Here is a 276,129-nt window from a genome sequence, read left to right on the forward strand (position 1 = left end):
ACTGCTGCATAGGTTTGGTTTTGTTTTTTTCCAACACCTGTTTTAAACCACTAAACATAAAGAAGTATGATTTAAAAATGTTGCCAGTTAAAAAACATAATAATAACAGAAAGAGGTAGCCCTAGAAGAGCCAAGCATATTTCTCTCATCCCAACTGGGCACCCTGCAGTGGCAAGAGGGCTAGGAAGAGAGTAAGCTTTCTCCTGGGAGCCTTGCAGCAAAGCAGACACAGGAAATAATTAAAGATGCATACGTGCAGCTGCCCAGGCAGGGCCCTGAGCACACACAAGGTCACCCTTCTCCACCTTGCATCCTGGGGTAGTCGGAGATGAGGAATTCAAATTCCACAGAAAGAAGTCCTGCATCCCTACACCCAGAACAGGCTCAGGGCCCCCCATCCCTGGAGCCAGGTTTTCTGCTTTGCAGAGCTCACAGTGTGGTTGGCCTTGAGGCTGCATCTCGGCTCTGCTGTTTAGACTCACCCCTCCTCGTGAGGCCACTGAGAATTTAAAACTGCTAAGTTGGCACAGGGCCTGACCGTGCAGAAAGGCTGAAGAGATATGCCCCTTTGACCATCACAAGGATCCTGGAGCCTCTACCACACAGGGAAGCAGTCAGGAATGTCCAGCGGGAATTCCATCCTCAGTTCCCACCAAAGGCTTGGCTGTCCCCCAGCATGGGGAGAAACCGTGAGCCATTACATGAGGCATGGAGAGCACAGGCAAAGGCATGCAGGCTCTTGGACTGCCAGGTTGTGTGGACTGAAGGTCCTGGCTCCCAGGCAGACTTGCCCACCCTACAGCAGACACATCACACCCCATTGAGCATCCTATCTGGGGTTCTCAGTCATAAAGGCGGAAGCTCCCAGCAGCATGTCAGGTCAGACCCAAGAGCCCAGATCTAAAGGCTCAGATGCAAGGCTAAAGGAAAGTGCCTCTTTATTAGAACCCAGAATCTGGGCCAGATGGGAAAAAGTGGGGCGTGATCTCAGGACCTAGCATGAGTGTTCACAATATCTCACTGGGAATGTGGAAGTAAGTCAGGACCAAGCAGGGCCCTGCCACATGGGCAATTCTAAAGTCAGGTCCAACAGTGGGATGTGAACCCCAGGGAAACTGGTGGACAGATTGGGGCATGACCGAAGAGCCTCAGAGAAGGGGGACCACAGAGCTGGAGCCTCTAACGTGGAAAAGCACTGGCAAGGCCACTTTGGGATGTAGAAAGTTTCTGAGGTCTGCAAAAGGAAGTGGGATTAGCTGCCTGGAGGCTCAGCAGTCCTCAAACACAGTGGGAAACAGTTGGGTCCGGAAACAGTTGCAAATGAGCTCCGAACAGCAACCCATCCAGCACACAGAACAGATGTAACCGAGTGGGCTCCTCCCGCAAGTGGCTGCCATGAAGGCATTCTGGTCTTTGGAACAGATGTAGCCCCATGTTCAAAATTCATAAACCAGGCCCAGGCTTTCAAAGCAGTTCTGATTGGAGCATTGCTCCAGGGCCCACTTATCTCTAGAGTCACAGGGACAAGTGTGTAGGACCACAAGTCCTGTGCTAGGTGGGGGTCTCCTGAGAATGCCAGCTCTAGAACTTACCACTGTCCCATCTCCCTGAACTGAGAGCCCTCCTCCATGGGATCAGCTTTCCAGGCTCCAGAGCCACCTCTGCACTCAGAGAACACATCAGAGTCCACATGTCATCTTCCCCAGGCAAAACAAGAAGCCCAGAGTTCACGCCCCTACACTGACCACTCAGGAACACCAGCCAAATGGGCTGATGTTTCATCAAGCTTTATCACCCTCTTGGCTAGAAGCTTGTGGCCTTAAGATGACAAAATTCTGGCTTTGAGGACATGATGCCAAGAGCTGCACCACCACACTCCCCTCCCCCAGGTCACACAGTGTGGAATGAGGAGGACCTGCACTCCTCTGATACAGGTTTCACGCCCACTGCCCGCAGGGATGCAGCCAGCCCCTCACGACATAGGAGACTTAACCTCGATGCCCTGGGAGTGGCTAGTTCCTGTCTGGGTGCTGGGGTGCCACACGAGCAGCTCACTCCTGGCCTGTTACCCGTGGTGTTATATACCTACTGCAAGGCTCACACTGAATGGGTTAATGGTGTCACCAATGGGAGCTCAGGGCCACAGACAAGGAGACTGAGAAACAGGTATCCTAAACCTGCCAACTATGTGGCCTCAAGACACACTGCTTGCAAGAGTTTCCTGATTTTATTAAACCATTTGAAAGGCAGGGTAACCAGTGACTGCTCTTCAGGTGGGCCTTAGTAGTAATTTGTGCTTTAACTGCATCACTGAACTGTCCTATCACAGTCTTGATATCAGGAAATGCTGCCCATAGTCAGAAGTCCTGCTTCCCCAGAGAGTGGCCCAGTGCCACTCCACTGATTTCTGGTGTGATGCCCAGGGGGACCTTGCAAAGCACAGATGCAGTCCACTACTGGGAGTCCTGCTCCACTCTCAGGCCAGGACGCAGCGATACTCAGAACTTGCGCCAGCCTCAGCCTCTGTGGGGAGGAAGTAAAGTGATCTCTGAAGAGAGCAGCATAAACGTGGGGACCCCTGGGATAAAAGACACTACATGTAGAGAAGGAGAAATGGAGGGCCCCACTTCTTGTCCCGCATCCACAAATTAACTCATTTTACCTCTCCCATGTGGGATGCGGACATCCAAAGCAATGGCTTAATCCACTGTTTCCCAAGGCCCGCCCAAGTCAAGCCTGACTGACACTTGGGCTGGTCCCAACGTCCTTTCTCACAAGTTTTTTTTCCCCAAAGTCACCTGGAAGACCTGGAAAATTCTTCCCCCACCTGCGCCTTTACTCTCAGCCCATATGCACAAAACAGAGCTAGCAGAATATGTAACCTCAGGATCAGACCAGAGAGGCCCTTGCCCTTGCAGCCCACACAACAATGCTATCATAGGGTCTAACACCCATCATTGCGAGCACTGGAAAAGAACTCAGGACTGAAAGTCAGGAATCCTGGCCTCAGCTTACTGTGCAGCCCTGGGCAGCCAACAAGATGTCCCTGACTCACTATCCTACCCATTTATGTCTTCAGACCCCATATGACACTAAAGTGGCAATGCTCAGGGAAGCATTTAGTCAATGATGGTGCACCAGGTAAACACTGGGCAACTCCACGACCACTCCTGCAGACATTCCCCAAGCTGCCTTGTGTCTCGGCAGGAGCCTGTCACTTACCAACGAAAAACTCCCATTTCACAACAAAAGTCAATAGACTTTAAAAGGATAAAAGAGCCTATCATAGCAAGTACTTTCTTTTAAAACAATTCTTGGGGAAATTTAACTGACACATGGGATGTTATGTGGTATTTCAATATGTGCGCTAACGTGTAATGATTAGATCAGGGTAACTACACATCATCACCACCAACATTTATTTCTTCTTTGCGTTGGAAACATTCAATTAATTCTTATCAACCAGTTATCCTACTGAGCTGTAGCATATCAGAAGCTATTCCTCCCATCCAGCTATACTTTAGTATCTATGAACTATCCGGCTCCACCCCTCCTCACCATACCCTTCTGGGCTGTGTGTGCGTGGGGGTGAGGGGGTAGGAATTTATTTCCATTTTCAACTTTCTTTTACATCTCATCATGTGATGCTTGTCCTGCTCCACCTATTTACTTCATTCACTTAATACCAAGGCTCCTAATTCCATCTACACTGCAGAAAATGTCAGAATTTTATTCTTTTTCAAGGATGAATAATAGTCCAACATGTCTACACATCACACCAAGTACTTGTGCTTCACTACATCTGCCCCAGATTCTGCCCCTATCGGCCATACATTTTGTTTTTGAATTTTTCATGAGGCAAATATTTTGGATGATTGCTGAGTTCCGGACACCCCTGCTAGACACACTACAGATTGCAGGGGGACGATAAACACATTCGCTGTGCTGGGTGGTGCTGAAGGCTTTCAAACCAGAGCCAGGTTAGTTAGTGGAGGTTTACAGAGGGTGGCTGTGGAAGGTTGTGGAAGGCTGGAAGGTGACAGCTGGGCAGAGGACGAATGGGCTGAGGTGGAGCAGGGGGCAGGGGTGGAGCTAAATGGGATAGAAGCACATGAAAGGCGCTGAGTAGAGAAAATTCCAAGTGCAGAAACAACAAAACAAAGGGGGGAAAGGGAGTTCAGAGGCATGCTGGAGGCAAGGGGAAAGGCAGCGAGCGGTGGGCAGGATTACTGCACTGGGACAAGAGTCTAGATTTTACCATGAGTCAAGTAAAATGCCATCAGATCTCCTGAGCTAAAAGCTGGCACAATGTGAATCATTTTAATTCCATTTTCCAATTATTTATGCTAGTAATCAGAAATACAATCAATTTTCACGCACACTACATACCCTAGAGTCTTAGCACATTCACTTGTTAGTTCTTGTATCATTTCTGCGGATTATGGCAGTCCCCCAACACCCACAGTTTCCATGACCTGTTGACAGCTGCAGTCTGAAAACAGGAAATGCAAAATTCTAAAAGTAAATAGTGTCCAAGTGTTCAACTGGTTGCTGTGGTGTTGTGATGAAAGCTCAAGCCATCCCACCTGGCACATGAATCACTCCCTTGTCCAGCTTGCCCAGGCTGTATATACTACCCGCCCGTAAAGCAGCAGCCATCTCACCTATCAGACTGATGGTCACGGTGTTATAATAATGCTTGTGTTCAAGTAACCCCTGTTTTACTGAATAATGGACCCAAAGTGTAAGAATAGCAATGCTGACAATATCAGGTGTGCCAAAGAGCCATAAACGTGAAAATTTTCAACTTGAGGGAAGAAAGACTGTCTGCTGCGGTTGGTAAGATCTCTAGTCATCTCTTTCTATGCCTCATTTATTTTTTTTAAAGATTTATTTTTATTATTTTTTTTTTGGAAAGGCGGCTATACAGAGAGGAGAGACAGAGAGGAAGATCTTCCGTCCGATGACTCACTCTCCAAGTGAGCGCAACGGCCGATGCTATGCCGATCCAAAGCCAGGAGCCTCTTCCAGGTCTCCCGCACGGGTACAGGGTCCCAAAGCTTTGGGCCGTCCTCGACTGCTTTCCTGGGCCACAGGCAGAGAGCTGGAAGGGAAGTGGGGCCACTGGGATTAGAACCGGCGCCCATATGGGATCCCAGGCGTGCAAGGCGAGGACCTTAACCACTTGCGCCACCGCGCCAGGCCCTATGCCTCATTTATAAATTAAACATTATCACTGCTATGCATGTAAAGGAAAAAAGCATTTTGCTTGTGGAAATACGCCATATATATAGACAGACAAGGTGTTCAGCTCCATGTTTCCAGGCATCCACCAGCAGTCCTGGAACAAATCCTTCCCAGATAAGGAGAAACTACTGTGCTTGGAATTATACCTTCTGAAAATAAGGACAATTTTTTCCCCTTCCTTTCCAAACATTTCTTTGTGTTGGGAAAGATTCTTGCTGTGGGTTTCTACAAAAAGAACTTCAGATGCAGGGTTTTTGTTTTCCTACAACTCACAGTTTTTAATCAATAACAAGCTGGTATTTTATAAAATGCGTTTTCTATGTATACTGAATAGATCAGATAACTTTTTTTTTAATTCACTTAACATGGTGAGTTAAACTCACTAACTTCAAATGTTAAACAAACACTACATTCCTAAGAAAAAACCCTATGTGGTCACGAGGCACTATTCTTTCTATATATTGTTGCATTCACTGTGCAAGTATTTTCTTTTTTGTGTCCCTACATTCACAGAAAAATACTGGTCCATAAAAGCATTTTATTTTTAAAAACTATATTGGCTGGGTTAGACTCATAAAATGATCTGGAACATATTTCCCCTGACCTATGACTTTGTGTGACAATGGTATTATCACTTCCTTAAGTATGCTCTTAAATGTCCAAGTCAAGTCATTTGGCACTGGATTTTGTGTGTGTGCGGGGGGGGTGGTAGGAATTTATTTCCATTTTCAACTTTTTTCTTGGGTCAACTTTGATTATCTGTCATCTGAGAAATTTATATTTCATCTAATTCATGGAATTTATCAATATAAAGTTGCTGTTACTCTCCCACTGTTATCTATGTATGAATATGTACAAATAAACCTTTTTCACTATGATATTGGATATTTTTCCTCTTTTTTTTCCTTGATTTATTTTCTTAGGAGGTTACTGATTTTACTGATCATTCATTTCCAATTTTGCTTTTTGTTATTTTCTTCAAATGCTTATCTGCTTACTTTGATTTACTTGCCTGCAGTCCTTTGCCAATATTTTACTGCTATGTAAAAGAAGGGTCTTTGAAAAAGTTCACAGAAAACATATGCTTATGAAAAAAAAAAAAAACATGCCCAGATTCTCATTGCTTTGCACTGAAGTAAACTTAGTAAATTCTCTGCTATTCGTCACATCATTACCCATTTCTGGCACTTTCCATCCCTCCACAGGACTCCATTCTCTATCTGGTGGCATCTGCCTGCAGCCATTGTTGAAGATATTCCTTTCATGATTCCTGTAGGAGAGATCTGCAGGGAGCAATTTCTGCGACTTTTGCCAATTTGAAAACATCTTTTCTCACTTATTTCTAGTGGATATTTTCCTCAGAACTTTAAAGATGTTGCACCATTGTTTTTTTATTTTCATCATCTGTACCGTTACTGAAGGAACCCAGGCATTGCCTTACTTTTATTCCTATGTATAACATGCTACTGTAAGATTTTACCTTTGTCTTTAATTTTTGGTAATTTAGTTCTGGCGTGACAAGGTGTGATTTTTCTTTTGATTTATTCTGCTTGAGGTTCCTTAAGATTCTGGAATGTGTAGGCTGAGATTATTTTTTTCATTAAACTTAATACTTCCTCCAATATTTTCCATCCTGATCTGTCTTTCCTCTGCTTCCCTCCAGCTTAGCTTTCTGAAAGCCTCTGTTTCTCTGTGCCTTGGTTTGGTTTTGGTTTTTCAAAGCTGTATTTTTATTTATTTGAAAGGCAGAGCTACAGAGAGAGAAAGAAGGAGAAAAAGACTGTTGGTTCAGTCCCCAGATGGTGGTAATAGCCAGGGCTGAGAGAACCAGGCCAAAGTCAGGGGCCGGGAGCTTCATCCGGTCTTTCAAGTACATGCAGGGACCCAAGCACTCGGGTCATCCTCTGTTGCCTTCCCAGGAGCAGTAGCAGGGAGTTGGATGGAAAGCGGGGCAGACTCAAATCAGTGCCCTTAGGAGACGCTGGCACTGCAGAGATAGCCCCGTGTATGTTGGTTCTGAAAACAGTTCCAGACAATCAGCATGGATGTAGAGTTTGCCTCACAGTGCATCAAATATCTGTCCTGAGTAGTGTTTTACTCCGTTAACAACAACAAAGACTATGTGAAATTACAAAATTACGCAAAATTACAGAAAGAGAGGCAGAGATGGATAGACAGATAGATAGTCTTTGGATCCACTGGTTCACACCCTAAATGGCCACAACGGCATGGCAAAGTTAGGAGCCTGAAACTCCATTTGTTTCACATTTGTGTGGCAGGGACCCAAGCCTTGGACCATCTTCTGCTGTTTTCCCAGGCACATTATCAGGGAGCTGAATGGGAAGTGGAGCAGACAGGTCTCCAACTAGAGCTATATGCCATCTCAGCACCACAGGTACCAGCTTAATTCACTGCATTACAAAGCCAGACCTAGTTTCACTGCTAAAAACCAGCTGCTTTACATGTTATTTGTCTAATATCATACGTAGGGAAGGAGGGCAAACTCAATATTTATTACTCTATCATATCCAGACTTGGAAGTATGATTATGTCATAAAAGGTGACTCCAGCTGCTGCACAGAAAAGACTGCACAAGGAGACCGGGTGCACGCCCTCATGTCACATGAATAAGACTGATGAGCAAGCTTTGCTTCAAGCAGAAAATGCTACTGCTCTGACACCTGTGCAAACATGGTAAGCCATGAGGAGTAAAATGTGTACCCTCAGATAAACTCATGGGAACATGCGGTCAGTTCTCTCGGATGCCAGCTGGGAACACATGGGGTTGAAGCTGCAGTGGTAGGAACTTCTCTTGATGTTTTTCTGGCCAGGCCCAGTCACAGGTGGATCAGCAGCTGAGTACTCCAAAATTCCTTGCACATTCAAAGCTGCCTCTTGTGGCCTAATGGACACAAGACCCCAAATGTGGGGTCAGAAGGGGCTTGAAGTCACACTCAAGTCTCGGATCTCTGAGACAACGGCCAATCAATCTTCAGCTGCAGGGTCGGCATGGGTCACCCACTACCTGTTTTGCACATGCTGTCAGTCCATCAACAAAAGCCATTTTCTACCAAGTTCCTACCTCTAGCAGAGCAAGGAGCAGTCTGTGCTGTGGAGAAAGCCAGTAGTTTTTCCTGACTGCCTGGTTAAATGACTCCGCCGCTTTTCCTGTTCCACAGCCTACGAATGGCCTGTCAACTCAACAGCTTGTAAGTGAGCAGTAAGATTTTATCAAATCAAATAAAACCCAAAGCCACACTAGCCTGTTGCTGGGAACGCCTACCAAGCAGATAAAGACCCGAAAGGGCCTCCTCCCCGCTTCCCCAGCACAAGCTGCCCCTTGCCCTGCACAGCAGAGGCTCGGGTTTCCAAGGCAGCTCACAGCCCAGTGACCTCCCCTTCTCTAGTGTCACCTCCACCAGTGTCATGGCAGCCACACTTGGGATCTGGGAGAGGCCGGAGTCTGCACCTGAAAGAAGTGGACTGAGCCTCACAAGTGCATGTAAAGCCCATGCAGACAGAGAGCAACTTCATTCCTCCCAGCCTGGACTGAGCCCCCACATCCTGTTGCTCCACTAACCAGTATAACTCTTGCGAGCTCAGAAGTCTGCACCCAGGAAAAGGCCACTGCTGAAACCTGACTTGCCAGCTCCCATGTTTAACAGCTCTGTGCAAACACTGAGGGGCCAGGAAGCAGGACAGCGTGCTGACACCCAGCCTCACACGATCAGCAGCTCAGAAGCTGTGCTTCCCGATGCCTCCCCAGAGGAAACCCTGGTGACGAACCGGAACAGACTCGCTCCAAACCACCGGGCAGTTTCTCTGTAAGGTTTCTGTGTTTACCGTGAGCTTCACCAGCCCAAGGTGGCAGTGGCAGGTTAAGGTTCCCTTTTGCTGTTTGCACCTGATTCCCTGTGCTCTCAAGGTGAGAGATTATTTTCTGGATGTCTGTACCATTTTCTTCTGATTTACGTGTGATAGCCCTGTGATCAAACCGCTGCAATGTGTAAAGAGAGGTGGGCAGGTAAGAAAACCCTTATTACATGTCTCAGTCGTGATGATGAGATAAAGAAGCCCAGAGAGAATTCTAAATTTCCATGCACTCTGGACCTAGGCAGCCATCATCAAGCCACTGTTCATGAAACCTGCAAGTACAAATAAATGGAACAGCCAGGCTTCTGGACATGAGCAGACACTGGCTGGCAGTGAATGGCGTTTCTTCCCTCCAGCACATTCCTGCTGGGGACCTGCCTGCTGGCTCCAAGGCCCCCTGAAACCCAATGCCTCCCGGGGGCGGGGAGGGAGCCCTGGCAGCCACAAGCTGCCTCTGTGAGCATCCCTGGGCCACCTGGCCACCTGTCACTCCTTTCCCCTTTTTCCATCTGTAAACCCACAGAGCCCTCTGGGACACAAAGCCTGGCAGCCGGTGTGACCAAGGGCCAGCCACAACAGGCACAGGTAAAAGCTTTTGAAAGGGAGTAATTTACCTGTGAAAAAGCAAGCTGGTGCCTATGACTCAGACCCTCAGGCTCTGGCTGAGGGGGCCCTCAAGAGCAGTCAGTAACATTGGTCACTGTGTCCCCTCACTCCACCTGGGTTCCTACCTATAGAGGCAGCTTTCAGAGACACCCCTGGCCAAGGGGCTGAGGGCTGAGGGCTGGGGGTTGGGGCCCACCCTTAGGGAGGATGCTTGGCGTGCCCTCTGATAATGATCAACTGCAGTGTCGGCTCAGCCAGCACATCCTGAGAAGTTCCTCATTCCCCAAACGCTATTGTACACTTGACCTTAGCCAAAAGGCCAAGAAGCAATCCTAAACGCTGTCCTAAGGACCAGCATCCAGCCTGGTCACTGTCCCCCAACCACCCGCCCACACACAGATAGAACAGCCTCAAGGATGAGTAGTCTGCCAGGTCTGGTACATGGCCTCTGCCATAGTCCGTTCCAGCTACAAAGCCCCACTCTTTTTCTGTAACATGGAACCAATAGCTGCACCTGCTCTCCCAGCTGGCAAGAAAGCAAAGGAGGTGATAAAAGTACGGCTTTTAGCTTAAACTTACACACAATCACCTCCTATTCAAGCTGGAGCAGTTCACGACCAGATTTGGATCCCAGGAAGCTCGCTGTGCACAGAGAATCAGAAAAATCTTTTCTTCTCTGAGATGTTGCAGGTGGTAGGACAATACCAGGCAGCAGGTGAGCAGCAGGCACCTGGGCAAGGTGCTGTACTGAGAGGTTGGAGGGCCAGCACACATTCTGCTCTCAGGGCAAACACAGTTGTTCTGCTCCTGGGCCTTAGGTACCTCATCCTCCAAAGAAGCCTGGGAAGTCAGCCCTGCCCACTCTATCACACGTGTGGCTCAGCAAAGACTACACCATACCCACTGTGCCTTGGAAAGGACAGACAACTTGCAAGGAGGGGAGCATTTCTTCAGACCTGTGCACCCTCAGCACAGATGCACCAGGAAGGAGCTTGGCTCAGGTATCAGCAGAGGTATATGGTGAGTGTGGAAATGCTTGTCCAGGATTCTCCATGTGCAGGCACCATAAGGCAGGGCTCATGGAAGTGCTGTCCCTGCTCAGAGAATTGCATTTCCTAAAATCACATGCTAAGTTCAGGAGTCGCTCAAGCACATCTTCCCCGGGACCTCCTGTGCCCATGGATCAATGGGGACCAGATCAGCGTCAGGGATATTAGTGCCAGCCAAGAATGAGAAGGCACCTTCCACAGCCAGGCTTGGGATGACAGGCAGAGATGACCCAGCTGAGTCTCCAAGCCAGGACACCCTGAGGCCTGTCAGGTGTTTTGCTTTCTTGTCCAAACTGTTATACTCATGTGCTTAAACCCATGGAAACCCCAAACATACCATTCGCTCTGCCCTGTGTGTGTCTCACACGGCAACAGGCAAACCACAAGGATAATATCCTGTGCCCAGATGGCATGCCAATTCCTGTGCCAATGTACTTTTTTCCTTTTTGTCTTTTTAAAGTCTATAACAATGTGGACACCTTGGAAAGGAAATGTCTCACTGTCCCATCTAGCTGGCTCATTTGATGACACAAGTGCCTGGCCTTCCCCAGCTCTGGGAGATTCAAAGCTGGTGCCTGTATTTGGACACAGTGACAAGTGTTGCATCCCTATTTTCTCTGGTGACAACCACTAACCAATATTCTGAGCAACACACCTGTGCCAGAGTCTGTGACAAGCAGGAGAAGATGGAAAGGAAGAGAAAATATACTGCAGCTGATTTAAGTACCACTGCTAGAACCCTCTACATTTTAACCAAAAGGCAGTCTACAAAGAGGTGAAAAGAATCAGAAAGAGGGGCCCAGCGCAACAGCTCAACTGGCTATTCCTTCTGCTTCAAGTGCCAGGATCTTACACGGGTGCTGGTTCATGTCCAGGTTGCTCCACTTCCCTTTCAGCTCCCTGCTTGCATCCTAGGAAAGCAGTGGAGAATGGCCCAAAGCCTTGGGACTCTGCACTCATGTGGGAGACCCAGAAGAGGCTCCTGCCTCCGGATCATCTCAGCCGCAGTGCTGCAGCCACTTGGGGACTGAACCAGTGGACAGAAGATCTTTCTCTCTGTCTCTTCTTTCTATTGATCTGCCTTTCTGATAAAATAAATAAATAAATAAATAGGTCTCGAAAATAAACAAATGAATGAATCAGACAGAGGAGGAGGCCACACACTACCCAAACAGGAAAAGGCAACAAGCCAGCTGTTCCTGCCATACTCCTGAGAACGGTGAGCATGGGGATCCCCACACCTGTCAGTCACTCACTACCAGGAGTGACCTGGCCATCCAGACCCACCTGTGTCTCAGGTGTGTAGGATCACATTACTTGCAGCTTGCCTGGCTTCCTGCTTGGACGCACTGTCCACCTATAATGGGGTATGTGCCAGGCTGGAAGCAGGCTTTCCCAGCATACTCTGAGGCCTGCAGCTCCAAACCACACAGCCTCTGGCCCTCTGCCGAACAATGCCTCCCCCACCCCCCCGGGCTGCAGCCCCACCGACAGGCAGCTGAGCTAATTCTGGGATCCCCACCTCCTGCAAAAGCCCACGCAGCACATACTCTGACTCACACTGGCTCAGGAAAATGCCTGGCTTGGGAAAAGGGTGGCAAGGCCCCAGCTGGGTGTCAGTGAATGGCCAGGACCCCACTTCCAAGCTGACAGTGCATTCCAGAGGTGGACCCAAAGTGGCCTCTGCCTATCATTACCAAGACACACCAGCAGTTGAGTCCAAGTGTTCCCCTTCGTGAATTTCTTGTGGGCACGTCCCTCCCCCAACCACATGCTCATGGTACGGAGCTGAAAGTGGGAGGTAAACATTAAACTCAGATCACTCTTTATCACCAAGACCCAACTCAGCCCAAACTCAGCCGAAATTCTCGAACATAAAACAGCATCTGATAAGGAAAGAAGGGAGACAGTAGGCATCTAAAAGTACATTCAGACTTGATTTAAAACTGAGTTAATCCCTATGATGTGTTTCTTCATAGGACCCCACCATGGCAAGTGCAATTCCCACCTTCAAGAAGCCCAAACAGACGGCATTTCTGCAGCCCACCTGAGACAGAGACACAGGAAGCAGCAGAGAGGAAGGGACGAAAACAGTCCTTCTGCCCAGGAGGTAAGGGAGGGAATAGAGCCCAATAGTGTTCAAGTGGCCTGCACGCAGCAGGCCAGGTACGCTAGGCAGATGGGGGCTCAGGGCTGAGCGAACACAAGTATGAAGCCTGCAGACCACATTGATGTCTGGAGAACAGGAAGAATCACAGCTAGATCCTGTAGGGACTGGGCAGAGCGAGTATTACAAGGGCCGGACCCAGAAATGTCCATGTCCAAGCATGTGTGGACAGACTGGGAAGGCCTCTGAGGAGACAGTATTGCTGGGTGCAGATGGAACGTCACGTGGCCAGGCCAGGAGACCAACTGGTACTTAAATCACCAGGACCACAGCTCTCACTCAAGGGCAGATCAGGATGACCAAGCAGTCATTAAAAAACAGGACTTTGGGTGTAAAAAGCCCTAGCCAAGGCATGTGGTTGGACAGGTTACTTACACCCCAACCCTCCACCATAACTAGAATAAATACTCTGGCAATACCCACCTTGCAGGTGTGGTCACAGCATATAACAAGCTAAACCACAGCGCACATGAAATGTAATTTTTAAACTATTTTATTTTTTAAAACGTTTGCTGGAAAGGTATATTTACAGAGAAGGAGAGACACACAGAGAGAAATATATTCCACTCCCCAAATGACCACAATGACCAGAGCTGAGCTTATCTGAAGCCAAGAGATTCTTCCAGGTCTCCCATGAGGAACAGGATCCTAAGGATACACTCTGCTGCTTTCCCAGATCGTAGGTAGGGAGCTGGTTTAGAAGTAGATGCAACAGCTAGGACACTGCTAAAGACACACCCATCCCCTACTGGAGTGTCTGGATTTGAGTCCCGACTCCATTCCCAATTCCAGTTTCCTATTCAATCTCATCTTCAGAGGCAGTGGGTGGTGGCTCAAGTACTTGGGTCCCTTCCACCCAAGTGGGAGACCTGAGCTGAGTTCCTGGCTCCCAGCTCTGGTGTGGTACAAAAGCCCTGGCTGCTGCAGGTATTTGGGGAGTAAACCAGCAGACTGGAAATCCAATAAACAAAAAGTTATCTTAAGTGTTTTTAATAAGATAAATTTTAAAAAATAATCTCAGCTATGGACCAAGAGAGACTTGGTACATTGCAATGACCTCATGGCAACCCAGTAGCTTGATGGGGAGAACAAAGATTAGCGTCAAACTGCAACTGTATCTTTCAGAAGGGGCAGTCGATCTTGGGGAGAGATGATTCACACCTACCAAGAATGGGCATGGAGAGTGTGTGCTCCACTCCTCTCTGGGGGCTGGAGTTGGGGCGTTTACAGGTAATACTGTCACCTGCAATGCCAACATCCCATACAACATTGATTCGAGTTCCAGCTGTTCCACTTCCAACCCAGCTCCCTGCTAATGGGCCTGGAAAGGCAGCAGAGGATGTCCTAAGTGCTTGGTCCCTTAAACCTATATTGGAGACCCAGATGAAGCTTCCAGCTCCTGGCCTCACCTGGCTCAGCCCCTGCTATTGCAGACCTTTCTGTAACTCTGCCTTTCAAATAAATTCAGTAATTCTTTAAAAGGAAGTCTCATCTCCGCATTTCTGTGTGCCCTGCTCGCTGTCAGAGCCAGAAATCTGAGTGTGGGTTGCAGGGGTGGGGAATATCTCACTGAGAATCTAGCCTCATTCTCCTCCTGCCCTGAGCACCAGGCTCTTCCACAGCAGCATGCAAATCTACTCAGGTCAGCCTCTACACCCCACACCCCAGTCAGAGGCATCCCAGAGTAGGTTGCCAGTAGCTAGGAGTGCTGTGAATGTCACTGTGGATAAACATGTAATTGCATACCTGGGCTGCTTCAGCCACAAGACAGGTCCCACGGGAAAACTGAGCAGGGTCTTACTGACCCCACCCCTAGCCTGTCCCCAGTCCCAGGTGAAGGAGCAACTCTACCCAACTGGATCACTGTGTGTGCTGACCTCAACTGGGAGGTGGCAGGCTTGATGGAGACCCTGCAACGTGGGGGTGATGGGGGGGGCGCTATGTAAGCAGGGCCCCATAGGAGCTGCCTGCAGCCCTGGAGGCTCCCCAGCTCACCCACCACCCCCTACCAGAACCTCAGGTTACATAAGCTGAATTCTGTGGCTGCTGACAGTGGTGGCTCTAAGGTTACACGTCTGGATGCAGGCCAGGCCGGCTTACTGCTCCTTTCCATCCCCTTCGAGGGAGGCTTTCAAAACACGGGAGCCCCAGCAACAGAAAGGAGCCCCCATCCCTGCCCCTCCCATCTATTGTCTGCCTCCTGGGGAGCAGGTTCACAAGTTCACAGAGCTGCTTCTGTATACGGTCACCCATGCCCAGGGCTCAGGCCACCACACAGGCCTCTCCCTTAGTGAACTGTTCAAACAGGATATCCTGAGAAGGGCTGGGTGGTACAGGGTACAAGGGAGGGAGAGGTCCTAGGCAGCTCCCTTCTGCCCAGCATTCTAGGACCTCTAAGAGAAAAGAGAGAAAAGACTACTTCCCTAAGAGGCTGTGTCTTTGGTCAGCAGATGCCCTGTGGTCAGGGTGCAGTCAGGGCAGCAGATGGAGACTCCCAAATCAGCCCCCTGTTCATGGTCACAGGGTTCATCCACTGTGAGTGGTTCTGGCAAAGAGTGGTTCTGGCGCAGTGCTCAGGGTAGAGAAAGAACACGGGAGGGAGGCCAGCCAAGGTGAGAATGTCCACTTCCTGCCCTGGCCCAGGGATTGCGTCTAATTTGTACTCCAAGTGATAAGGAGAGGCAGAGAAGGATATCGCATGCCAGAGTTCAGGCGACATGGGCAGGGCCCAACAAGTACAGAGCCCTTGGACAGAGGAAACCACCAGCCTCTACATCCCTACATTCTGCAGAGAACCAGCAGTGGCTAAGTCCGCACTCAGGCAGGGAGCATGGTATCACGGTGAACACCTGGAGCAGTGCAGGGAGCAGAATTCACGCACCTCACAGCCACCACAGGAGAAGGGATGCCTGGGGACTGGTGAAAAGGCGTTCATCCAAACGCCTGGAGGAGCTCTAAATCCAGGAGCCAAGGGAGACCTCATGGCAAGGGGAGGTCATCAGAGCTGCAGGGAGACCTGGGCAGGACTGCACTGGGCAGTGTAGATGAGGGCCCCTCTGCACTAAGGGTGGGGATGCAGGAAGAGCTTTGGCCACATGTTGCCCTTAGGAACTCCTCATCCCACAGGGGAACACGAAGTCCACTCAATCCAGCTTCCTGCTAATGCATACTCTACAGGGGGTTGGGGAAAGACAGGCAACAGCTCCCATACTTGGGCCTCTGCCATCCACACAGGAAACACGGATGGAGTTCCAGGCCTCTGGCTTTAACCTGTCCCAGACCTGGCGACTGCAGACATTTGGGAAGTGAACTAGTGGACGGCAGAGCTCTGCACATTCCTCACGAGAACCATTCCTGGGTGTCACATCCTTGATGCTGCCATGGGCAAATGGCTCCCTTGGCACATTTCCTGTCTTCCCATCAGAAGACTGTGCTGTGCATAGTTCTGGTGCACAGGCACCATCTCTGCAACTTCAACTAAGCCAGGCACAGCTGATCCCAAAGCCCTGACTGAGTGGTCACTTGTCAGGCCTCCAGGGTCACTGCTGGGGGTCACCAGCACTTTCCTCCAGGATACCGGACCTCTTCTCCTTGATTTCGTTGCAACCTTCTTTTCAATTCCTCTACCCTAGAAAGCTCCCTGTACAATTCACACTGAACACTTCCCTCAAAGTTTCCAGACTCATTCAAGTGCTAGTTCTCTAAGCTGAAGCCACAGGGCCCTGCTGGGTCTGCATGCTGTGCAACACCACTGGCTTCCATGTATTGCATGTTAAGAATCTCAGTGACACACAACACATTCCTCAACCACCCTGCCTCAAATTCCAGGCCAAGCACTTGTTGATAAACTGGATCAAAACGAGATTCACATTAGGCGTCCTGGTGCACAAGGGTCCCTCCTCCTTTATCACTCCCTGAGCCAAAAGGAAGAACCACTCCAGGAAGACAAGGAGTGGAGGACAAAGGCATATTTGTGCCTCTGCAAGGCAGAGAGGGGTGCATACAAGCCCCACCCCTGGGAAAAGTAGATTCCAGTTCTTGGAAATCAAGTCCAGCCACTCATGGCCCAGACATGCTAGGGCAAAGGCGGGGCTCCTTCACCCCGTTGCCCAGCACAGCCACCTGCACAGCAGGTTAGACCCGGATGTCTCGGCCAGCCCTCCTGAGTCAGCCTGCCAGGTGAGGCTGGGGCTGCCACAGGTGGCACTGTTATTAAGATAGGCAAAGGAGAAGGAAATCAACATTCCAAGGTGGCCCGGAGCCAGGCCCTGGGCTTGGAAGACACGTGCCAGGTCTTGTGAGCTGTCTTCAGTCAACTTTTCCCCATGGGCAGATAAGGAAACCCTGTTAGAGATGTCAGTCTCATTTGCAAGACAGCACACTTGAGGTGAGCACTGGGGAGGACTCCACACAGCATCTGAGAAGTCTATCCTAATCTGGTTTAGCTAAAAGTCTCCGACTCCTGAAATTTCCAAGTGCTCAGGATCCCTCAGCCTGAGATATCCAGACAGCCCATCTCACACCTACAGAAACAAGGGCTATGGGTCTCTCCTGCCCCATCCTGCATGGGGCATCCAATCGCTGGGTCAGCCCTCAAGCTAGCCATTTCCCCCAGGTCACCTAACGCCCTCTGTTTGCTCCCACATAGGGGCACGTGATTACTTCCCTGGGCCCTATGCACTTTTGTCTTCATGTGCCTCCTTCCCCTAGCTAAGAAATAATTGCAAAAGTCTAATTTTGTTTTTGTATTGGTACAAATTTTGATATACGAATGTTACATAATAAATGATTTCTTTGACCTGAAATTTGTGTCTCCTTCTGATTTTAAAAGAAAGTATGAGCAGGCATTTTCTAAGGGGTTAAGATGCCTCCACAATGATCAAAACCCTAGCTTGCAGGGTTGCCCTGGGAGATTAGACAAGCCAAGCTGGGACACATGCTCTGCATAGCAGTCGAGGCGCCCGCTGAGACACTTATATCCTACACTGGAGTGCCCAGACTCAAGTCCTGGCCTCAGATCCCAATTCTAGCTCCCTGGTAATGGACACCCTGGGAAGCAACAGGTGATTGATCAAGTGATTCAGTTCCCACCATCTGGAATGAGCTCCTGGTCTAGTCTCTAACACTGTGGGCAGCTGGGGAGTGAATTCATGGATGGAAGCTTTCTCGGTTTTTCTCTCTACCTCTTCCATTGCCTCCCAAGAGAACAAAATCCTTTACTGGACCCTGGAAGTTAGAATGGTTCCTCAGCACTATGCCTCTCTGAGCTAGTGCCCACTGTGAATCTCTGGACACTAACCACAGAAGGTCCAGAACAAGCATGTGCTACTTCCAGACCCAGGCCCCAGGCACACTTGGCTCAGGGGACCCCCTTCGCTCCCTACCACTTAGGCAGACATGACAAGAGTTGCGATTAGAGGGTACACCCTCCTTGGGCCCCTAAGTGTGTACCGCTAGAACACCAAATAGAAGGAGGTATGGACTTTCATCCTTGGGCCTATTAGAGGAATTAAGAGGTCTGCTGGAGAAAACTGCCCAGTTTCCTTGAGGCTATGTATCTCATACTCAAATAAGCCCCAATCCAGCTGCCTCTCAGAGATGAGTACAGGCCAAGGTCCCCTGTGGGACCCGGCTATCAAGGAAAGGACACGCCTTCAAGAGTCCCAGAATCTCCTGCAAGGGTTCCAACAGAAGGAGGGATCTGGCGAACCTCAACAGTCCCAGAGTGGCTAAGCCAATCTGCAGGTTTCTTTATAAATTTTTATTGAGTAATTTAAGAGGTGGAGGGTAGAACTCTCATCTGCTGCTTCACTCCCCAGTTGCCTGCAAGTCCCTGGTCACAGTCAAAGCTGACAGTACAGAACTCAACTCAGGATTCCCAGGGAGGTGGCAGGGATCCAATGACTTGAGCCATCGCCTGCAGCCACCCCAGGGTGTGCATTAGTAGGAAGCTGGAGTCAGAGGCAGAGCTGGGGCTTAAGCCCGGCCATTATGATATGGGATGCACACACCTTGGGGCTGTCTTAGCCACCAGGCCAAATACCCAATGTTTAAGGTGTACTGGGTTCTGATGCTTAATTCTCTCTCTCTCTCTTTTTTTTTTTTTTTGAGGGGAATGATTTCATTTCATTTATTTATTTTATTTAGTTTTATGACACAGTTTCATAGGCTCTGAGATTCCCCCAACTCCTCCCCATGCCCTCCTCCCATGTTGGATTCCTCCACATTGTTGCAGTAGTACACTTCAAATCCAGTCATGATTCCTTCATTGCAAGCATGTATAGAGTCCAGCATCCTACTGTCCAGATAAATTCAACAGTTTCTTGGGGAGACCATCCCTGGTCTGAAAGTAGAGCTGGCAGAATACCAACCCATCCAATGAAAAGCCACAACATAACATCAACAACAATTTACAACAATCTGGAGTTAACTGACGTGGTATTGAGTGACCAATATGTTAGAAAATGCAAGTTCTTAACCACATCCTGTGACTACTTCATTGACTTTTAAATTTTAGTTTATATACAACTGGCTTTTATACACCTTAGAATGGCTATAGGGTACTATTCAGCTGTCTCATGTCTATTTTCATTTTTACATTTATATTTTATATTTATTCTCTTTGCAACTGACCCTCTGATCAATGCTTGGGATTTCTTATAATGTCTGGAAGAAGAAAAGCTAGAATCAGGCAAAATAGGCTTTATTAAGTCAGTGTTCATGTTTCGTTACCTCTACTAGACACATTCAGTTAATTCACATGGCTTTTTGAAGAAAACATTTTCTGTCACCAAAATAGAAAGTAGAGTAGAAAAACCATACTTTTGTTTTAGAGCAGGGACACATCATAACAGCAGTGGATGAAACTGTAAGCAAAATATACAGTTAGAAAAAGCAGACGGCTTACAGCCTCGAACCCTCCAAAATGGGGCTCCTTGGTTCTTTATATTCCTGGTGTAGAAACAGCAGCTGGAAGTGCATCAACACTGCCCCTCTCGTGCTCTTTCTCTCTCTCTCTCTCTCTCTCTCTCTCTCACACACACACACACACACAGGTTATTACTTCTCAAATAGATGTTTATGGGGTTTAAAAAACACAATGTCACTTCAAAAAAATCTCAGAATTCCCAGTGTCTTTTTGTTGACGTGCATTTTTCCTATCACAGGATTGTAAAACTACAGCGATCGCCACAGGAACGTTTTCTCAAATTGCTCGATGCTGACACAGGGATCCTCGCATTCAGAAAAACTCGGAAGCCTGGCTTTATGGGAGAATAAACAGCTTTCTCTTCTTTTCTTCTTTTTTTTTTTTCTAAAAAAGCTTTATTTATTTTATTGCAAAGTCAGATATACAGAGAGGAGGAGAGAGAGAGGAAAATCTTCCTTCTGCTGATTCACTCCCCAAGTGACCGCAACGGTCAGAGCTGTGCCGATCTGAAACCAGGAGCCAGGAGCTCCCTTCGGGCTCCTGCACAGATGCAGGGTACAAAGGCTTTGGGCTGTCCTCGACTGCTTTCCCAGGACACAAGCAGGGAGCTGGATGAGAAGCAAGGCTGTGGGGACTATAAGCAGTGACCATATGGGATCCCGGCACATTAAAGATGAAGACTTTAGCTGCTAGTCCACTGCGCTGGGCCTTAGAGTGAACAGCTTTTGAGAAACCAAACACCAAACAGGTTAACCTGAACAGTACCCTGGAAGGGAATTTCTTAGGAAGTCCTGTTCGGTTGATGGCAAGGAGCTTAAACCACAGCTTTGCAACAGACTGTATGTCCGTCAGCAGCGCAAAGACCCGCTATGCTACCAACATGTGCTCCCAGCAGAAGTGTTTATGCAGGGACTGGGGAGAAACAAGAACAGCTGATGTTTTGGAAGTATCTGCTTCTTCAGCACTCATGCCAGCGCTGGGGAGCAGTTCAGCCCACAGCCCGATGGCCGGAGCAGCTACTAAGTCTCAGGACACATGCTACCCCCTCCTCCTGCCTGGGCCCGTACCCCCTGCTCTGGATCCCAGCTCTCACCTCAGAGCAGCTGCTTTCCTCCTGCACTGGGAACATACAAGCCCCTTGTACCTCCCTCTGCTTCTGTTTCCTAGCCTTAAAAATAGGATCACCATCTCTATGTTTAATGATAGGATGGTAACAAGGACACGGCACGTTCTTTTCGTACCTAACAGTGTTAGGAACAGAGCACACACTCAGCCAACTGTGGCCCCATTCCTATCCCCTCCCTTTGGGTTCTGTTCTCAGATCAGACCACGGCCATGTGATGGCTGCTCTAACAGAGGTATAGAAGGACTTCCTACGTGATCCTGGATACAGGGAGAGAGGCCTCACAAGAGCTCTACACAGAAGTGGACTCCAGGTGGTGAGAACTCCAGTACAGGGCAACCACTAAGGCAAGGTCCTGCCACCCACCAAGGCATGGTGCCCACCTCATCTCTACAGACCCTTCACAAGGTCCAGGACGCACCACCCATCCCTCCCCCAAGCTCACGCAGGCTTAGTCTTGCCGCGGCGGGGATGGGGTATTAGTTTTCCTGGGGATGGGAGGGTGCTGATACCACCCAGAAAACATTCTAACTCACCGGTGAACACCAAGTATAACCTATCTGCCATTGTGGCAGGTATCACTCCCACTGCTCCGCCTCCCCACCAGAGTTCCAATAGGACAGTTAACCCCAGGCCACTCAGAGCAAGAGGCCTGGGTAAGGAAAGCTACTAGGGGAAGGAGGCAGGAGGTAAAGGGAGCGTATGGGCCTGGACTTCAGGCAGGGTGGGCCAGGGAAAGGACTGAGTCCCAGAAGGAGACACTGACTCAGGAGTACAGGGCCTCTCCCACACCCTGGTCTCTGCTCCTCTGGGCCTTTGCACACCCTGGGGCGTATTCTACCAAGCAGTGTTCACTCTCTTGAAGTGAAACCCTGGGTGGATTAAAAGGACACTCCCCAGCCGGCTGTTTCCAAGGTCACAGTTCAAACAGATTGAAAACAAAGCTCAGGAAAGGATCCTAGTTCAAATCCCTCTTCCCCTGTGTGTTGGTCACTCCGGCAAGACCCGGGACATCTCTGCACCCCAGGGTGCTCCTCTGTAAGATGGGGAGAGAAGCAACTCTGATGGCCCCTTGCCTGTTAGCTCAGGATGAAAGCAGCAAGCAGCCAGCATGCGGGTGAGCAGAGGCGAGAAGTCCTGCTCCAGGGGAAATCATGTCACGAGGCTGCTCACTGCTCTATCCTTCACCGGTCAGGCAGCCCTGGCCAAGCTACTCCACATTCAGGGGCCTGGGTTTCTGCATCTGAAAAGCACATGGGAGCCATCATAAGGATTCAAAAAGAAGCTATCCAGAAAAACAGGTAGTGCCACAAACCCCAGCTGCCTGGCATGAGGCTCTTTCCTAATGGCATCCATCCTCTCAGTTTACTTACTAGATTAGAGCATAAGATGGGGGGCTTAGAGGGAGGGGCTGCACCCCAGGCAACAGGGATCATCCAACATCTGCATCCCACCAAATGTACCCGCACCAAGAGACTCCTGTTAAAATGCCCCAGCCCCCACCAAGAGTCTCTTGTTATAATGTTCAGCAGAATTGAAAAGAAAACCAGCTGTTGCTGGAGAAGTAATTATTACAGCTTACTTCACAATACACAATCAGTGCGTCCCCCTCCCCAAAGAAAAGCAGCTGCTTCGTGGAAAGCAGACCCTATTTCAAATTCATAAGAAAAAGGTGCCATGATTCACCTCTGGTAATCTTGTCCTCTGCGGCCCATCACTGTCACCCTCTCTCTGGGTTTCCTGCACGAGGTCGGGCCTGCTAACAGAGACAGAGGGATAAGCTGGGCTCCCGGCCATCCCACTAGAGACACACAGGGTGAGGAGCACCAGGTCATTTCAAGCAGTCAATGTCTGAAGGGGTGACCTGATTGTTGGGGAGTCCTGAGAGTGTGCCCCTCTCAGGCCCTGGCACTACCCGGGGCTGTGAAGGACATCGTCTTCCTTGAATTCTTTGCTCATTTGTCCTTTTCATTTCGCAACAGAAAATACAATAATCCACTCCGAGGGGTAGCTAGAACCATAGAGACACCTCAGTTCACAGTAATTACCCACAAAAGCCTATTTGACGAGGCAAGGAAAAATACTGTTCATACACGGACTGCTGATCAATTATGACTCATGAAAAAAAAATTGGCTATTAACCTAGCAGTAGGTTAACTCCTGCTTCCTGCCCACGCCTGATAACAGGGAGCAGCTCCACAGGAGCAGTGCAGCCAAGAGTGGGGCCGCGGGAGCCAAATGTTCTCAGCCGTCGACAAAAGACCCTGAGAATCCCCTGGAGCACATGTGCCCTCCCAGCCAAGGCAGGGCCTCTGGGGCTTGCCACTCTTCATATGCCAGGTGAGCCTGCAGGAACCATTCACGTGTACTTTCACCTCGTTGGCAGAACCTGCTGAGGAGTCAGCCTGTGGAAGCTTCCAGTCTGACTGCTATGAGCAGGGATGAGGGGTGAGAGCTTCAGGGCTTGACACAGGAGAGGCCACTTGAACATCCGGCTTTCTTGTGGGTGCTGGTGAAGATGCCCCAGCCTTCTGGACACTGGGCAGCAAGTGCAACCTTCTAGGAGGCAGCTGTGGATGACAGGAGGTGTGCGGCCTGGAACCACCACACCTGATAACAGGGAGCAGGCCAGGGTAGAAGCAGCAGCAGCTCCTTGCAGACTAGATGTGCAGCTTCACTCTGGGTTTGCTCGTGGATGCCTCATCTACAGTGGAACTTCCAATGGTTCTGCTGGCCCAGAATTTCCTGTGTCAGATCCTCTCAGGCTACCTGGGGGGACTCCTAAATAACAAAGATGCTACAAACAAGATGAGTGAAATTTCAGTGAGACTTCATCTCAGGGGAAAATGCTTTCACACATTGAGGGGGGAATGTATGATTTCAGGTAGAACATACCAGAGGGGGAGTTTCAGACAGGCCCAGGAAATCTACTTAGGAGATTATACTCCAAAGTACACAGACATGTGCTGCTACTAAATGGTAAAAGCCTGAAAATGACATAATTAAACATGACTCCGAGAGGGGAAAGGAAGCTGGGCCGTATCCATACAGTGGCATTCTGGACAATCATGAGAATTGACATGAAGGAGAAATATCTAGTGACTATGTGGAGAGGGGCTAGCATTGTGTCACAACAGCTAAAACTGCCTTGTGCAATGCCAACCAGTTCATGTCCTGGCTGATCCACTTGCCCATCCAACTCCCTGTTAGCAGTCTGAGCAAAGCAGCAGAGATGACCCAAGTGCTTGGGTCCCTGCCACCACATAAGGGCCCTAAATGAAGCTCCTGGCTCCTGGCCTTGGCCTGGCCCAGCCCCCAGCTGCTGCAGCCATCTGGGAGGTGAAAGAATGGAAGATTCTTTTTCTCCCTCTCTCTCTCAAATAAATGTACTAAAAAATGTGGAGAACAGAATCAACACACAGATTAAAGGCATCCCATAAAACAACACCGCTATTACTCAGACAGTGCTTTTTCAGTAAATAAAGCTGTCATCCCTCAGCATCCATGGAGAACTGGCCCTAGAACCTCATCTCAGATACCAAAATCCACAGACACCTGAGTCTCTCAAGTAAAATGATGCACAATTTGAAAATATTCTGCACACACCCTCATGGACACATTAAATCGCCTTTAGATTACCTGCATTACTGAATACACTATAAATGCTAAGGGAACCGTTTTTCTTCCATGTTGTTTAAAGATTGAGGACAAGAAGAAAAGTCTCTATATATTCAACACAGATGCAGCCCTTTTCCCCAAATACTTTACATTCTCAGTTGTCTAGAGTCACATGTGGAATTCATGGATATAGACAGAGGACCACAGTTTTGTGCGTGCATATATACATGTGTACTTAATACAACACAGACACAAGTTCGGAAGGAGACCTCTGCTCCTGTTCCGTCCTTAGCTTTGCTTGATAGAAGACAGCACCCCGAGGAAAGGCAGATGATCCATCAGTCCCCCAGGCTGACAGGGGGCCTTCTGCGCGGGCTCACCTGCCAGGTCCCACCAGCAGAGACACCTCCTCCAGAGAGGGGGCCCTGAGAATGACTCCCACAATCACAAACACACTCAGTCATTCTCTTCTTGGTTGTGGTGCCAGAGAAGCCGCACTTATCAACTCAAAGACCACAGGAAAAACAAAACAAACAAAAACACGGCTAACTGTAGCCAAGTGGTGGAGAATGGGCAGCTTGAACCTGCACAGAGCTTATCTTTATACATTTTCACCTAGAGAGCATACTGGAAGCGCTGATACATGATGTCTTAAGAATCTGTTACCTACCCAGTCATCATCCCAAAATACAAGGAGTTCAGTTCCTGTGGAAATGGCCCAAGTTCGTATTGAATCATTGAGCCCCATTGGGGAGGCACTGCCCTGGGATTAAGACCATGGCAGCTGGGTCTGACGTGCAAGAAATCCATTTCCTTCCCTCCTTGACTCCACAGGCACATAAAAGACCCACAAACAGGTTCTCAGTAGCACTGCTTAGGGTGGGAGGTGAAGACTGCAAACCTCGGGCTTTGGGGCTGGGACCAAGACAGGTTAGGACATTGGAATGACCACAGAGGATGTTTCAGGGCTGCGTGTTGCATCCCCAATGCCTCTGCAAGAGCCGAAGGGAATGCAAGGGTCCTGAGCAGAAAGTATGCCCTGGGACAAAGTAGGACTCCTATGTCCACTGGCCTGACATCTATCAGATATTGCAACCAGACAAGGACTGCTGAGAGCCGAGTCTGACCACCTAGCCCAAAGCAGAGGGCAGCAGGGACCAAGGGATACACTCATCCTCCCACTCATGCTTCCTGAGGAAGAAGGACAGACTGCAGCCCTGAGCCTGCAGTTTAGCACCATCTAGGAACCTGAAGGAGAGTGAGCAAGTGTCACAAATCTCCAGACCTACCCAGGTGCTGGTGGTCCCCAAGTATCTAGACAGGACAATGACCTCACAGAAGCACGCCCAATCTGGACACCATTCTTAGGAAACAAACACGCTTCTTTCCTGAGCATCTGTTGCATTGTCTGAGGACATTTAATTCTGAAAAGACAACAAGTGTGATGGATGAATCATGCAAGATGTGCTAAGCACAGCTAAAGTCTAAGGAAGTACAGCACATGTGTACAGTAATGCTGGGAGGAGACGGGAAGGACCAACAGGTACCTCACAGTCACAAGACACTAAATATATCCAAAGCAGCTGGGCAGCAAATATTCATGATGCACTAAAGACAGAAAAGGTGCTCAATATTAATGACAATGGATTCATATGTATGAGCCTAAATATACCAGGGGAATCTAATATTCCTTCATAAGTCAGTTACTCATTGGTGACATCTGTTCTGCTATTCTGAATCCAGAGCTGGTCATCAGATGCAGCAGAGCAGAAGGGCCTCAATATCTCCCCAACAGTACAAGCGTGCAGATCGTTGGCCCAGGGTACCTCTCATCTGCCGTGGCTTCTCATTGTATGGTTTAAATTGCACCAAGGTCATTTCCAACTGTGCATTTTCCACCAGCACCTCTGCTCAGACACACCAGGTATGGTAGATACCTAATTAGAAATGGATTTCCTTAACTGTCATCAGATCTTGGCTGTGGATGGACCCCTATGGCTGTGCTCAACCATGGGGTGTCACTGGGAAGCAGACAATGCCTCTGTGTGTGTGAGAGAGAGAGAGAATGAGGGAGAGAGAAACAGATGTTACATAAGGTGCTCTTATTTGCACGGCTCCAAGTGCGGAGCAGAAACCAGAGCCCATTTCCTCCCTCAGCTGGACCACTTGCTCCAAAGAGTGAAATCCCTCTCAACATTATGATATCCCACATGCAGGGCACATGTGTCTGAGATGGTGTCCCAGGAAAGTGGGTACCTCATCTCATGGTCCTTTTGTCTCCCTCAGCCACAAAATTTTCAGGGCAGAAATTCTTACGGAGAAAAATTTTCATGGAGAAATGGTGGTTCAGGCCTTGGAGGAGAGGGCAACTATTTCTGAAGTTCTTCAACCACATACATTTAAAAACCAGTTCTATTCGCCACGGCTAGGAGGAGGCAGAGTAAACAAATTACTTTCAATTCCTCACTTCCAAAAGGATCTTGCATAATTCCTTCCCACAGATATCATAGCCACAAGAGAAATATTTGAGAACCCCTCCTCCCCAGAACCTTCTCAGGAGCAGAGTCTGAGTTCACAAGAAGCCAGTGGTTGACATGAAGGGGCGGGCAGCCTTGGCTACAGGCACACACACCTGTTGGCCCACTTCCCAACATGGCATCTCTTGGTCAGATTCCTCTGCGCTCCAAACTATAGTGTCCACCTAAAATGGTACACAAAGCACTTCGACATCACTTTTTTTGAATCACAGATGTGTTCCTTAGATCCCCTCCTGGATCTAAAAGTTTGACACTCTTTTTCAGTGCAAAGATAAGAAGGAGAAGGAGGAGAATTTGCCTGATTTCCATTCCATTTGGGGAAAACAGAAGGCATAAGAACCCTGGCTGGGGACAGGTACTTGGACTAGTGGTCAGGATGCTGCTGGAGACGTCTGTATCCCATGTCAAGGTGTATGGGATCAGCTCCTAACTCTGGTTCCCCATTCCAGCTGCCTGCTCACGCAGACCCTTGAGGACAGCAGTGGAGTCCCTGCCGCTCCCCTGGAAGGCCTGGACTGAGCTCCCAGCTCCTGGCTTCAACATGGCCAAGCCAGTGCCGTTACCAACACTTAGGGGATGAACAGGGGCTGGGAACTGTCTTTGTCACTCTACCTCTCTAATAAAAAAGAAAATAATACCAATGAATAAGCTGGCTGACTCGGATGGGCTATTTAAAACGCGGGCTGAGCGCTATCCACCCCCATCACCATCCTGGATGCTTTGGGGATGTCCTCTCCCTTATCCTAAACTAGCCCCTGGCAGGAATCTCCCTCAGATCCCACAGCCTTTTTTTCGGGGAATAAGAAGCCCAGCACATATGATCCAGGTGGGCCTCCCAAGAATACATGGACAGGAAGAGGAGGGAGAGAGGGGAGACACCTCTTCATTTCCCCACCTCCTCCGACCACACCAGGCATTTGTGGTTTCTCCAGGGCTGGGGGAGAGGAGAAGTTAATATAAAATATCTTTTTTTAAAAAAGTTGGTATCATCATACATATTTAGGGGGTACTATGGGATGCTTAACATATACAAAGGGCTAGGATCGAATCAGGATAATCACCACATCCATTACCTCAAACATTTATAATTTCTTTGTATGGGAAACACTGAAAATCAATCAATGATTGGGGCGAGCATGGTGTTAGAGTGGGTAAGATGCCGTCTGGTCTCATACTAGAGTGTCTGGATTAAGTTCTGTCTCTGCTTGCTCTTCAGCTTCCTGCTGATGTGCACTGTGGGAGGCAGCAGGTGACAGCTCAAATGCTTGTCACCCACATGGGAGAACCAGGCGGATCCCATGTCCCTGGCTTTGGCCTGGCCCAGCCCTGCCTGGTGTGGGTATGTTTAGGGTGAATCAGCACATGGAAGATCTCTCTTTTCTCTCTGTTGTTCTGCCTTTCAAACGAATGAAACAAGACTTTGGAGCTAGCTATAGTCACCGGACGGGGCTCCTGACTTTGTTCTTTTTCCGTGACCATGTCCTCCAGTTTGTTCCACCCACCAACAGCAGAGCCTGGGGCTGTGGGTCTGGAGCAACACCCTCTTCACGTTCAACCCACAGCGCAGAAGTGTAACCCGAGGAACACCTCTGCCCACAGCTGGAAAGACGTTCCTGCTACAGCCAGGCCAACAACAGAGGGACAGAAAGGAACTAAAAGGGCCGGAGAAGCTGAGGGCATCTAGGTCCCAGGCTGTTCCCGTTCTGCTTCCTGTGAGGCACACAGGAAAGAGATGCTCAGCAGAGCAGAAACAGTGGCCAGTGCGGCTCAGCACCTGCTGTACCAGTTCCAGGGTGCCCTGCAGGGACTCAGAAAAGACTTCAGAGCACAGAGCATGCCTCAGGGCCAATGCAGGAACCAAGGACCACATGGGCTCCAGATGGACAATACGTGACAGAAACCTGAGAAGGAGGCTTGGTGTGTGTGTGTGTGTGTGCATGGTGTCGGACAGGGAGCATTAGAGGACCCTCTATGCCCTGACTTGACTACCACCTTCTCCCAGTCCCAGGGACTGACCGCCCACAGAGAAGCAGCCCTGCGGGGTGAGAGGGTGGTAAGCTGGGAGGAATGAGAGATCAACTCCCCCAGGCCAAATCGCTTTAAGCAGGCACTGAGAGAAATATGACAACTTAAGGAAGGCACAAGAAAAGCCACCATGAGCTAGGATCTGAGCTAATCCAACAAGGAAACCTGGAGTGGCAAAACAAAGTTCACTTATTTAAACTGTGCCCCCTCCATCATCAAGCCTGCTAAGCAAACATCTGCAGTTGGCCTGAACTGCTTCTGCAGGCTCCACAGGCTACAAGGCCCAGAGAAAACACCAAGCTTTGCAGCCACCAGGCCAACTCAGGTCCATGGGGCCAGGGCGGAACATTTGCCCTCCTGTCTCCTTCACAGACATTCTCTCTCACAAAAACCTGAAAACACCCAACTTTATCCATGCAAGCTGCTGTGTACGGCAGAACACACCAGACTAGGTTGGCTTCCAAGCCACTGAAGCTTGGTCCATCCACTGTTCTGGCAGCTTCAAAGCACCAGCAGGTGGGGCGGCTGCTGAGGGCTCCTTCCTCCAGTGATGGTGCCTCATGGCTGCATCCTCACATGGTGAGAGAGGCAGGCCAAGTCCCCTGAGCCTCTTGTAGAAGGGTCCTGATTCCATTGCCCCAAGATCCCAGCTTCAAACACCAGCCACTTGAGCGTCAGATCTCCACACATAAACTGGGGAGGACACAAACATTCAGACCACAGCACTCTCACAGCTCCCATTTCCCTGAAGGGCAAATTGAAGATCAGCAAGATTTGGGGACTACCCCAGGACAACCAAGTAGCATCACCTTGAACATGCCCCATGCAGTAGCCCAGTGCCTTGTGCCATCTACAGCCCACACACTTTCTTCATGTCACAGACAAGAATACGAACGCTCAGGGAGGCTGAGACTCGGCCGACAGGACAAGCCCAGGCCCTAGAGAAAGCCACGTGGGAAGCTTGCAGATGGGACACATTTTAAGGCGTTTTCAAAGACACTGTAAGAGGAGTATTTCCAAGAAGTCCTTCCAAACATTGAAATTGATGCAAAAATCCAGGATGTATGAATCACCAATCAGAAACAAACACAAGTTCAGCAGGCCTGATGCTTCTTCCTGCTTCAGGCTCCAAAGTGGCTCGGTACCGCACGGGGACAGGGTGTGGAAACCAGCCCAGCTCAACTCTCCAGTAGGTCGCAGGGACCCCCTGAAAACACCACAGCACCTTGTCTCCGAATCTTTTCTCCTCACCTCTAGGTGCTCCCAGGATGACCACAAGGCTTCAGCACCCCAGGAGTTGACCGGCCCAGCAGAGCGGCAGAACAAACACATATTCTGCATCTGTCCTACTCCACTCCATCCCCGGTCCAGGGTTTCTGTCGACCCAATGAAATGGGCATGCTACAGCAAAGGAGTGGGATGCTTGCAGACACTGCTAAGAGACCGGTCACACATGTGCTTAGATTTTCTGGCTCAAAACGTAGTGTTCAGCAGTGCCAGCTGTCGGCCTGTACTTAGGTACCAACCCATCCGTCTGATGGCATTCCTGTTCAACTTGCATTTCCGAAGCCAAATGTTCGCTCCCTGGAGTAACTCCTTAGGCTCTGATCACACGTCAACCTCAGAGCCTGACCTGCTAGAAACTGCTGTTCCACAAATTTCTGTTAATTCCGAATTTGACCATTTCTTAGATCCAAGTCAGGATTTCCAATGATTCATAATCAAAGCCTGAAACCTGTTCAATAAACCACTCCCTGACGCATAAAGGAAGCAGTAACTGAATCTGTCCATCATTTCCCTCAGCGATGGCTTTTTTTTTTTTAAGTGCCAAACGCTGACCATTTAAAACAAGCAAAGACAGCCGGTGGGCCCCTGACCTGTTTCCTCAGCGCGTTCAACCGCTGGGTTTCGCCTCCAGCAGTGCAAAGTTAAGTCCAGGGAAGTGAGCAAAGGGAAACTTTGCTCGAGCCGCCGCGTCTGGCTGCTGCCCGCCCCCACGCTCCCCCGGCCGCCCGAGGTGGCCGCCGCGGAGGCTGGCACCGCTCCGGGGCCGAGGGTCCCTGGCCTAGCGGGCTCTCCCCTCGCCGCGCGTCGAGGCGCGCCTCCGGGCCCGCGCCTCCCGGTATCTCACCCCCTCACGCCTGGGGCCGCCCGATGACAAGCCCTCCCGCGTACCTGGCGCTGGAGCGCAGTCCGGGATCCGAGAGACACTCAGAGAAGGGCGCCGACCGCGGCGCGGTGTGGCGGGCCGGGGGGTTGCTGTTCCGGCCGGGGTGCGAGTGTGCCCGGCTCCCGCAGCCCCGGTGGCCGGCGGCGCGGCGCAGCAGGTGTCCGCGCGGCCCTCCTCACGGCTCGGGTCCGGGACGCCGGCGTGGCCGCGGCCCCTGGAGCGGGCGGCTGGGCTTTGCGCTCGGCGCGCGCTCGCACCTCCCGAGCCCCACGCGCGCCGGCTGCGCTCGGCTTGGCTGGCGGCGGGGGCGGACGGCGCGCTGCTCCGCTCGGCGCGGCTCGCCGGACGCCGCGTGCACCTCCCCCGCGGCGCGCCGCCGCCGCCCGGCCGAGGCGGGCCGAGTCCGCGTGAGGGAAGGCGTCCAGCCGGAATGCGAAGCCGGACGGTCCCCTGCGGGCCCGGCCGGACTCCCGCTTCCAGGCGGTGCTGTCGGGGTTCGGGGTCTGACCGCCCTCACCGGAGACCCCCCTGAGCGGGCTCCCTTGCAGGGGCACGTGTGCACGTGCCTTCGAGAACAAGGTCTAGGACGCGGGTTTGCAGCTAGTCACCAGAGGCGGGGGTTGGGGGTGCGGGGCGCTCGGGAACTGCCTCACAAAGCTGGCGGCCAGAGGGCACCCGCCCGAGAGGGCGTGGGTGGGAAAGGTGTTTTTGAATAAAAGTAAAAGTTTTTAAATTATTATTATTTGTAGTAATCGTGTGGGCCCTCGGCGTCTCCAGGCTAATTAGGGAAGCTGCCGCCCCGTCGTGAGGTGAATCACGGCTGTGACACTGTAAATGAGGGAAGGCAGCCGATGGCTTCTCAGTTTCGCAGGCTCCCTTTTGTGGTTTGTTTCCCCCCCCCCCCCCTTCTCCTTTTCAAGTCTGGATTGGCCCCTGCAGGGAGCCCGTCTTAAGGACACGTGGGTGTTGCAAGCAAACCAGCCACAGAGCCTGCCCCTGAAGCTTGCTTGGGTTCGCAGATGGCATAACCTAGGCCCTCCCCCTCCCGCCCCCCGACGCTGCCAGGCACCCTGGGCCAAAGAGCCTGGGGGTGACACCTCAGAGACCCTCGAGGCCAGAGCTGCTGTGTGGGAGACTCCCACAGCACAGCACGCGGTGGTGGTGGTGATAGGAGGGCTGGGGTCTGAATATTGGGGATACATGGAGCAACAGAAAGCCCTGTTTGCACAGTCCTCCCCTGCGGAGCAGGTGCCCACCCCGAGTTTGAACATGTAAGAGGAAGTTCTCTTTTAAAATTCTTTGTGCCCTTTGGTACGAAATATTCACCCCCCTGCTCCAACCCGGAAAAAAATTAAAAATTAAAAAAACTCTCTTTTTGTACGAAAGGAACCCAAATAGTCTTTCAGTCCCCGAAATTAACGACCTTAATTTACAATGGACAAGTGATTCAAGATAACCAGAGACAATGAATTTGCTAGGTAGGGGTGTGTATGTGCGTACATGCTTTTCTTCAAAATTCTCAAACAACTGGAAAACTGCAAATCTATACACCCTTCTCCTCTCCCACTTTGAGCCTCTGCTCCCTGCTATTCAAAATCAAATTTTTTGTTTTTTGGTTATTGTAACTACTAAATATTTATTGACTCCATGAATCGCCTACCTACCTAAGGATCTTGTTCCCAGAATGTCTTAAGCCTCTGGCTTTATTTGTGCATGCTGTGGGTGGCTTTTGAAGTTGCTGCAGGTTTTGAGAGGACAAAAAACCAAGGTTCTTGGTGATTAGCTGAGGCAGGGAACACGGAGTCCACACCCAAAATAGAGAGTGGCAGGGGACTTTGTGAATAGGTTTGGAAAATGGAAAGTTATCTGGAACCCAGGAGCGCAAACACCTTCGTGTTTTTACCATATGCAAAGGCCCTGTGGTTAAGATGCTGGACCGGAAGCCCCAGTCTCATATTGAAGTGCTGGGGTTCGGTGTCAAGCTCCAGCTAATACAGATGCAGAGAGGTAGCAGTGGTGGCTCCCGTAGTCAGGTTCCTGCCACCCACTTGGCGGGAGGACCTGCCTTGGTTTCACAGTTCCCAGCTCCTGGCTCTGCCACATAGAGCCCTGTCCGTGGGGCGGTTGGGGAGTGAACCAGCCCCTGGAAGCTGTCTTATGTCCATCTGTCTGCACAGGAAAGCTCCCCACTGTGTGACTTCTCACCTCCTGAGAATTCTGAGACCCAGGGTTCCACCCATGGCCATCAAGGAAGGTCAACCCCTTTCCACTAGAAGCCATGTGGACCAGAGCCCTAAGCTAGGTTTGGAAAAGGCTGAACTGTTCAAGTGTGGCTCTGCTGAAGTTCAAAGGCAGCCATCACAGACATCCATAAAGCTCCGAGCACGGGGCTAACTGCTTCTCTGGGATTCCAAAAAGCCCTATCCCCTCAACAGCTGTTCCTAAACATCCTTTAAGGAAGGGAACCGTTGGTGACAAGCCAAATGAGAAAGAAGACTATGCCATATCCCAATATATTGGACCTTACCTGGGAGCACATTTTTATCAAATGTCAGACACCTGTTCTAAGCCACTTATAAATAGTCACTCATTTAAACCATTCTGTCCTCAGCAGAATCCCAAGCCGAGAGCTGCCAGTACCGTACCATCCAGGTGAGACACTGATGTTCTGTTTAGGTTGTGGTGAACAGAATGCACAGAAAGGGCCAGTGCCATGGCCAAGGTTGTGAAGGGTTGGAAGGGGCAGAACCAGGGTTCAAACCCACAATCTCTACTCAATTCTGAGCAGGGCTGCCTTTCTGAAACTTGTGTCTAATCTTGCAAAATGAAGATAGCTTTTTAATTTAGGGGGAAAAGATTAGCCCTTTACACACTCAGAAAGATGCTTTCTTTGAACTATCAGAGAACAAGGGTACTTAAATTTTCAGTATTTACATTCGAAAAGTTGATGTTTCTTTCTTCACTCAGCTTACTCACAGCACCACCATCACTATCATAAGATCCATCTAGAAGTCAGTCTGTACCCTTCTGATGTGTCATTTATCCCAACCAGAGGCTCAACATGACTGAAGTAAAGATATTTACACTAAAGGCACCAGGCCCCCTAGCCCAGGCAAGTCAATGAGGAATGGGTTTCTCAGAACGGTGTTTGTACTTCTGGCACCCCAACTGCTTTCTTCACTTCAGTTCAGAAAAGACAACCCCTACTGGCCCAAACCTTACCTGGGTGAAGGTTTGGAGCTTAAAGCCTGCCAAGAACCAACAGGGAAGCAAGTTGTCAAGATGTCAGTCCCTTTTCATAATGCTAGGCCCTTGCCCAGATGTGCCATGGTGGCAGATGTTGGATTCAGTTGCCTGATCACCAGAGCCCCCTTAGTACCTCCCTGTGAGAGACCTGCCACATGCTGAGTGTCCAGAAGCAGCCAAACCCCAGGCACGTGCCTCCCCTTTGTTCTCTACTACTATGAATTGGACCTCTTTGAAAATCCTTCGCTGGCTGTCCCACAGGAGAACACACCCAGATGCCTTGAGAGGACTGACTCCACTGTTCCCTGCTGCTCTCACTACATTCCATGCTCACTGCACGCTCCACCCGCCACCAGCCTTCTTCCAGTTCTGCCAGCATCCACAGCCCTGTCTTGGGCCAGGACCTTTGTACAAGGTGCCTCAGCTCCCAGAATGTTTCCCTCCACAACTCCATCTTACCCTGCTCACCGCTGGCTCATGCCTATGCATCCTTCAAGTCTTAACTCACCTGGCACTTCCTTTGACTTATACCCTTTCCCATATGTTCCTATAGCACTTTATTTGCTCTTTTCTTTAGGGTACACACTCTGCTTAGGTTTCTTCCTGGATGCTCCCACCAGAACACATTCTTCAGGACAGAGGGTCTATATTTGTGTCCAGCATTATTGTTGCACATCCAGCATCATGCATGCTGCCGGGGCCTGCTTGCTAAATAGTTACAAATCAATGAGCTTTGGGTTTTTTTGTTTGTTTGTTTGTTTTTATTTGAAAAGCAGAGAGAGAGAGAGACTCCCATTCCACTGGTTCACTCTTCAAATACACTGCCACGGACAAGTCCTGGGCCAAGCAGAAGCCAGGAGCCAGATGTTGCATCCTGGTTTCTCACATGGTCGCCACCCCAGCTGCTCTTGTTGTCAGCATCTCCAGTTCCCTCCCTCTGTTGTCTCCTGCCATTCAGCTTGGGCCTCCTCTGTTCCATGCTGCCGAGGAAACTTGCAGAACTATGCAGACAAAAAACACAAAATTGTTGGCCTCAACTTGGCTCAGGCCTTATTACTTTTCATCATGCTTAGGTAAACAATGGGATGGCGCGTGCAATGAGAAAGATGCAAAGCTCATTTACAATCCTAATCACAGGAAACCATCCTTGCAGGTTTACTGCTTTTCCTTCTGCTTTTTCCACCATAACACTGACATTGGAGCTGGCCTTAATGCTCAGATCTCTTCTATATCGTTGAGATTGAACCAATCACAATTTTGAATCCTGCTTTTTATCCCCCAACTGCTTTGCAGCACATAGACCTTCCCATATGATAGTAAAGTCTTCCTAGGTTTATTAATTACTATTCCATTAAAAACTTTCTTCACAGCCTTGCCTCCCATTTGAGAGTATTATACAAAATTGTTGGACAGTGCGCATCATAAAATTTGCCTGCCTTTCTGAGTTTCTTCAGGAGAAAATCAGAGAGTAATTCTAGGTCATTGTGTAGGAATGAACCTCAGGCTTGGAGACAGATGGCATAAAGCATTTCAGCTTCCCAAGACTAAATAGTACACTGGACACACTCTAATTTGTCCCTGGGCAACTTCTTCTCCAGTTACAGCAAAACCAGCCCTTGTGGCCAGCACATACTTATGTTCCCAGCATCCTCACTGTATTGTCTTCCAAACAGATGGATCTGTCTCATTCTTTAAAAACAAAACAAAAACAAATATACCCACCATATACTCTCAAAACCTCTTACCCACTTCAGCCTGACAATCCTGATCTCTGAAGCTGAATGTGAGATGCTATCTCCGCACTTCTTACATTTTAGACAAGACTGACTCGACCCACTTCGCCAAGGTTCGGAGCCACAGATACCAGTTTAATACTCAAATAGTCATCTATGACTCCAAATTCTCAACTTCCACATGGAATTTCTAAGTGTTTCCTATATGTAGATCTTCATTGCTCCAAATGTGAAAGGGGATATGTCACAATCCCATCATTTGTTGGATTTTTAGTCTCATCATTTGATGTTGAAGAAATTATAGTATTACTTAAGACAACCTTGAAGGTCCCTGTTTCTCTGATGTTTTTGCTTCCTTGTCTGTTATTTATGTGGCTTCATCTGTCACCATCGGAACAGGTACATTTTTCCCACACAAACAAGCTGAAGGAAGCGTGCTTTCTCTAACTAGTGACTAGCTATTTTCAAGGTAATGGTACCAGCCCCAAGGCCTTGTATTTACATCACATCTTTATTTCGGAGGTTCTGAATGTTTTTTTCATAAATCTCTTTGACATTTTTGTAATATAGATAGAAAATTTAAAAATAAGTAGGGTTTCATGTCGGATCAATCCAAGGCATTCTATATTTTCTAACTAAAACAGTATATATTCTTTCTTTACTGATATTTATGGGGAAAATTTGCAAGTTTACTTTATGTAGGCAAGAGGTCACCAGTTCACCTCAGCTGTGTTACATATACTATAAGCCCTATCTGTACCACCCACACCTTTCTGTACAGCTTCTAAGAAACTGTTATGGGGTGGTGCTATAGCGTAGTAAGCTAAGCCTCTGCCTGTGGTGCCAGCATTTGAAATGGGCACCAGTTTGTGTCCTGGCTGCTGCACAGCTTCCCATCCAGCATTTTAATTATGGTCTGGGAAAGCAGCAGAAGATGGCCCAAATTCTTGGGCCCCTGCACTCATGTGGGAGACTTGGAAGAGACTCCTGGCTCCTGGTTTTGGATCAGCTCAGTTCTGGCTGTTGTGACCTTTTGAGGAGTAAATCAGCAGGTGAAAGATGTGTCTTTGTTTCTCCTCCTTTATGTAGCATTGCTTTTCAAATAAAATAAATCCTATCTTTAAAAAAAGGAAACTGTTGTTCATAACTAGCATGGTCCAAAATAAACAACTGGCTGCTAACTGCAGCCCCATGATGATATTTAGCTAATTATGATGTCATTATAATAAAATCACCCTGACTGTCACTCCTATTCCCACAATGCACCCGATGCCATGACACTGCCAAAATTTCCGAAGAGAAAGGAAAGAGGTGAACATACAAACTCCCCCTGTACACCTCCAGATCATAGAGAGAGATGACCTTGAACCTCACTGCATGACGCTCACTGTAAGTGTGCCCACACTCACTCTCGAGTGGGTACTTTTCATTTTGCATGCAAATAAATCTTGCTCCTCTGTCTTATGTATGTCTCATCCTTGTTTTCTTGTCTTGGAGACAAGAACCTGGGGACCCAACCATCTGATGACACTTAAAAAAATTAGATTAGATAGAGAACAACAAGGAAAGCTTAGAACAAGACAGGAAACGGTCAGCTTGGACTCATATATACCTTACTAGGTAGGACACAAAGATAAGTTACTCCTCACTAAGGTATTGAAGATTTCTCTGTACACCCCTCCTAAAACTGTTCTGCGCCTCAACTGCTGACATACGCCTTGTTAGAATTATAAGCCAATTTGGACTTTCCTAAAATCTGCAAAGTCCAGTAAAAATTATGCTTCAACACTATAAACTGCTAAATACAAAAGTGAAAATAGACATGAGACAGCTGAATAGTACCCTATGGCCATTCTAAGGTGTATAAAAGCCAGTTGTATATAAACTAAAATTTAAAAGTCAGTGAAGTAGTCACAGGATGTGGTTAAGAACTTGCATTTTCTAACATATTGGTCATTCAATACCACGTCAACTAACTCCATAATGTTGTAAATTGTTGTTGATGTTATGTTGTGGCTTTTCATTGGATGGGTTGGTATTCTGCCAGCTCTACTTTCAGACCAGGGATGGTCTCCCCAAGAAACTGTTGAATTTATCTGGACAGTAGGATGCTGGACTCTATACATGCTTGCAATGAAGGAATCATGACTGGATTTGAAGTGTACTACTGCAACAATGTGGAGGAATCCAACATGGGAGGAGGGTATCAGGAGGAGTTCGGGAAATCCCAGAGCCTATAAAACTATGTCATAAAATGAAATGTGATTAATAAAAAAAAGTTTATGAAGACCATACAAAAAAGAGATAGTGAGGTAGGTATGCTCAGTTCTGGCTTCACACTGGCTGGGAGGTTGTAGTTTCATTAGAATTTTGTCCTGGATGATACATTTCATAAAACTTTACTGTTTTAGAATTGAGTGAATATTGGTAGTGCTTGTGATTGCTGTTTGTTTGCATGGAAATACTGATTTGGATTTTATTTTCTGAGGTGTGCCTGACCTAAAGAACACGTATCTGAAGTGTTTAGTATGAATTTTCTCCTGTAATTATTCCCAGGTGACCACTCATCCACATTAAGATTAAGATTTCTTGTATTCCAGGAACGTTTACTGTGGCCTTTTCAAAAGATTTATTTATTCATTGAAAGACAGAGTTTGAGAGAGAAAGAGAATCTTCTGGAGCTGGGCTTGTCTGAAGCCAGGTACCAGGAGATTTTCCCAGGTCTCCCATGTGAGTGCAGGGGCCCAACGACTTGGACCATCATACGCTATTTTCCTGGATGCATTACCAGAAAGCTGGATATGATGTGGAACATCCAGGTCTGAACCATCACCCGTATAGAATGTTGGTACACAGGCAGCAGCTTTACCTACTAGGCCATAGCTCCAGCCTTCCTGTAGCTGTTACAGTCAGTGACACCCCCAGGCCAACCACTGTTCCATCCTCTATCACCATAGATTAAGTGTTTTTGGTATTAAGCAAATCAGTAGACATAAATGGACTGATACAGTGTATTTTCTTTTGTATCTGACTTTTGTTATTCAACACTGTGTTTGTGGGACACATCCATGAAGCCAGAACCCCTGATCCGTTCATTCCTTTGTACCACTGTGTAGTATTCTCTTGTGTGAATGTATCACAATTTATCCATTCTGACCTTCTTTAGTATTTGAATTGTTTCTAGGTTTAGGTAATTATGATAAGTCTGCTATAAAAATTTCTATGTATTTTTTTCTGATAATCATATGCCCTCAATTTGGAGACATAGGGCATATGTGTGTTTAGCTTTAGTGAAGTCAAACTTTTTTCTGGAGTTGTTGGACTAATTTAAATTGCTATATTTATGCAGAAGTTTTATTTACAAATGTATCACTCCATTTTTAGTCATTCCAGTAGGTGTTGTGGTGCTATCTTATTCTGATTATTTTCATTTCTATACTATTAAGCATCTTTTCATCAACTAATTTGATATCCTCTTGTGTGTAGTGTTTTTTTAAGTCTTTCACTCTTTTATTGGGTTTTTTTTAAAAATAAAAAAAAATACTTAATGATGTACTTATTTAAAAGGCAGAGCAACAAACAGAAAGGGAGAGAAAGAGAGAGGGAGATCTTCCATTCCCTGGCTCACTCTGCAGTAGCTACAGCAGCCATGTCGGGCCAGCCTGAAGCCAGGAGACAGGAACTGGAACAGGTCTCTGATATAGGCTACAGGGTCCAAGCACTTGAATCATCTCCTGCTTTCCCAGGAGTGTTAGGCATCAGTAGGACACTGAGCTTGAAACAGGGCAGCTGGAACTCAAGCCAGTGCTCTGGTAGGGGTTACTAGCTTTGGGAGCAGCAGTTCAGCCTTCCTGTGCTACAACGCTGGTACTGGACTTGTCCTTATGTCTTGGTAGGAGTTATTTATCTATTTTGCATATGATTTCTCTGTTGGAGACATATTTTTGCATATATATATAGTTATATGTGTATGTACATGTGTACATATACATATAGGTGAGGAGAAAAAGAGAAAAAAAGAGAATTTCAGGTACTTTCTCCCAATATGTGGCTTGCCTTTTCAGTATCAGCCTCCTCTGTTCCTATAGCCAGGATTTTCATGTTGCCAAGAACATTCATAAAACCGTGCAGAGTAAAGCCACAAAAATGTATAGTCTCCAACCTTTCTTGAGCCTTACTTGTACCCATGCTCTGAAAGGTATATCAGATGGTGTACAAAATAAGACAGCATGAATAATTCCAACCCAGTGGAGTTTCCATTGCCACTTTGAGGATTTTTTCCTTTCCCTTTTTTTTTCTTTCATAAAAGAGGTACTTGAGCTTGCCTGCAAGTTTAAAAGACTTCTACGTAGTTTGAGATCAAGCCAAATGTATAATTTTGCATCATGACTTTTTCATCTACTTTTTAATGCAAGTGTGCTCCAATGTGGTATTAAGTCTTCATAGACATGGGTTTTTGGTCATCGGCAAAGATTCCATCATGTAAATATATCCTAATTTGCATTTTCACCATTCTTCTACTGCCTCATTTCCAATGTAAGGTTAATATACAAATTTCTCCACAACTATCTGCCTGCACTTATTTGCCAGTATTTATTTCCTCAGGAGAGGTCCAGTGAGGCATTCCTGAGTCAGTGACTAGGAATGATTTAAGCCTCTGCCTGAGCACAGGGTAAGATGGTGTTTAAGGTACCAAGTTCCAAGTAAGAAGTCCAGCTGCTTCGTTTGTCAGTGGGCAGCTGCTTTTCCCACTCCCCACTGCAAAAGCAGCCCTCATGTTGTCATGCCAGGTGTATTGCAGATGCCCATCACACTCCCTTCTGAGCAGATAGTTTCACTTCCTTATTCAGAGAAAATGACGATTATCAGAAATGAGTTTGACCGCAACATGCAGTTTCCTGAATTTTCTCTATGCCCCCACCAAATCACCACAAAGGTGTTTCAGAATGGAGGAGGGAGACTGATGAGGACCGCAGGCCAAGGAAAGGGGGCAGCCCCTGCAAATACAAAGATTCAAGGGAGCAACTCCTCCCCAATGCCTTACGAAAGAACACAGTCCTGCAGACAGCTTCCTTTAAATCCTAGGAGCCCATGTTGCAATTTGGAAGCACAAGATTGTGAGATGATACAATCTTCTGATACAAAAGATTGTGGTTGACAAAGCTTGTGGTGGTTGTTTTGTGGTCATGTTACCACTGCAATAGAAAACAAACATAGATGTATTTTAGATTAGCCTAGTCTTCCTGCTGGAAACTCCACTTTCCTGTCCCTATGTGGTGACACAGGCTAAGCAGAGACCCAAGGAACACTTCGAAGTCTCAAGGAAAAAGCTTACTGGAAGCATTTGGCTTCACTATCAAGACACCAGTTGGGATGCCTACATTTCATAGCAGAGGGCTTGGGTATGCATCCCAGCTCTGCTTTTAATCCAACCTCCTGTTACTGTGCTCCTTGGGCAGCTGTGGGGATTTTCCATCCATGTGAGAGCTCCTGCTGAGTTCCCAGCTCCTGGCTTTGGCCTGGCCCACCCCTGGCCATTCCAGGCCTTTGGGGAACGAAGGGGATGCTCTGACGCTGTCTCCTCTCACATAAATAGCATACACACGTGCACTAGTAAATGGAGGTTATCATTTGATAACCTGCTCAATGGGGTTCAGACTCTGATCTAAGGCTTTCTTAGGCATTTCCCCTTTTTAATAAATAAAAAACACTGACAACCTATGATCTGGGGTTCCTGGGAAGCCATTAACCTCCCAGTAGTTTATAAATCCTCCAGTAATGTCCAGCACATCTTTTGGTAATACAAAAACATTTTCAGCTTTTCTTTCCCTCCCTCCCTTCCTCCCTCCCTTCCTTCCTTCCTTCCTTCCTCTCTTTTTTTCTCTCTCTCTTGCTAATTCTTGTCTGATTTTTTAAAAGCATAGATTCCTGGGTAGGGTTTGTGACCAGAGAAGTTAAGCTGCCACTTGAGGCTCCAGCATCCCATATAGCAGTGCTTGACAGTCCCACTTCTGCCTCTGGTCCAGCGTCCTGTTGGTGCACACCGTGAGAGGCAACAGTGATGGCTTGAGTACTTGAGTACTCACCCGTCATGTAGGAGACCTATATGGGGTTTCTGGAGCTCCTGGCTTCATGCTGCCAGGCCTGTTTTGTAGTAGTCATTTGGGGAACAAACTGATAGAAGATATCTCTCCATCACTTTGTCCTTCAAATAAATAAAACATAAACTTTAAAAAGTGGGGTTTTTTTTTTTTCTGTTAGGTAATCTAAAAACTAAAGCTGTGTTTTTTTCTTTTTTCACATTTTTAACGCCGTTTTCCAGAACACACACAACCCTTCAGTCCTTCAGACCCTGCTTGTAACTTGCTCATCTAAGAACAGAGTCAGCACCATGGACTGTGGATGAAACAGAAAGATTACTTTGGAGCAGAGCCCACCACAGGGCCTATTTTGTGTTCAATAATATTTTGAATAAGAGAAATGAGGGACTGTAATTAGGCTAGAAAGAAAAAGTCTAAACCACTGCTTTTCTTTTGGGGGCAGGGAGATAAAAGAAGGTTGTTATCTGATTTATGTCCTGGCCCGCATAGCTCTTTTTGCAAATGTGGCTTTAAACCAGCTAATCTTGTAAAAGTCTTTACACTGACTAATTTAGAAGCAAGGAGAACAAATGTGGGAGTATAAATGTAAGGCAGTGAATAAGAGTGATAATCTCTGCCAATGAACGGCACTGCTGTGTTTCTGGGTACCCAATGCCGTTCATTTTCATTTGGATAGAGCTTCCCAGCACTCATGTTGCCTCCTCAGCAGGATCTGCTCCGTGACTGGAATGCAGATTTGGAAGCCGCCCAGGAGCTTATAGCTCATGTTCTTCAGTCTCATGCCCAGGGCAGGAGAGTGACTGGCCCAAGGCGCCATGGCCATGGCCAAGGTCCACCTTACAGATGCACCTGGAGGAGGGTGTGTTAGCACCCTTGCTTGCTTCCTTTGTACACAGCAGCCCACCTCTGACTCTACAGCTCTGCAGGTGGTAGTCCCCCCAAAATTTTGGCAGATGACTTACCTTTTTAGAACAAATTAGTGACCGTCTTATTCACTGACTAAGAACGCAGATCACAAATTTAAAAAGAAATGTAGGGGTTTTTCTTCTAACCACAAAGATTTTATAATGGTCAATATTTGGGTAACTCCTTATTTGGGTATTTGGGGATGAGTTATGAAGAAAGCCATGTCCAAAAAGCACTTGTTTTGTATGCAAAACTGTTTTCTTTCCCCTGAAAACTGCTGGAGCAGCTCTTTATTGCTCTCAGTGAAATGCTACAATATGAAGGTGAAAGAAGGCAGCGAATGTTTCTATAGCAAATGGTGACACTAAAAATAGTATGTGGAGTGAAAGTAGGATGTGGAATAATTTCTTCTTCATTGTTTCCATGGAAAAATAGGAGTGATATAGCCACTGTCTGACTATGTGTGGAAGGCCTAAGGCAGGCTTGGAGAGTTGCTGAGAAGAAATGGAATGGCACCACTGACATGGTGACTAAGCAACTGGCCATCCTTCCACGGAAGTCTGTTCTCGCCTCTCACTCTGAGTGCCTCCGAGTCTGTGACTTGCTGTGTGTGCATGTGAAAGTGTTCAGAGCTGGCTCTGTGCCTGGTGGCTTACTGTCTGCTCAATGCCAATTGCATATGCAGTTGCACAGGGGTGTGGTGACTGGGAACATGAGACGGCGGTGAATCTTGTTTGGGGACCTCCTATAGCACTGCTGGTGTGCTAGGCCCTCCTTCTGGGAGGCAAGGTCCCCTTTGGGGTCTGTCACCAGCCTTTTCTCACGTGTACCTCTTTAGTTAGTCAACCACCATGCTTGAGAACCAGTGTCTTTGAAAAGGCTGAATGATCAATTCCAACTTGATATTCTCCAGCCCCTCTCTCTGTTTGATAGGGAGAAATCTAAAATCCTTCTAAAATCCTGCTAAGCATGTATCTGTTGGTACAAAGCCCAAGTCAGGGCTCTGGGGGAGGAGATATTGGAGCATAGCCCCTCCCTGTGAACTCTCATGGAAACACCACACCCAATGACTTTCTCATAGGCCCATCACAAGCAGACACGTGTTCCTGCAGAATAGCCGCAGGACACCTATGAGATAAGTATTATCTCCATTCCAGGAATTAGGAACTTCAGAACAAACTTGCCAAAGTTCAAGGTGCTGGCAAGCAGGGTGGGGAGCCTGGCTTCAGAGCCAGCTGGGAAGCCTTCCCAACAGTCACTCAAGAGGCTGCTTCTCCTCATCTCCATTAACGAAAAATTTGGGATGATACTGATCCCCGGGTGAAGATAGTTCAGTATTTCTAAATTCCAATGCAGAGTGGAAACTGAAATATATTTCTTTTTAGCCTATGGGGAATAACAATAAAACCAGGAAGCAACATGAGCTGCATATGGCAAAGCTGACTCCCCCGTTTCTTTAGGATTGCCTGAAGCTTAGGGATGTTACCCTCTTATCTCTCGTGACTTATATTCTCCCTGTGACCTAGTAATAGATTTAGCCAAACAAATGCATCCTGCTCACTGGTATGCGAATATCCTGTGGCTGGGAGAACCCCTCAAAGAATGTCATTAATGAGGTTTTGCAAGCCCTGGGAAGAGGGCTCTGCAGGCCTTTCCTTTTATTCAAGCCTTGGTGCACAAGTAGCACATCTCAGTGTTCAGGGTGCTAAAGACAATTAAAGCTGCAGAATTCATACCAAAACAGGTGCCTTTATAACTCCATTTTAAGAATAGAACCAGGGTGAGTGATGCAGGGGTTGTATCACCCTTTTGGATGGCAGAATTGCCTAAGGGATTACCTGGGTTCCTGTCCTGCCTCGGCTTTAGAGTCCAGCTTCCTGCAAATGCGCACACTTTGGATAGCAGCAGATGATGGCTTGAGCACTTGGGTCCCCACCACTCACACAGGAGACCTGGATTAAGTTTTAGCTTCTGGCTTTGGTCTAGTTCAGCCCTGGTTATTATAGGCATGTGGGGAATGAACCTGGTGAATGAAATCTTTCTGTATCTCTACAGATTCCTCTGCCTTTCAAATGAACTCTTTAAATAGATTTTAGAAAGTTTATTTTAAACTTCTGCCCATGGGTACCATGGTAGGAATAAAAAAGAAAACTGAACCACTAGAGCACTGGAGACACTAGGAACCTGTGGCATTGGGCTGGGATCCCTGAGGGGGAAAACAAAAAACACACACAAAAGCAAAACCAAGTAATTAAATCCCAAACTCACCTTAGTTTCCTGCCTGAGGGTGATTTCTGGACTGTGTGGGCAGACAGAAAGAAAGCAGAATCTGATAGTCTTGCCAAATGAAGGAAATGGAGAGAACTGGAGGAGGCTGGAAGTGCTGCGATTTGCAGGGCAAAGTTCTGGAAAGTAGAGGTTTGTGCGAGAAAAGAATTTGGGAAATGCAGACTCTGTGGAGCATGCCACTGCAATGCCCAGGTCACAAGGTTGAGCAAGGATGACCCAGGATGAACAAGGCCGAGCAAGGACAACCGAGGTCTTGGGAGCCAAACTACCCTCAGAGCTCACCCAGATGGGGGACACTCAAACTCTGACCAGCTTGGAGGCCCAAGAGAAAGCTGTGTGGGAATCACACCCAGATGGCTCAAGGGAGACTTGGGAAAGGTCACATCTTAGTGGAGCAACTGAGCTTTTCCTGGATGAGTCATCCTCTAGACCTAGCCAAGTGTGAACTTGTCCCCTTTCCCCACGAGGTTTATATGTTTGAATCCCTAACCTTCAGGTCCTTCAAATTGGCCTTATCTTGAAGAGGGATTACTGCTACTACAAGGGTCAAGCTTAGATCACACCTAAACCCATGTGACTGAAATCTTGGTAAAAAAGGGGGTATTTGAACACACTCTCAACCAGTCTGGGAACTGCCATGTGAACATGACAGCAGAGGGCTGGATGATGAATCTCACAACCCAATGAATGCCAAAGATGGTAAGTAAACCAAAACATTTCCTGCACATTCCCTCAGAAGCCAACAGAGTTACCAGTACATTGATCTTGAACTTGTTGCCTCCAGAAGTGAGGCAATATGTTTCTCTGGTTGAAACCCCTGGTTTATGGTAGTGCTTTGTGAAAGTGATCTTAAAATACCAAGCATATAACACTCAAAAGGAGGTGGTGTGGGTGTGGTCAGTGGGGAAGGCACGGGATGGTACACCCTGCAAGCCTCCACAGGCTGTGCCCTGGCCAGACCAGTTGTACCTGCAGTGCCTCAACTAGACTCTCAATGTCAGATATCCACTTGATGAATTTGAGCACAATGAAAATTTCAGGGGATCAAAGGCTCTGTGTGAACACTGGCAAGGGAGGTACTGGATATGTCTGTAGTTCTTTAGAAGATCTTGCACGCAAACTGGACATGTTTAAAAGACAATGTTTTCTCCTTTGGAAGTGGTGTGTTAACCACAGCCTCATTCAGTCACCAAACTAAGTGACTTGAGAATCTGTGTGAATAGCAGGCAGCCAAAGGCAAATCTAGTGTCTTCTCCAGCCAGTGGGCTCATGTGTTATGATGGACTAGAAACAGCGGGCTGTGCTCGCAAACAGCAGATCTACCACCTGCTGACCAGATAGCAGTCTAAAGCATTAAAAACCAAAATAGGTTTTTCTTCCTAGGCCTATTCCGGAAAAGGTATTTGGCAATAAGCCCAGACTTCAAAAGCAGTACACCCAAGACTACAGCTTTGTCTTATAGTTGAATTGGTGTGTGATCTATTCCTGTTTCACAGACAGTATCACTGTATGGGGCAGCCGTATAAAAAGAACTTATTATCTTCCCTACCATTTGATCCCATCCCATCAAGTTTTAATTTTTAACACCTAGTGGTTGTTCTGAATTCTTTTTGTTGATTCCCTCCTAACATAGTTTCTCTTGTCTTTCTTAATCTATGCATGGATGAAGAATCTTCAAAAAGTTCCTGAGAAAAAACGCATTATGGAAAACCATGCATGGATTTCAAAAACATTTTGCACCAAAACGAACTTACTTGATTTTTGCATTTTCCATGAATGTTTTGAAGTTTTACTAATATCCATATCTTAATACCTTTATTGTAAACAAATAATAAAAAAAAGAAGAAAAAGATAATACCTTTCTGAAAAGAAAGCAATAGGAAGAAACACAAATGAGAGGGAGAGAAAGAGAGAGAGATCTTCCGTCTACTGGTCCACTCCGAGATAGCTGCAGTGGCCAAGACTTGCCCAAGGCAAATCCAGGAGCCAGGAACTTCTTCCAGGTCTCCCACATGGCTGGCAGAGGTCCAAGCACTTGGGCCATCTTCCACTGCTTTTCCTAGGCCATTAGCAGGGAGCTGCATTGGAAATGGAGCATCTGGGATTTGAAACAGTCCCATATGAAATGTCAATGTCATGGGCAGTGGCGCTAGATGTTCTGCCACAATGCCAACTCCTCCCTCTGCCTTGCAGGCAGACAAAATTATTCCTAAAAATCATTTTTTAGAAAGATGATAATACATTCTAAATTGATTGCAAAGTCTATAAAAATTTACCTTATTTTCTTTTTGCAGCAATTGATAATGGAAAATCTGATTCTAAAATTCATATGGAAATATAAAAAACATAGAGTAGCCAAGAGACATAATAATAACGATGGAGGCCACAAACTCCCCTGTTTCAAAGTTACTGCAAAGTAGTAGGAATCTATATAGTGTGGAATTAATCAAACTATAGGAATCAACACAGACTACACATCTAGGTCAAGTGGGGCAAAACTGGGAATAAAGAGAGAAACTCTCTCTCTAGGGCTGGTGTAATGACTCAACTGGCTAAATCTTCACCTCCAAGAGTGGCATCCCATATGGGCACCAGTTCATGTCCTGCTCCACTTCCCATCCAGTTCCCTGCTTGTAGCCTGGGAAAGCAGTAGGAGATGACACAGGTCTATTGTATCCTGCACCCATGTGGGTGACATTGAAAATGTAATTTTTCAATTTACATTTTGCTATACTCCAAGGTCAATTCTTAAAAATCTATAAGCCCAAATTGAATATTTTACAGTGATATGTGGATACACAGTATCCAAGGCTTACAATTTCACATCATTGGGATAGATGAATAAATAAGTAATTTCTGTTAAGTGGGCTTCTAGGGAGTTTATGGCTCCTGGTTCCTGGTCTCAGATCAGCTAATCTCCATTAACGGCCAACTGGGAAGTGAACCAGCAGATGGAAGATCTTTCCATCTTTCCTCTCTCTGTAAATGCCTTTCCAATAAGACTAAATAAATCTTAAAAAAGAGAAAGAGGGTCTGGTATGGTAGCCTAGTGGCTCAAATCCTTGTCTTGCATGTGCTGGGATCCCATATGGGCTCCAGTTCTAATCCTGGCAGCCCCACTTCCCATCAAGCTCCCTGCCTGTGGTCTAGATGGCCTAGGAAAGCAGTTGAGGATGGCCCAACATCTTGGAGTCTTGCACTTGTATGGGAGGCCTGGAAGAGGCTCCTGGCTCCTGGCTCCTGGCTTCAGATTGGCTCAGTGCCAGCCATGGTGGCCACTTAGGGAGTGAATCAGTGAATGGAAGATTTCCTCTCTGTCTCTCCTCCTCTTTGTACATCTGACTTTCCAATAAAAAAATAAAGTAAATCTTTAAAAAAAAAAAAGAGAGAGAGAAACCTCACCATTTACAACTAAATAATTTCCAACAACAGTGTCAATAATACAATGGGAGAAGAAAAGATTTTTCAATAACTGCTGCTGGATTAACATTAAGCATATATAGAATTACAAAAATTATCAAGCTATCTCATATCAGCCATAAAACTCAATTTTATGTAGATTGTGGCTCTAAAATATACAAGTAAATCCACAAAGCTCATAGATGATAATATGATCATGCTATTAAGATTGGAAAAGATCTCTTTTTTTTTTTAAAGATTCACTTATTTTTATTGGAAAGGCAGACATACAGAAAGAAGGAGAAATAGAGAGAATGATCTTCCATCTTCTGGTTCACTCCCTAAGTGGCTGCAACAGCCAGAGCTGAGCTGATCTGAAGCCAGGAGCCAGGAACCTCCCTTCGGTCTCCCACATATGTGCAGGGTACCAAGGCTCTGGGTCAGCCTCTACCACTTTCCCACAAGCAGGGAGTGGAGCAGACAGGATATAAAGTGATGCCCATATGGGATCCCGGTGCAGGCAAAGTGAGAATTTAGCCTCTAGGCCATTGCCCTGTGCCTGAAAAGATTTCTTAGAATAGAAAAAAAAATACGTATCCATTAAGGAGCTTATTGGTAATTGGACATTAAAACTGTGAACTTATGTTTACTACATCATTAAATGAGTGGAAAATCAAGCCACTCTAGAAGGTTATTTGTCACACACTTTACTGACAGTGAGCTTATAACCAGAATCTGCAAAGAAGTGACTCAAAAGATTAAAAAAAATCCACTCAAACATTATGTAAAAAACTTGAATAGCAACTTCGCAACTACATATATCAATTGGAACGTGGGCATCTAAAAAGCGTTATTAGGGAAATGCACATATGACTGCAAGGAAGCACTATTTTACACCCAGCAGAATGGCAAAAGTTAAAAATGACTGATGGTACCCAGCTTGTGGGACCATATTGACTCCCTTGGACAGCCAGTGAGTGTGAAAAGCAGCGCCAATACTTAGGGAAAGGACTTGAATTATCTAATGATGTGAGAGCATCTAAGTAACTTTACCTCTAGATGAACACCCGAAAAATATATACACACATGTACACCAGGAAGAAAGCACATAACTGTCTATAGTAGCGTTGTCCTGATGGGTCCAAACCAGGAAATGACTCAAGTGCCTGTTACTAGTAGAAACACTTGTGTTACATTTGTATAATGAAATAATAGACCACAGTGAAAAAATCAGCAAACTGAAACTATAGCTAGATTTATCAACATAGGTAAAATGAGTACAAATATATTGAGGGGTTGCATTTCGAAATGCAACAATAAGACTCCATTGGTGGAGGGTAAGGGCAGCAATGTAGTATAACACATTAAGCCACTGTCTGCAGTGCTGGCATCCTATTTTGGCAGAGGTTTGGGTCCCAGCTGCTCCATTTCCTATGCAGCTCCCTACTGACATGCCTGGGTATGGAGTAGAAGCTGGTCCCTGAACCCACACATATGGGAGACCCAGAGGAAACTCCTGGCTTCAGCTTGGCTAATGTATCCATTTGGGAAATAAACCAGAAGATGGAAAAGTCTGTCTCTCTATATAACTTTCAAATAGATAAACATTAATTTGTGCAATATTTTTCAACGCAGGGATGCCTACGTCCTGTACATGAGTGCTTACTCCTGGCCTCAGCTTCTTGCTAACGTGTACACTAGGAAGCAGCCAGCCGTGGCTCAGGTGTCTGGTCCCTGCCACCCATGTGGGAAATCTGATGGAGTTCTTGGCTGTCTCAGCCATTTCGGGAGTGAGCCAGTTGTTGCAAGATCTGTGTCTCTGTCTTTCAAAGAAATAGAAATTTAAAAACTAGTTTGGCCCATTGGCTCATTGAACAAATACTTAATGAACATCTACTGCTTGAAAATTTCTGGTGCTTTCTGCTGAATTAGTGCAGAATGTTGTTGCAACCCTGAAACCAAAATAGGGAGCGCTCAGTGAGAGCAAAGGTAAATTTAAGGTTATATTTAAGTACAGATGAAAGCTTTTTCTTTCGAACATAAAGTGAGAAACAAGGCGACCAGGAGATATGTTCCTGATTTCCCCTCATTATTCCCAGACTGCAGGCTATTTTCTTGGAGCACAAATAGAACTAATTAGCTGTCCTTAACCTAGGCTTGCTTCCAACTGCACCAATTTTTAAAACTATTTATTTATTTATTTTAGTTTTATTAGAAAGTCAGATACACAGAGAAGAGGAGAAATAGAGAGAAAGATCTTCCATACTCTGATTCACTTTCCAAGCAGCAGCACTGGCCAGAGCTGTGCCCATCTGAAGTCAGGAGACAAGAGCTTCTTCTGGGTCTCGCATGTATGTGCAGGGTCCCAAGGCTTTGGGCCGTCCTCTACTGCTTTCCCAGGTCACAGGCAGGGAGCTGGATAGGAAGCAGATTGCCAGGATTACAACTGGCAGCCACATGAGATCCTGGCGAGTGCAAGGCGAGGAGTTTAGCTCCTAGGCCACCATGCTGGGCCCCAGTTTTGATGGAAACATTATCAGAGTAACTGACCCTTTACTGTAATGTGTGAGATCCCACAGCCATTAGGAAGACTAAAGAAACAGGGGAATACTATCACATGAGGACTCCACCGTCCTCCTGTCCAGAAGATTTTGAAAGGGCAATCCTCTTACACAGATGCTTTAGCCTAAAGATGATGCAAATGCAATGATGATTGCTACATTCTCTCTTTTTCTTCTGAGAGAAACTGGTTGGAGTCCAACAGAACACATAGCAACAAGAAGCAAACAGAAGGTATTTCCCTTAAACCTTGAAAACATAATGCCACATATTACCTCCAAAATAAAAATAATGTTAAAGTAATTTTTCATTTCCTCAGGTGATAAAAGTGGGTCTTTATATATATATTATCATTTTGGGGTTTCTTTTTTTTGAAGTTTTATTTGGTTTGGTCTTCATCTTACTCAATGTGTAGGTATAAGAGGCAAATATTCCTGTAAGCATAGCAACAGGAAGTTTAAAACACAAAGAGAAGTGAGTTGCTCCCCAGTACTAACTCATAGACACTTAGGGAAGGTATCAGCAGAGATCATGTCCATATTTCCCTACTGAAAACCTGGCCCTCGTGGTATGGACAGCTCCTCCTACCCACCACCTGCTTCTAGGACTGTACCACTCTGTATCACCGACTCCGCGCTGGGCTCCCACGGCTGTCTCCCTCAGCTGAAAGTGATGAAGGTTAGTTCTCCCAGCACAACCCAAAGAAAGAACCTTCCAGGGTTTGTAATTTTTTTTTTCTTGTGACCATTAAATGCATGTACTTTTGCTAAGACCCAATCTTCTTCACTCTTCACAGCTTATCACACTGCTCTATCTTATCACTTTTAGCAAAAAAAAAAAAAAAAAAATCCCAAATATTATTTTTAAAAAGATTGTCATTCTTTGAAAGCTTATTCAGTTTGAATCCTTAAAAGCAATGACTTTCAGGCCAGTGTGTAGCATGCTGGAGGAACTGCTGCTGCATCCTGTATAGGAACTGGCTCATGTCTCACCTGCTCCACTTCCAATGCAGCTCCCTACTAATAGTCTGAGAAAGCAACAGAAGATGGCTCAAGGACTTGGGCCCCTGTTATCCATGTAGGAGACCTGGAAGAAGTTCCTGCTTTTGCCTGGCCAATTCTTGAATGGTGAGTCCATATGGGGGGAGTGAACCAGTGGATGGAGGATGTTTCCCTATTCTGTATCTCTCTAATCTTTTAAAGAAACCTTTTCTTTGCCTTTTAAAAATTTATTTATTTATTTATTTATTGGAAGGGGAGATCAGACTTACAGAGGGAAGGAGAGACAGAGAGAAAGATCTTCCGTCTGCTGGTTCACTCCCCAAATGGCCACAACGGCTGATGCTGAGCCATTCTGAAGCCAGGAACCAGGAGCTGCTTCTGACTTTGGCCCTTCCTCGATTGCTTGTTCATAAGTTGGGTGGGAAGTGTAGCAGTGAGGGCACGAACCAGTGCCCATATTGGATTCAGGCACTTGCAAAGTGAGGATCTAGCCATTGAACCATCACTCACTCCACATCCCCAACTGCCTTCCCCCTCACCTTACAGTGATGATTTCTAAGATTCATTAAAAAAAAAAAAAAAAACTGGGGCAAGATCTACAAAATGACTAAAAACCTACAGAATGGTGAGGAGCTTGACAATTTCCTAGGAGGGTAGGGGAAAAGCAGCTGACTGAACTGCCTTTAATAGTCCCTAGATATTGAATTTTACAGGCAATGTCCAGCTATTCTAAATATGTTCATACTAAATATGCTGACAATATCTCATAAAACAAAGACTTTCAGGAATAAAAAGAAATTGTATTTGAAAAAGAGCCAACTGAAAATTCAGATGTTGAAAATTACAACCAGAGGTGGGTATTGCGGCATAGAGTTAAGACTACCGTTTTCAATGCCCAGCTGGTCTAGGATAGCCAAGGTGATTGAGTCTCTGGTATCCATATAGGAGAAGTAGGGGAAGTTCCCATCTCACGGCTTCACCTGGCCCAGCCATGGCTACTGCAGCCATCTGGTGAGTTAAAACAGCAGATGGAAGTTCTCTCCACAATAACTCTTTCAAATAAATCTTCTTAAAAATAATAACAAATCAGAAAAGCACAAACAGATTTTGAAATTCCAAGAAGAGATCAATTACAGATTTGAAATGGCAGAAGAATGAGTTAGCAAATACAAAGGCAGATCAATGGAGAGCATGTGATCTGAACAACAGAGGGGGGAGGGCCCAGTGTGATAGCATAGCAGTTAAAGTCCTTCCTTGAACACACCAGGATCACATATGGGTGCCAGTTCTAATCCTGGCATCCCTGCTTCCCATCTAGCTCCCTGCTTGTGGCCTGGGTAAGCAGTAGAGGATGGCCCAAAGCTTTGGGACCCTGTACCCACGTGGGAGACCCGGATGAAGCTCCTGGCTTCGGATTGGTGCAGCTCCAGCGGTCACTTGAGGAGTGAACCATCGGATGGATCTTACTCTATGTCTCTCCTCCTCTCTGTATATCTGCCTTTCCAACAAAATTAAAAAATTCTTAAAAAAAAAAAAAAACAGAGGGAAAGAGAAAGAAAACGTAACCATCTGTTAGAGAAACTTGGGACACCACTAAGCTTAGCAACACATACAGGGTCTTCCAAAATTTTATCACAGTTTGTGTTACCTCTAAAAAACACTATGCATCAATTTATACAACTTTTTAAATGTTTGTTTATTTTCATCTACTTGACTAGCAGAGAGAGAGAGAAAGCTTTTGCATCCACTGGTTAACTCCTCAAATGCCCTGGACAGTAAGGACTAAGTCAGGCCAAAGCCAGAAACCAGGAATTCTATTTGGGTTTCCCAGAGTTGGAACTCAAGGACTTGCGCCATTAACTGCCCTCTTCCAGCAGGCCATTAGCACGGAGTAGGATTGCAAGAAGAGGTGACAGAATCCAAATTGGCACTGCAACAGGCAATGTGGGTCCTGGGTAGCAGCTTAACAGTGTTGTGTCAAACATTGTTCCACATTTTTATCACATTGGTAGGAACTCTATACCACTCAAAGGACCATCAGTTTTAATTATTTGGTTACTTAAGATTTATGAAAATATTTTCATTTGCATTCTGTTTACTATCCTTATCTGTTTTCCTGCAAAACTCCGTTTTTTTGTTTGTTTGTTTTTGTTTTTGTGTTATTTTGTTTTTCTTTTACTTTTTTCGTTTGGCTTGGTAAACTATTTTGTAGAGCCTTTAGTTATAACATAAATTCAAAAAATGTGTTAAGTCAAAAAATAATAAAATTTTTAGAAAATGTTTTCCTCAAATAAACTTTTAAAATTCTCATTTTCCATAAGGTTTATGAAGCATCATCAAATATGTAAGGAAATAACAGAGAATAAGAGGGAAAAAAGAGGCAGAAAATATATTGGAAAAAATACTAGCTAAAAAGTCTGCCTGGCTGCATGCAAGCTCCCAGGTCCCCAGAAGTCCCCACCAGAACCATGCCCCAGGCTGTCTTGAGCTGTACACTGCCCTGCCATCTGAATTTTTTTTTTTAAAAAAAGAATCTATCTCTGCCTTTTGATTGAATTGTGTTATGTATTAATTGGCTCAAACAACAGCATGTAGGATAAACATAGAGACTCACACCTAAACACACATCATGGCCCCCAAATTTTAAACCAAAACAAAAAGAAAATCTTGAAAGCAAAAAGAGAAAAATGACTATCCTATGAAGTCAGCTGCTACACGAGAACTCAAAAAACCATAAACTTACTTTGCAACAGAAGCGATGGAGGGCAGAAGGCAGTAGGCATGACGTAGTTAAAGCACTAAAATACTATCAGTCTAGATTCTCACATCCAAGAAAACCATCTCTCAAAAATAAGACATAAAGATGCTCCAGGTACCCAAAAGTAGAGAGAATTTGTTGGTGTTAAGCCAGATTTTACAAGAAATATGAGAGAAAATTTTTTAGTTTGAAAGGAAGTGACATGAGAGAGAACTAAAATCTGTATACCTCAGAAAATTCCAGTAAGTATGTAATTATAAAAGAGAGTATAATTGCATAGTTCTCTTTTCTTCTCATATTTAAAAATAAATTACATAAGCCATATGTATATAATCATATCTTGGGCCTTTATATATAGAAAATGTCATATATTTGAAAACATTACAAAGGAGGTGTATGCAAAAGCAACCTCACTGGAATAAGAAAATTACAACAGTTGGTGACTTCACAGGAAGAAATGAAAAGAACAAATTTGGGATTTAAGACGGCTAATTTGTCCCAGAATTCTAGAAGTGTTATGCTCTCCTGCCTTCTCGAATTCTTTAAGAAACAAAATTATATATGAAAAAATTAAAAAAAAGAAACAAAATTATAATAAATATTTGTAACATATAGTGAATGCATGGTAGGAAATAGGATTATAGGAGTATCTATCACTACATATCACTGGAATTAAGTTAATAAAAATGCTAAGTAGATTCTAATAAGTTAAGATGTACATTGAAAGCCCTTCAGTGACCATTAGGGAAATGAATAGCAATATATAGCCAAAGATATTAAGTAAATCAAAATGTTAATTAGAAAACAATCTACTTAGTGGGGGAAAAAGACAGGAGGGAAAACAGAAAATGGGAGATATACAAAACAAAATGGTAAATGGCAGAGGTAAACGTAGCTGTGGTCTAAAATAGTACTGAAAGACAAATCAAACAATTCAATCAAAAGACAGACATGGATTCTTTTTAAAATATATTCATATGGCAGGACAGTGTACAGCTCAAGGCAGCCGGGGGCGTGGCACTGGTGGGGACCCACGGGGATCTGGGAGCTTGCATCCAGCAGAGTGAGGCTGGGAATTTCCCCATGTGCTTGGTCACTGATGGGGTTGGGGAAAGAAAGAGGGAGCCATGGGTTGGCATGCTGGCCCGGTATGCTGGTGGATTGGGCTTGGGGAGGGATCCAGGCCAGTACATGTCCCAGGAGCTTGGGACCCTAGTGAGCGAACAGAGTTCCAGGCCAGCACACCACCCAAGCAGAAGACTGGGCTTTGGCAGGCTTGGCTGGGGAAATCATGCACTCCCCAGTGCAGGGATGGTGGATTGATCAGAGAAAGAGGCAAGGGGACAAAGTGCGGTGTAAGGGAGGACTGCTAGGGAGTGTGTTGTAGATGAGGAATGACTTTTGAGGGACTTACATCAACAAGGTCATTGTCTTGCAGGTAAGCAGGAGGCAGAGACTGAGTGGTATATAGGACTGAAGAATTTTATGGGTCAGATTGATGTACCAGCTCACATGGGAGACCTGAGCTGGGCTAGTTAGCATGGATCATCACTGACCACCACTCATTGACGCACACCAAAGCTAGGGCAGGGGACCTGCCTGTCAGGCCTAGCTCACAGTACCTGCTAGTGAGAGTTGGGACAGAGAACATGTAATGTTAGGCTGGGCCATGACACTAACCAGCGTGTGAGAGAACCAGGTCTGGGGTCAGATTTTGTGGGGGACATGTGTGCCCACCCTGTAGAACTACAATTTCCACTGGTTAGCTTAATAGATGGGGTAGTGATGGACTGGGTTAGGCGCAACCACAGAACCCTCTAACACTCAAGGATACTGAGGTTGGGAACAGGCTAGGCTGGTCTAGGCTATAGTGCCAGTAGGTGCACCTAAGAATAGGGTGTGACACAATGGGCCACAATATCTACTAGCTCATACAAATGCCAGGACAGAGGAGGCAGACTATGCCACATGGGAGGCTTAGTACCTGCCAACACTTGTGAAATTTGGGTGCAGGAATGGGCCTGGTGGGGAAACTTGTAAAACTTTCCTGGTGGACTGTAGCTCCCACTGGTGAACATGTGATTCAGGCCTAGGTGTTGCTCAGGCAGGGTAGCTCCACCCATCAGCAAATGTGTGGTGTGATTCTGGAGGAAAGTAGACCAGGCAGGGCCTGGCCAAACTTGGCCCACTGGCATGTGCAGGAGCCAGGAAGGACTTGAGTGGGCTGGGCCAGGCCAAGCTACAGAATCCATGGGTTATGCTGAGCTGGGTCAGAGCAACCACTGGCATCTGCAAGATCTTTAACTGGGAAAAGGACTGGTTGGGAAGCTAAGGGGACACCCAGGCTGGGTTGTGGTTTCCAATGATGAGTGTGAGAGCCAGAACTGGGGCAGTGATTTCGACTGGAAATGACTGCATATCCCTCGGTATGGGTGTGGACAGAGTCTGGGGCATACCAGACTGATTTTGACTCCAGCACCTACTGGTGGCTCATGAGAGCCAGAGAGCGTGTAGGGAGGGGTAGGTTAGGTCTCAGTTCCCACTGAGCCATGCAAGAGCTATGCCTGGGTGTGGACCAGGTATGGCTGGGCTGTAGCACCCAAGGGTAAGAACTGGAATGGGTGTGGGCCATTTGGGCAAAGCCATTGTTCCTGACAGGACAGGAGGTAGGCTAAGCCAGTCTGGGCCAAGGAACAACTGGTGTGTGAGATCTGCCACTGGTTGTGGAACTCCTGATAGAGAAGGAGTCCCGGCAGGTGAGCACAAAACCAAGTCTGGAAACAGCCCAGACCAGGCCAGGTTACAGTACCCACTGGCATGCATGTGGTTCAGGTGTGGGATCAGGCCAGGCTGGGCCAGTTCGTAACACCCACTGGCAGATCTGAGACTCAAGACAGTGTTCAGCACAGGACAGATCAAGTTGCAACATCGGCCAGTTCACTTTAGGACCAGACTGGGAGCCCCCTGGGTTAGGCTGGGCTATATTGCAGCACCCACCAGCATGAGCTGCAACTGAATATAGACCCAGCCGAGCCAGGGTATAGCATCCACCAGCAAATGCCAACGTGAGGCATGTCATGCCAGGCTGGACTGCAGCAGCCATTAGCACACATGAGACCAGGGAGAGGGGGGCGGTGAAAGCTCAGTAGGGGACTGTGGGGGGGTCCTCTGCTGGACCACTGCTTCCATTGGTGAGCGTGAGAACTGGGACAGGGGGCAGAACAGGCCAGGCAGGGCCACAATATCTATTGGCCTGCATGTGAACAGGGTTAGGAGGAGAGCCAGACTGGGCTAACCAACAGTACCCACTGGTGAATTGCATGCATAGGCTAGAGCATATGCAAGTGCAGGCTGGCTGGGCTTTGTTGCAGCATCAGCTGGCAAGTGCCCTGACATGGGGATGCAAATCCTATCAAGCTAGATTGCAGAACCACCTGCAGAGTGCAAGATCTGGGACTTGGAGTGGGCTCAGCTGGGAAATGGTGGGCACCTCTGTGATTGGCTGCACTCCCACTGATGAGCCTGAGAACCAGGGCTGGAGGTGGGCCTGGCTAGGCAGGCAGTAGCACCTACTGGTGAGAGTGTGGGTTGGATAGTGAGATCAGTTGGGTTGAGCTAGGTTTCAATGCCCACTGATGTGTATGAGAGTTGAATGTATACACTGATGTGTATGAGAGCCTGCTGCACATACTGGCAAGCATAGGAACCAGAGTTAGGGGCAGGCCTAGTTGGGAGTTATTGCGGGTCGCTCCAACTAGGCTGTAGTTCCTGTAGTACTTGAGGGCCAAGTGTGTTGTGGGCAGGATCCATTGGTTTATGTAAGAAACAGGGCTGGAGAAAGAACTGACCCAGCATACCACTGTGTGTGTAGGCTGATGTGGGTGATGAACTGGGCTAGACCCCAATTTGATAAGCACATACAAAAGTCAGGTCTGGGATTACCTCAGATGGAGTTTCTTTGGGGATCCCCTCAACTGAACTGCTGGACCCAAAACTCCAACCATGGGGAGAATTGCAGGATCTGTGGTCTGTCCGTGATGCACATGTGTCAGAACGGGCCTCCTCAGAGGCTTAGACGGAGCTGTGGATGGCATATGCAGCTGCACATGGAGGAGGATATGGCAGTCTATTGGTGTCTGCAGAGGACATCTAGTACTATAGCAAACGAAGCAGGATAGAACAAATCGGACAATTACCCCAGCCAAGCACTGACAGCAAATATCTGAGTGAATGGAGACTCTAAGGTAGAGTATGTCGGCCAAGAGACCTTGAAAGGATTTCTTCATCCTTGGAGTGGCAAGATTAACAGCATTTCAGAATTATTAAAAACCACTTGAACAAAATCCTCAGACCATGCTCCACACTGGGAACACTGGGATAACATTGGATGGCCATTTCCCATCTCTGGGTACCGAAGCGGTTGACAGGCTGGGTATAGCTTCCTCCCCACCTTGCCCCAGACGTAGGAAGAAAAAAAAGAAAATTTTGAAACATAGGTCTCACCTACTTTCCCCTAATCTTCGACCCTTCCCACCCCAATCAACTATGTAAACATCATCAAAAGTAAAATTTATATATATATGTTATAAACTAAAAAAATCCAGATATGTGCTTGTTTGATACAAATTTTAGATACAAATACACTATAGAAACAAAACTAAAACAAATTAATAAATAAAACTATTTTAAAGACATTCTTTGCAAATAGCAACCCTAAGAGAATTAGCATGACTATATAAAACTATCAGACAAAGCAACTGCTATTAGAGGTAAAGAAAGGCGTCATCCCAGCTGGAGGCAACTACATATGTTGATTTAATGCAGGCAACTGTTTACTGCAGGAGAAAAGCAGCCAATAAATGGTGAGAAAAGCAGTTAATGCAAAATTTGTGTTAACTATACCAATGTGCCAGCATAGTTGCCTATATATATTTTTTTAAGATACATGGGGGACCAGTATGATGGCTTTATTGGCTAATCCTCCACCTTGCAAATGCCAAGATCCAATATGGGCATCAGTTCATGTGCTGGCTGTCCCACATCCCATCTAGCTCTCTACTTGTGGCTTTGGAAAGCAGTGTGGTATGGCCCTGCCCCGCTGTAGGATACCCAGAAGCTCCAGGTATTGTAGCCATTTGGGGAGTGAATCAACTAATGCATGACCTCTCCTTCTCTAAGTAAATCTGATCTGCCTTTCATGTAAAATAAGGGGGATGGGGGGATGTCAGGCCAGGAAGTGCCATTCCGGCCCTAGGCAAGGGAGCTGCAGATTGTCCTGGGGGTGATTTGGGGATGTACTGGAGTGGGAATGGCTGAGGACATGTTTGACAGGGGAGTAATGCGTTCTGGAGCCTTCCACAGACCAGGACACTGTACTCACAGATAGGGAGGAAGCTGAGACCAGGTGGTTTAGAGGGAGAATTTGAAGGGCATGTCTAGATCAGACCAAGACACCCAGCCACATGGGAGACCTGGGCTGGGCTAAATGGCATTGCCCACTGACTGTTGGCACATGCAAACCTGGGGTTGGGAGCCATGCCTGGCTGCCCATGAGTGTCAAAACAGGGGGAGGAGCACATGAGGTCCACCTGCGCCACAGTACACACCAGAACACAAGAGAACTTGATTTGAGGATAGATTCTATAGGGGACAACCTCTGTGGGACTGCAGCACTTGCTCACTTGTGCATAGTGCTGGAGGTAGCGATGGGTGAGCCAGGCTGGACCAAAGAACTCTTGTGACAGGAACTTACCTGACACTCCCAGAAGCCTAGGCTGGAAGGAAGCTGGACAGGGCTAGACCACAGCACCCACTGCCACGTCCAAAGGCTAGGACTGTAAGTATTCCATGCCAAGTAGGGCTGAGGGTGAACCAGGCTAGGCAAAGCTGAAACACTTTTCAACATTTACTGGCCAGGTTACAGCATCCACTGGCATGCTGGAGAACCAGGACAGGGTATGGGCCATGCTCAGATGGACTAGGCTGCAACATACACCAGCAAGAGATAAAACTGTAGGTGGGTTATGCCAGGCTAGGTTGAAGCACCTGCCAGTATATGCAAGGTCCAGGGTTGGGAACTTCAGGGACTCCTCTGCGAGGCTATAGCTCCTGGTGAATGCAAGAGCTGGTCTTCCCACAGCAAGACTGCAGCAAGGCTGGGGAAGGTTGCAGCACCCTTTGGAATATGTGTGGGCTGGGTTTAGGGGCAAGCCAGACTGAGCTAGGGTGGCACTCCTGAGAGCCAGAAGTGGTATAAGACACGCTGGCATAGGTAGCAGCACCTACAGTTGAGTGTCAGGACTGGAGGCTAGCCATGTCAGGCTGGGCTGCAGCATCACCAGGCACATGTGAGATCTGGGACTGAGAGTGGGCCTGATAGAGGAATTTGGGAGGAACTCCCATGCTAGGCTCAACGCCCACTATTGAGCACTACAGCCAGGACTGGGAGCAGGCAGGGTGTTGGCAAAATCTGAGACTGGCAGTGGTTCATCTCAAACTGAGGCACACAACCCATTAGCATATACAAGACTTGGGACTGAGAGAGGGCCTGATAGGAAAATCTCTATGACACTTTTACAGGTCTTCTGCTTCCACTGGTGAGTGTGAGAGTTGGAACTTGGGGCTGGCCAGTCTTGGGGTAAGTCAAGCTGAGGTAGGCTACAGCACCTGCTGGCAGCCACAGGAGCCAGAATGAATGTTGGCCAGCCAGGCTAAGCTGTAGCATCCACTGACAAGTGCTGGGACTGGGTGCAAGTCATGTCAGGCTGGACCATATTACACCCCGACAGGTGCAAAATCTGGGGCTAGGAGTGGACCCTCCACTGCTGGGCTACAGCTCCTGCAAGTGAGCATAAGAGCCAGGGCTGGGACAGATCAGGCTGGTCAAGGTGGCAGTACCCACTGGCATACATATGGGCTGGATCTGGGTGTGGATCTGCCTGAGCAGTACCTAGGTGTGCCCAAGAGCCAGATGGGATGAAGGGCGGACTGGGCTAGCCCACAGCACAAGACAGCATGTGTAAAAACTGGGGTTAGGGCAGGCCTGGTGGGGTTATTGGAAATCGTCATGATTAGGATGCATGAAGACCAGCCCTGTGGCAGGCTAGGCTGAACTAAGTCACAGCAACTACCACTTCATGTGAGAGACGGGGTTGGGCATAACTAACCAAACTGCATTCACCAGTATGTGCACTGCCTGGTTCAGGCGACAGATCAAACTAGACCCTGCATTGGTTGACACATACCAGAGCCAAGTCTGAGGTCACCCCAGGCAAAATTTCATGGGTAACTTTCCAATAGGACAGCTGGAGTCAGACCCCAACCACAGGGAAAAATCACAGGATGTGTTGTCCAACCTTGGAGTGCATATATTGGGTCTGGGCTTCCTCAGTTGCTGATGCCTGTGCAATGGACATCATTCCCAGATGCGCATGGGGCACATGAAAGCCAGATCATCTAGGCCAGCAGGGAACGTCGAGTGTCTAATCAGAGGATGTAAAGCAGAACAGGTTGGACAGTTCTCCTGGCCAAGCTTTGCAACATGTTCCTGGGTCTGTGAATGCACTCATATGGACTTGGTCAACAAATAGACCTTGGAAAGATTTTTTTTAACCATAGTGCAATGAAGCTGATGACATCTTAGAACTATCAAAACCCGTTCAAAACCACTCAGGTAATACCCACAGAGCACTATTCCCCACATTGTGGTCTCTAAGTTGTCATTAAATGACTGTCCCCTATCCCCAGGTATTGAAATGGTATGACAACAGGAGTGGCCCCCTCCACTTCCCCATCTAAGGACTAAGAAAAAAGAAACTTGAAACATTTGTTCTGCCATCCCATTCTTCTATCTCTCGACCCTCTCCGTCCTAGAGACCCACATGGGCACGTCTGCCTCTCAACCATGTAAGCAATATTTTTTTTTAATTTGTTTTTAAAAAAAGAGAAACTCTATAACTACAAATGGGTTAATACATCATGAAGACAAAACAACTATAACACTTATAACAATTATAGAATTATTGGACTAAATGGCTAAATCCTCACCTTGCAAGTGCCAGGATCCCATATGAGCACCAGTGCATGTCCTGGCTGATTCACTTCCCATCCAGCTCTCTGCTTGTGGCCTGGGAAAGTAGTCGAGGATGGCCCAAAGCCTTGGGACCCTGCACCCATGAGGGAGACCCAGAAGAGCTCCTGGCTCCTGGCTTCAGAGACTGGCTCGGCTCCAGCCGTTGTAGCCATTTCGAGAATGAACCAGCAGATGGAAGATCTTTCTGTCTTTCCTCTCCGTAAATCTGATCTGCCTTTCCAATAAAAATAAATAAATCTTTTTAAAAATATTACAGAATTGTTGAATTGTAACAGTTAAACTATTAGAACCTTAACAGAGCCCCCCAAATAGGAAGAAAAATCGACAGGTTTACAGAATAAAAAATATAGTTTGTTATTTTGATAAAGATTACATTTAATCTGTAGATGGTCTTTAGGAATATTGCCATCTCAGCACTTTAAACCTTCCAATTCACAAACACATCATGTCTTTTCACTTATTTAAATCTTACAAAACTTCTTGAGCAGCATTTTAGAGTAGTTAGTGGCCTTTGGATTCACTGAATGTGGAGAGTAAAAAAGGAAGTGAGAGAGAACGACAAATAGGTTCAGGTTTTAGGCATCTGACAGAGTGGCTGGCAACACTGTTGGGGAACAAGGGAATCAGGGGAGACATCATCAAATTTTGTTTAGACGGATTGGAACTGAGTGCCTTTGAACTATTTGGATGAAAAAATTCAGTCAACAACTAATAGAGTTGGTTTTCGAGGGACTGATTGGAGCTGGAGGAATAAATGACAAAGTATACACACAATACTTAAACCCAAGGGACTAGATGAGCTCTCAGGAACGATTTTTAAAAAGTGTCTACACTGCAGCCCAACAGAACTATCACTCGCAGGCAGAGGGCATCTATGAAACAGACTGAAAACATGTCACAGGGGCAGAAGGAAAATCACAAACAGCAGCATCACAGAAATCAAACAGGTAGTGCTGGATTTCCTTTGAAAACCCAAACAATAGTGTGAACTCATCTTTTCCACTACTCATGTGTTTTGGCAACAGGGCTCTTGCGATTTTCTGGTCCAGAAACCTTGAAGGTAAATCTGAGACACTTCTCTTCTCCAACTCATTTCTTCCATTGTTTACCAAGTCCTAACTGTGGAGTATTTCTGAAATCTTCTCTGCTTCTCCATTCCCATTTAGTTTCATGGTTGATAGCAATGGTCTATCCCCATTCCAATATCATGTCTAGAATAATCCTAAAATACAAAATAGTTTCATTTCCTGACTTGCTGGTACCCTGAACTTTTCTTATAGGTTTTCTGAACAAAGTTGCAACTCCTTAGTATAGCTGATAAATTTCTTCACAGATGAATCCCTTCCTTACTCACCACTATGTATCACCCAGCGCACTCTATGCTCCACCTCCACTGAATTATTCAAGTTTTCTAAGACTGTGTTTAACTTGTTTAATTCCTTCAGATCTTGGTGTCCTTCTCCGCATTGGTCTGCTCTCACAGAAGGCATGTCTGCTCCTTCATTCTTCATCGTTCAACACAGGCATCACCTGCTCTTTGTAGAATTTTCTAACTTTCCTTTAATCCTAGAGATCTTCTACCCATTCCATGCTTCTGTATCCCTTTATGTTCTTTATGACCAATTTTATCAAACTTTCTACTTGCTTGACTCTCCCTTCAAGGGCAAATATTGTGTCTTTTATCTCTGTATTCCTAATGATTAAAGCCAAAATGTTAGGTTGGTGAATGATATTTGACAAACAAACAAAAAACAGAGTAGTATTTAGATGGGTGAGAGACCAAAGAATATCCTAGGAATTGGGATTAGTGTGAATAGGGAATAAGGTATGCAAATATCAGAAGGTATTTGGGAATATCAAGCATTCCAGTTTGGCTGGATAATAAAATTTGTATTCTTGTGTCATGTAAAGACATTGGATTCTATACTCACACATGGATGCTGGGAATAGATACCAAGTTAGTCCCAGAAAGTGTGCTGACCTAGGCATGGGGATAACGTAGTAGCTTAGGACATGGCCTTGCCTGTGTAAATCTTACACTCTAATACCACAGAGGTGTTAGTGGGAGAAAGTAAGGACTTAGTCCTGTGAACTTGTTGTTAAGACTGTTCAACATTGGGGCTGGCGCGATAGCATAGTGATTAAAGTCCTCACTTTGCACGCCCAGGATCGCATATGGTCGCCGGTTCTAATCCCGGCAGCCCTGCTTCCCATCCAGCTCCCTGCTTATGGCCTGGGAAAGCAGTTGAGGATGGCCCAAAGCCTTGGGACTCTGCACCCGTGTGGGAGACCTGGAAGAGCTCTGGTTCCTGGCTTCGGAGAGGTTCAGCTCTAGCCGTTGCAGTCACTTGGGAAGTAAACCATCAGATGGAAGATCTTCCTCTCTGCCTCTCCTCCTCAGCTAAGGTCCTCATCTTGAATGTGGTGGGATCTCATATGGGTGCTGGTTCTATTCCTGGCAGCCCCACTTCCCATCCAGCTCCCTGCTTGTGCCTGGGAAAGCAGTAAGGACAGTCCAAAGCCGTGGGACCCTGCATCCGCGTGGGAGACCTGGAGGAAGTTCCTGGCTTCTGGCTTCGGATTGGTGTAGCCCCAGCCATTGCAGTCACTTGGGGAGTTAATCAGCAGATGGAAGATCTTCCTCTCTGCTTCTCCTCTCTGTATATCTGATTTTATAATAAAAATAAAATAAATCTTAAAAAAATTGTTCAGCATGGCAAGCAAGCAGGGTCGGTGGGAGGAGGTTGGGGTGCAGGCATCACGGGGTAATAGGATAACCCTCCACCTTTGGTGCCAGCATCCCATTTAGGTGCTAGTTCAAGTCCTGGTAGCTCCCCTTGCAATCTAGCTTCCTGCTTATAGCCTGGAAAAGCAGCAGGGGATGGTTCAAGTCCTTGGGCTTCTGTACCCATGTAGGAGACCTACAGAAGGCTCCTGGCTTCTGACCTTGAATAGGCTCAGCTCCAGCTACTGGGGCCATTTGCAAAGTGAATTAACGGATGGAAGAGCTCTTTCTCTCTTTGCCTCCCCTTCTCTCAATAATTTTGCCTTTCAAACAAAAATGAAATAAATCCTTATTCTCCCAACTTTTCTACCCTGTCAATCTCTAGCATTGGTTTATACTCATCCACACTTTTTCTTTCCAGAAAGTCACCCATAATAGCAGAGCTATCACTATTGTGGAATGAGCACTTTTATTTTACTAAGCGATAGCATTAACTTTATTATTGGCATTAACTTTTAAGTGACATTTTCATGGGCTTACATTAAGCTTGTAATAAACTTGAGTGTGTAGATAATTTTTCACTTGAATGGTAACTGCTGTTAACTTCTGGAGACTCAGCAAATGTCTAAACATAAGCAAGTTTAACTATCTTTAAAATAAATGAATTATACATATTTGTGTACATCCAAATACATATATGACATACATATACATATATATACAGAGTTTAATTTTTTTTTCATTTGAGATGCAGAGACAGAAGCACATACACAAGATTCCTTCCGTCTACTGGTTCATTTCCCAAATGTCTACAACTGGGACAGAGCCAGCTGAAACTGAGAGCCAGGAATCCCATCCAGGTCTTCAACATGTGTCGAAGGACCCAAGCAGTTGAGCCATCAACACTGCCCCCATATTAGCAAGAAACTGGATTTGAGCGTGGAACCAGACTTTATCAGATGCGACACAGGCATCCCAACTGCAAGCTTAACCAGTAGGCAAAATGTGTGCCCAACCGGGAGTATTTATGCTCTTAGCTGTCATTATTATTTATCTCAAACCTTTCAAAAGGTTGATCATGGGGAATATCTTAAGTATTCCTGATTTCAAATTCACGGGGGATCTGTCTATCCAGTTTCCTTTCATTAGATTCATATACTCTTCATTTTTACACAAATATGAAGGATTTTCGGCTTCAGTTTCACATAGTGCTCTTTTTCTTCTTAGCTGGGCTCCTAACCCCTAGCTTATATGTGGAAAATATGAATTATAGATCAAATAGCTTCTCTGGAGAAATCATGGTGCTGGTTTGAAAGGAGTGCATAGCACCATGGTATAATTTAGTGTTTTACTTGACTTACATAGGAAAGTAAGTTCAGATTCAGTAATAATAATAAAACTGTTTTACCAGAAGAAAACGCATTGAGGGAAATAACGAGCAGACTATTGAAAATGTGTGGCCACCCAGTAGGCATTCCATGGCTTGAAAGCAGCACCCCCAAACACGGCTTTCTTTCTCAGCACGCTGAGGCCCAGCTTTGTGCCACTGGCTGCTGGTGCTGTGTCAGAAGACACAAGCTTACAAGCATCAGTCTGGCCAAACTCAGTGGAGAGATGCTGCGCTACTGAGCCAAGAAATCTGGAACTGCAAAGAGATCACATTAAGGTACAGGGTACTTTGAAAAGTTGGTGGAAGAGTTTATTTTGAAATTCATGCCTAATTTTTTAAAAATAATATTCACTTTCTATGAACTCTGTAAAGGTTCACTAATGTGAAAGGTTTTACTCAAAATCACCAACTTGGAGCTGGGACTGTGACATAGTGGGTAAAGCCATCTCCTGTGATGCCAGCATCCCATGTGGGTGCTGGTTTGAGTTGCCGAACCTCCACCTTTGATCCTGCTCCGTTAATGCCCTGGGAAAGCAGGGGAAGATAGCCCAAGTGCTTGGGTTCCTGCACCCTCATGGGAGACCTGGAAGAACTTCCTGACCTCTAGCTGTGCTCTGGCCCCACTCTGGGCATCTGACAAATGAACCAACAGATGGAAAATCTCTTTCATAACTTCGTCTTTCAAATAAATAAAATAAATCAGTTTTTAAAAATTGGCCTTTCTACTATTAGATATCTTAAGTGTTTTTAGCTAGTGTTCATTTCTCTGCCAAAAAAATCAAGAGAAGACATTTATCATATTTTAGCACATATAATTACTTAAATCTGTTTTAAATATACTACTTATGACATACCAGAATTCTTAGCAATGGTGATTCGCCCCACTGTGGGAGGTAATGTTGGCAAATTCACTCTGCGAGGATCTTAAATTTATCTTTTTATGTGAGTTTGTATTTAACATCAGCCGATGCTACTGAAAGGGAACATGGGTCTTTCCTAGATCCTTTCCAATGTCCTTATAGGATAAATAAAGGAAATATTATAATAATAATGTTTAACATTTATTAAAAACTAATTATGTGCTAAGTTCTGGAACTTTGAAGCTGCAAATATTTTTCTTAATTAATTAATTAACTGATTTTTCAACAACAGCTAAAAGCAGCCACAGATTGATACACCAATTATGCAAGTTAGACAGAAATATTGCAAATTGACTTGGGAGTAAGTGCAGACTTATAAATAATTACATCTGCCCACTATCAGCTTCACTGGAAAAATGATTCCGAATACTTGATCTATGTTATCAGTATCAAATGTCAGATATCCTTGGTGAAAGAGAGTCACTACGCTCCTGCTCTTCCAGAATCTTAAGCTTTCTGATGTGCTATTTCTTGGCAGGAAAGTGACGCTTCCAAACCACTCACACTCTATGGAAATGAAAAATGTTCAAGTGAGTCTATTCTTGGAAAGAGAGCTAAAAAAAAAAAAAGAAAGCAAGCAAAAAAAAAAGAAAGAGAGCTAGGATGTGACAATATGCATCACACCTCTGGCCTCGTTTGGAGGATATTTCAATTGGCTGGGAGTAAAGATCCAGACAGTGCTGTGCTACACAGGAACAAGCCAATGTGTCAAAAGAAGAGAAAGTTTCCAGCACCTCATGCAGCAATGCAGAAACAAGCTCAAGTAACTTTACCAGCAAGATCCTTTCTGCCTCCACTAATCAGTAGTGTAATTGAAGAAGACTTCTACTATAGGGTACAAATGATCATCTCCTATCTTCAAAGGGTTGCATTTTATTTTTGTAATAATTATACTCAAGTAGGAAGAGATTATAATACTACAAGTTCAGGTTAAACACTGATTCCTAAGACCTGAGGAAAAAAAATAGCTTGAGTACATTTGGGAACTGAGCATCTCAAGCTCAGATGCTTTTTTAATACGTATATAATAAATGTTTTATTTATTTTATTTTAAAGCTTTCTTTTTATTGGAAAGGCAGATATACAGAGAGGAGGAGAGACAGAGAGAAAGATCTTCCATCTGCTGGTTCACTCCCCAAGTGGGCTGCAATGGCCAGAATTGAGCTGATCTGAAGCCAGAACCCAGGAACCTCCGTCAGGTCTCCCCCCGCCCCCACCTCTCCCGCCCCCAGATGCAGGGTCCAAAGCCTTTAGCTGTCCTTGACTGCTTTCCCAGGACACAAGCAGCGAGCTGGACAGGAAGCAGGGCCACCAGGATTAGAACTGGTGCCCATGGGATCCCAGTACATGCAAGGCAAGGACTTTGGCTCCTAGGCTACTGTGCCGGGCCCTAAATGCTTTATTTTTATGACCACAACACTCACATAGACCCACTTTTAGCTAATCTAGCAAGGAAATACCTATTTCTTGAGGCTAAAAATTTTACAATTACACCTATGTTTGAGTGAACAAAATGTGAAACAGGTGCCAATATTGTGGCATAGGGAATTAAACCAACTGCCTGCAACACTGGCATCCTACATGGGTGCTGGTTCATGTCTTGGTTGTTCCACTTCCCAATCCAGTTCCTACCTAATATGCCTAGGAAAGTAGTAGTGGATGGGCTAAGCACTTGGGTTCCTGAACCTATGTGGAAAACCTGGAAGAAATTGCTGACTCCTGGCTCCAGCCTGTCCCAGCCCTGGCCATGCTGGCCATTTGGGGAGTGAAGCAACAGATGGAATTTCTCTCTCTCAGTCTCTCTCACTCTCCTCTCAGTAACTTTGCCTTTCAAATAAGCAAATTAATCATTTTCTTAAAAAAAGAAAACAATCAAAATTGTATGACGTATTCAGAATAAGTCATAGGTAAGGTATTTGCATTTTAATTTCTATTCAAAAAGTTAAGTGTATTAACATAAAAAATGTAGGCAACAATGTTTTCTGGGTTGTCATGGTTTATGAGAAAAAAGTGAGCTTTTCATAGAAAATAACTTCATAAATAACATGTATACTGTGTGAACATATATATATATATGTTCTGAACTGAATATATATATATATATATATTTATATGTAACAGACTAAGAACAGCTGTATCTATTGCAGAAGATGACGGCTAAATTAAGACAGAAGATGCAAAGAATAGAAGGTGTGGTGAGAGGTAACACAAACAAATCAGCAATAATGGCTGTCACGGTGTGGAGCTGTAAACTCACAGACAACACTAAGCAGCCCAATAACTTCACAGATGTCACGACGCTCTCCAAGGCATAACCAGCAATAGAAGCTGAAGCAGGCTGAACGGTTTGCCACACTCCATTCAGTAACACCCTCTGAGATAGGGCTGTGTTTGTTTAAAGAACATATGTAGAAAACGGCAAATCAAGTCCCTCTCATTAAAGTTGTCTCTAAGGTTTAAAACTATAGCACACAAAGGTACTGTATTTCAGTGACATAGCCTAAAAAGGGCCATTTACTATAATAGGTAAAAATCTTAAGTAATAAGCTGAAAGGCCAGAAAAGAGAGAAGTACATTAGAGAAATCACCCTATAATTCTAGAGAATCAAAGGAAGCAGAAAAATTTTAAGTACAATTTAAAAGGGGCAAGTATAAAATAATTTTATCAAATGGTGTTATAATTACTACTTAATTTAGTTCTGAAAGTTTTAGAAAGACTAGATTTTTTGGAATTGAGTCATAAGGATTTTTTTGCTTTAGGCACATAACTGCTCCCAGGTCATTTAAGTACACTATTTTTTTTAGACGTGTACAAGTCACTATTCAGTGAAGCTGAGATTAGGAATTAATTTAGCAATGAGACAATTAACAAACATTTTTCTTCTTATTGTTTGCACCTCATTTCAACCTGCACCTTAAGGAAATAGATTTAACACATGAAAATATTGTGATTATTGCTGTATTATTTCAACATTAATTCCATCCATGAATTACATGCTTGTTTGGAATAAAATCTGCTATCTATGAGCACCTTGTATAGTTTTTATTTTATAAAATGTGCTCAAAGATTACTTGTTTACGCTTGAATATTTTTAATTGCAGGTTTATCATACAATTATAAATGTGTCTCATTTCTACAATTTGTTAAAACTGAAACATTAAGAAGCACTTAAGCAAACTGGTTTATAAAGCATATTCTGCTTCTTTAATCCAATGACTATAAAACATCCTTTTTTCTAAACTATAGTATACTTACGTTTTTCATAAAACTAAGACATATTTTTACTACAAAATTTACTGAAATAAGGACATTGATCCATTTCACATTTTACCAATGATGTAAAAGTACCTCAAAAACTTTGCAGAAAATGAGATTTATTTTGGTTCAAAAATACTGAAAACCATGCACATAAGGAGTCCTTTAAAAGTTTACAGAATAACTTGAGCAGGACTCTCAGAGCATGTCCCACATTGGGGACCCGGGATGGGTGGCAGGTTGGGTGGGGCTTTTTCCTTTCTCTCTCCCCTCACCCTAGATACAGAAAAAAAAAAAAGATAATAATGTGGAAACAATGGCCTTACCCACTTCCCTTAACCTTTGATCCTTTGTGCCCTAATTAACTATGTAAAGATTATCAAAATAAAATAATTACCAAAAAGTTCACAGCATACACATATTATAAAAAATATGCATTCACTTAAATTGCTACACCAAAATGAGCATCCCGTAAGTCCATTTTCCATGAACTTTTTAGAGTACTTGCATATTAAATGGCTGGAATGGTGTTAATTCAAAAGTGACAGTGAGGTTGATAGTTTAGTGGAGATCATATAATCTTGAGATAATGATTCTTTAGAATTTACTTAATATAGGGCCTGGCACGATGGCGTAAGTGGTTAAGGTCCTCGCCTTGCACGCCTGCGATCCCATATGGGCGCCGGTTCTATCCTGGCAGCCCCGCTTCCCTTCCAGCTCCCTGCCTGTGGCCCAAAGCTTTGGGACCCCGCACCCGCGTGGGAGACCCGGAAGAGGCTCCTGGCTTCAGATCTGCATAGCATCAGCCGTTGCGGTCACTTGGGGAGTGAATCATCGGACGGAAGATCTTCCTCTCTGTCTCTCCTCTCTGTATATCTGCCTTTCCAATAAAAAAATAATAAAAATAAATCTTAAAAAAATAGAATTTACTTAATATAAATCTTATAAAATATATTAAAAGGTGTATTTAATTGGGAAATTATTTTTTAAAACTTAAAGGTTATTAGTCTAACTCATTCTGCTTTGAAAGTATTCTAAGGAACAAATAATATATGACAGGGCCTAAACATAAGGCCAGAATTTTTCTTTAGTTGAAAAGATCAGAAATAACAAAAATCTACAGTTATATCCCTGTAGCTCATGATTTGCTTTTTAATTATATTTTATGTCACTAAATAACTTATGACTTGCTATGATGGTGGATCTGGAGAAGACTACAAATGTATGATGAGCTGTACATTCTTTTCTCAAGTGGTAGGTATTCTACCTCACTAAAAGTGAATGAATTGAATTGCAAACTATTTCTGATTCTGTAAGAAATGCATATTTGAACACAGAATTTGAGATGTCAGGGTATATATTAGAAGTTCTGGTTAGGTTGCCATTTGGGAGGGCTGCAAACCATAACAGAGTGTCTGGTGCGGCCCTGGCTTCTTTGCATCTAATCCAGCTTTGTGTTGATGTACACTGTGGGAAGGCAGCAGATGATGGCTCAGATTCTACGGTTTCTGCTTCCACAAGGGAAAACAGGGTTGAGCTTTAGGTTTCTGGCCTTCACATGGGTATTTTGGGGAGTCCTTGCCCTTGCACAGGGATCCGCATGAATGCTGGTTCTAATTCTGGCAGCCCCACTTCCCATCCAGCTCCCTGCTTGTGGCCTGGGAAAGCAGTCAAGAATGGCCCAAAGCCTTGGGACCCTGCACTCAGATGGGAAAAATGGAAGAAACTCCTGGATCCTGGCTTCAGATCAACTCAATTCTGGCCATTGCTGCCCGCTTGGGGAGTGAATCATCGGACGGAAGATCTTCCTCTCTGTCTCTCCTCCTCTCTGTATATCTGCCTTTCTTATAAAAATGTTTTTAAAAGGCCACCTTTAGGACTTATGGGGAAATATGTAGAAAATGGGGAAACAGTAGATTCTTATAAGACTAATTTTTGAAATATATTTAGGGCCCAACACCGTGGCCTAGCAGCTAAGGTCCTAAACGGCAGGGATCCCATATGGGCGCTGGTTCTAAACTCGGCAGCCCCACTTCCCATCCACCTCCCTGCCTGTGACCTGGGAAAGCAGTTGAGGACAGCCCAAGACTTTGGGATTCTGCACCCGTGTGGGAGACCTGGAAGAGGTTCCTGGCTCCTGGCTTCGGATTGGCGCAGTACTGGTCATTGCAGCCACCTGGGAAGTGAATCATCAGACGGAAGATCTTCCTCTTTGTCTCTCCTCCTCTATATGTATATCTGACTCTCCAATAAAAGTAAATAAATCTTAAAAAAAAGAAATATATTTAAGTACTTGGATACAAAAGTTCAAATAAATTTTCAAACAGTCACAAACGATGGCATTCCAATAGTTTCTATTCACACTGTTTCTTTTTCTGTGTCTGAAGGATCAATCACTTACATTCATGATGACCAATGTTCTTATAAAGTGTAACTATAATTTTCTCTCTATGTCATTAATATTTTTAGTTGATTCTAAAGTAGGATTTTAGCAGCCAATATTATTAGAACATACAGTTAGATTACTCGTTGTGCCTACTGTTGCCTAATTATAGTAAGAGGGATGAACCCTAACAGTAATAATCTAAAGGTCAAAAATACAACGTGTTACTTTTGAAATTTGAGCTTATGAAATTCCAAGTGGCTCTTCATGCAAATGCTTTGCTCCTGTTCTCAACAGAAAGTTGGGTGACGGTTTAGATCAACCAAAGACAAGACTACAAGAATCCTGGTGGTGCTTGGGACTTCAAAACAGGATTTCTTAGACAACAAATTCCGGATTTAAATTCCTCAAAGAGAATAATTTTCTTTCATACACACCTACTTCAGCAGGAGTGCATGTTTGAATTGAACATCACATCTAGGAGCTGAAAGCCCTTTTTCAGGTGATTTATCATCTAAGAAAGAATATATTTAATATAGTTTTCGTGTTGTGTTTATATTAAGTGATCACTGCTGTATTGATAAGCAGCTGAATATATTAAAGTGATTAGAATATTACTAAAACAAGAATGTTCTTGAATATCATTGAAATAAGCAAATATTTTCTCCTAAGGGTTAATGCAAAACTTTGACCTGAGGTTTGCTCATTACTATTGGCCTTAAATAACACTGACTCTGTCATATTCACCATATACTTTTCCTTTTAAATAGTCTGTAGTTAATGGTATTAACATACTTTTACCCACGCATGGAAATATTTTCTAATCTACTTTGTTCCGCTTCTCTCATACCTCTCTCCTTACCTACTGCTCTCCACACATGTGTCAAGTGCATGTAACACATGACTCTCAGCAATCGGTCAGCTCTTCAAGATGGACAGACTGAAAATACTGCTGTGATGGCCTAGTATTAAAAATACTGAGTTACCCAGAAAAGGTTAACTTTACATATAATTCAGTATATCATTTCATTTGAGCAAGAACAACTTTTAAGCACCTTATTCATCAAGATGCAAGGATATCTTACTTTAAATTTTATATTATTAAATAAATCTGTAAGATGTTATTATCTTAAACTAGATGAGTAGAACCTGAAGGTTTTCAAAAATAAAATGAAAGCAAATAGCAGGAATTTATAATAAAGCATCAGCTAGCAATTAAACATGCTCTAAAGGAGGGCATGCTCCTGAACCACTACAGTCATACTAAAGAGTGACTAGATAGAGTGAGAAATTATCTACATCATAGGAATACTACTAATAGCAGAATATTTTTCTTTTATTAAAATGGCAAGAATACAAATATCTTATATCAGTCAAATACAGTAGCATTCAGGCTCTAATATCAACATAAAACAAAAGCCTATGGACAGTTAGCAATTCAGGAACTTTTCAGAGGGTAAAAAAAAGGAAACATAACCGAACTTGTTATTCTAGATTACAGAAAACTGCCACAGGCAAAAATATATATAATGAAATGTCAGGCTGATTGCAAGCACTTCACTGTTTTAAAGGAAACTTATTCAAATACAGATTTTTTAAAGTATTGCATCTTTGACAGACATATCATCACCTACCTTTCTAAAAATAGTAGCAGTAAACACAACTGTAGAAATGCTAGTTTTTTAGTCTTCTAGTGGTACAACAGTATGGTTTAAAACCCTGACACACTTCTACTTTCTGCTGCTTTGAAATCAGATTATGGCATAGAATTTAAGTCAGGTTGGTTCCAAAATGCAATAGTGGGTCCCTGGCCAGTATCAGTAACTGGTGCCCATTTTAGCACAAGTTCTCCAGCCATGAAAGCATAAATCACAAAGAAAAAAATCTAACTAACCAATTACTTGAGATACTAAGAAAGAAAAGGACATCAGTTTTGTAAAAACACTTTCCCTCTTTTTTTTTTAAGCTTCTTTATTTACTCCGGATAGTGAACAAAACAGTGTTCAATAGTGAAGTAAGCAGATTTTACACTCACTATTACTGTATGAATAGAAAGAGCCATACGCTTTTGTTTTATAATTCATCTCCGATCACTGCGGTATGGCACATGAGAACAGAGATTCAGAGGCACGAAGTCAATAAAAACATTTAACACCGTCACGCATCCAAAAGATAAGTGCAATCATTCAGCAAAAAAAAAAAAAATCAGTTTGTAACTTTGACTTTTCCAAGGATGTGAAGAAAATTTTCGCATGTCAGAAATCTCTATAGCAAAGATTCCTATAAGAGAGAAAAAAATCATGCAGATTAACATTTTAGTACCACTGTTTCATCATATATAAAATACATAATCTAGCACTGCTATATCAAGATTTAGATTCCTCCCTAGCTTCTGTGAAGAATATGATGCATTTTTCCATTTAGTTTTCACAAACTGTGGTATATTCATACTACGGAATTATATCAACAATAAAAGGAATGACTTGCTGATATGTACAAGCTGGGATGGATCTTACTATAATACATGAAAAGATCCAATCTCAAAAAGTTCCTCACATCCCATATCTATTCCTATAACACTTATAGGATAGCAGAATTACAAAGGGACAGAATAAATTAGGGCTTGCCAAGGGATGGAGGTGGGAGACCGGCAACTATTGAGGGGTGTCCAAGGAGAGTGAGGGAGAAATTCAGAATCTTGACTGTAGTGGTGCCGCGTAAGGTCCTACACACAAACACATGTGAGTGTGTGTGAGAAGCACTGCAAGCCGGACAAGGCCTATGAACCTGCTGACAGGACTGCACCAACATCACTTTCCTCACTTGTAACACACTGCCATCATGGAAGCTGCAAGAAGGATATGTGGGACCCTCTCTGTACTATTGATCTTTAAAAATACCTGTGGTATATGCATACAACGGAATATTACTCAGCACATAAAGGGAACAAGCAAAAAATACTAATATGGGCAACAACCTGGATAAATTTCATGTATATTATGCTGAAAGAATTACATGTGACTCCCCTTTTTTTTGCAATCTGGAAGATACAAAAAACAGAGGGATAGGAAACATAGCAATGTTTTCAGCAAAGCAAATAAAGAATATAGACTGGTATCTAAATAACAGATAGTGTCCAAAGGATAATGTCAGTAGACGATTAAGTATGAAAGGGAATTAACAGGATGATTAGAAGTACAAATAGGTTAACAGTAACTAAAATCAGATACAAACCTCCCTAAATACCATAAGAAATTTCATTAATGGGGTAGCATGGGGGTGTAGCACACTAATCCTCTGCATCTCATTTGGGTGCCAGTTCTAGTTCCTGTTGCTCCACTTCTGATCCAGTTTCCTGCTAATGGACTGGGAGAGCAAGAGAGAAGGTCCAAGGCCTTGGGCCTCTGCATCCACGTGGGAGACCTCAAAGAAGCTTTTGGATCTCCGCTTTGGACTCACCCAGCTCTCGCTACTGTGGCCATTTGGGGAGTGATCCAGAGGATAGATGATTTTTTTTTCTTTTTAAAAAGATTTATTATTACAAAGTTAGATATACGAAGGGCAGGAGAGACTGAGAGGAAGATCTTCCATCCGATGATTTACTCCCCAAGCAGCCACAACTGCAGCAGCTAAGCCAATCTAAAGCCAGGAGCCTGGAGCTGCTTCTGAGTCTCCCACATAGGTGCAGAGTCCCAAGGCTTTGGGCCATCCTCAACTGCTTTTCCAGGCCACAAGCAGGGAGCTGGATGGGAAGCAGGGCCGCTGGGATTAGAACCGGCGCCCATATGAGAACCTAGCACATGTAAGGTGGTGGACTTTAGCTGTTAGGCTACCGCACTGGGGCCCCAAGGACAGATTTCTTTCTCCCTCTCTTTCTCTCTCCTCGTCTCTCTTTATCCCACCACATAATTCTTTCACATAAAACAAATCTTTAAAAATCTTTTTATAGGGCCCGGCGCAGTGGCACACTGGTTAAGGTCCTCGCCTTGCACGCCTGGGATCCCATATGGGCGCCAGTTCTTTCCCGGCAGCCCCGCTTCCCATCCAGCTCCCTGCCTGTGGCCCAGGAAAGCAGTCGAGGACGGCCCAAAGCTTTGGGACCCTGCACCCGCGTGGGAGACCGGAGTGAATCATTGGACTGAAGATCTTCCTCTCTGTCTTTCCTCTCTGTATATCCACCTTTCCAATAAAAAAAAATAATAATAATAATAATAAATTTTTAAAAAATCTTTTTATAAAAGAAAGATTAACTAAATAAAAATATATAGCAAATATTACAAATTATGCACAATAATCATAACACAGACCAAACAATAGTCACATCAATAACATGAAGGATTTTAACTCATCTACTGTAAAAAAAATTTTTTTAAATGTCTTCAAATATATTCCAAATCCATAGTGTATATACAAGAGGTATATTTAAAATGTACTGATTCCAAACAGCTAAAAATAAAAATATTTGCCAGAGAAACTGAAACAAAAAAAGAAACAGATGTTACAACTCCAAAACCAGTCCTTCCATTCCTCAAGTGTAAATGTATTAGAGGACAAGGTATAAACAGCCATACTCCACAATGAAGAATGGCAGTTCAAAATCTCTATGAAACAAATAAAACATCAAAGCAAGTATATAAAACAAAATAAAAAATGTAAAAACAAATAAAAAGAGTTGGCATTATGAATACCAAGTTGTGACACTGGCATTTAGGAATGAACCTGGCAACACTGTTTCTGCTCTAGCTGCTTCCTAATGCTCCTGGGAAAGTAGCTGCAGAAGCACCAATGAAGTGGGCATCTGCCATTCACGTGGGAGACAGGGAGGGAATTCTTGGACTCCTGGCTTCATCCTGGCTCAGACCCAGTCACTGTGGTCATTTACATAGTGAACTAGTGGATGGAAGATATTTCTCTCCCTCTCCCTTTCACTCTGCCTTTCAAATCACTAAAGAAGAAATAAAAACATACAAGTTACTGGAGACTTTAAAATACTTTTAGCTTAAAATAGGTCAAATAGACAAAATTAAGCAATAATCTAAAAGATCTACATAAAATCCAAAAGGTAAATCCTTTGGAAATATATTGAAGCTACCTCAATAAGAAAGAACTGGAGCCTTCATTTTCTACATAGGAAAATTGATTGAAACTCCACATAGTATCAATTCTTGATCATTTCCTGAATAAAAGTTTTGTGATTTTAATTTAATAAAATATCCTAGTATAATATAACGTTCAGAAAAAAGAATCCATCTTCTCAAAATGTAGGTGAATTCTTAATAAACCACAAAGACAATATGAGTAGTTTCCACAAAACGGAAAAACCAATAGAAAATAATCACAATGCAATATAACCCTAGAAATTAAAAATTAAATTAAGGGCCTTGCACGATGGCTCAATTGGCTAATTCTACACCTGCAAGCATGGCATCCCATATGGCAGCTGGTTCATATCCTGACTGCTCCATTTCCCATCCAGCTCCCTGCTTGTGGCTTGGGAAAGCAGCAGAGAGTAGCCCAAAGCCTTGGGACTCTGCGCCCACATGGGAGACTTGGAAGACGCTCCCAATCCTGGCTTTGGATCAGCTCAGCTCTGCCTATTGCTGCCATTTGGAGAGTGAACCAATGGATTGAAGATACTTCTCCTCGGTCTCACGCTGTAAATCTGCCTTGCTAATAAAAAATCTTTTTTAAAAATGAAACTAAGGGCCCGGCGCGGTGGCGCACTGGTTAAGGTCCTCGCCTTGCACGCCCGGGATCCCATATGGGCGCCGGTTCTAATCCCGGCTGCCCCACTTCCCTTCCAGCTCTCTGCTTGTGGCCTGGGAAAGCAGTCGAGGATGGCCCAAAGCTTTGGGACCCTGCACCCGCATGGGAGACCTGGAAGAGGCTCCTGGCTTTGGACCAGCATAGTATCGGCCATTGTGCTCACTTGGGGAGTGAATCATCGGACTGAAGATCTTCCTCTCTCTCTCTTCTCTCTGTATATCCACCTTTCCAATAATAATAATAATAAAAAAGACAGAAAGCTTAACACGATCGTTTTTCAAAGAAATATAAAGTCATCAGAAAGGACTCCACCAAAACAAAGTGAACAAGGCTATGTGATTTCATGGATGAATTCCAATTCCTTAGAAACCTGATAACTTTAAAGTAATATGAATTGTTTCAAAGTACACAGAGCACAATTCAAGCCATAGAAACACAAAAATGAAGAAAAACCACTCATTTTTGTAGATAAGAAAAATAAAATGTCTAAAGATTCAAAGGTAAAATGTAAACATTAAAAAATCTTAGCAAGGTAGCATGATTGAGAATTAATATGTAAAAATAAATGTTTTCTGAAAATATAATTAATGAAAAAGACATCTAAAAGACAAGCTATTTAGGTATAAACTTATTAAAAGATGTCCAAACCCTATGTGAAGAAAACTAAAAGAAATTCCCCTAATGATACAAAAGTGAACTTGAGCAAATGGAAAAATATCTTCTATTAATTATGACATTTTGATAAAATCAAGTATCAGTTCCTCCCCAAGTTAATTTATAAACTTACTCTTTTTCTAATAAAAATTACAATAGGCTCTTCAAAAACAGAGCTAGACAAGTTGACCCTACAGCTAATATGAAAAATAAACTTCTAGGAACATACACATTTAAAAAGAACTGTTAGGGTGAACTAGCCCATTGCTGTATTGAAGACGGCTTACCATTGACTAACTATGCAAGGATTTAGGGATCTGAGTGTTAAATCATGGATAGCTTGAAACTAGTGAGAGCTGGATTATTTACACACAGAAAAGGACAGATGTCACAGATCAGAGCTTTGCCATCCTTTCCACTTGAAGTTAATTTACCAGCACACCTGCAAACCAGCCCTGTAAAAATCTGAAATAAAAGGGGGAAAAAAACCCACAAAGTTTCTAAAATCTAAATAGGTTAGGACTTGCACATAAATCAGCAGATCATTGGAACAGAAAGTCCAGAAATACATTTGAATCACCAGATCAAAGAGTCTTTAATAAACTATCATGGGGTAACTAGATCATCATTTGGAAAAGGATAAATCTAGATACTCTTCAAACTGTACATTAACCTTAAAGGATCAGAAACCTGAATGTAAACATTTTCTCTCCATGCGTCTCTCTGCCTTTAAAAATAAAATAAAAATACAAATGTGTAAAGCAGGAAAACTATATGACTACTAAGAGGAAGTGCTGGTGAATTCCTTCATTATCCAAGCACAAAAAAAGATTTTTCTAACTACAAACAGAAATATAGATGCATTAAAGAAAAAGATTTTAAAAATTGATTACCTAAAAATAATTTTCACATGTTAAGAACAATATAAGTAAAGATAAAATACAAGTGGCAGAAATGGGTTAAAATGTTTGTGGCATGTATCACTAATGTCTAATTTATTTTTAAAATATTTAACAAAAGGTCATGATTCCATTTGAAAAATAGTAAAACAGAAATGAACAGATGATTTTTTAAAAGATTTTAAAAACAGGATCCAAGGTGGAGGGCTAGTGGCTAAGGTCCTTGCCTTGCACATGCCAGATGGGAGCAGGTTCTAATCCCAGCAGCCCCATTTCCCATTCAGCTCCCTGCTTGTGGCCCGAGTGCCAAAGGCCTTAGGACCCTGCACCCAGAAGAGGTTCCTGGCTCCTGGCTTCAGACTGGCTCAGCTCCAGCCATTGCAGCCATTTGGGGAGTGAATCAGCAGGCAGAAGATCTTCCTCTCTGTCTCTCTTCCTCTCTGTACATCTGCCTTTCAAATAAAAATAAATAAATCTCAAAAATAAAAAATAAATAAAACTAAAAAGATAAAAATAACCTATAAACCTATATAAAGATATTGAACTTCACTTACAATAAGAGAGATTCAATTAAAAGTCCACTGAAACACTATTTCTCACCTTCCATATAGAGTACATTCTGCTGGTAAGGATTTGGGGATACAGGCACTCTCACATATTGCTGGAGGAAATGCAAAACAGGAATTTGGCACTATCTGTTAGATACAAATAGATTTACTCCTTGACCTAGCAATTCCACTTCTATGAATTTATTCTGATAATTTTCCTATTCCTATACAAAGATTATCATAGCCTTGTTTGTAATTACAAATGGTTCAAAACTAGGAGAGTAGTTAAATAACTATGGTACTTACAAACAATGGACTAATAAGCCACTGTAAAAAAGGAATAAAGCGAATCCCTGTGAATTAATACTGAGTGACTTATAGGTTTATTAAGCATGAAAAACAGCGCAAAGAAGCTTATGGAGCACACTGGGCAAAGCCACTGCCTATAACAACGGCATCCCATACAGCACGGATTCCAGTCCAGGTTGCTCCACTTCCAATCCACCTCCCTGCTAATGGTGTGGGAAAGCAGCAGGTCCAAATGTGTAGGCCCCTCTACCATAAGGGAGACTTGAGTGAAGCTCCTGGCTATGATACCTAAGTTGTGAACCAGCAGACAGAAGATCTCTCAATCTCTCTTTCTCTCAAAAATTTATTTATTTGAAAGCCCGTGTTATAGAGAAAGAGGAAGAGAAAGGGGAAGATCTCTATCTTCTCTTTCTCTGTAACTGTGATTTTAAAAATAAATAAATCTTAAAAAATAAAAGCAACAGCATCTACAGCATGCTGCTTTTGTATAAGAAAAGTTTAAAAATACACACTGTCATTAATAAAAAACAATTTTTAAATCACCATATCTTGTCTAAATATCACTATTAATATTAGACTTTATTGATTTTCCTTAATACCTCAAATACTCACTGAAAATACTGTTGTATGCTTCCAAGAGAATGGACCCTTAAACTGACTTACTCTTCTAATGATCGATCCAGGCCTCGGTCAGGAGATCGATGGTGAACACGTTCTGGTGAATGACATTTTGTATTTGGCTTCATCGTAGAACTCAAATGATAAGCATTACTTGAGTAGTTTTGGCGGCGAAGTTCCTGTACAGCCCTCTCCCTAAAGCAAAATGACGGTGTTTGTAAATACTATCTAGTGGCATTATTAAAGCTCATAAAACTGCAATTCAATTCATACTTTAAAATGATCTAACCCTTGGGACCACTGTTATGGCATACAGGATAAAAGCAGATACCTGCAGTACCAGGATCCCATAAAGCCATGGGTTCGTGTCCTGGCTGTTCCACTTCCCATCCAACTCCCTGCTGAGAACCAGCAGAGGATGGACCAAAGCCTTGGGCTCCTGCACACATGTGGGAGATCTGGAATAAGCTCCTGGCCTTAGATCAGCCTAATTCTAGCTGCTGCACCCATCTGGGGAGTGATTTGGTGGATTGAAGATCTATGTGTAACTATGCCCTTTAGATAGACAAATAAATCTAAAAAATAAAAATCTAACCCTCATGAAATAACTACAACCTATTGCTGTTACATAAGAAATAATATTTTCCTCTCTGAACATTGCCAAAGAAATACACTTACCTTTCAAATCGCTCTGTCCCTAATTGTCTTTTAGTAATGTCTAAGTCAGCTTCTAGTTGCGTTACAACATTTCTGAACTGAGCCACGTCTCTACTCTGGATGGCCCTGTACAAAAGATGATTAGAAAGGTTGTGGGAAAACTTAAGAAATAGCTACAACTCCTAATCATCACAATCATTTGATCCACATTACATTTTAATATCCACAGATTTTATTAGTATCTCTAAAACACATTGACTTTAGATGTTCAAAACATATAAAAGAGCATTTTTGAAAAATTTAAGCAATCCAAACTTTATTCAACTGATTAAACTTCTCTGATTTCCTATATGCAGATGAGATAATACATATAATTTATTTACTTCAAATTGTTTTTATACAAGCACTCAGAAGTATTATGTAAAATAAATATTAAATACCAGCATGATTGGAAAAATAACATTGTGATTCACAAGCATAATGATGAATATGGTTTGCTTTTTGTATATTAATCCAACAAAGTGCTTCACATATATACTTCACATATACATTTTATATGCATACATTAGGAACATAAAAACTTTAATGTAATAGGATTGTTCTTAAGGCTAAACAATGTTTCAAAACCCTGTGATACTGTACAATTTCATAAGGAAACTGACAACATTTAAATGCTGCTGTCACAGAACATTCTGTCTTCTGGGCTTGCTATCAAGTCAGCACACAGACTGCTGAAATGTTAAATTTAGAGACTAACAGCACAGGAAATTCATCATGCTAACCACCTCTAAGTAATAGCACTCCTCAGCCAGGTACAGGGTGCACATCCTAAAGTGGGAGTTTGGCATCCCTCACAAAAGTGGATTTTCACCCCCTAGATTGAGGAAGAGATCCTGTAGAACCAGTTGCAGGTGTCTCAATAGCCCAGCTACAGTAACTGCAAGGAGTGACTTGGCTACGGTTGCCACGACCTGAAAGCAGTTTCAGAAGGAAACTGCAGGGCCCGGCGCGGTGGTGCAAGTGGTTAAAAGAAGGAAACTGCAGCCTGTGCTTCACCAGGGGCTTCGAGGTCTGACTGCGGAGACCACTTCCCCTATGCTTCGCAGGGTCTCAGGCACAGGGACCAGGGTAGAGCAAAATCTGCATCCGTTTTTGTGTCCAGGTTTAACCATAAAGTATTTATAATCAAGCAGGCATCATTTCCACTCACTCTTCCAGCCAGCGGTCTTCTAATAAAATACCAGTAAAGGGTCCGGCACAGTGGCCTAGCGGCTAAAGTCCTCTCCTTAAACGCACCACACCGGGATCCCGTATGGGTGCCGGTTCTAATCCTGGCAGCCCTGTTTCCCATTCCAGCTCCCTGCCTGTGGCCTGGGAAAGCAGTCGAGGATGGCCCAAAGCTTTGGAACCCTGCACCCACCCTGCACCCATGTGGGAGACCCGGAGGAGGTTCCCGGTTCCTGGCTTCGGATCGGTGTAGCACCAGCCGTTGCAGCTCACTTGGGAGTAAATCATCAGATGGAAGATCTTCCTCTCTGTTTCTCCTCCTCTATATGTATATCTGACTTTGTAATAATTACAAAAATAAATAAATCTTAAAAATAATAATAAAGGGCCCGGCGCGGTGGCGCAAGTGGTTAAGGTCCTCGCCTTGCATGCCTGCGATCCCATATGGGCGCCGGTTCTAATCCCAGCAGCCCCGCTTCCCTTCCAGCTCCCTGCCTGTGGCCTGGGAAAGCAGTTGAGGATGGCCCAAGGCCTTGGGACCCTGCACCCACGTGGGAGACCCAGAAGAGGCTCCTGGCTTCGGACCGGCATAGCATCAACCGTTGCGCTCACTTGGGGAGTGAATCATCGGACGGAAGATCTTCCTCTCTGTCTCTCCTCTCTGTATATCTGCCTTTCCAATAAAAAAATAATAAAAATAAATCTTTAAAAAAAATTTCATCTGATTATAAGAATGACTTTCTTTAAAAAAAAATAATAAAATAAATAAATAAAAATAATAATAAAATACTAGTAAAGCTAGGGATTAAAAAACAATCCCCAATCAATATTCTGGGGGAAGTTTTAGGTATTTTGCAAATGCAGTTCTTTCAGGAGTCCAGGGAACATAAGGAAATACTGGGTGGCAAGTGGGAAGACTGGGTAGCAGTAAGAGGAGGGTCCAGACCTGTGAAACTCTGCTAGTTCCAGAGTTCTTAATTGCTTTTCTACTCTAATTATATTTCTTTTAATCTCACATTCTATGATACCCAAAACTCTGATAGAAACAATAGATACAGATAGTTCAATTTAAATTTATATAAGACAAAATGTAATAAGATGAATACTAAATTGTAGGAAAATTATGGCATTTTAAAATCTCAGGTTAATTAATGGCAAACCATGGAAATTCTCCAAATTGTAGCTTCAGAGTTCTACTAATCTATAAATATACCAGGAAATTTAAAATATGATTTCATTATTACATTGCTAACCAACTCACATTTTATTTTCTGCCAAGCAAAGGTGTTCCTTGAGAAGCTGAATTTCAGATTCTTTTTCTTGTAGTGCTATTTGAGACTGATATTCTTTGTCTCTGTTGGCCACCAGCAAAGCTTCTAGATTCTGCATGGAGATCCTCTCATTTGTCATTTGACTCCTGAGGAGTTCTATTTCAGAGCGAGCAGAATCTAACTCATTCTCCATCTGTATAACAAATGAAGATACCTACAATTATTCCCACTCATTCACTTAAAGGATGCATCATCAGGAACTTACAAACCATTTTGCATCGTGTCACAAACTGATAAATCACTTTATTTCTTGATTTGAAATTGTTTCCTCCTTTTTACTAAATGTGCACACCACACATACATGTAAACCATTGCTTTCTATCTCTCCGCTCATATCACAAAATTACTTCACTAAAGGTGCACTGCACCCTAATTTAACGAATATAAGAAGCAACGGCACATTTACTCTCTGCTGTAAAGCTTTGGAGAGCGTTCTTTCCTAAGGCTATTTTGAACTGACATTATATTCTGTAGGCAACATAATTCTTCAAGTGGAAAAAAAACAGTCATCATTATTTAGAAAACATTATTCTTTATCTCAAAATGTATATTATAATAAATTCTATATGCATTAAAAAAGTGAAATGTGAAAAGTTTAAAATTCCAGCTTAAAAAATTGTGAAAATGAAATTCCAGGAAGTGGGGTGGTTAGGTATACAGACCTAAGACACAACACAGAAGTGTTTAAAAAAATGATCACATAAAATAATCATGATCAAAACGTGAAAGGAAGCACCTGGAAAAGTAGCTCAATAACTAGAACAGTTTAATAAGTATGAAGTGTGTGAACATGTTAATGAGAAATACGAGCTAATTATATGACTAAAAATTTACAAAAGAAATATAATGAGTAAATATCTGAGAAAATGTAGCTTTACAGTAATACAAGAAACATAAATTTAAACAAGATGCTATTTCTTATACAGTTTCTTCCCTAGGACCTACTGATCATTTGGGTTGGACAACTACTTAGTAGACATTTATCAGTATTCCTGGCTTCCTACCTCATGATTTGACTAGGATTCCCATCCCAGTCAGGGCAATCAATCAAAATACATCAAGGCACTGCTGAATACTCACCAGGGAGAAAAATATCTCCCCTGGTGTTGCTGACCGAGTCTCAAACTGTCAAATACTTTTAGTTGGTGTTGATGGACATTAAAATAGGTGGTGACAATCTCATATTTTTCTGGCAGGAGTATACATTTTGTGGTAACAGTTTAATGCAACTAAATCACTTTTTAACATATTAACAGAGCAGTGCAATCATTACTACAATTTGATGTTAAGAAAGTTTTAATCATTCACCCAAAAAATTCAGCACCCATTAGCAGACACCCTGCCATACCCTCTCTGGGTCCAAGGCAATCCCTAATTTACTTTTTCTCTCTCTCCATGACTTGCTCTATTCTCTAAGTTTAATATGAATGGAGTCATACAGCATGTGACATTTTTGTGACTGGTTTCCCTCATTTAGTGCAATGCTTTCAATATTTTAGCAGATATTAATGCTTTGTCACTTTCAGCATCTAATAATATTCCATTACACAGATGTACCAAATATTCAATCATGAGATATGAACATTTGATTTTCTTTTACACATTTGGGGTAATATAAATAAGTGCTGCCATGAATAGCTATGCATACATTTTTAAAAGATTTATTTATTAATTTAAAAGGCAGAGTGACAGAAGAGCAATATATTCTTCCACCTGCTGGCTCACTTTCAACAGTCCGAAGCTAGAAGCCAGGAACTCCATCCAGGTCTTCAACGTGGGTGACAGGAACCTAAGTATTTGAGTCATCTTCCAGGGCTTCCCCAGTCACATTCACAGATAATTGGATCTGGAGGCACAGGAGCCTGGACTCAAACCAGCACTCTAATGTGAGATGCAGGCCAAAAAGAGGCAGCTTAACTCACAGTGCCACAAAGCACCCCTCCTTGTGTGTAAGTTTCAAGCTTTCATTTCTCTTCACTTAAATAGGACTTGCATTTCTGGGCTCTATAGTAATCCTATTTTTAACATTTTGAGGAACTGCTACAATGTTTTCTGAAGAGGCTTCCCTAGTTTATATTCCTGCTAGCATTAAATGAGGGTTCCTGTTTCCCAAGTGGGAGACCTGGATGGAGTTGTTAGGGCATAGCTTCAGCCCGGCCCAGCCCCAGCTGTTGCAAGTATTTGGGGAACAGACCAGCTGATGGATGACCCTGTCTCTCTTTGTAAAGACACCACACTCTGTATGAGAGTGCCTGGATTTGAATCCCAGCTATACTCCTGATTCCAGCTTCCTGTTAATGCATGTCCTATGAAGCAGCAGGCCAAGGCTCACGTAGGTGTTGTCACCTTTGTAGGAAAATCAAATTGAGATCCTGGTTCCCAGCTTCAGCCTGACCTTGTTCTAAGTTTGTGGAAATTTTGAGAGTACACCAGTGATGAAGAAAAAATTCTCTGCCTCTCTATCTCTGCTTTTTAAAAATAAACATTTAAAAATCACAATTATTTCATGAACCCGGGGATGGTGGATCTGTCGGGGCTTAGGTTGCTTGGCCCAGGTGCTTGGGCCCGCCTGCATGGTGGGTACTAAGTCCATGAGCCTCAGGGGCAGCTCAGGAAGTGAACCCAGGCAAAGAACTGCTTGTCCTGCTGATTTGTTCAATCTGACCAGTAGCAAAGACAGAGCAGTATATCCGACACAAGGGAGTGCAGGAACAGGGTGGATCTCACAGTGCCCCATGTCAGGGACCTGGGATGGGTGGGAGGCTGTGTAGGACTTTCCCCTTTACCTCTCCTCTTACCCCGGATACAGGGGAAAAAATAATATTAATGTGGAAACAATGATCTTACTCACTTTCCTGTAGCCCTTGATCCTTTGTGCCCTAATCAGCTATGTAAAGATTATTAAAATAAAAATTAAAAAAGCATTACCGAGCTGGAGAACAGATTAATGGTTGTCAGAAGTTAAGAAGGGGTTGTGATGGGAAACCTGTGGCTATGTCTGTAAAAGGGCAACATAATGATTCCTGTGCTGGACATGTACTGCGTCTTGCTTGCATCAGTTTGGGTTATGATGTCAGACTAGTTTTTCAATCACCATCAGGATGAAAGTACAAGCTATACAAAATCTGTCTGACTTCTTAGCCAACATGCCAATCTACAACTAGCTTAAAATCAAAAGCTTAATTTAGAAAAAAAGTGAGTCCTCAGCTGAAGGAAACTGTTTAAGTTGCTTTGTAAGACAAGTGTTACACTGCTGGGAGAAAAGCAGCCAATAGCTGGCAGCCATTTTGGGCTTGGCTAATGCCAAATCTGTGTTAACTATACCAATATGCCAGCACAGTTGTTTGTTCTGCTTTTTTGTTTGTTTGTTTTAACAATATGTGGGGAAGATCAGGAACATTGGGCTGGAGCATGCAACATCAACCCCCAGGAATGGAGGCTACAGATTGCCCAGGAAAGGATGTCTAGTTTGGTAGTGGTTGAGGGCATGTCTGACAGGGGAGGAATGACTTCTGGGGTCTTCCACAACTGGGCCACTGCACTTGCAGATAGACGAGGGAGCTGAGACTAGATAGTTTAGAGGGAAGGACCAGGTTCTTGGGTCTGGCCAAGGAATCTCCCCATGAGGGACACTTAGCCTGGGCTAAATAGCATTGCTCGCTGCACTCTGCACAAAAAAAGCTGGGGTTAGGGGACATGTACGGCTGGGCTAGGCCACAGCACCCATCCACGAGTGCTGGAGCAGCAGATGGGCCATGTCAGGCTGGGCCCCAGCACACACCAGAACATGAGAGAACCAGATCTGGAGGAGATATCGTGGGAGGATTTGTGGGCTCTCCTCTTCTGCTAGACTGTAGCACCTACTGGTTTGTGCAGAGAGCTGAAGGTGGTGACAGGTAAGCCAAGCTGGACCTTGGAACTCCCTTGACAGGATCCAGTGCTGGAAGAAGGCTGGGCTAAGCCAAGCATGGCAATCTGCAGCACATGCAAAGGCTGGCACTGAGGGCAGAATGTGCCCTACCAATGCACAAGAGATCTGGGTTGACAGTGGGTCTGGTAAGGGAACTTAAGGAACTCCTACTAGTCTGTAGCTCTCTCTCTGGGAAGCACAATATCTAGTGCTGGGAGCAAGCCAGGCCAGGAAAGGCTGCAGCACTCCTCAGCATTCATGTGGGCTGGGCCTGGGGCAGACTAGACTGCCAGGCTGGAGCACCTGCTGGCACATGAGAGCCAGGACAGGGTATAGGCTGTGCAACACCTGCTAGTGAGAGATTAGACTGTAGGTGTGTCATGCCAGGCAAGGTTGAAGCATCTGCCAGATCCAAGGCAGGGAAACGACCTGGTAGGGGAATGTTGGGACTCCTCTGCTAAGCTGCAACTCCCACTGGTGAATACAAGAGCCAGGACTGAGAATGGACCTGGCTGGGCAAGGCTGTAGCACCTGCTGACATTCATAACTTTTATAAGAGCCAGAATGGGTATGGTTCAGGCTTGGCTTGGCTGTGGTACTCACTGGGTCACCTAACTGCCAGGTTTGGGGGTGGACCAGGCTGGTGAGCCAGGTTGGGCTAGGCTGTAGCATCCAATGGTGACAGCCAGAATGGGTGCCAACTCAGTCAGGCTAGACCACAGGAGCCACCAGTGAGTGCTGGGACTGGAGGCTGGCTATGTCATGCTGGGGTGCAGCACCCGCTGTCGTGTGAAAGATATGGGGCTGGGAGTAGGCCTGGTAGGAAAACTTGGGGAACTTTCTTGCTAGGCTGCAGCTTGCACTGGTGAGTGTGACAGCCAAGGCTGGGCCAGCACAGACTAGACTGGGCTATAGTATCCATTGGCATATCCATTGCCCTGAGCCAGCTGTGGGAGTGGGCCAGACTGGGCCAGTCCACAGCACACACTGGCATGACTGAGAGCCAGGATGGGGTACAAGCCGGCTGGGTTGGGCTACAATACCTGCCAGTTCACATGAGGGCTGGGTGTGGACCAGGCTCAGCTGGGCTGCTGAACCCACTTATGAGAGCTGGGACTGGGGGAAGACTGGGCTGAACCAAGCTGTAGCATCAGCTGGTGAATGACAAGACTGAGGGAGGGCCATTTCAGACTGAGGCACAGTACCTGCTGGTATGTGTAACAGCTGAGACTGGGAGCTGGCCTGATAGCGCAACTATGGGAACACCCCTGCTGGACTGCAGCTCCTGCTGGTCAGCATGAGAGCCAGGGCTGGGGATGGACCAGGCTGGTCAAGGAAGCAGCACTCGACAGCATATACATAGACTGTCTGGATGTAAGGTGGGTTCAGCACAAGAGTCAGATGGGATGCTGCACAGACTGGGCTAGTAAATGCTGGCACACCAAAAACTGGGGCTGGGATAGACCTGGGGCTGGGGATAGGCCTGGAGGGGGTTATTAGGGGTTGCCCTGACAAGGCTGTTTCACCTTGGTGAAACAAAGTGCATCAAGATTGGGCCTATAGCCAGCTGGGCTGGACTAGGCTGCAACCCCATCAGTTCATGTGAGTGATGGGCCTGAGGGTGGAACTCACCAAGCAGCTGCATTCATTGGTATGTGCATTGGCTGGTGTAGGTGACAGACCAAATTAGACTCTGAAATGGCTGGTGCACATAAGAGTCAAGTCTGAGGTCACCCCAGGCAAGGATTCTTATGGGACTCCCCAACTAGATGGCTGGACTCAAACTCCAGGCACAGGGAAAATCACAATATATGTGATCTGACTTTGGAGTGCATGTATCAGGACCGGGCCTCCTCAGATGCTGATACCTGTGCAATCAAGAGCATGCCAAGATGCACATGGGGACAGGATAGTCAGATCATCCAGGCCAGCAGAGGATGAAAAAGCAGAACAGGTTGGACAGCTGTCCTGTCCAAGTTTTGCAACATGTTCCTGGGCCTTGTGGATGCACATTGAGGTGGACTTGGTCAACCAATAGATCTTGGAAAGATTTTTCTCAGCCCTGGTACAAAAAAGCTGATGATGAATCAGAACCACCAAAACCACTCATGTAACACCCTTGGAACACTCTTTTCTATGTCAGAGTTTCTAATGCATCATCAAATGGCAACCCCCCAACTCCAAGTGCTGATGTAGTTTGACAGCAAGGAGCAGCCCCTTTCCTTTCCCTCCCAGTGGACAAAGGAGGAAAAATAATTAAATCATTTATCCCACCCTCCCCATCCTTCATTGCCCAACCCTCCTCATCCTAATCAGAGACCCACACGTGTGTGCATCCCTCTCAATTATGTAAACAATATTCAAAATAAAACCAAACAAGTGCTTCTTGTATCCATATTACAAAGCTGAAGAAATAGAAAATAAAACAGGATGATCCTGGTATTTTGAGACTGCAGTTAAATGAAGACATAAAAACATACACATAAATAACTAAATTCTGAGACACAAAAGGATAAACATCAGTAATATTTTGAAGTACCATGGATATACATACTATATATCTATAAACTATGAAAAGTAGAATAAACATAGTTCAAGCTGTTTAAATTAGTATAAGTAATCAAGCTTTATATGCAGGTGTGTTACAGACAATTTAAAACTTTAAAAGGTCTATTGAAATATATCCTTTTTGGTCATGGGTATTATCTATTTAAGCTTTGGTATAATTTCTGGTATTACAGCTATATCATTTATTATTAAAACATGCAATGACTTATTAATTTGAAAAAATCAAATAAAAATTTAAGGACATACTGTTTAATTTTTAGTTAACATTTCTTATGAGTTGCTTACATCATTAAAATGTTTTACTGAAAAAAATCACTCAAAGAAAGGACCTGAGAATTTCGGGATATACCACTTCATTAAAAGATTAGTCATGGATTCTTACAGAAACAAATAAATCATGTTATTTTCAAATGCAACATCAAACAACATAAGAACAAAATTAGAAATTCGATAAGGTTTGGTGATAATTGAAATCAATATTTGATATTTTCGTTATACTACACACTTCCACAAAGACCCATGAGGATCTGGGTCCCATCTCCTCAGCCACTTTCTCCTATGCATGCCATGTTCGCCTTTATAAATTACTTACCATTTACTTACAAATCCACATCCATACATGCCTAAATTGTTCACTCTGAATGGGATATCTCATTACTTCTGAATTCACATATTCCTAAATTAGGTCTGAATGCCTTCTAAAAAAACTTAAGTGTTTCTTAGTAATATGTATTCTATAGTTCTTTTGGCTAAAAGTAAATACAAACTGTACCACTGAAATGTTCACAATACAGTTGTCATAAATTGTTTTTTTGAACTTAAAATCTAAACTCAAGACATAGAACTTGGTGAAGTATCAATTTAAAAAAAAACTTGTTTCTCTAAAATTATAGTAACTTTACAGGGGGAAAAAATAATACTGCAGAAGCCTTTTTTAAAATGTGGTACATAATGCCTCCACCAAAGAAAAAGAAAAAAAAAATGTGGTACATACCATTTCTATTTCTTGATCTTTAGCAACCAGTTGTCGATTAAGAAGTTCTTTGCTAGAGTCAAGCTTAATACAGAGTTCCCTTGTGGAAGACAAATCTGCAAGGGCAGATACTTTTTCAAACTGAACCTTCTGAAGCTCCTCTTCCATCTTGACAACTGACTTATGTAAGGTTGAAATCTGGGACTTGTAAGATCTTTCTGCATTGAGGTGCTGCAAGGACAAGATTTTATGTATATATGTTGAAAAAGCAGAGAAAAACATAAAATGGACAACAAACGAGGCAAATTTTTAATGAGAATATAAAACTATAAGGTGATTTAAATGATTTAACAGCACACACAAAAGACTCTGGAAAAGATAGATTCCAGTTTCAAACTTATGTCTATAAAATCCATAAGTAGTGATGCAGTCAACTGGTCATTCTTTCAAACTATATTTAGGGGAAAAAAACCTTTTTTTTCCATTTAAAAGTCTCTGACCACATATCTAGTTGAAATACATACATATTTAGTCTATAATTCTATCTGTATTTACCACAAATGTAATGATTATACAATACAAATGTGGCTGTTGTTGCTAATGAGAAAAATGTTAGCAACTGCTTCATTCATAATACCTCTTTTCCAATCTTTGATTGGTATGTTTATATAAGTAATAATATAAAAGGAAGACTGATTAACTCTAGCATGTAATTAATATCTAACAAGAAGAAAAGAACTGAACAAATATAAAGCAAACATGCATAGAGTCATGGGAAATATAAGCATTTTTAAAAACCATAATACGAGATTCAAGCTACATAAATGTTTTCAAATGTTCAAGATAATTTTCTTCTTTGCTTTCCAAGTTAAATGTTTTACGCATATGCACTGCTACTTACAAAGAAGCATTTATTTGCTACATTGTGAATGTAACAAATCTGAAAGACCTAAAATTAATGCACTTTACAAGTATAAAGCCCTTAAAAATTCTGTTAGTAGAAGTTATTTGGCCATAATTCCATCCTACCTTTCTCCTCTCTCTCTTCCTTCCTCAGCATTTTTACTCATGCTTCATATCAATCTTCTATCGATCTATCCATATACCCACTTGTCCTCTATTTCTTGCATATATTCTATGTTCTAGTCCCTGTGCCTAGATGTATATTTAATAATAAGCAAAATGGTCTCTGGTCTCACGAAATTTGCAACACTGGGGAAGGATAAACAAACGCTAGAAAAAGATCTTTGGAAAGAGTGTGTAACAGATGGACTGAATGCAGGAAGTCGGGAAGACTTTCTTGAGTAAAGAACACCTGGACTGAGGTCTGAACAGCAAGCAGATACTAAGTGTGTTGAGCAGGGGAAAATGCTACATACAAGGGCACCGTGGAAGCAGGCAGAATAACATGCTCTAACAGCTAAGAGAAGACTGGTGTGGCTGGTGCATAGAGTGTGAAGGAAAAAAATTACATCATATGCAGCTGCAAATAGATAACTTCTTTTAAAAAAAAAGCCTAGGAAACTATGCTACAATTTTGATCCTATTCTATTGGGTTTTCACAGAAGATTTTTTAACAGGGAGGTGAATATAATCCTGTTTGCATTTTGAAAAGATCACTCTGGATATTTCGAATTCTAATATGACAACTGATTCAGCCAAGAGGAAAACCCTCTGGATAAAACTACACACTTGATCTTTTTGTTTTTCAATTTATACTTGAGCTTGCAGGATTGAAAAAGAAATCCTCACTGCCAAAAGCACATGAAAATAAATCAAAACAGAAGCTGAGGTGAGGGATAAGACCACAATAGATAATCTCAAAATTCAAGCAAGGGAGAGAAATAGGAATTTTAAGACTAAAAGAGAATTTGAACCAAGACCTCTACATAACCCAGGATACCTAATGACTACACATTGTATGAATACGGACCTATTGGGAAAATTCACTCAATCAAACAGAAAGATTGCAAAACATTTACCTTGACCCAGTGTCCAGACAAGAGAAAAAAAATTGTTCTATAACTAAGTGAAACTGCATGCCTAATTCTGCTGAATTTGAAGTCTGACTTTACACTACCCATCCTCAGGTCTAACTTTAAGATAAAGTTTTTCCCATGCCAGAGATGCGCAAGAGCCACTTTGTAGAAGTCTTCCAGGAGGAACATTACCACACCAAGCACACATACAGTACCATGCAGTATGGGGCTGGTGGGTAAGTCCTACTTCAGAGCAACCTACAATTAATGGTATGATATAATTAACCATGAGTGAAAAAAACAAATCAACAGAATTAAACTTTAAATTATTTTACACGGTACTTTACAAAGCATGGGGAAATACGCTTAAGTGTGTTGAATTTATGTTCTGGGTATGGTTTCAGCATGTCCTTCAAGGAAGAATTCATGTACTGGAAGTGTGGACCTCAATATGATGGTGTTGAGAGATGGTGGGACCTTTCTTTGTTTAAGATGTATTTATTTACTTGATGGGGCTGGCACATCGCCCCTGTATGCAGTGCTGGCATCCCATATGGGCACTGAGTTGAGTTCCAGCTGTTTCACTTCTGATATAGCTCCCTGTTTACAGCCTAGGAAAGTAGTTAAGGATGGCTAAAGTTCTTGGGCCCCTGTACCCTGTACCAGGGAGACCTGGAAGATCATCTTGGCTCCAGGCTTTGGATCAGACCAGCTCTGGCCACTGCACCTATTTGGGAAGTGAACCAGAAAACGGAAGACTCTCTCTCTGTCTCTTCTCTCTGTAGCTCTGCCTTTCAAACAAAAATTTAAAGTATATTTACTTGAAAGGCAGAGTTAGAGATCGAGGGAGAGAGACAGAGAGGTTTTCTATCTGCTGGTTCACTCCTCAAATAGCCACAACGACCAAAGCTGAGCCAGTTCAAAGCCAGGAGTCATGAGCTTATACCAGGTCTCCTGCATGGGTGCAGGGCCCAAGCATCTGGATCTTCTTCTGTTGTTTTTCCAGGTGCATTAGCAGGGAGCTGGATTGAAGTGGAGCATGCAGGCTTAAATGCCAGTCCTCTTGTAGCAAGACTTCACAGTGGGTGAAGCTCAAGGGCTTCTATTCCCAGGCCACCACTTACAAACTAAGATCCCAGATCTGTCTCTGCATCAGCTAGAGACCTGCACCTTGGTGAGATGGATTTGCTTCAGTCCACATCACAGGTGGACTTCTGCAGGCCTGGTAGTGGTAAGATGCACTTATCACACTGTTTAATGTCACTCTGAGTAGCCAATGACGGCCTCCACCACCCATCCCCAAACCCTGGCAGATAGCAGAGCAAAACTGCAGCCCTTTGTAGTAGGAAAGGAAGTGAGCTTAGGACTTTGTTTTGAAGTTCACTGCCAATCTTGGTGCAGTAAGATCCAGCATCAAATATAGCCAGAGGTCCTATTCCCCAGACCATTACTTATAGAGAGAACTTCTATCCTAGCCCCAGCATAAGATGAAGACCTATATCCTAGCAGGACTAACAAGTGCTTCAAGCAATATCACCCCAGCCTCATATGAGAATGGTGCATCTGTAACACAGCTGCGCGCTGTGGCTGTGATACTCAGGCATAACTCAGTTCAGTGTCAACACGAATTGCCAAGGCCTTTGCCACCCCTCCCCCAACCCTAGGCAGACAGCAAAAAGAAAGACTCAAGCCTGTAGGGGTGGCACACAGCTACTTAGAGCTCAGTATTAGGCTGGTAAGGCCTAATGCTTGGGAGGATCTTGCTATTGCCATCTACAGGCCAGTGCCTAAGAAGGAAGCTCTGGGCCTACTCCAGTGCAAAGCTACAGACCCACAGCCTTAGCAGACTAGGTTTATTTCCCAATCAGCATGACCTGTGTCAGGTTTGGATCAGACCAGGTCCTATGCTCATTTTGGTACAGGCAACCAATAGCAAAAATGAGCCTTAGCCGTACCCCTGCCATACTGGATTTGGCATGCTGTGGGCTCTGGGTAATATAATGGCACAGGTGGCCACAGGGCTGCTCACTCTTTTCTTATCCCCTCAGGCTACACAATGCAGACAGAACAATTTCTGACTGGGGAAAGAAACAGTAGGTGACTGCCAAGGCACTGCACAGGAACCTGGGATTGTGTGCCTCAACAGACTGTAACACAGCTGCCAGATACAAAATCAACACATTAAAATCAGTAGCGTTTTTATGTACTCATAAAGAACTCAGTAACACAAACATTGTGAGAGGAATCCCATTCATAAGAGCTACAAGAAAATAAGAATATGTTGGAATAAATTTAACCATGAATGCAAAAGATTTTTAAGATTTATTTATTTTTATTGGAAAGGCAGATATACAGAGAGGAGCAGAGAGAAAGATGTTCCATCCATTGGTTCACTCCCCAAGTGGCTGCAATGACTGGAGCTGAGCCAGTCTGAAACCAGAAGCCAGGAGCCTCTTCCAGGTCTCACACGGGTGCAGAGTCCCAAGGTGTTGGGCCATACTCGACTGCTTTCCCAGGCCACAAGCAGGGAGCTGGATGGGAAGTGGGGCTGCCGGGATTAGGACCAGTGCCCATTTGGGTCCTGGCGCATGCAAGGTGAGGACTTTAGCCACTAGGCTACAGCACTGGGCCCACAAAGGGTTTTTGTAATCAAAATAACAAAACACTAATGAAGAAATTGAAGATGACATTAAAAAGAAAACATGTAGATCTTGCATGTTTATAGATTGGAGGAATTAATACTGAAATATCCATGCTATCCAAAGCAATTTACAGATTCAACATAGTCCCTATCAAAATACTAATGACATTCCTTCTAGAACTAGAAAAATCCTAAAATTACTATGGAAGCAAAAAAGAAGACTGAATAATCAAAGCAATGATTTCTTAAGCATTTTAATTTATTGATCTATTTGTGTTTATTTAAAAGTCGTGTAAGCTTACACACACACTCAGAGAGAGACAGACCTCCCGATTACTTGTTCATCCCTAAGTATCAGCAACACCCACAGCACAGCCATGCCTAAACCAGAAGCTGGGCACTTAATTCCAGTTTCTCACGTGGGTGGCAGGGACCACTCCACTCCAGTCACTGCCTGATGTCTTCAAGGTTGTTCATTAGCAGGAAGCCAGCGTTGGGAGTGGGGCTCGAGTTGAACTCAGGTACTCTGACATGGCAGTGCACATCCCACATGGTGTCCCTGCCTCCTCACCAAATATCTGTACCAGTCAAGGCAATTTTGATTTAAAAAAAAAATAAGAGGAGGCATCAAAATACCAAATTTCAAGACATACTACATGGCTATTATAACCCAAACACATATTGTTGACATAAATACAGATATATGGACCAATGGAATAGAATCTCAGAAATTAATCCATGCATCTATAGCCAATTAATTTTTCTCCAAGTTTCCAAAAACATATACTGAAGAAAGGATAGTCTCTTCAATAAATGAAGTTGAGCAAAATGGAATATTTATATGCAAGACTGAGCCATAGCTGGAATTAAGTGATAAATTCTAGGTTACAAAGAAGAGTAGAGCAACTCTTAATTCACACTGATATATTATGCACCACAGAAGGAACTGGAAGAGAGGTGCTGGTAGGCTCCAAACAAAAAGAAAAGAAAACAAATTGAGAATTGCTCAATTTTATCAATTTACTTTGTATGTATATATTTATATGTGTGGGGGTGTGCGTGTTGAGATACTGTACTGTACTCCATAAAAATGTATAAGTATTACATATTAATTAAAATAATGTTGTGGCCCAGCACTGTGGCACAGCCAGTTGAGCCACAGCCTATAATGTCAGCATGCACATTAGAGCACAGCTTGTAGTCACACTTGTCCCATATCTAATCTAGCTCCACATCAATATGCCTGGGAAGACAGCAGGAGATAATCCAGGCACCACTCACATTGCAGAGCTGGATAGAGTTCCTGGCTGTTAACTTCCCCTCTGACTCAACTCAGGCTGTTGTGGATATTTGGAAACCAAGCCAGTAGATGGAAGATTCCTGTTTTTCTGCCTTCCATATGAAGTAAATATTTTACAAAATTTCTAGTTGCCTCAGTGTTATCTTACAAGTATGTTCTAAGATTTAAGATTATGTGTCAAAACTAGTATTAAGAATTTTAAATTAACTGATTTGAAAGGCAGTGGGTGACATGACTATTTGACTACCACTTGTTACCTTCCAGAATGTACATAAACAGGAAGCTGGAATTGGGAGAACTAAGACTTGAATCCTTATATTCCAATAGGAGATGTGCATGTCCCAGGTAGCATTTTTTTCATAGAATTAAAAAACAAACAAACAAAGTTCTTCAGGGCTGGCATGATAGCTTAGTGGCTAAAGTCCTCACCTTCCATTGGCCAGGATCCCACACGGGTGCCAGCTCCAATCCCAGCTGCTCCACCTCCTATCCAGCTCATTGCCTGTGGCCTGGGAAAGCAGTCAATGATGGCCCAAAGCTTTGGGAACCCTCACCTGTGCGGGAGACCTGGAAGAAGCTCCTGCCTTTTGGCCTCAGACCAGCCCAGCCCTGCCTCTGTGGCCACCTGCGGAGTGAATCAGCAGACAGAAGATCCCCGCCCTCTCCGCCCCACCGCCCCCCACCGCATCTCATGTCCTCTCCGTATATCTGACCCTTTGATAAAAATAAATAAATTTTTAAAACAAAAAAAGTGTACTCAGAGAAAAGGAAAGACAGAAGGATCTTGCATCCACTGGTTCACTTCCCACTTGGCAATGACAAGGCAAAAGCCAGGAGCTTTATCTGAGTCTTTCTCATGGGTGGCAGGGCACAAATACCTGGGTCATCCTCTGCTGCTTTCCCAGGCTATTAGCAGGGAGCTGGATCAGAAGTGGAGCTGCTGGGACACAAACCGGCACCCATATGAAACAGCAGAGCCACAGGTAGTGGCTTTACCTTGTTCATCACAATGCCAGCCCCCACATCTTAAGTTGTATACAAATGAAACCATGGTATTCACTGCTTTGTGTGTGGATTCTGGACAGTATTTTGCTTACGAGGTTCCCCATTGTTGTATGAGGCAGATTTATTGGCTTCGGTATTGCACAATATTTCATTTTGCCCCACATTTCAGTTATATATTCTAGCACCGACAGATATTTGAGCTGCCTGAGAATTTGTATTATTATAGAAACCGAAACATAAATGCTGGTATATACCTAAGAATTCTATATTATATGCAAAAGATCACCATATTTAGAGACAACTATTCAGTTTTTCAAAGTGATATTATCAGTTCATTCCATCACCATCAGCAGGTAAAAGTCCCAGCTGGTGTTACTATCAAACACATTCCCAACACAAGTTCAGTCTCTAATCTACATCACAAAATCTAACATGCCCAGAACTGAACCCCAATTTCTTAACAACCCCAGGAAAAATATTCATACTCTAGTAGTAGCCTTCCACACTTCAACCTTGTTTTCTCTTACTCACCCCACCTCTAATCCAGCAGACGGTCTCAAGGGTTCTAGTTACAGCCATATCCTCACACGTCCTCACTAACTCCATACTGCTTCAAGTCACCATCACCTATCACCTAAATTACTGCAACTACAAACTCTCCTTGTTTTCCCATCTGAACCACCACGGTTATTCTTAGCAGAGTAACCCTGTCCCAATTGGCATTTTAATTACTGTGCTAAAATCTACCCTTAAACCTATTTTTTTTTGTCATATTTGCCCAGTGGTATCTAAGTGTGCTTTCTATTGGGTCTTTTTCCTTGGTTCCTGAGCTATGCATACTCTCCATCAATTGATCCTTAGTATTGATGACTGCCACTAAATGTGTGAATTCAATTAACACAGCAATGTTAAATGCCTAAATTCATCCCATGAGTTTGCTCTAATGAAATTGTCTGTTTCTTTGGACAACTTAGTCCAGATCACTGGCCAGACTCTATAGCAACTACAATACAAATCATTAGATCCCCTAGCTAAAGTGATCATGGACAACCAACTAGAATACTTTCTGGCAAGACAAGGAGAGATATGTGCAGTGACTCCCTTCTCTGATATGATTCCTACCCTTGTTGCTTTTCTGCCTAAATATTATACTTCCCCTGTCAAATCTGTCTCTTCAGAACTCTACAGTTCCATGCCAAGATAATAGCTATATAGGGATTCCTGTCATTATTAATGACTGGCGGTGGACTTCTAGTTCCTCAAATATCTCAAAATCAGTATCAGAAGACTTTCATTTCCTAGAGAGGGAGGGATAACACCCTGACACAGCATGAAGATGGTACAGAAGGAGACCTTCCTCCATCAATCTCCCATAATACAAATAAATACAAAATAAACATTCATAAATTCATATTTATATTATGTGAGCCACCAATCTGTTTTGTTCATTTTAACAAATGGTCAATGAGGTGGTATAGCACACTAATCCTGACTGTGGCACCAGCAGCAGATCTTGGACTCCTGTGTCCATGTGAGAGACCAGGAAGAAACTCTTGGCTCCCTAGCTATGGGCTGCCCAAGCTCTAGGTATTGCAGGCATTTGGGGAATGAACCAAATGATTCATATTCTCTCTCTCTCTCTCCACAATTATTTTAAGTAATATAGATAAATCTTTTTTAAAATAATTAAGAAATAAAAACCTTTGAGAGGATCAGGACATGTGGCAGGTGGGCAATTGGCAGAGCTGAGGTTTAATGGCACTGCTATGATATAGCTGTGACAGTAAAGTCTGTAGTATGACAACTTTAGCCAACTTGCCATTGGACAGCTCCAGCTGACACACATCAGATAGTTCTGGCAAGCCCATGCAACAGCCACAATCAGCCTTCCATAACAATCTTCCATGAATTAATGTGCAGCCCCTTTCTGTGTACCAGAAACTGCAAGCTCCAACAATATTGCAAAGAATCAGCGCCAGCTGAAAATACTCAATGTTGCTGTAGGCTGTATCCCCAAGACAACATTTAGCTCATTAGAAAGACATTATTGAAAAATTACCATACTTCCATTCCCATCATATCCTTAATGTCATGAAAATTCTGAGATTTCCCAAAATAAGAGCACAAAATATGGGAAGTATATAAGCCTACCCCAATCTACCCTCTTTGAATACTCAATTAAGGCTTACCCAAGGTACTATCTCCTATACCTCCTGACAGCATAAAAAGCTGGTACTAACCTTATTGAAGAGGTTTTTTGTTTGACCTCTCTCCCCTTCACTTTCATTAACTTGCCTGTACGTTCCTTGAGTATGCATTTTTTTCTTTTGTCTAACTAAATTTTTGCTTTCTTCTCACTTTTATCTATAATCTTCTCCATGGATTGTTTCTTGTGATGGAGAAAAGAACCTGGACCAAGTTGACCCACAGATCACTCCCAGAACAGCATAGATTCATTTCAAAACTCGCCATAAAGACATTAAAATCAAGATACTGCTGCTGGTTAAGGATAGACATATAATAGGACAGAAGAGAATGCAGAAGTGGGCTTCCAAAAGCTCATGCAAAAACAGAATTAAAAGTACACCTTTTGGGTCTGGCGGCGTGGCCTAGCCTTGAACATGCCGGGATCCCACATGGGCGCTGGTTCTAATCCCGGCAGCTCCACTTCCCATCCAGCTCCCTGCTTGTGGCCTGAGAACAAAGTGTGGAGGACGGCCCAAAGCTTTGGGTCCTGCACCCGTGTGGGATACCCGGAAGAAGTTCCTGGATCCTGGCTTCGGATCGGCATAGCATCGGCTGTTGCACTCACTTAGTGAGTGAATCATCGGACGAAAGATCTTCCTCTCTGTCTCTCCTCCTCTCTGTATATCTGACTTTCCAATAAATAAATAAATCTTAAAAAAAAAAAGTACACCATTTGCCATGAGCTTTTTGAAGACCTCCTGTATATAATAATTTTATTTTTGTCAAAGAGCATTAGATAATTTACTTTTGGAAGGATGGTTTTTTTAAATAAATGGTACTGGACATGTTCATATGCACATGGAAAAAAATGAACTTTGACCCTTATATATCCAAAAATACTAATTCAAAATATACAATGAATATAATATAAAATCTGATAACATCCCTGAAATAGTCTATATACACATCTTTATATTCAAAGTTTTTTAGATACAGCATACAAGTGCAGAGTATAAAACTGATAGATTTGACTTACCAAATTTAAAACTTCTCTTAGAAAGACTTCATTCAGAAAAAGGTGGGCCTGGCACAATAACCTAATGGCTAAAGTCATCCTTTGCAAGCACCAGGATCCCATATGGATGCCAGTTCTATATATGTCCTTTCTGTATATCTGCCTTTCCAATAAAAATAAATAAATCTTTAAAAAAAGAATAATAAGGCAACCCAATAACTAGAAGAAAAAATATAAAATATATCCACCTGACAAAGAAATAGTCACTACATTAAAAAAAATCCTACAAGTTAGAAACAAGATGACAAACATCTTAATAAAAATATGGGCAACAGATAAAGTCACCAAAACAGATTAGTGGTCAATAAGCATCTGAAAATCTATTCAACATCATTAGTTACAAAGGACATGCAAATTAAAACAACAATACCATGAGTCTACATACCCATTAACAATGCCAAGCATTGGAGAAACTACGGAGCAACTAGAACAAACATCACCAGTAAGAGTGAAAAGTGGTAGAACAACTTCAGAAAACAATCTGCCAGTTTCTAACAACGTATACTTAACCCAACAGTTCAACCAGTCCACTCCTATTTGTTCAAGAAAAATGAAAATGTATGTGTGCACTGACACATCAACACAGTGCTCATGGAAACTTTATTCCTAATACTCAAAAAACTAGAAACAATTTCTTATGGACTAAATTGTGCCCTCCTCTCCCACCATTCCCAAATCAGTATGTTGAAGCCCTAGACCCAAAGTTGCTATATTTGAAGACATTTGAAGAGGTAATTAAGGTTAAAAGGAGTTACAAGCGGCCTAGCCTGATTTGTTTATTTATTTAAAAGATAGGAGACATGGAGCAACCACACTCATAGAGTAAGGGCCATGTGAGAACATAGGAGAAGGCAGAGATCTGTGGATCAAGACACAGGACCTTGGCAGAAATCAAACATACCGGCACTGGCATTGGCTCCAGATCCAAAAGAAAATTTATTTATATTATGTAAGCCATCAGTTTATGTTTTATTGTGGCTGCTCAAAATAGTATGCCACCTAAATATCCATCAATAGTGAATAAACAAAATGTGTTTAGATACATGATGGTATATTATTCAACAATAAAAAAGAATAATTAACTGCAATAATACAAATGAACTTCAAAAACACTGTTCCAAGACACAAATAAGTACATCCTGGGTGATTTCATTACGTAAAATTCTAGAAAAGGCAAATTATTCACTGGCTAGGGATTTGAATAGGTGCTGCCAAAGACCTTGAGACAATGGAAATGTTTCGTATTTTCATAGCAGCTGTGAGCATACAAGTGAACTAATCTACCAAAAACTCACTGCAATGTGCACTTAAAATGGGTATATTTATTTCATGTAAATTATATTTCTATACGATTGATTTAAAAATTAAATTTATCAGAATTTTATTTAAAAATAAACACCTACTTAATGCCACATTAATTTATAAACATACACTCTGAAGCAAAAACCTAAGTTATTCAGGTGAGTTATTATACAAGATAAAAGAGATACTTTCATCAGAAATACAGAAGCAGGCATATGGTCTAGTGGTTAGAATGCCTGTGTCAAACATCGGAGTGTCTAGGTTCAAATCCACCTTTACTTTCTGATTCCAGATCCCTGCTAATGCAAACCCTGGGAGGCTGCACTGCAGTGGTGTCTCACTGCTACCTGTGTGTCAACCCTGATTGATGTCCTGGCTCTCTGCTTCAGCCTGCTGTAGCCCTCGCCATCTGGGACATTCAGGAAAGGAACTAGCAGATGACAGATCTTGTCGTTTTTTTTGTCTCCACTTTTCAAATTAAAAAAAGAACAAATAGATAAAAATAGTGAACAGGGGCCCTGCGTGGTGGCCTAGTGGCTAAAGCCCTCGCCTTGAACATGCTGGGATTGATTTCATATGGGCAGCAGTTCTACTTCCGGTGGCTCAAATTTCCACCCAGCTAACTGCTTGTGGTCTGGGAAAGTAGAGGATGACCCAAAGCCTTGGGACCGTGCAACCGTGTGAGAGACCCAGAAGAAGCTCTTGGCTCCTTCAGATCAGCTCAGCTCTGGCCGTTGTAGCCACTTAGACAGTGAAGCATTGGATGGAAGATCTTCCTCTCTGTCTCTCCACCTCTCTGTACATCTGACTTTGAAATAAAAAATAAATACATCTTTTTAAATATATATTGAACTGTCATGAAACTACTAGTAGTCTTACAATTAAGCAAAAACTGATAAAATTCAGAAGAGATAAATTCACAATTTCAAAGGAACAGTTTAACAAACTTTTTCAATAACTGAAAGCTCAAGATCACACATTTAATGACAATTTGTAAGAAATCGCTGATGTTATTAATAGGCCTAATGTAAAATATAAAATTATACATAAAATATATAAATTATACACAATGTTTACAAAAAATATATGTACCCAATGTGAGCATATATGCTTTTTAAAAATTGTTTTATTTCAAAAACTTTTGTTCAGTATGTAATTCTTAGACAATTTTCTAAGAACAGTACAATATTTCAACACACACAACATACACCAATCAGATCAACTATCCTTTCCATTTCCTTATCTTTTTGTATGAGTTTGGAGCCTACTGGATCCTGTCTTCCAGCTCCTTACATAACACATATTATTGTGAACTAGCATAACCTCACTGAGCTATAGGACACTAGAACTTAAAATTTCTTTCTGTTTTGGTGCCTGTTATCCAATTTTCCTCCACCCTTCAAATTCTCTAGTAATCACTCCTTTGTTCATATTTACGAAACTTTCCAATTTCTGCAAATAAGAAAGAATACATGAGAATTGTCTTCCTGTGCCTGGCTTATTTTGTTTAACATAATGACTTCTAGTTCCACTCATTTTGCTACAAATCACAGTTTTGTTCTTTCTTATGACTGAATATTAAATCTAACATTGTGTGTACACACCACATTTTAAGCACCACATTTCAAGATCATATTAAAAATTATCAAATAATTACTGTGTATGATGACCCTAATCAAATCTTCAGATACCAAATAATTAATACCATAAGTAATTTTATTTGGTAACATATTAGAAATAAAACAAAATATTAGATAAAGCAATATCAAAACAAAAAAACTAAATATAATAATAATTTCAAGTTCCTCCTAGAGTAAAAAGGTAAAATCAGTGATTAAAAAAAAAAACATCTTTACAGGGACTGATATTGTAGGTTAGTGGGTAAATTTGCCATCTATAATGCCAGCATGCCAGCATGCCTTATGAGTACTGGTTTGAGTCCTGGCTGCTCTATTTCCAATGCAGCAACCCGCTAATGTGCTGAGAAACAAGTGAAAGATTCCCAAATGCTTTTTCTGAAGCTCTGGCTCCTGGCTTCAGCCTGGCCTAGCTCTGGCCACTTGGAAAATGAACCAATAAAAGGATGATTCACTCTCTCTCTCTTTCTCTCTCTCTCTCTCTCTAATTCTCCTCCACATGCTTGCACATACTCTAAATGGCCTCAACTGCCAAGACTGGGCCAGACTGTAGACAGGAGCCTGGAGCTTCCTCTGAGTCTCCCGTGTGAGTTCAGAGGCCCTAGCATTTGAGTCATCTTCTACTGCTTTCCCAGGTGCATCAACAGGAAGCTGGACTGGAACAGCAGGGACTTGAACCAGCACCAAAATAGGATGTCAGTGCCACAAGGTCAAACCTCCACCACAGCTGCTATACTTCTGTCCTAGCCATCTGTTAATGGAAAATCAGTTGAAGATTTGGGTCCCTGACACACATGTGGAAGGCTAGAATGCAGTTCCCCAGCTTCGACTAAGACCAGTGCTGGCCACTGAAGAAATTTGGGAAGTAAACCAATGAATGGAAGATTTCTCTGTCGCTGTCACTGCCTTTCAAAGAAATCAATACATATTTAAAAAACAACAAAACATGGGGTTGGTGCCATGTCATAGTAAGATAAAGCTTCTGCCTAGTACACAAGCATCCCATTTGGCACTGGTTTAAGTCCCAGCTACATCACTTCAATCCAGCTCCCTGCTTATCGCCCGGGTAGCAGTGGAAGATGGTCCAAGTCCTTTGGTCCCTGTACCCATGTGGGAGACCCAGAAGAAGCTCCTGGCTCCTGGCTTCAGGTCAGCTCAGCTATGGTCACTGTGGCCTTCTGAGAAGGGGAGCAGCAGATAAAGATTACTCCCCCTCTCTCTGCCTCTCCTTATCTCTGCAACTCCACCTTTCAATTTATATACTTACTTATGTTTAATTTTTTGGAAAACCAACAAAACTCTTCTAAATATAATGAAGGATGTGTTATATGCACATTTTCCCAGACTTACTTGCTCAACCTCTCTGTTGAGGGAATCTACTTTTTCTTTTAATCTATTACCCTCTGCTTCAGCAGTGATAAGTTCCAATTTGAGGGTATTGTTATCTGCCTCTAATTGACGGGCCTTATTTTCCCAGTTTTCAGCGTCTTCATTGGCTTTTCGAAGTTGGTCCATCATTTGCCGATTTTCAGATTCCTAAAAAGCAAACCTTAGATGTTACTTTAAAACTTGAAATGTACGACATATCACACAAATCAGACATTATGTTTAAAGTAGTTGGGAATTCACTTGCCATGTGCAGCATTTATGACATAAACTTGTGGAAACCTCTCCACACGCTTAGTTCAGAAAACCAGCTGTCCTGTAACGAACAAAAGCGAGTGAACCCAGGATCTCACCTGGTTCCTGAGTCGTACTCTCCCTCACAGATACTGTTTGTAAGGGTTCTCTTTAGGACCTGAATGAGTATGTGCTTACATTTCCTTTGATCAAACTGAATTTTTTATTGCTTTATTTATCCATATGTCTGTTTACTAATTATGTCTGGCTTCTATAACTCTAACCTCTTTTTATTTTTGTATTCTCTAGTTCCTGACCACTTCACTGGGTTGCACTAGCTCCAGACCCCACTGCTTGTGTATCTTTTAGACACCTTACTTATTTTTTGCTTATTTTTGAAAGAGAGAGAGAATGTGAATATGAGAATGAGTATGTCATCCACTGGTTCAATCTCCAAATGCCTACAATGGCTGGGGTTGAGCTTAAGCTAAAACAGTGAGCCAGTAAATCAGTTTGAGTCTCCCATGTGGGTGAAAAGGATCAAACTGCATGAGCAATCACTTGTTACCTCCTACTGTTCACATCAGTAGGAGAAAGGAGTCAGAAAGAGCTAGAAACACCAATGTGGGACATGAGTATGGCAACTTATCTAACATCTATGCTAAATACCTGTTCCATTCTTACATACCTATTTTTTTTTAAGATTTATTTGTATTGCAAAGTCAGATATACAAAGAGGAGGAGAGAGAGGAAGATCTTCCCATATCTGAATGCCTGCACTGAGTCCCCAGCTATTCTCTGCTTCTAATTCAGCTTCTTACTAATGTGCCTGGAAGGCAGCAGATGGGGGTCCGTGTATCTGAGTTTCTGTCACCTTCTTCGGATACCTGGATGGAATTCCTGGCGCCTGCTTTCAGCCTGGCCTAACCCGATTTGGACATTTGGGAAGTAAACAAGTGGATGCAAGATCAGGATCTTTCTCTCCCCTTACCAAATAAATATATGAATCTGTTATAGTTTCAGAATTATGATTAATAAGAGACTGGCTGAAATTCAGCAAATATTGCCACCTTGTGGCCTCTAATGTGAAAATTTTACTAAGTCTGTCAATAAAATAATATACTAAACAACTTTACTGGCTTATAAGATTCAGATACTACAGACGTGCTAGCAGGAGAAATATGATGTATGGGTTTCCATGATTTTACTAAAACTAATTGTTGTTTGCAGGATGTGTACTTGGGATTCTGTGGTACAATATGCATAAGCTGAATTTTAAAATCCATCTTTCTCCTTTTTAACTTTCTGTTATACTTATTGTCTATATAATTCACTTTGAACTGCCTTATAGTTTTATGTAGTAAGGTATGGAAATATTGTCTCCCATCAGTTAAGCTAGGAACCACTGTTTATATTTAGTTCTGTGACCAGGTAGCATGTGGCTCAAAGTTTAAAAAGAGAGGGAAGGAAGGAGGAAGAAAGAGAGAGGACAATAAGAGAAAATATCTCCCTGTCCTTCAACTACCCAGTGCCTCTCTTGCTTGGAAACCAGAGACCATATTATTCTTCTCAGTTCTCCTCTCAAGGCCAGAGCAATGTAACATTTGAGTCTGGCAACATCATAGGAAACATGAAGCAATTCTTTAGTGTTCTTCATGTTTTTTTTTAAATGTTTTTCAGAATCTACTATATGGGGCCAACCCATCCTGCATCTTCGCCCCCTCTGGCTGCCCACAGCTTCATTGCAACACTCTAGCCATCTCAACTGGAGTCCTTTGCATTTTTTACCTCAATTAGGGTACCAGCTTCTACTCTTGTTACCCTTCTGATTTATTCTTCCTAACATTTTCAGGATAATCTTTGAAAGTAATTTTTCTAAAAGGTAATTCTCAAACAACTTCTGTGCTTATGTTCTAATGAATGCTTCCTGAGAATGGCGTTCAAAGAAGGCCTTCTTTACTGCTCTATTATCAGCCGCCTACACACTCCACTCTAGCAACAGGAACTGTGCTCACCCTCCCCACCTCCGACAGCGTTGTCATGCTGTACCCACTGCTTGGGAGCCATTTTGTTTCCCGTTTTTCATTTCGGGCACCTCCGCACCTAGCACACTGCAGTGCAAGTGAATGGAGGAAGTACTCCACACTATTTGATGGCCTCTCCCTATCAAATCGGACCTGTGATTCATTCTCTCAAGGGGAGAGCCTGGATCCATCCAGTGTTGTGAAACACATCTTCAAAACAAATTCACACAAAATGTTTGAAGCTGAGAAAAGCTTGAGGTGTGATGTTCAAAAATATAGTTCCAGATTCTAAAAGCTCCAATTCCTAAATGTAGAATTTCAGGTAAAAGAGCTTACAGGCTAGAGAGAAAAGTATTTAACATTGGCTTAAAGCTTATAATAGCTATATTAAATGTTGTTTTAGATGCTCATTTACTTATTTCTGGCCTCTTCCAAAACAGATCTAAATCGCTCATTTGATAGGTCTTCTAAATATTTTATCTCATTTACTTGAATATTCTTCCCAATTACAGATAGGAAATGGAAATTAAGAAAGGCTGCATATTCCATGTAAGTCTACATTATTAGTGAGAAGAGGAGCCAACTCTGAATCCAATGGTTCCATCCTTTAAAGTATTACATTGAGGTGTCTTAAAATTAAGTGTGGGAAACAACCAACTTTACCTACATAACTGTGTACCTTGCTGCCTGAAAGACTCGATTGTAATTTAGGAGTCCTTCGACTCCCTTACTCCAGAAAGTCGTTAAAAGTCCTGTGCACACTCTAAATACAGGTTAAAATGTTTTTGAGGGCAGACATTTTGTGTGGTAGTTAGGACACTGCTTGGGGCATCTGCATTCTGGCATCAGAGGACCTGGGCTCAAGTCCTGGCTCTTGCACCTCTGACTCCAGCCTCCTGCCAATGCACACTCTGAATGGAAGCAGCTCAGGATTCAACTACTTGGGCCACTGCCACGCATGTGGGAGATCTGGATCAAGTTCCAGGCTTCTGGCTCCAGCTGTTACAGCCTCAGCTGTTGCAGGCACTTGGGAAATGAATTGGTAGATAGAGAAGCTATCTCATTCTCTCAGTCTCTCAAACAAATACAAATACATAATTTTTTAAAAGATATGTTTGTGAACTAACATTATATGATGTGTTAAGTTGTATGCAAGCAAAACCACATCTATTTCAATAATTCACCTATGCACACACATTTCTTTGAAATTATCTGTGCTTACACACATGTGTGGTTCAAGCTTTACTAACAGGCAACTGCAGAGAATAGTCATCTGTCCTATGGCACCAAGAAACAGGTCCCTAACAAGGTGATCAGTTCTGATCTTTAACACAATTTGGCAGAGTCTCTTTTCTTAGCGATCTGTAACAGAAAATGCCACCATTTTCAAACACAAGTGTGGCCAAGATAATTCTGACAGTTTGTTCTTCCATCAGTTGGAAAGATTTTGCTTGCCTAGACTGGCTGTTCAGCAAACTAAAAGGAGGATGTTCTTTTTCACTTTTATTTATTTATTTGAATGCAGAGAGAAAGAGGCAGAGACAGACATACAAAGAGGATCTTCCATCTGATGGTTCACTCCTCAAATATCCACAAGTGCCTGCTGGGCCAGGCAGAAATCAGGAGCTGAGAACTCAATCCAGGTCTCTCATGTGAGTGGCAGGGAACCTTCTGCCTCCTAGGGTGTGTGTTAGCAGTGAGCTGGAATCACAAGTGTGGAAGAGCTGGGACTGGAACGAGGCACTCTGAAATGGGACTACAGGCATCCTACTCAGCATCTTTATCATTGCCATCAAATGCTTGCCCCACATTATCGACTATTTCGTGGACATGGTGACAGTCTAAATATACAGTTAATATAAAACTGTCAAAACAAAAATAGTCTATGTATTAAAGGCAGCCTGATTCACCTGTCCTATTGGTACAGCTGATTAACGCCTGTGAAAATCTTAGGTATCATGAGCAGAGAAAAAATATATACATACTTCAGACTTCAGTATATTCTTCAGCTTGTTAACCTCCAAATTAGTATCTTGAACCTTCTGTTTTATGTCATTAAGCTCGTTGTGAGTATCATTCAGTTTTTTGGAGAGTGCCTATGGGAAAAAAGATAGCTATATTTGACTATAAAATATTTTTAAATTCCTGTATATTAAAAATATCATAAATATTTTAGTGCTTGCAACAAATGTGACAAGTGAAATTAATATGTCTACTATGTAACATGTGAAAACCTAAGAGCTAAGTGGACAAAGACCAGACAATATACAAAAAAGGAACAAAAACAGATAATACTTGATAGTAATTGAATCACTAGTAACTAAGTACCTGCTAACTAAAGCAAATACAATTTGCCAATCAAATCAGTAAAGCTTTGATTTTATTCACTTCAGCAAAGAAAAGGTCTTTCCATGTATCTAGTGTTAGACTAAATATAGATCTGCACAAAAACAAACTTGTAATCAGCTATCTGGTAATGTATAAAGAGACATTTTAAAATGCTCATAGAAACAAAAAAGATAAAAAATATTGGTTACTGTCAAAGGTGGGAGATTCACAATATTTGGAAATATCCACCTAAAAGGGTTTTAAACATTTTTGAAAAGGAGTCTCATAAATTTGTATTCAAGTTGAAAGGAAATACATTTAAACAGAGTGTTCTAAGGTATTATTTTTATTATACTGACTATTCACATTCAGTGTCACTGATACAGTAAATATAGTAAATAATACATAGTTGTATAACTAAACAATATTCTGCACCTATAAGAATTGTTTAAAACAATTTTTTCAGTATAAGACCCTGCATTTCACACTTAGATATAGCACTTATAAAGTGCAATGTTATTTCCTCTCCCCATGTACATGTTCTATATTAAAACATTGAGAATGCCCAGTAGTTTACTACAGTAGCTAAATTTTAAACCTGCCACAGAATTTGTTACAAATTTGGGCCCATCTATCTTTCACTGTATGGAATAATGCTGCACCCACACCAAGGTTGTCTTCAAATTATTTTTTAAAATAAAGGAAAATGTTCAACTATATTATTTTAAATTATCTGGCTAGAACACAAAAATCGTTTAATGTGTTAAAGACTGTGGTGTCAAAGATAACATTCTGAGGATTTCTGTTTTCTCAATCTTCTGTAACACTGGCTCTTGTGGTCCACATATTCCTCCTCCATCCTTGGGCCTATGATTCAAACAAGAGAACAAAACTACCCTGGAACATGCTATGACACCACAGTTTGCCTGATTATATAGAAAAATGCTTATGAAATATTAGCAAGGTAGGGAAATTTTGATATTATAAGAAGCTAGTAACAGTCAAAACTATTTATTGAAAGACACGCTCAATAGTACAGTAAGTGCGTTCCAGGCATATTCCACTTTACTCTCCATTTCCACAGTTGATGAAATGATCATATAACTCATTGGTGAGATTCAAAATCACGTGGATGTCTTTCTCCTGCCTTCTCATGTAGCAAAAAAAAAGCCATGATATAAAGTGTTACGTGAGTTTTTCCTCCAGCCACATTAAAAGTTGAACGGAAAAAATAGAATTAAACAGATTAAGTGCACTGAAAATCAGCAACAAACATGTCAGATATTAACAGTGACTAATTCTAGTCTATCAAAATATGAAAGATATTTTTAACTTTCTTGCCTTTTTTAGGAAAAAGATATCCTGCAATGAATTTCTGTTTCTTATCAAAAAGAGACAATAAATTAGTTATGTCCACCTTTAGCTATAACTAGAGCATACAAAGTAGACTTTACAGATTCACATCTTTCAGTTTTTATTGCTATGCATTAATTGTTTTCAAAAACAAATTTAACTTTATAGTAGATACAGATTTGTAGAAAAGTTGTGTAGATAATAAGAATTCCTCTATGCCTCACATTTCATTTTCTTTTATTATTAACACTTTACACAGCATGGTACATTTGTCACAACTAATGAATAAATATTGATATATTGTTACATTAAGTCCATATTTTATTTAAATTCCCTTGAATTTTACACAGGTCTTTTGTGCCAGGATATCATCATTCATTAACTTTTGAATAAACTACTGAACCTCTCATAATTTTTTATGATTGACAAAGTATTACTACCTTTATGACTACCTGTATAAACTTAGAATATTTAACAACTAAAGAATTATAGACATTTATGATGCCAAATAGACATGCTGAAAGTGATACTAACATGCACGATATTGTTTGGGCTGAAAAAATCTTGAGAGTTGAAGAAATTCTCCAAATAGTAATTATTAATGTTTTAAGTTAAAAAGATACTGGAAATAAGAACTATGGATTAGATTCTGAAACACTGCCTTAAAGAAGGAATAAACACAAAAGGAATCTTCCTAAGGAGAGTCACAGTGCTAAAGAGAACCAAAGAAATGGAGCTACTCCACATACTCATACTTGAAGAGAATTTGTAGCCATAAAATAAAGCTATACTTTAAGGTTCCTAACAGTTTTTTATGTTCGTTTGCTAATTATTTCAAATACTGGTCCTTCAGTAAGTATTATTTCAATGACTGGAAAAAATCTATTATGTCCCTATTCCTTCTTTTAATATCTAATTCTTATGTCTGAAAATTTCACCTAAAAATTGCTGTGCCTCAGAAGAAATAAATTTATTCTTGGAGAACATGTGTACCTGGTTTTCTTGTTTGGCTTTAGCAAATTGTTCTTGGAGATTGTCATTGTCATGAGCCAAGATATCTCGTTCCCTGGCAATTTGGGCCAGCTCATCATTTGTTTCATCCAATTGTCGGCGCATTCTGGAAATGTCTTGTTCGCACATAATTAGGGCTTCAGTAGACTGTCTATTCCACAAATTAAATAGTACATAAGAAGAGACATTTTTGTGAAACAGAATGGCAAACTCGCACAAGACAGAAGATGAACAGTTAGCATGAAAATATTTTAAGAGGTTTTAAGTACATGTAAGTGCACTGGAATAAATGCCACAGTTTCACTATAAAAACGACACCAAACACACACAGTAGACAAATTGTTAGATAGTTCAACATTTCTGATATTCAAGTACAGGAAAACCTCCATCCCACCTTTTGCTACAACGGCTCAGATTTTTACAGATCTCTCTTCCTCTGTTCTCTTAAAAATCAACACTTATCAAGATTCAAATTTTAGCCTTCTGCTTCTTCTCACTCCAGCCCTTCTCCATTCAAATTCCAGTTATATCCAGAGCTCCCAACCTCGTCTACACCCAGATGACTCCAACATCATTTCTTCAGCCTCAGCCCCTCTTAGTACATTCCTGCTTACGGGGAAGGTCAATAACAGCCTTCAAGGTTCCACAAGTTCAAAGGCAAAACTATCTTTCTCCTTAAGTTTCTCTCATGTTCAGTATCCATCCCCAGCCAGAAATATGACATTTCATAGTTCCTCTCACATAAGAGCTTTCTCATCTCTAATTTCCCACCAGCTCATCAGTCTGGGTAGCATCCTCAGAATTCTTCAAAGATTTCTTACTGTCCAAAGGATAAAATCAAGACTCATTTGTCTGTGACATAGGCCTCTGCCTGCCGGCTTTGCCTCTCTTCCCTTCACTTCTCTTACACTTTGGGATCCTACACTCACCTGCTTGTAGTTCAAGAGGCTCTCTAAAGTACTTTGCCTTTCTCTTTACTTTGAAATTCTTTCACTCTTATTTACTTAACAAAAACTATACTCTCTTTTACTGCCCCTTACAAAGATGCAAATTTTGTTTCCACCTTTTTTAATGTATACATTTAGGTTTTCTTTGAATTTCAGTTATTACTCTACACCTAAACTAAGCTCTTTGCTTCCCCAGTATGTTTTCAAATATTTGTTGAATAGATGATTTACCTTGAAGCTTGTTCCATCTCAGCAATGATATTCTTCATGCCTGAAATGGTCTTTTCCTTGAAAAGTAATATAAATGTTACATTTAAAAATTATCTTAAACTCTCATTTTTGTTAAAACTAAATGAATAAAAAAAATCTCCTGTCCTCCCCTTTTGATTTCAATTTGATTTAAAACATTTATTTCCTATTCTTTTCTACACTCACAAGTACAGTCTATCAGTGTGAATATATTTGTGGAGCAAAAACGACAAGTTGCATAATGACACAAAGGCTTCACTCACATGTACTGATATTAGATCAGTGTACCAAATATTATGTTAGTCACCTAACAACACTCAAAACTCAAAGGCACCCTGCTTTTAGAAGCAAACCAAACGGTAAGCACTGGAGTATCCTACAGTGGTAACAGACCTAATTTACTTCCTTATACTCTTTATTTTAGAGAAACAAGTGATGTAAACTAAATTTAGTTCTCTAAAATAACATTACTCAGTTATATTACTAATACTAGCAACACTGTCTTCAAAAAGACTTCCAATGAAATTACAAAAATTAATATTTTCAAGCTTGAGTTAATAAGGAGGTCAAATTTGATATAAAACAAAGTTGTAAAGGAATAAACCATTTATATTCCCCTTTTGCCAAGGTTTTTGAGGGAACAGAATTAGTGGAGTCAGTCAATCAAGATCGAGATGAACTTGAATATCTTATTATCGCAAATACCATTTTTATTCTGCCTTTTAAAGCTGTAACTGAACCTGAATTAGTCTAAAACATAATCAAATATTTAGAGTTGTCTTTAGCTCTAAAAAAAAAAAAGCAGATGAATCATTCTTTTAGTAAATAATGACCAGATTTCACCCTTCACTTTGAATTTTCAAACCCCAATTAACAAGGTGAAACAAAAATGAAAGTTAAAATTATATTCCTCAGTTCTGCCTCCAATTTTTTAGAGTTCCGTGTGTGTGCACGCATGCCCATTACCTTCCTTTGTGCTCCATTTCAGAGTATTTTTAGCTATTGTTTCTCATTCTGCTTTCTGATAAAATGATGACAATTCCATATATGGTAGTAATAGATAGTGTAGTTAAAATATCCATTACCCAAACCAGTTAAATTTCTTTGAGGAAAATCCAGTGAAACAAAACCTAAAAATCACAATACTGCTTACAATATAATCCTTCTCTATTGCTTTTAGAACATAACTAATATAGTTATTAGCAAATTCTAAAATACAACATAAATTTCTAGTGGCACTAAAATTTATTTCTTGGTTAAGCTTGAAATATTCCTTATAAACCTAAAAACAGCCTTTTCATTACAATAGAAGATTATCAAGGAAGATTACAAGGTATCCAAGGCAACAGAATTAACAAGTATAATTCAATAAGATACCCTCCTGATCTGTTTTTCTCTTAATATATGCCTAGAATAATTTCTCAACTTTTCTATCACGAACAATGAAACACTCCCATACCATCTCATAATGTTTATGTTATTAAGGATGTAGATTGAAGTTGACTTAAAACTCAGCCTGGACAGGATGGTCATAGATGTATTTAGAGAAAATAACAAAATTATGGCTCTTCTTATTAAAAAAAGGTACAGACTTATTATTAAGTTTTCTAATTTTAACTGGTAGCAAGTGATAAAAACATCTTTTTAAACTATGATGATCAGAAAAATTTCACCTTATTCATAACATGTTGACTTTTTTTTTAAGATTTATTTTTATTATTTTTTCATTGGAAAGGCGGATATACAGAGAGGAGAGACAGAGAGGAAGAGCTTCAGTTCCTTTGATTCACTCCACAAGTGAGCGCAATGGCCGATTCTATGCCGATCCGAAGCCAGGAGCCTCTTCTGGGTCTCCCACGTGGGTGCAGGGTCCCAAAGCTTTGGGCTGTCCTCGACTGCCTTCCTGAGCCAGAGGCAGGGAGCTGGAAGGGAAGTGGAGCTGCCGGGATTAGAACCGGCGCCCATTTGGGATCCCGGGCATGCAAGGTGATGACCTTAACCACTGCGCCACTGCGCCACTGCGCCACTGCGCCACTGCGCCACTGCGCCGGGCCCACATGTTGACTTTTTCAATGTCAATTTATTTGTGTAATCTAACAGACTGTAAAAATAGTACTGCTTTACACTGGAGGGCATTTGTTAGCTGAGTTCTGAAATACCACAGAAAATATTTGCTCTACTGACTCTCTATAACTGTTATAAAAAGTTATTTCTCCTTCAGAGGTTGGATGTGTTAACTTTCATAAAATCTTATATAGTGTTTAACTTTCAACTGGGCTTAACAACTTGATATTCCTTCTACAGGAAAGATAACATCGTTAGAGTTGGCAGATTAAAGGCAGCATTATGTAATAGCTATGGCAGGTGGAAATGAGATTCAGGAAGATGTGAATTATTTCTGAATGCTAGTTTTTAAACAGAAATTAGCACTTCAAAAATGTTAGTGTGAGGAGCAAAATTCTATCTAAAAATTCTAAAAATTTCAAAGACAATTGATGAGCCTTAAGAGTAAGTAAATTAGGGCCCGGCGCAATAGCATAGCATCTAAAGTCCTCGACTTGAATGTGCCAGGATCCCATATGGGCACTGGTTCTAATCCCAGCGGCCCTGCTTCCCATCTAGCTCCCTGCTTGCGGCCTGGGAAAGCAGTTGAGGACGGCCCAAAGCCTTGGGATCCTGCACCCGGGTGGGAGACCCGGGGAGCTCCTAGCTCCTGGCTTTGGATTGGCTCAGCTCCAACTGTTGTGGCCGCTTGGGGAGTCAATCATCGGACGGAAGATCTTCCTCTCTGTCTCTCCTCTCTGTATATCCACCTTTCCAATAAAAATAAACAAATATTTTTTTAAAAGAATAAGTAAACTAGTATCTCCTACTTCATTCATATCCTTTGATGACTTCAGTTAGGCCCACAATATCAACTCTTATTAGCCTCAATTGAATTTCCTTTCCAAATTAAAAAAAAAAAAATCAAAATCCTACCAATGTTTTATCTGCATGCCCCAAAGACAGTTCAAACTTAGCATGTCAATAACCTTCCTCTCTGTTTGCCTCTTTTATGCATAGGAACTCGACAGGTGGTTTTCTAAACAAGAAGCCACATTTTGTCCATTTTACCTCTCTTTCTACCCTGTCAGTTTCCTAACACATGTCTATCACTGCCCTCTTAACTTGTGTCCCTATATCAGTATTCCCATTTTCCTATAAGCCATCTTTAGCTGGATTTACAAGTAACAAATAGTTATTCTATAATAAAGACATAATGTTAACATTTAATTTACATTATTTCAAAGACCTTTTATATTTATAATAGAGTCCACATTCATAATCATATAAAGGTATATGTATAAATCTTTATGATGTTTTTTACATACTATTTGCAGCCTGGCCTCTGGCTGTACTGAACTATCAGATAGTATCATTAAATTCTCCCAGGAAACCACAGCTCTCCTGTCAGCTGTTCTGCCTGGATCACCTCCCACTGGCTAGCTTGCGATCATTTTTCAGGGCTATCCCAGTACTTTCTGGAGAGATTCTCAAAACTTCCTGTTCTCCTGATCCAGTTCTAGAGCTGAATCAGATGTGTTTCGACTAAACTGTAATAACATACTGTACAAACACCATTGTGGCACTTAATGTAGCCTACAACAGGAATATCTTCGTTTATCTCTCCCCTTATTATACCATACAGGCCCACTCACTCTCAGTTTCCAACATAATAAATGAAATGTGTCAACAGATGCTTATAAGTGGATGAAAACTTAACTGATGATTAATTTCTAGAAAAGTGGGTAAAGACCCTTTTCCAATGATGATGTCTTCACCAAGACAATTATAAAATAACAGCTTTGGAATTGCATTCAGAAGGAGTAAAAAGTAGAAAAGGGGACAATGACCCTTTCACCTTGTTGGCAATATCTTTTCTTTAACAACAACAAAAAGGAAGGAAGCAATCAAGTAAGCAGATAATAACTGTTCAGCTTTATTCACCAGCTCCACATGATACATTCTCAAAACAGAGGGTATAACAAAGAAATGTGTTTCTAGTTCCAAACTGATCAAAAAAGCAGTTTCAAAGGAATAAACATATTGCCTTCCAAGGTGACAACCTGAAAATATGTTTCAAGAAGTAATCAATCTTGGAGCTGGCACACTGGCTCAACTGGTTAATCCTCTGCCTAGAAACACTAGCACCCCATATGGGTGCCAGCTCATGTCCCTGCTGCTCCACTTTTGATCCAGCTCTCTGCTTGTAGCTTGAGAAAACAGTGGAAAATGGCCAAAGATCTTGGAACCCTGCATCTGTATGAGAGACTGAGAAGAAGATCCTGGCTCCTGGCTCCTAGCTTCAGATCAGCTTAGTCCACCCATAGTGGCCATACGGGGAGTGAACCAGCGGATGGAAGACCTTTCTCTCTGTCTCTCTTTCTCTCTATTAATCTTCCTTGCCAATAAAAATAAATTTCTTTTAAAAAGTAATCAATCCTGCTACATTATTGTTACACTTTACATTTAGATATTTGAATTATCTAGTATCAGTGAATGGTAGTCATTGATGCATCACAGAAAATACTGCCTATTACATTTGCACACATACATCTAAGACCATCTTAAAATAGTCCTAAGTTAGATTTTAAGTTTCCATCCTTTAGAAAAAATGTTGAGAAAATCCTAGTGTTTCATTTAGATTCAAGTTCTTTTAGACCCCAGCTTAAACATTAACACATTTCATTTCAGCATTTCTTATAAGCCACAGGTCTCATAACATACTTTCATTGCCAAACTCTCTCCAAGGGATGCAATATTCTCAGATTTTTTATCCAAGCATGCTTGCAGGCATTCCTTTTCTTTAGCCAGATCATTGAGAGTTGCACCAAGAATGCTGATTTCTTCTCGTTGTGCAATGCTTTGCCTTGTAAAATTATCTAAATATGAAATCATAAAGATATAATTTTTATCAAGACAAAAGCTTTTTTCCTAGCGTAAGTAGACTGAAATACTTTTTTCCAAATGTGTCCTCCCATATTATGTCCAAAAATTAAAATCAACAGTATTGTATTCCAAATAAAAAGTGGCTTTGGGGTTAAGTGTTTGATGTAATGGTTGATATTCCCAGGTAATATGCTAGAGTGCCTGGCTTCAACACTTGGTTCTCTTCATGGCTGCAGTTTCTTGCTGATGCAGATTTTGGGGGGCAGCTGTGATGACTTAAGAAAGTAAGTTCCTGTCAGCAGTGTGGAAGACCTAGACTAAGTTACTAGCTTCCAGTAGCGGCCCTAGTCTAGAATATTGCCTGGTGTTGGCATTTGGGGGGGTTAACCAATGGTAGAGAGTTCACTCCCTTTCTGTCTCTCGAGTAAATATTTTTTTTATTCTAGATTCAGAAAGCATGGGTTTTGTAACTAACTAAAACACTACATGATGTTCTAAATGGCTCATAAATATGAAAGTACAATTTATATCTGTAAATTAGAATAGCAAAGAAAAACTACCAGAAGTTCTCAAAGCAGACTGACAAATGCGGCAGGGAGGAGGAAATGGGTAGATGAAGTAGATACAATGTCAAAACGACCTGTGATCTTTCCTACCGTTTTTTGCCTTCACCTTCTAGCCTTTAGAAATGACTACTATAAAGTCGATAAATTAATGTGCAATTGAGTCATCTTCAAGACAAATGTCTTTTAAGAGCTTCATTTTTATAAAAAAAAAAAGAATGTTATAAAATTCTATAAAATATCATGCAGGAACTCAGAAACAACTTATATTTTGGCAAGACAAAGTCCATGTTGGAGGTCCAAATGATTAGTAAAGAACAGTAGTTTTCAATCTGATTTCTTGACAAATACTATCAACATCATATGGGAATTCAAACTCTTAGACTACCACCCCAGACTTACTGAATTAAAAATTTGGGGGGACTGACAGCAGTTTGTTGTTTTTAGCCCTCCACCCTGCAGTAATTCTAATGCACAGTAAATTTTAAAAAACAGTGATCTAGAAAATGGCTTTTTAGCATTGTGGGGTGAAGGCTGGTGCCTGCAGGACTGGCATTCCATATGGGCACCAGTTTGAGTCCTAAATACTCCATTTTAATCCAACTCCCAGATATTATGCCTGGAAAAGTAGTGAAAGAGAGCCCAAGTCCTTCAGTCCCTGTACCTATGTGGGAGACACACAAGAAGCTCCTGGCTCCTGGTTACAGACCATTTGGGGAGTAAGCTAATGGATGGAAAATCTCTCTGTATCTCTTCCAGCCTCCCTGCCCCTATTCTTATTTTGCATTCCAAATAAGAAAACAAATATTTTAAATAGTAATTTGCATTTCAAATAAATAAATAAATATTTAGAATAAGAAATAATTAAAAAACAGTGAGAAAAGAAGAAGCAATAATCAAGAGCAGAGGAACAAATGTATCAGAATTACCCAGGGATATTGGTAAAGATAAAAAAAAGTTGTAGTCCCATGCTACCTCATGAGTCTGGCTCCAGTGATCTGTATTAGCTCTTAATCTAATCCTGATAAACCAAAATTTAAGGACCACTAGGACCACTGGCCTAGAAATTTACAAGAAGACCATGCTTCTAAGTTAATCTCCAATAGCCATCTAGCTACAGTGCTTAAGGAAGTAATATCATAGTCATTATGCCAATAACACCCTCTAAATAGTTCTTGAAAATGCATCATTTATCTTTTCGTAGGCAGTACTGTCTACAAGTAACATACATGTTTGGGCTGGTTTTTACGTCTACATTCATTCCTACTTTTCCTACTAGCATTCAATCAGTTACTAAAATAGCTTAGCAGCAATTCCTATTTTTTAAAAAAATCTATTTCACATTCCATTCTATTTTCCTGTGATCATTTAATTGCCCTACTTCTTAAGAGATGTTTCCCATTCCTTTTAGTTTCCATTTAATTTCCCATTCATTTTTCATCCTACAGTCAACTCTCAAACTTTTTTTGATTCTGTGTTTCCAAAGCTTCCAATGGGCCAAATACAATTCACTTTTCTTATCCTCATCTTATTTCATTCTCAGAAGTGTCTGGCAATTGACCTTTTTGTAAAACACTTTTCTGCCTTCCAAAACAATCTTCACTCCTGAGTTTTCTTCCTACTTCTTTGGTCTCTTCTTACTCAATCCTGGATCCACTTCTCATTCTCTACATTTTTCCAAGGTGATTTTATGGTTTTAAAACATCATGTATTATGCTTATGTGTTCCAAAAACATACTTCTCTTTTGAGGCACAAACTTACATATTCAACTGCTTACCTGACATTTTTTACTTATACTTAACAAGGTCAAAAAAAGAAAAAAATATTTTTCCTTCAGTATTATCCTTCATATTTCTTTTAAAATATTTCCTGTCTTCACAAATACCAGTCTAGCTTCCTAGTTGTTCATGTCAGACATTTTTTGAACTTCAGTAATAGCAAATGTTAAAAAGTAATTCCTGTGCTCTAAATAGGTTCTTTTGGAGCTCTCATAAAATGTTTCTTTACAATAAGATCAATTAAGTATATTTTATAGAGATCACTGCTAAGAAACCTAAATAGACTTCATAAAAGTAATTTTCTCCACAAGCCCAAGTAATATCACAGACATAGCCAAATATTGTATACTATTCACTAAAACTTAAACATATTATTTCACTATGATAGCTATGAACAAAATGAAATAGGGTAAAAAATTGTAAGTTTAAAATTGATGATCATTATAAATTTACAAAGTGTTGCCACTTTAGTTAGGTATTTCTTTACTTGGCAAATTTTAGGTCATTGCTAAATATCTGTGGTCCTATAGCTAAGTAAAAGACTTCTATTGCAGAATTAATTTATTCATTATTTACAATTCATAAGCTTTTAAGTGAAGGAGAAGGAACTGTTTGCAGGTTATTTATACTATTATTTGCGAGAAGAAAATACATTTTCCAGTCTTCAGAAAAAAACTAATGTAACATAAGAAGGAAAAACTCACCAATTTTTTCATCCAAGCACATAATTTTCTCCTGAGTAAGTTGCAGCTCATATTTTTTCTTAGCAAGGTGTCGCTGAGTATCAGAAAGATCTTTTTCTGTGTTTTCATATAAAAGTCTGCAAACATTTTAATAAAACTACTTCTGAAATTTTTATGTTAACTTTTAGTATATTAAATAAAAACATTTAAGGATCCTAATAAGATTTCCCTCTTTTAATGGTTTCATTTTAAAATCAGACAATAGAAAATTCTGAAAACAAATGATAAAAAGGAATCCTTAATCTATCACTCCAACATCCACTACTATTAGTATATTTCTTTATTTACATTTTAAAGTTACCATAACTTCAAATTCACATTTTTCACCTTTATTTAATCATTGATATTTTTAGTCTTATTATATAGCCCTCCAAATAATTAATTTCTGGACTAAAATACTACACAAATAGTAGTAATTTATTTTAAAACTAGTATTTCCCCATATTAGATATTTGGGTTCACTTTATTTTTTCGCTTTTACTATTAAGTCTGCAATGAACAGAATTTTACTCATTTCTCAAATTCATATTGCGTGTCTATTTTGTACCTAGCGCTAAATGCTGAGGAAGTGTGGTGAGCTGAGTAGCAATTGGCCCCATTCTCATGGAGTTCATCCTTGAAAGACAAGTAACTCTAGAGTGTGAACCAGAGGATGGAAATTAACTTCCTTTCTGTCTCTACCTATCACTGTTTTCATATAAATAAAGAAATAATTTTTAAAGATTGTCTAGAATCATGCTGCACAACCAAATCAATTACATGAAATTCTTTGGGAGTAGGAATTAGGCATTATTTTTATTTTAAAGCTCCTTGTATGATTCCCTTATGTAACCAAGGTTGTTAAGGACCAGTTCTTCACGTCACTTCACATAGGAGAGCAAAGGTGATAAATTAAAGCAGGTGTTACATGAGGCAACATGTGATTGTGGTTTGACGGCACAAAGTCACTGCCTTCTTAGGACTCTTTTATTCACACATAAATGTAAAACTTTTCAGAATACGGTGTGGCTGTTCTTTTATACAATGTCCATTTATACAATGACTTAGTGACCAGTGAAAAGAAGGAATAAGTTATCAAGGCACAAAAGCCACAGATGGGCCTTGGACACATACTGTTTAGTGAAAGAAGCCAATATGAAAAATCTACATAATAAATGATCCCACATGTTTGCCTTAATTTAACCTGTATTTTTTTTCTTTTTCTTTTTGAACCTGTCATTGATACTGTCTCAACACATGTGTTTTGAAAAATTGAACTTGCATTATTTTTAACATATTGTTTACTCAATACTATGTCAATCAATTCCATAACACCATATATTGTTGCTGATGTTTTGTTGGGGCTTTTAACTGACCGGGATTTTCCTCTGTTAGCTCTGCCTTCAGACCAGAAAAGGTCTCCCCAAGAAGCCGTTAAGGTTATCTGGACAATAAGATGCTGGACTCTATGCTGGGTATGTGCTTGCAATGAAGGAATCTCAACTGAACTTGAACTGTGGTTATGCAGCAAGGTGGAGGAATCCACCATGGGGGGAGGGTTGTGGGAGGAGTGGGGGAAATCCCAGTGCCTATAAAACTGTATCACATAATACAATGTTATTAACAATAAAAAATAAATTTTTAAAAAACCCAAATGATCCCAAACATATGACATTCTCAACCAGGTGGTCAAAATAAAAATCAACAGTAGTAAATCATATTGATGTATGTGCCCAGATATGATGTGTGTGTGTGTGTCTGGGCACTCACAGAGATATACATATATCTACAATGACAGTTCATCTCTATGATCTTCCCCCAAACACAAATCACTGCAATCTAACCAGGAGAAAAACATTAGATAAACCCCAATTGAGAGACAGTTACAAAATAACTTGATCAATACTCTTCACAATTGTCAAAGTCATCAAAAACAACGAAAGTCAGAGACTGTAATGGCCAAAGGAAGCCTAAGGAGACATAATAACTACACAGAATGTGGTATCGTGAATGGGACACTGGGACAGAAAAGGACATTAGGGACTATCAGTCTCAACAACATGCTGAGTACCACTGATTTCTGGAGCGTTGCACTGCAGAGGGCATTGGCAGTTCTCACCACTAGGGCAATCAACAGTCATCCTTCCCACAGTCCCCTCAGAAAGAGGGAGGAGCTGGTATGCTCTTACATCCAATGAGCCAGTATTGTTCTACATATGGACCAAGTCCATCAACACTTCAGTCCCCTGCCTGTGTCCTACACAGTGAGGACTCCACGCATGCTCACACCTCAACTATCAAAGCCACCATGACTATGGTAAGGCTCACCTTACGGCCCAGAGCCACAGATATTCAGTGTATGCCTACACCATGAATCATGGGGCTCCTGCTGCTACATGTGCACCCATTCCTCAGACGTGGGACACAACAACCTAGTAGGCTGTTCCAAGGGGCCACTGTTATTCCATGTGTGACTGTTTTCCAGGGCCCAGAGTGTCAGCACCATGGACACTGGAGCCACTGCTGCTGCAGATTCCCCATGCCCTACTCCAGAGCAATAGCCCTCCTGCCGTTGCAGCGGCTTGGGGAATGCATCATCGGACAGAAGATCTTCCTCTCTCTCTCCTCCTTTCTGTATATCCGATTTTGCCATAAAAATAAATAAATCCATAAAACAAAAATAAGGGACGCAGAGCTCAGTTTTGCAATGTTAGAGCTGCCAGGGCGCATTCGCGCGCCCTCTCTCTCGTGCACGCGCGCTTTCTAATGAAGATCACTTCCTGACTAGCAGTGAATTAGGAAACTGGCCTCCAATTCTGACCAGATCTCTCTGTATCTGTTACAACAAAGCCCAGCTGTTGGTGTGTTGAAGGTGGCACGACACTGCAGGCAGGTGCTCTCACATACAAACACACATCACTCAATGTAATGAGAGGATGCACTGCAGGCGAAACACGGCTCCGGCCGCATCACCCCGATTCTCAAGAAGGAACCCCAATACACAATCTTGACAGACATGAAAAAGAAGTTAAGCGGAGGAGGGACGCTACAAACGGCAGAGATGGTATCTGGTGGTTGGTCTTTGCACTCCCACTCTCCGCAGGCAGCCAGTTCCTGTGCACCTACAGGGTCTTCCTCGCGGTCAGGACAGGAATGATGGACCCCAGCTCGGCCTGCAGCCTGGGCCTTCTTGTGCCACTGCAGCAGCACCGTGCTGTTGTTGTCGAAGGGGCTCTTGAAGCCACGGTAAATGTACTTCATCATAAGTTCACGCTGCTCATGTCCAGGGGCTGCACGGCACGAAGCTGCCTGGAGGGCCCTTCACAGCCTGACTCTTGGTGTTGATGATGGGGGCTCTTGAGCGCAGCCTGCAGTGCCTTGCCACAGGTACTGGTCCACTTTGCCCTGGTCGGGCACCGACTGGCCTTCGCTGCAGTTCTCCTCACCCACGAACTTGTTCTCATCCACGTCCACCTTGCGAGAGTGTGCCAACTACACCTTATTCTTTGCCATCCCTGCGGCCTCCAAGCGTCCCACAGCCCCAACATGCCCCAGGATAACTTTCTTAAAACACTTTCCAAAAGACAGTATGTCATTTTTTTGTCCCTTCAGAAAGTCAACAGCAAAGTAACTGTCCCCCCGAGCTGCGGCTGATCAGTATGCTTTTGTTTTGACTGGACCAGTCCCATCTTTTAGTGGCCATTGCTTTGAAGGTGCTTTGTCTTTATACTACCATTAAATCCATGTTTTTTCTCCCATTACAATTTTTCCAAGAAATGATTCAGGACCTTGATCCTCGCCTCGATACATCATCATCAAGCTTACTACAGTTGAACATAAACAAAAGATTATAAAACAGGTACTCAAGAAGGATCAGATAACTCATGGGAGGACATCAATCAGACTAACTGATGACTTCTCAGAGAGACACTTCAGGCCAAAAGAGAATGGAGTGACATATTCCAGATCCTAACACAAACAAAAAGTTGTCACTCCAGAATAACATATCCAGCAAAGCTTTAAAAAAAAGGGAGGGGGGATTAACTGGATTTATTTAAACATTTATTTATTTGAAAGTCAGAATGAGAGCGAGCGAGCAAAACTGAGAGATCTCCAACCTGCTGATTCACTCCCCAAGGTAATCCCCAGCACTGCACCAGGCTGGAAACCCACTATGTCACAACACCACTCCTTCCTCCCCCTTTCACCCTCATACAACTGGATTTATTTTTAAATAAAATATCTGCACATGCTATGGCCAAAATGGTTTTACAGCATGAGATTGCTTACAAACTTGAGAAACAAACCCAATATTTTATTGCCAAACATACTATTATAAAAATCTCTGCTGTAGGGTCTAGTGTTGTGGCTCAGCTGCCCTCTGTCTATAACACTGATCCCAGGTTCTGTCCCAGTTATTCTACTTCTAATCATGTTCCCTGCTAGTATTCCTGGAGAAGCAATGAAAGATGGCCCAAGTGTTTGGGTTCCTGTTACCAAAGTGGGGAATCCAAATGAAGCTCTGGGCTCCTGTCTTCAACCTGGCTCAGCCCTGGCTTTTGCCGCACCCTAGGAATGTAAACCACAGGATGGAAGCTCTCTCTTTTTATATAACTAATTTACTTATTTATTTTATTATTTTATGATACAGTTCCATAGGCTCTGGTGTTTCCCCACACATTGATTTTCCCTATATTATTACAATAGTATCATACTTCATAAGCAGTCTTAAGTACATAATTGTATGCCAATGGACAATGGCAGAGAGTCCAGTATCCTATTGTCAAGATATATTTAGTAGTTTCATTGAAAGTCTATCATTATTTGAGAGCAGAGATGCATACTGCATTGTATCTTCACATCTGAATATTATAGTCTCTATTGTGTAATAAAGTTACTATACATCCCCTTAAACAAAAAGCCATAATACAAAACAACAGGAAGAAAAATAGAATATTTACAACATGAAGTTAATACGATACTGAATGACAAACATATCATTGAAGAAATGGAAAACAAAGTCAGAAACCTTCTTGAAGAGAAATATGCTACTGTATGATCTATGGGTCACTGAAGAAGTTAATAAGAAAAAAACTTTTTTGAAGAAATGAAAATAAAAACAAAAATTTCAAAACCCATGAGATGCAGCACAGATAGTATTGAGAAGGACATTTATAATATCAGGTGCTTACCAAAAATTAAAATATTTCAAATAAATGATTTTACTGCATTTCAAATACTTAATAAAAAAGAAAAATGAGCAGGAAGCAAGAAATGATAAAAATCACAGCAAAAACAAATGAAATTGAAATTTATAAACAACAAATTACAATAAGAAAGCCGTTTTTTAAGAATACGAGCAAAATAAACTTTTAGCCACACTAGCAAAGAAAAACAAGATAGAAAAAATAAGTAAAATTAGAGATGAAAAAGAAAAACATACCAAGAAACTAGTAAGATGAACTCTTGTTGAATGGATCCTTCGCTCATTATGTGGTGTCTTTCTTCATTGCTCTTAATATTTTTCACATTGAAGTCTACATTATATGATGTAAGAATGGCTATACCAGCTTATTTCTCTTTTCCATTAGCCTGGAATATTTGTTTCCATTCCATCACTTTTAGATTACACATCTTTGTTGGTGAAATGTATCTCCTGGGCCTTGCACTGCAGGCTGATAGCTAGTCCTCGTCTCGCACACGCCAGGATCCCATATCAGTGCTGGTTCTAATCCCAGTGTCCTCACTTCCCTTCCAGCTCCCTGGGAAAGCAATCAAGGGTGGCCCCAAATCTTAGGACCCTGTAGATGCATAGGAAACCCATAAGAGGCTCCTGGATCCAGATTTGCTCAGCTCTGACCATTGCTGCTGTTTGGGGAGTGAATCAACAGATAGAAGTTCTTCTTCTCTGTCTCTTCTCCCTGCATATCTGACTTTCCAATAAAAATAAAATAAATCTTTAATTTAAAAATAGAAAAAATAAATACGTCTCTTGTAGGCGAGAGATGGGTTTTGGGATTTTTTTATTTAGTTTGCTAATCTATTTTGCTTGATTGATAAATTTAAGTCAGTTACATACAGGGTTAATACTGCTGGGTATGTTATCCTGAGCTGACAATTTTTTCCTTTTAGAATGTGGAATATGTCACTCTATTCTCTTCTGGCCTGTGGAGCTTCCACTGAGAGGTCAGCTGTGACTCTGATTGGGGAGCCTGTATACGTTAATTGATTTTTTTCAAGTGCATAAGGATCTTTTCCCTGTGTTCAACTGAAGAGAGCTTGATTATTATATGTCATGTTGAAGATCAAGTTATTGAGAGTTCTGTGACCCTCCTGTATTTTACTTCCCAATTCATTCTCCAAATAAGAGAAGTTTCTCCTTTATTATTTCATTGAACACATTTTTAAACCCAGCTTCTCTTTCTGTGCCTTCTAGAACTCCTGTAACTCTTATATGCAGCCTTCTAATAGTGTCCCGAATTCTTGAATACTTTTCTTAGCTTGACTCAGTTCCTCTTCCAGCTTTTTTATTTTTCCCCCTGTTGAAAGAAATGTCTTCCAATTCTGAGATTCTTTCTTCTGCCACACTGAAAGAGGCAACCAACAGAATGGGAGAGAATTTTTGCATACTATAAAATGGATAGGGGACTAGCATTTAAGATTTACAAAGAGCTTCAGAAATAATAGCTACTGCAAAGCAAACAAACCAGTTAAGAAATGACAAAAGACATGAGAAGATGTTTGAACAAATTCAAGCAGGGACAAGACTTTTTAAAAATGCTCATGTTCTCTAGCAGTAAGAGAAATACAATTGAGGTTCTGCTTCACTGAGAATGGCTTGCACACCGAAATCTTCTAGCAACACACGCTGGCAAGGATGTGGAGAAAAGGTACCCTACTGCACTGCTGGTGGGACTACAGACTAGTGCAGCCACTACAGAAGTTGGTGTGGAAACTGCTAAGCAATTGAAAATCCATCTACTGCTTGGCCCAGCAATCCCACTCCTGGGGATATATCCTACAGAAGTGAAACCTACATATGAGAAAGCAACCTGCATCCTTATATTCAAAGCAACACAATCCACCATAGCAGCACAACCCACAACAATAAAGATGGAAGCAGTCCAGACGCCTGTTGAAAGCTCAATGCATAAAGAAACTATGGCAAAATTATTCTATGGAATACTCCTCAGCCATTAGAAAGGGGAAATTCTGCTATGGGCAACAAAATGGTCCCAGCTGGAAGGCACTACACTTAGCGAAAGCCAATATGCATGCAAAGTAAAAATATACAAATTAAAAATATACACAGGGCAACAACTATATACATATATCCTCATAAACAAACACTATAATGAACACTAGAGTACTGGGAAACAAAGAAGTGCTGCAGTACACATTTCTACTCCTGAACAATGAAACTGTTAACATACCCTGACAAGACACTAGATTCTCTACACCTACAATGTCATGACAGAATGACTAGAACTGTGACTGCAGCTATAGGACTATACTATTGTAAAATACAGGGGCATATGTGAGGGAGAAGAAAGGATGGGGTGGGGAGCCATATATCTACTAAAACAGTATAACGGAAAACTAAAAAATTAATGATCAAACAATCAGTGATTCTATCATTTTTCCTCTCACACTTTACCACAAATATGATACTTGTTTTTGCTTCAATACTAGAATTTCTGTTGTCTGATAAGATGCTCCTCTCAACCCGAAGTCTTCCTAGTCCCTCAGTGCCTCAAACTTGATCCTGTTCAGACACACTGTAACACGTTAGAACATATCTCTCTTGGTGCAAAAAAAAAAAAAAAGTTGTGCAATCATGCACTTTTTTCCATGAACTTTTGAACATCCCTTAAACAGTGAAATTCAGAATGCTCTTAATACTGTAATCAGGATGTGTAAATTACTTGTAAATTTTATATGAGTTAATACAGAAAACTATATAATACATGGTAGAATGAATCACTATGTCTATTATAATGATAATGGATATACAAAATAAAAAGAAGTAAATTATGACATCAAAAACAGAAAAGATGGAAAAAAATTAAAAGCACAGTTATTTAATGAGCTTTGATTTATCAGTTAAAATAGACTCATAATTGTAAGAAGCTAGAAGCATCATGATAATTATAAAATAAAACTTATAATACATGTACAAAAAAGAAATTATGTCAAAGCCTATTTGAACATCAAGTCCACAAAGCAAGACAACAAGAGGGGGAAAAAAGCAACTAAGATGCTCCAAACTAATAGAAAATAATTTTTAATGATAATGATAAATTATATAGATCTTCCAATTAAAAGAAGTAAAGTGGCTAAATGGATAAAACTACAACTACAACAACAAACACACAGCCTAGATATATTACTTGTTGTCTACACCAGACTCACTTTACTTGTAAAATACGTAGAGAATGAAAAGTGAAGGGATAAAAAAGAATTAGATCCAAATGAAAACCAAAGAGAACATGGGAAAGCTGTATGTGTATCAAAATGGGTCTTAAGTAAAAACATGTAAAATAAGACAAAAGGCATTATCTAATAATAAAGGAGTCAGTTTATCAACAGGATATAATTATTATAACTAAGCATGTACCCAACAACAAAGCACCTAACTCCATCAAGCAAATAGCACCAGATATGAAGGAAGAGACAAAAGCAATATACACATAGGAGACTTCAAGCCCCACTTTCAACAATAAACAGATTAGTCAGGCAGAAAATGAATTTTAAAGATTGATGGACCTAAAAGTCACATTCAGAACATTTCATCCAGAGCAGCATCAGAATACACATGTTCCTCAAGGGCACTAGAGCAATCCACGAGGACTGATCACAGGTTAGATCGCAAATCAGATCTCAATTGGTTTTAAAAGACTGCAATCATGTGATGTCTTCTGACCACAACAGTGTACAACTAGAAATAACTATCAGGTGGAAAACTGGAAAACTCGCGAATATGTGAAAATCAAACATCACGCTCTGGAACAACCAAGAGCCAAAGGAGGAGCCAAAAGGAAAATTTAATAGCTTGAAACAAACAAAAATAGAAACACATGTCAAATTTATGGGATTCAAGAAAAGCAGTTGCAAGGCAGAAATATTCACTGTCAACAACTACCTTTAAACATTAAAAAAAAAAAAACCCCTACAGGTATACCTCAAACTAAGCTCAAAGTTAGCACATGAAGAGAAATAAGATATTTATTTCTTATGTATCACAGCTTGTAGATAAAACTGTCAATGGTGAAAAACAAGACAAAGATACCCACTTTGCTACTTCTGATCCATTTAATACTGGTAGTCTTAGCCAGAAAAATTAGGCAAGAAACACACACAAAAAATAAAATTAAATGACAAAGGAAAAATCATAATGGTCTCTGAATATGATATGACCTTATAGGTGAAAGATCTACATTTTGAAAACTATAAAACATGTAATAAAGAAACTTATTTTATCTTTTCTTAGAAAAAAATATCTCCTATGTTTATGAATCAGAATAATCAATATGATTATGTCAAAATTATCCAAAGCAATCTACAAATTCAATGCATTCCCTATCAAAACCACAACTGTAATTTTCACAGAAATTCTAAAATTCATAAAATTACAGAAGAATCTATTAACCTAAAGCATTTTTAACATTTCATGATTTCAAATTATTACAAGTAATAAAACTGCCTGGCATTGGGGTAAAAAAAAAAAAAACACACAGAGCAACATTTGGAATGGAACAAATCGAAAATAAACTAAAATTTATATAGTCAACTATTCTTTAACAGACTTCAATTTTACATTACAAAGGAAGGACAGTTTCCCATAAATGTTGCTGAGAAAGCTAAACATCGTATGAAAGAAAGAAAGAAAGAAAGAAAGAAAGAAAGAAAGAAAGAAAGAAAGAAAGAAAGAAAGAAAGAAAGAGAAAGAAAGAAAGGAGAAAGAAAGAAAGAAAAAGAAAGAAAGAAAGAAAAAGAGAAAGAAAGGAAGAAAGAAAGAAAGAAAGAAAGAAAAAGAAAAACTGGATCTTTATCTTACATCACACAAAAAGTCAACTCAAAATGAATATAAAATTAAACTCAAGCCTTGAAACTGTTAAATTCCTAAAAGAAGGAGTCTGGCACAATAGCCTAGTGGCTAAATCCTCCCCTTGCATCCACTGGGATCCCACATGTGCACAAGTTTGTCTCTGGGCTGATACACTTCCCACCCAGCTCCCTGCCTGTGGCCTGGGAAAGCAGTCAAGGATGGCCCAAAGCCTTGGGACCCTGCACCCACGTAGGAGACCCAGAAGAAGCTCCTTGCTCCTGGCTTCAGCTTGGCTCAACTCCAGCTGTTGTGGCCACTTGGGGAGAGTATCAGTGGACAGAAAATCTTCCTCTCTGTCTCTGTTACTCTCTTTCCAAAAAAAAAAAAAAGAAAAAGAAAAAGAAAAAAAAAGTGGGAAAGTTCTATGACACTGGTCTTGGTAATGACTTTTTTTTACTTTTATTATTTTTTATTTTAATTAATTTATTTTATGATACAGTTACAAAGGCTTTGGGACAATAATTTTTTGAGATATGACATGAAAAACACTGGCAACAACAGCAAGAACAGGAGTGGGCGCAGTGATGCAATGGTTAGACCACTGCTTGGAATGCCTGCATCCGCAACAAGAATGTCTGACTACAAAGTTTCCCCTGTATCTCCAATCCAGCTTCCTGCTAATAAGCAACCTGGGACAACAAGTGACAGCCCACGTGTTCAGGCACTCTGCCACCCACGTGGGAGAGCTGGATGGAGTCCTGGCCTCCTGATTTTAGCCTGGTGCAGCCCTTCCTGTTGGGGAGCAAACCAGCAAATGTTAAGAGTTCACTCTTTCATTCTCTTTCTCTCCCACACACTTTGTTTCTCATTCCCCTTCCAACTATCAATTCTCACTGTCACTATGGCTTTCAAATAAATAAAATCAAACATTTTTAAAAAGGAAATTGGCACTACATAAAAAGTTTTTGCACAACCAGGGAAATAATAAAAAGAAAAGGCAATCCATGAATTGGGAAAAAATATTTTCAAATTGAATATCTGATAGGAAATTAATATCCAAGTTATACGAAAAATTACACAAGTTAATAGCAAACACACACACACATACCCCAAATATCCCAGTAGTTAAGAAATGTGCAAACGGCCTAAACACACATTTTTTTTCTATGAAGATATTCTCATGGCCGATCTATATGTATAAAATATGTGCAATACTACCAGGGAAAGGTCCTCATACTTGTAAGAAATGTAGTTTTTTATTGAAAGGACACTAAACAAGAAACGTTGATGAGGACATGGAAACAAGGAAACCCATATAGCACTGTTAGTAGGAATATAAATTCTTATAGCCACTACAGAAAACAGTATGCAGGTTCCTCAAAAAATTAAAAATAAAACTACTTCAGGGTATCAATATCAGCCAATCAACAAATTTACCATATCAAAACCCAATTTAGTTGCAGTATTATTCACAGCAGCCAACCAGGGAAACAATCTGAATGCCTGTCAACAAATGATTCATTCACAAGGAGTCTTCAAAAAGTTCATAAAGGGGGTGGGTGTTCAGCCTAGTGGTTAACATACCTGCATTCCACATTGGAATGCCTAGGTTCTATGCCTAATTCCACTTCTAATTCCAGCTTCCTGCCGGCGTACACCTTGGGATGCAATATGTGACAGTTCAAGCAGCTGGGAAGTCCACTGGGTTGAATCCCCAGCTTCTGGCTTCAACAAGACCTGGTCCTTGCTATTGAAGGCTTTCTCTGTCTTTCAAATAATTACATAAATATTTTAATTTTCTTGTAAAAAGAAATTATTAAGAAGACAAAACAGCAAGTCACAGATTGGGAGAAAATAATTGCAAAATGTAAATCTGACAAAACCCTTACCTAACAAAATATAAAAACAACTTCCACAAATTAGCAACTCAATAAAATCATACAAAACACTGAGCAAGCATGCAACTAAAGGGGACATATGGATGGCAAATTAGAAAATGAACAATTGTTCAAAATTACCAGTCATTAGGGAAATGCAACTTAAAATTAAAATATATGCTTATGAGAATAGCTATCCTATTGTAATAACATGGGAGAAAACAATGGGTGTGTGGAGAATGGGGAGAGAGGATAGGGAGGTGGAGGGGGGAAATTCCTACACCTACAAAACCATGTCATGGAAAATAACAATAACAATAAAAATACAAAATAAAGGAAATGGCATAAATTTTAAAAAGCATTTATCTAATAAGCATTGACAATGAAAACTACTTAACATTTCATACACAGCTAGTGCAAATTTAAGATAATAGTGTACAGACACTTTTGAAAGCAGTTTAATGCTTTTATTTCTTTAAAAGTGAAATAGATATATCCATTATATTACTCAGTCACTGTACTCCCAGGAATTAATCCAAGAGAAACAAAAGTACATTTCCACATAAAGATTTACATAGGAATGCTCTTAGCAGATTTATTTGTTATAAGAAACAACCCAAAAGTCCATGAATATGTACAAATAATAGAATACTAGTCAGTAATCAAAACAATGAAATAAAATCATAAGATGAGTAAGTCTCAGTGTAATTATTTTGAGTGAACCCATAAAAACAGCAAAAGAACATACACCATTTGGTTTCATTTACTTAACATTTAAAAATCCAAACAAATCTCTGATGGAAGAAAAATTAATCCCTATCTGGCAGTGCCAGGCATTGCCAGATAGGGTAGGGAGAGAACAGAGGAGCATAAGGACACTTTGGAAAGTAGACAATACCAGTCATTGTGCTAGCTGATGGTTTTATAGTTACATATTTAAGTTAAATTTTACTAACTGAAAACATTAAATATGCCTAGTTTACTGCAGGAATAAAACAAATTATAAGGCAAATAATACCAGGAACCTTTAATCACTATGCATCTGCTAAAAATTTTTAAAGACTACCAAAATGAATACAAAGAAACTGTGATAGCATGAGGAAATATTTACAGTAAATAATTATATGAAATTGACCAAGTATAAAACTATGTAAGATTGGTCCCAATTGAACAGGAAGCTTATATAATATACAAAGACACATAAATTTCTGATTAAAACCAGATCTGTATTAATAACATTTTTCCTCAGATTATAGGATCAAGCGTAATTTGAATTCTCTTCCTACAGTTCTCTATTTTGCTAGGTTTTCTTTGTTGTTATTGTCATCCTGTTTTATTTGATTCTTTTCAGATTTACAATAATCTTACAAGCAGGAGGTATTAAAATAAGTAAAAAGAATGACTTTTGGTGACCGTTTGTCCTGACAACTGATTCTAATCTATATACCAATGGGAAGACCAAAGAGAGACTGGAAATTTGTATGTGGACCAAGTATTACCTGTAAATATGATAACATACTTACCAAGCATATAAACTCTCATAATTATTCACCAGTGCATTGAGACACAAACATGCCCAGTCTCTAGAACTTATTTTTCTCATATTAACAGTTCTAGACTAAAGCTAGGAATGCAGAAGTCTTCAAAAACTTATTTTCCTACCCATATTGTTTGTAAGCTGCTGTTATTTCTTCCACTGCTATATCAAGTTTGTATGAAGGGCCAAGAACACTATTTGGTGTTCAACTAGCAGAAGTTCCATTACATGTCCTTTTCTCTAACACTTTTCATTATATGCTAAAGTGTCCTTTTTCTAAGCTACTGTCAAGCATGTGGTTTTTTTACTTTATTCATACCCCAAAACAGAATTTAAAGTTATAAAGGTAAATTAAAGAACCAAATACCAATGTCAAATACCAGAGGCTCTTATTCCAGTTCAGCAGTAAAGCTTTTGCAAATGTAAGGTTAAAATGACTATATGTGTGATTTTAGTTACAGTGTGGCATTACCAGACTATGACTTCTTTGAAAAATTGTTTAGTGTGTCCTGAGGGTTTTACAACTTCAAAATAATCCTCTCAGAAATTAAAGTCAACAATAGTAATTCTTGTTATAAAATATACAACAGAAAACAGAGCTGTTAGTTATATGATGAACTGTTAGTTGTTAGACATCATTTAGTTTACCTCAAAGAATTATTCTCTGCTTTTTGTCTGCCAAGTTCACTTTCAGTATCCATTGCCTTTCTTGCTAGTGATTTCATTTCTTTTTCCACAGTAGTTATGGTTTCCTTCATCAAAGTCATATTTGACATTTGCTCCATACGCTCATCATCAAGCTATATAAGTAGAATGACACGGTTACTGCCATCAGCAAAATGCCTCAGAAATCTTCCTGAAGAGAAGATTGCACATCCCCAATGTACAACCTGGTTCACAGTAAGATCTACATGATGACATCATCCTGTACTAAATGAGAGGCTTGGTGGACAAGGCAATATGCAACTGCAACAAGAACAAGCCACTTCTATAGTTTTTCTGCAAAGTGCATCACAGTGTACCAGTCTATATTGTTCAATCTTGTTCAACTTGACTACAGGATACAAATCCTATTTACAAAAGGATTTAATTGTAGTTTATTAATACTGGACACCAATATTAATACACGTATAAAATGGAAGTGTGAAAATAAAAAATAATTTCTAGTATTTTCCTCTCATTATAAAATTCTGCAGATGAATTTATAAATACATCATTAAATTTGGTTTAAATAGTTAAATTCTCTTAATTCTAGTTAGCTGTAACTTTTCAAATATGTGTTCATAACATCTAAAATATTTGATTAATAAAAAGGTTAAATTTCATATTTGAATTCAGTTAAAGTGCTACATTTTTATTCCATCCTGATTTTCTCTACCTATTTCTAGTCCTTACTACTACTTTTCTATCTTGTCAGACTATTTTATATGAAACAAGGAGATGCAAAAGTTACTAAACTCTCTAAAAATGCAGCTGTTAAGACTTTTCAGAAAAGAATATAATTTGCACCGAATGCATTCAAAGACAAGCCCACGCACATTTTTCAGAAAGAAACAAGTGAAGAAAGGACAATTCGTATCACATTCCCTACTGCCCGTACTTCAGGACTACCTTAGGAAAATAAAGGGCCTGTGTCTCCCAAACACTTTTTTTTTTCTTAACATAAAAAAAATAGGAAAGGGGGAAATATGGGAAATCCTTAAGCCTACAGAACTGCATCATGAAAAAACTTTTTAAAAATCTACAGTAAACAGGGCCCGGCGCGGTGGCGCAAGTGGTTAAGTCCTCGCCTTGCACGCCCGGGATCCCATATGGGCGCCGGTTCTAATCCCGGCAGCCCCGCTTCCCTTCCAGCTCCCTGCCTGTGGCCTGGGAAAGCAGTCGAGGACGGCCCAAAGCTTTGGGACCCTGCACCCGCGTGGGAGACCCGGAAGAGGCTCCTGGCTTTGGATCGGCATAGTATCGGCCCGTTGCGGCTCACTTGGGGAGTGAATCATCGGACGGAAGATCTTCCTCTCTGTCTCTCCTCTCTGTATATCCGCCTTTCCAATAAAAAATAATAAAAATAAATCTTTAAAAAAAAAAAAAAATCTACAGTAAACAAATACCAGGAACAGAAAGAGCTGACTATACAACTTAAAGTCTATAAAACTGCTGTGGTTTAGTATGTCACAATTCTCTGAAAATAAAAGTGATCTAGATATTCTTGTCTTGATACAGTAAGAAATGGAAGAGGGAAATACATAAAAATTCTAATAAAAAATCAAAGTTGCTTTGTGAAGAAGATATTCTACAAGGATTGTTCAAAAAAGTTCATAAAAATTAAGGTAGGAGGCATTTATCAGTATGTAAAAAACTGAAATAGTTTCTTCATAGTCTTCAAAAATATCTAAAAATCCAAGATAATCAAATAATTGGTAAAAACCACAGAGCTCAATAATTTTTCTTGATACAAGATAAACATACATGTGATATCACGTTTTCAATTAAACAATTATGTGCTAAGAAATAGAAATATTGTAACTTGGAAAAAATAGATTATGGCCAAAGCAGCTTTTTTACATTATGAACCGTGCACTCCAGCTCCTCTATCCTTTGTTCCAGGTGAGCCTTCTCATTGAATGCTGTCTCTTGGGCGATCTGTTACAAAACAAACCAAGACAAGAACCTTTCAATGGCAGCGCATCTGTGTTTCACATACATTCATATACATAAAAGTCTTTCCAACCTTTAGCCTTTCCCTCAGACTGTCTCGCTCTGTGGTCATTCTTCGTAAATCTGTGAAGGCTACATCCCTCTCCGTCTCTACTCGCCGGAGAATAGCATGTGCTGTTGTGGATTTAGGAGACTTGCAGCTTTTCATCATTTCTCGTCGAAGTCGGGCAATTTCTTCCTGTGCCTAATATTTATGTACATAAACAGAATTTGATGTAACATAGCTATTTTAAGTTTAGTCTGTTAAAATGCAAGCTTGCATAAATACATATGCAGCAGGGTAATGGTATAATTTTTGCTTTAAAATGTATATAAATAAAATAAAAATATTTAAATAAAATACATTTTATAATATCTTGGCCAAAAATTTGAAATAAATTTAATTTGAAATCACATACCAGAAATGTTTACTAAGAAATTTATTTACTACATTAATACATTTTGAAATCTAAACTTGAATACAATACAACTGAGTGAGAATATTGATATAATTAACATTATCACAGTGTTTCAAAACTTTATGTCTATAAAGACAGAAATGTCATCTGCCAGTCCTGGCTATTGTTACTTCATTAGGAAGGCCCACTAACCCTCAGAGGTGATTAACTCACTCCCTACACATGTGTTCCATCATTCCCAGGTTTGAAATCTGCAGATTTCATATATTACCTTTCTGCTTAAGTCTCCGTATCTTCCTCCATCTCAGCCTTTTCTTTCTGTATTTTTTCCAAGGCAAAGAGACAGGGAACCAGCACTGTGACTCAGGTAAAGCTGCCACCTGCAGGGCCAGCATCCTAAATGGGTGCCAGTTTGGGTCCTAGCTACTCTACTTTCTTTTCTATTTTTTTTTTATCTTTTCCCCACCCCCCAAGATATAGATTTTTTTAAAGAATTATTTATTTTTATTTGAAAGGCAGATTTTATAGAGAGAGAAAAGTCTTGCACCTGCTGATTCACTCTCCAAATGGCCACAATGTCCAGAGCTGAGTCAGGAGCTCCTTTCAGGTCTCCCGCAGGAGTTCAGGGTCCCAAAGACTTGAGCCATCCTCAGCTGTTTTTCCAGGCCTAAACTGAAAGTTGGATGAGCACTGGAACAGTCGGGACACGAACTGGGGCCCATATGGCATGCTGGCTCCACAGGCCAGAGGATTAACCTGCTGTGCCCCATGTCAGTCCCCATGTTAGTTTTGTAGATAAGGGATTCCTCCCTCTCCCTTTCCTTCTTTTCTCCCTATTTTCCTCTCCCACCATCTCCCCCATATTATCACAGTAGCACAGACCCTTAGTAACCATCACAAGTTTAACTTTCTATTTAAGTATATCTCGGCATGGCAGGCACAGGCAAAGGTAAAGTCTAGTATCATACTGTAAAGGTATATTTAAATGCTTCATTGGGAGTCCTACTTTTATTCTGGACTAGAGATGTGTAATGCAATGTATTTTACTTCCTAGTATGCAAGCTTACATTAGACAGTCTGCCCATGAGAATATATGCATGTACTACATTATCTATATTATCTGTATAGAAGGCTGCCGAATGTAGAAGAGAACATATAATATTGGTTCTTTTGGGACTGCCTTGTTTCACTAAGCATAATGGTCTCCATTTGGGACCATCTTATTGCAATGGCAGGATTTCATTCATTTCATGGCTTTGTAGTATCACATAGGGTAGATGTACTACAGATTCTTAATTCATTCATGTGCTGACGAATGTCTTTGCTATTATGCACTGTGCTGCTATAAACACAAGGCCGTGGAACCCAGTGCAGTAGCCTAGTGGCTAAATTTCTCACCTTAGATTCACCAGGATCCCATTTGGGTGCCAGTTCACATTCCAGATGCTCCACTTCCCATCCAGCTCCCTACTTGTGGCCTCAGAAGGCAGTAGAGGATGGCCCAAAGCCTTGTGACCCTGCACCATGTGGGAGACCCAGAGGAAACTACTGGCTCCTGGCTTCAGATCAGCTCAGCTCCGGCCATTGCAGCCACTTGGGGAGTGGATCAACAGACGGAGGTTCTTTTTCTCTCTGTCTCTCCTTCTCTTTGTAAATCTTCCTAATTAATTTAAATAAATAAATAAATACAGGATTGCATATCAGTTTCTAGTCTGCAGATTTCATCTTTTGGATATATTCATTCATAGGAGTGAGATAGTTGGGTTGTATGATAGGTCAATTCTCAGTTGTCTGAGAACTCTCCATACTGACTTCCACAGCAGCTGCACTAGCACACACACCCACCAACAGTGGATCAAAGTACTCTTTTTCCTGGCCAGCAGCCGTCAGTTGATTCATGAATGTGGCCCCTTCACACTGGAGTCAAGTGGAGCCACAGTGTGGTTGTTATTGGCATTTCCCTAATAGTTAGGGAGCCTGAGAATTTTTGCATGAGTCTGTCAGCCATTTGAATTTGTCCTTTTGAAAAACATCTGCTCGGGCCCGGCGCGGTGGTGCAAGTGGTTAAGGTCCTCGCCTTGCATGCCCAGGATCCCATATGGGCGCCGGTTCTATCCCAGCAGCCCCGCTTCCCTTCCAGCTCCCTGCCTGTGGTCTGGGAAAGCAGTCCAGGACAGCCCAAAGCTTTGGGACCCTGCACCCGTGTAGGAGACCTGGAAGAGGCTCCTGGCTTCGGATTGGCACAGCATCGGCCCGTTGCGCTCACTTGGGGCGTGAATCATCAGACGGAAGATCTTCCTCTCTGTCTCTCCTCTCTGTATATCCGCCTTTCCAATAAAAAAATAATAAAAATAAATCTTTAAAAAAAGAAAAACATCTGTTCATGTCCTTCGCCCATTGTTTAAAAGGATGGTTGTTTTGTTGTTGTTAAGTTTCTGGAGCTCTTTATATATTTTGGATATTAGACCCCTATTTGTTGTGTAGTATGCAAAGATTTTCTTCCATTCTGTTGTTTTCATCTTTGCTTTGCTGATGGTTTCCTTGGCTGTACAGAGATTCTGAGCTGATGGAGACCTATCTGTTTATTGTGGCTTTTTAAAAAAAAGATTTATTTGTTTTTATTGCAAAGTCAGATACTGATAGAGAGGAAGAGAGACAGAGAGGAAGATCTTCTGTCCAATGACTCACTCCCTAAGTGACCACAACAGCCAGAGCTGCGCCAATCCAAAGCCAGAAGCCAGAAGCCAGGAGCTCTTCTGGATCTCCCATTTTTTCCCAAGCCACAAGCAGGGAGCTGGATGGAAAGTGGAGCAGCCAGGACACAAACTGGCTCCCATATGGATCCCAGCGTGTGCAAGGCAAGCATTTAGCCATTGAGTCATTGCGTCAGACCCAATAAATAAATTTTAAAAAAAAATTTCAGACTAATGCTCAGTCCCATGAACTTTTCAATCCCTGCTTCCCTATTCTACAATAACACCTACCTTCTTAAACCCAACTATTTATTCAGATTTCCCTGACCTTATTCTTTGCTTCCTTGCCCCTTTGAGAACAACAGAATCCTCATTCACTCTCAGGACACAAAACCCACATCTTACGGCAAAAATGTCCATAGCCATGATAATTAAAAATACTCACTTCTTCTAATGCTTTAATCTTATAAATATAGTAGCAAAAAATAAATACAATATACTTCACCTCTCTAAGTAAGCTGTTAATGCACAGAAAGGGTATGCATTTCATTTTTTTTCTATCCCTAGGATAGAAATATAGTAGCTATAATTTTTAAAAATTTTTTGAAATAAATTATTTTAGTTATTTATCTAATTTAGTAATTGTTGGTTAAAGCAGTTAATTGGTGGACAATAGCCATGTCATTTTGTATCATTATTAAAGTACGTATAAACTATAAATTGATTTCACCTCCTAAAATAAGGCAAGTTATGATAGTTTTCAAAGTGATATTAGCATTTTTTAAAAAGATTTGTTTACTTTAAACATATCATCACAGAGACAGGAATATGCAAAAACACAGAGAAAGATCCACTGGTTCACTTTCAAACAGTCACAATAGTTGGGTCTAAAGCCAGCTTTCCCATGTGGACGACAGGAGCATAAGAACTGGAGCCATCTTCTGCTGCTTTCCCCAGCACAGCAGTAGGGAACTGGATTCAAGGTAGAGAAGTTAGGACTTAAAAAGGCAGCTGGACTCAAACACATGCTCCTATGGGATGTCAGTGTCACGGGCAAGAGTTTAACCCACTGTACCACAATGTGGGCCCTGGTGTGTTTGGGGTTTTTTAACACTCAAACCTTTATTATTTCACCTTGTACTCACCATGCACTATCATTCAATATTGCTTCCATTCCTTATTGTAAAAATGAGACTATTTTAATAAAAGGATTTGATCTTTTGGGAGTTACAGGAATACAATATTGTTTCCATTCATCCGCTATATTGTAAAGATGTTATATGTCATTAAGAATATCTTTAAGGGCCCGGCGCGGTGGCGCAAGTGGCTAAAGGTCCTTGCACGCCCGGGATCCCATATGGGCGCCGGTTCTATCCCAGTAGCCCCGCTTCCCCTCCAGCTCCCTGCCTGTGGCCTGGGAAAGCAGTTGAGGATGGCCCAAAGCTTTGGGACCCTGCACCCGTGTAGGAGACCTGGAAGAGGCTCCTGACTTCGGATCAGCATAGTATTGGCCGTTGCGCTCACTTGGGGAGTGAATCATCGGATGAAAGATCTTCCTCTTTGTCTCTCCTCTCTGTATAGCTGCCTTTCCAATAAAAAAATAATAAAAATAAATCTTTAAAAAAAAAAAAAAGAATATCTTTAAGACAGAAGCAACTCCCAAATGTTAGGTAGATTAATCTGATTGGAATGTTTAAACACTCTAATGGAACTTAAGATTTTGTATCTCTAGAACTATTACTACTTACACAAGTTGTTCATTTACAAGTAAACTTACTTGTGGGTCCAGTGCCATAGTGTAGTAGGTCAAGCCTCCACCTGTGGGTCCACAACCCATATGGGTGCCAGTTTAGGTCCTAGCTGCTCCACTTCCTATCCAGCTCCCTGCTAAAGTGCCTGGGAAAGCGGCAAAAGATATCTGGAACAAACTCTAAGCTCTTGGCTTCAGTTAGGCCCAGCTCCGGCTGTCTCACCTTCTCTCTCTGTAACTCTACCTTTCAAATAAAACTAAATGGATATTTTTTTTTTTTAAGATTTATTTTTATTATTTTTTCATTGGAAAGGCGGATATACAGAGAGGAGAGACGAGAGACAGAGAGGAAGATCTTCCGTCCGATGTTTCACTCCCCAAGTGAGCGCAACGGGCCGATACTATGCCGATCCGAAGCCAGGAGCCTCTTCCGGGTCTCCCACGCGGGTGCAGGTTCCCAAAGCTTTGGGCCGTCCTCGACTGCTTTCCCAGGCCACAGGCAGGGAGCTGGAAGGGAAGCAGGGCTGCCGGGATTAGAACCGGCGCCCATATGGGATCCCGGGCGTGAAAGGCGAGGACCTTTAACCACTTGCGCCACCGCGCCGGGCCCCTAAATGGATATTTTGAATAAATAAATAAGCTTACTTGTTCATAGAGAAGGAAGGTCTTGTCTCTTTCAGATGTAAGAACTTTGACATTACCCTGAATTTCTGCCAAATGACGCTCATATTTTTCCAACATACATTTAAGTTCTTCACGATCCCTTGTTGTTGACTTCAAAAGCTCTACATCACAGTTTGCACCCTAAAATCATTATAAGGCATTTGAGATGTTTCTTTGACATAGGGTACTAATAAAAAGGTGCTCTAGATGGTAGTACACATCTCTACCTACCAAACATGACAACATAACAAAATTAAGTGATAAAGATTAAGATACAAAATTATTTCCCTTTTACACAGCTTCATTCTGAATTGCTCTGCACTCGTCTGATTTACCCTCCCGCCATCACATACATACACTGAGGGACCAAACTAAAGGTGGTCTACCACAGCCATCAGGAAGACCTCTGCCCTCAGACTCTTTTATGTATCAGTTCATATCAAATTGAAATAAATTAATGCCAGATTAGATAAATCAAGGAGTAAGAGCAGTGTTTGAACAACACACTAAAAGGCCTAAGTTTCCAAAACTTACCCGGGAAGATGGTGATGGGCGCCTTGGACTTTTAGACCTACTTCTGATCATCTTTCTCAAATTTTGAGCTTCACTTTTATAGTAATCTCTGTCTGCTTCTAAAGCTTTGACAAAGGAATCAAGTCTGGAAGGAGATTTATTTTGTGCTTTTTCAGTCTCTAAAATTATCTTCCCAAAGAGGAAAAAAATTAGGTTATTATTTCAACCTATAGTATTCTTTTCTAAAACAAAAACTTTAAAAAGAGGATCCTTAAAAATACTACTTTTTGTATTTTAAAAATAGAAAATTTTAAAAGTTCCTCATCAATAGCTTTACAAAAGCATTTACTTAGATGCTTTTCCCTTTTCAGCATGCTGGCGGTGCTGTATTTTTAATTAACTGAAAGCATTTCTGAATTCATTCAACAGTTTTGAAGAAAAAAATGATAAAGGTCAGAAGTGAATGAATCTGCCAATCCATCACAGGTTCTTGTGATGGAGTTATTTGTGTTAGGAAACTTTGTGTGCTACTCATAAAGCATCTATTAAAATGTCTAAGTTTTTTCCATAATTTTTCAATGAGTGAATACATGAAAGGAATGTTGGGTATTCCACACTTATTTGCATTTCCAAGTGCATTCCCATGAATATTTAATATATCTAGAAACATTTCTTGAACAGCACCGTTTAATCAATCTGGGAGAAATTTACAGATTCTTTCAGAAAGTGCTTTAAGTATTTTATGTGATAAAACTGAAACGTTTGAAAAGTTTCATTTCAATTGCTGAATAAATAAAGTATATTACTTGGAATTAAGTTACAAAAATTAATAGCTTCAAAACTACTAAAGGGCAATAAAAGTTAATGAGTAGGCAAATACATTATATTTTGAGATTTAACTTTTTCAGTCATTATTTTAAATCAAGAATCAGTCAAAGGCATTAATAAAATCAAAGCTGTTCTTCCCTTTAGAAAAGGAAGCAGTGATTAAACAGAGCATGGAAAGCATCAGTGTGACAGACAGGGATAATCCCGCACCCCTACTGGTGAGTAGTGAGTTTACAAAATCAAACTTTGTGATCATTCACCAAAGCTGAGACTCAAAACCCATAAACAGTTTTTGTAGCTTACTAGCCATATTAAAACGATTCTTCAACACTTATTTTTGGAAAATGTACTTACAGATCTAAGTTTTTTTACAGTATCTTCCAATACTATTATGTTATTTTGCTGGCAACTGAGTTCAATCTAAAAACCAAGCAAAGCAGTATATGTTACTCATATTAAAGATGCTTAAACTGATTTAACTGGAAAGACAGCATATATTTTTAAAAAACCATTTAAAAATATGAAGGTAGTGAATGTTTTGAAGAAGCAAATAACCTTCCCATTTTGTTTACCTGTTTTTAGTAATAAAAGAGCCTACAATGAAACAGTGTTCCTTTAAATTGCCCGATATTTTGCATGAAAAACTGATTATATTTTACCAAAAATCGCCCATAAACAGGAACAATATATTATAAATTCCTTTAAATTGCCCGATATTTTGCATGAAAAACTGATTATATTTTACCAATATATTAGCACTAATTTTTTATTCAATTTAATACATTAAATAGATGTATTAATTTAATTTTAATTTAATTTAATATTATAATTCCAAAGATAATAATGGAAGAAGTAATAAATCAGTGACTGAAATAAAACTTATCCCAAATCATCCCATTCAGAATATACTGCTTTCTCCTCTGAATTCCTAAATAGTTTTTTTCAATCCAACCTAGAAAACATGCTTTAAATCAGTTTTGGGATATTGAACATCCCATCTGAAAGTGTATCTACTTATAGTTCTATATTTAGCATATGACTACACTGTAAATTCCTAAACATATTAACTTAATTCAAAGCATTTGGCTCTCTACTAAAAATTAGCATATTAATAATATATTTCAAACTCATCAATAAATACACTCATTATTTTAAAATAAAATACGTCCTGAGATTGCCTGCTAGTTTAGATCTGAATTTCCAGGTATTACTGTTCCCCATTTATTTTTTTAGACCAAGGTTCTTTTCTAAGATTTCTCTGATAATGGCATTTAAATTCATGAAGTATTAAGGGGCTAATTCTGAACAGATAATATTCAATGTTTTAACTATGTAAACTCTAAAAAAGTCATGGGTCTATTCTGAATAACACATAAATATCCCCATATTAAAATAAGAATAAAGATTCACACTATAAGTGGGTCTCAGGACGGGGAGTCTCATGCCTAGATCCCATACACCAGCCACCACGTGCATGGGGTGAGCTGATCCCGGGCCTGCCTGGGCTCCGGGGGCTGCTCCCTTAGGGGTTGGGGATTGGGGAGGGGCGTGACCTTGGGCCTGGGGGTTTAAACTTCCAGCAGCCTCTTGGCTACTGGTGGGTCTCAGGACAGGGCGTCTCAGGACAGGGCGTCTCACGCCTGGATCCCAGACGACAGCCACCATGTGCACGAGGTGAACTGTCCCAGGGCCTGTCCGGGCTCCAGGGGCTGCTCCCTTCAGGATGAGTGGTGAGTACACCAAGGTGGGGAGTCTCCGTGACTGGGAAGGTCTGGGGCTCACGCACCCTCATTGGGCAGTGAATGGGATTGGGGAGGGACGTGACCTTGGGCCTGGGGGCTTAAACTTCCAGCAGCCTCCTGGCTGCTAGTGGGTCTCAGGATGGGAAGTCTCATGCCTGGATCCCAGACACCAGCCACCATGTGCACGTGGTGAGCTGTCCCTGGGTGACTAGGGCGCCATTTGGTGCCAGGCTCTGCCTGCTGGCCCCCTGGCCAGGGAGCTCTAGGGTTTTGGTTCTTTGAATCACTGCTTAGGTACCTCCAGGTTGAAGCCACTGTGTTTCTAGGACATGAATCAATCCTAAAGATTCCCAATGACAATAACTCTTCCTTTGAAAAACTTGTAATCACTGAACAATGCTGACCACCAAACACCAGTCCATGCAAAAGCTATGGCTCAGGGCTTGTCAGGCAGAATCATATCCTGTTACCTGACATGATGATAGATCAGGAGAAGGGTCACATTATGTAGGGTCATTAGATTAACTAGCACTTGAGAACCATATCCGGGGTAGATTCTGTGGGAGATGTGTGGGCCAAACTCTGTGGAAATTCTAGCCTCACTGGTTAGCTCAAGAGTTGGGGTAGCAATGGACTCAGCTAGGTGTGACCAAGAAGCCTGCCATCAATCACAGGCAAAGGAACCCCCAATAGTCTGGACTGGTCAAGGCAGCAGCACCCGAATGTGCATCCTGATTAGGGTGTGGGGTGGGCCAGGCTGTAACATTCACCAGCTCATACAAGGCCAAAGGGAGTGCCAGACTTCACCAGAACCTGGCCTAGAACCCAATGGCATGTATGAGAACTGGGTCTGGGAGTGGATTAAGTGGAGGAACTTAGGAAACTCCCCTGGCAAGTCATAGTTCCTGCTGGTGAACATGCGGTCCAGACCTGGGGGTTGGACAAGCTGGGAAAAGTAGCTCCAACAGCTAGCTAATGTGTCACTAGGTAATGGAACAGGGTAGACCGGGCACGGCTGAGCAAACCTTAGCCCACAAGCAAAACTAGAAACCAGGACGGAGCACAGGTCATGCTGAGCTAGGCTCTTGCACCTACTGGTCTGCGTGAGCCAGGAACGCTAAGCCACAGTGTCTAAGGCAGAGGTCAGAACAGGTGAGGGGCTGTGCCAAGCTGAATCAGAGCAACCACTGGCATGCATGTGATCTATGGCTGGGAACAGGCCCGGTTGGGGAGCTAAGGGGACAACAATAACTGGGTTGAGGCTCCCACCAAGGGGCATGTGGCCTGGAATGGGGGCTGCATTCTGAACGGGAAACTGTTGTAGTCTCCCTTGGCATAAATGTGGACTGGGATTGGATGCACCAAGCTGGACCAGACCCCAACACCATCTGGTGTCCTGGAGGACCAGAGTAGATATGGGATGGACTAGGCTAGGTCTCAACCCCTACTGAGCCATGTGTGAGCCATATGTAAGTATGGACAAACCATGGCTGGGCTGAAACATCCAATAGCAAGGACCAGTTTGGGTTGAAGGCAAGTCAAGAAAAGCCACTGTTCCTGCTAGGACAGGAGGTGAACTGAGTTGGGCTGGCTCATGGACCCCCTGGTATGAGCAAAATCTGGCACTGGGAGAGGTTCTGATGGAGCAGCCTGGGCAACTCCTCTGGCAGTACACAGACCCGGCAGGTAAGCGCAAGAAACATGATAGGAAACAGCCCAGAACAGGCCATGGAAAGTTATCCACTGGCATACAACTGGCAGGGGCTGGGGGAAGACCAGGCTGAATCAATTCACTTCATCCACTGACAAATCCGAGCACCAGAATAGTATTGGTTGAGCCAGGTTCATTCGCAACAAAAACCAGTGCACAATATGGAATGCCAAGGTGAGGGTGCTTGTACTGGATGTGACAGAGCCGGCAGGAGAAAAAGGGGGGATTCCCTTGCTGGATAGCTACTCCCACTGGAAAGCGCGAGCTTGAGTGGGGGCAGACCAGACTAAGCCAGGCTACAACACCTGTGCGCCTCATGTGGACTAGATCAGGGAAAAGCCAGGCTGGGCTGATTATTCCTACTGGTGCAAACAAAATTAAGAGTGGGTGAAGGTTGTTTGGGCTTAGCCACAGCATCAGCTAGCAGAAGCTGGCACTGGAGTCTAATTCTGTCAAGTCAAACCACAGAACAACCAGGAGAGTGCATAATCCGGGAGTGGGAGAGGCCTGGGAGGGAAATAGTGGGCTCCTCCCTCTTGGGTTACCACTCCCACGGGAGGGCACAAAAACTAGGACAGGGGCTGGGGTGGCTAGACAGACACCCAGCAGCATCTGTGTGGGCTGCATAGTGGAGCTGGTTAGATGGAACTAAGCTTTAATACCCATTGACATGTTTGAGAGCCGAATGGGGTGTGGGACTGGACTACTGCTACACATACTGACAAACCAGGGTAGGGGGCGGGCCTGGTGGGGGTTATTGTGGGTCGCTCCATCTAGGCTGCAGCTGCCACTGGTTGATTCGAGGGCTGAGTATGTGCTGGGCAGAACCAGGCTGGACTACAACACCCATTGGTTCCAGTGGAAGTCGGGAGTGAAAACAGAACCAACCCAGCGATTGCAATCACCAGCTGATCAGGGCGATGGACTGTGCCTGGCCCTGTACTTGCTGGTACATACAAGAATCTGGTCTGAGAACACCTCAGACAAAGTTTCTTTGGGGATCTCCCCAATCGAAATGCTAGACTCAGAACCCTAACCAAGAAAAGAGAGAAGACAGAATAGGTCAATCAATCATCTCAGCTATATGTTGGCAGCGAAATACTGGGCAAACGGAGACTCAATGATGGACTATGTCAATCAATGGACTTTTCAAAGATCTCATCGTGTTTGGAGTGGCAAGACTGGCAACGATTCATAACTGGCGAACCATTAAAACCACTTGAGCAAGAACCTCGGAGCATGCCCTACTTCTGGGACCTGGGGTGGTTGGGAAACTGGGTGGGCCTTCTCCCTTAATATCCCCCTTTAAACATGAAGGAAACAATATGGAAATAATAGTCTTACCCACTTTCCTATAGCCCTTGAACCTTTTTACCCTAATTAACTATGTAAAGATTGTCATAAGATATAATAAAAAAAGATTCACACTATAAAACAAATATCTAGTATGACATAGTCTCAAAAAAAAAGTGCATATATACAACCTAGATACAGACAAAACAGCAAATAAACAGAAGCTAGATTATGCCTAGGTATCAAGGTGTGATTGTGATAGATGTTATTTTCTTTGTTACAGTTTTCTATATGGCCTGGAATTTCTATAACAAATGTATTGTTCTTATAATAATAAGCATAATGCTAATTTTACTCTGAAAAACAAAGTCAAAACTGGCCCAAGTTTCCATCTGTGTGACAACTGTTTCATGAACACACAGTGGTCACACATCTTTTTGTGGTTGGTGATTTCTTTGTCTCAGGACATTGTATCCACCAAAGGACTTGGTCCCCTTTTGTCCCATCTTATTTAAGTTTGTCACATCTTCCCTGCCATCTATAATGCAATCTCTATTCTTATTTGGTTGCTGTCCACCTCTTCAAATTGCTCTAATTCTTGAATACACCCAACATTCCACATTCTATTTGGATATCTATTTCTTACAAGTATTCTTTTCTAAGCCAGGCAGAATTCCCATTTGCAATTTTTGTGTTTTCAGTTTTCCATTCCTAACATCCACCCTTTCAATAGCAAAGAATTTATCCTGACATAGTACTAATTCTCTCTTTAGAAGACAGACATCAATAAATCTTTACAACTGATGAGCTCATTGAAATTCAGCTACTTATGCTTCCCTTAGTCTGGGAATGGGTGCAGTCATCTTTAATTTGAAAAGGAAAATAAGATTTTTTAAGAAAATTCTCTCTAATATGATATTTTTTTACAATTAAGACAAAAGCTAAACTCAACTTGTCATTAAACAGTGAATAAAGGATAAGTATTCTTAGAGAAAGTAAGAATACAAACAAAATAATTACCCACAAAATTTATATCAAATCCAAGCTGCTTTGAAAGATTCTTCAAATTTTTAGTAACGCCATTGAAGAAAGATAAATAATTCACAAGTTAAAAATAAACCCAAGCACACTTCAGGCAATATTGCTGGAGAAAATCTTCTACCTAAAGTAGAAAGCCTCATGCATTTAAAGTTTCCATTATTTGACTTTTTTCTAGTGATTTAGACTTATTCATCCTTTAAGTAGTCTAATAAGTGGGGTTATTGTATGAAAGCACAAATGCTTTACAGTTCATCATGTAGGCTCTTATATTTCAACTTGCTGTAACAAGTAAAAACTTAATTAGCCTGATCATTTATTGCATTAAATATTTTATCATATACCACAAACTTTTTATTTTGATGTATTTTTCTAAGACACAGAATCAGAAAGAACAGCATACATTCATTAGTTTACTTCCCAAATTCCTGTAACAGCCCAGCTAGGACTGAAGTTAGGATCTGAGACCTTTACCCAGGTCTTGCTTTTGGGCAGCAGATCGGCCACTAAGTCTTCATCTTTGCTGCCCAGAGTCCGCATTAGCTGAAGCCAGGAGCCAGAACTAGAAATCAAACACAGGTACTCTGATTATAGCACACAGGCATCCTAAAACGTATCTTAACTGCTAGGTCAAGCACCCGCTCCTGCCACAGAAGTCTTGGTTCATTATGCCACAGAGCCAGTATCCAATATGAGCACCAGTTCAAATCCTTGTTCTACTTCTAATCCAGCTCTCTGCCAATGTGCCTCAGAAAGCAGTGGTTGAAGGCCCAAACACCAGGTAGCAGACCCAGACCAAGCTCCTGGCTCCTGGCTTCAGACTGGCTCACTTTGGTTGTATAACAAATTATAGCCATTTAAGAAGTAAACCAGCAGATGGAAGATCTGTCTCTCCTTTGTAACCCTGCCTTTCAAATAAAAATCATTAAATATGTTAAAGGATGTTTAAGAAGTAACGAATGAGATGGGTATTGTGGAATACACTGCTTGGGTTGGACCACTGCTTGGACTGCCCACATCCCATATTGTCAGTTCAAATCCCAGCACTTCTACTTCCAATCCAGCATCCTGCTAATACTTCCTGAGGGGCAGCAGCAAAACAGAGGAAAATAGTCACAAGTACCAGTTGCTTGGCTGAAAAAGAGCTAATATTTAGAACATATCAGGAAGTCAAAAAAACTCACCAAGGAAAAATAAGCAAGCCAGTTAAGAAATTGGCAAAAGAATTGACTAGTTGGTTCTCAAAAAAAGAAATACAACTGGCCAATAAACACAAAAAAATGCTCAGATCACCAGGCATCAATAAAGTGCAAATAAAACTACAAGGCACTGACACCTCACCCCTTTTAAAATGGTTACTACCAAAAGGAAAGCAATAAATTCTATGGAGGACATAGAGAAAGAGGAACTTACACTCTTAGGAATGTATTATGACAACCACAACAGAAAACAGAACAGATTTTAAAACAATTAGAAATAAGGAACTGGCATGGTGGTGCAGCAAGCTAATGTTGTGCTTGTGGTGCCAGCATCCCATAAGGGATTTTTGTCCTTGCTGCTCCACTTCTGATCCAGCTCCCTGCTAATGCCCTAAGAAAGCAGTGGAGGATGACCCAGGTCTGCAGACCCTTGTGCCCACATAGGAAACCCAGAAAAAGCTCTTAATTCACAAGCTTTGAACTGGCCCATCTCTGGCCATAGCAGTTTTTGGGGAGTGAACTAGCAGCTGGAAGATTTTTCTCTCTGTTTTTCACCCCACTCTCTATGTAATTTTGATTTTTAAGTAAAATAAATCAGTCTTTAAAAATTTCTTTTAAAAAGCCTACAAACAGAAATGCCATATTATTCATCAATCCCACTGCTGGGCATATATCCAAAAGACAAAAAATCGTATCAAAAAGACATCCACAATGTCTACAAAAAGCACTGTTTATAATAATTTGAAACAGACGAATGAATAAAATGCAATATAAATACACAATGAAATACTTTTCAGACATTGAAAAAAGATTGAAATCCTATCATTTACAGCAAAATGGAAGAAATTGGAGGATATCACATTAAGGAAAATATATGGGACACACAAACACCACACACACATTCTGCCTCCTTTATGGGAGCAAAATAAGCAGAAAAACACCCCAAAACTTCGATGTGAACATAGAATGGTGACTAATAAGAGGCTGGTGGTGGCCGTGGTGGAAAATGGGGAGCAATACAGAAGAAATTTCAGTCACAAAAACAAGTCATACTTAGATCAAAGAAATCAAAGGAATCTCAAGTGGTGGTAATATTAGAAAGAATTCAGCATAAACAAGGCTATATTATATGAACAAATAGAAGAAATGAGCTCCAACCTTCTAAATCATAAATTAATGTCAAAGAGCCACAGCATGGGATCACAGGAGGTGCAGGAACTGGGGCTACAGAGTCCATGGTGGAAGCTTAACACAGGAGCCCAGGCCTGACACTCACTGGAAGGAGTGGCACAAAGTGACTACAAATGAAGAACCAGACACCATACTCATCAATTAAATCCATTACATCAAGTAGATTAAATTAAATTGATTAGATAGAATGAATCAAACTGAACAGCTTAAAACCTACCCTAAAGAGAGGAATCTGCTAATCAGAAGTGCAATCATGACTGGCAAATTTTACTATACAGAAATTTTAAATCTTGGTGTAACATGGGTATATAATAAATACTTATATTATATATATTCCCTACACATATGGAATAAACTGTTGTGTGTGAAAACAGAATGGAAATAAATGCATTCATTTGCATGTAAATATCACTTGAGACGTGACAGAGGAATTCTGCACATATTTTATTAAGGTTCATTTTTTTTTATTACATTGTATTATGTGACACAGTTTTTTAGGCACTGGGATTCCCCCTACCCCTCCTAAAGTTAATTTTTGAGCACCAGTGCAAATAAATCTGCAATTGGCATCACCCACATCCTATCTGGGTGCCTTTTTGAGCCTTGCTCCACTCCCTATCCAGCCCCCTGTTAACGCACTTGGGAAAGCAGAGGACTCCTGCACCTACATGGGAGATCTGAATGAAGTTCCTGGCTCTGGATTCAGCCTGGCTGAGCTCTGGCTATTGCAGTCATTTGGAAAGTAAACCAGATTATACGATATTTCTGTTTCTCCCTCTGTCTTTCAAAGAAGTAAGCAAATGAATCTCTTTTTCAAAAATTTTATAATGTTTACATAATTGATCAGGGTGGGAGGGGTCGAGGTTAGGGGAAAGTGGTGAGATCATTGTTTCCACATTGTCTTTATTCTTCTTCTTCCTATACCTGGGAGAAGGGAGGAGATAGGAAAGAAGCCGCATCCAACCTCCCAACCACCTCAGTACCCAGGGATGAGGAACAGCAACCCAACATCATCCCAGGGTCCCTGGTGTGGAACATACTCCGAGGATTCCACTCAACTGGTTTCATTAGTTCAATAGTTCTGAAATGCTGTTTATCTTGCCAATCCAAGGATGAGGAAATTCTTCCAAGGTCCCTTGGCTGACACAGTCCACCTTATGAATCTCCATTCACCCAGATATATGCTGTCAATGTTTGGCTGGGGTAGCTGACCAATTTGTTCTGCCCACCTTCCTCTGTTATGGTACTAGATGTCCTCTACAGGCTCCAAGGGATTACCATATCCTCCATGTGCAACTAGGTGTGCTGTCCACTACTCCATCCAGCCACTGAGGAGACCCAATTCTGACACACGCACTCCATCGTCAGACCACACATCCTGCAATTATCTCCATGGTGAGAGTTCTGAGTCCAGCAGTTCAGGTGAGGTTTCCCCAAAGAAACCTTGTCTGAGTGATCCCACAACTGACAAGGTCCAGCTCTGTCCATTCCCCACATCAGTCTATGTGCACACTAGTAGTTGGCAATGGCTGGGTCAGTTCTGTCTCCAGACCAATCTCTTACATAAAACAATGGATGCTATGGCCCAGTCCAACCCTGCCCACAACACACTCGGCCCTCAAGTACATCAGTGAGAACTGCAGCCTAGTTGGAGCAACCCCATAACTCCCATTAGGCCCACGCTCAGTCCTGGTTCCTGTGATTGCTAGTACAGCAGACTGGTCCAATCTGTTCCACATCCCATTCCACATCCCATTCAGTTGTCATACACGCCAGTGGGTGTTAAAACCTAGCTCAACCCAACCAACCCTACTATCCAGCCCATACTCATGTCAGCAGGTACCACTGCCTATCTAGTCTGTTGCACTTCCACCCCTGATTCTCACACTCACCAGTGGAAGTTGCAGCCCATGAGAGAGGTACCCACTGTTTCCCTACCAGACCCACTCCGAGTCTCAGATCTTGCACTCTTCAGGTGGCTCTGCAGTCAAAATTGACAGGATTTGTTCCTAGTCAGGCCACTTGCCAGCTGATACTGCAGCAAAGCCCGACCAGCCTGCACTTACTTTAGCTCATGCATGCACCAGTGGGAATCATCGGTTAGCACAGCTGACTCTCAATCAACCCAGCTCACATATAGGCCAACAGATATTGTAGCATTATCCAGTCTGGTATGCACCCATCCCAGTTCTCACACTCGCCAGTGTGAGCAGTGGCCCAGCAGAGGAGCCTCCCTGTAGACCCCTACCAGGCCCACAACCCACTCCCTGAGTCTCGTGTGCTAGTGAGGGCTGTAGTGCAGTCGAAAAGCATGGCCTGCCTCACCTCAGCATCTACCAGTGGGTGTTGCAGCCTAACCCAGCCCAGCCAGCCCCCAGTCCCAGCCCTAATGTGAACTGGCTGGTACTGCCGCACAATGCAGCCTGTCCTGCACCCCATCCTGGATCTACGTACTCATGAGTGTTGTATCTGTGAGTTCCATGGCCACGCCTAGCTCTGCCCGTCACCACCCCCAGCTCTTAAGCTAATCACAGGAGTGAGACCACATATCCCCCAAAGCACCTGCCCCTGGACCTGTTCTCTTGCGTGATGATTAGTGTCACGGCCCAGTCTAATGTGACCTGTTCCCTGTTCTGACACTCACTGGCAGGTACTGTGATCTACCCCTGAGAGGCAGGAGCCTGCCCTAGCTTTAGTGTGCACCAGTGAGTAGTGGTCAGCTGTGGTCCATGCTTACTAACTCAGCTCAGTTCTTCCATATTGGCTGGTGCATTGGTCTGACCCATTGAGATCCTCTGGCTTCTCCCCTCTAAACCTCCTGGTCTCTGCCTCCTCGCTTACCTGTAAGTACAGCAGCCTTGTCTATGGAAGACCCTCAGAAGTCATTCCTCACCTGCAACACACCCCCAGAGCGGTCCTCCCTCACCCTCATCACCCTGCCCCTCTCCCTGATCAATCCACAGTCCCTGCACATAGCAGCATACAGGTTCCTCAGCCCAACCTTCTGGTTTGTGCCACGTGTGCTGGCCTGGGACTGTATCCCTCCACACACCCAATATCCAGACCTATTCAAAGAGCCCCAAGCTTAGTCACCAGCACACCAGGCAGCATGCTAACCTGAGTTTCTCCACTTCCCACCCTGATGCTGCCCAGAACCAAGCATCTGGGGAAATCTCCGGGTTCACACTGCCTGCCTGGATGTGAGCCCCCAAGTCTCTGCACACCCTGACGGCACTATCCCCTGGCTCCGTGCAAGCCCCAACACCCATGCCCCCATGAGCCAACCACCCTCCAGCCAATACCAGCACTCTTAAAAAATATTTTCATCTATCTGAAAGGAATTGAACGAGAGAGAGCGAGAGTTAGAGAAAGAGCCCAAGAAAAATATTTTCCAACCACTGGTTCACCTCCCAGATGCCCACAACAGGCAGGGCTGGATAAGGCTGAAGCCAGAAGCCTTAATTCAGGTCTACTATATGGGTGGCAGGGAGTCATATACTTGAGTCATTTGCTTCCTTCCACGATTGGATGAGCAGGAAATCAAACTGGAATCAGATGAGCCAGGGCTCTGACAGGGAATATGTGTCCCCCCAAGTGGTAAACCAATCACTGCGGCAGACTCTCGCTTCAAGTAAGGAAGCTGAGTGGCCATGACCAAAGACTCTGAGCCTTGGGAAATCTTTTGACAAAAATGTTTAAAAGAAAGGAAATATGATAAATACCATAATTCAGTCCTTCGAACATTTAAATAAAATGTCACATCTGAAAAACTTCCAGATTATATAAAAACAACTTTAATAATTACATAACATTTAAAGCAGAATTAAAACAGCAATCATAAATCTAGTACCTTTGCTTCTTCAAGTTCCTTGTCGGCAATATCCACCACAAAATTTTTCTCTTTTTCTAGTTGCTCTGCTAGTTGGTCAATTTTAATCAATTCTTTACAAAGGTGCTCATTGTGGTTGGTTAAGTCGTCTACTTGACTGCTTACCACCTTCTTACTATCCAAGAGTTTCCTAACGTATTCTTCCAAGCCATGATTTTTCTGTTTAAGATCTTCAATCTGTTGTAATAAGAAAGAAAATAATCATATTAAAAGAATCCTTTTGTTCCCTTTTGACGAGAGCAACTAGGTCAATGGGAGCAACTAGGTCACTGGGAGCAACTAGGTCACTGGAGTCAGGAAGACTTGCTTCCCTGACAAGCACAATTAACCCTATGTGCATTCTCAATTTTGTAGCATATCAGCATATTTTTAAATACATTTTAAATTTTGATGTTTTTACCTTTCAATGTAATTTATAATTTTTATAAACATAAGTTACTACTGATTTCTAACCAAACTATTAGAAAAATGACCAAAGATTTTTATCTTAAATTAAGTAATCTTGGTCTTAAATTTTAATAACTAAGAGTTCCTTAAGATTAAATTTCTAATTGTAGTTATCAAAATATGTTAATTCTTAGAAAAGTCCATTTGAACATATCAGTAACTTACTTGACTAAGCTAAATACCAAATCAATCAAGTATTTGCTGACTAATGTGGAGGACCACAGCTTTCCTTCCCAGCCCACTATCAAACCATCAACGGATGAAGAAAGGGGCCTTTTCTATCACGAAGGTATTCAAATGCCTTTAAAGGAAAAAAAACACATTAGACCTACAGAATAATAATTACATCAAGAACTACATTAAATTTTAAAGTTAGCTTTGATAGCTGCTCTCAGAGAATTTGTTTTCTTGAGGAAAAACGAATATAATATATTAAGTATGATAACAGAAATAGCTGAGGGTAAGTGGTAGCACAAATATTTTTCCACAGTATTTTTCATTGTAAAGTTAGCAAAGTTTTAAATACTGTATAGTACCTTGAAGATAGCAAAGAAGAAATAGTCTCAGTCTTGAAGTATTACAAATGCCTAAATCCCTGATCTCAGTTCTAACAATGTTTTTATCCTTTGCAAATAATCATAAACATATCTTCCTCCAAACCACCAAAATCAATGTTTTCTTCAAAAATATAAAATTTATTTATAACTTGGTACTATATCAAGAATATTCTAAGTAAAGATCATAAATTTAACTAAATACACCAAAATGCAATTCATCATGCAAAATAAACATACATAAAGAAGCCCGGTAGAAGTAATTAATTCAGTTTTCTTCAGCATTTTGTATGGCACGCTAACTTACCAATTTAGAGGTAAGGAGAATTATCAAAACTATAAAATGAGGAATTTAAAGATATTTTTAAAAACAAAAAGGGAATCTACAAATGTGCTATTTCATTGGTAGAGTCTTTTACCAAAATTATCTTGAATTGCAGGAATACTTCAACTCACTTCTTTTTTGGCCTCCTCTCATACAGGGTTGAAAAAGCTTCTAAAATTTGAGGTCACTCCTTTTTAATGTCATAGTTTATTATCATACTGGGAATAAGATTTTCTTTTTTATTTTTTAAAGATTTACTTATTTTTTACTGTAAAGGCAGATTTATAGAAAGGAGGAGAAACAGAAAGATCTTCCGTCCACTGTTTCACTCCCCAAGTGGCTGCAATGGCCAGAGCTGAGCTGATCTAAAGCCAAGAGCTTCTGGGTCTCCCACACAGACAAAGGGTCCCAATGCTTTGAGCCGTTCTCTATTGCTTTCCCGGGTCACAAGCTGGGAACCAGATGGGAGTGGAGCAGCCGGGACATGAACTGGCACCCATATGGGACGCATACAAGGGTTTAACCCCTGAGCCATCATGCCAACCAGAGAATAAGATCTTCAAAATGTTATCTGTGACCCCAGTCTGATTAGCCTGTCCAGCCTAACTTCTCACCAATTATATATCTAACCTCCAGTCACATTATGGAAAACAAGTTAAATTCATTTATAAACTTATTTTGGGGAAATTATTTAAATATTGCACATTGTACATCCAGAACTCTCTTTATCAGACTCCTCGTGGAAAAAAATTAATTCAGATGTCAGTTTCAGAAAAATACTTCTTTTGGTTGGTTTGTATTTAAATGTTTATGTATTTTAATCTACTTGAAAAGTGAGAGGAAGATATGTTCCACCTGCTGGTTCATTCCCTAAATATCTACAACAGCCAGGGTTGGACACTCACAGCCAGTAGCCCTGAACTCCATCTGGGTCTTGTACTTGGGTAGCAGGGACCCAAGCACCTGAACTGTGCCCTGCTGACTCCCAGGACACAGACACAGGAAGCTGGACCAGAAGCACAGGGATCTGAGCCAACACGAGATGCAGACATCCCAAAACATAAACTTAACCTACTGCACCATAATCAACTCTCTAAAAATACTTCCTTTACATATCCGTATTTACCCTAATAAATATGAACTGCCTGATATATCCTTTTTGCCTCTGCTTCCAATTCATTAAAAGCTGAATCTGCAGCCCAACACTACTAACTTGTTCAGCAGCTGTGTATAATGATCTGTTATTCTCATCCCATGGTTTCACTAAGTTTCGCTGTTTTCCCCTAGCCTAACAAACGACAGGATGCAGCACGAAAAAAATAAATTATAATTTATCTATGTACATTTTTTTGTTTTTGTTTTCAGTTTCTAACATGTCACATTTCTCAGCAAAGAGAGACACTAATAATGTTTGTTAATTTCCCACTATACCAAGAAAGGTTAAGCACTTCCCCTATTCAACAAGAGGTCTTCAAAGAGTTCATGGACAATGTATATTACGAAAAACTATGCACAGATTTTATTTTTTTATTTTTATTTTTTTAAGATTTATGTATTTTTGGGCCCGGCACGATGGTGCAGTGGTTAAGGTCCTCGCCTTGCACGCCCAGGATCCCATATGGGCGCCAGTTCTATCCTGGCAGCCCTGCTTCCCTTCCAGCTCCCTGCCTGTGGCCTGGGAAGGCAGTGAGGACGGCCCAGAGCTTTGGGATCCTGCACCCGTGTGGGAGACCCGGAAGAGGCTCCTGGCTTCGGATCGGCATAGCATTGGCCGTTGTGCTCACTTGGGGAGTGAATCATCAGACGGAAGATCTTCCTCTCTGTCTCTCCTCTATGTATATCCGCCTTTCCAATAAAAAAGTAATAAAAATAAATCTTAAAAAAAAAGATTTATGTATTTTTATTACAAAGTCAGATGTAGAGAGAGGAGGAGAGACAGAGAGGAAGGTCTTCCGTCCAATGATTCACTCCCCAAGTGAGTGCAACAGCCAGTGCTGTGCTGATCAGGAGCCAGGAGCCAGGAACCTTCTCCAGGTCTCCCACACAGGTGCAGGGTCCCAAGGCCTTGGTCCATCCCCAACTGCCTTCCCAGGCCACAAGCAGGGAGCTGGATGGGAAGTGGAGCTGCCGGGACCAGAACCGGCACCCACATGGGATCCCGGCGCGTTCTAGGCAAGGACTTTAGCTGCCATGCCACTCCACCGGGTCCCAGATTTTAAAACTTTATATACAAAAACAAAATAATCTTTTAATCCCACATTCCATAAACTTTTGAAGCACCCTTGTAATGCTACCATAGCTTGTTACATAGATTAATCTCAGTATATTTTATAAGATGGCACTGAAGTCAATTTTGTTCAGGGGCCAGTGTGGTGTGGTATACTGTAGCTTAAGCCATGACTAGCAACTTCATCATCCATATCAGAAGGCCAGTTCTGGTCCTAGCTATTCTGCTTGACCAAGTTCATTGCTAATGTACTGGAAGAGAAATGTTTAGTCCTCTGCCACCCATGTGGGAGACTAAAATGGAGTTCCTTGCTCTAGCTTTAGCAGGGCACAGATCTAGATTTTGCTACCATCTAGGGAGCGAACCAGGGGATGGAAGATCTCTCTCCCCATCACTCTGTCTTTCAAATGAATGAATGCATGAACTAATTTTTTAAATCATTTGTTCATTTCCCTATCCCTGCAATAAATTCTAAGCAACTTAAGGACTCAAACCTCTCATCTATCAATGTCTAAAATCTAAATCCTTTATTACACATCTCGCACATAATTATTGTTACATAAATAATGAATCAGTAAATCAACACTCCCTTCACCTCTGACATCAAATTCACCTTTATTCAGCTCCAAGCAATTTATACAAAGTTGTCTATAGAAACAATGTGGGCTTTGGATTTTAGTAAGTTGGACTTATTGCACATCTTTACCAGTCATGTGACCTTGGGCAATTTGCTGTCTTTTGGATCCTTAAAGATTCACTTGACTTGAAAAAAGCAAATGGGAGACTACTGAGTCTCACTTGCTAAATGGAGAGAAAAATTCCAGGGTTGTACAGATTATAAAAGCTCAAGTAAAATATCTGGCAGGCAGGCAATAAGTGCCCCAAAATTATGTTTTTTACGATTTATTTATTTTTATTGGAAAGGTAGATCTACAGAGAGGACGAGAGACAGGAAGATATTCCGTCTGCTGGTTCACTTCCCAAATGGCCGCAATGGCTGGAGCTGAGCCAATTCAAAGCCAGGAGCCAGGAGCTTCTCCCAGGTCTCCCACATGGGTGCAGGATCCCAAAGCTTTGGGCCATCCTCGACTGCTTTCCAGGCCACAAGCAGGGAGCTGGATGGGAAGTGGGGCCACTGGGATTAGAACCAGTGCCCATATGGGATCCTGGCGCGTTCAAGTGTAGTTTAACCACTACACTATAGCGCTGGGTCCCAAAAATTATTTTTTAAAAAATACTTTTTAATAATTCTCAAATGCAAAGAAAGTTTCATTTTAAGCATAGTATAGCTACTGCACTATAATTGCAAAGTGTACATATTTTTCTATGCCATTTTCTCATCTATACAGATTGACCTACCACCTAGAGAAACTGCTCCATCAACAAAAAGATCACTCTCTTACTACCCCTACAAATTACATATTCTACCTTCCCATTGTCAACTCTTAATAATCATGAATCTGTATAATTTTGTCACTTTGAGAATATGTAAATAAAATCCAACAGTATGAGGCCCAGCACGGTAGCCTAGTGGCTAAATCCTTGCCTTGCATGCGCCAGGATCCCATATGGCTGCTGATTCGTGTCCCAGGTGCTCTACTTCCCATCCAGCTCCCTGCTTGTAGCCTGGAAAGCAGTCGAAGATGCCCCCAAAGCTTTGGGACCCTGCACCTATGCGGGGGGCCTGGAAGAAGCTCCTGGCTCCTGGCTTCAGATCAGCTCAGCTCTGGCTATTGCTACCACTTGTGAAGTGAACCAGCAGATGAAGATTTTTCTGTCTCTCCTCTCTATAAATTTGACTTTGCAATAAAAAAAAAATCTTTAAAAAGATATATCCTACAGTATGAGACTGACTTTTTTTACTCAGCACAAGCCCTTGAGATCCAGACTGTTACACAGGCCAACAGTTCATTCTTTCTTGCTGATATCCCCTTGGTATGGGTCACTGCAGTTCAATCATTCTCTGATATGGAAAACACTTGTTTGGTCTTTTTTCAGTTTGGGATTATAACAAATTAGAACACTGTATACAACTGTGCATAGATTATTTAATAGCTCTGACTAGTCTTAATTTCTCTGGAATAAACACCCAGGAGTGCAATCACTGGGTCTTAGGGTCAATCTGATTCGTTTTACCAAAACAATTGAGAAACTACTTCTCAGAGTGGCTTATTTAGTTTCCCATTCCCACCAGGAATGTATGGGAATTCCAGTTTCTTGTCTTCTTGCCAATATTTGGTACTGTTGCCAATTTTTATTTGTTATTCCTATTCAACTGTATTGCTATTTCATCATGATTTTAATATGCATTTCCCTGATGCTTGCAGATCACATCTTTTAAACACACGGTCTTCTGTACAGCATCTTTTATGTGTCTTGCTATTTTTTTAAGATTTATTTTTATTGGAAAGGAAGGTCAGATTTACAGAGAGAAGACAAGACAGAGAGAGAGAGCTTCCTTCCATTGGTTCACTCCCCAAATGACTGCAACCAGAGCTGAGCCAAGCCGAAGCCAGCAGTCAGCAGCCTCTTCCAGGTCTTCCACATGGTTGCAGGGTTCCAAGGCTTTGGGCCATCCTCTACTGCTTTGCTAGGCCACAAACAAGGAGTTGGATTGGAAGTGGAGCAGCTGGGATACTAACTGGCACCCATATGGGATCCTGGTGCTGGCAACGTGAAGATCAAGCCATTGAGCTGTTGCATCAGGCTCCATTGTTAATGGGGTTTTTTTGTTGTTGCTGCTGTTGTTTTTATTGGAAAGGCGGAGATACAGAGAGGAAAATCATCCATCTGATGATTCACTCCCAAAGTGGACGCAACGGCTGGAGCTGAGCCAATCCGAAGCCAGGAGCCTCTTCCAGGTCTCCCACACAGGTGCAGGATCCCAAAGCTTTGTGCCATCCTCGACTGCCTTCCCAGGCCACAGGCAGGGAGCTGGATGGGAAGCAGGACTGCCAGGATTAGAACCGGCGCCCATATGGGATCCCAGTGTGTGCAAGGTGAGGACCTTAACCACTGTCGTGCCGGGCCCCATTGTTAATGTTTTAATTGAACTACTACTATTCAATTTTGAAAGTCCTTCATCTAAAATAATGTAATTTTTTCAGTAGTCATATATGTGCTTTGTCTTTTCATCATCTTATTAGGCTTTTCTGCAAAGCAACAGAACTAAATTTTGAAAATGTTTAAATTACCAATTTTTCCTTTTATGAATCATGCCTTTTGTATAAGACCTCTTCATGGTTGAGATCTCTTCACAAAGCCTGTTGTCCTGAAGGTTTTCTCCACTGTTACCTTGAAAAATTTACACACTTTGACAGAGGCATGATTTCTTGGTAGAGGCTTACCTTTTGCCTGCTAAGATATCCAATTACTCCATTACCAGTTATTAAGAAGACCTCTTCCCCTCCCCCCACGAATTGTGTCTACTCCTGGGAGTGGGATAAGCATTTGGCCTTTGTATAGGACTCTTTGACTTCTCCAGTCTTAATTTCTGCAATTATATAGTAAGTGCTGAGATCAGAATGTCACTCTTTTCATTTTCTTCTTTCTCAAAGTGTTTTTCTGGAATTGTGATGGATAATGTACCAGATCTCAAATCTGTATGTTTTCTATTTTCTCCAATTTATGACCATGATTCTTTCTTCTTTTGTGTTAATCTTCAGTGGCTTCAGCTTTCAGAACATAAGCTTGTATCTGATATATTTACAAGGTATTTCATGTTCTATTTCAATAGCCATAAACGTTGCTGTATATAAAATTTTGATTGCATATGTACCTAAAAGAATACAATGTTTACCCAGTGATCTTATTTAACTCAGTTGTAAACTAGTATTTGTATTGTAGCTTTCACACAATTTTCTAGATTATGTCATCTCCAAATGGACATTTTTATTGCTTCATTTTAAGTCTATGTGCCTTTCAATCCTTCAACCAAACTGTAGTCACCATATCTGAAATCTTAGAGCTCCTTTATGTCAATCGGTATCTTTCAATGGGTGCATTTAGATTATATTTTATGGATTTATGTATAACAAGGCTTGATTTTCTTCTTTGTTCTGTTTTCTTCTGTCTTTTCCTGTCTTCTTGTGGTTTTTAGGAACAACTTTTAGAAATCCATTTCTCTCACTTTTTTTAAATCACTTCCTGTATCTTTCGAAATGGGTTGTTAAAGTATTACTTTATTCTATATATAACATATCACAACCTACAATTTATCAGTCTGTGATTATAAACTTTCCTTTCCCTATGTTTTTTCACTCTTCATTAATAATCATCTTAAATATGTTCTCCATATATTAAGAATCACATTTAATAAACAGGTTGCATTTATCCATATTCTTTTCTCTATATCATACATGTCATCTTTTTCTTCCATATTAAATACTATTTCAAAGATTCTTTCATTATCAATTCCTTTCTGGTCAAAAAAAAAATTCCCTTATTTTTCTTTTAGGGCCTGTTAGCAACAAATTCTGTTTTCCTGATTTCACAATATCATGATTTTCTTTCCATTCCTCAAAGATACTTTTTTCTGATGTAAAACAAACTTGGTAGTTCTTTCTTTAAAAAAAAAAAAAACCCACATTTTTTGAAAAGCAGATTTAAGGAGAGGAGAAACAGAGATTTTAATGGTTCACTCCCTAAATCCCAAATGGCCACAATGGCCAGAGCTGAGCCAATCCAAAGCAAGAGCCAAACGCTTGTTCTGGATCTCCCACTTGAGTGTAGGAACCATCCTCTACTGCTTCCCCAGGCCATGAGCAGGGAACTGGATCACAAGTGGAGCAACACCCAAATGGGATGCCGGCACTTGAAGGTGGAGGATTAACCTGTGAGCCAAGGCACCATCCCCGACAGATTTTTTTTTTCTTAACACGTAAAAATTGTTGTTTTTAAAAGAGGTGCCCACAGGTAATGCATCCTCTCGACACTTTCAGGGTTTGTGTCTTCAAGTTTTCAGAAGTGTGATTATAAAGCCTCAGTGTGTACTCCTTTGGGCAACTGCTGTCAGATGTTTATTCACGTTCATCTGTTTTTTTTTTTTTCTTTTGTGTGAAGCTTGCAGAATTTGTGGCCCTCATTTCTTCAAATACTTTCTTACAGATCACTCAATTGCTTCTCTTTCTGGAATTCCAAGAACTCAAATGTTGCTGTTGTTTCTTTTTCTTTTATTTAAAAGGCAGGACAACAGAGACTGAGAGATCAACCTTGCATACCCTGGTTTACTCCCCCAGCAGTAACAACGGCCAGGGCTGGAAGCGAAATACCACTGGGTCTCCCATGTGAGGGGCAGGGGCCCAACACTATTTGGGCCACCTTTTGACGCTTTCCAGGTGCATTAGCAGGCGGCTGGGTAAAGAAGTGGAGCAGGCAGGACAGAACGTGATGGCCTAGTGGCTAAATCCTCACCTTGCAGGCACTGGGATCCCACATGGGCACCGGCTCATGTTAGGCCACTCACTTTCCATCAGATTTTCTGCTTGTGACCTGAGAGGGCAGTGGAGGATGGCTCAAAACTTTGGGACCCTGAGCCAGTGTAGGAGACCCAAAGGAAGCCCCTGGTTTTGAATTGGCTCAGCTCCGGTTGTTTTGGTCACTTGAGGACTAGCATAGCGAAGATCTTTCTCTCCTCCTTTCTGTAAAAAGGGGAACAGCCAGACACTAATAGGCACCCCAATACCAACTCCAATGTTGCAAGTAGAAGCTTAACCTACTGTGCCACAATATTGCCCGTCCCCCCTATGCCAGTTCTGTTATACTTTCTGTTGTCCCTGAGGCTCTAGTCATTTTTTTCCAACCTATTTTCTGTTGTCCAGATTAACTAACTTCTATTTCCTATTCTAATGTTCACAGATTCATTCCCCCCCGCTCTCCGTTCTTTTTTTATATTTTTTTGAAGATTCATTTTTATTTGAAAGGCAGATATACAGACAGAAGCAGAGACAGAGGGAAAAATCTTCCATCCAATGGTTCATTCCTCAAAAGGCTGCAGCAGTTGGAGACGAACTGATCCAAAGTCAGGAGCCAGCAGCTTCTTCCAGGTTTCCCATGTGGGTGCAGGGTCCCAAGGCCTTGGACCATGCTCAACTGCTCACACACCATTAAGCAGGGAGCTGGATCAGAAGTGGAGCAGCTGGGACATGACCTGGATCCATAAGGGATGCTGGTGCTTGAAGGTGGGTTAGCCTGTTGGCATCGGCCCCTCCAATCTTTTGTTTCAGAACATTTGAGGCTTTGTCTCTGTAAACAGTTTTTGTAAGAAAATGTTTCTTAATTATCATTAAGTGTACAATTCAGTGACATTAAGTATACTCAATGTATGCAGCCAATTGACACTGTTTCCAGAATTTTCATGATTCCCCTCTAAAAACTCTTAACTCATGAAACCCCAACTTGGTGTTTCCCTAAGTGTAACAAAACAGGATTTTGTGTTGTATGTGTCTGGCTTATCTTATTTTGCATGTTTTCAAGGTTCATTTATGTGAGACCACATCTTAAAGCTTGGTAGTACTGCACTGTAGTGCATATCACGTTATCACATTTTGTTATTCATTCATGTACTGATGGACAGGAGTTGGTTTCACCTTTGGCTAGTGTGAATGTTCTTATCTGTACCTCTGTTCAAGTCTGCTTCAATTCTCCAGGGAGAATCCAGGAGCGAAACAACTACATCATATGGTTACTTGATCTGTAACATTTTAAAGAAACATCAAAATGGCTGTAGCACTTTACATTCCCTTGAGCAACACGAAGTGTTCCAGTTTCTTCACATCTCCTACTCCCTACTCGATTTTTTTTTTTTTACGCTGATAGCCAAGCCATAGTAACGGGCATGAAGCGGTATCTTATGGTAGTAATGATTTGCATTTCTTTAATGGCTGGTGATGTTGAGTATCTTTTCACATAGTTGATGGTCATTTGTAAATCTTCGTAAAGAAATGGTCTATTCCAGTTTCTGTCCAATTTCAAATTGGATTACTTCTTTTTAAAAAAAAGATTTGAAAGGCAGTGACTGAAATAGTCATGATTAGGATAAGCAAGAGCCAGGAGGCTGGAATTCCGTCTGAATCTCCCACGTGACAGAATTCCAAGTACTTGGCCATCACACGTTTCCTCCGAAGGCACGAGTAGGACACTGAATCTGAAATGCAGGGTAGGCAGGACTTCAGCAAGGCACTTAATCGCACTGGGCCAAAATACCTGTTGATTTTGTTTCTTGATTATTAAAACTGTTTTTAAAACCTGGATATTAAGGCCTTAGCAAAGACATGATTTGGAAATGTTTTCTCCCATTTATTTAATACTTTCAAAAAAGAAGTTTTAGATTGGTGGGGAAAAAAAGTCAGGATGCAAGAGGTCCCACAGTACCCTCTTCCCCTATTGTATTTTGTACTACCACAATATATTTCCTATTTATATATTTTGCTTTCAAATAAAAAAAATACTAACACATTACTAAGGCTCACAATTTGTACCAGGCTTCACTGTGCTGGATTTTATGGATCTTGATAAATGTAGAATGACATATGAATGGATTAGTATGTCATACAGATTAGTTTAACTGTCCTAAAAGTTTGTGTATTTATCCCCTCTTACTCCCAAATCCCTGAAAATTAGTACTTTTTTCCCCCAGTTATCTATAGTTTAGTCTTTTTGAAGTGTGATATATAAGTGGAACTTTCATTTTCTTTCACTTAGCAATATACTTTCAAAGTTACTCCATGCCTTTTTGTAGCTTCAAAGTTGATTCCTTTTTATCACTGAATACTATCCCATTTTATAAAAGCTATCAAAGTTTGTTTATTTATTCAGCTACTATTGAAAGCTACTTAGTTGTCTTCAAATTTTGGCAATTATAATAAGGCTGTGACAAACATTTGTGTGCAAATTTATATAATATTATATACACATATATACACACACACACGCACATATATATGGCAGAGTTAGAAGAGACAGATATCTTCCATCCGCTGGTTCAATCCCAAATGGCCTCAATGACTAGAACTAGGCTAGTCCGAAGCCAAGAGTTTCTTCTGGGTCTCCCATGTGGGTGATCTTCCACTACTTTCCCAGGCACATTAGTGCAAAGATACATTGGATGAGCAGCAGCAAGTACTCAAACTGGCGCCCACAGGAGACACCAGCATCACAAAGGGATGCTTAGCATACTATGAAACAGTATGGTCCCTATGCAGATTTTTGTATGAGCCAGCTGTAATTTTAGTTCTAAAATTCCATTAGGTTCTTTATAACCTTCATTTTTTGGCTGAGACTTGTATTGTTCCTTTGTTTGAAGCATGCCTATAGTTATTTATTAAGCAGTTATAGGATTGTTTTAAATTTTTTTCAGGTATCTGTTGCACTTCAGTGTTTGTCTTTTCTCAGCTATTTCTGAATACTGGCATGAGTGATTTTTTTATTGCAACCAAGAGACTGTTAAGGCTGTCATCTTTGCTTTCAGTTGGCCTCTTACAGTACGGCTCCGGAAGGAAAAGGGGGGACACTGCCTCCTTAGTGCTAGGAAGGAGTAGAAGCCCAGTTTCTCCACTCGGCCTCAGTGGACACCTGAGAGTGAGGCTCCTTGTTACAACTAGGCAGTGTGGAAGTCCAGGCTCCCCTCCAGGCCTCTGCTCTCACTATCAAAACTGGAAGAACAAAGGCACTTCCTTACTGCTCCCTGTATGTCTTCTACTGACAACATGAGTAGCATAGCCTTGCTACTCCTGAGGTGGTAACACCCTTACTCAGCAACAGGACTCCTGACACCACCTCTTCCTGTTTTCCTGCAGGAGAGAGGAAGAAGTTCTGACTTCCCAGGAGACACTGGCTTCCTACGTAGCCCTCCTCAGTACCACCCAGGTTAGAGATAGAAGACAGAAATATTTGGGGTGAGGTGTGGGGGCCACTGTTAGACTCAAGCAAGGGTAGAAGCATAGGCCTTCTACTTGGCCTTCAATGGCAGGAATGGGGCTGCAGTTTTTTTCTATAGTCTTGATTTGGGCTGGCAGTTACTATCTAAATGTTGTCTCCCTTATTAGAGTGTCCCTTTCATGGTCCTGGCAAAGAGAATGGTTTTCTGAGATCTGTTTTCCTGTACTGGTCATCATTTCCACTTGTCAGTTTTTCCAGCACCCCATCTGGGACAAAAAAGAAAATCCAGGAACTCAGTAGCATGTTGTTCTTCGTGTCTCCTGGTTCCTAGTCAGTCTTCATTGTCTACTTCCAGAGCACTTTCTGTTTTATATACGAAGTTCAGAGCTTTCAGGCATATTTAGCAGAGGAAATAAGTCGACTCCACTGTCATCTCTTTCAACAGTTTATTAACAGTTACACCACACATCAGATATCATGAGAACAGAAACAACACTACTGAGTCTAGAATTTAGATAGCAAGGTTCAAATACCAGCCAACATGATAGTTCAGAGAAATACAAGCTGTTGGTCATCAGCTCAATATCACAAATATTTAACCTGCTGGAACCTCAGCTTCCCAGTCTATAAATGGAAACACCATCACTATTTCAAAAGCTTAGAAATGATTAAAATTCTTTACTTGAAAGCATCTAATACGCAACCTTGCATAGTTTACACTCACTCTGATTCCATGTTTATCAAAATGGGTAAGATAAAACAAAATGGTTTAGACTCAAATGAGCTGTGAACTAATCATTATTTATATCATCTTATTTTACAAGTTTTGTTTATTTTTGTTTAATTGAAAGGCGGAACAACAACACAGAGAGAAGCACAGACAGTTCTCCCATCCAATGGCCTACTTCCCAAATGCCTACAGCAGCCAGGGCTGGGCCAGGCAAAACCAGGAGACCAGAACTCCAACCTGAGACCCAAGTACTGCAGCCATCATCTGCTGCCTGCCAGGGTGAACGTCTGCAAGAAGCTGGACTAAGGTGGTGACAAATTCATGACCCCAACACAGAACGTGGGTTCTTATGCAGCATTTTAAAAACTATTTTATTTGAAGATCAGAGTTATAGTGATACAGGGAGAGACAGACAGATATCTTCCATCCACTGGTTCACTGGGCTCCCACATTGAGCACAGGGGCTCAAAGCCTCAAGCCATCCTCCATTGCTCCCCCAGGGCTTAAGCAGGGAGCTGGATGGGAAGTGGAGCAGCTGGGTCATGAAGCAGCCCCTATGTGGGATGCCAGCACAAGGAGGTAGAAGACTAGCCTGCTAAGCTACCATGCAGGCTCCAGGGGTGTCCCATGCAGCATCTCAACTCCTCCCCATCCATCTTCTTATGTTTTTGTTGTTGTTGTTGTTGTTTGTTTTTGATGGTACCATTCGTTTTTTTTTTTTAACTTGTTCCATTTTTTTATTATATTATTGGCAATTTTTATATGGTTAATTAGGGTAAAAAGGTTCAAGGGCTACAGGAAAGTGGTTAAGACCATTATTTCCACATTGTTTCCTTCATGTATCTGAGGTAAAGGGGGTTTTAAGGCAGAGGCCCCACCCAATTTCCCACCCACATCTTCTTGTTTTAAAGCAAGTTCCAAATCAAATTCAGAGTAACATGTATGTAAACTAAAGGTAAACCTGTAATTTTAGTGTAGAGATGAATCTGTCTTGGTTTCTCACTTCTTGTTCTAGCTGGAGAGTATTCTGGTATTTTTCAGCCTCAGAAACTGGAGCCCCTAGACCAAAATCATGTTCTTTGGTGGTAACCTATGGAAAGAATAGGAAACAACAATGCACAAGCATTTGGTTACAAACAATTCTGATTTTTTTTAAGATTAATAAATTTTGAAGGTAATATTCTCACAAATCTTAATTGTTTAGAACAATTTCCCACCCACTAGGATGATCAAAAATTTCTGTTACAAAATTTTCTGTTTTCCAAATATAAATTATGATATTGAACATGCTTTTCAAAGAAGATATTCCCTGCCTTGTCTCCAGGGTAATCACTGTTTTAAGTAAATGTAGATCAGTAGTAAATTAGTCTCCCTCTAGGCCTGTGTTGTCTACTGTCGCATTATCTGTTTACTGTTGCTATTATACATTTACAAAGGTTTGCTAACTGTATCATAAAGGTTGATTTACATAATATAGAGATTTCATAAATAAAAAAGGAAAAGAAAGACTGTAATAGAAAAATTGTCAAAGAATGGGTATTTACAGAAATGGCCCTTAAAGGATGTTCAATCTAGTGCCACAGAGTGATATAAGACATGCTCTTTTAAAGATTTTTTTTTATTGGAAAGTCAGATATAGAGAGAGGAGAGACAGAGAGGAAGATCTTTCATCCGTTGATTCATTCCCCATTCATTCTGACAACTGTCAGAACTGTGCCAGGCTCCCATACGGATGCCGGTTCTAGTCCTGGTGGCCCTACTTCCCATCCAGCTCCCTGCTGTGGCCTGGGAAAGAAAGCAAAAGAGGATGGGCCTTGGGACCCTGCACCTGCATGGAGGATCCAAAAGAGGTGCCTGGTTCCTGGCTTCAGATTGGCTCAGCTCTGGCTGTTGTGGCCACTTGGGGAGTGAACCAGCAGATGAAAGATCTTCTTTATCTCTCCTCCTCTCTGTATATCTGACTTTCCAATAAAAATTTTTAAAAAATGTTTGACTTAGGGTAACAGAATAAAATTATTCCTCCACTGTATCAATACTTTTCAATATTTTAGTAAATAAATAAACCACCTGGGAATCTGGCTTCCCACTTGGGAAAGGCAGTCTCATTCACAGTGAGCCTGAGACACTACATTTCTAAGAAATGGCTATCCCCGTTTATTACAAAGGATCTATACTCCGACGAGCAAGGATCTGTAAGTTGAAACTTACCAAATGTCCAGAGTTCTTCATAATGTCATTCCTTTCCACTTCTCCAAACTTACCTCTGAGTTGACACTTCCTTCTATTAAATACCATTTTACACATCCTTAACTCACAAAAAAGCACTTTCGCTCAGGAGCCCTGCCCTCACTCTTTTCCCCATTTAACTAAAGATATTTCTAAGACTCAGCTTGAATTCCACATTCTTCAGATTTTTTTTTTGTCTTTTCCAAAGCATAATGATCATTTCTGTGTTGACATTTCTGCATATACTGATGACAAAGCAGCTATGTAGCTACTTGTTTTTTCTGTAGGTCCTCTTTTTTAAAGATTGATTTCTTCCTCAACTGAATTTGAACTGTGGTAACGCAGCAAGGTGGAGAAATCCACCATGGGGAGGGGGTTCAGAGAGGCGTGGGGGGAATCCCAGTGCCCATAACACTGTGTCACATAATGCAATGCAATTAATAAAATAAATAAATTTTTTAAAAAGATTGATTTCTTTTTATTTCAAAGTCAGAATGACAGGAAAGACAAGAGAGATTTTCCACTGGCTGGTTCACTCTCTAGATGGCCCCAAATGGCCACAGACAGAGGTGAGCTGTTCTGAAGACAGGAGCTAGGAGCTTCCTCTGGGTCTCCTACATGGGTACAGGGACAAGGACCTAGGCCATGCTCAACTGCTTTCCTAGGCCATTAGCAGGAAGCTGCATCAGAAGTGGAGTAGCCAGAAAACAAACCAGTACTCACATGGAATGCCAGTGCTGCAGGAGGATTAGCTTAATACACCACCACACCAGCCCGAGTGTCTTCTCTACAATACGAGAATATTAAAGACAAGCAATATTGCAAAGCTCTCTGTATCTCCACTAACCTGCCACGTTCTATAAATAATAGAAGTTGTTAATGAAAATGTGTGGAGGTTGCTAATGCAGTGTACTCAAGCACACTATCAACTGCCTTCTAGGGTAGACGATTTTTTCCTCTCTTTGGTAAACTGGACAGTCACAGGATTATTCTGTAAAATTACCTATCAGGCCAGTCTAGGGATAAAATTAGCAAGAAGCCAGGAGTCTATCAGACAGTAATCAGGTTGGAGTTTACCCATTCTCTTCAAGGACACTGGAGACGATGTTGCTGGAGAGGAGAGCAGTTTATCTGAAATTCCCATATCTGGCTTGCTAGTTTCCACACTTCAGGTCAACTGGACCTCTTCCACATTCCTGTAATCCCTAACATCCAGGAGAACAGAACGTGCTCCTATACAGATCTCAGACTCTTGATTTGGTAGTCACATAGCTCAGTAACAGCATGTATTTCAGCATTTGGTGGCCTATGTTCACGTTATCTCCGCTGCTTCTGAGTTATATGACCTTAGGTAAGTTTTTCCAGCTACTGTTTCCTCTTCTATAAAATAGGGATGGATGATGAAGACAATGTTACAATAGTTGTCACTACCTGGGACACCATCATTATGTATCAAAGTTTTAGTCCTGGTTCTGCTTTCAATGCCAATTTCCTGCTAATGCATAGCTGGAAGGCAGGTGACGGTTTCAGTACTTAGGTCCCTGCCACCATGAGGAAGACATGGACTGAGTGATCAGCTTCAGAAGTCTAGCTCTGGTCACTGTGAGCATCTGGAGAGTAAACCAGTGGATAGCAGCCCTCTACATGTGCTCAATAAGTAAACAGGTAAGTAGTATGGTTATAACAGTACCTGCCTCATAAGAGCAGGATGAGGATTAAATTACCGGGGTCCTAATAAATATGTATTATTACTTACTATTATTAGTGCCAATTCCTCTCACTGACTCATTATCTAATGGATAATAGTTTATCAAATTTTTCACTAAAATTCTTATAAATACATTTATTCCACCCCATCATTGTTTTCTTTAATCCTATCATATCCTAAAATAAACTTTATTCAGTAATGAAACAAACTTTTAAATAGCTAGAGTAAGAATGAATCAATAATACTAGTCCACAGGAATAAAAAAAAGGAAAACAAGAATTTGTAATTTCAAGTATCAGCCTAGGAAAGCTCAGGATAAATAAACCAGAAATTCTAGTACATGACTACTGCCATATCAGAGTAATGTAAATGCTGTGTAACGTTATGCTAAGCAAACAAAGAGAAAAGGACTATACAAGAAACTATTTCTGACCTGGACTTCTACCAGAAAGACTCAGGATAAACTCTTCAGCCCCCAAAACCTATGAACACACATCTAGTGAAGAACAACACATCATGCTGTGACTATCAACTCTAACATGTTTACAGCAGACCTCTTAACTCTATTTTCCAGCCTTCCATACGCCAAACAACATCAGTCCACGTGCATGTGACTAACGTCAAAACTGAGAAGTCATCTTTTTCTTTTTCATGATTTCCAACTACTCCATCAGCAAGCCACATCAGTTCTATCTCCAAACTCTTCTCTGCATTTTTTTCACCACTGCATTCGTCCAAAACCCACCAACTCCCACCTAGATTTCTACTACACAATCTCCCACTGGTCTTTGTGCTTCCTCTGTAGCTCTCTTCAGTATATTCTATACATTGAAATTAGTCTGAAATGAGATTCTCCCAGTGCAATTACCAAAAATAAAAATAAAGCAAAAACTTATTAAGGATCTAGATTATCTGACTCCTGCTTAAATTATCAAGTATTCTTAGTTCGTTAACTCATATACTTTTTAAAAATTTTATTTATTTTTATTGGAAAAGGTATTCAGAGAGGAAGAGAGACAGAAAGGAAGATCTTTTATCTGCTGATTCACTCCCCAAGTAGCAGCTAAGACCGGACCTGAGTTGATCCGAAGCCAGGAGCCAGGAGCCAGGAACCTCCTCCACATCTCCCACGGCTCTGGGCCCTCCTTGACTGCATTCCCAAGCCACAAGCAGGGAAGCTGGATGGGAAGCTGGATGGGAAGCTGGATGGGAAGCGGAGCTGCCGGGATTAGAACCAGCGCCCATACGGGATCCTGGGTGTGCAAAGCAAGGACTTCAGCCACTAGGCTACCATGCCAGGCCCACTCATACACTTTTAAAATTATTTTTGCACAATCTAGCTGCTGCAAAATTCTGGATGTTTGTATTCCCCATCAATTCATACAGTGAAGTCATTAACTCCTCAAAAATCATAAGAGCTACAGCCTTTGGGAACATACTTTGTTGCCCTATAAAAGGGGTCTGAGAAAGTTCCCTCACCTCTTCTAACACACTGAGGACCCAGCATAAAGATGCCATATGTAACTAAGAAAAGAGCCCCTCACCACACTCCACATCTGGTGAGGCCACAATCCCAGATATCACAGCCTCCAGAGGGGTAAGAATTAAGTTATTGCTATTTGTAAGCCACCCCAGTTTGATAAAGCAGCCCAAAAGACTAAGACATGTGCCAATGTCATCACTTCAAGGCTCTGCCTTTGCTTTTCCTGGGTCAAGAGGATTCTCTCCTCCAGCTCCTTCTGGGTGGCTCCTTCCCACCCTTGACTCTTCGGCTGAAATGTCACAGTCTTCCCTGACTCCTGAATTAGAGCAGCCTTTCTTTCAGCTACTCTCTCCTTACGCTATCTGCATTTACCACCACGGCAACTTACACCATTTACTTGTCCAATTATTTATTCTCTGTCTTTCCCAAAGAGAACATAAACTTCAAGAGATGAAGGCTCCTGCCTTGTTTATAATCCCTAAAAATTGATAAGTGCTCAGTACAAAGTTGGGCCTTAATAAAATATTTTCAAAATAATTGTTGTGACAGGCTGAGCTGGGCTGGGCAAGGCTAGGCGCAGCCGTCGCCAATTCACTTAAGAGGAGGCTGGGGGCAGAATCAACCAGGCAGCTGCATCCACGGGTATGTGTTTTTGCTGAACCAAATCAGACCCTGCACTGACTGGTGCATACGAGAATCAAGTCTGAGGTCACCCCAAGTGAAATTTCTTGGGGGACTCGCCAACTAGGTCGCTGGACCCAAATCCTGGCCACAGAGAAAATGACAATACGTGGCCCAACCTTGGAAAGCACGTATAGGGATTGGGCCTCCTTTGCTGCTGAATCCTGTACAATGGACGGCATGCCCAGACGCACACAGGGAACATGACAAGCAGATTATCTAAGTCAGCACAGAATATCAAGTACATCATCAGAGGATAGAAAGCAGAACAGTTTGGACAACTCTCCTGGGGAAGCTTGGCACAAAGTATATAGGTCTATGGATGCACACTGAGGTGGACTTGTTCAGCCAACAGACCTTAAAAAGATTTCAATCCTGGTGCAATGAAGCTGACGACATCTCATAACTATCAAAACCACTCAAGTAACGCCCTTGGAATATTCTTCTCCACACTGAAGTCTTTAAGGCATCATCATATGGTTGCATCCCCAGTGATGACATAGTTGGATAGCAAACAGCAGTCCCCATCCCACTCTTTCCCCATCCCTGCCCTTGCCAGCAGACCAGGAAGGAGAAAAGAAAAGAAAAGAAAAGGAAAGAAAAGAAAAGAAAAGAAAAGAAAAGAAAAGAAAAGAAAAGAAAAGAAAAGAAAAGAGAAGAGAAGAGAAGAGAAGAGAAGAGAAAAGAAAAGAAAAGAAAAGAAAAAAATAAACAGGGCACAGCACAGTAGCCAAGTAGCTAAAGTTCTCCCCTTGCAAGTGCCAGGGATCCTATATGGGCATTGGTTCATATCCTAGCTGCTCCACTTCCCATTCAGCTCCCTGTTTGTGTCTTAGGAGGATAGCCCAAGGCCTTGCCACTCTGGACCCACATGGGAGACCCAGAGGAAGCTCCTGGCTCCTGATCAGCTCAGCTCTGGCCACTACAGTCATCTGGGGAGTGAACCAGGGTTTGGAAGAGCTTCCTCTCTGTCTCTCCTTCTCTCTCTAAAATCTGACTTTTCAATAAAAAATAATAAATAAATCTTAAAAAAAAAAAAAAGAAACATTTGTCCCATCTACCTTCCTCCATATCTTGACCCTCCCTATCCTAAGTGGAGGCCAACATGGGCATGCATCCCTCTTAATTATGTAAACAATATTTTAAATAAAATGAAAAATTTTAAAACTAAGAAAACAATAAATGTTGATGATTCAAATACATTTCAATGATAAATAGGAGTCACAAGCAACTGTGAAGAGATTCATGAATAAATGAATAGTAAATAAAAGCAAACTAGAAATTTCTTCTAGGAAGCATGACTATAAAACAGAAAACCAGAGCAAAAGTTGAAAGATGATGAATACTGTGAGAAATCCTTTCAAAAGAAGAAACACTCATCTCTAATTCTCTTTATATCAAGGACTCCTTTCAGAAACCAACAAAAACCCTAGCTCCAGGTCTCAGGGAAATATGAACACTGCACATACAAAACTTTACAATTTGGGAGAGGTGGAGGTATTTTAGAACTCCCTAAGGTAAGATCCTTGGACCTTTAAATGTCAGTTGAGTATGCCTTACAGTATTTTTTTTTCAATTTTTATTTATTTATTTATTTGAAGGAGTTACGAGAGGGAGGCAGAAGAAGAGAAACTTTCCATCTGCTGGTTCACTCTCAAATTGCCAAAAGGCCAGGGCTGAGTTGGCTGCAGCCAGGAGCTTCCTCCAGACTAAGGCATCCACCACTGCTTTCCCAGGGGCTGCAGCAGAAAGCCAAGCACCCAGGACATGCACTGGTGCCCACAAGGGATGCCTGCATCGCAGCAGTAGCTTCACCCACCACCACACAATGCCAGCCCCAGCCCAACAGTATTAAGATTCCTAAGACACAGGTTAATGTTGATTGACAGAAAGACAGATGATTAATTACCTAATTAATATGAGTAATGCTAACTGACCAAGAAAGACAGCTGAGAAAACCTGGGTCAAGCATGCACTGTGTCTGAGATAAAAAGGCAGACAGTGTTACAATACAGAGAAGATTAGCACGGCCCCTGCACAAGATGACAAGCAAAGAGAGAGAGAAATAAATTATTAAAAAAAAAAAAACCTCATGGCAATGTCATTCGTAATTGCCAAGAACTGTAAAAAGGACTTGATGTCCACCAAAAATGCAGCATTTTAATTGTGATAAGCCCTTACAACAGAAGGCTACACAGCAAACCAACTACAAGCAAGAGTAAATCTTAAACATGTACAGAAGAAGGAATCACAAGAAGGGACTAACTACAATTGTATTAAGTTAAAAACAAAGCCAAACTAAACACGCTAATATATGTATGGTCTCAACCTGTAACAAACTATAAGAAAAAGCAATCTTACTAGTTGAGATAGTGGCTACCTCTGGGGAGAGAAAGGGGTGAACACCACCTGCTGTGATGGCCTCTGCATACAGAGTTTTAAAACTACAGCATCCTAAAACCGGTTGAAACAGCTGAAAAAGACAGAAGAACCCAGAGGACTTCGATCCCTGATTTGTGTTCTGAACAACATACAGTGATTTTCTTCAGAAAGTTAACAAATGGGCTACCTTCCGGGACTAACATTAAATATTGCCGCGCAAAGGATTTAAAGTAAATGTCATTATGTATTCATTAAAAACCAATAAAGTCAATTTTTGGCTGACTGGGACTTTAGGATTTAGTCAACAATATCTTGGCAGAGAAGGGCTAGAATGGAAGAAGAAAAAATGCTGGGACACGGTCATCCATGCAAACTTTCCCAAAGCCGCAATTATTGACTATATTTGTGGAGAAAGAAAAAAAAAATCCAGACAGTCGTATTGTTAAGCATTTTCGGCATCAAGTCTATGATCAATCAGTTGCCAATTTAAATCCCAAAATTAGTTTCCGAGCAAAAGCCAGTTTATCCTGCCTTTGCTGTGTTATATGAGGTATATAATTTCTGAGATTTTTCATGCAAACGCCTACGTGATCTCGGCCCTTGGCCTCCCTAAATCTTCACAGATCCTGAAGGGAGGCTGAGAGGCAAGGCTGAACCTCCCCACCTCGGACTTCCCCTCAGCTGCACTACAAAGTTTCCAAACAAAACAGTGTCCCGGACAACCCAGCCGGAGCGCGCCCGCAAGCGAAGCGGTCACCATAGGGACTAGAGTCCAGACAACCAAGACGAGGTTTGTTCCTGGAGGGCTTCCCGGGCCCGCCGCCCTGCCCACCCTGCCCGCCGCACGCCCCTCAAAGCGGCTCCAGGTCACCCCCCGACCCCCACGCCCATGACACTCGCCCTCCTGCAGCCCGGGACCTTCGGCTCCAGCAGGGGCTTCACCCCAAAGCCGGCGCACCTCCGTGGCTTCTCCCTGGCGTTCCGGGTCCCTCCCAGGACTTGTCCGCCCGGCGTCCTCCGCGGAGCTCATCCCGACGACCGCCAGGTTTCTGCCTCAGCCGGCCAAGCAGGGCCCTCCCGGTCTCCATCCTCCGCCCCTTTCTCCTCCCCTTCCCACACCCCCCAAAAAACGACCCGGCCCCGCCCAGGACCGGGGTCGGGGGAAGGAGGGACCCCGCGGTAAGCGGGCGTGGGCGGTTAGCGCCGGCGGGATCCGCCCTCGGGCCCGCCCTTCACGCTCTGTACCTGAGGCGGGCTCGTCTTCCACCTCAGCGGCGCCTCCGCTCCGCTTCCGTCCCACGCGCCTCCAGCCCCCGTGCGCACGCGTCCCTGGCTCGACCCTTCCTCTCAAAAGCGCTACAGGCCGTGCGCGCGCAGCTACGCACCGAGCGACGCGTACTTCCACCTGTCTGCCTTACAGGGCGCCGGGGAGAGGCGTCTTCGTGGCCTCTCCGCGCCGCGCAGGCGCACGCCCACGCAGCGCCCAGCTGCCGGCCGGAGCGTCCCGTCTCCTAGTAACCAGGCGCGAGCCCCCGACTCCCAGACGTCTTTCCGACCCGCTAGCCCACCTGGATGTGACGCGCATGCGCAGGCGTGTCTCGCCGCCCCGCCTTGGCTCAGCCTGGAGCACCTGCTGCTTCCCGGCTGTGCTTTTCTCTGCCAGTTGTCCCAGCGATCCGGAATGTTTTTGGGACCCGAGTTCGGTGAACCGATTACCCCTCGGAGCTGCCGTCGGCGGGGCTTCTGCCGCAGCCTACCGCCCTGTTGGAAGAAGCCTTCAGGTGGGGTTCTTCAGCCTCGGCCGAAAGGGTCAGCTCTTGCACCAAGGTCACAGTTGAATTAGGAAGTGGCAAAACTAGCCACGAAAGCCTTGGTTCCTTTCCACTGTTGCCTCCGTAAGCTGGTTCTTCTCCAAACCTGCTCTCCATAAGAACCGGGGATGTTGAAACGCAAAAGAAAAAGAAGTGCAACCGCAGTTGGTTGATATGTAATACTTGTAGCCGTTGTTTTCTGTTGAATACTATTATAAGTTATCTCAGGCTGTGACCTGAGAACACCCATCTGACTTACCCTTTTGTAGGATTTTTGGCCGTTCTGGTGTGTTAAAAATAAAGTGAAGAAAAGTAAGCATAGAATTATTCTGCCAATTTTTTTAAGAGCTCAGCTTGCATGGGGGATATTTCTTCATATTTAACATACCCCATCCTTCTTAACCCAAGAGCTTGTGAGCCATCTATTGTGACTTCATCTCCTTGCTTTTTTCTACCGATAATACAGGTAACTCAGTTTGCACAGCCGTCCTCTGATGACCTTGAGGTACAAGCCTGTGCATTTCAAAAGCAAGTTCGCGTTTGACAAAACAATTCCTGGTGAGTACTTACCACCACATACACATACATAAACCATTACTGGCAAGAATAACTTCTATGTTAGAATAGATTTCTTGATAAGAGTGCACTTAACTATGTGTTTTTTGTTTTTTTTTTTTTTTGCCAGCTGCTTGTGGCTTTCATGGGGTGTCTGTCTTTACATGACCTCATATTTTTGTAACATTGGTTTTCAGCTACCGTTTTTGTAAGTATAACTAGGTACTAGAAAGTTGAAAGTCCCTTTTTATTATTGTTGTTTTTAACTGTTTATTTGGGAGGTGGAGAGGGCTCCCATCTGCTCATTCACCCCCCAGAATGCCCGTTGGAGCCTGGGATCAAAGTGGGAGCCAGGAACACAATCTGAAATGAGACATGAGTGTACCCTTGCCTGCTAGACAAAATGTTTATTGCTTGCTAAGAGAAAATTGAGAGTTTTAAGTAAAAATGTAACTCTATGTAAGTAACAAGATAGGTGGCAAAGAGGCAGTGTATTATCAAACACCATCTTCAAAAATTACATTATGGGAATAAATGGATAATCAACTCACCTTCAGATACTGAAATTATTTTGAGTACAAGAATCTTACTAAATAGCATTGTTGAAAACTAATAGGAAAAACTATACTCATTTTAGAATGATAACATAGAATTTAAAACTTGGAGCGGATTATTAATAAAGAGAGTAGGAAAATGACAGGAAAAGTTTAGGCATTGACTGACGTATGCCACCTAGATGTCCTTGAAGATTCTTGGGGAACTTAGTATATTCTCCTAGTACCTAAAGATCATTGTTTTGTGTGTTTTGTCATCTGCTTCAGGCATGAGGATCTATCTGGCCCCTGTTTCTCCACTGTGGCTGGAAGCAAAAGTTGGCAGGTCTCTAGTCCCAGGTCCCCTGTCACCAGTTATCCCCCATAGAAGGGCTTGCAGTGCACAGATCGCTTCCAGCTGAGGAAAGCAAGCACAAGGATCCTGAGGCAGGAGAGGGGTTAGCACAGTATGTACCTGAGAAAGAGCAGTGAGGTCAGAGCAGATTAAGGAAGAGCAGAGTGCTGGCTGCTAGTTTAGCTTCCAGTTGCTGCTGTAACAATTTACCAATGACTCGGTGGCCTTAAGCAGCACAAATGCACTGTACCATAGTTCTAGAGGTTGGAAGTTCGGAAAGGTTCTTATCAGGCTAATATCAAGATGTCAGAAGGTACTCAAGTGGGAGACCTGGAAGAAGTTCCTGGCTTCTGGCTTTGGCCCAGCTCTGGTTGTAAGCCACCTGCGGACTGAACCAGTGGACTGGAAGATGTCTCTTCCCTCTCTTTCTAACTATCCACCCCACCCCAACTCTTGACTTTTAAATAAATCAGAATCGACAATGACCAGTCAAGTCCTGCTCAAGTTACCTCACCTTACTATCACCATTCCTGCCTCCCTGTTTGACTTTATAAATGAATTTGGGATTACATTGGTACCACCAAATTAATGCAGGATAATCTTTCCCACTTTAGGTAGGGTCAACTGATTAGCAACCTTAGTTCCCCCTTGCTGTGGAGGCCATCTGGGGAATTAACCACTATGTCGAAAATCTCTTTTTCTTTGTTTTCTCTCTCTTCATCACTTTTGCCTTTCAAAATAAATTTTTCTCTTTTAATTTTCTTTTTATTTGAAAGGTAGATTTTACAGAGAGAGTAGAGATAGGAAGAGAGGTTTTCCATCCCTTGTTCATTCCCCAAATGAATGCTAGAGCTGAGCTGATCCGAAGCCAGGAGCCAGGAGCTCTTCCAGGTCTCCCAGGTGAGTGCAGGGTCCCAAGGACTTGGGTCATCCTCCACTGCTTTCCCAGGCCACAAACAGGAAGTTGGATGGGAAGTGGAGCAGCTGGAACACAAACCAAGGCACATGGGATGCTGGTGCTTACCAGGTGGAGGATTATGTAGCAATGCTACCACCCTGGCCCTTTAAGTAAATAAATCTTTTCTTAGACAAAAAGACATGATTCATTGCCAAATTAGACATGAAAGACAGGTTTAGGATGACTGCTGCAGCAGTGTATAAATTTCCTGTTCTGCAGTTTTAAAATACTTGCTGTTTACCTTTGTAAAGCCTGCCATTCTGGTAGCAGTAATCTGCTATTGTGATTCCTACTAAATAAGAGTATCTCGATACATACTTAGAGGGCCCAAACCAGTGGATTATGTCCTTATATTCTTTGCCCAGTTTTCTACTAGGTCTTCATTTTTCCTTGCTAGCTTGCAGGAGTTTTTTTAGAGTCTAACTATTAAGTCACCTGTCAGCTTTAGACATGGCAAATATCTCCTTCCAGTCCATTAACCATCACTTTGTTTATGTATTTTTGCTTTATAGAAAGTATTTTGGCCCAGCACAATAGTTCAGTGGCTAAATCCTCACCTAGCAAGTGCCAGGATCCCATGTGGACTTTGGTTCGTGTCTCTGCTGTTTCACTTCCCATCCAGCTCTCTACTTATTAATTTGATGAGGAAGAAAAATTCATCTTGATATTACAAATCTAAAAAACAATTATACCTACATTTTAGAATTTCATCAAAGATCTTTTTATAGAATTAGTATAATTGGGGACAAGTGTGGTGGCTTAAAGCTGATCCTCCACTCTTTTTTTTTAAGATTTTCTTTTTTTTTTTTTTTTAATTGGAAAGTCAGATTTACAGAGAGAAGGCAATTTAGAGAGAAAGATTTTCCATCCACTGATTAACTCCCCAGGTGGTTGCAATGGCCGGAGCTGAGCCAACCCAAGCAAGGTTTTGGGCCATTCTCAACTGCTTTTCCCAAGCCACAAACAGGGAGCTGGATGGAAAGTGGTGCAGCCAGGATTAGAACCAGCATCCATATGGGATCCCAGTGGATGCAAAGCGAGAACTTAACCACTACACTAACATGGTGGGCCCTATCCTCCACTTTCAAATGCTGGCATCCCATTGGACACTGTTTGGTGTCGTGGCTATTCCGTTTCCCATCTAGCTTCCTGCTTGTGGTCTGGGAAAGCAGAGCATGGCTTAAGTCCTTGGATCTCCCCACACTGGAGAGCTAGAAGAGCTGCTAGTTCCCAGCTTCAGCTCAGCCCAGCTCTGCCTGTTGCAGCCATTGGGGAGTGACCCAACTGATGGAAAAGCTTTCTCACTATGTCTCTCCTTCTCTCTGTAAAATTGTTATTCCAATAAAATAAATAAATCTTTCCATAAAACTAGTATAATTTTATTTGATTCCCACAAGGCCAAATCATTGCTGTTGCTGTTTATCTAATTGTTAACATTTGAGGAACTACAGTATTTAGAACACTATGATAGGCTAAATAAAACACTGATGCTCAATTATAAATATGGATAAGCAGGATTTCAAGGTAATTGGGGCCTGAAGGATATAGAATTGCCAACAAAAGACACCATAGCTGGTAACTCTTAAAGAATACATTCTAGAAAGTAGATGAATGCCATGCTCGCTTCAGCAGCACACATACTAAAATCAGAACGAAAGTAGATGAAGAATGCTTTCATTCACATCTGGACAATCTCCAGATATCAGAATTTTCAGTAAATTACTATTCTGTAATAAGAACTGAGCTTTCTTGGAGGCAACATTGTGGTGCATTATTGCTTAAGCTTCTGCGTGCAACACTAGTCACACCAGTATCCCATTCAGGCACCAGTTCAAGTCCTGGCTGCACACTCCCAGTCCAGCTCCCTGTGATGCACATGGGTGGAGGATCGTCTAAGTGCTTGGAGGAGATCCTAATGAGGTCCCGGACTCCTGGCTTCTGCCTGGCCCAGCCCCAACGCTTGCTGGCCATTTGGGCCATGACCCAGTAGATAGAAAATTCCTTCTCCCTCCCTTCCTCTAACTCTGCGTTTCTTTAAAAAAAAATACCTTAAAAAAATAATTCTGCTTTCTAAAATCTTTATGGTCCCAAGAAGTCTGTCCTGTCTCCCATGTTGGTCAACTTTTCCTAGAAATTTCTCCCCACCTTTCAAAGTCCAGCCCTCACCTGGGCCTTCCCAAGGCCTCCCTCTGTGTTGCATGCGCAGCTCTTAATAGATTTGACACCCTTAATAACTAGTGCCATGTCGACATTGGACATGTTTAGTTATTGCAGAATACCTACCAAGGTGTTTGGTCTTGTGTAACTATTTCTGTAATAATTATAAATATTAATAATTATACATGTTTAACTAACAAGAATAATAGAAATCATAATTATAGGAAGTTCTATTATTTTTAAAAAGTTGATCAACATAAAATTGTGCAAATTTCTTTTAAAAAATATTTTTAGTGGAATGTAAAGAACCTGCAAGCCCTCTCACAAAAAAAAAATAAGTAAACATTTAAGGATAGAAAGTGATTTTTCTGTAATTTCTGCTGTATTCACTTGTTTCCTGCATTTTGTTTTTCAGTAATCAAGTTGAAACTTTTCCACTACTTAGAGGAGTACCTCCAAACCATCGTGTTACTTGTTCAGCTGTCCTGATGGGATTTTCACTTAGTAAATCTGTCACGCAGGTGTCTGCTATGCATACTAACTCAAAAATGGATGACCACCTCATGCCGGAGACTGAGAAAACCAAGTTGGAACCTGTGACTCAGTTATTTCAAACCACCAAGAAAATAAGGTTAAAGGACAGAAGCGAAGCAAACTTTACGAGGATAGAAGGGACTGGCACGGGATACATTTCAGAGAATGACTTAGGTCCAGTGGTATATGTTAAAGAAAGTGATGGAATAGAAATGACAGATGTGGAATGAAGTAGTGTCTACCTATTAACAAAGAAAGCAAACATTGCTCTTTGAAAGAAGAGGGTACTGGATGAGAACTGAACTTTATTCAGAAACCCTAAGGAAATGAGGGGAGATTATTTTTCACTCTTTAGGGATCATCTTAGACTGCACGTTTTGATAATGAATATTCAAAAGGCAGTTGCTCCAGGAAGAAAAAGCCTTCCAAACCGATTTCTCTGGTATTATATTCTATCCTTATTAAAAATGAGAGTTTTTCAGTAACAATATTTGAATGCCATCAGAACATTTTTTGTATTTCTTCAGCAAGTTTTTTTTTTTATGTGTGCAAGAATTTGACATCAGTATTTCACATGCTGTGTGGTGTAACAGTTTTGTATGGTGTAGTTCCAGTTTGGAATATTGCTTAGGGTACTTTACCATCCCACATTTTACATTTCCATTCTGTAAAAGATCACTACAAATAAACTCTGCAAAAGACATTTCACATTCAGTATTTTCCATTTAAAAACTTATTTTCCTCTCATCTAAATCATTTCACAGTTAGAAAATGGCTCTTTCCGGGCCCGGCATGGTAGCCTGGCGGCTAAGGTCCTCACCTTAAACACACTGGGATCCCATATCAGTATTGGTTCTAATCCCAGCAGCCCTGCTTTCCATCCACCTGCCTGCTTGTGGCCTGAGAAAACAGTAGAGAACACCCCAAAACCTTGGGACCCTGCACCCATGTAGGAGACTCAGAAGCAGCTCCAGGCTCCTGGCTTTGGTTTGGCACAGCTCCGGCCGTTGTGACTACTTGGGGAGTGAATCAACGGGAGGAAGATCTTCCTATTTGTCTCTGCCCCTTTCTGTATATCTGACTTTCAAATAAAATAAAATAAATAAATAAATAAATCTTTTTAAAAAAATAGCTCTTTCCAAGTATAATGGTTTATCTTGTAAATGTTACAATTTATACCACCAGTATTTGATTTTTCTAAAGATTTATTTTTTATTGTAAAGTCAGATATACAGAGAGGAGGAGAGACAGAGAGGAAGATATTCCTTCCAATGATTCACTCCCCAAGTGGTTGCAATAGCTGGAGCTGTGCTGAACCAAAGCCAGGAGCCAGGAGCTTCTTCTGAGTATCCACGTGGGTGCAGGGTCCCAAGGCTTTGGGCCATCCTCGACTGCTTTCATAGGCCAAAGGCAGGGAGCTGGATGGGAAGCAGGTCCACTGGGATTAGAACCAGTGCCCATATGGGATCCTGGCACATGCAACACAAGGACTTTAGCCACTAGGCTACCACGCCTGGTCCCAATGTTTAATTTTTAAAAAGCATGGTGTTTAATAAAAAGCTTGTTTTGTTATTAACCAGTTATTAAAATATCTTGTATGGAGCAGCAGTATTGTTACATGAAATTAAAGCCATTTTGTCAATTGTGACCTGCTACTATGTACTTTTCTGAGATTCCAGCTTTTTAAATTTTTCCCCTTTTAGACAAAACTATTATGTATGTTTTGAATGTGTTCCCGAGCTTTAATGAAAACGTCTGATGTCCATTTGTATAACCTCCTTAATAGTTATGAAAATAGGAAAAGACATCTTTGAGGGGAAATCAAGATTTTACAAATCACAAAAATACTGAGGAAATTTATTCCTAGGTAGTATGGGACCTAGAGGGGAAAGAAATGTTGAATGAAACAGAAGGCAATGAGAGTGCTTGTGTCATTTATGAACATAATTCTTTGGAAGAGAAAAAATGCACAAGTGATTCATTTGCTCACCTACCCTGGCTTTGTGCTTGGAGCTGGAGATACAGCAGTGAGGCAGACAGCCACGGCCTTGCTAATGCCTTCAACCCGGGAAGACAAAACACAATAGTTACACAACAGTTGTGTAAGATACAAACCATGATGTGCCATGAGGAAAAACTAAAGCATTCAGAGAGACATTGTAAGAGGAACAGCGTGTAAACTTAATTTTAACTCTGAGGACCAGGAAGGCTTCTCGGAGGACATGAAATATACACTTTTTGTTTTGTTTTGCACTGATGTGGTTGTCCCAGTGGATAGTGACTTGGAGAATGTATTGATGGTTTGGAAGTGGGAAATAAGGAAGAAAAAGATATTTCTACCAAGACTTTACAGGTATAGGCATGAAAAATCCTGGTGGGGGGCACAAGGGGAGGGAATTCAGCAGTGCAGATTCTGGACATTCCCAGGTGTCCAACATGTGAAACTAAAAGTAAAAATTTTGAAGCTGTATACAGATGTGGCATTTAAGCCATGGACATGAGATTGCTTAAGGAAAACATGCAAGTGCAAAATTTAAAAAAAAACTCAAAATTTAAAAAATTCAGGGGCTGGTGAGAGTGAGGACTGAGGAGTTGTCAGTGGAGCTGGAGAAAAACCGAGACAGGTTAATAACGCCAAGATTACCAAAGGAGCCTTGGAGGTGGAAGCACCCTGAAAGGGACTAGCCACATGACCTTAGCAAAGAGCACTTTTGCTGGAACGACAAGGCAAAAGCCATGTCAGGGTAGTTGAAAATGACTTGGAAGAGTAGATGCATGCTGGATATGTATCAGCTCTTCCAAAAAGCTAGCTCTGAAGGGAGTAGAAGGATGAAGTTGGGAAGCTGTTATCCTGGACACAGCGAATAAAACCTTTGCATGCAGCACCAGCATCCCAAATGGGCAATGGTCCAACTCACAGCTGCTCCACTTTCAGTCCAGCCCCCTGCTAATGCACCTAAGAAAGCAGCGAAGAATGACCCAAGTGCCTGGGCCCTTGAATCCATGTGGGAGACCCTGAAGAAGCTCCTGCTTTCTGGCTCTGGATTGACCCAGTCTCAGCCACTGTGGCTATCTGGGAAGTGAACTAGTAGATGAAAGATCTCTCTCCCTGTCTAACTCTGCCTTTCAAATAAAAAAGCAAAAAGTAATTACTTTTTTTTTAAGGGTGAAGGTAGAAGAAGAGAGGACATGAGAGGGGCGCTTGAGATGAGATAGGGTACAGCATGTTTGAGCATCCCAGAGAAGTGAAGGAGTAGCAGGGGAGAGAAGTCTTGGCGCAAGGAGAAAAAAATGGGACTGACTACCACCACCTCAGAAGGAAACTGGGTTATCGGGAGCAGAATGCTGTAACACTTTGTATTTTAGAGACATGGAATTCAAAGGAATATAAACAGAGTTCATATCACGCGGCTAGTTCAAATAAGAAAACGCCTATGGGAATTAATTCTGGACACTATTTCCACCTGCATAATCCAAGACTAACAGAGTGACAGCATTCTAAAGGCGTGATGATAACCGAGTCCCTGTGTCTTCATTGTAGCTTTTTAGGACACCCTGGCTAGTGACAGTATCAGCAAATTGTAAGCCTTGATCACTTCTTAAACTCCAAGAGGCAGGCCTTGGCCCCTGGCTGGTTTGATCGTGGCTTTGGCAAGCCACTTGCCGCTGCTGGTGATCAGCAGTTTGTTAACGCGGTGATGTGGGGGTTCATCCTCTGCCACCTGCTGTGAGGGATTCCCTAAGTCAGGATCACTAGCCTGGGGGTGTGTTTCCCACTCCCTTTCGGCCTCCCTTACTTCTTGCCAAGTCTATCACGAATGCCAACGTTTGTTGCTCCACATGCATTTTTCCTTCCCAACTGACTGACCTGTCAAGGAGAGTTTCACCAGCCGTTTGGACGGTGGGAAGGCGCTGCGTGAAGACTCAGGGTGACGCCTACACGTTCCCTGCAGAGCACCAGCTAGGACACCCCTAACCTCGCTCCACCACACGCCCCCTGGAGGGCGGCCACCCCTGTCAGGCGGGGACCTCCCATGGAAACTGCAGATTCATGGCTTTCCCTACTTGAATTCCAACGTGGCCTGAGTTCCTGCCTCGAGTCTAGCTCGGCGTTGGCTCCCTCCCAGCCCACCGGCGCCCCGGGACCCGGTCGGACTGAGGAGGGCGCCCCGCCGCCGCCAGAGCCCCGCCCCGCCCCATGGCCCCGCCCCCGCCGCCAGAGCCCCGCCCCCGCCGCCAGAGCCCCGCCCCCGCCGCCAGAGCCCCGCCCCGTCCAACACTTCCGGTCGGCGGCCGTGGGAGCGCGGGGGCGGGCCCGACGCTGGCTCCGCCCACGGGCGGGGTCCCACTTCTCTGTGGGCCGGCACGCGCCACGCGCCGCCACCCGCGTTCCGGCTCCTCACGGACCCGCGAGAACACGCACGAGGCCAGGGACGCTACCGGAAGCTGCCGGTGAGTGAAACCGGAAACAAGATCTTCGGGGCCGTGGCGGGTGGACGTGGGTTCCGGAGCGGTGCGCAGCCTTCCTCCAGCTAGCTGCAAGTGGGGTACCCGACCTATCCAGCACCCTGAGGACGGGCTCCCAGTGCTCGCTACCGGCTGGTGCTCGAGGCCGTGGTAGACCCTCCTGGGAGGGTGTGCTCCGAAAAACACGCTGGATGCTTAGCTGTGTGCACGCCCCACAGAGAGCCCAAAAGGCGCAGTAAAACGTGCACGCTCCCATGATGAGATTTTGTGTTTTGTTTCTTTTGCTTTTCTGCGTGGTGATGGAGAAGCCCCTAAGAACACAGAAATGAGAATGTCGTCCTAGGGCTGGGGCTTCTGGCCCTGTGCCCTGGCACTTCCCACGTTCCGTCTTGGAGTATCTGGGATCCATTCCCCAGTTCGGTTCCCTCCTACGCCCCACTTTCCTGCTGGTGCCCGCCTTGGCAGGTAGCAGGTGGGCGCAGGACCCCAGGTTTCAGCCTGTGCAGCCAAGCCGTTACCAGAGTGAACCAGGCAAAGTAGAAGGTGCAAGTAGCAGTAAGGCAAAATGATTTTGGAAGAACATTTCTCCATGCCTTCCAAGGCTTGACTGTATCCTGACAGCTAAAGAAAGCCTGTGTACAACCTGGCATAATGGCTCAATTGGCTAATACTCGCCCTTCAAGCGCCGGGTTTCCAGTTCCTGTCCCATCTGCACCACTTCCCATCCAGCTCCCTGCCTGTGGCCTGGGAAAGCAGTGGAGGGTGTCCGAAGCCTTGGGGCCCTGCACCCAGGTGCAAGATTTGGAAAATTTCCTGGCTCCAGGCATTATGGCCATTTGAGGAGTGACCCAGCGTACTAAAGATCTTTGTCTCTCCTCTCTGTAGATCTGCCTTTCCAATAAAAACAAATTAATCTTAAAAAGGAAAGTTGTGTAGGGCTGGCACATGTGGCATAAGGAGCTGGCAGCACATATGGGTGCTTTTCTGATCCAACTCCCTGTTAATGGTGGGGTGAGAGGGAGGGGCCTCTGCCACTCAACTGGGAAACCCTGGTGAAGCTCCCGGTTTCTGCCCAAGCCCAGCTCTGGCCTTTGCTGCCATCAGAGGCGTAAACCAGAGAGTGGAAGATCTCTCTGTAACTGAACTTCAAATAAATGTTTTAAAAAGGAGTGCACCAGCCCCAGCTGACCCATGAGACTTTGAAACTTAGAACTCAGTCCCTTTGTATTCCTTCTGTATTCACCCAGAGCACTTGTGACCATTTGGCTTTTTCAGTGTTCCTGTAAACCAGTGGTTGAGCAGGCTCATCTGGGTGTTTGACTGATGGTGTATAGTATACTTGGAAATCAGTAAGTTTACATCCAAACTTTTTTTGATACAACCCTTTGCACTTCTTTTTAAGTCAGAGTTACAGGGAAAGCAAAAGAGATTTTCCATCTGCTGGCTCACTACCCAGATAGCTGCAGTGATCAACACTGAGCCCGGCCAAAGCTAGGAGCCAGGGTGCTCATCTTCCAGGCACACCAGCTTCCAGGTCTGCCTCGACAAGGGTAAAGGCACCCACACTCTCGGGCCATCTTCCACCCTTCCGCCGTCTTTCCCAGGCCATTAGGGAGTTAGATCAGCAATAGAGCAGCTGTGACCAGTGCTCCTATGGAATGCTGGCATCATAAGCCACAGCTTTCCTGAAGTGTGCAAGAATTCCTAAGACATATCAAATTGACACATTTCTGGTAACATTAATTTTATGAAGCATTTTGTGTGGTCCAAAGCATTTAAAATAAGTTGGAAGTTAATTACTTGCCAAAGTTATTTAATTGTAAGTGGTAGATCCAGGATTAAAATTTTAAGCAGTGAGCTGACATGATGGTTCAATTGGCTAATCCTCTGCTTTGCAAGCACCAGCATGCCATATGGGCACTGGTTCATGTCCTACTTGTGGCTCCTGACTTCAGATCAACAGCCATTTGGGCAGTGACCCAGCAAATTGAAAATCCTTGTCTCTCCTCTCTGTAGAGTGCCTTTCCAGTAAAACTAAAATTTAAAAAAAATAATAAAATTTAAACTGTTAACTGCTGTGCTATCCTGCTTTACTGTGTATATTCAGTCAGGTACAACAGCCTCTGTGCCTTTACCTATGCCTGTAAATTCTGTGTGTGTGTGTGTGTGTGTGTGTGTGTGTGTGTGAGAACATATGGCCAGAGATAAGATGGATACATACTAACAGGTTAATTGTTATTCTAAGTGGCAGAATTATGGATTCTTTTAAAAAAATAATTGTTTATTTTTATTGGAAATGCAGATATATAGACATAAGGAGATATAGAAAGATCTTCCATCTACTCCCCAAGAGGCTACCATGGCCTGAGCTAAACCAATCCGAACCCAGGAACCAGGAGCCTCTTCTGGGTCTTCCATTTGGGTGCAGGGTCCCAAGGCTTTGGGCCGTCTTCTACTGCTTTCCCGGGCCACAAGCAGGGAGCTGGATGGGAAGTGAAGCATCCAGCACACGAACAGGTGCCCCTATGGTATCTAGGTACATGCAAGGTGAGGATTTAGCCATTGAGCTATTGTGCCAAGCCTAGGATTAGGGATTATTTTGTTTTTCTTATCTATGTCTTAACTGTTTTTCTCAATGAGCATGCATTACTTGCTAATTCAAAATAATTTCCTTGGATTTGATGGAGTGGGCATTTCACCTACAACATCAGAGTACTTGATTCCTGGATCCAGATCCTGACTCCAGCTTTCTACCAAGGCAGTATCTCCTCCTGGGAGATAGCAATCTTGGATCAGTTAGGTCCCTGCCATCCCCGTGGGATCCCAATCTGGAGTCTAGCTGAGCCTCGGCAGGCATCTGTGCAATAAACTAGCAAAGAAGAGCTATCTGTCCTTTAACCCTTGCTTCTACGTCACAAGTAAATAAATACATTAAAATGATTTGGAGCATGCATTTTACCTACGAATTAAAAAGAGGCCACTGAGGTGCTTTACAGGCCACGACTCTGTTAATATGCACCACCAGGGGGCAGCACTATTGGCTCAAGAATCGAGTTTCTGGCTACTGTCTCTAGTCCCACCTATTCCAGGTATTTGGAAAATGAACCAGTGAATGGAAGCTTTATATATCTCTGTCTCTCAAATATAGTAGCAATATCTTTCGTAGATTTGAGATTTAGTGCATAATGGATTTGTGGTACTTACTGTTTGAAAAATATATCAACTGAATTATTTGTCTGAGTACTGTGTTGTAGTTTCAAAAGACTCATGCTAAAGCTAAAAGGCATGGGAAGCAACTAACCTGAATACTTAATGAGAATTAGGTCTGTTTGGATTACATAACCCATAATTGATATCTAGAAACTAGAATTTAGGTTTTTTCTCTCATGAATTCACTTGTCTATATTCCATTTGTTTAAGGCATGCTGATTCCATTTTCAATGAAGAACTGCTTCCAGTTCCTTTGTAACCACAAGGTCCCAGCAGCTAGCTTGAAAACTACAGTTACAAGTGGGCTCATCCTACAGTCAATTTCCAATGACGTTTATCAGAATCTTGCTGTGGAAGACTGGATCCATGACCATGTGAACCTAGAAGACAAGCCAATCCTTTTCTTTTGGAGAAATTCTCCGTCTGTTGTGATTGGCAGGCATCAGAATCCTTGGCAGGAATGTAATCTGAATCTGATGAGAGAAGAAGGTATAAAACTGGCCCGGAGGAGGAGTGGTGGAGGGGCAGTCTATCATGACTTGGGCAATATCAATTTGACTTTCTTTACAACCAGAAACAAATACGACAGGATGAAGAATCTGAAATTAGTTGTGAGAGCCCTGAATACCGTTCAGCCCCAGCTGGATGTGCAAGCTACCAAAAGATTTGACCTTTTGCTTGATGGACAGTTTAAAATCTCAGGAACAGCCTCTAAGATTGGCCGGACGACTGCCTACCACCACTGTACCCTTCTGTGTTGCACTGATGGAACCGCCTTGACTTCGGTACTAAAGAGCCCTTCCCAGGGGATCCAGACGAATGCCACGACCAGCACTCCCGCCGTGGTAAAGAATCTGCTGGAGAAAGATCCCACCCTGACCTGTGAGGCGGTCACGAAAGCCGTCGCTGCCGAGTACGCTGCCTGTCATCAGCTTGATGATCACATCACCCTAATCAACCCAGCAGATGAGACCCTGTTCCCTGGGATAAACAGCAGAGCCCAAGAGTTACAAACTTGGGACTGGCTGTATGGCAAAACTCCAAAGTTTAGTATCAACACTTCCTTTAATGTTTTATGTGGACATTCATGTCTAGAAATTAAAGTATTCATAGATGTAAAGAATGGAAGAATTGAAATCTGCAGTATTGAAGCACCTGATCATTGGTTGCCACTGGAAATATGTGACAAATTCAATTCAAGTTTTATTGGCAGTAAGTTTTGCCCAAACGAAGCTACCACGCTAACAAATATATTACTTAGAACATATCCAGAAGATCAAAAACTGCACAGTAAATGGAATATCCTCTGTGACAAAATTAAGGGAATAATGTGATTTCAAAATTTCTTGATACCATTTCAGTGAGAAAATAAAAAGATTGCTGATGCACTTTGTATGTCTCTTTAGAAAAGTAAGAGAGAAGGCCCAGTCCCCCTGTGCCCCCGTTCAAGATGATCACCTGTCCACATTTGCTGCTGTTTTCTAGGCTCCTGTTTCTTCAATCATTTAACACAGGCACGCATCTGTTGCTCTTTTACTGACCATGTAAGCCAGGTTACATATTCTGAATTTGCTTTTTTAAGGGTTTTTCTTTTTTTTTTTTTTTTTTCATTTTTCTTGTAAGAATTATAACTCCGGCTTCTTGCTCCCTGTGTTATCTTAAACTCTAAAATTCTCCTTTTTATTTACATAGTTAACCCTCAATATCCACAAGAGATTGATTGCAGGACATCCGAGGATACCAGGAAGAATCCGCGGAGGACCAAGTTCCTTAATAAATGACATGATGCTGGCATATATAATTTCTGTAATCTTCCTGTATATTATAAATTGATTCTAGATTTTGTAATAATAATAGAAAAGCTGTGTAAATAGTTGTTACATTATATGGTTTCGAGCTTCCTGGCAAGCACAAAAGCCTGAACAGGTTCAGTAAAGATTCAGTTCCTACCCACTCCCTGTATTCATTTATATTCCCACCAAGAGTATTGGAATTTTTCATTCTCTGTATCCTCAACAGCATTCACTCACTGGAGTGAGATGGTGTCACACTGTGGTATTCATTTGCATGGATTAACACAGAGCTTCTTCATGAGGGTACAGGAGCCCAAGCACTTGGGCCATCTTCCATTGCTTTCCCAGGATGCATGGGCAGGAAGCTGTAGGGAAGCAGAGCACCAGGACTCAAGCTGGCACTCTGATACAGAATACAGGCATTCAAGCAGTCCCTTTACCCACTTCAGAGCACTTGAATCCAGAATAATTTTCCCTCTTTCAGGGTCAAGATTAGCATCTTCATGGTTACTATTTATTATTTGTTGAATTATTTTGCAACAGTTAAGTAATAGAAAAGCTTGCAAAAATGTTTGCATTGGCTGTAAGGCCTGAGAAGAAATACTGTACTGTAAGTCTACCGAAACTTCAGAAAAGTATTTAGGAGTATTCCCACAATTGAAGAATGGATTCATAAAATACTAGAAATAGTTTATTATTGGTCATCCATTATAAAAATATGCTCAGATAAAAAACAGAATTTAACATTGACTTGCTATGGTTTGACTGTATCTTCCCAAACTGGAAACCTGGTCCCCATGCAGCAGTGTTGGTAGGCGGGAGATGGAAGCTTTGGGAGATAACTGGGTTATAAGGGCTCTGCTCTCAGGATATCAGGCTAATGGGTTATTACTGGTGTGGTTTATTAAGACAGATAACAGCTCCTCTGGCTAGAGCTGTCCACTGCCATTTGAACAGGCAGGAAGAAGGTCTACATGAGATACCAGCACAGACTTTCCAGCCTCCAGGATCATGAACTAGATCAATCTTGACTCTATAAATTACTCAGTCTGTGCTATTCGGTTAGAAGCAACAGAAAACAGACTCAGGCTGTCTCTTACAGAGGAAATATAGAAGGTGTGACACATCATATTTGTTTTGTGTGTTTGGTATGAAAAATATCCACCGTTGTTTCATGACATGGTCTTAAATCAAAATCACAATATCCAAGGGAAAATTGACCCTAAAAAGAAAAAAAATAATAATACTGTTAAAAATGACATGAAAAAGTGCTACTGCTATATTAAATCATAAGATCATGTCCTACCCGTGGTCTCTTAAAATAATCAAGTCCTCTTCCAATCTTAATCACCCATCCATTGTTGAACCTGTAGGAATCAGAACATAGCATTACAATGAAAACATTTAAATCAGATAGTTATTAAAGCTATCATGTATTAACTCTTCTGTAGTGGTAGAACCCCATCAGACCCGGAGTTTAATCATGGGCTCTGCCTATAATGAAACAAAATGGCCATCTCGCACCATCATTTGATTGGATTATCTGATAGAAAGTTTAACAGTTAAGACTTATTCTTGAATGTCAGCTTGTAAATAAAACTTCCCCTATAATTTTAACCAGCTCAGAGTATATTTAGGTGGTCTTGTGACATTTCAAGAGCTCTCCTACTTGGAGATGCAAAAGGGAAAGAGTTCTGGACCTTGACCTCTGTTTAACCAACAAGCAGATTCATTTTCATCTGTTTTGCATAGTTTCTGCTTAAGTTGTCAGGGGTGGGTGGCCTAATGGCTAACATGTTGATTAGAATGCCAGTGTCTCATGGCCCGGTGCAATCTGTCTCAGTAGCTAAATTCTCCCCTCACATCTACAGGGATCCCATGTGGGCACCAATTCATTTCCTGGCTGCTCCACTTCCCATCCAGCTTCCTGCCTGTGGCCTGGGAAAGCAGTCAAGGATGGCCCAAAGCCTTGGGACCCTTCACTTTTGTGGGAGATTAAGAAGTTCCTGGCTCCTGGCTTTGGATCGGCTCAGCTCTGGTCACTGCGGCCACTCTACCTTTCCACTTTCTAATTAAAATGAATAAATCTTCAAAAAAAAAAGAATGCCAATGTCTCTCTTCACAGTCGCTATGTTCAATGCCTCCAGCTTCTGATTCCAACCCAGGAGAATGTAATCATGGATCCAGCAGCTGTGTCCCTGACTGCTGTCTTCAGCAGGCTGCCTATCTTGGGCCTTTGGGGAGTGAACCAGAGGATTAGAGTTCTTCCTCCACCTGCCTCCCAAATAAATGATTTTTTAAAACAAGTTTTCATTCAGTCCAAGGATGATATTGCCATAAATATGAAAACCCTGCTAAAATAATTGCATGTTATTTTCTTATGAGCTCAACAAGCTACCATGAGATTTAATATCCAGTAAGAAAGAAGACCACATTAAGTAAGTATCAATTTGACTAGAAGATGAATCATTCCAACACCATAACATTAAATAGACAGTTGGACAAGAAAGTACTCCTTCTCACATGACACAGAACATGTCAATTTTATTCTATTAGTAAATGCACACGTTTATTCAAGTTCTTTTCTCCTCAGAAAATTACTCAATTTGAAACTATCATAATTTTCAATATTTAAGTGTAGCAACGTATACAATCATATAAGACATTAACAGAAATTCACAAAATGTATTTCTACTGAGCAAAAATAAAAATATTGCATACCAACCTAATTTCTCGGTCATGTAGCGAAGAAGAGTATTCTACCTCCAACAACACTCCGTGAGTCCTGAGGGATTCTTTTATTTCATTTAGGCCACTACTTTGCTGCACGTTCCCAAAGCCCTGCTAACAGCAAAAGTTTACATTTTTGCCTGAGTTAGGAACTTATCTTTAAAGCTGTACAGTGACTATTACAGAAGGATTAAAATGGAAAGCTTCTGTACTAGTTTTGATATCTATCAATGAAGGAAAGTGAAGTAGCTTAAAGAGCAGCCCTTTTCCTAGAAATAACCGCCCTCTCCTAATGTGAGCGGAACTCTCCCATCTCCTCTCGTGTATTTCAGGGCTGATGTTTACTTACCCAGATGGGGGTACATAGTTCTCAAACTAATCCTAGAGGTCGCAATTATTTAGTATTAAAATCAAAATACAGATGGCTACAATGCTAGTATTATCCATTTATAAAACTGGAAAAGGGACAAAATTTGGGGGGGCAGTACTGTGTTGCAGCAAGTTATCCCACTTGTGATGCCAGCATCCCACAGGGGAGACCCAGTTTGAGTCCTCGATGTTCCAGTTCCGGTCTGGCTCCCTGCTAATGCTCCTGGGAAGGTGACAGAGGGCGGCCCAAGGGCGTGGATCCCCGCCAGCCACGTGGAAGATGGGGATGTTCCTGGCTCCTGGCTTCAGCCTGACCCAGACCTGCTGCTGTTGTGGCTAGTGGGGGAATGAACTCCCCCCCCTTGCCTTTCACATAAATAATTTTTCTAAAAAAGAGAGACAAAATTGTCAATAGTGCAGTGTGATCACCTCCAACATGAAACAAACTAAATTGACACAGTTTATTAAGAGTTTAGCAAAGTGGTCAAATACTAGGTGAATATCCTAAAATCAATACCTTTTTTAAAAAATGTGTTATGCCTATTGTTAGACAATAAATTAAGTTTCAAGGAGTAGATCTAGCTATCACGCTAAATCCAGGTTTTCCTTGATTGGATTCTATCTCATAACTGAACAAAGGCAGCAAGACACAGCAAGTGCTTTCAAATACTTACTTTATCCAGAGAGGTGACAAGGTGAATAGTTTTTACTTTACATGGTTTCTTAATGAGCATCTCACAAAATCGAAGGAAGTTGTATAGCTGAAAGACACCAGCAATGGATTACCAATGACTAGTAAATACGCACAGTAACATGTGAGAGCCCAGCATTGTGGCTAGTTAAGCTGCCCTCTGAAATTCCAGCATCCCATACGGGAACCAACTCATGACCCACCCGCTCCACTTCGGATCCAATTCCCTGCTAACGGCCTGGGGAAAGCAGAAGAGGGTGACTCGAGTCCTTGGGTCCCTGCCACCAATGCGGGAGACCCAGACAGAGTTCCAGCCTCCTAGTTTTGCCTTGGTCCAGCCCCAGCCACTGTGACTGTGACTGGAGTGTGAACCAGCAAATGAAAGACCTTTCTTCTTCCTTCTCTCTTTCAAATAAATAACTAAATAACAATTTTTCATTATATTCAGTACATTTCACTTACCTGATGTGTCTGTCTAATGTAAGGGTCTTCTATCCAAACTTCTGTAACACTCTCAGTAAGGTATTCTTGAAAAAGTGTCTCATAGCCGAAGCCTGTTGCATCCTCTTCTATTTTAATTTGCTTGTGATATTTCCCATCTAAAAAACCACAAGGGCCCATACTATGACCAGTGACCATTTTTAAAATACATTTTATATCTCCTGACTGATTAATCAGAATCAGGTCAAGATTTTTTAGCATATTCACTTAGCAACTATTTATGGAATGCCCACTGTATACCATATACACTACAAAATTCTATATATACAGAATAAGGCCAATTATTTCATAAATGATTTCTGTGTTCACTGAAGCTGGAAGGGATATTCCAAAGGCTTTTCCTGACAGGTTCCTAAGTTGGATCCTATAGAACAGGCAGTTTAGGGCCTGATGCAACAGCTTAGTGGCTAAAGCCTTCGCCTTGCACGCACCTGAATCCCATATGCATGTTGGTTCGTGTTCCAGCTGCCCCACTTCCCATCCAGCTCCCTGCTTGTGGCCTGGGAAAGCAGTCGAGGACGGCCCTTGGGACCGTGCACCTGTGTTTTCTTTCCTTCTTTCTGTATATCTGACTTTCCAATAAAAATAAATAAATCTTTGAAAAAAAAAAACAGGCATTTTATTCAAGAGAGGAATATATGGAAACTTGTGTTTCACTCAGCATTCTCTGTAGCTCTTAAAGTGCAGTCTACGCAGAAGCTTCGTAAGGATCTGTGAACTCTGAAAGAGTATGCAAAGTTCTAAGGTGCATACAGCTCCCAGAGGATGCTCAGAGGACTCTGACACCAGTACACACTGGCTTGCTTTAAAAAAAGTTGAAGTGGGGCCCGGCGCGGTGGTGCAGTGGTTAGGGTCCTCGCCTTGCACGCCCGGGATCCCATATGGGTGCCGGTTCTATCCCGGCAGCCCCACTTCCCTTCCAGCTCCCTGCCTGTGGCCCGGGAAAGCAGTCCAGGACGGCCCAAGGCTTTGGGACCCTGCACCCGCGTGGGAGGCCCGGAGGAGGCTCCTGGCTTCAGATCGGCATAGTATCGGCCGTTGCACTCACTTGGGGAGTGAATCATCGGACGGAAGATCTTCCTCTCTGTCTCTCCTCTCTGTATATCCGCCTTTCCAATAAAAAAATAATAAAAATAAATCTTTAAAAAAAAAAAGGTGAAGTGGGACAGCGTGGTGGCACAGTTGGCTAAACCTCAGCCCGTGGGGCTGGCGTCCCATGTGGGTGCTGATTCTAGTCCTGGCTGCTCCACTTTCCGTGAAGCTCTCTGTTTATGTGCTAGAAAAGCAACCGAGGCTAACCCAAGTCCTTGGACAACTGTTCCCACATGGGAGACGCAGAGGAGGCATCTGGCTCCTGGCTTTGGGATCTGTCCAGCTCTGGCTGTTGCAGCCATAACCACCTTTCAAATAAAATAAATCTTTAAAAAAAAAAAATAGAATAATTCTTGTTAAAAAAAAAATCTGTCAATTTTGTGGTCAAGAAGCCAGGCCCAAGCAGAGCTCAAAAGGCAGGGGCCATGATTCCCTGGGGAATGCGCAGTCTCACCAGGGCTGTGGGCAGCTTCGGGCCTGTGTCTTACCTTCTTTCACTTGGTCCAAGTATTTCTTTATGTTTTCTGCTCTATCCATGTAGCTGGAAATTTTTTTTCTGAGATTGCTTCTCTTGGTAGGATCTTTGGTGCCTACAAATGTGAAAGGAATAGATTCTCAGATCTCCCAGGCATTATTTTCAGTTTCTTCAGTTTTCCATAAATTGCCTGCCCTGAGGCAATGGGCCCGTCCTAATGACGGGCTTGTCAGCCAGGAGCATGAGCGGCCGAAGCAGCTTTGGGAAGGAACTGGAACTTTCAAACTGCCCCTCAGCTCTGGGACACCATACCTGGATATGACAAAGGTGGCTTTTCCTCTAGGTTAAAACCCAGTACTGTCCCATCCTCATCATCCACATGTTTGGAATGTTATATAATCAAAAGAAAATAAAGCCAGGAAAAAGAAGAAGTGCTGTAACTACACTGGAGATCATGGAAGGACTCCCAAATGTGGCCTTAGAGTAAAGAAGAGGAAGAGAGGGAACATGCCAGGAAAATATTTGAGGATGACACATTCAGCCCAGAAGTCCACCTGCAATGATGTCACTCTCCTGTAAAATCGTCACAGCTAAAGTTTCTGCCTCTGGAACAAGTTAAAATCTGCCAAGGACCCAGTGCAATAGCCTAGTGGCTGAAGTTCTCACCTTGTACATACCACGATCCAATATGGGCACCACTTCGTGTCCCAACTGCCCTGCTTCCCATCCAGCTCCCTGCTTGTGGCCTGGGAAAGCAGCAGTAGAGGACAGGCCAAAGCATGGGGAACCTACATCCTCGTGGGAGGCCTGGAGGAAGCTCCTGGCTCCTGGCTTCAGATTGGCTGGACTTCGGCTGTTGCAGCCACTGGGGGAGTGAATCAGCACATGGAAGCTCTTCCTCTCTGCCTCTCCTCCTCTCTGTATATCTGACTTTCCAATAAAAATGAAACAAATCTTTAAAAAAAAATCTCTTTGCAGCCAAGGGCATCTACAGTGTGATCCAAGTCCCCATCTATACAGTGGTCACCCTTCCTTACACATACGCTGAGGCAAATTGAGCCACTTACTGCTAAAGCAGCACAGGCATAACCGTATAACTCTTTGCTGAATTTCTGACTTCTGAAATTCTTTTGACTGCTAAATCCTCACTGCTCTTGTCTACTTCTCTCCTGGTACCTACGCCCTGTGGTAGTTACTGGCGTGTTGGGTTTTCCCTCCGTCAGGTCACTGCCTCTATAGCCCCCATGTGATCAGTAAGGCACACTGCAGAATTCCTGTGACTGTCCTACTTCACATTTTTTTTTAAAAGATTTATTGGGCCTGGTGTGATGGTGTAGTGGCTAATGTCCTCACCTTGAACACACCAGGATCCCATATGGGCACCAGTTCTAATCCCGGCGGCCCCGCTTCCCATCCAGCTCCCTGCTTGTGGCCTGGGAAAGCAGTCGAGGATGGCCCAAAGCCTTGGGACCCTGCACCTGCATTGGAGACCCCGAAGAGGCTCCTGGCTTCAGATGGCTCAGCTCCAGCCGTTGCGGCTGCTTTGGGAGTGAATCATTGGATGGAAGATTTTCCTCTCTGTATATCTGAGTTTCCAATAAAACAAACAAAAAAAAATCTAAAAAAAATTTTTTTAAAGATTTATTTATTTATTGGAAAAGCAGATGTACAGAGAGGAAAGACAGAGAGAGGACGATCTTCCGTCCAATGGTTCACTCCCCCAAGCGGCCACAATGGCTGGAGCTGAGCCGAACTGAAGCCAGGGGCCTCTTCTGGTTCTCCCACACAGGTGCAAGGTCCCAAGGCTTTGGGCCGTCCTCGACTGCTTTCCCAGGCCACAAGCAGGGAGCTGGATGGGAAGTGGACCCACCAGGATTAGAACTGGCACCCATATGGTATCCCAGCGTGTTCAGGGCGAAGACTTTAACTGCTAGGCTATCATAACGGGTCCCTACTTCACATTTGACAGTAACCAGGACTTGAGCATGGTCCACCCCACCCACACTACACATATTCTTTAGAATTCAATGTAACACAGAGGACTGGGGTTCCACAGAGGACTGTGGTTCTATCACCACCTAGTGGCAGAACTAGGATCCTAGGTCAGGGCAATAACAAAAATGAAACTAGAGCGTGTTTGTCATGAGCTCTGTGCAGTGCCTGGCACTCAGCATTTAAATCATATACCTAGGCTTGTTGTCGATTTGTCATCATCACTCATTCACATGGACCCCACCTAAGGTGGAGTTTACAGTTCCGAGAAAAGCACCAAACCTTGGCAAGTGCCCTCTGCTGTCAGAAAAATCTCTGTAACATTTTATATAATTGTAAAGGAGAGACTGAAAGAGAGAAAGCGAGCCAAATGTTAAGGCTTATTAGAAATTTGGAGAGTTGGAGAACAGGGACTGATCCTAATCAATTAAGCACACAATTGATATGTGTCTGTGAAGAATCAGGAAGTTGTAACACCTGTGTACTGCTGAACACTAAGTAATTAGGTAATATGAAAGATTCGTGCCCCTCCCCCAATCTCCCACCCTGCAGATTTCTCACACCAATTTCAGTACATCCATTTAGCAGAACACATGTTTTCTTCTAACTCTACATGAGTTTATTCACTTTGAGTGAAAATATTTCAACTCATCATTTATATTTTAATGGTGAGCATGCGTGTTGTATTTGCTTCAACTTTTTAAATAACAGACGTAACATTTCTTTCCTAAACATATCTTCATCTCTGAAAATAGACAGTTTCCCAAAAAAGTCGCACTATGTAGATTGTCACCCAACTCACAAACTTCCCAAATTGATCCAAAAATATCTTTTTTTTCAGTTCTTTCCAAGCTGATTAACATTTTGTAAGTCTTCTTTTTAAATTTTCATTTAAATACTGTTTACATAATTAAGAGGGATGCACATTCATGTGGGTCTCTGATTACTGTGGGGAGGGTCAGGAATGGAGGGAGTTGGGGTCTGCCCCTTGCTGTCAAACTACATCAGTACATCTGGAATGACAGATGGCCATTTGATGCCATGATAGAGACCTCAAAGTGGGAAAAAGTATTCCAAGGGTGTCACTTGAATGGTTTTCAAAGTTCTGAGACATCGTGAGCTTCATTGCACTAGGGCTTAGGAAAATTTTTCAAGGTCTTATTGTAGCCCAGTAAGGGAGGTTCCTCAAGTTTGCCAATCAGGCCTGCTCCCAGTCCCAGAATTCCACACGTGCCAGCCGGCAGGTGCAGTGTCACTACTTGGCATGGTCTGTTCTCAGTCCTGGCCTTAGCATGTACCAGCGAGTGCTGCAGCCTACTACTGCCCCGCCTCCTCCCCGCCCCAGCTCCCAAAACTGTAAAATGGCTTCCAGTCAGGCAAATTCCAGGGTCCAACCCAGCTAGGCCATCACCACCCTCCAGCCCTCTGCTTAAACCAGCAGTGTACCACAAGAGAAGCCCACAAGACCCCTAAAGAATCTGTCCCAAATTCCAGTTCTTTCACATTCTAGTGAGTGTTGTATTCCAGCCTGACATAGTCCACCCTTACTTTGACAATCACAACTGTGCCCAGCCAGGTTTGGCACCCCCATCCCCATCCCAGCTTTTGCCTGTACCACCAAGGAGTGGGCGATGCTATTAGTTCATCCCAGGTCTCCTGTGTGGATGGGTGCCTTGGCCTGACCCAGACTTGCCCTGTGGTTTCCATCCTCCATACCACTCCACCTCAACTCTCTGGTTTATCTGTAAATGCAGTGGCCAGAAGTCACTCCTTGTGAGGCTAGAACATTGTTAATCCATTTTAAGTAGTTTATTAATCTAACCGCTGATCTTGGCTACTATAATAAGTGCTCAGCTTGCTGCAAAGAAAAGTAAGGTAAAGCTACGTAGGCCTCGGGACAACCTAGGTCTGAGTTTCAGTTTCCTAGAGTTGATGCAGCCACTCCCCCTAGTGGGTTGCCACCCACTCTAGACAGCCGAACAATCAGAAGTGACCTGGTCCCAGGATCCGTTCCCTCAGCAATCTGCAGCAACTATGCTGTAATACTGGTATAGTTAACACAGGTTTGACATTAACCAGGCCCAGAATGTCTTCAATCCGAAATCAGCACCCCCTTTGGAAGACAGTGCTGTGCTATACCAAGAAATAAGCCAGCCCAGCTGTCCAACAGCATCTCTCCACTTGAGTATTTGCTTCCCGGCGGTGTGCTCTCCCCGACAAAAACACCAGCTCCTTCTCCCGCCGCCGCTCCCCTCCACCGCTGGGAGCTCACCTCTGAGAACTTGCAGCAGCAGATCAATCCCCTCCTGGTAACACACGAGCGCGGGCTGATACCGGCCCTCCTCGTCGAGTTTCACCGCTCGACTTAGCACAGTAATTGCAGCACAGCTCTCCGGATCGCTTCCCAGCCCGGACTTGGCCATGATTGCCCGCGTTTCTCGCACTCCCCTGCTCACTCTGGGGAAAACACCACCACGCTTCCGCTTGATCACGTGACGACACGCGCGCGCCCTCTGGGAGGCTCGGAGGAGAGGAAGGGACTGCGCCGGAACACTTTTGTCTCGCCGCGACGGAGGTTTTAGAGTGTCGCACCCGGCCGTACTTCCGCCGTTCAGCTGCTCCTGGGAGGAGAGGTTAGAGTGGGCGCTGCTGGATGGTGAGTGCGGGGCTGAAAGCATTGCCTTTTCTCCAGGAGTCTGTAATTGGGAACCTTCTCCAAAACGGGTTGGTTTTTCCCGGTTGCGTCTTGCGGGAACAGTTCACGGAGACCTAGATAGGTCTGGTTCCAGTCCTATCTTCACGTATCAAGGGCCCACGCTGATTAATTGCTTTTCTTCACCTGTAATGTTAAATTAGTTACCTGGCTAAGAGGGAGGTTTGTCGGTTCTCCACCGTGAGGCTGGTTTTCTTCTTTTTTTTCCACTGAACTTGGGGAATAAGTCCTTAAGCCTGGCGCACACGCAAAGAGAAATAGTTTAGATAAACCTTTAAAAAAAATCTGAAAGAGTTGTGAAATGAGAAACCACCGTGCGCGGGTCCACTGTGGAAATGCTGCCTTAGCCTGACAGTTCCCGGAGGCATCGGAGTCCGGAGCCCCGGAGCCCCGGAGAGGAGTATAACCCGAAGAGTAGCTGGTAGCCAGATGCCTGCCCCCTTGCTGCACTGCTGCGTCAGTTCTTGAAAATTCGGTAAGAAAGACGACTTGTTTCTCTAATGCATTCACTCACATCAGTAGGGTACCTTTTTTTTTTTTTTTTTTTTTTTTCTGATTTGGGTTTAACTTAAGGCTCACGTTATTCCGCCTGTGGCCACTGGGAGTTCTTGCAGTTGGCTTCTGTGCATTTTTTTTTCACATCCCTCCATCACTGTGTGGTTTCTTTCTGACACTAGGCGAGGCCACTGCCACAATTAAGCGGTTCCTTTTATTTGAGAAGTCTATTGAAAACGGAGATCTGGGCTCTGCGTTTGTTCATTGCTACCAGGAGCAGTTGAGCTAGCCCTTGCCTACATTTCTGTGGCAGTGGCTGTGGCTGACAATATCTGTATTAAAATAGACACCAGCATACATTAGATAAGCTCTAATCTGGTTCATGTGGGTGATGCTAGCCTTCCCTTCTTGACAATTTGTAGCCTCTCAACAAATTACTTTTTGGGAGCTTTTGAACAGAGTAATCTGATTTAGGATTTCATGAGATAGGAAAAGGGGGAGTTGGAATAGAAGCCGGAAGGCCAATTAGTGGGACTTTGTTGAAAGCAAAGTGATTAAAGATGCTTAAGGAGTTGAATCACTATAAAATGCTTCGCTTGGAAGGAAGAAGTATGGTGAAACGATTTGCATTACATTGTTTCAGTTGCTAAGGAATCTTGTGTTGATTCCAACAGCTCATTGTTTTGAAAGGCAGATTTTAAAAGAGGACAGACAGACAGAAAGCTCTTGCATCTGCTAGTTCACTGCCCAAGTGACCTCAGTGAGCGGAGCTGAGCTGACCCAAAGCCAAGAGCCAGAGGCTCTCCTGGGTTTCCTGTGTGGATGCAGGCTCTCCTGGGTTTCCCGTGCGGATGCAGGCTCTCCTGGGTTCCTGTACTAGGACTTGGCCATCCTCACCCCTCTGCTTAGTGCTTTGATGTTACAGTGTGTCCAGGACTTAACTGAGCAGTGTACCTGTGTTCTCCCTATAGTTCCTTGCGGGACAGTCATCACAGAATGGCCGGCATTTTGCGCTCAGTCATGCAGAGGCACCCAAGCAAACTACAGGTAAGAGTTTCTTGTCAAGAATTATTTATTTTTTGTAGTTCCATGTATGATTATTTTTCTTTCTTATATTCAGTTTATTTTCCAATTTCCTTTTATGTTAATTTTTTAATGTTGGAGATTGTTTTGGTGCATTTATGGTTTATCTTTTTTATCCCTAAAGATTTGGAATCACAGATTTTTTTTTTCCTAAAAACCTGCCAGTAGCAATGTGTACTGTTGGTTTTTGCTTTGTCTATTGTAATACTAAAGTTCTACGAGTTTTTCCCCCCTTCAGTTATGAAAGAAATAGATTTTCGGTCATAGAAAATTAGGGGGAAAAAATGAAGAAAAGCAGAACCGTCCTCCAGAAACTATTCATGTTGACATTTTTATGTATTTCTTTTTAGTCTTTGTTTTAGAAAAATGTGTTGGTGCGGTGTGGTCTGCTTTGGTTAATCTAGGTGTAGGCCTGCTGCTGTGTGTAGATGCTGATCTTGACACACATTATCTTCACCTCCCATTAATCCTGTGAGGCCAGGACTCTCGGAGTGGTGTCTGCTGTCTCACAGCTGGGAGGGTCAGAGCCCAGTGTTTATGGTCTGTGAAAGTCCCTGTTCGTCCATTCCCTCCTGCCCTTTGCCCACCTGTTCATGCCGTCTCCAGCCAGGTCTGACCCAGGCAGAAGCCAGGAGCCAGAAACTCCAACCTGGTCTCAGTCCTTGGGCCGTGGTTCACTGCTTTCCCAGTGCCTTAGCAGGAGTATGGTTAAGTGGAGTCACTGGCTGTTTATCTTGCACTCCTGTATGGGATACGAACATCACAAGCAGTAGCTTAACATGCTGCACCGCTGCACCGTTCCCAGTGACTCTTTTTCTTTAGCAGCCTGAAACATAGCAATGCCCGTGTATTTGCCTGTTGTCCATGACTGCTTTTGCCCATTAATGGCAGAGTTGGATCTTAGCAGTGAAGCCCGTATAGCTCCAGATCTAGAAATACTTATCTGGTCCTTGGTGGAAAAAGCTTATTATGTGTTCATAGTAAAATAGAACGTATTCATCTAGAGAGCTGAGATAAACCTTTAACAATTACATGTCACGTCAGAACAGATTTTGATCACCTAGAGATTGGTGGGAATGGATTTTTGCACTAGACAGAGTTCTAAAAAATAAATGTTTTATGTCATTTTAGACTGTGACAAAAGGTGTGGAGTCTCTCGTTTGTACAGAGTGGATTCGTCACAAATTTACCAAATCAAGGATTCCAGATAAAGTAAGAATAAGGCCTTTTTAAAAATATTTTACATATTATATTTTAAAAGGTATCTTTTTTAATATTATTGGTAGTTTTTATGTTTAAATTATGTGTGGATATAGGTAGTAGTTGAAAATTTAAAACAGTAGGATTTTCAAAAAAATTTTTTTTAATAATGCTTACATAGTTGAACAGGGTGGGAAGGATCGAGGTTTAGGGAAAATTGGGTGAACTCATTGCTTTCAAATTTGCTGTTTCTTCTTGTTCCTGGTTTCTCATGCATACCAGCAGGTGTGGCAGCCTAGCCCAGCCTGCACCTTCCCCAGCCCACCGTCAGTCCCAGCTCTCATACTCCGTTGGTGGGAGCTGTAGCCTAGCAAGAAAGTCTCCAAAGTTCTCTACTAGGCTCTCTCTCAGCCCCAGGACTTGTGCTTACCAGTGGGTGCTGCAGCCCAGTTTGAGACGGTGGCCTCCAGTCTTAACATTAGTCCAACTGGGTGCTACAGCCTGGCTCAGCCCGACCTGCACCCAGTCCCAACTCTTGCAGGCAGGTACAGCTACCTAGTCCAGTCTTGCCCATGCTCAGCATTCATGTGAACTGGCAGGTTTTGCTGTCCAACCTGACCTAGCCTCTGCCCCATCCTGGCACTAACTCATGCCAATATGTGCTGTGGATTGGCTCAGCCTGGCCTGTCCCCAAACCCAGCTCACACATATGCCAACTGGCGTTGCAGCCTACCCTGGCCTGGCTTGTCCCCAGCCCCAACTCTCAGATTCACCAGCAGGAGCTACAGCCTAACAGGAGTAGCCCAAGTTCCCCTTGCCAGGCCCATTTCTAGCCCCAGATCTCACCTATGCTGGCAGGGGCTGTGGCCCAAGCTGACGAGCTGGCCTCCAGTCCTGGCAATCACCTGCAGGTGCTACGGCCTAACCCAACTGCCTGCACCCATTCCAGCTCTCACTAATCAGAGCTACAACCTCACCCAGCCTGGCCTGTCCTACATCAATTCTTACTCTCATGATCTCCAGCAGGTACTAGAGTCTAGCCAAGTCTGGCGTACTCCCAAACCCAGCCCGCATGCATGCCGACAGGTGCTGCAGCCTTGCCCAGCCTGGTCCACACACATCCCAGCTCTCATACTCCATACTCCCCAGTGGGAGTATGAGCAGGGCGATCACAGAGTTTCCCAGGCCCGGTCCCAGACCTGGATCTTGTGCATGCTGACTAGGATAGCTTCCTGGAACCCTTAACTCAGAAACAGCTCAGATGTCAGCTCTGTGGAGCTCATATCTCACCCTACACAGACAGAGTTTCATTGCATGTGTGTGTGTTTTAAGATTTAATTAATTTTGGGCCCGGCAGCGTGGCCTAGCAGCTAAAGTCCTCGCCTTAAACGTGCCGGGATCCCATATGGGCGCCGGTTCTAATCCCGGCAGCTCTACCTCCCTTCCGGCTCCCTGCTTGTGGCCTGAAAAAGCAGTCGAGCATGGCCCAGTGCTTTGGGACTCTGCACCCGCGTGGGAAACCTGGAGGAAGTTCCTGGCTCCTGGCTCCAGATTGGCACAGCACCCGCATTGCGCTCACTTGGGGAGTGAATCATCGGACGGAAGATCTTTCCCACTGTCTCTCCTCCTCTCTGTATATCTGACTTTCCAATAAAAATAAAATAAAAAACTTTAAAAAAAAAGATTTATGTAATTTTAATAAAAAGGCAGGTCAGATTATGGAGAGAAGGAGAGACAGAGAGAAAGATCTTCCACTACTAGTTCACTCATCAAACGGCTGCAGTGGCCAGAGCTGAACCAGGAGCTAGGAGATTCTTCTGGGTCCTTCATGTGGGTGCAGAGTCCCAAAGCTTTGAGCCATCCTCCACTGCTTTCCCATGGAGTTGTATTTGTATATGTGTAGCTGTATATGAGTGTGTGCTTAAGAAGAAATGAGAAGTACATTAAAACTAAGTGTTGGCTGAGAATTTGCCTTTTGTAATTATGCCTTTCCAGGTATTTCAGCCTTCACCTGAAGATCATGACAAATACGGTGGGGATCCTCTGCACCCTCACAAGCTGCATATTGTCACCAGAATAAAAAGTACAAAAAGACGGCCATATTGGGAAAAGGATACAATAAAGATGCTTGGATTGCAAAAAGTATGTAGCTCTTTTAGTCATTGTTAATATTGTTGAGATCTCTGAAGTTGATACTTTTTAAGCTTTATTTAGATACACATGTATTATTTCTTGAGTTGAAGTGTATTGGTGTACTTGACTATAAATCTGATTGATTTGTGCTTGTTTCTAGGTTTGTAACTTTGAATGAGTCACCCATTTCTCATTTGACTGACACTTGGAGTCCTCTGCTGTTTAAATCAGTCCCTAACAATTGTTCTTTTATTCGTAGGCACATACCCCTCAGGTTCACAAGAATATCCCTTCAGTGAATGCGAAACTGAAAATCGTTAAACATTTGATCAGGTTCGTTGCTTGTCACCCTAGCAATTTTTAAAAATGCGTCAGCTGATATAATCCTAAAGGCATTCTCTTACCTTGCAGAATCAAGCCCCTGAAGCTGCCACAGGGCCTTCCGACAGAGGAAAACATATCCAGCACGTGCCTCAAGAGCACTGGGGAGTTGGTGTTGCAGTGGGACCCACAACATGTGGGGCAGAATGCTTAGAAAGTCCTAACATCAGAGCAGCTACAGGTGTTCACTTCATGATGGTGAGAATGTGTGTTCCCCAGAATATATTAAATACCAATTGTGTTCACAGACTAAACTTGCTGAGATTCTTCCTATTCTGAAGAGTCAGAGCATTTTGTGGTATTATTTGGTTTAATTCTCTGGCTTTTACTTGAATAGTTCCATTTCCAAATAAGTACAGATAACATTGCTCAAATAATGTTCTAGCTAGAGATCCACTGACCACGTTGGTTAGCAGTTGTCACTAAAAATTGTTTCTCATTTAATTGAATTCAATTTCTGAATGGCTATCTTAGTCCATTTTGTTTAGCTAGAACAAAATATTTCAAAGGAGGCACTTCACATGAATCAGCAGTGTGTTTCACAAATTTGACAGCTGTGTAGTGTAGTTCAGCCTCAGGCAGCCACATCCAGCAGTGGTACCATGCTGTGTGCTGATGTGGCAGCTAGCATCACATGGTAAGAACCACAATGTGTAAGAGAGATCCTACAGTGAGAGAGCCTGCTGAGGAAGCCAGAGTCGCTGAGTAACAGTATGCTCTTGGGAGAGTGGCATCAGTCCCTTCCAAAAGCTGTTTTTTGCAACCTAATCAACTTGCACTAGAGCTGCTTCTTCAAGGTCCTTGGTGTAGGGGTAGGGTAGAATGGTATAGGAAATGGGGGTAGGGGAAAGAGCGTGTCATATCTAAACTACAGGAGATTCTTAGAGTGAACACTGTTAATGTGTTGGAGCAATCCGAGGCTGACCAAGACACAGTTGGTTCCTGCCCTTGGGGAGCCTACAGTCTATTGTGCTGCTAGCAGAGATGCAGCTAAAGTCAGGAAACACTGTGTGTGGCAGGAATGGCTGCTGTGTGCTTTAGTGTCTACAAGCACAAGAATGGCCAGGGGTTCAGAATTCCGGAGGAATCCCCGAGAAGGAGTAGAAAAAATCTTTGGGGGAAGATTAATTTATCCCCCCCCCTTTTTTTTTCCTATTACTTAGCTGGAGGAGTAAGCAGAAGTAAGACTTAGGGAAGGTTCGGTTCTGTAGTGGTTAAATGAAGATGACGGTGAAGAACCGCTGCTTCCCAGTTAATCTTTGTTTTCCTTTGTTTCTTGTGGAATTTAGCTCAGACAGCAATAGCATTGACGGGCAGAGAACCACATGTGGAAGATCTCTTTTCCTTTCTCCTTCTCCCTCTCTATAACTGATTTTCAGACAAATAAATCTTAAAAAGGAAAGAAGGAAGGAGAGAGATATTTTAGAGCATTACATTTTAAGACAAAAATATTACTGAAATGAAATCATATCTCATCATTTAAGCTAAAAGACAGTTACAGTTTTAATCAACATTGAATTTCTAGTACATATGTGTCTTAGAAGGTATAGATGAATAGAGACCCATAGGCTACAATATAAGGTAACTTTGTGTTGTTGGGGTCAAAGAGATCTTAAAGAGAATGTCATATCTGTCATTGTGCTGGTATTGACATGTAACTCTGGGAAAATACACTGGTTAATCTTTTGCCCAAAAAGCAAAGAAGTTCAGATAGATAGGTAATATTAGTCTTGACAGCCTACACTAGAGGGGCTCTCAATGTTAAGTAAATATTTGTAAATGAAATTGTCTTCAAAAGGAAGAAAAAAAACTGATATATTTCTTCCTACTTTATTTGAAAGGCAAAGAGAGCTTTTTCATCCATGATTTCACTCTCCAAAGGCCTACAGTAATCATTAGGATTAGACAGAAGCTAGAAGCCTTCAGCTGTTGGTGTCCCATGAGGTTAGTAGGGACCTAAGTATCTGAACCTTCATTTACTGGCTCCCAGGATGCACATCATGGGAAGTTCCTGCTAAATTGGGAGAGTCAGGACTCGAACCAGGCATTCTGATATGGAATGGGAACACCCCAAGAAGCAACTCAACCACCATGCCAAACTCCCTCCCTAGGAGAAGTCTTTAAGAAGAGTGTGGGAATAGACCGGTGTGTTAGTCTGATGTGGCCCTGTAACAAGTTACCTCAAACTTAGCTTGAAACCACACACCGTTTCAAAGTTCCTGTGGGTCCAAAGTGTGGGCATGGCTTAGCTGCGTAGTTTTCTTCCAATCTCAGATCAAAAAAGGTATCTCTCCAGGCTGGATTCTTAGTAGAGCATGGACTAGGACATCTACTTCCAAGCTTTCAGGCTGGCAGAATTGATTTTCTTGTAGCTATAACATTCGTGACAAGTTGCTTCTTCAAAAACAGCATTAGACAGAGACTCCAGCAAGATGGACACTTTACAGACAATGTGGTTGTGTGTATTCCATCACCTTTATTACCTCCCATTCGTTAGAAGCAGGTCTCAAGTCCTGCCTAGGCTCAAGGAAGAAGGGAATTACATAAAGGTGTGGCTGCAAGGAGGCAGGGTTGCTGGTGACCTTGTTAGAGCCTGCATCCCAAACTGGCAAGCCCCTCTTGGAATTAAGCACTTGTAGTTTGTAATGCTCCCTTTTAATCCCTTCTGCAATATCTCCTTTGAAGCAATTGTCTGTTTGTTTGGCCTAATGATCTAATAGAATATTTCCTTTTACTTTTGAATCAGTGCTCTTTGAGTCTCAGGACTGATGGGAAATGAATGTTAAATTTGAACCATTTCTTTGCCAAAGTTTATGTCAAACTTTCCAAAAGATGTCATCTGAGCACCCTACCAACCTGACCCAATCACACAGCATTGCCTAGTAACCATGCTTTTTATAGAATTTAGCTCGGGCAATGACATCATTGACGAAGTCAGCTTCTATGTCTGCAGGTGAGATGACACCGTCAATTCCTGACTTAAAGGCCAAGAGACCACCTGAAACAAAACACAGAGGCTTGGACTCATGTATTAGCATCCACCAAGAGTGACATATGAGCAAGGCCAGGATGTTGGCACTCAGGCACATCTTACAAAGCAGGCAGTCCCAAACCCTCCTTCCCCTCGTCCCTCCTGAAAGGCTGTGCCATCCCAAGCCTCCCTAGGAAAACTCCAGTTTGTCTTTCTCTCTCGCTCTCTCTGTGTCTCAGTTTTTGTTTTTTCTGGCTGTGAGCATCATGCTTGATTTTTACGTAGTCTAGGTCTGGAAGAACTGAATCTCCAGCAAATCATCAGTTTGAGAAGGCTTATAACATTCGTTCATTGAGTCACTCACTCACTCATCATTCAGTATGTTTCTGAGTACCTACTCTGTGCCAGAAGAGGTGCCACACTGAGTGCAGGGTACCCAAGACAGACTTGTTTCTTCATAGGTGCGTGTGTGTATGTGCGTGCATGTACCATTTTAACCTACAAGTTTATCCTCAGCAATTATTTGTGTATTTAGTGTAATTGCACTCTGCTTTGATCTGAGTTGATCCCTGCCATTAAGAACCTTAAACATAGAAACTGTTATGAAGTAAGACTAACTGTTAATGGTTGAAGAAGAGAAGCTATAAATATATTGGGGAATCTATAGGAATCAATGTGATTGAATGTCAAAAGAGAATTAATTAGAGAACTAATGAAAGCAATCTGGCTGGGATTACTGATTATAGAACAGTAGATCCAAAGACATGGACTATACAGAAGAAAGAACAATTTTATGCTGGGAGGCTAATGTGTCCATTTTGTCTGGGAGGTGCTGAAATTAAAGGAGTCTGTGGCTGGCCAATTAGAGATCTCTACTTAGACCTGAAAGCCTGAGAATGCTAGAAGAGTCAAAATTTGTCCAACCAATCTGGAAAATGGTCAGAAGTATCCTGAATCAGGAAAAATTTTAGAAGAAGGTAGACATTCTTCCAAACCAGAGCATCTACTCCAAAGGCATCACTCAGTAACTCAGTACCTGACGAGAGAGATGCCCTGAGGAACCCAGCCTCTTGAAGCAGGTAAAGGAGTCTGGAAGGCGTCAGTCAGTGAATCAGAGAATGCCAGGACAGCCTTTACACAGCCCCTGGACCCGCTACTGACCCAGTGGGGATGCTCCCCGGGAGGCCTCAGGTCTCATCCTCTACTCATTTAAACAGAACACTGCAAATAAAGCTTACCTTTGAGGTGTTGAGTCACACTCCAGGCAGGGAATTTTTTCTGGATTGCCTTAATTCTGTCTGTTAGTATCCCGACACCCTGTAAGAGGTGTTCTTTGCTGTCCCAGGAACCAACAGGGTGGTAAATGTGTTTATCAAGCTAAAAAAAATTAAAGTCATCCTGTCAACATCTGGATGAGGCAACCTGTTTTTCTGTGTTTCTTATTTTCTCATGTTCAAGTTCAATGCCTGGCCTTGGCATTTTTTCTTTATCTCAAGGAGCCAATTCTCTTATCCTTTATTTCATGAGTATAGAGTCAGAAAAACAAAGTTCTGGGGCAAGTGGACATGGCATAATTTTAGCTAAGCGTTCTAGTTAAACAAAAAAATAACAGGGAATGAAAAGAATGTTTCAAAACAATTAGCACTTAAAGTGTAGATATTTGTAGTAACAAATTATTGCACAGCTAATTAAGATAAAATTTGTTTCTAACCAGGGAGACCAGAAGTCTGGGTTTCTACCAACAATTTAAAATGGAGCCTGGGAGCAACTACCCAAATAATTGGGATCTCTTTCCTCCAGTTTACCCAACAGAGCAAGTTGCTTCCAGTAGAATATTTTCTCAGTTTGAACACATTACACATTATTTATTATAAGATTATAGTCACAAAATGTGTAATTTTCTCTGAAGATGGCCAATAAATAGTAAACCTTGTTACCAAATATGTGTTGCATAAATCTCAGAGCAAATTATGTTATAGCACTCAGAGCCAGATACCAGGGTGTTTGGGAGCCTGCAAGCATGGCAAATGGATTTCCAGTTTGAGTTGAGTTTCTGCAAGGAAGGTTCCTCACAGAGGTGGGGCTGATGGGAAGTTTCTAGCCAAATACCTGCATCAAGCCAAATTTAAGGCCTCTGTAGTCCCAGCCGTTTTGCAGAACGGCTCCTCCGTGGCTTTCTCTGGAGATGATGGCTGCAATGAGAGCAGGGTCTACACAATGTCTCTGTCCCACTTCTTTGATCAGATTCTGGTAAGGCCTTATGGCCTTCAGGTCCATCTCAGCAAACATCTCTGAACCACGAATCCCTAAGCAAATAGAAAAGGAACTGTTTCCTCTGATCTATAAGAGAACCCTTTTCAAGCTTCCTGAGTTGGCCACCTCTCTGACTACTGCCCATTCTAAATCATCCTTTGGATCTCTGACCTTAGAAAACCAGACAGGCCTGCAACCCCAAACAGGGCCACTTCTTTGTTCCTCCCTTGTGATATTGTGTTAGGAAGACTTCTGGATTAGGAGTCAGCCAACCTAAGTATGCATCAGTCTGGACACCTAGTTCTGAACCTTGTGGAGTCTATCCTCTTTGCTGAGCCCCAGGGCTCACATCTGTAAATTAACAGGGAGGGGTAGGTGTGATCCGGTTCGTTACCTATGACCTTCTAACCCCAGGATAACATCAGGTAGAAGGCTTTGAAACAGGATTACAAAGGAAACCAGAGAACAACAGAACTCCTTAGAACGCTCATGTTGTCACACATGGATAAGCACAGCAACAAACAAAACCAGGACCTAGTATTTTTACTTAAGGAATAACTTCAGGGGGTAAAAGCCAGTGCTACGAGTGAAGGTTTGGAAAGAATGGGGGCTGGGGCAGGCTCAGGAGATTAATTGGCTGGTTAAGGTGATCAATATTCTAGCATTTTTCTAACTTTTAATTTTGATATTACCTGTTATGGTAACAAGTGCATCTTTTCAAGATTAGGTCCTAAGAAAGAATCTGAAACTAGAACAAGAGGGTGGCAAGCTGGGATGTGCTTTGCTTCTCACTTACCGCAGTTTAGCAAAGTATTTATATCACAGAGTGCCCCTGAGGTCTCCATGTTCAGGATGTCCCCGTAGCAGCCATGGTACAGGCGAGGATGCAGGTGAGGGTTTATTGAGTGTATGTAGGGGTACGAGCCCCTAGAACTGCCTGGGAGGCGGGATGAGAATTCACATGAAGTGGGGCACAAAATGCTGCTTAAATCATTATAACAAACAGTGCTAAGCTGAAGGAAAGGGCCCTAGTCCCCGTCCTCCCCAATTTGTCCTCCCACCCTTGGCTCATCATCCTTTCCTACTTTGCTCCAATTTTTTTTTTTGTTAGTACAGTACTTAATTCTAAAGTACCAGTGAAAATATTACTAAAATCATTCCTAATATTTCTCACAAATATTGACTGTTGTATTGATCAGAATTAAAATTATTACAGGTAGGTCCAGTACAGTAGTCTAGTGGCAAAAGTCATTGCCTGGTGTGCACCGGAATCCCATGTGGGGCTAGTTTACATCCATAATAAGATAAGAAGACAAAGTGTATCTCATTCCTTGTCCCCATTCTTACAGTATTTTATTTATGTCACTTTACTTCCTTTTTACTTCCTTTCTTTTTCTTTCTCCCTCCCTCCTTTTTTTCTTCCCCCCCCCCTTTTTTTTTTTGTTGTTGTTGTTTGTTTTGTTTTGCCAGGGATGGGGAATTCAGAGAAGAGGAACCAAAAATCTCAGCTCCTTGTGGTCCTTAAACAAAGTTACAAAACAAGGGCTGGAGCTTGTGGCTAGGGTTCTGGGCCCTCCTGTGGTCTGGATGCTGCTGAGCTGTGTGTGTGAGGAGGGAGCGGGGACAAAAGCCTGAGACCTCATCACAAACTGGGAGGCAGGCCCCCAGCAGTCTCCTCCTGGAGAGGTGGAAGTGAGTGGACCTGGCGCCCCACTCCCTGACCCTGGCGCCCCACTCCCTGGCCCTGGAGGGCTACACAGACAGGCAGCAGGTCTTGCTTTCTTCCTTTTCTTCTCTCTCCCTACCCCCCACTTAACACCCTTTCTTACTCGATAGGGCAAGGACTTCATGTTTTTCTCTGCTGTGTCCTCTTTGACACCTGCAACAATTTCTGACTCAAAGGAGACCTTCAATAAACATTTGTTCAACGAATAAATTGATGGATAAAGAAAGAGGAAAGGGGGGGGCTATCTAAATTCCCTGGACTATGCATGTATAAAGACAAGTTCAATGTCCTTTTGCTGGCCATCATCACATGACCTACAGGCCACAGTCATCATAGTGATCTGAGATGCTTATTAAAAATGCAAATCATTGGGCATCTCATACCAGAATCTTTAGGTGTAAGATCAGAAACTCCACATTTTTAACCAACATTCCCAATTGACTTTGCAGTTTGAGAACCATGGCATTAAGTGAGTTGGAATGTGACCACAGACCCTGTACTAGTGGCTCTGGCATCATAAACACAGATCCTTTTTTAACTAGAGTCATGTGTCAGTTATACACAGCTAGCACGGTAACTCATAATTAATCTACTGGCTCTGTGACCCTGCTTCAACGTGGCAGTTTAAAAAGGAGTAAACCCAGCCATGCTTCCAGGCCTTCAACTGCAGGTGACAGGAAATCCTAGCTTTGGGGTAGCCTCTCTTTCCCAAAGTTAGAGTTAAACATTTTAGAAATGATTTCTTTTCAATCATCATTCTACAAAGATAGCTTGAACATTACTTACAATGGCATCTTATTTTTCTTAGGTAAAATTTTGATTTTCTTATAGAAGTTTCCTTATCATCTTGCAACCTATTTCCCTGAGAAATTCCTTCATATATTCTGGTCGCATTGACTTGACTCTGCTATACCAGAGACCCATTTCCTGCATCTGTGCCTCAGTGCCTTTGCTGAAGTCCTGCTTCCCTTCCTGCAGGCGCTTCCCTCCTCCTCTTTGTAAATCACCTTTCTTTAACCTTTGTGTGCCCCGCCACCACCATGAGAGCCTTGCAGATGGGAACACCCCAGCTTGAGTGGAGCTCCTCCTCCTCTACTCCTCCTAGACTAGTACGAGTCTTTCCTGTAAGTGCTCCCTTAACTCTTACCCACTGCTTGGTATTGATCATTTTCAGGTGTCTAGCCTCCCAAGGCGCTCAGCCATATATGTCTTGATAAGATAGCAAGCCTGGTAGGCACATTATTAGACAGGAAGTAAGTAGGCTAATTAATACTTGATTATTTAAAATTTTGCAATGATACTGACTTCTTGGCCAGCTGAATATACATTTAAAAAGCAGTTGACTAGTGGCCTAGCTAATCAGAAGGAGTGCCCACTCTTCCATTGCATGTAATTCATGACGGTGCTAAAGTTTTCATGGATACCCCACAAGCAACATGAAATGTCAGTCAACGACTTACCAATGAGGGCAATAAGTCCCACAAAGATGACAGGGGACAGCATGCTGGCCAGTCTTTATTGCAGAACCTGTTCTGACTTGAAATAAAAACCAGTTAATTTTTTAAAACTTGAGGATTTCTTAAAGGAAATTTACTTTGCTAAAATTAAAAACAAAAAATTAAGCTTCATTTTCAATGCCTATTTTCCAGTTCAAGATAGTATTCTCTATCTCCATTTATGAGTCATTGGATCACTGATTAAACATACTGACCCAACTCATCAAATCCAGTCTCCCACTGACAAGGGTCTCATGCTCCTTGTTATCTGTGTTATCCCACACCTTTCATCCTACTTCTGAAAGTCCTAGTTTTATACTGCAATCTCCCTAGGGAAAAATACAACACAACTTGGCAGCAGAGAACAGAACTTAAATGTTCTATGCTCCATTTCTTGCCCAGTCAACCCTTTCTTGACTTCACTCAGCAAACAGTGTACACATTGTAGAAGATACAAGACTCGGCACTAACCTGGTTTGTAACCTCAGAGAAAAATTGCCCCTCTCTGAGGTCTTCTGTACTTAGCAGCAAGCTGTATGTGAAGCTCTTACAAAGCAGTGATTTTTGTCCTGCAACACAGGTTTAACGACTGGAGAAGCCAATGGCAGGATATCCCTGCACCTTGGTTTCAAGTGAGCCGATCCCAGTGTGGTTCTGCTGCCGTGGAGGAAGCCTTTAAAAGCCAGCATATAGACTCACCTGCCTCCTCTTACCTTCGTCCTGTACCAGTGATTGGTAGAGGAGCTTTATAGATGGCTTTAAACCCTCACTTTAAACCACTGACCTCATTAGACCTGATTATAATAATACTTTGAATGTAGGTGGCCTCTTTAATAAAAGGACTTCAAAGTGTTTACGAACCACTATTAATTAATAAAGCTAATGAACCCCCAGATTCTACTGTAGACATATATTTTATGGATTGCTTCTGGATATCTAAAATTGTGCTAGATAAATAGCTTCTAAATTTGAGAATAGGAAGAGATAAAAAAGATAAATCAACAGGAAATACAAGCAGCTCTCATTCCTGGATTAGTTGTTTACCTGTGAGGCTGGTTCCCCATTCCAGGATCACATGATCCCCAGTCCATGTCACATGATGTCATCCCACTATGCCACATGAACATCACAGGTGAACTTGACACCAATAGCACTTCAGGCCATTAGTAGTGAGTTGAATCAGAAGTGGAGCAGGCAAGACATGAACTGGCACCCATTTGAGATGATGGTGCTGTAAGTGGAGGCCCATTATGCCAAAGCACCAGCCCCAAGAGATCTTTTTGTTGTTTTTAAGATTTATGTATTTGTAGACTGGTATTATAGTTCAATGGGTTAGGGCTAAAATCCCCTATAAGTGGATTCAAGTCTCAACTACTCTGCTTCTGATCTAGTTCCCAGCTAGTGAGCATGAGAAAGCAAAAGAAGATGGCCCAACTCTTGGGTCTACCATTCATGTAGAAGACCTGAATGAAGCTCCTGACTCCAGGTTTTGACCAGCACAACCCCAGCCATTGCAGCCATTTGGAGAGAGAGCCAGAGAATGGAAGATCTCTCTCTAATTTGTCTTTCAAATAAATAGAATACATCTTAAAAAGAAAAAAGTGAGCCTGAACCCTTTATACCTATGTAATCTTGCTTCTCTTACCATGTAATCCCACCACATGATGCCATTCACTAGGTTTTTGTTTTCTAAGGATTTATTTATTTATTGAAAGACAGAGTTATATATATAGAGAGAGATAAAAAGAGAAAGAGAGATCCTTCATCTTCTGTTTCACTATGCAAACGACCATAATATCCAGGGCTGGGCTGGGCTGGAGGCAGGAGCCTGGGGCTTCATCTTAGTCTCTTATGTGGGTGCCAAGTGTCCAAGCACTGGAACTTCTGCTGCTGCTTTCCCAGGCACAGTGTCCCTGGTCCCAACCATTCACCATTTTTTGAGGAAACCAGAGGGCCTTTACCAAAGGCCACCAAGATGGGTTCAGTCTTGAACTTTTAGCCTCCAAAACTATGAATTCAATAAATTCCTTTTAAAGTATCTGGCCTCATGTATTGTGCCATTAGAAAGCAAAATAATCATGGACCCATATTGCTGTCACCTCAGATATAATGAAAGGGTATAGATTTTGGAATCTTAGAGAGATCTGATTTAAATCCTTACTCTGCTCATTATGTCATCTTTGAGATGCAGCTTCAGTTCTCTTGGTCTCAGCTTTCCCACCTCTAAAAGCAGGCTGGACAGAAGGTAGTGCTAGGACACAAGGCAGTACAATAAGCTTCGATGCCAGTGTGGTCTCCTAGGATCTGGACTTTGTTTAGTTGCTGCTGGACTCGTTGCCTGTGTTTCCCATTTCTGGCTTGGTGCCCTCACCGGCTTTGTGGAAGGATTGTGTAAAATCCAAAAAACTTATCATGATTGAGGAAAGATCCAGGGCAGACTTCCTCCATCTCTGGGAAATATGCCCGTGCATCTGTTTCAAATGTCCCTTCCACTATTTCCCTTTTTTTTTTTTTTTTAATATTGATGTACTTATTTGAAAGGCAGAGTTGCAGAGAGAAACGGAGATATCTTCTATCCACCAGTTTACTCCCCATGATGGCCATGGCTGGGACAGTCCAAAGCCAATAAGTAGTAGCTTTCTCCAGGTTTCCCATATGGGTGAAGAAGCCCAAGCATTTGTACCATCATCTGATACTTTCCAAAACATAATTGCAGGGAGTTGGATTGGAAGTGGAGCAGCTGGGACTCAAACTGGCACACTTTTAGTGGCTTAACTCACAACTCACAATACCATACTGCTGGCCATTTCCCATTTTGGAGAATGGACAATCTACCTCCTCTCCAGTGCCAGGATACAATATGGGCAGTGGTTCCTGTCGCTGCTCCACTTCCCATCCAGTTTCCTGTTCGTAGCCTGGAAAGCAATTGAGGATGGGCCAAAGCCTTGGGACCTTGCACCCATGTGGAAGACCCAGAAGAAGCTCCTGGCTCCTGGCTTCGGATCATCTCAGCTCTGGCCGTTGAGGCCATTGGGGAGTGATCTAGTGGGTGGAATATCTTTCTCTCTGTGTCTCCTTTGTAAATATACTTTTTCAATAAAAACAATTTTTTAAAAAAGATTTTTAAAATACAAATAAAAATATCTTTCTAGAAAAATCTCACTTCCCTATTGTGGGCTAGCTTCTGGTAACCCTGGAGGGGCCTTTAGATGCCTCTGCCTTGGGAGAGCTGCAGCTGAAGGGTTCTAGAGGCACTCCGTGTTAGGAGGAGATAAGTGACAGTGGAGACCCAAGCACTGTCCATGAAGTAGGGTCCTTGACAGCCTTCTGAAATTATACGCCATAAGAAGCTGCCCATGCTCTCTGGGACTGGCATCCTCAAGAATTAAAGGAGAGGGGCCCAGCACGCTGGCCTAGCAGCCAAAGTCCTCACCTTGAACACGCCAGGATCCCATTTGGCCACTGGTTCTAATCCCGGCAGCTCCACTTCCCATCCAGCTCCCTGCTTGTGGCCTGAAAAAGCAGTCAAGGATGGCCCAGTGCTTTGGGACCCTGCACCTGCATGGGAGACCAGGAAGAAGTTCTGGCTTCTGGCTTCGGATCGGCACAGCACCAGCCATGCGGTCACTTGGGGAGTGAATCATCGGACAGAAGATCTTCCTCTCTGTTTCTCCTCCTCTCTGTATATCTGACTTTGTAATAAAAATAAATAAATCTTAAAAAAAAAAAAAAAGAATCAAAGGCGGACAGTATCTTGAGCCTCCTCAGTCCCCTCTCCTTTATCCCTGTCCACCATTCTGTGATGACAGAGACTGAATGCTATCCACCATGTCATCATTTCCTAACCCAAACAAAGCTCTCCTTGCTCAGCTAAGGAGGATGACCGTAGGCAACTCATACTTCTGAGCCTTAATTTTCCTCATCTGTAAACTGGAGATGATAATGCCCCACAACTTTGTTTTGAAAATAAAAATAAATTACACACGTGAAAACATGTTACAAGCAGCAGTGCCTCATGCAGATCCAAGTTATTATCATCTTGTGGCTGTACTCATGTCCTGATGGTTTAGCTCCTTGTTGATTTATTCCTTTATTTGTGAGCTCCAAAAAACTGACTTGAGTTGCTGAGTATATGGGGCAAAAAATAGGCATGGAACCTCTCTTCAGCCCTAATGGCTGTGGCAGAGCAAGCAAGGGCTCCTGCTTGCACTCTCCAGCCTGCCCAGTGTGACTGTAGGGAGAGCAGGGTCAGAAATGGCCACGCAGGAAGCAGCAGCCCAAGCACTTGCTGCACAGCCTAGAAGCCCACTGAAGAAGAACGCCTAAGGATGACCTCAAAGGCAGTAGGGGAGCCTCCTTCGAATTACGCTAAAAGTTCAGCTCAATCCCTGAACAGTTTCTTTTTGTGTGTGTGTGAAAGTGTTTGTCTACTTGTTTGAAACGCAGAGCTACAAAGGGAGGGGGAAACAGAAGCGAGGGATCTTGCATCTAATGGTTCACTGCCCAGATGGCTGCAAGAACTGGAGCTGAGTCAGGCCGAGGCAGGAGTCTAAAACTCCATCCAGTCTCACACATGGGTGCAGGGACCCAAGCATTTGGGCCATGTTTCCCAGGAACATTAGAAAGGGGCTGGATCTGAACTAGAGCAGCTGGGATTTGAACCAATGCCCATATGGAGGACTCCAGTGTCTCATGCAGCAGTTTGATCAACTATACCACGATGCCAGCCTCCAATCCCTGAACATTTCAATGCCAGGTTTGAACAACTGAGTGTTTTTCTTGTCTTGGGCTTAATCTACTATATGATAGGTAAAATAACTAGATAATATATACGTAAAATTTCCTAACAGGCTGAAACAGCCACTTACATGATTACATTACTGGTCTCCCAATATCATATTTGACCAACATTTCAGAAAAGAAGATAAAAAATTATTGTTACTGGGCAATAAAGCTTATGAAAATATTGCTGAACTTCATTAGAAATCATGGAAGTGCAAATTTAAGAGACAATAAGATATCATGTCACATTCTCTATCAAGGTCAAGATTAAAGATTTGTAACAGCAAATGTTGGTGAGAATATGAAGTAAAGAGAACTCTCAGACATTGCTGGTTGGAACATGGAGTGGTATAGTTGCTTTGGAGAACCAGTTAGCAGTTTGTGATAAGGTTAAGTAGGTGTCGTTCCTAGACATTTACCTGAGAAATGAAAACAAAATGTCTCCCAAAGGACTTATACAGTATCGTTCATACCATCTTCATTTGTAGAGATATCAGCCTTGAAACACTCCAAAATCAGCAGTGGAAAACTGAATTAACAACTGAAGTATAACTAAATATTAAAATAACACAGAGATGGACTCATGTTAACCTAGGCTGGCTTAGGTGACCGCCTTTGGCTCCATTCCCTTCTCCAGGAATAGACTGGTTTGAAAAAGAGAATAGAGGGCCTGGCCCAGTAGCCTAGAATGGCTAAAGTCCTCTCCTTGAACGTGCCAGGATCCCATATGGGCGCCTGTTCTAATCCCAGCAGCTCCACTTCCCATCCAGCTCCCTGCCTCTGGCCTGGGAAAGCAGCTGAGGATGGGCCAAAGCCTTGGGACCCTGCACCTGTGTGGGAGATCCGGAAGAGGCTCCAGGCTCCTGGCTTCTGATCGGCACAGCTCCGGACTTTGCAGACACTGGAGGAGTGAATCAACGGATGGAAAATCTTCCTCTCTGTCTCTCCTCCTCTCTGTATGTCTGACTTTCCAATAAGAATAAAATCGTTTAAAAAATGAGAATAGAGAAGTCTGAATTTTTTTGTGTATTCCATGGATGTTCACTCTACCTGTGGTGGAAAGAATGTGTTCAAGGCTATGTTGTTATGGTTTACACTGGCAGTAGCTGAAGGTATCGAGGCTGTTTGACCAGTCAAGATTGAGGACATGAGTTCAAACTCCTAAGAAACCAGGGGCCAGTATTGTGGGCTAAACTACTGCCCGTGACGCTGGTAGTCCTTATTACGGTGCTGATTCAAGTCCTGGCTGCTCTGCCACCTCTCCAGCTCCTTACAAGGCACCCCATCAGGCAATGGGACCTCTGACATCCATGTGGGTGTCCCGGATGGGGTTCTATGCTCCTGGCCTGGCCCAAGTCAGCTGTCGTTGCCATTTGAGGAGTGAACCAACAAGTACAAGATTCTCTTTCTCTCTTTAATACTCTTTGTTTCGAATAAATAAAATAAATCTTCCAAAAAAAAGTAAAAGTGGCGACTGGTATGGAATCACCTCTTCCATTGTAACAGGAAGAAAACGGAAAAATCATCAACATAGTTCAGTTTGGTGAGCTGATGGGAGAAAATTGAAGGAGTTCTCATATGATTCGAATTCCTCTGTGAAACAGGAGGCCCAAGCATGTACTGAGAGTGGAAACAATGTGGAATTAGGACCTGAGGGAGATGTGGAGAAGCCACTCTGGAGAAATGAAGGGAGAAATGACAAGGTAGCCATTACTGGGATCCAGATGTAGACTAGCTGAGGTTGGAGTCCTTCTATGTTTAGAGGCATAGGGATGCTAGGCTCTTTTTCTTTTTTAGGATTTATTTATTTACATTGGAAACTCAGATTTACAAAAAGTAGGAAAAAGAAAGAGAAAAATCCCCCATCCCCTGGTTCACTCCTCAAGTGGCCGCAACAGCCAGAGCTGAGTTGTTCCAAACCAGGAGTCACGAGCTTCTTCAAGGTCTCCCACATGGGTGCAGGGTCCAAAGACTTGGGACCATCCCAGACTGCTTTCCCAGGCCACGAACAGGAAGCTAGATGGGAAGTGTAGCAACTGTAATACAAGCCAGCACCCATATGGAATGCTAGTGCTTGCAGGTAGAGGATTAATTAATTGAGCCACTGCTTTGGCCCCCATGCTGGGTTCTAACTAACTGAAAAAATAGGTAGTAAGCAGAAGGCTGGAACTCCCCAGAGTGGAGGGGCAGCACAGCAGATGTAGTACAAGCTCAGAGGGCGAGGTTAGCCGGAATGCTGGCAGAAGAGCCCAAGTAGCAATGGAGTGTGGAGTGAACGCTGGGCAGGAAGTGCAGGGCAGAAAGGAGATGTGAGGCGCCAGCGAACAGCTCTGAGTTAGAAGTGCATGTCAGCTGGAACATGTCAGGACCCTTTGCCTCTCCCTGTGCTCCCTGGGCCTTGGCCAGCAGGGCAGCGTGCTGAGAGCACTAAACGGAGTCGGCCGTCTCGGGCTGTGTCTCGTCCCTGCCAACAGTGGAGGCATGTACAGTCGTGGGTCCTCCTGCACTGTGTGAGCTAAAGCTCTGGGAACATTTTGTCAGACCAGAACAGACCAGGTAATACAAAGAGAGAAAGAAAGGAACAAGGGTTAGGACCTTCCATGAGAGGGTTTTTAAGTTTTCCTATTTCATGACAGGAAGAGATGTTCTCAATAAGCTCTTTACTTAAGCAGGTCATGAAATGATATTAGTGAATGTTTCCAGTTTTAAGTGTGTGTACTTACAGGCATGGCAAATAAGCTCAATTTCATCTTCAGCTATAACAGAGGTCTTGAAATTGCTCTTGAAAATACTGTGCTAGGGCCCAGTGCGATAGCCTAGCAGCTAAAGTCCTCACCTTGAATGCTCCAGGATCCCATATGGGTGCCGGTTCTAATCCCAGCAGCTCCACTTCCCATCCAGCTCTCTGCTTGTGGCCTGGGAAAACAGTTGAACACAGCCCAAAGCCTGGGACCCTGCACCCGTGTGGGAGACCTGGAAGAGGCAAGAATGTAACAGCCAGAACTAGTGCCCATATTGGGATGCTGGTGCCACAGGCAGAGCATTAACTTGTTGAGCCATGATGCCAGTCCCTCTTACTATTATTATTTCTTTTAGATATAAGCCCTAATGTACTGTAGGCTGGGTCCTCATCTAATCACATGCAAAGAAAAAAAGAAAAAGAGTTGCACAAAAAGCAAGGTACAACAATCAATGTGTTGTGACCAGAAAAACTCAATAATTTCAAGTGCTCTGCAAGAACCTCATATTGACTCAGCTGTCAGAAAGAAATGTCATTTTGAAAATCTTTAGGATTTGCTGCTCTCTTGTCCTTCTACCTTCTATCAAGGAAGGAAGCAGCAGGACACCGCTCACCAGCTGCTGGGAAGCTGATGGTTCCACACTTATACACTTCCCAGCCCGCAGAACCATCAGCCAAATAAGTTCCTTAAGAAGTTATCCATTCAACAGCATTCTGTGAGAACTATACAAAAATGAGCCGAGACAAAAGGCATAAATCCACTGGAGGAGAAATCTGCAAAACTCACTCTAGGTATAATATTTTTAAAAGACAGAAAAAAAGGGTGCAAGAAATTGTCAGCAAGATAAGTTTTTTAAAGTTTCCACATTGAAAGAACCAACAGCACAGCATTGGGGATAAAACCAAAACCCCATGAATGTACAACATCGTGAAGGTCAAACGTACCAACAGGATAAGATCCTACATTTTTTAAGTTTAAAAATATATATATTTATTTGGAAGACAGAGTGACAGCGAAGGGTACCTTCCCCTGCCTGCCACTGTGTTAGGAACTAACACAGGGATGCCAAGTCCTGTTCATTCCTCACAAAGTCTCCTTTTCTAGTTAGGATATGTTGAATAGTTAACTTAAGAACCTGAATGGACACAAGAAACAAGGCTTTTTTTTTTTAAGATTTATTTAATTTTATTACAAAGTCAGATATACAGAGAGGAGGAGAAATAGAGAGGAAGATTTTCCATCCGATGCTTCACTCCCCAAGTGACAGCAATGGCTGGTGCTGTGCTGATCCAAAGCCAGGATCCAGGAACTTCTTCCAGGTCCCCCATTGCAGGTTCAGGGTCCCAAGGCTTTGGGTCGTCCTTGACTGCTTTCCAGGCCAGAGGCAGGGAGCTGGATGGGAAGTGGAGCTGTCGGGATTAGAACCAGTGCACCAATATGGGATCCCGGTGTGTTCAAGACAAGGACTTTAGCCACTAGGTCACGCCACCAGGCCCCCAAAGGCTCCTTTTCTAGTCGGAATACGTTGAGTAATTAACTTAGGAGCCTGAATGGACGCAAGAAGCAAGGTTTTTTATTGGTGCTGAATTCTCCCACCACCCTTGACATGTGTGTTGTTTTTATCCCATTGGACAAACAAGAGAAATGCCAATTAGACACGTTATTAGTATTTCATCAGCAGAAACTTGTTTTAGTCACAAAACTTGTAAGGGACAAGACCTTCTCCAAACCCAGATTTCCCCTCTTGGAAGAGGGAGATCTGCCATCTACTGGTTCACTTCCCAAATGACAGCAACAGCCAAGGTTAGGCCAGGTTAGGCCAGGAGGCTTCTTTGGATCTGCTATGTAGGTAGAAAGGACCCGAGCATGTGGTCATCTTGTGCATTAGCAGGGAACTGGATTGAAGAGCAGCATCAGGACTTAAACAGGCATTCAATCTACTGTGTCACAGCATTGGCCCCAGACTTCTATATCTAAGGCCTAGCTTTAAGTTTCTATTTCTGGAATTTAAGCTGACTTTCCTATATTTCTATTTGTCAAATCTAGCAACATCAGTCATTGTCAGCTGACAGAGACATAATAACTAACTTCCATGGAAATACCTTGAAATGTACACACACACACACACACACACACATACACACGCATATGCATGGGTTAGTGATGGCTCACAGGCTAATCCTCCACCTTCAAGTGCTGGCATACCATATAGGTGCTGATTCATATCCTCACTGCTTCACTTTCGATCCATCTCCCTACTTATGGGCAGGGAAGTCAGTGGAGGATGCCCCAAGACCTTGGACCTTTGCACCAAATTAGGAAACCTGGAAGAAGCTCCTGGCTCCCAACTTAAAATCAGCTTGGCTCTGGCCTTTATGGCCATTTGGAAAGTGAATCAGTGGAAGAAAGATCCTTCTGTCTTTCCTCTCTGTCAATCTCCCTTTCAAATAAAAATAAATAAATCTTTTAAAAAAAGAAAGAAATGCTCACACACATATACCATAAGCATGAGCCCACAATACGAGGAAACAGTATTCCTTACTCCTTTATTGTGATTTGCCTTAAACCCGAATTGACAGGTACAAGTTTCACAGGCTAGCTTATAACTCCAGCTGAAGCTTCATTGGTGGAAATGCGCTTAGAATTCACTGGAAGTACTAGAAGCCATGTCTCTTGAGGTATTTGGCTCGAGCAAGGACATCATTGCAGAATTCGCAGCTCAGGTCCTGGGTGCTTCGGACGTAGGCGGGACCACCGCTGTAGGCACAGAGTCCACCTGGAATGCATATGAAAGGCTCAGGGGCACTGGGCAGGGTGCTCAGCAGCTCATCTGGACTCTTTCCTAAATGTATTTTAGGAGGCAACTGTGGCTTGGGACAAGTCTAGGCAACAAGTTGCCTATGTCCCTTCTAATTCCATGCTGTGAAACAATTGGCCCAGCTCCACATACCTCTCAGGTACTGGTCGGGGGTCCAGGTGGGAAATCTCCTCTGGATTTCTTTGATTCTGGCAGTCAGGACCTCAGTCAGCTGGGAAACCTGGGGCTCACTGATCCAAGATGTGGGAGCATAAAGGGCTGGCCCCTGCAGGAAGGGACGCAGAAGAAAATCTAGATGAGCTAGGTTGGCTTGGCAGGAAGGCCATGTGTCTGCCAGGCTCAGCATGGCTTTTTCGTTTCCCTTCGCTTTTTCTACTACCTTTGGTGGAACCAGTGCCACCTTCAACTTTCCTGGGGATTAAACAGTGAAGCAACTCACAACCGTCAGGATGGTTGTTGGCAACAAACAAACAAACAAAAAAACACGAAAGGGAATAAAGATGTGGAGATGTGGCTAAATGGGAACCCTTATGCACTGCTGATGGGAATGCAAAATGGGACAGTGGAAAATGCTACACAAATTCCTCAAAATTTAAAAACCAAGCCACCCTATGACCCTCACAAGCCTTCCTCTGGGTATGTATTGAAATGTGGGTCTCAAGGAGATATGAACACTCTGATGTTTGTTGCAGAGCTAGTCACAACAGCCAGCAGGAGAAACAACCCAGATGCCGGTGACAAATGAAAGAAACGTGATATATACACACCATAGAATGCTACTCAGCCTTTAAAAGGAAGGAGATCTTGCCGTATAGGACGACAAGGACAAACCTTGAGGACATTATGCAAGGTAAAGTAAGCAGTCATGGAATAACAAGTGTTGCACGATTCCCCTTATATGAAGTGTTCAAAATAGTAAAATTCCTTGAAGCAAAGAACAGAATGAAGGTTGTCAGGACTCTTGGGAGGTGGATGGGGAGTTACCAGTCAACATGTGTTAAGTTTGAATTTTGCAATGAAAAATTACTAGAAACCTGAGTACAACATTATACCTAAAATCCACAAGTCTCCATTGTACAGTGTTACATTTAAGTAAAATCTGTTAAGAAGACAGATCTCTTGTTTCGTGCTCTTAATTTTAAAAGTACTGAAGTGGACAGGCAGGGGAGATCAAGCCAAGTGCTTGCGCCCTTGCAATCCGTGTGGGATACTCCAATGGAGTTCCAGGCTCCTGATTTGGGCCTGGGTCAGCCCTACCTATCGCAGTCATTTGGAGAGTTAATCCAAAACAGGATTAGGCTCTCAATCTCTCTCTTTCTCTTTTTTCTTTCTCTATGTCACTCTGTCTTTGAAATAGTTAGGTAAGTCCTTTAAAAAAAAAACATGAAGCTACAAGATTTGAGCTAAGAAAGGGATGAACAGACATTTCATGGCTACTTCAGGGTCATGGTAAGAGACCAGAACAAAAGTCACACACAGTTAGTGTATGCTCCAATCTGAGGTCACCCCTTGGTGCTACAAATGCAAAACACACCCATCATGCCAGGGAGACGCTTGTGCGACTTCCCCTCCGGTGTTACATCATCTAGACTGATGTCTGACCTTTCTCACACATCTTTAGGTAACACTTCCATGTAAGTGTTTAGATATCTAGAAAAAAATTCTGAACCTTGGGAGTTTTCATTTCATCTTCAAGGGCAATGGACTCTCTTTCACAGGAACTGCATTTTACAAAGGAGGTAGAACAAAGAAGCAGAAAGATGTCAGCCCTAGCATCACAAGTTGGTCTTGGCTCTGGTTCTGCATTTGGCGTGTGACTTTCAAGTGGCAACCACCTCATTATGGCTCCATTCCTTCATTCGTCATAGAAAAGGCCACATGTCCCTATCCCAGCTCATCCAATTACTGGACTGGATGGGTCCCCAGATGAAAATGAATGTTTGAAAGTATTTTTCAATTAGGTGTCATACAAAGAACTCCAAGGAAGCCAATTGAAAAATTACGGAGTTAGTTTTCCTAAAAACTTAAAGACATGAGCACAATACTCATAGGTTTTTCAAGACACCAGCTTCAGGTACAATAGGAAATACTTCATTCTCTTTACTCTCACCATCTCTGATTCCCCAGCACAGATTTTATCCAATAACGGGGTTAGTGGCCAATTTCCTGCAAATATCTGACACATGCCATAAGGCAGAGTTAGTACAAAAGTGAAACTTGATCATCAGACCCAAGAATAGTGTAGAAAGAAGACAAAGAAAAAAATGTAATATCTGGTAGTATTCTACCAAATACCAAATACTTTTTTCACTGAATCTTCATTGTAATTCTATAAGAATGGCATCTTATGGGTGGAGCAACTGAGATTAAGTGAAATGAAGTGACTTATGTAAGGTCACAGAGTTACCAAACAACCAAGCAGACATAACCTGTGGTCTTATTGGAAACTCAGACCACAGTGGTTTCCTGGGAACACATTATTTTGAGAACAAATCACTATTCACATCTCTCAGAACTGTGCTCTCACAACTCCATGCTCTGTTCAAAGACACTGCACCAGCAACCCAAACCGAGTGTCCCCTTGGGCTTGTGCCAGGAAGTAGAAGGCTACATGTCACATTAATGGATGGACGGTTACCTGCGCCGCTCTGATTCCATCATCTGCGGAGCCCACATGGACCAGAACGTTACTACCTTGAGACTCCCGGGACAAGACTCCAGCAATGACTGCAGGATCCACACAGTACCTTTGGCCCACGGTTCGCATCATGGGTTGATATCTCAGGAGGCGTGGCATGTCTATTTCCGCCAGCCTTTCAGAAGCACGGACTCCTAGGGCAAGCATAGAAGAAGGGCCACAGCTGGGTGTGATTCACAGCTCAAGAAGACACAGAAGGTTCTCTGCTAGAATCTAGGGAGCAGTCCGGGACTGTGGACATTCTCAGACCTGGGTGTAGGACTCTCCTCCTCCCAGCTTGACTCAGCATCCTCTGTGGCCACCAGTGACCCTCTAACAGGCTTGCAGGGGCTGATCTGACCTTCCCAGAACAATTCCAGTCCAGTGGTGCAGGTGCACCATGGGTCCAGTCCTAAGCACTGCAGACAGAGTGACCCAACAAATTGTCCTTTGTTCATCAGCAACAAAGGGCACAAATGGGAGGGAGCCATTCCCCTCAAATCCTTCTGTAAGTCTTTGGGGGAATTTCCTTCACAGCACTTGCTTTTCCAATCTTAAGGGACAATTTTTTAAAAGTACACGAGTTAAAATCTTTCTTTGAATGAAATTACTGGGCAAAATGAAAGCTAATCCTAATTGACTTGGGTTGGCCACTAACCTTCTAAAGCCGTCTGTGGGTTTTAAAAAGCGTTCTCATTTGTGTTGTGTGGATGAGTTAACAGCCTTGGAATCATTGCTATCCATCTCCATCACCACAGGCTCAGGGCAGCCTAGTGGCTTGTTCAAGAAAATAGAGCCAGGGTGCTGACAACAACGTTGACCTCTACATCCGATGTTCTTGCCACCCTTGGGACTGCAGGACTGTGAGAAACAGTGAGTGCCAAGAGGCCCTGCTGAGAGGGCCAGAACAGACCAGAATATTGCAATTACCACAGTAGGGCAGACCATAACGTCTTCCAATCCCACAAGACGCTCCGGGGGTGTCCAAGGTTCGAATGTTGCCATAGCATCCCCAGTTGCTGCTTTCAGATGAGGCTGCAAATTGAGAAAAATCAACCCAAAATATTCACTAGGAGAGTTCTCAACATCCTTTAGGAATGGAATGATACTAATAAAAGTAACTCATAAATCTATTTTTAAAACTTTAGGGAAACAGTATTTAGCATAGCTGTTAAAATGCCTGCGTCCCACATGGGAGTGTCTGAGTTTATCACCTACTTCCAGCTCTTGACTCTAGATTTCTACTAATGCAGACCCTGGGAGGCAACGGATGATGACTCAACGCTTTGGGTCCCTGCCACCCAACAGGGGCCCCAGACTGAGTTCCAGGTTCCTGGCATCAGCCTGGTCATGCCCCTAATGCCATGCGTCTTTGAAGGTTAAAGTGATGAATGGAAAATCTGTGTCTGCCTGGATCTGTCTACTTTCAAACAAAGCAGTGGAGGTTGGCCCAAAGCCTTGGGACTCTGCACCTGTGTGAGAGACCTGAAGAAGTTCCTGGCTCCTGGCTTCGGTGGCTCAACTCTGGCTACGGCAGCCACTTGGGGAGTGACCCAGTGGATGGAAGATCTTCCTCTCTGCCTACACTCCTCTCTATATATCTGACTTTCTAATAAAAACAAATAAATCTTTTAAAAAAGAAAAAAGTGGACTTTTGTCTTTATGATTGGTGACAAACACTCTTTTTTGACCTGGATATCCCGCTCCTAGAAATATACCCAAAAGAAATTAAAACCACATGTGACAATGGGATCTGTAATCCTATATTTACAGCAGCACAATCTATAACAACAAAGACATGGAAACAACCCAGATGCCCATCCAAAGAAGAGTGGCTAAAGAAGCTGTGGCACGGGCCCGGCGCGGTGGCGCAAGTGGTTAAAGGTCCTCGCCTTGCACGCCCGGGATCCCATATGGGCGCCGGTTCTATCCCCGGCAGCCCCGCTTCCCTTCCAGCTCCCTGCCTGTGGCCTGGGAAAGCAGTCGAGGACGGCCCAAAGCTTTGGGAACCTGCACCCGCGTGGGAGACCCGGAAGAGGCTCCTGGCTTCGGATCGGCATAATATCGGCCCGTTGCGTTCACTTGGGGAGTGAATCATCGGACGGAAGATCTTCCTCTCTGTCTCTCCTCTCTGTATATCCGCCTTTCTAATGAAAAAATAATAAAAATAAATCTTTAAAAAAAAAAAAAAAAAAAAAAAAAGAAGCTGTGGCACATCTACTCCATGGAATATTATTTAGCCATTAAAAAGAAAGAAATTAAACAACTTGCAACTGGATGATCCCAACTAGAGACCATTATGCTCAGTGAATTAAATCAATCACAAAAACTAGAAATACCATATGTTCTGTTTAATATAAGGAAACCATCATGCAAATTGGAATGTATAGTGGTGGAGTATTGAAGACTACCATATCCAGATGTGAACACACAATGCAACAGGCATCTCTGCTTCCAAACAAGAGAGGGACTCCCAACAAAAGTGTTGGGGATATCTGCACAATGGGATGATGGACTGTCTGATATGGTCTGTATCAGCAATGTCAGGGCATACTTAAATAGCAGACTGATGGAATTGTAACTCCTTATGAAGAGTGGTGACATTATGGGAAAAATCAACAGGGGTGGAAATTGGGGGGAAGAGGAATCCCAGACTATACAGAATTGTATGATAAATTTCAAAAATAAATTTTTTTAAAGATTTTTTTTTATTTTATTTTCATTACAAAGTCAGATATTCAGAGAGGAGGAAAGACAGAGAGGAAGATCTTCTGTATTTGATTCACTCCCCAAGTGAGCGCAATGGCCGGTACTGCGCCGATCTGAAGCCAGGAGCCATGAACCTCTTCCAGATTTCCCACACGGATGCAGGGTCCCAAAGCATTGGGCAGTCCTTGACTGCTTTCCCAGGCTACAAGCAGGGAGCTGGATGGGTAGTGGAGCTGCTGGGATTAGAACCAGTGCCCATATGGGATCCTGTCACTTTCAAGGTGAGAACTTTAGCTGCTAGGCCATGCTGCCGGGCCCCAAAAATAAATTTTTTAAAAATACTCTCTTTTCCCTCCATGTGCCAGACAACAAATACTCTTCATATTGCAATTGGTTACCTGTCTTATAGGAATTTTAATATTCATATTCATGATCCTCAAAGTTCCTTATAGTTCCAATGGCTAGAACCTTGTAAGAATTTTTTTTTAATTAATTAGTTTTATAGGAGAGACAAATTTACAGAGAGGAGAGATAGAGAACAAGATGTTCCATCTGCTGGTTCACTCCTCAAATGGCTGCAACAGCTACAGCCGAGCTAATTCAAAGCCAGGAGCCAGGATGTTTTTCCAGGTCTCCCTCATGGATTCAAAGTCCCAAGGCTTTGAGTCATCTTTTACTGCCTCCCCAGGACACACGCAAGGAGCTGGACAGGAAGTGGAGCAGAGAGAACACAAACTAGCACCCATATGGGATGCTGCACTTGCAGGAGGAGGCTAGCCAATTGAACCATCTCACCTGTTCCCTTTATTAGAAGTTTTAAATATTTGCTAAACGAAAGAACCAGTAAATAAACAAATAAATATAAGATGCCATCTGAGAGCCATTTGGCACAGTGGTCAAAGTAAAGTCTCTGCTGTGACACTGACATCCCATATGGCATTGGTTCTTGTCCAGGCTGTGCTACTTCTCATCCAACTTCCTGTTATTGGCTTATGGAAAGCAATGGAGGATGGCCAAGTGTTTGGGCTCTGCTACCCAGATGAATCTCCTGACTTCGGCCTGGCCCAATGCTGGCCATTGTAGCCATCCAGGGAGTGAACCAGCAGATGGAAGGTGTCCCTTTCCCCCCACCCTCTCCTCTTTGATTTTCAAAATAAAAATCTTTTAAAAAGTAATTTCCGTATGATGCAACTTGGGACACCCACATCCCATATATGAGTACCTGAGTTCAGGCCCTGGCTTTGCTTCCAATTTCAACTTCCTGCTAAAACCCATCCTGGGAGGCAGCAAGTGATGGCTCAAATATCTTGTCACCCGTATCAGAGTTCTCACATCCTGGCTTCAACCTGGCCATTGCAGGCAATAAAGGGTGAACTGGTGGTTGGAAGATCTCTTTTTTTCTCTCTCTATCAAATAAATGCAAGTTTTAAGAAACCAAACCCCATCTGAGAAAAATTTTTTTTGTTTTAATTTAGAGCCAGGAAAAATTTTGCTCCTCCTAAGCAACTTTGCTTCTTCCCTTTTGCATCAGCTGCAAGGAACCTTGGGACCACAGTTGAAGTTCCATCACACAGCCTCAGCAGCCTTAGCGGGTTAGCCCACTCACATCTTGCTTCCTTGGACACCCCTTTTCCATCTGGATCCCATCAGTCCTACCAAGGCAACTGCCCTAGTGCTTCCATGGAGATATATGGTCTACAGTCTTTACATTCAGTAAATACTTCCAGTGAAAATTTGTATAGTGGTCATGAAAAGGCTTCCAATAATGTGTTCATCTATTTAAAGTTTAGCCTAAGGACACTGTGATTTCAAAACCCTCTTCCAATTTCTGGAGAAGTCCATGCTTTTGTAGGGCTTTGAGGAAGAGGCTGCTTCTCCATGGATGCTCTTAATTCTAGGATTTAGTGAGCATCATAGGATAAAAATGTTTTCTACTGAGTTTCAAATGCCAGAAATACCATTATGTTCTTATGCCTAACTGTTCTGCCTCCAAGGCATTGAGAAAGCATGAAACAGGGCCAGCACTGTGACACAAAACAGGCGAAGACCCATACTGGAATGTCTGGTTCCAACTTGCATCTGCTTCTGGTTCCAGTTCCTACTGTGTGGACCCTGGGTGGCCACAGACAATGGCTCAAGCAGTTAGATCCCTGCCATCCACAGGAAGGTTCGGATTGAGTTTCTGGCTGCTGGCTTAACAAACCCCCTCCCCCTGCCTCCCTAGTTGTGTGCATTTGGGGAGTGAACTGCTAGATGAAAGATGTGTGCTCTGCCTTGCAAATAAATAAAACAAACATTAAGAAATAGAAAAAGAAGACCCAGTGCGGTAGCCTAGTGCTCAAAAGTCCTCGCCTTGCATCTGCCAGGACTTCACAGGGACACTGGTTCCTGTTCCAGTTGCTCCACTTCCCATCCAGCTCCATGCCTGTGGTCTGGGAAAGCAGTCAAGGACGGCCCAAGGCCTTGGAATCCTGCACCAGCATGGGAGATCTGGAAGAAGCTCCTGGCTACCAGCTTTGGATTGGCCCAGCTCCAGCCATTGCGGCCACTTGATAAATGAACCAATGGACAGAAGAACTTTCTGACTCTCCTTCTCTCTATAAATCTGACTTTCCAATAAAAATAAATAAATGTCAAACAAAAGTTTTAAATAAGAAAAGAGAGACCACTCACCAGCCAGTGCAAGGAGACCCAGGAGTAGCCACAGGACACACATATTAAGGACCTATTTCTTCAATTGCTGAGACACCTGCTAAATGAGAATTCATTCCAATGTGTCAAAATGTAACCAGTATCACAATGGTATGTTACATTTCTGTCAAAGACAGGCATGGTTTAAAAATGATAAGACTTCTACTCAGTCCAAGGATTCCACATACCGCCAGATAATTGCAGGTGCTCACTATTTTTAAAAATTCAGAGATTTTGCTTCTCAATACACAGAAACATGGTATCTTGGCTCCAGACTCAGAAAAGCCAATTTCTACTGCCTGTGCCTTATACCGGGGGCTTCTCCATTATCAGAGAATATGAAAGGGGTAATCTTGCATGAGTGTTTTCTCTGGATGTGAGCTCCTTGTCCTGCAGCTTAGAGGAACAGCCCCCTTTCCTCGGGGACATGGAAAGTAAACCCATTCTTTACTTTGGATAAAGAAAGGAAGCAGAAGACATTCCCCTACCTCCTTCTCCTGCCACCCTGTGAATCCAAGATCCCTTTGGCCCCATGGACCCATTCTGCCTCCCTTGAACTCTTGGGCCAGAGTCCAAAGAGGGTGGGGAGACAAATCCCTATGAGGTTGGGTTGCTGGCAGGGTTTTCTGGAAGGACTCACTAGCCTGCTGGCAGCTGGCTGCTACCAAGAGTTGCCTTCTAGGCCTTGGCTTTCTAAACCCAACCATTCCTCTCATTCTCCTTCCACACACACAAGCTTTCCTGGGTCCCTTGCTAGCTACCATACAAACACTCAGAAGGTTTACCACTGACCCTAGGAAGTGCTGGAGGAGCTGGTCTCTGCCCCAAAACCTCTTCCACCATGCCTCCCATGATAGGATAACTCCACCCTGAACAGTGGAGCACCTCCTATGATAGCAGTTCACGTCCCAGCTGCACCACTTCTGATCCAGCTCCTCCCTAATGGGCTGGTGTGACAGCAGAGGATGGCAGAAGCATTTGGTCTCCTCCTTGCACCCATGTGGTAGAACAAGATGAAGTTCCTGGCTCTTGGAATTAGCCTGGCACAGCTCCAGCTAGGGAAGTGAGCCATTTGGTGGAAAATCTCTGCCTTGTCCTCTCCTGTAACTCTTTCACATAAAAACAAACAAACAAAACCAAAACACACCCTAATAACAATGAAGCACACAAAACATCTACTAACAGGATCACATTTTTTTTTTATAAAAAATCTGAATCATGAGGCAGCAACACAACAGTTCACTTGAAATTGCCACTTTCTGCAGATCCTCTGACCATGTGGTCTGTGAAAACTAACCATGGACTGAATTTGGACTGTGAGCCATGGCCTCTGACCAGAAGAAGTGGAAGGCTTGCATGTTAATCTCTCCTGACAGGCACCTCCTCTGCTTGCCCTAAAAGGAAGTCCTTTCTCCCTGTGTCCCTCTGTGTCTGCTGCCCCTGCCACTGCCCATCTGAACTTTCCAAAACAGAGGATTCCAGCAAGGTCTCATCATGTGCCAGGGACTTGCCTGGGACTATCCCATCCTAGACAGAGAACAGGTCAGGGAAAGCTTGGCCTCTCTGCTCCATCTGGAGAGCCACAAGTTTGTCTGTCTTTTCACTGTTTTCCAAGTTGTATGCTGCTGCACCTGCTGATATGAGTACTTTCTCTGCTGCCATAAAAAAGAGGACCCTATCATGAAGCCATCACTAAGGTGTGCAGGTTCAAGGGACTCTGGCATAACTGCACATAGATGGGTCAAGGAAGCGACTACCCACCTGGCAGAATACTAACACTTCAGTCCTTCAATTTTGAATGAACAGAATCTACCTCCAATTTGACCTTTCACAAAATGCACACACATTGCTGCTCTCCCATTCTTTGTTTTACACATGCACACAAATCCGAAAGTAACCATATGTGCCTTAGAAGACATTTTTTAAAATGATATAAATATTGCCATCAATAGGGCAAAAAAAAAATCATCCATCATCGAAATATCTTTTAAAACCTGAATTTTCACAGCATGGTCCCCATGTTTTGTGGGATCTAACTTTTCTTAATTTTTTAGCAACCATGCAATGATCTATCAACCAATTACCTTGGGGTTTTCTTCCTAAATAAGCCCCAACAGCAGCTCCACATTTGTTTCACACTCACCTGTCGTCTGGTAGCTCTTGTCCTCAGCTGCAGTGAATCCACAGCACTTTATATAGAGTCACAGTCCTGCTTTGTCTTTTAAAAAATGTTAACATCATCTCATTGACTTTTATGGACAGATCTCATAAATTGTAGTAATAATCATAATAATTATAAACACTTTGAACTTATATGGGGCTTTTCATTCAAAAATGTCCTGGCACTTTAGAAAAATTAACCAGTTAGTTCTTTACCACACTTCTCAGAGCAGGTCTTGGTAACAGGTCCACTTGGACACTTTCTATACAATACTTGCCTGTCTTCACAGCAGTTCCTGGGAACAGGATATGGAAGAAGGAAAGCAAGAATGAAATGGAGAAAGAGGGGGGAGAGAAAGGAGGAAGGAAGGTGGGAGGAAGGGAAGAAGAGAAAGGAGAGAGAGAAGGAAGGAATTGAATTTGGCATGTCAGAAAATCACTCTTTTATTTTTAAAATTTACTTATTTGAAAGGCAAAGTAGGGCCCCAGTGGCATTGCCTAGCAGCTAAAGTCCTTGCCTTGAACGCGCCGGAATCCAATATGGGTGCCGGTTCTAATCCTGGCAGCCCCACTTCCCATTCAGCTCCCTGCTTGTGCCTGGGAAAGCAGAAAAGGATGGCCCAAAGCCTTGGGACCCTCACCTGTGTGGGAGACCTGGAGGAGGTTCCTGGCTCCTGGCTCTGGATCGGTATAGCATCGGCCGTTGCACTCACTTGGGGAGTGAATTATCGGGTGGAAGATCTTCCTCTCTGTCTACTCCTCTCTGTATATCTGACTTTGTAATAAAAAATAAATAAATCTTTTAAAAAAAAAAGGCAAAGTAGTACACACACAACACCCACATACACACACACACATGGAGTTGCAGGGGAGAGAGGGAGATAGAAAGGACCCATCCCACCTACTGGTTCACTCTCCAAATGACCCCAAGAGTTGGGGCTGGGCGTGGGCTAAGCCGAAGACAAGAGTCAGCAGCCAGGGGCTTCTTCTCAATCTCACACAGGGGTTCAGGAGGCCAATGACATGGACATCTTCTGGCATCATAGAAATGCTTATCTCTGGCCATTAACAAGGAGCTAGGTTGGAAATGGAGCAGCCAGGACTGGAACTCGTGCCCATATGAGAAGCCATCATTGCAAGGGCCAGCTTATCCCATTTCACCATACTCCCAGTCCCAGAATCTCTCATTCTTGATCTGCATTTTGGGTGAGCAGAACTTCTAGATCAAAGCTCACTGCTTCAACATTACCAGCTCAGACTTTGAAGATGAGGATTTTGTTGGCCTCCACCCATGACTGAAAAATCAGGCCACAAGACAGGTCCTTGTGAGCAACATGCAGACTTGTACATACAAGGAGTTCCTAAGCTATAAATTTAGGGCAGCACCTCTCCACATTCAATAGAGTTGAGCGTGAAAAGTAGAGAAATTGTGGACTGCATTAAAAGTCATGTTCCAGCCTGGCACAGTAGCCTAATGGCTAAAGTCCTTTGCTTGCATGTGCCAGGATCCCATACGGGTGCTGGTTCATACCCCAGCTGCTCCACTCCCCATTTAACCCCTGCTTGTGGCCTAGGAAAGCATTCAAGGATGGTCCAAAGACTTGGGACTCTGCATCTGCATGGGAGACTTAGAAGAAGCTCCGTGCTCTTATTTTTGGATAGCTCAGCTCCAGCTATTGCGGCCACTTGGGGAGTGACCGAGTGGATGGAAATCTTTCTCTCTATATCTCCTTCTCTGACTTTCCAATGAAAATAAGTCTTAAAAAATAATCACATCCCTGGCTGCAATCTCACTTGGCACAAGTGTGAACTGGGGCTGGGTACACATAGCCAGGCTAGACGCCAGCACCATCTGGTGCTCTGGAGAACCTGGATAGGTGTAGAATGGACTAGGCTAGGTCTCTGCCCCTATTGAGCCATGTGTGAGCTGTGTCTGGGTATGGATGAGCTTTGGCTGGGCTCAAACATTCAACAGAAAAAACTGGAATGGATTGAAGGCCAGCAATAAGGGCTGGCCCATGGACCCTCCAGTATGCGTAAGATCTTGCAATGGGAGAGGTTTTGATGAAGGAGCCTGGGAAACTCCTCTGACAGGACACAGTCCCTACAGGTGAACACAAGAACCACGATAGGGAGCAACCCAGACCAAGCCAGAGAAAGATACCCACCGGCATGCATTTGGCATAGGTCGGGGGCAGACCAGGCTGAACCAGTGCACATCACCCGCTGACGAAACCGAGCAACAGAATAGAGTGTGGGTTGGGTCAGGTTTGCTCGCGACACAAAGCAGTGCACATTAAGGAATACCAAGGCGAAGTGAACCATACTACATGTGGCCATAGTGCCCAACAGAACACGTGAGAGGGAGGGAGGGGGCAAAGCCAGCAGGGCAAATGTGGGCTCCCCTGCTGGACAACCACTCCCACTGGAGAGCATGAGTTGGGATGGGGGCAGACCAGACTAGACAGGGTTATGACACCTGTGGGCCTCGTGTGAGATGGATCAGAGAAAAGTCAGGCTGGGCTGACTGTTCCGACTGGTACAAGCAAAAATTATAGTGGGTGAGGGATGGTTGGGCTTTGTTGCAGCATCAGCTTGAAGAGGCTGGCACTGGGAGCTAAATCTGTCAAGTTAAACTTCAGAACCAGCTGGAGAGTGTATAATCTGGAAGTGGGAGTGGCCTAGTAGGGAAATCGTGGGCTCCTCCCTCTTGGGTTACCACTCCCACTAGAGGGCACAAAAACCAGGACAGGGGCTGGGGTGACCAGACAGAAAAGCACCAGCCAGTGTGTGTGTGGGCTGGATAGTAGGTTGGTTGGGTTGAACTAGGCTTCAATGCCCATTGACATGTATGAGAGCTAAATGGGATGTGGGACAGACTGAACAACCCTGCAGTATATACTGGCAAGCATGGGAACCAGGGTAGGGGGCAGGCCTGGTGGGGCTTATGGGGAGTCGCCCCAGTTAGGCTACAGCTCCCACTGGTTTGCATGAGGGCTGAGTATTAAGTGGGCAGTAAGACTACAACACCCATTGGTTCACGGGGAAGACAGGGCTGGAAACAAAACTGACCCAGCAGTTTCAATGACCAGCATGTGCATAAACTGACTGGGGTGACGGACTGTGCTGGACCCTGTACTGACAAACTCACATAAGAATCAGGTCTGGGATAATCTCAGACGAAGTTTCTTTAGAGATCCCTCCAACTGAACTGCTGATCTCAGAACTCCAACCATGAAGAGACTATGTCAGCCAGTGGATTCTGAATAGATTTCATCACAATTGAAATGGCTAGATTGGCAGCAATTCAGAACTGTTGAGCTTTCGAAACTGCTTGAGCAGGACCCTCAAAGAATGCCCCACATCGGGAATCTGGGATGGGAGGGAGGCTGAGTGCGGCTTCTCCTTTTATTTCTCCCCTGACCCAGATAAAGGGGTAAAAAATGATGATATTAGTGTGGAAACTATGGTCTTACCCACTTTCCAGTAGCCCTTGACCCTTTGTACTCTAACTATGAGATGTTATCAAAAAATAAATTAAAATTTTTTAAAAAGCAATCCCATCCCACATCTAAAATTGGAGCCATTTCTCCTTATTTTACTCACCAAGGTCTAACACACCAACAACTAAGACTTCACGTAGGGTGAGGAAATCTGGGGATGTGTTGGCACCATCTACAATACCACCGCATTATCAGTGCTGAGGGAAATCATAACGTCCTGGAAGGGTCTCCCAGATCTGCAGCCAACATGTTGCATGACAAACCTGTGTCCTCATGTTTGCTCAGTTCTCAATCACTCCTCTCACAGTAATCTTTATTTTAAAGATTTATTTTAATTAAAAGGCAAATCTACAGGAAGAAGGAGAGACAAAGAGAAAGATCTTCCATCCACAGGTTCATTCCCCAAGTGGCTGCATCCAGAACTGGACTAGTCCAAGGCCAGGAGCCTCTTCTGGGTTTCCCACAAGGCCTCTAGCCACCGTCCGCTGATTTCCCAGGAAAGTGGAGTAGTTAGAACATGAACTAGTGCCCATATGCTATGCTGGCACTTGAAGGTAGAGGATTAGCCTGTTGAGCCACAGTGCTGGCCTTGGAAATCTTCGTTTTAAAAACCCAGATTATACTCACAAATGCTGAGTGCTAGTCAAAGGATGACCTGAGACACTGCGGCAGGTCCACTGAAAGAAATTTTCTCAGATACTGACGCCCTTGCACTTAGGTAAGACTTTAAACAGCAACAGTTAAAAATGTTCCTGAAAAATCCAGGAACCAAACAAGCTCTGAGCATCCCAGACAACCCTAGAATAGTCTTCACAAATGCAAGATCACTCAGTTTATGTCTCAGATGAATTCTGTTTTCTTATATTCACCTCGTGACCAGATTGTGAATGGTATCTGTCCAAGGAAGACAAATGCGTTCTCAGTGTGAATGCAGAATTTTACAAAAAACTTTTCTTGAGGTGCTCCAAAAGAGAGTCATTTAACGCATTCCAAAAGCAAACCTTACTTACCCATCACTTCAAAGTTTCAGAAAGTGTCTGTTTCTATCCCCCCTGCATGTATACCTCATAACAGCATCCTCCTCCCCATTCATCTCTCTTCCAGGGACCTCTTGGTATGTTCTGTCTCAGCAGTAGCATAATATATATGTGATAGATAGATAGATAGATAGATAGATAGATAGATAGATAGATAGATAATTAGGAGAGAGAGAGAGGCTCAAGTTCATATCCTGGCTGTTCTACTTCCCATCCAGCTCCCTGTTTGTTGCCTGGGAAAGCAGTCGAGGACGGCCCAAAGTCTTGGGACCCTGCACCCACATGGGAAACCCAGAAGAAGCTCCTGGCTTCAGATGAGCTTAGTTGTGGCCATTGTGGTCACTTGGGGAGTGAACCAGCGGATATATTTTTCTCTGTGTCTCTTCTTCTCTTTGTAAATCTGCCTTTCAAAAAAAATTTTTTTAAGTCTCTGCTGTATACTGCTCAAAAGTATTTGTCAAGCATACTTGATCTTTTATAAATGCCATTTCTTTGACTTCTCAATTATCTAAGTTGACCAATGAGGAGAATGGCTTCTTTGGAAATGGAAGTGCTGGGTTAAGAATGTATGTCTAGGCTGACACCAAAGCTGTTCTTCCTGTGTATGCTGCCATTAGTGACATTTGGCTCTTCAATTCCAGACAATTCTATTTGGCAGGTACTGCCTGGACCCTTGCCTCTTCAGTCCCCTGCTTTGATCTGTTTGGTCTTCCAGTCATCCAACCACTTGAGTTATTACCTACTGTCTCCCAGAGTCTACACTGACAGGAGGCTTTAATCAGGAGCCAGAACCTGGGATTGAACCCAGGTATCCCTGTATGGGACATGTTACCCTAACTAGCATCTTAACGGCTAGGCCAAATGACTAACCTGAAGCTTGTGTTCTAATACAGCGGGTTAGGTTTCAGCGGGTTAGGTTAGATGTGAGACATCCAAGCAAGATCACAATGGCAATTGCAGCTCAAAAATCAGATTTCGATTTGGGAGTCATTTGCCACATAAAGGGATTATTTTTTCTTTTTCTTTGGAAAGGCAGATTTACAGAGAGGAGGAAAGACAGAAAAAAAGCTCTTTCATCCACTGGGTCACTCCACAACTGGCCACAATGGCTAGAGTTGAACTGATCCAAAGCCAGGGGCTAAGACTTCTTCCATGTCTCTTAAGTCGGTGCAGTGTCCCAAGGCTTTGGGCCGTCCTCAACTGCTTTCCCAGGCCACAAGCAGGGAGCTGGATGGGAAGTGTAGCATCCAAGACATGTATCTGTGCCCACAAGGAATCCCAGCACATGCAAAGCAAGGAGTTAGCTACTGAGCCATTGTGCTGGGTCCACAGAGAGGGATTTAAAGACAGGGAAGTAGAAGGCATTGCCTAAGGAGATGTCGAGTGAGAAAAAATGTGCACCTGTGACCAGTCCCTGAGGAACTTCAATATTTAGGGACTGAGCTGATAAAGGTGACTGAGAAAGAGAGACTATACAGGAGAATGAAATATGACAAAACAAACAGAGTATGTATCATGGAGGTCAAGCTAAGACACTGTCTTAAGAAATTAATAGCTGGGCCCGGCACAATGGCGCAGTGGTTAAGGTCCTCGCCTTGCACGCCCGGGATCCCATATGGGCACCAGTTCTAATCCCGGCAGCCCCGCTTCCCATCCAGCTCCCTGCCTGTGGCCCGGGAAAGCAGTGGAGGACGGCCCAAAGCTTTGGGACCCTGCACCCGCGTGGGAGACCCGGAGGAGGCTCCTGGCTTCGGATCGGCATAGCATCGGCCGTTGCGCTCACTTGGGGAGTGAATGATCGGATGGAAGATCTTCCTCTCTGTCTCTCCTCTCTGTATATCCACCTTTCCAATAAAAATAAAAATAAAAACTTAAAAAAAAGAAATTAATAGTATGCTCTTCCAATGCCTTTGAGAAGAGAGGAGACTAAGAGCAGGCCATTGTATTTTCCTACCTACAGATCATTCATTAACTAGGAGAGAATAATGTTAAGTGTATCATGATTGTGTGTGTGTGTGTGGTAAGTTCCTAAAAATGGGATGCCATTTGGCTGCTTAATAAAGATTTATGAACTGACATGCCAGAAACCTCAGGAGGGGGGTAAGTATCAGGGATGGTTCATTTCAGTATTTCAGTAGTGTCATCAGCCATCTGAAATCATTTGACTTCTCCACTTTGCCTTCCTGAAAATCAGCTTCACCCTAGGGCTGCCCCCTCTATAACCCACCACATTTGGTGGCTTCCAGCAAGTTGCAGAGTTCATTATGTGTTTAAATATTCAGGGAAAGCATCACCTTAGCAATGCTCAGAAAAATGAGAAAAACGTGCTTTCTCAATTCAATGGGTAAACCATTCCTCATTGTCTATTGGCTTCAATGGAGTCATGCGTCTGTTTATCTGTTATAAAAAGCCATTCGGGGACAAGTGTTTTAATGGGTAAGCTGCCCGTTAGGACATCCATGTCCATCTCAGAGTGCCCCTGGTCAGTGCCCAGCTCCCGTTTCTGGCTCTGGCTTCCTAGAGGGCATCAGGGTTGGCTCAAGCGATTGGGTTCCTGCCATGCATGTAGGAGATTGGGACTGAGTTTCCAGCTCCCAGCTTTGACCTATTTGGGCCCTGGCTGCTGTGGGCAATTTGCTGAATGAACCAGAGGATGGGACAGCATTTCTGCATGTCAAGTGAATAAATAATTTTTAAAAAGTTAACATTAACTATTACTCAGGGATGTGATAATATGATTAGCTAAGAGCTGTGTTGAGAGCCTACAACAGCCTGGAGTTCGGAATGGAACCAGATCTCCCCAGAGCACATGACCTGTGTCAGGTCAGTCACAAAGAAAGGAGGAGTGGATGCAGCAGCCAGAAGGGAGAAGACTGAAGAACAAATGGGGATGAGCTCAGGCAACAACACCACAGGCAACTGAAGAAACCTGGCTGGGAAGAGGGCTGAGAGAGGCAAGTTGCTCTATGCAGGGAGATGGAAAGATAAAAGACGGGTTTCTGCTGCTTGTTTTTCTAAAAGGCACTGCAAGGGGGAAATCTCTGAATTCTAACAAGGAGGGATCCAGCCCGGAGTTTGGAAATGCAAAGAAGGCAAAGGAAAATGAGGCAGAGATGGACCCTCGGCCTGGACCAGCACGCCCACATCCAAGTCGAAGCTCAGCTCCTGGTGCCAGCTTCCTGGATTGGATTTGCAATTCCTGGCTTTGGCTTGGCCCAGCTCCAGGCATTATTGGCTTTGTGGGGAGTAAGCCATCCAATGGGAGCTTGCTCTCTGTTAATTTCTCCCCCTCTAATAAATAAATAAGCAAAAAAATTTTAAAAGGAAGAAATTGAGAAAACTCTCCATGAAGCTAGGCTGGCATGAGGTCTTGAGTTTGGGTGAGGGCTTAGCTAGTCCTGGGAAACAGCCCAGAGGGACTGAGTGCACTGGCTGCCAATGTGTGACCTTGGACAAGGTCTTCTCTTGAATTGTTTTTAAAATATTTGTTTGTTTGTTTATGAAATGAAGATTTACAGAGACAGTAGGAGAAAGCAGGAGGGCTATCTTCCATCCACCTGTTCACTCCCCAAATAGTCTGCCCCAAACATCCAGATCTGGACTAATCTGAAGCCAGGATCCTGGAGCTTCTTCTGAGTCTCCCACATGGATGCAGGGGTCCAAACACTTGAGCCACCCTCGGCTGCTTTCTCAGGCACATTAGCAGGGCGCTAAATCAGAAGTGGACTAGCCAGGACTTGAACCAGCACACATACAGGATGCCAGCACCACAGGTGGAGGCTTAACCATCTATGCCACAATGTCAGCCCATTGATTTTCCCTCTTACCTCACAGGAATGTACAGGAATTACAGCAGATAATGTGTGTAATTGACTCAATGGTATAATTGAGGTTAGTTCAGAACTTCCCTCTTTCCCTTCAAATCCTAATAACTCTACTAACTCATGCTAAGCCAGTAACAAACATCTGGCTAAGTGCTTGGTTGCTTTTTGCGGCTGCGGGACCTGGAACCGCACTAAAGGAAAGGGAGGAAGAAGGGCGGTAGAGAAGAAGATGATGTAAATGTGTATTCAGGAAGCTTTTTCATCCAGATGCCTCCACGTTCCACACCAAAGGATCTTCCGCAACATCCTTGAGCAGCTTTCAGGTGGCAATTATGCGAGCCCTGCTGACATAGACGTCCGTGACCCAGAAGAGCACTGTCAGCAGCGTCCTCTTTTCAGATGAAGGCAGGACAAAGATATCATTAATCTTCAATCATCTGGCAGTTTTACTAGACATGGGCAATTTGGCCACAGATGTCAAGACGCACAGAAGGGAAAAGATGGGAAACAGAAAGCTAAGAATGTGCCCTTAATGCTGGTTTGGAATACCACTGAGCTGCTACGCTCTGTATGCAAATTTGTTTCTCCAACTTACTTTTTCTTTTCTCAAGAAAAAAAGTAACACTGAACATCAACAACAGCAAAAATGAAAACCAAACTCTGCTACTTAGCCCATTGAAAAGGGCTAAAGTGTTTTCAGCTAAGGGGGTCTGCAGATAGACTCTTCTTGAGTCTTCACAACTCTGGGAGGTGCTCCTGGCATTTGAGGTCTCCCCCTTTTTGAGACATGTTGTCAACTTTTTGGTAGGAAACGTCACCTGTGGCAGTCCTGTGCTTTCTGCTGTCGCACCTGTGGGAGTCCCAGCGCCCCTAGTAGCATTTTGCAAGAGGCAGAAACGTGAGGTGGACACTGCTGTGTGCTCTGCCCACACATCCTGTGGAAAACATGACCGCTTCCTTAGGTTCTCAAAGGTGTCCCCAGACACAAGTTTGGGACCCAATGCTCTAGTTCACAGCGTGTGCCCAGTAGGTACAGGGTGTGGCATGCCTTCACATGGAAGCCACACACTTGGTGGACTGACGATACAGGGCTTTGCTGTATCCCCATCTGCAAAGACCCTGTTAGCATCTGTCTTGGATTCCAGGAAGGGGCCAATCTGATCTGAAGGGCAACCAAAGAAACTTTGTGTCCATTAAAAGGTATTTTGTTGTCTCCTAACCTGCAGAACACACCATGATCACATAAACCTTATTTTCCAACATGGATGAGTTGAAACATCAGGAACAATAAAATCTACATTTTTCCCCATATTTTGAATGCAAAATGTGTGAAGCTTTTTTCTTATTTCTTTCTGCACTGAAGAATGTCATCTTCAGGAACAGAAAGCTGCATGTAGTCAAGTATTCCTGTTGTGAAAGAGCACATTTCCATGACAATCAATGAAGGAAGGTTCTGTGTAAGGAAAAAACTGTAACACACATGAGTAACATTGACATTTTAAGATTTGGTGATTGAGCCTGGCTCAGTAGCCTAGTGGCTAAAGTCCTTGCCTTGCATGTGCTGGGATCCCATATGGATGCTAATTCTAATCCCGGTAGGCCTGCTTCGCATCTAGCTCCCTATCTGTAACCTGGGAAACCAGTCAAGGACGGCACAAAGCCTTGGAACCCTGCACCTGCGTGGGAGACCTAGAAGAAGAGGCTCTGAGCTCCTGGCTTCGGATCAGCACAGTTGCGGCCACATGGGAAATGACCCATTGGACAGAAGATCTTCCTCTCTGCCTCTCCTTTCCGTATATCTGACTTTCCAATAAAAATAAATCTTTAAAAGATAGATTTGGTGATTGTTCATAGCCATTGTTATATTCTTCAAGAATTGTGGCTTTTCTGCTTACTTCCGGTTGGATTCTTGATTAGTGGAGGATTAAGCTTGTGATTCTAAAGTAAATTGAAAGTATATTATCGGGCCCAGCGCGGTGGCGCAGTGGTGCAGTGGCGCAGTGGTTAAGGTCCTCGCCTTGCACTCCCGGGATCCCATATGGGTGCCGGTTCTATCCCAGCAGCCCCGCTTCCCTTCCAGCTCCCTGCCTGTGGCCCGGGAAAGCAGTGGAGGACAGCCCAAAGCTTTGGGACCCTGCACCCTCGTGGGAGACCTGGAGGAAGTTCCTGGCTCCTGGCTTCGGATCGGCGTAGTATCGACCCGTTGCGCTCACTTAGGGAGTGAATGATCGGACGGAAGATCTTCCTCTGTATCTCTCCTCTCTGTATATCTGCCTTTCCAATAAAAAAGAATAAAAATAAATCTTTAAAAAAAAAAGAAAGTACATTATCTTAAAAAATGAAAGAAAACTAAGGAATGAAGAGTGAGGGTTGTAGCAAAGGAGAGCAGGTAGGCTGGGAAGCATCATTATGCTTTTTAAACTGTATAATGAAACACATGAAATGTGTTCTCCTTTTAGGAGTTTAAAAAATACGAATAAAATCAGACTACTTAAGAGTGTCATATTGGGGGCCTGGCGTAATGGCGCAGTGGTTAAAGGTCCTCGCCTTGCATGCCTGGGATCCCATATGAGCACCAGTTCTAATCCCAGCAGCCCCGCTTCCCTTCCAGCTCCCTGCCTGTGGCCCGGGAAAGCAGTTGAGGACAGCCCAAAGCTTTGGGACCCTGCATCCGCGTGGGAGACCCGGAAGAGGCTCCTGGCTTCGGATCGGCATAGCATTGGCCATTGCGCTCACTTGGGGAGTGAATCATTGGATGGAAGATCTTCCTCTCTGTCTCTCCTCTCTGTATATCCGCCTTTCCAATAAAAATAAAAAACAAATCTTAAAAAAAAAGGAGTGTCATATTGGGCCCAGCACAATGGCCTACTGGCTAAAGCCTTCACCTTGAACATGCTGGGATCCCATTTGGGCTCCAGTTCTAATCCCGACAGCCCCTGCTTCCTGTCCACCTCCCTGCTTGTGGCCTGGGAAAGCAATCGAGGACATCCCAAAGCCTTGGGACTTGAACCCATGTGGGAGACCTGGAAGAAGTTCCTGGCTCCTGGCTTCAGACTGGCACAGCACCAGCCATTGCACTCACTCGGGGAGTGAACCATTGGATGGAAGATCTTCTTCTCTGTCTCTCCTCCTCTCTGTATATCTGCCTTTCCAATAAAAATAAATAAACCTTTAAAAAAAGAGAGTGTTGTGAAAATGGGTGCCATATCTGAACTTACTGCAGGTTGTTGCAATGGCGGTTAAGAAATCTGACTGCTTTTCTTGTGTCTGATTGGTCTCTGTGGCTCAGGAAAGCCTTCTCCCAGCACTGGGGATCAGGCGCCATCACCCCAACCAAGGCAGAGGTGCCATGTGTGTGTGTGCACCTGTTATTATTATTATTATTATTATTAAGTTTTGATTGTGCATTTCTACTTTTCATCTTTAGGCACATCCCTAAACTGTGAGCATTCCTTTTATGTTAAAGGCAATGATTAATCCCACTTACAAATGTGTGACTACTTACATAAATTTAGACATGTAAATACACATCTTTTATTGGCTTTCCTCCTCACACCTAATAAAAATCTCCAAGAGAATACTTTTTAGTCATCAAGAACCTTTACAGGGACCTGGAAATATCTTGACCTATAAGCAGTGGAGGAAAATGTCTATGAATCGAATTTGTTTTAGATTTCATCTCCTGTATATGCAGGAAAAAATGCTTGGGTGTTTGAATGATGAACCTAATTGAGGTACTGCATGATATTTTCTATTTATATTCGTAGGGTATCTTTTTGCCAATAAATCTGACACAAAATATACAGCCCCATGTGACAAAAATACAAATATAAAACCAGTGGCAAATAGCTAGTGAGTATACCTAGATTGGCTCTGGAGACAACCAACTCCAAGAAACAAATAACGACTTCCAAAACATGTAGACACTTCAAAAGGTTTGTAGAAAATGGAATTACAGAATAAGTTTCTTGAGGCATAGACATTTTAGAGATCTACATAGAGTTGTGTGGTAATGTGCATTTCCATGAACTGATTTTAAGACCATTCGTATTTTTACACATTGCAAATGCACAGTGTGCTAAGCCCTGAACTATGCACCAGAAGTAAAAAGTTGAACAAGCCACACCCGCTACCCTCAAGATGCTCACGGCCGGATAGTGAATGGGTATTTACTGATATTTTTTGTTGGACTAAGGGACTTATATTTCTGTCTCCCACTGAAGCAAACATCCAACCCTTCATCCACAGGTTGTAAAACTGCCTCAGCCAGCCAGCAACAAACGGATGTGGTAACACTAAATAAAACTCCCTATTGTTCACAGGCATGGAAGTGTGAGACGTATCCAGGAACCCATAAAACTGTCTTCAATGCTGTGACTCAGGCCGTTTGACTACCTCAAACCTGGGAACCTGCCTGGGGGACCACCCAGTCACACGTCTTGGCAGGCGATGATTTCCAAGGTACACTTTCACATGTGCTGTTGTAACATCCCTGTGATGCAGGTAGGGCAGTAGAATGGTTGCTCATATTTGACAGGAAACTGTGGTACTCAGTAATAAAGTCACTTATCCCAGCTGCCAAATCAGCAAGGGGCCAGGGGTTGGTAAGTTTGACTTTCTGCCTTCAATCTGAGGTCTTGTAACACTCCAGGGAACAGTAAGTTCCTTCTTTACATTTAATGAGCTCTCTAGGAGTGCCATGACCTAGGAACAATCAAGGTTACAAAAAATAGGCTATTATGTGGAGCCAAATGATCCACCATGATTGAATAGGGACAATGGTGTTCAGGTAGTGACTGAGGTCCCAGGAATATGCCGTATCCCTAAGGAGGCAGGGGAGTTGGTCATCACCTCTCGACAGAGAATGAGATGGTTATTGTTTTTTAAGATTCATTTATTTTGATTGGAAAGTCAGATTTATAGAGAGAAGGAGAGACAGAGAAAGCGCTTCTGTCTTCTGGTTCACACCCCAACTAGCCACAACGGCCAGAGTTGAGCTCATCCGAAGCCAGGAGCCAAGAGCTTTTTCTGGGTCCCCCGAGATGGGTTCCAAGGCTTTGGGCCATCCTCTAGCATTTTCCCAAGATGGAATTTGGAAGGTGGGTAGGAAGTGGAGCAGCTGGGATATGAGCTGGTACCCATAGAGGATCCCAAATGTGCAAGGAGACAACTTTAGCCACTAGGCTACAGCACCAGGCTATTCTTATTGAATCTAGAAGATAAAATTTGATGATCTGTGGAGGTACATACAACGTCTTAGGGTTCTTAACAAAAATCATATCATGGGGAAGCTCAAGATGTGAGGGTACAAGTTCAGATCTTCCAATAAGGGTTCTGTGGTGCTGGAGGATGACCCTGGGAATCCTCAGACAGAGACCTCGTAGAGGGATTTGTTGCCTTGGGAAGCAAATACCTGAGTCTCCTAAGCAACTGAAAACTCCCAGGGATCTTATGCAAAATGGCCACTTGACTAAAGCAACAAAGAAAGTCGTTTCTAAGGGCTCTCTGAGTCTAGGAGTCTTCAAGGAGCCTGCTCAAGCCTGGCTGGGGTTTCCCATCCAACGGGTACTCTTCAAGGTAAGATAGCCTTTATGTCATGCAAACGTCCCCCTTTAATCAAACCTCTCTGGTTGTTGAGGGCACATGTGCTGATAACCGAGATGGCACAAACACGCAGGGAAGCAAGGGCAAGGCCAGTAGTTGCACCCAGCAGTTGGAGCATCTTTCTCAGAGGTCTTCAGCATGGAAGAGGAGTTGTATTTATTGCCAGTCTGTTTTACCATCAGCGAAGCGAGGCATGGTGTCGTCCCCTGGTCTTTTAGGAAGGTCCATGGCAGGACCTTTGGAGCCACCTCTCTCAAGTGCATATTCCACTGGATGCCACATCAGTATTTTGCTCTATAGTTTTGAGGATTGGGATCTGTTGTGGCAGAAAGATAGACAGCTGTGGTAGCTGAAGCATTTCAGGGTCTGTATTGGTTGGAGTTTTCCAGGGAAACAGACTCAATGGGATCGTGCGTCAAGGGAGATGTTTTGCAAGGAATGACTCACGTGGTTACGGAGGTTGAAAGTCCAAGATCTGCATGGTATGCATGCAGGCTGGCAACACAGGTGGAGCCAATGCCACAGGTCAAGTGCAAAGACCATTCTTAGAGGGAGTCAGTCTTTTGTTCTATTTAGGCCTTCAAATGATTGGCTAAGTCATCATGCCTCATATGAATGAAGGGCAATCTGCTTTATTCAAAGTCCACTAATCTAAGCATCAATTTCAACTGTATGACTCAGATTTTTGTAAATATAACTAACTACCTAGGACAAACTGCTTTATGAAGAACGGTGGTTTGTTTTCCATCGTGTTTTTCTAGGCCCACAGTTCAGGATGAAGCAGACTCCTTTGGCGAGGCCAGAGGATGGCAGTGGCGGAATATGGGCGGAAGCAGGCTCACACACATCCAGGAAGCAGGTAGGGACTCCAGCCCATCAAGTCAACTGCCTTTTAAGGGCATGCCCCAAATGACCTGCTAATTTCCCACCACATCAGACTCCTAAATACCATAATTGTATTAAATATCTGCCCTCCCAGAAACATTACGACTCTGAGGATCAATCTTTCCACATGTGTCTTTCACTCAAATATCCAAATCATGGCATCATCCCAAAAACACAAAAGCACCTAGAATAAAGTTTGGTCAGTTGTGCCAGGATTTCAAAGAAATCTGCTTGCGAAGAACATCATGTGGAGACTGGCTTTTCTCTCATGAATGACTACCCGACAGGCCCTTATGGCACAGAGGGCGTAATCTTTCCCTTGAGCAAAGGAAAAGGAGCCAGTACCTGGCTGACGCACACCACCGACAGTCACAGCACAAGCGTACATCCCCTGAGCCTTGCTCAGCCACAGCTTACCATAGAGCTGACACTTGCAGTGCTTCCTTTGGGAGAACAGATACGTCCAAGCCGAAGCGTTCAACTGAGGCTCACTTTACAGAGGAATTCAACCCTGCACTCCCTCTACATTAGGTTGGTTAAAGCCACGAATACAACAGAAGCTGCGTAGAACACAGCATGTCCAGCACAGCAAAGCACAAGCTCTTGGCACACTGCAGAACCATCCGTGTCCCGTGGACTCCTAACCAGTGAAGAAGCCAACAGCAAGGGGAGAAAGCTCACAAAGGAGTGTGCCCACAGCCTAGCCCATCCTGCTACGTCAGCTGGCCACGCGTGGCCTCTCTGCAGGAGCCGACGAATCCCGTGTGTGATGGGTAAGTTACCAAGGCTCCTGACGCACCTTGTGAGAGGACTGGAGGGAGAGGTTTTTCACTCACAGGGGAGAACAGATGGAGAAAAGGAGAGGATGGGCTGGCTAGAGTGAGGGAGACAGCTGCCATGGGCATGTGCAGTCAGTCAGTGGGGGAAGAGGGACAAAGTCCCCGTGTGCCAGCTGGGAGATTGTCAGGTTTGGATTCCTCACTACCCCACAAGGAAGGAGAAGGGATGGCGACTGGGTTTTTATACTTGTAATTACAACAGTTGTTACATCTGGGCTGGGTGCGATAATCGAGTGGCTAAAGTCCTCTTCTTGCATGCTCCAGGAATCCCTGATGGGCACCAGTTCTAATCCCGGCAGTTCTAACCGCTTCCCATCTAGCTCCCTGCTGTGGCCTGGGAAAGCAGTTGAGGATGGCCCAAAGCCTTGGGACCCTGCCCCCATGTTGGAGACCTGGAAGAGGCTCCTGGCTTTAGATTGGCTCAACTCTAGCTGTTTCAGTTACTTGGAGAGTAAATCAGATTTTCCTCTCTGTCTCTCCTCCTCCCTGTGTATCTGCTTTTCCAATAAAAAAAATATATATAAATATATATTTTTAAAGCTGTTAACATCTTTGCTAACTTTGTCCTTTTTTTTCTGTTCTGATACTGCATTTTTAAAACATGTATCAGTATCACCAATATCTATTTTTCAGTTTAGAAGGAGTCCTCAAAAGGTTTATGGAAAACTTGTATTATGTAAAAGCTATACACACATTTCAAAGTTTTGGTACCACAATGAAATTACTTTTTAATTACACATTCTAGAAATTTTTTGAGGTATCCTCCTATTTTCTCAAATGTGCACCGGTTCTAATCCTGGCAGCTCTGCTTCCCATCCAGCTCCCTACCTGTGGCCTGGGAAAGCAGTCGAGGACGGCCCAAAGCCTTGGGACCGTGCACCTGCATGGGAGACACAGAGGAGGTTGCTGGTTCCTGACTTCAAATTGGCTCAGCTCCAGCCAGTGCGGTCGCTTGGGGAGTGAATCAGCAAACTGAAGAGCTTCCTCTCTGTCTCTCCTCCTCTCTGTCAATCTGATTTCCCAATAAAAATAAAATGAATCTTTTAAAAAAATGAAATCTTAAAAAGAGAATTTAGCAGTCAACTTCCTCTCAAGCTGAGCCTTTGGTTGGCGGGTACCTAATACATGGGCTCAACATCTGTTCTATTCAGGATCTATCATCCCCAGCCACAGCGTGATGTTTGTTTGCATGATCGCAAGGTATTCAGATTCTGTAAATCTGAAAATTGAAAGACATGATTTTTAAAATTTTAAAAAAGATTTATTTATTTATATGAAATTCAAAGTTCCAGAAAGAGGGGGAGATCTTCCATCTGCTGGTTCATTCATCCGATGGCAGCAGCAATCAGATGGGGGCCAGCTAGGAAGTCCGTCAAGGGCTCCCACATTAGTGGGAGGATCCTAAGCACTTTGGCCATCTTCTGCTGCTTTTTCCAGGAAATTCTCAGGGTGTTGGATCAGAAGCGAAGTAGCCAGGACACAAACTGGTAACCATGTGGTATTGCGAATGCTCGTCTACAAAGCTGACCCGATAAAAACTTGAAAAAGTATAATCCTTGTAAGCTAAGGTAGACTAAAATGTTCCAGAAGTCATCTGGCGATGAGTTTACAGTGGATGAATCGCCTGAATCTGAAAAGTGTAGAGACACCTGTCACGTCATAGGGCGAGCTATGGAGTAAAACTTTTGACACAACGAAGACAGCTGGAGATACGAAACAGAGATGCCAAGCTACATTTGTAATGAACACAGTAAAGAAAATCAAAGAACTACAGAGAGCTCAGGGCATCAAAGCAGTCAAGCAAAAACATTCATCTTCCCTGAACCCCTGTGGCAAGCAAAGAAAAACAGGGAAAGAAAAAAAAATCTCTCACAACCACAACAGGGTGTGGGTCTGGAACATATTTCTTCATCTTTCTTTTAACATTGTATTTTATTTTATTTTTGTTCCATTAATTTTATAGTATTTTTATTAGCATTTTATGACACAATTCCTTAGGCGCTGAGATTTCCCTTACCCACTCCTCAAGTCCCCTCCGCCTCCCACTGAGTTCCCCTATATTATTAGTATTGTATAACTCTTCATAAACAGTTATACGTCCATCACTGCAGGCATGGACAGTGGCAGAGAGTCCAGCATCCTATTGTCAAGATATAGTAAACAGTTTCATTGGGAGTCCATCTTTGTCTGGAAGTAGAGATGCACACTGCATTGTATCCTCACATCCCCTTAAATGAAAAGCCACAATACAAAATCAACAACAGGAAGAAAAAAAGAAATTAACAGCACCATGAAGTTAAATAACATGCTAATGAATGACTGTGTCGCTGAAAAAATGAAAAAAAAAATCAAGAACCTTCTTGAAGAAAATGATGCTAATGTATGATCTATGAGTCAGTGAAGAATTTAATGAGAAAGAGTTTCGAACAAATGAAGTTGAGTACAACATCAAAATCCATGAGATGCAGTTTCTGTTGATCTTTGTTGGTGAGATGTGTCTCCTTTACACAACAAATCGATTGGTTTTGCTTTTTTGGCGGTCGGGGGGATTGCTTTTTTAATCCAGTCTACTAGTCTATGACACTTGATTGATGAATTTAATCCATTTACATTTAGGGTTAATATAAATAGTTTGATCCTGTAATTTTAGCAATGGGTTGTTCATTGATTTAGTCTTCTGTTGTTATTTCACTGGGATGTCCTTCACATTTGCCTTTGGTTTTGGCAGGTGCTATTTTTCTTCTCTGTCAAGAGAACATCTTTTTTTTTTAAGATTTATTTTATTTTTATTGGAAAGGTGGATATACAGAGAGGAGAGACAGAGAGGAAGATCTTCCATCTGATGATTCACTCCCCAAGTGAGCACAAAGCCGTGAGCACAAAGCTATGCCGATCCAAAGCCCAGAGCAAAGAACTTCCTTCATGTCTCCCATGCAGGTGCAGGGTCCCAAAGCTTTGGGCTGTCCTCGACTGCTTTCCCAGGCCACAGGCAGGGAGCTGGAAGGGAAGCAGGGCTGCCGGGATTAGAACTGGTGCCTATATGGGATCCCGGGCGTGCAAGGTGAGGACCTTAACCACTGAGTCATCGCGCCAGGCCCCAAGAGAACATCTTGAAGTATCATTTGTAGGGTAGGCTTGGAAGAGGCATATTCTTTTAACTTTTCTTTTATTATTTTTTTAAAGATTTATTTATTTTTATTACAAAGTCAAATATACAGAGAGGAGAAGGAATAGAGAGGAAGATCTTCCGTCCGATGATTCACTCCCCAAGTGAGGGCAATGGCCGGTGCTGTGTCGATCCGGAGCCAGGAGCCAAGAACTTCCTCCAGGTCTCCCACATGGGTGCAGGATCCCAAAGCATTTGGCCGTCCTCGACTGCTTTCCCAGGCCACAAGCAGGGAGCTGGATGGGAAGTGGAGCTGCCGGGATTAGAATTGGCACCCAAATGGGATCCTGGTGTATTCAAGGCGAGGACTTTAGCTGCTAGGCCATGCCACCGGGCCCTAATTTTTATTTTAAATTTTGAATTTTATGGCACAATTCTCTATAGTGTGGGATTCCTCTACCCCCAATTTAGGTGTGCCCCAACATTGCTGGTACAAACAATGTCAGTCTGTCATCACAACTGACTAGATATATCCAATATTTCATTGGAAGTCCATCTTTTATTTGGAAGTAGAGATGCATGTTGCATTGTGTGTTCACATCTGGATATGGTAGTCTCCATCACTCCATTATTATACATTCTAATTTGCATGATGGTTTCCTTACATTAGGGAGAACATATGGTATTTGTCTTTTGGGGATTGAATTATTTCACTGAGCATAATAGTCTCTAGTTGGGACCATCTAGTTGCAAATGGTATAATGCATGGTTTATGCATGCACCAGTAGGAACAGTCAACCTAGCCTGGCTTTTCCCTGGTCCAGCTCACATGAAACCAACAGGTATTATAGCTCTGCCCCCATCTCAACTCACACTCTCTAGTGTGATGAGTGGTGGTCCAGTATGGGAGCCCCATGCAGCCTCCCTACTGGCTTCACCCCCTCCTCGCAAGTCCCACGTGTGTTGGTTGGGTGCTTTGGCCTGGTCTGGCACGGCCTGCCTCACCTCAGCATTTGACAGTGGGTTCTACAGCCTGACCACCCTCATGTTGGTGGGAGCTACAGCCTAGCCCAACCCAGATGGCCCCTAGTCCCGGCCCTCATGTAAACTGGCAATGTGTTACCACCAAATCCAGCCGGATCCACACTTCATTCTGGTGCTCAGGTTCACCAGCGGGTGATTTGAACTGGCCCTGCCTGGTTCGCCCTCGACCTGTGCCAAATGTATGCCAGTGGGTACCGTTCCGTGGCCTGGTCTGGGCTGTTCCCTATCATGGTGGTTCTTGTGCTAACCTGCAGGGACTGCGTCCCAACAGAGGAGTTTCCCAAGCTCCTCCATCAGAACCTCTCCCAATGCCAGATCTCATGCCCATCGGTCAATACAGAGGCCAGCCCTACTTAGTCCACCTCCTGTCCTAGCAGGAATTGTAGCCTTTTCTGACCTGCCTTCAACCCATTCCAGTTTTTATTGTTTGGTGTTACAGCCCAGCCAAGCCTGATCCACACCCAGAAACAGCTCACACATGGTTCAGCAGAGATGAAGACTTAGCCTAGCCTGTTACACCCACCCTGGTTCTCGTGGGCACCAGTGGGAGCTGGAGTCCAGCCAGTCCACACTTGTGCCAAGGGACACTGCAGCTATATCCACTCCAGCCCTCACACTCATTAGTAGGAACCACACCCAGCCAGGGCGTCCCCTTAGCCCCCCAATCAGGGCTGTCCCCAGCCATAGATCTTGCATGTGCCAGTGGTTACTCTGACCCACATGTCAGGCCTTTGCCTTTGGATTCTGTAGTCTGGCCTGATCTGGCCTGGCCTGACATCGGTGACCCTGGGTTGGTATCAGGTGGCTGTCTTTCATCCCATGGTGCAGAGGCGTTTGGGAGGCTGGGTGTGGCTTCTCTGCTTGTCCCCTCCCTTCCCCCAAAACACAGAAAGCAAAAAAGAGAGAGAGAGAGAATATGGAAATGGTAATCGCACCCACCTTTATACAGCCCTTCACCCATATCACCCTAATCAACTATGATCAAAAATAAATATAATTAAAAAAAAAAAAAGAATCTGGAACATGTTGCTCCATTCTCTTCTAGCCTGTAGAGTTTCCTGTGAGAGATCTATGAGTTTAATTGCCATTCCTCTGTAGACCAATTGATTTTTTTCACATGCACATTTAAGGATCTTTTCTTTGTGTTTGATTGAAGAGAGCTTGATTACCATGTGTCATGGTGAAGATCGCTTTTGGTCAAACCTGTTGGGAATTCTGTGCTCCTCCTGGATGTTGTTTCCCAATTCAGAATAAGGAAGTTTTCCTTTATTATTTCCTTAAATACATTTAAAACCCTGTTTCTCTTTCTGTGCCTTCTGGAACTCCCATAACTCATATATTGCCCTTTTAATAGTGTCTCCTAACTCTTGAATCCTTTTTTTTTTTAGCTCGACCCAGCTCTGGTTCCAGCTTTTTGATTGTTTTCCCCTGGTGACAAGAGATACATTTCAATTCTGAGATTTCTTTTCTTCTGCCTCTTTCATCCTATTATTGAGACTTTTCAGTGACTTTTTAATTTGTTCTGTTGTGTCCCAATAATTCGGCTTGAATTTGTTTCAGTGTTGCTCTTATGAGACATACTCCTTAAATTCCTTGAACTCCTATATGTTCGTCTCATTGCTAATGAGAAGCTTTATCATTAATTTTCTGAATTCTGTGTCCCCCATTTTTAAAATTCTTCCTCAGTTAACTCTGAAGTTGGCAAAGGCTTGTGCTACTTTGCAGGGGAGGCATTGTGCCTCTGTCTCTTCTTTTGCTTTTGGTCATTGTACTTTTGGTTAGCAGATCCTTCTCCTTGGGGCAGGTTTCTAAGCTGTGTCACCCATAGGTCTACAATTCAATTTTACTTATTGTAGTTTTTTTTTAAGATTTATTTATTTTTAATGGAAAGGCAGATATACAGAGAGGAGGAGAGACAGAGAAGATCTTCCGTCCGATGGTTCACTCTGAAAGTGGCTGCAACGCACAATCAGTAATTGCAAAAACATGGAAGCAACCGAAATGCCCATCAGCAGAAGAATGGATAAGAAAGCTTTGGTTCATCTACTCCATGGAATACTACTCTGCTATTAAAAAAAAAAACAAAATGCAGTTCTTTGTGGCTAAATGGGCTCAACTGGAAACTATAATGCTAAGGGAAATGAGCGAATCCCAAAAGGTTAGATACCACATGTTTGCCATAATTTAACCTGTAATTTTTTTTCTCTTTTTGAACCTGTCAATGATACTGTCTCAACACATGTGTTTTGAAAAATTGAACTTGCATTATTTTTAACATATTGTTTACTCAATACTATGTCAATTAATTCCATAACACTGTATATCGTTGCTGATGTTTTGTTGGGGCTTTTAACTGACCGGGATTTTATTCTGTTAGCTCTGCCTTCAGACCAGAGAAGGTCTCCCCAAGAAGCCGTTAAAGTTATCTGGACAATAAGATGCTGGACTCTATGCTGGGTATATGCTTGCAATGAAGGAATCTCAACTGAACTTGAACTATGGTTATGCAGCAAGGTGGAGGAATCCACCATGGGGGGAGGATTGTGGGGGGGGGGGAAGTCCCAGTGCCTATAAAACTGTATCACATAATGCAGTGTTATTAACAATAAAATAAAAAAAAATAAATAAAAGTGGCTGCAATGGCTGGAGCTGAGCCAATCCAAAGCCAGGAGCCAGGAGCTTCTTCTGAGTCTCCCACGCAGGTGCAGGGTCTCAAAGCTTTGGGCCGTCCTCGACTGCTTTCCCAGGCCACAAGCAGGGAGCTGGATGGGAAGCAGCGCTGCCAGGATTAGAACCGGTGCCCATAAAGGATCCCAGCACGATCAAGGTGAGGACTTTAACTACTACGCTATCATGCCAGGCCCACTTATTGCAATTGTTACATGATTTTTTTGCAGTCATTTGTGCTACTCCCTCTAGCGAGTTCCAGGTCGGGGGTTTTTATGCTAGGCTTCCACCACAGTCTCTGTAGCCCCAGCTCCTGGTTCACCACTCTCCGCCTCCTTTGATACCATGCTGAGGCTGCACCATTTTCCATACAATCCTTCTCCCACTTCCAATTCGAGCAGTTCTCAGGATTAGCAAGAAACCAGGTGTCCTATATAGCTAAGTTGTTGGGGGTGATCTTGCCGGAACCTGTTGGCCGTTAGGTCTGAGGGCCACACGGACCTATTTTAACTCGTACCATGCCAAAGTTGGTATCGTTTCCCTGGTGGCTGGTGAAGTTCCGGCCGCCGACGGAGTTCTAATCGCTGCTGGCTGAGTGCTGCTGGGAGATCCGGTCACTGCGAGAACACACCGTTGTGTCCGCTGCTTTCCCGTGTCCGTCAGTCTCCAGGTGCTCCTCTGCCGTCATTCTCTCCTCTCTGCCATTCCCTGAAAGGTGCCATCTCTGCTTCACACAGGCTAGTGTTTCTCCATCTGTTTAAACATGTTCTTACCCTATTCAGCCATCTTGATTCTCTTAGATATTTCTTCATCTTATGTGCATTTGAAAATCTGCTGTGCAGACTTAGAACATAATTTTTTTTTAATTTTTTGGGCCCGGCAGCGTAGCCTAGCTGCTAAAGTCCTCACCTTGAACGCGCTGGGATCCCGTATGGGCGCCAGTTCTAATTCCGGCAGCTCCACTTCCAATCCAGCTCCCTGCTTGTGGCCTGGGAAAGCAGTCGAGGACGGCCGAAAGCCTTGGAACCCTGCACCCGCGTGGGAGACATGAAGGAAGTTCTTTGCTCCTGGCTGAGGATCAGCACAGCTTTGTGCTCACTTGCGGAGTGAATCATTGCACGGAAGATCTTCCTCTCTGTCTCTCCTCTCTGTATATCTGACTTTGTAATCAAAATAAATAAATCTTTAATTTTTTTATTTTTAGAAAAGATTTATTTATTTTTATTGGAAAGGCAGATATACAGAGCGCACGAGAGACAGAGAGGAAGATCTGTCCAAGTGGCCGCAATGGCTAGTGCTGAGCCAATCCAAAGCCAGGAGCTTCTTCTGGGTCTCCCACACGAGTGCAGGGTCCCAAGGCTTTATGTTGTCCTCAACTGCTTTCCTAGGCCACAAGCAGGGAGCTGGGTGGGAAGTGGAGCTGCTGGGATTAGAACCAGCACCCACATGGAATCCAATACAAGGTGAGGACTTTAGCCACTGGCTATTGCACTGGGTCCAGAACTTACTTTGTTTTTTTTTTTTTCTTCTTTTTTAAACATTTATTTGAGAGGCAGAATAATACAGTCACAGTGAAATACAAAATCAACTCCTCCATCTACTGGTTCAGTTCCCACATTGGCAGGGCCTGGGACAAGCTGAAGCCATGAGCCAGCAATTCCACACAGGTTTCATGTGGCTGGCACTTGAGCCATCTTGTACTGCTCTCCCGGTGCATTAGCAAGGATCTAGATGGGAAGCAGAGCAGCCAGGACGTGAACTGGTGCTCTGATGTGGGATGCCAGCATTCCAAGTGGCAGCTTAGCCCTACCACAACACCAGCCCTAAGGATTTACTGAATTTTTAATTTACTTTTTACATAAGGTTACTCAAATGAAAAATGATTCTTCCTACATTGCTGTCTACATAACATCAGATTGTTGATGATAAATGTGCCTATACATATCACAAACATTTTGGATTTTTACACATTTATTTTATTTATATGAAAGACACAGTTACAGAAAGCAAGGACACACACACACACACACTCTTCCACTTACTAGTTTACTTCTGAGATGGTCACGATGGCCAGGGCTAAGCAAGATCAAAGCCAGGAGCTTCTTCTGGGTCTCCGTGCAGAGGCCCAAGCCCTTTGGTCATTCTGCATTGCTTTCCCAGGCCATTCATGAGGCATTGGGTGGGAAGTGAGACAGCCAGCAGTTAAGCTGGCACCCATCTGTATGCCCCGATGTCACAGGCACACCACAGCAATACCCCATTTTTGTTGTTGTTTCATTTTGTGGGCCTGGCGTGGTGGCTTAGCAGCCATTGGCACGCACAAAATGTGTGGCTGGAAACACATTTTTTTTTAAAGATTTATTTATTTTTATTTCAAAGGCAAAGTTGCAAAGAGAGAGACCTTCCATCCACCTGCCCCAAAAAGCCCTTGAGTTCCAAAGCCAGGAGATATAAGCTTCCTCCTGGTATTCCCTGTGAGTCCTTGGTGGACAAACTTCCAAGGTCTCAGAACTTTAATCTGAACACTGCTTATCAATTCATGAGTTTGTTATGTAAACACACTACCCAGACTCCCTCAGGCTTCATCTAACCTTCCAGCACTCATTCTAGTTGACATTCTCCCTTGGATTTAGATGCTAAATGCTAAATTACCTCTTTGTGCATCAGAGTCTATCTAAACCCCAAATACTCTTAGAGCTCCACCACAGGGAGGCAGAATCACAAAGAAATTAGGAGTCAGGGCTCTCAGAGCAGTAGCCTACCTGCTAAAATCCTCACCTTGCCAGTACCACGATCCCATATGGGCACTTGTTCATATCCTATCAGCTCCACTTCCCATCCAGCTCCCTGCTTGTGGCCTGGGAAAGCAGTGGAGGATGGCCCAAAGCCTTGGGACCCTGCACCCTCGTGGGAGACCCGGAAGAGGCTCCTGGCTCCTGGCCCCTGGCTTCGGATTGGCTCAGCTCCAGCTATTGCAGCCACTTGGGGAATGAATCAGCAGACGGAAGACCCTCTCTCTTTTCTTCTCTGTATATCTGACTTTCCAATAAAAATAGTTAAATCTTAAAAATAATAACAACAATAATTCGAAAAAGAAAAGTTAAGAGTCAGACAAAGCTGGGCCCCAAGGTTTGCCCTTTGGCACACTTCTGATTGGATTTCCTCAACTGCGAAATGGGAATAAAATAGCATCTATTTTAGAGGCTTATTGTGAGGATTATTTGAGATAAAATATTTGTAAAATATCACAAATATTAGCTCAATTAACTTACCACAAAGCCTGGCATCTAAAGGATCATTGTTAGCTAAAAACATATTTCTAGGTAGGCTGCATGAATGTAAATAATTAAAAACCTAGGAAAGTGCCACACACAGGTGTACACAAGCATGTGTCATGTAACGTGTAATGATGGAGACAGCTTGAAGAAATGAAGCACTGGGTGGATTTTTAAAAAGTTTTATTTCAATGATGTTTACATAGTTAATGGTGGGGCTCCAGGAATAGGAGAAAGTGGGTGATACTGTCATTTACACAATTTCTTCTTCTTGTGTCTTGTTGGCAGCTGTAGAGGTTTTTTTTTTTTTAAGATTTATTTATGTTTATTGGGAAGCAGATCATAATTATAGAAAGAAGAAACAGAGAAAGATCTTCCATCCACTGTTTCACTCCCTAAATGGCTGCAATGGTTGAAACTGAGCTAATCTGAAGCCAGGAGCCAGGAACTTCTTCCATGTCTCCCATGCGGGTATGGAGTCCAAGGCTTTGGGTCGTCCTCTATTGCTTTCCCAGACTATAAGCAGGAAGCTGGAAGGCAAGTGGTACAGCCAGGGCATGAACCCAAATGGGATCTGGGTGCTTGCAAGGTGAAAATTTAAGCAATGAGCCGTCTCACCAGGCCCATTTGCTTTTTTGTTGTTTGTTTTGTTTTTGTTTTCTTTGTTTTTGACAATCTTTACATGGCTAATTAGAGCACAAAGGTTTAACGGCTATGGGAAAGTGGGTAAGACTATTATTTCTACATTCTCTTCTTTTCTTGTATCTGGGATAAATGGGGAGATAAAGGGAAAAGCCCCACCCACCCCAGGTCCCCGATGTGGGGCATGCACCGAGGGTCTTGCTCAAGTGGTTTTGATACTTCAACAGTTCTGAATTGCTGCTAGTCTCGCCATTCCAAGCACTATGAAGTCGCTGTAGAATCCACTGATTGGCATAGTCCACCTTAGAGCCTCTGGATGCCCAGTTTTTCACTGATTGTGCTGTCCACTGCTCTGAGCATGCCCACTTGGTAGATTTTGTCATGTGTCCATCCTTATGTGTGTTTGTACACCCTGGAAAGACTAGCCTCCTACGTCTCTAGAGTGCGTGGCCTAACCTGTGGCTGTCAGGGCCACAAGAAAAAGAAAAACACAGGAGGAAAGGTGGCAATCAAGAGAAGTAAACACCACGCCTAAGAGGGTGGTGTAACATGGTACCTTGTCTTGTCCATTTTTTTTGTTGTTGTTGTTAGCAGGGTTCCATAAAATGACAATGACAATAATCACTGACATTGCTGTTTACCATTGTTATCAAGTACAGTCTTGTATCACTTAACAAGGAATTTGTGCCCTCAGAGTGGTGTGACTTGACTCGTGTGTTGTGTAGCACTGTTTCTTCACAGCCACGGACATCAGGGCTGTTCATTGGAATCATCTGGAGACTTAACCTGTCCTGCATGTCTAGGCCTCATTTGAGCCAATTATATGAGAAACTCGGTGGTGGGGAGGGAATGGTCTGGGCTTAGTCCTTCTTGAAGCCCCCTGGGGAATGACAGGCAAAATGTTGACTTTTGTAGTCAACATGCCAAGTCCAGGAACGTGCAAAAATGTTCTGTTACGCAACTGACAAGAATCAAGAGAGTAGAGAGAACTGCAGTCACCAGAGCAGGCACTCGGGCTCGGTGACCAAGGCAGAGCTGCAGACAGCCAGATCTTGTAGCAGAATGCCTAGGTGTGAGTCTCAGCTCTGGCTTGGGCTTGGCTCAGCTCTAGCTGTGATGGGCATTTGGGAAGGGAACCAGCTGATGAAAGAGCTCTGTCTCTCAAATAAAAATGGAAAAGAAATCCATTGTAAAAGAACTCAGGAGGAGTCTGGGTTATTGGATGGGTGCAGTACAACCTTACCTGTGTTCCTAACTGTGGAAGAGACGAGGAGTTGGCCGTACAGAGGAGCTGTAGAGCTGCCTGGTAGGGGTGGAGCCCTGAGTTGGCCTCTGGCAGCTGGACAAGGAAGGTGGCCTTGCTGGGACCTCAGATTTCACAGGGTGAGCTCCACTCTGGTCTTCTGACCTTGACAACTATCCATTGTCTGAAGCCACCAAGGTCATGGTCACGGTCACATCACATAGCAGCTGTGGAGAACATGACCAGATTCCAGGTCTGTTTCTGTTGGCTCCTGGCTGCTGTTTCCCAAGTGCTTTCACTTTTTTTTTTTCAGAAGTAGCTTTTGCTTGAGAGACAGGAATCTATGCCAGAGTTTCTACTCACTTGATTGCAGTTTGCCTGTTAGGAGATTCAGCTTGCGTTTAGTTTAATTTTCGTTGTGTTAAAAAGATCAGGCCCTTCTAAATTAAAAATTTAGAAAAGCACAGTTTTAAGTAATAAAATGGGATTCTCTCCAGGATGCTAATGGCAAGCACAAAATTATTTGTCAAAATTGATATTAAAAATATAAAGGAGACATATGACTACCTTGTGGTACAGTGGGTTAAGCCACCATATGCAAGTGTCATTGTTTCATGTGGGCTCCATTTTGGGTTCTGGCTGCTTACCTGGAAAAGCGGTAGAAGATGGTCCATGAGGCACCCCCATGGGAGACCCTGGCTGATGGAGTTCCAGGTTCCTGGGTTTGACCTGGTCCAGCCCTGGCTAATCACAGCCATTTGGAGAATGAACCAAGCAGATGGGAGATCTTTCTCTCCATCATCTATAACTTTGTCTTTCAAATAAATAAAATAAACTTTTTTTACTGCATGAAACAAGTTGGGGTTTTATAGCATATATTGAAGATGAGGGACCAGGGCCCAGTTCGGTAGCTTAGAGCCTAAAGTCCTCGCCTTGCATACACCGGGATCCCATATGGGTGCCAGTTGTAACCCCAGCAGCCCCGCTTCCCATCCAGCTCCCTGCTTGTGGCCTGGGAAAGCAGTCAGTCGAGGATGGCTCAAAGCCTTGGGACCCTGCACCCGCGTGGGAGACCTGGAAGAAGCTCCTGGCTCCTGGCTTCAGATCGGCACAGCTCCAGCTGTTGAGGTCACTTAGAAAGTGAAACAGTGGATGGAAGATCTTCCTCTCTGTCTCTCCCCCCTCCTCCTCTGTATATATCTGACTTTCAAAAAAAAAAAAAAAAAAAAGATGAGTGCCAAACCAAGTTTTAAAAGCTGTCTTTGGGAGGCAGAGACTGAAAGCATCCCCTAACACTGGTTCACCCTAAGTGCCCCACAGGGTGGTTTGAGCTGTGCTACAGCTGAAGCTAGGAACTGGGAATCCTAACCAGGTCTCCCACTCAGGTGGCAGGAAGCCACTGAATGACTCGAGTCATTGCTGTCACTTCCCCAGATCTGCACTAACAGGAAGCCAGAACTGAGTGCTGGAACTAGACATCCAATCCAGACACTCTGAAAGGCATGAGGCAGTGGGAGCATCTTCACCCCAAGCCAGACATCAACCCCCACTGTGTGTTCAGCAGAAGAAATACTTGAAAATAAGTTAAGACCATTTTAAAGGGCCTGGTTCAGTAGTTCAATCCTCTCCTTGCATGCATCAGGATCCCATTTGGGTGCTAGTTTGAGTCCCAGCTGCTCCATTTCCCTTCCAGCTCCCTGCTGGGAAAGCAGTGGAGGACAGCCCAAAGTCTCAGGACCATGCACCTGCATGGGAAACCCAGAAGAAGCACCAGCCTGACTTCGGATCAGCTAGCTCTGGCCATTGTGGCCACTTGGGGCGTGACGCAGCCAACGGAAGTTTTTCTTTCTCTGTAAATCCAATAAAAATAAATAAATATATATTTTTTAATGATTTATTTATTTTTATAGGAAAGGCAGATATACAGAGAAGAGGAAAGACAGAGAGGTAGATCTTCCATCTGATGATTCACTCCCCAAGTGACTGCAACAGCCAGAGCTGAGCTGATCCGAAGCCAGGAGCCAGTAGCTTCTTCCAGGTCACCCACGCGGGTGCAGGGTCCCAAGGCTTTGGGCTGTCCTCGATTGCTTTCCCAAGTCACACGCAGGGGCTAGATGGGAAGTGGAACAGCCGGAACTAGAACCGGCACCCATATGGGATATATATATATATTTAAAGAAAACAACATTTTACAAAGAGCATGATTTTCGTTGTTTGCTTTGGTGGAGATAGGAGAAGGTGGGGTCATTCACAGAAAGGGCAGACAGTAAAGGTGAAGGCCCCAGCGTAGTGACCTAGCAGCTGCAGGATCCCATAAGGGCATTGGTTCTAATTCCAGCAGCCCCACTTCCCATCCAGCTCCCTGCTTGTGGCCTAGGAAAGCAGTCGAGGACGGCCCAAAGCTTTGGGACCCTGCACCCACATGAGAGACATGGAGGAAGTTCCTGTCTCCTGGCTTCGGATTGGCTCCACTCCAGCCGTTGCGGTCACTTGGGGAGTGAATCATTGGATTGAAGATCTTCCTCTCTGTCTTTTCTTCTCTCTGTATATCTGACTTTGTAATATAAATAAATAAATCTTTAAAAAAAGATAGTAAAGGTACAAAATAAATGATAGTGATGTCTTGGAGGTGCTGGGTATGGGAGGAGGAAGCCCTTCTGGCCTCCTCTCCACGCCCTTAAAGGGGCCTGCAGCAGTGTGATCTGCGAGGAGTGCCCCTCTGCCTCTCACCTCCCCAGTCCCCAACCCCCATCCTGCCAATCCACATGGGAACACTTTTCCAGTGAAAACTACTGGCTTAGAACAGGCCATTCTAAGGATTTATTTATTTATTTTATTAGGAAGGCAGATTTACAGAGAGATGGAGAGACAAAGAGAAAGATCTCCCATCCACTGATTCACTCCCCAAATTGCCACAACAGCCAGAGCCAAGAGGATCTGCAGCCAAGAGCCAGGAGGTTTTTTTGGGTCTCCCAAGCAGGTGCAGGGTCCCAAGGCTTTGGGCTGTCTTCTGCTGCTCTCCCAGGCCACAAACAGGGAGCTGGATGGGAAGAGGAGCAGCTGGGACACGAACCAGTGCCTGTATGGGAGTGCGGATCCTACAGATGCCAATCATCTGGCCCAGGAACAGGGCCATTTAAAAACCAGAAATCCTGGAGAGATTTCATTCTCAGCCTTGGGCTTCTCTGTGGGAGTGATGTTTGTGATTCAGTCATGCGTTTTTTATGAGCAAATACAAAGCTGAGATGGTCTTTAAGGCTGTGTCATAGTGTGTAATATGTACTTTACATTTTACGAACCCAGGCAACCTGGTACTTTGGTCATTTAAATTCTGAGCTCTCATTTACAGAGTTGATTTCCTCTTGTTTTATGGTAGGGGGAAAGGGAGAAAAAACAAACATTAAAGTTCTTGGCTCGCAGCACTCCCATTTTGCTTCCTGTGGACCTGAAGACATAGGACTTACTGATTTTTCCTAAAAATAGAGGCTTTGAGCTGTGTTGGATAGAAAGGGAAGTCTAAGCTTTCTTCCTCATGCTTATGTGATTAAGTATTATAGAGCTGGGTGTGGCACAGGAACCTGTTGCCAGCCCATAGCAGGTTCCAGTTCTAGTCCGGAGGCCTCTGAGCTTCCTATCCACCTCCTTGTTGATGTCCCCGGAAGACTGAATGGTGACCCAGGTCCTTGTGTTCCTGCCACGCTTGGAAGACCTGGGAGACGTGCTGGCTCCTGGCTTCTGCCCGGCCTCTGCCTGGCTGTTCAGGGCATTTGAGAAGTGACCCAGAAGACGAAAGGGTTCTTACACTCTGACTTTCCTGTTCTATGTCACTGCCTTTCAAATAAAAACAAATAAATCCTTAAAAAATATTTTCACATGTAACATCTGTGCAACATAGCACTATTTATTACAGAGCGAGTTCTCAGTGTACAGATGTGGGAAATGTTCAGGCTACGCAGTTAGTTAAACAGGAGGAAAAGCAAGCTGCGAAATAGAATGGACCTCCTGTTCCCACCATCAATGTTCCCATGGGTTTAGAAAACAAAAATCAGCAGAAAAAGAAATGGGAAAATGCCCATTCCCTCAATGAAGTTTTCTTTTCTTTTTTTTTTTTTAAGATTCATTTATTTTTATTGGAAAATCAGATATACAGAGAGGAGGAGAGTCAGAGAGGAAGATCTTCTTCTGATGATTCACTCCCCAAATGGCCAGAGTTGAGCTGATCCAGAGCCAGGAGCTTCTTCCAGGTCTCCCACATGGGTGCAGGGTCCCAAGAGTCCGACTGCTTTCCCAGGCCACAAGCATGGAGCTGGATGGGAAGCAGAGCCGCTGGGGTTAAAACTGGTACTAATATGGGATCCTAGCATATGCAAGATGAAGACTTTAGCTGCTAGACTGCTGCACCGGGCCCCTTGAATGAAGTTTTCAGTGAAGTTTTCTTTTCATGTTTCTAGATTGACTTTGTATATCATTACTTTGAGCAAACGATAAAGCAAGATATAATTAGTGATAAAAACTCCCAATCAAAAATTTTCCAGTTCTTTTCCCTACCCATTTAGAATATAGAATATAATGTGATGATACAATTTTTTAGACATCTTCTATTTTGTCCCCAAACAGTTGTGCTGAAAGCTGTCTTCTGTCAGCAAATCAGCCATCAGAGCCCAGTGATGTGCAGGCGAGTCGCTTCTTATCAGTGTCCGCCATGACAAAGCCAATTGTGTGAGACTGGAAGCGTCCTTTTCTCTGCAGTGGATCTCAAGTGCTCAGTGGCTGCACCAGTTCCAGACCGAATCCCTTAAAGTTAATCCCGTCACTTACCTTAACCTGTTTAAAATTTTTTTTTATATTTTATTTATTTAAAAAGCAGAGTTACAGAGAGAAGGAGAGACAGAGATCTTCCATCTTCTGGGTCATTCCCAAATGGCTCCAATGGCCAGAACCGGAAGCCAGGAGCCAGGAGCCTCCTCCAGGTTTCCTCTGTGGGTGCAGGAGCCCAAACACCTGGGCCAATTCCTACTGTTTCCCCAGGCCACAAGCAGGGAGCTGGGTGGGAAGTGGAGCAGCCAGGACTCAAGCCAATACATACAGGATGCCAGCACTGCAGGCAGAGGCTTAATCTACTGTACCATAGCATCAGTCCCCTTGTCCTCTTTTTAAAAGTTGATTTATTTATAAAGCTAAATGACAGAGTTGAGGAAGGGGAGAGAAATCTCCCATCCATCTACTGGTTTACTGCTCAAATGGCCACTATGACCAGGACAGGACCAGGCAAAAGCAGGAACCTGGAAACTGCATCCAGGTCTCCCACATGCAGGACAGGAGTGCAGCAGATGGGCCACCAATTGCTGCCTTCAGCAGGCACGTTAGCAGGAAGCTGAACTGAAAGTGGATCCAGTAAGCGGCAGCTTAATCTACTGTGTCACGATGCCAGCTCCCACCTTTTCCTTTCTGTAGCCCCGTTACATTCCTGAAATCTTCTAACATCATGCTCTCCCAGGCACATTGGTGACAACGCACGATGGGATCTCCTGGCTGGTCCCTTTATACTGTACATACTCCAGTATTGATGAATTGTTAAATGTGATTAATTTTTGGAAAATTGAAAGATTTTATCCATTGACCTGGATGTACCAACAGACTCTGATTTTCACGTGTGGGTTCTGGAGGGCCAGCTTTTGTTCTGCTTGTGCTGGGGCTTGCTCTCCTGCTCACTGCTAAGGGTCTCTCCAGGGCTGCCCCTCAGCCACCCATCAGTTTCCTTCAAAGCCCTCAAACTGCTAACCGCATCCTCCTGTTTCGTGTTTAAATCCTTTGACTTTTTAAGAATCTATGCTCTCCTCCCTCTGTAAAGGCTGCCTAACACCCAAGGGTATTTTAAAAGATCAGAGTCAGAAGTATGAGTTTAATTTAGTACCAAAAATGTAGAGGTACTGATTTTTTTTCATACTATGTAAAAAAGGACATTCATGAAAAAAATTGTATAGGCTTCACCAAAAACATATACTTTAATTTTACTTTTTAAAAAAGATTTTATTTATTTTTATTGGAAAATCAGATATACAGAGAGGAGGAGAGACAGAGAAGAAGATCTTCCATCCGATGATTCACTTCCCAAGTGAGCGCAATAGCCAGAGCTGTGCCGATCCTAAGCCAGGAGCCAGGAGATTCTTCCGGGTCTCCCACACGGGTGCAGGGTGCCAAAACATTGGGCCGTCCTCGACTGCTTTCCCAGGCCACAAGCAGGGAGCTGGATGGGAAGTGAGCTACCAGG

At 43.0% G+C, this 276,129-nt stretch overlaps 7 protein-coding genes, 1 non-coding gene and 1 pseudogene across 21 annotated transcripts; 4 read left to right on the top strand and 5 right to left on the bottom strand.

Moving 5' to 3' along the window:
- Nucleotides 1-75,633: 75,633 nt before the first annotated feature.
- On the bottom strand, nt 75,634-182,268 carry TSGA10 (testis specific 10). Of its 4 annotated transcripts, XM_040993777.1 has the most exons (21): nt 182,183-182,266; nt 173,419-173,547; nt 159,910-160,045; nt 159,259-159,474; nt 147,589-147,654; nt 146,428-146,595; nt 145,876-146,034; nt 140,403-140,573; nt 140,237-140,314; nt 138,323-138,474; nt 124,195-124,310; nt 120,987-121,141; nt 116,202-116,257; nt 115,006-115,174; nt 112,317-112,427; nt 108,038-108,223; nt 93,583-93,792; nt 86,041-86,243; nt 83,574-83,678; nt 82,941-83,090; nt 75,634-76,381 (listed from the first exon to the last, which is right to left on the bottom strand). In XM_040993777.1, exons 6-21 carry the CDS (start codon nt 146,476-146,478, stop codon nt 76,357-76,359), a joined length of 2,097 nt encoding a protein of 698 aa, XP_040849711.1. In that variant the 5' UTR covers nt 146,479-146,595; nt 147,589-147,654; nt 159,259-159,474; nt 159,910-160,045; nt 173,419-173,547; nt 182,183-182,266; the 3' UTR covers nt 75,634-76,356. The 4 variants fall into 4 exon arrangements, with proteins under 4 accessions (XP_040849711.1, XP_040849710.1, XP_040849709.1 ...); XM_040993776.1 differs by lacking the exon at nt 159,910-160,045 and having other exon boundaries at nt 182,183-182,260; XM_040993775.1 differs by lacking the exons at nt 159,910-160,045; nt 182,183-182,266 and adding an exon at nt 181,896-182,011.
- LOC121165203 lies at nt 127,335-127,725 on the bottom strand (annotated as a pseudogene).
- On the top strand, nt 180,531-180,633 carry LOC121165469. Its single transcript, XR_005885253.1, has one exon. It is a non-coding gene; the product is annotated as a U6 spliceosomal RNA (small nuclear RNA).
- Nucleotides 182,269-182,400: 132 nt separating the features above from the next.
- On the top strand, nt 182,401-188,543 carry CUNH2orf15 (chromosome unknown C2orf15 homolog). Of its 2 annotated transcripts, XM_040993780.1 has the most exons (3): nt 182,401-182,718; nt 183,215-183,306; nt 187,722-188,543. In XM_040993780.1, the coding sequence occupies exon 3, from the start codon at nt 187,795-187,797 to the stop codon at nt 188,068-188,070; it is 276 nt and encodes a 91-aa protein (XP_040849714.1). In that variant the 5' UTR covers nt 182,401-182,718; nt 183,215-183,306; nt 187,722-187,794; the 3' UTR covers nt 188,071-188,543. The 2 variants fall into 2 exon arrangements, with proteins under 2 accessions (XP_040849714.1, XP_040849715.1); XM_040993781.1 differs by lacking the exon at nt 182,401-182,718 and having other exon boundaries at nt 183,132-183,306.
- A 797-nt stretch (nt 188,544-189,340) lies between these two features.
- On the bottom strand, nt 189,341-207,621 carry MITD1 (microtubule interacting and trafficking domain containing 1). 7 transcript variants are annotated; one of them, XM_040993785.1, is made up of 8 exons: nt 207,433-207,621; nt 203,182-203,283; nt 201,563-201,699; nt 201,084-201,170; nt 200,036-200,151; nt 198,617-198,677; nt 198,436-198,532; nt 189,341-189,353 (listed from the first exon to the last, which is right to left on the bottom strand). In XM_040993785.1, the coding sequence occupies exons 1-7, from the start codon at nt 207,581-207,583 to the stop codon at nt 198,437-198,439; spliced, it is 750 nt and encodes a 249-aa protein (XP_040849719.1). In that variant the 5' UTR covers nt 207,584-207,621; the 3' UTR covers nt 189,341-189,353; nt 198,436. The 7 variants fall into 7 exon arrangements, with proteins under 7 accessions (XP_040849719.1, XP_040849721.1, XP_040849718.1 ...); XM_040993787.1 differs by lacking the exon at nt 201,084-201,170; XM_040993784.1 differs by lacking the exon at nt 189,341-189,353 and having other exon boundaries at nt 197,984-198,532.
- On the top strand, nt 195,486-196,902 carry LIPT1 (lipoyltransferase 1). The gene has a single exon (XM_040993782.1). It carries the CDS (start codon nt 195,730-195,732, stop codon nt 196,849-196,851), a length of 1,122 nt encoding a protein of 373 aa, XP_040849716.1. The 5' UTR covers nt 195,486-195,729; the 3' UTR covers nt 196,852-196,902.
- Nucleotides 207,622-207,723: 102 nt separating the features above from the next.
- Nucleotides 207,724-232,663, top strand: MRPL30 (mitochondrial ribosomal protein L30). 4 transcript variants are annotated; one of them, XM_040993795.1, is made up of 7 exons: nt 207,724-207,816; nt 209,340-209,415; nt 210,583-210,663; nt 212,647-212,793; nt 213,044-213,117; nt 213,196-213,363; nt 232,645-232,663. In XM_040993795.1, exons 2-6 carry the CDS (start codon nt 209,365-209,367, stop codon nt 213,317-213,319), a joined length of 477 nt encoding a protein of 158 aa, XP_040849729.1. In that variant the 5' UTR covers nt 207,724-207,816; nt 209,340-209,364; the 3' UTR covers nt 213,320-213,363; nt 232,645-232,663. The 4 variants fall into 4 exon arrangements, with proteins under 4 accessions (XP_040849729.1, XP_040849728.1, XP_040849726.1 ...); XM_040993794.1 differs by lacking the exon at nt 232,645-232,663 and adding an exon at nt 214,455-216,910; XM_040993792.1 differs by lacking the exon at nt 232,645-232,663 and having other exon boundaries at nt 213,196-213,410.
- On the bottom strand, nt 216,045-221,618 carry LYG2 (lysozyme g2). The gene is made up of 5 exons (XM_040993790.1): nt 221,576-221,618; nt 219,186-219,326; nt 218,246-218,442; nt 217,375-217,513; nt 216,045-216,163 (listed from the first exon to the last, which is right to left on the bottom strand). The coding sequence occupies exons 1-5, from the start codon at nt 221,616-221,618 to the stop codon at nt 216,045-216,047; spliced, it is 639 nt and encodes a 212-aa protein (XP_040849724.1).
- Nucleotides 231,792-240,054, bottom strand: LYG1 (lysozyme g1). The gene is made up of 5 exons (XM_040993791.1): nt 240,012-240,054; nt 235,560-235,664; nt 234,585-234,784; nt 232,085-232,217; nt 231,792-231,910 (listed from the first exon to the last, which is right to left on the bottom strand). The coding sequence occupies exons 1-5, from the start codon at nt 240,052-240,054 to the stop codon at nt 231,792-231,794; spliced, it is 600 nt and encodes a 199-aa protein (XP_040849725.1).
- Nucleotides 240,055-276,129: the final 36,075 nt, after the last annotated feature.

Source organism: Ochotona curzoniae, unplaced genomic scaffold (genome assembly GCF_017591425.1).
Source record: "Ochotona curzoniae isolate NIBS_2020 unplaced genomic scaffold, NIBS_Ocur_1.0 contig_883, whole genome shotgun sequence".
Classification (NCBI taxonomy): Eukaryota; Metazoa; Chordata; class Mammalia; order Lagomorpha; family Ochotonidae; genus Ochotona; species Ochotona curzoniae.

Excerpts from the sequence above, each read along its gene's own strand:
- TSGA10 (XM_040993775.1), bottom strand. The coding sequence starts at position 181,967 with ATGAGCTCCGCGGAGGACGCCGGGCGGACAAGTCCTGGGAGGGACCCG. Across the intron at positions 124,311-138,322 it reads GCAGAGAATAATTCTTTGAG|ACTTTTATATGAAAACACAG; the intron begins GTAAACTAAATG and ends AAATGTTTGCAG. Across the intron at positions 121,142-124,194 it reads GTGCTTGGATGAAAAAATTG|ATAATTTTACAAGGCAAAGC; the intron begins GTGAGTTTTTCC and ends TTTCATATTTAG.
- CUNH2orf15 (XM_040993780.1), top strand. The coding sequence starts at position 187,795 with ATGGGATTTTCACTTAGTAAATCTGTCACGCAGGTGTCTGCTATGCAT.
- LIPT1 (XM_040993782.1), top strand. The coding sequence starts at position 195,730 with ATGCTGATTCCATTTTCAATGAAGAACTGCTTCCAGTTCCTTTGTAAC.
- MITD1 (XM_040993783.1), bottom strand. The coding sequence starts at position 207,583 with ATGGCCAAGTCCGGGCTGGGAAGCGATCCGGAGAGCTGTGCTGCAATT. Across the intron at positions 201,700-203,181 it reads CTTGGACCAAGTGAAAGAAG|ATGGGAAATATCACAAGCAA; the intron begins GTAAGACACAGG and ends GTGGTTTTTTAG. Across the intron at positions 201,171-201,562 it reads ACATTAGACAGACACATCAG|CTATACAACTTCCTTCGATT; the intron begins GTAAGTGAAATG and ends GGTGTCTTTCAG.
- MRPL30 (XM_040993795.1), top strand. The coding sequence starts at position 209,365 with ATGGCCGGCATTTTGCGCTCAGTCATGCAGAGGCACCCAAGCAAACTA. Across the intron at positions 209,416-210,582 it reads GGCACCCAAGCAAACTACAG|ACTGTGACAAAAGGTGTGGA; the intron begins GTAAGAGTTTCT and ends ATGTCATTTTAG. Across the intron at positions 210,664-212,646 it reads AATCAAGGATTCCAGATAAA|GTATTTCAGCCTTCACCTGA; the intron begins GTAAGAATAAGG and ends ATGCCTTTCCAG.
- LYG2 (XM_040993790.1), bottom strand. The coding sequence starts at position 221,618 with ATGCTGTCCCCTGTCATCTTTGTGGGACTTATTGCCCTCATTG. Across the intron at positions 218,443-219,185 it reads AAATACTTTGCTAAACTGCG|GGATTCGTGGTTCAGAGATG; the intron begins GTAAGTGAGAAG and ends CTATTTGCTTAG. Across the intron at positions 217,514-218,245 it reads TTAAATTTGGCTTGATGCAG|CTTGATAAACACATTTACCA; the intron begins GTATTTGGCTAG and ends AATTTTTTTTAG.
- LYG1 (XM_040993791.1), bottom strand. The coding sequence starts at position 240,054 with ATGTGTGTCCTGTGGCTACTCCTGGGTCTCCTTGCACTGGCTG. Across the intron at positions 234,785-235,559 it reads TTATGGTCTGCCCTACTGTG|GAGTCCGTGCTTCTGAAAGG; the intron begins GTAATTGCAATA and ends TGCTTGCCCTAG. Across the intron at positions 231,911-232,084 it reads CCCCGACCAGTACCTGAGAG|GTGGACTCTGTGCCTACAGC; the intron begins GTATGTGGAGCT and ends TATGCATTCCAG.